The 263,908-nt window shown below is 41.2% G+C and overlaps 7 protein-coding genes, 1 long non-coding RNA gene and 1 pseudogene across 15 annotated transcripts in view; 1 reads left to right on the forward strand and 8 right to left on the reverse strand.

Annotated features, from left to right (window-relative positions):
• rbfox1 (RNA binding fox-1 homolog 1) overlaps positions 1 to 90,389 on the reverse strand; it is a 460,574-nt gene extending 370,185 nt beyond the window's left edge. The window contains exons 1-2 of one of the 3 annotated variants that reach the window (XM_076751986.1): positions 90,254 to 90,389; positions 16,300 to 16,335 (exon numbers count right to left, since the gene is read on the reverse strand). The gene's annotated coding sequence lies outside the window, so the exon portion shown is untranslated. The remainder of the gene's footprint in view (positions 1 to 16,299; positions 16,336 to 90,253) is intronic. The other 2 variants (XM_076751996.1, XM_076751987.1) reach the window with 2 other exon arrangements.
• Positions 80,824 to 81,861, reverse strand: LOC143333685 (uncharacterized). The gene is made up of 3 exons (XR_013078296.1): positions 81,626 to 81,861; positions 81,211 to 81,312; positions 80,824 to 80,997 (listed from the first exon to the last, which is right to left on the reverse strand). It is a non-coding gene; the product is annotated as an uncharacterized LOC143333685 (long non-coding RNA).
• A 22,675-nt stretch (positions 90,390 to 113,064) lies between the features above and the next one.
• Positions 113,065 to 117,842, forward strand: ppp1r35 (protein phosphatase 1, regulatory subunit 35). 3 transcript variants are annotated; one of them, XM_076753501.1, is made up of 6 exons: positions 113,065 to 113,281; positions 114,114 to 114,348; positions 114,526 to 114,610; positions 115,945 to 116,060; positions 116,162 to 116,252; positions 117,374 to 117,842. In XM_076753501.1, the coding sequence occupies exons 1-6, from the start codon at positions 113,184 to 113,186 to the stop codon at positions 117,676 to 117,678; spliced, it is 930 nt and encodes a 309-aa protein (XP_076609616.1). In that variant the 5' UTR covers positions 113,065 to 113,183; the 3' UTR covers positions 117,679 to 117,842. The 3 variants fall into 3 exon arrangements, with proteins under 3 accessions (XP_076609616.1, XP_076609618.1, XP_076609617.1); XM_076753503.1 differs by having other exon boundaries at positions 113,071 to 113,281; positions 114,240 to 114,348; XM_076753502.1 differs by having other exon boundaries at positions 113,280 to 113,530.
• A 6,412-nt stretch (positions 117,843 to 124,254) lies between these two features.
• Positions 124,255 to 166,481, reverse strand: lin7b (lin-7 homolog B (C. elegans)). Of its 2 annotated transcripts, none has more exons than XM_076752377.1 (6): positions 166,193 to 166,481; positions 143,999 to 144,117; positions 134,810 to 134,881; positions 126,034 to 126,243; positions 125,266 to 125,429; positions 124,255 to 124,888 (listed from the first exon to the last, which is right to left on the reverse strand). In XM_076752377.1, the coding sequence occupies exons 1-6, from the start codon at positions 166,266 to 166,268 to the stop codon at positions 124,867 to 124,869; spliced, it is 663 nt and encodes a 220-aa protein (XP_076608492.1). In that variant the 5' UTR covers positions 166,269 to 166,481; the 3' UTR covers positions 124,255 to 124,866. The 2 variants fall into 2 exon arrangements, with proteins under 2 accessions (XP_076608492.1, XP_076608493.1); XM_076752378.1 differs by having other exon boundaries at positions 125,255 to 125,429.
• On the reverse strand, positions 163,314 to 164,585 carry LOC143333953 (adenosylhomocysteinase pseudogene; annotated as a pseudogene).
• A 335-nt stretch (positions 166,482 to 166,816) lies between the features above and the next one.
• snrnp70 (small nuclear ribonucleoprotein 70 (U1)) lies at positions 166,817 to 179,897 on the reverse strand. The gene is made up of 10 exons (XM_076752376.1): positions 179,689 to 179,897; positions 179,195 to 179,348; positions 176,637 to 176,699; positions 175,795 to 175,849; positions 175,637 to 175,701; positions 175,492 to 175,554; positions 174,622 to 174,703; positions 170,667 to 170,768; positions 168,185 to 168,284; positions 166,817 to 168,095 (listed from the first exon to the last, which is right to left on the reverse strand). Exons 2-10 carry the CDS (start codon positions 179,339 to 179,341, stop codon positions 167,363 to 167,365), a joined length of 1,410 nt encoding a protein of 469 aa, XP_076608491.1. The 5' UTR covers positions 179,342 to 179,348; positions 179,689 to 179,897; the 3' UTR covers positions 166,817 to 167,362.
• Positions 179,898 to 180,580: 683 nt separating this feature from the next.
• scaf1 (SR-related CTD-associated factor 1) lies at positions 180,581 to 190,858 on the reverse strand. Of its 2 annotated transcripts, XM_076752601.1 has the most exons (7): positions 190,676 to 190,858; positions 185,586 to 189,126; positions 184,268 to 184,350; positions 182,951 to 183,059; positions 182,751 to 182,860; positions 181,721 to 181,849; positions 180,581 to 181,464 (listed from the first exon to the last, which is right to left on the reverse strand). In XM_076752601.1, the coding sequence occupies exons 2-7, from the start codon at positions 189,037 to 189,039 to the stop codon at positions 181,306 to 181,308; spliced, it is 4,044 nt and encodes a 1,347-aa protein (XP_076608716.1). In that variant the 5' UTR covers positions 189,040 to 189,126; positions 190,676 to 190,858; the 3' UTR covers positions 180,581 to 181,305. The 2 variants fall into 2 exon arrangements, with proteins under 2 accessions (XP_076608716.1, XP_076608715.1); XM_076752600.1 differs by having other exon boundaries at positions 182,751 to 183,059.
• Positions 190,859 to 191,440: 582 nt separating this feature from the next.
• Positions 191,441 to 242,177, reverse strand: abcc1 (ATP binding cassette subfamily C member 1 (ABCC1 blood group)). 2 transcript variants are annotated; one of them, XR_013078308.1, is made up of 31 exons: positions 241,957 to 242,177; positions 237,557 to 237,733; positions 235,553 to 235,681; positions 234,452 to 234,589; positions 234,172 to 234,297; positions 225,248 to 225,309; positions 224,508 to 224,639; positions 223,893 to 224,120; positions 221,395 to 221,572; positions 219,775 to 219,936; positions 217,632 to 217,724; positions 217,154 to 217,357; positions 216,647 to 216,793; positions 215,455 to 215,542; positions 214,644 to 214,713; positions 214,321 to 214,447; positions 212,992 to 213,168; positions 212,115 to 212,282; positions 205,115 to 205,289; positions 204,794 to 204,854; positions 203,574 to 203,697; positions 203,235 to 203,442; positions 202,077 to 202,387; positions 201,673 to 201,872; positions 201,333 to 201,459; positions 200,578 to 200,679; positions 198,091 to 198,233; positions 197,740 to 197,898; positions 195,542 to 195,708; positions 194,617 to 194,811; positions 191,441 to 194,058 (listed from the first exon to the last, which is right to left on the reverse strand). XR_013078308.1 is itself a non-coding variant. In XM_076751983.1 (31 exons), the coding sequence occupies exons 1-31, from the start codon at positions 242,014 to 242,016 to the stop codon at positions 193,950 to 193,952; spliced, it is 4,551 nt and encodes a 1,516-aa protein (XP_076608098.1). In that variant the 5' UTR covers positions 242,017 to 242,177; the 3' UTR covers positions 191,441 to 193,949. The 2 variants fall into 2 exon arrangements, 1 of the variants encoding a protein (XP_076608098.1); XM_076751983.1 differs by having other exon boundaries at positions 198,091 to 198,237.
• An 11,976-nt stretch (positions 242,178 to 254,153) lies between these two features.
• Positions 254,154 to 263,908, reverse strand: part of LOC143334499 (uncharacterized) — an 11,718-nt gene continuing 1,963 nt past the window's right edge. The window contains exons 2-6 of the mRNA XM_076753319.1: positions 260,691 to 260,803; positions 260,304 to 260,372; positions 259,677 to 259,728; positions 254,295 to 254,331; positions 254,154 to 254,205 (exon numbers count right to left, since the gene is read on the reverse strand). Of these exons, the coding sequence (XP_076609434.1) occupies positions 254,160 to 254,205; positions 254,295 to 254,331; positions 259,677 to 259,728; positions 260,304 to 260,372; positions 260,691 to 260,803 (317 nt within the window). The 3' untranslated portion in view covers positions 254,154 to 254,159. The remainder of the gene's footprint in view (positions 254,206 to 254,294; positions 254,332 to 259,676; positions 259,729 to 260,303; positions 260,373 to 260,690; positions 260,804 to 263,908) is intronic.

Below are 263,908 nucleotides of genomic sequence, written 5' to 3' on the forward strand. Positions count from 1 at the left end.
CCACCACAGAGCTAATATGTGAGTATGTGTGAATGTGCGTGTGTGTATGTGTGTGTGTCTGAAAGAGTACTGAGGCTAGTGCATAACACAATTACTCACTTAACTGTGTTAATTGCAATTGAATATATGTTTCTGAAAAATAGAGAATATGCAGAGGAAGTGTATGTACATGCAAATGTGTGTGTGTGTGTGTGTGTGTGTGTGTGTGTGTGTTTGTATATGTGTTGTGAGGTGTAAGCATTAAAAGCTTTTTTTTCCCATGGGAAAATGACCTACTATTTACTGATTAACATCAGCTCTGGAATAGATAGCTGTGTGTGTGTGTGTGTGTGTGTGTGTGTGTGTGTGTGTGTGTGAAGAGATATGTGCATGTCAGTGTTTGGCTTCCTTTACTCCACAGTGACAGGAGCTGCATTATCATTCCCACCCACACACATTACTCACAATAGCAACGTTAATATTAACACCTTATGTAATGTTGGCTTTGAGCTTCATTTCCCTTGCAGAGAAATGAAAACTGCACGCTGCAGTTTTATTTTTATGTGCCCTACATGGCATACTTCAGAACATGAAGATGCACGCAATGCTGCTGAGCTATGAGGCTGTCACTCGTAATACCCCAGAAAAGTCGGCAACCTTTGTGTAAAAATCATAGCTTCCACTATGAGTACAGTGCATACTATAAAGAGAGTTTATACTGTGAAGTGATCATACATCACATTTACACTGAGCCACTTCATGCGCCTGTGGTGGATCAGAGAGCTATCTTATACCAAATAAGCCAAGTGTAGATGCAACCAAGAAGCATTAGAGCAGTTTACACTTGTTATTTCAATAGGCTCATATCTAGATACACAAACACTTTGATAAGTCATTTTCAAGGACTATGAGGGGAACCAAAATTGTCAGGCTCTCATTCACATCACTTAGTGGTTCACTCTCACATCATATTTGGTGGTCAAAATGATCAGTATGGTGGCCCTGAGGTCTTAACATAGTGCATCTTAAGAAAGAACATGCAAATAGACAAAACAAAAACAAATTAATAAAACAGCTTCATCACAGTACATGCGCAACATTTAGAGAAAATGCTGAAAAACTGCAATTCACACAACACAAAATGAAAATGGTTTACAGAACAGTTTCATTTACATAATGGAAAGAAATCAACAATGTATTTTTTTTTTTTTTTTTTTTTTTTTAATTTTGTTTTAACATCGATTGCATGATTCAGATATTCTGTACCATTATGTGAACTTGTATTCTAGTAATCAGCAAAAAGGTTAACACTAGTTTACCAGCAATTCTGCATTTGGTTGGATTTTCTGAGTTTGCACTTTTAATAAATGCTGCACATGTGAAATTGGTGAAGATGCCTTCTTCATTCACTTGTGTTAGTGTGTGTTCTTCTAAGGTGCAGTGCATTGAACTTTCAGGGCCACCACAGATAAGGGACCAGATAAACAACAGCTTGCTGTTCATTGTATTTGTTAAATTTGCTGGGGTTGATTTTCTGGATGGATAGATTCAGTGTACCTTAAGCCATCATTATCACATAGGACTGACTACATAATGTGCAAAGGAATTGCATTGCTTTACATGCAATGGAAAGCTAAATTTACATAAAGCTTTTTTGTTATCAGGTCCGCAAAGAAGTGTAAATGGGTTCTTAGAGATGGAATGAAATCTGATTGTTCCAATCACCTTAGGAGGTTGACAGCAAATGTTCACTCTTAAATGTAGAAGTAGTAGTTTGACTAGGTAATTGGATTTCACTAACTAGTCCACTAACTACCTTTTTCATTAGTGCTTCCTTCACATCCAAATCTTCATCAGTGAACATCTGCTCAGTTGACATGGTATTGGTTCATTTGTCATCACATGATGGATTATTGCTCAATGACCTTTGACCTTTGACCTTTGGATGCCGTGACAGTTTGAAATCTCATTTTCACAAACAACTGATGTAGCTTTTCTGTGGCGTTCACTGAATCTCTTAGCCATGGTCCTGTTTGCTGTTTGATGGCACTGATGCTGTGTTCACCACAACTGTCATATGTGATATCATGATGATGTCATACACCACTGCAGTCTTTAAAGTCTGTAAAGATTATGTATACATCTTGGGGAGATGGATGCATTTCCAGTTGTGCCATATGGCAAAAAACATGATCATGACAACTGATGTGATTATGCTGTACTCCAAATTATTGTTATTCCACTACATTTTCAGCACTCAACTCCTTCCACATGTTTCAACATAGAAACTATTCAAACATCAACATATTCAGCTCATTGGACATTCCAGCTAGTACTTTTCTCACTCCCACCTCTCATAATTTGAGACATTAATGATTGGTGACTCCAAATTGTCCTTAGGTGTGAGTGTGAGTGTGAATGGTTGTCTATCTCTATATGTGGCCCTGCCTCTCGCCCGTTGACAACTGGGATAGGCTCCAGCCCCCCCGCAACCCCGAAAGGGATAGTCGGGTATAGAAGATGAATGAATGAATGAATGAATGAATGAATGAATGAATGAATGAATGTTCAGAGTCTAGAGTGGGTGACATCACACGCAAAGTGGGAGGTGTTAAACTGGAAAAATTCACAAATTTTACTGTTCACACATAATTTTTTGTCAGAAAATAGGCAGATTTGTCTTCTTTCAAACAATCTTTTTAATATTAAAAAAAAATCATGACCTTCTGAGTGACAGGAGTAACATCCAGCTGCACCATTTACTCCCATGTTCACTGAGAAGAAGATTTTCCGAAAAAAAACATCTGATATGAATTAAGAGGAGAAAGCTAGCTGTGTTTGTGTTATGCTTGTTCAACAGGTTCTTGATAAATTGATCAAACTCTCTCGCTTTTGTTGTATTGATGGATAATGAGCATTGTCAGTGTTGACTCTGTCTACTATGTGTGAGGAGCTCAGCCCTGATCTCATGCAAACAGACACAAAGAGCAGAGGCAGAGAGGCCAAAGTCACTTGTGTGCCCCTTGGTTCTACTCAGTGTTTTTCCTCTTTTCTAGTCAAGTCAAGTCAAGTCAAGTCAACTTTATTGTCAATACTGCTATATGTACAGGACATTAACAGAATTGAAATATCATTTCCCTCAAATCCCCTGGGGGGGGGGGGGGGGGGCTGTAAGGGAGTTCAGCATCCTGATGGCCTGGTGAATGAAGCTGTCTCTCAGTTTGCTGGTTCTGGCCCGTAGGCTCCTCATTCTCCTTCCGGAGGGCAGGAGGCTAAAGAGGCAGTGGGTGGGATGGGTGGAGTCACTCACAATGCTGAGTGCTTTTCGAGCCAGGCGTGTGCTGTAAATGTCCTGGAGGGAGGGGAGGGGGGCATCGATGATCCTCTAAGCTGCACTTAGTATGTGCTGCAGGGTCTTCCACCAGGATACCACACAGTGATGCAGCAGGTCAGGGTGCTCTCGGTGGTTCCACGATAGAAGATGTGCATGATGGGGACTGGTGCTCTGGCTCTTTTCAGTCTGCGGAGGAAGCAGAGGCGCTGCTGAGTTTTCCTGGCCAGTGAAGAGGTGTTGCTCCTCCAGGAGAGGTCCTCAGTGAGGTGCACACTCAGGAACTTGGTGCTGCTCACTCTCTCTCCACAGCAGCACCGTTGATGGTCAGTGGGGCGTGCTGGGTGGAGGCTCTCCGGAAGTCGACAACAATCTCCTTTGTCTTCTCCACATTGAGAGAGAGATTGTTGTCTCTGCACCATGCGGCCAGTTTGCTCACCTCATCCCTGTAGTTTGACTCATCGTTGTTACTGATGAGCCCCACCACAGTAGTGTCATCTGCAAATTTGATGAAGAGGTTGGTGTTGTTTGTTGGTGTGCAGTCATGGATCAGCAGGATGAAGAGGAGGGGCTGAGCATGCATCCTTGGGGGGGCCCTGTGTTCAGCATGATGGTGCTGGGTGCATTGCTGCCGACCCAGACTACCTGTGGTCTTCCGGTCAGGAAGTCCAACAAGTAGTTGCAGAGTGAGGTGTTTAGTCCTAGACAGTCCAGTTTCTGTATCAGCTGCTGGGGGATGATTGTGTTGAAAGCTGAACTAAAGTCTAGGAGCATCCTTACATATGAGTCCTTATTGTCCAGGTGGGTGAGAGCTGAGTGGAGGGTGGTGGAGATTGCATCATCAGTGGACCGGTTGGCCCGATATGCAAATTGGTAGGAGTCCAGGGAGGGAGGGAGGACAGATTTGATGTGGTGCATGACTAACCGCTCAAAGCACTTCATGCTGATGGGGGTCAGTGCCACAGGGCGGTAGTCGTTGAAGCAGAATGGAGAAGTCTTCTTTGGAACAGGGACAATGGTGGTAGTCTTGAAACAGGTGAGGACAACAGCTTGGCTCAGAGAGGTGCTGAAGATGTCTGTGAGGACATCTTTGAGCTCCTCTGCACAGTCCTTAAGCACACGACCAGGAATGTTGTCAGGACCTGCAGCTTTACGAGCGTTGATCCTGGAGAGGGATCTCCTCACATTGGCTGGAGACAGGGACAGCACCTGGTCATCTGGAGGGAGTGTTGTCTTCTGTGCAGGGGTGTTATTGTCAGCTTCAAATCATCCAAAGAAGTTGTTTAAACTGTTCAACATAGCAATGTCACTGTCACAGGTCTGTGGTCAGGGTTTATAGTCCGTGATGGTCTGTATCCCCTGCCACAGGCTCCTTGTGTCTCTGCTGTCAGTGAAATGGTGGGTTATCCTGCTGCTGTACTGCCTCTTTGCTAGTCTGATGCCACAGGACAAGTTGGCTCTTGCTGATCTCAGACCAGCCTCATCACCTGCTCTGAAAGCAGCTTTCCGGGCTCTCAGTAGCCTGAGGCCACATTCACATTTACTATCTTACCAGTAGCTCAAACAATGCAGTGCAGAAGGAAATGGGTGTGTACACTAAGACCAGCGGACTAAGTGGTTGGTACTTTAATTTCTGCAAACATAAATTTTATCGCAATCCACTATTAAAATTTCTTTATTGGCCAGCCCTAATTTACACCTTTTCACAAATCCGTCTGTAATGCCAGATGCTATAGAGGCTTAGCTATTTTTCTGCAATGCCTACGAATTCAATCAAATCTGATACATATCACATTTGCATGCCCTCCAAATATATTCACTCATTTCTATAACATGGCATAGCACTTTATGTAGCTGCCAAAATCTTGCCAAGAAGTGTTGCTTTATACTGCCATACATCTTGAAAACATCATGAAACTGCCAAACAGTTTACACAGAAAAATTAAACACATAGTGATTTTACCTTGTTCATACTCATGCATTGACACTTAACAACATTGATATGTATCTCAGACAGAGCCTTGTCTATAATTCAGAGTTACATTCACATAATGTTCAATGATAGACAGTAAGAGGACCACAGATGGATTTAGTCACTTTCACTTCCATATGAAAGCAAACTGGTGGTTGAGTGGAGAGCAGGACCAGATCTTTGCAAAAAGCAGAAATGTAAAACAACAAAGAACAACCAAAGCCATTATCAGGGCTGTGCGATAACAGCATGCCTTTCTGAAGCATTTTTTCAGCTCCTGATCATAACACTGGTTTCAAATCTGTGTGACATCTAAGATGAAAACAAACTACCTAACACATTGATAAGGTTTCAGAAAAAAAAGCGACCAAGCTTTCATCACTTAATGAAATCAATCAAATAAAAACTAGTTGCTATAGCTCAAAGTGGCCAAGCAAATTAGCTTTAAGCATGAATTGTGATGTATGTCAAAGAACAGCTTTGTTGCTCCCAAATACTTTTTTTTGGATTGTTTGCATTAGGAGTTTACACAGGCAGCATAACAGACATCGCCCCAGAACAGCAGGTGATGGAGAATGTGAATAGTTAGAATGAAAGTCAAACTTGCTATTTTTATCATTAAGTAGCAATATAAATATAGTTGAAGTTGAAGTTGCTAACTTTATCTGTCAAAACATGCAATAAAGTTTTTTGAAGTGGGGATGTATGAGATACTTATAAGTAGTCAGTATTACCTACAGTAAATGGTGCTCAGCTACCACCAGTTTGGAGAGGCAGATAGGATAACTGGCACAGAGGCTAAGTAATGTACTGCTGTGGACAGAGTCAGCATCAGATTGTATTTTAGCCACCCCAGAGAAGGCCCACCTATAAATAATCAATATCAGTTTAGCTATTTATTATTTTATTAATATTTTCACAGTTTTACCTTGCCATCAAACAGTCCTTTCCTTATTTATATTATATACAACATATTTTCTCAACCATAAACAACACTCCATGCACTGGTCCAGACCACTGCCAAATAAGCCAGATAGATACTTGCTGAAGAGCAATGCTGTACTCAACTATCAAATAATATAGCATTAAATGCCTTGAAATACATGAAAGGACTTACCAAACAACCAGTAAAGAAATGCAGTTTCCACAGAAGTTTTCCCTCTCTCTCTCTTTGATGCATTCAGTGTCCATCTGCAAAAGTTCTTCTGAGACCAGAATATTTGTGATTATGTGATCATATTTATAAAAATTTGTGATCATAATCACAAATTTTTCATTTTCTTGTATTTGTCATTTGTTCCAAAAACCGCTGAAACGATTACCCAAACAGCTCATCTGCAGCTTAATATAGTTCATAGCATTCGTAAGAATACATAGTTAAGAGGATATAGTACCAAATGAAAGCGCTGTCTAATGGCAAGATAAAGCACTGAAAATATTCCTAATATAGAGTACACTTAAACTGATATTGATGTTGTTTAGGTTGATCAAATTATGTTTAGCTGGTGACACCTTGCACTGCCGTACATTGTTTTGCTTCTGTGCCTGTGTTACTCTCTGCTTCTTCAACCTGGGGTCATGCTGACATCTACTTAAAGTAATACACTGACTTTGCCTAAGGACTGCATACAACCACTTCAAAAAACCTTAACTATCTCTTAAGGTTATAGTTGCTAACTTTAACTCAGTGGACAGGGACCTTGAAGAGTTTGGATCATACACAGTCTGGAGTCTTAAAAAACAACAAATGCATCAGTCATTTCAGCAAAACATAGAAACTTAAGACCGGAGGACTGTTGTTTGTTTCCTGTTTCCTACCAACACTTAATGGTGGTTTCTTTTTACCCATGACTGTGGTAATTCCCTGAAGTTAATAATGTAGTAATTTCAACTAATAATTTAGCAATTATTACTAGCAATTTTGAATTTTTTGTTTGCTTTGGGGGGGGGACAGTACATTGGGGCATCAATAATCAAATTCATCTTTAGGTACAAAAATTCCTCATTTTATGAAAAGTACTGTGTAATAGTGGAAGACAATAGATGGTTTGGGATGCCTCACACTGTGCCAGAAACAACATTGCGGGGTGTTTTTCAAACAAACATGAAGAAGATACAGAGAAATTATGCTTTATTTAATTTCTGTAAACCTGCAACTGTTTGACTATCACCCTCAGGCCAGGGCCATTATACCAAATTTATCACACCTGCAGGTGTCATGTGCACACTTGTGTGTCTGCTGCTCACCCACACACTCACCTTATATCTACTGCCTTGGAAGGAAAAAGGCAGACCCACTGCCCAGTGACCATGTATAGTTCAAGCCTCATGTTCATTCATAAAAACGTACAGAAACATTTTGTTGTTGGTGCTATTGGTGGAACAGTGAAGTCATCCCCTAACACCTTCTCCAGGGGGCTGTTTCACAAAACCAATTTACAAGCAGTGTTTGAATGCAGATCACAAACCATGCCAGTGTCTTGTTTCACAAATGATTGTCACTAGCAAATTGCAGATGAAAGTCCTCCAGTCCCCTCACATGCTCATGCATGGATGATAACTATCTTTGGATTACGTAAACATGTCATAATGTATGTCAGAAGAAATACTCTCATGTTGCAAGCTGCAGTTTACAATTTGTTGCAATTTGCTGAAATGGGCTCCTGATCACCTCTGCATGTCATGCATGTCGTGAAAGATGGCAAGCTATGATTGGTCGGTGTGAGTCTACCATGTCTTAAGACCACAGGAAGAATAACTCATTGGAAAAGAAGACTTAAAAAATGACCAAATCAACACTTAAAAATCCAGTTTTAAGACTACTCAAACTTAGAGGCACATTTGATTTTAGTCAAAGGGGAGACATTTTTAAAGAGATAGATCTCAAAGAGTTAACAGTCAGCATTTAGACCACTGAATTCTTCTACTGCACTCAGTTCTTGGGGGATAAAAAGATGTTGCTGACAGCTGTTTTCACTGACAGTGGGAAGTCCATTTTGCACTAACAGTGGAGTGTGTTGTATATGCTACTTAAAAAGTGTGCTCACCTGTCTGTAAATCTGCCACGCATGCACACATACACACAGACAGACAGACAGACAGACACACACACACACACACACACATACACACACACACACACACAATAAGAAGAAGAAGAAGAAGAAGAAGAAGAAGAAAATAATAATAATAATAATATAAATACATAAATAGATAAATAAAAAATAAAAAACTTGACTGTTGTTTATTCCAATTTTTTCTCCCTGGTAAATTTCAGCAGCTCTTCCTCAAATTCCCTCTTCACTGTCCACTAAACTTCCCTTGTTCCTTCCTCTCCTTCTGTTGCAGAAAGTGAAGAGCTCAGTGGTGATTCTATCCTGGCTCTTCTCCCAGAACACTGATTTGACAGATTGGATTCAGAAACCAAAAATCAAAAGACAGCTTTTGACTGCATGACAGAAATACACGTGTACGTGTGTGTGTGTGTGTGTGTGTGTGTGTGTGTGTGTAGAGCCAGAGATAGTAATAATATCCCCAGTGCATGAATGTAGCCTTAAAGCTACAGGAAACTTGACTTAGAATTAGCAACTACATTTACACAAAACAGAAATATAAACATTTCCTCATTTATACAGAGTTTCTTAAAGAAGTCAAGCGGCTGGGATGGTACAGGCATTTCTATTAGATGCAACCTCAAGGTCCCACACAACTACAAATCTACATGGTTTGTTTGCCATTGCAACAAACAAACCGTGGTCTTCAGTGGTGAGGGTCACAGGTGAAACCTACAGCCTTCTAGGAGCTATGCCTTAACTTAATAACAGTTTAGTCATAAATTGATGATTTAGAGTTTCCTGTGACTTTAAGTTGATGTGTTTTTTAAATCAGTTCATAGCTCTCTTGAACAAATTCACACATGAAGGCTGACAGCAAATATGCCTTCTTTGACCTTATTTGTGTGAACCTTCCTTCTTATCATGTTCCCTGACAATGAGACCCATGTCCCAATACATACATGCCATAACAGTAAAAGCTTACCACCATTTTAGGCTCTTACATAATGCTTTTCCCAACTGTTTTGTTCTATTGACCCACCATTAGAATAATCCTGTTACTATTAGACAATTGCCCCTTCTCCATCAAATAATAGGGATGCGTCGTCATCTAACTCTACAAATGAACAATAACAGTAATTTTATGTCTAGATTCTAAAGTAAGATCTATTTTAGTAGTTTTACTGGAACTGATGCTGTGTAATAAACAGCTATGGACCAGAGCCATAACACACCCTTCTGAAACAGGAAACACTACTGCTTTACCAAAAATGCAAAAATGCAACAATTCTCTGCACTCTCTGCAACACAGACAGCAATCAATACATGACTTCAGCATTTTATAAATGACAAAATCAATACTTTCTCATATCTTGCTATTCTAATGTATTCTGTTAGACACCACCCAGGAAAAGAGAGCAGAAATATGTAGGTGATGCCAGCATTGGGGCACAACAAATTCACATGCTAGACAAACATATTTATTTCAAAGAGTATTTCAATTCCTTTCACTTTGCACAATAATCAAAAGCAGAAATGCAGCACATTTTCACAGTTCCATGAAGACAAGGCAAAAGGTCTACTATAAAAGGCGATTTAAGAACAATTATGTAATGCAAAGATGGAAAGTGAGGGTGTAGAAATCCAGTGGAGGATGGGTGTGTAGCACATCTGAGTACACATCCTGTCACAGACCTGTCTGCCTTTCCTTTACTAACCGTAACAGTATCATTCCATAACTATAACAATAGTGTGTCTGCCATGTGCATATACTGTAAAAAGTGAGACTTTTAAAGAATCTCTCTTTAGACATGATTAAAAATATTGTCAGTGAAAGTAATTTGAGGTTATGCAGAACTGTAAAGTATCTACATTTTTGTCAGTGAGTTGGAAAGGTCACGCAGTTCACCATTTTGATCCAGACCAGCGTTTATTTTGTGGATTCATGACTAAATTGTAAAGACAACGTAAATCAAAAAAACATTGACAACAAAAATGACAGTGAAATCTCTGTTCATTATGCCTTGACAAGAAAAGACGAGATGATATAGCCGTTTCGGTGGACAACCTAAGTTAGATAGTTAGGTGTTTTTCTTTTTAACCAACGAGTTAGTGCAAGTACAAATTCTCACTGCCTCTGTGCATCTTTCTCATCAGATGAGTGAATGAAAAAAAAACAAAACTAAAGTATCTCAACAACTGTTCAATGGATTTCTACGAAATTTTGTCGAGACATCGATGGTCCCCAGAGGATGGACCCAAGTGACAGTGGGGATCCGTAGTTTTTTTGTTGTTTTTTATTGCACCACCAGCACATCGACATGTTTGGATCCAATCTGAAATGCCGAAACAATTGCTGAATGAATGACCACAAATTTGGTACAGACGTTCAACTTACATGATCCTCTAACTTTTCATATAGTGCCATATGCAGATCAAAATTTGTTTATCCTGTACTTATGTACAAAATTAATTACATTCCCATCAGCCTCAGCTGGACTTTATGTTATGTGCTAATTGGCAATTTTAAGCATGGTAACCTTTTAAATTACGATGGTGAACAAAATTATACTGGCTAAACATCAGCATGAATCGCCATTGTGAACATGTTAGCAATCAGATGTGAGCATTTAGCACAAATCATCCCTATGTCTAAGAAGAATCGTGCAAAACTGCTTGCATGGCTGTACACTTTCAGTCTTGTGTCACAGTGGCAAATGGTCCAGAGATCACCTTAAACAATAATATATTTGGAGAGTCCTCAATAAACACAATCTCTCATTCTCCCTTTTCTTCTGTTCATTCACTCTTTCACATCACATTTGAATTGTTCATGCAAAGAATTTGCCATTAAAGAGACAACAGACAGTGCTTTTACTGCCACATTGTAAGACAGTCTGCCCTGTAGTCTGGATGCGCCAACAGACGTGTTAAGGAAACTAAAAGGGTTGGAATCTGTCTGCTGGCAAAGTTTTCTCTGCAGCCATGGAGGAAATGAGAGTTGCTTTAATCATGTATCCTCCTAATAATCTCCTGGTCTCAGGCCGACAACTTGAGCATCCATAGCCGCCACACTTCAAGGGGAATAAGCTTATGGAGGGAGACACGGATAAGGAGAGAGTGAGAGACAAAGAGAGTGAGGGAGTGAAGAACAAAAAGGAGAGAGTGAGAGTGAGAGAGAGAGAGAGAGATTATTTAAACGAAAGAAAAATCCCCATCGTATAATTTGCTGATACAGATGATACAGTGATGAGGAGAGAGAGAAAAAGAGAGAGAGAGAGACATAGAGTGGGACACAGAAAGAGAGAAATCCCCAATGGACAGACTACGAGTAAAAATAAGGGAGAAAAACTAATTAACTGATGAAGACCCGTTGTGGGCTGCACATGCGCGTACACACACACACACACACACACACACACACACACGCACGCACGCACGCACACACACACACACACACACACACACACACACGCACAATAAAATGAAAACTGGAAACTTCTTGCCCTCTGCTGGTCACTTTGTGTCTCTATCACACACAGTCATGCACACTCAGCCAGAAAATGGTAAATAATGTTGAAGAAGTGTGAGTAAATGACCATGCACACACGCAGACACACCTGGGTAAAGGCAGTGGTGCCTTCCATGGCATATTGTGCCGGCACAGTGTGCGATGTGTATCTGCATTTAGACACTGACTTCTACCATCATGAACTTCTCACCTGATCTCCTTGTGGAACAGGCAACAGAATCAAATCTAATACTGCAGCGCAGAGAAGAAATTGCTGGCATGTTATTCACGTAATGTTTTTTTTTTTTTTTTCATTAATAACTTCTTTATTAGAATAACAATTAAAATATCAAGTTAGTAGATTGATAGTATAAATTCTTGCTGATGGCCCAGAGATGCTGCAATGTTCTTGATTATTATTATCATTATCATTTCATTTATCAAGGTCAGTGCATTGAATACATGTGGACAATTACTGTACTTAAACACAATATACAGATACTTGTACTTTATTTGAGTATATCTATTGTATGCAACTTTATATTTGCACTCATTACAAAGGGAAATTATGTACTTTTACAACACTACAATGATAGATAATTGTAATAGCTTCTAGCCTGTAACTTTTCAGACTGAGATTTGTGTGTGGTTAGAGTTCCTTGACACATTTCAGATGTTGCTGGCAGTTCTACCAATCTAAATCTCTAACATGATTTCATTTAACCTTTAAATATTTTAACTGTTAAAATTGTTAAATATATCACAAAAAAAGAGCAGATGAGAGAAAATCAAGTACCAAAAATACACTATTTGAAGAATCTGAGTCTGTCTCCCACCTTTATCTGTATTCATAAACTCTATTCTCATTCACTATGATATGATGTGATTTTATATGACGATATACAATATGATAAATGTGATGATAAATAGCAGCCTTGTGCTTGAATATAATATACAATAATAGGATGCTTGTAAGGTAAAGTATATAAAAAAGGCTAAGAAATTACAACCATGTTAGTTGCTGCATGAGGCTGTGTTGAGGTGCAGCAGTGCTTTGCACAAATTGAAATTTTGACCTGATGATAGCACTAGATGACAAGGATCATCAACATAATTCAAAATCAACCTGAAGGGAACATGAATTATTGTACCAAATTTGGTAATAATCTATCCAATAGTCCCTTCCAAATTTGTGCTGAAATGAGGGCACTGCTTTTCGGAAAACTTCACAGAATAAATACAGGTTTTAAAAAAGTTGCCAAAATTTTTCACTCAATACCAGAAAATGTAAACTTGCTGGTCATCATCTGGGGACCATGGCTTATCCTTTGGGCATGTGAATATCTACAGCAAATGAACAGAACTGTAAAAACGTTAATCGTGATTTAGATGTCAATAGCAGATATTGTACGTAAACAAATGAAATATGCTCATAGTTTGCAGATGTGTTCATAAAAAACTTGCAGTGCAATCCAGCAGCCTCAGTGCTTCTACAAAACATGCTATTGCAAATTAGATACTGTATATATGATGGTAAGGGTTGGATATACCTGTGTTCTTACATATCTGTGGACCAAATCAAACCCTTCCTAGAGAGCAAAACAGGACTTACAGACAGACCAGTATACAGCATCAAACACTTTCAAACACAAACACATACGCAGTCCTGGTGGGCCCACAGGTGGAGTGTCACTGCAGTTGGTGCTGTACTGTGAGTGTTAGTGTGCTTGCTGCTTGTGAATTAAGGGTTTCACTTCTCAGGGAGATCCCTGCTGATTCATTGCTATTCTTCAGAAAGTTGAATAGTGTTAAAAATCTGTCCTCTGTATTAAGGGCCTCTACAGTGCTGAGCAAGCAAGGGCATGTTGGAGGACACAGCAGTGAGGTGAGTTTGTTTAGACTATCAAAGCCAAAGGCTCTGATCGGCTGCAATTATCTGAAGTTCAGCAATATCCCCGGGCAGCGTTCATAATCAAGCAGTGCGAATGAGAGAGACCTTTTCTACTGCAGGCCCCCTGAGGCTTGCACGTATAATGGGTCATTTGAACAAAAGGTTCCCCATTTTAAGTTTTTTATACTCTTAATACTGTGCCAGATTAACTGACTGAGAGTCTTTTCTTTTTCTCACATCTGCTGTTATTTTCTGCCCACCAGCGACTCTTACAGTAGCTGTTCATGTGCAACCAATACTCTGTACTCTGTTAAGAGCACTCCAGTTACAGAGATGTGTTAACAATATAAAAGTCTAAAGCCATGCTAGCACAAACCACAGGCTGTTCATTAGACCCCACATTATGAAAGAGCTGGACTTCAAATCCCAGGCTTGTGTTTCTTAGTTTTTGTTCCATTTGTTTACAGACTTACAGTCACTGCATGTCTACATGTTATATTCTGACTCTTTAGTTCTGTTAATATCATTGTTATTATTGAGGGGATTCCAGCCAGGAGTTGACCTCACAAAAGTTATTGAGTTCTTTAAATCTGACAGAGATAACATAGCATTACATTCCCCATGCACCCCCTGAAAATTAAATATAAAATCCTCAAATTCTTCAAATTCAAATACAAGAAAATGTGAGAATTATTCAGCTTTTCTGCAATTTATCATGGTTTATCATTTGGTTTCCCAGTATTAAAAAAAAAAAAAAGCAGTCCCAAAACCTTTGCATGAGGCCTTTGGCTTGTGTATGTAAACATTTCAGACCAGACTGTGCATTAATCTTGGCAACAGTGGAATGAAACTGGAGGTGCCATTTGTGAGTTTACATCCACCCACAAATGATACCATCAAAAAAAAAATGTTTCACTCCCACGTCACTTAGACACAGACAGCATCATTTTATTTCATTTACGTAAGTGAGAGTGTCCTCATGTTGACACACTGTAGCTGAGTTGCCATGGCATTATGGCACCATCTAGTGTTAAACATCTTTTACTGCACACCTGTTCAGCACCCTGGATAGCTCCCTGTGTGCTGATGAGCAAACCAAAAGTAACACACAGCTGGCCCACTACAGGTTTTTACAAAGTGCTAACAGTTTACAATTGAATTTACTGCAGCGACTGTGACACACAGATGAAGATCTCTTTTTTTTATCCGTACTCCCTTTTTTGTGTTCTGAGAGGGCAGAAACTATTTTTAGTGTCAGCCTAATACTGACAACAAATGTGATTTAAATGTGTGCCTAACACACTGCAGTAACTTTTCTAGTATATTTACTCTTACACATTATTTTTCACATAGACAGCTATTAAAGTGACTTAAAGAATGAATGAAAACTTATTCAGAGGATTCTCCTGAGACTGAAAATTAAGTGATTACCAATCGATGACAGCATGGCTGGTATTGTTTTCACCTTGTGTGTGTGTGTGTGTGTGGGTGTGTGTGTGTGTGTGTGTGTGGGTGTGTGTGTGTGTGTGTGTGTGTGTGTGTGTGTGTGTGTGTCATCATGGCAGAACGTGACAGAAGACAATTACTGTCCCAGGAACAACAGAAGCAATTCAGAGTACTTTGTCACATGTCTGTCTTGCTGTCTGTCTGTCTGTCTGTGGACAGATTTTGTGAACAGAATAGCGTCACAAATGCACAAGATTCAGTCACGAAATTTTACAGATGTGTAACTGAAATCAAAATGAAAGCCAAGTTTGAAGTTGGGTGTGGTCTGAGTCAACCTGCTAGAAGGAGCACATCAAAGTACAAAACATTTAATTTCCTCTTGCCCATCGACAGTGCTATGACTATGACTGAATATTGGCTTTTGGATGTTGTCCGTCTGTCCACTAATGTTACAACAACGTATTTTTCCACGGCAGAACATCAAAATTTAACACCACTTCACTGAAAACTCAGGCTATTAACAACTTTTCATCACCATGGTGTTTACATTATATGTGTGTGTGTGTGTGTGTGTGTGTGTGTGTGTGTGTATTTGGTTGACTGTGCATGTCATGACTTTAGAAGCTTCTGCTAACTGATATCATTTGAGTCAATGGGAGATGTACTTGTGGATGTATTTTAAGGTTCATCTTCAGCGCCTCTTTGCCTGATATCCTAGGAAAATCTAAATTAATGAGCCAAGACCTCAGAAAAAGATACTTCTTTTCCGATGCATATGCAAAGCTTCATGAGTATTTGAGCACCTTTAGCAACTCAAAAATGTGATTTGGCATAGAAATAATAATTGCTTGCATAGAGAGTCCACACACCATGCACCAGTGCTGAGGCCCTAATAGCATAATAATAATAAAACAATACTAATTAAACCCCCCAAAAAACCCAGTTACATCCATGACAAATAGTGACAGACATCAGCTAACATGAACACAGTGTCAGGATGAATCATGAAGTGTAATGGCTTTTCAGTTAGATTGTCAGGCAAGTTTTGTCTGGAACTGGTAAACGAAAACAGCTGACAGCTGAGAGATGAAAAGAAAGTAACAATGCTGTACTCACCGAGTTGTGTCAGCTGCTACTCTCGGCACTGAGGTGCTGTGGGACAGACACACACACACACACACACACACACACACACACACACACACACACACACAGATACACAAAGACATTACACTGATGTGTCAAGCTGCCCCAAATACAGCGTGACCAAACACAATCTAAATTGGTAAATTAGACAACACAAAAAAACACTTGACACCCAACATAGAAACTGGATAGAACAAGGTACACAGTTGAAGCTCATTCTCACTGTGCACATTCATTGGGCAGTTTTTAATTGTATGCCTTAGTTAAATGTCTGCAATTTATACTATATTGTAAAGTATAATATAAACTTAAATTAAATTTAAAATATACAACTAATTAAGTGTTAACTATGTTCAGTAGTTTCATATAGTCAATATGGTTGAGCCACAATAATTTAGTTTTTTTAATGTAGATAGTCAAAAATTTTATATGCACCCAGGGAGGACACCATTCATCCTGATGATGACCATGCAGATGACAGCAGTAGCTGCAAGGACCTCAAAGTTCAACCATTGCCTACTTTTGCTCCACTTTACCCCATTGGTGTAGTACAAGTACTTAAGTACAAATATGAGTTACTTGTACTTTACTAGAATGTTTTCTTTTTTGTGCCAAAGTCTATTTCCATTTTTCTGACAGCTTTATTCACTACTTTGTTTCCATATTGTTGTGTTGTGTTTACATTCCAAGAAGATCATTGAAAATATGATGTTTTCCACCCAATATTTAATACAGTACAGCTGAAATGATTACTTGATATATCAATTAGTCAATTGACAGAAAAATAAAAGGCAATTGTTTTGATAATCCATTTGTCATTTTGTCAAGTAAGAACATTTCACGGTTCCACCTTCACAAATGTTAAGATTTGCTGCTTTTCCTTTGAATTGTTTGAATAATCTTAATTTATTTGTAGTATTGTTGAGGTTTGGACAGTTGGTTGGACAAAACAGACATTGTGAAGTTATCACTTTGGTAGGACAAGAGCCTTCAATGTCTCCTGGTACAAAGAGTACTATTGCATTGTTTTTGCATGCAGGCCTTTTCACTCCCCTTTGCTCCTGAGACAAGATTCCAAAGTATAAGTGGGGTGTCGAGAACAAATTATCTTTACCCCAGGCAATGGTTAAACAATACCAAATAAAAGTAGAGGCCTGGTCAAGGGCAGGACTCAGGCAACAAAAGAAACTTTTTGGCCATTATTTAACTGATTGCCAAGCAAATTAAGCATGGCAATGCCAAATATACAAGTCACAACAGCAACTGGTTGAGATGGTTAGGACATTGTTGTCGAGGTAAAACAAAGCGGGGCATTCAGCATTATAGCTGACAAGACAAAAGACATTGTTAGTGCTCAGGTACTGCTACAAGGGAATAGTGCATGAAAGTTTAATGCACATATACACCAATGGGCTTGAGGCTTCTGGGCTAACAGAAAATTCTGAATAGCCTTCAAAGCTATCAGTTGGAATACAAAGAGCAGCTGGTTGGGTAAAGTTAGATCGGGGCCCCCGTAGTGACTGGCAGACACAATGGTGTGTCTATAAGGATACAGAAGCATTTTTTGGAGAGTTGAGGACAAAAGTGCAACATTACCACTGAGAGGGTTTCCAAAAGACAACCAAAGGCTAGGTCTGCTCTTCGACTTAGACTGCTTCTTTATTGATCCCAATGTGGGAAATTATTTTGTTGCAGTTTCATACGACAAACACAGAATGTATACAACAATTGTTTAAAAAAGTAACAAAAAGTAACAAAAAATATAACTAGGTATAACTATATATATAGTTATATAATGTGTATTACAATGTATAATACATATTATATAATATTATAATATAATAAAAACACAATATAACTAAGTATATGAACAAGTATTTACAGCAAAAAAATTGTGCAATTTCAGATGATAAATAACTGTAAACAGTAGACCGTATGTGCAATATTGCTGTAGTGCAGTTAATATGTAAAATATTGAGGTTTGTGAAGTTGATGGATTCACTGTTAGTGAAGTTACTATTGTACAGTGTGATGGCTTGTTGCAGGAATGATTTCCTGAAGCGGTCCTTGTGACAGCACAGCTGGAGCACTCTATTGGAGAAGGAGCTCCGTTGTCTGTCCACGAGGTGGTGAAGAGGATGTTTAGGGTTATAAATGATGGATAACGGTCTGTACGGGTCCTTCTCTCCACCACCTCCTCAAAAGTGTCTGGTTTGCAGCCAATAACGGAGCCAGCCTTCCTGATAAGTTTGTTCAGCCTATTGGTGTTGCCGGCTCCGATGCTGCTGCCCCAGCACACTGCAGTAAAGAAGAGTGCACTGGCAACAACAGACTGGTAAAAGATCTCCAACATCTTGCTGCACACATTCAATGATCTGAGCGACTCGGGAAGTAGAGTCTGCTCATCCCCTTCTTGTAAACAGCGTTGATGTTAGTTTTCCAGTTCAGTCTGTTGTTGAGGTGCACTCCGAGGTATTTGTAATCCTCAACCACTATGACATTCTCCCCCAGAATACACAGTGGTTGTGTGGTTGTCCTGTTCCTTCTGAAATCAATCACCATCTCCTTGCTCTTGGCCACATTAAGCAGCAGGTGATTTCTACCCAACGATTCCACAAAATCGTCCACCACCGCTCTGTATTCCTCCTCTCGTCCATCCTTTATACACCCCACCACCATTGAAAACTTCTGTAGGTGGCACGATAAAGAGTAGTACTGAAAGTCTGAGGTGTACGAGGTGAAGAGAAAAGGAGACAGAACAGTCCCCTGTGGTGGTCCTGTACTACTTGCCATGATCTCAGACAGAATGTTGCCCAGTCGGACAAACTGCAGTCTGTCTGTCAGGTCGTCAGTCATCACGCGCCGACATCCTCTGATGCTTGGAATAGAGACATGCTAGCCTGTCCTAGTGAAATTATCTAAAATTGATACACCTCATCAAGCTGCAAAGGATTCTCGGTTGGGATAACATTGGCTGTTGTTTTTGTAATCTCAGCATTTCTGAGAAAATCCACTGTTTGCTGCTAGCATTTGCTAGCATTAGCAAAGTCAGTGAGCCGCCATGCCCACACTGGACACTGCCGACTCACCTGGACAGGTGGAAGAACTGTTAGACAAGGCATTGAAAAAGATCGCCGACCTTCTCGAGGACTGCAGAGTAAGGATTGCCTGCTTACCACCATCAGGTCTTATTTCCCGACACTGACCAGCTGGCTGGAAACATCACAGATCAGTGAGCCCGCACCACCGAACACCACCTTTGCACTCGGGCACACTCTGGGAACCGCCCTCCTCCTGCCAACGATCCGCCTGCTCCACTCCAGACAAGGGGACCCCCTGGACTGAAGTGGTCGCCCGCAGGCAGAAGGGGGCTCTGTGCACTAACAATGGCCTACAAGTACACGGATTTGTCCGTGAGCGAGAACCCGGCGGCCCGGGACCAGCACCAGGAAACTGCGCCTGTTTCTGCGGCCACAGACTCCATGCCTCCGCTGACGGACACCTTAGCTTTCCCTCCACTCCAGCTGAATCCCAGGTGGTGTCTGGCAGAGGGACAGCTGACACCTGGCCCCCCCTCAAACTCCACAACCGCTTCGACTTGCTGTCAGAGGCCGGTGAACGTGCAAGCGGGCTCGGCGATACCACCTCCAGCGGGCCACTGCCGGCGAGCGGCGCTCCAGCGTCTACCTGCCCTAGAGTGCCACTCTCTTCCCATCCGGTGCCCGGTAGTGTGGAGTCGGGGCCCCGGCCCTCCTCTAAGGCACCGTCCACCTCTGCACGCCAGAGACTCCTGAGGGACGTAGTGCGGAGACACTCCGGGAGTCACCGCTGCGCTGCCCAGGAGTTTGCCTCTGAAGGGGCTGACACCACCGCCTTTCCTCCAGTCAGCTCCGGATCACCTGCATCAGCTCCTGCCGGCGCGCAGACCTCCACCTCAGCGCAGCGGCAGAAGGGCAGAGCTCTGGCTCCAGCCCCTCTCCTTCCTGCCCAGCACTCAGAGCTGCCCGTTGAGCACACCCCTGCTACGGACTCCGACGCCACTGGCTCGGCCCACCTGCCCCCCCGTCACTGTTCAACCCCACGACACTCATCGTGGGGGACAGCATCATCCGCAATGTCCACTTCTTCAACGCCACCACACAGTGTTTCCCAAGAGCCACCATCGGCATCATCACGGACAAACTCAGTGAACTGAACAGACACGGCTCGGCGCCAATTAACAAAAAAGGATTTTAAAGACCTCTTCAGCCTCCTGGAGTCATGGGGGAAGAGGGTCTTCATTAGCGGGCCCATACCGACCCACTCCCGCGGTGCTGAACGGTTCGTCAGACTCCTCAGCATGAACACCTGGCTCCAGCACACCTGCACATCACACAACCTGGCTTTTATTGACAATTTCAACCTTTCCTGGAATCGCCCTTCCTTTTATTGCCATGATGGACAAGTACACTGTGCAGGTAACATTCACCACGCGGTTCAATCACACTACCTGTATGTCACACATACACACACCACACCCCACCCACAGAAGTACTGCACAGCACCACCCACACCATCCCAACCATCATCTCCTACAGATCGCACAAACCCAGGACTGTTTTTAAACCACACACACACACTGTCATCACACCTACTCACTACAATGAGCGCACGTTCAGCGCGAACATTAACGTGGCGGTGCTGAACATGCGCTCTCTTTTAAACAAGACTTTTCTAATGAATGATGTGATTTTAGATTATAAATTAGACTGTCTTTTTTTAACCGAGACATGGCTTGGCACACTGTCCGCCACCCGTGCCTGACCTCAGGCGGGATCCTGTCCTCCGTTTGTCGGAGCGGAACTTTCCCTGAGTCGTATGAGACTCCTGCCGGCAGTTGACCCTCAGTCCAGGCTCAGGTGTCGATCAGCAGAGCGTCCATCCCATCCTCGTCGCCAAATTATGTAAGGGAAATTCTCCTTGTTGCTTGTTGAGAGTTGCTAATTCTCAGAAGAATTACAGACTCGGTGTGATGAATCAGGTCTCTTTAATACATGCAGCATGGAGGGAAGACTCATGCAGAGTGTTCTCTCTAGATCTCCACAATGTCTTGCCATTTATACCGTTCAACAAAAAGACAAATGGTTGTCACATGCACCTGGTAATGATAAAATCTTTCCTCCAAGAACAATGACAATTTGGTGGAGTTCACTCATCCTGTTCCCTGAGGTTAATACTATACCATAAACTTCTCAGTTACAATGGATCGCACCCTAAAAACTTCCCCCTTCATCCTGTTCCCCATTGAATGCTCTTCTCACCTTAGTGATCAAAGGCCAGAAAGACTTTTACAATTCACAGACTGATTCCCGAGACCAGCAAGTCATCTAATTCCTACAACGCACCCGTTGTTCTCACCGAGGCCACCAAATTTTAATTTTTTATATTCTTCTAGAGGGGGTAGAAGGCGGAACTGTGTCAATAGCAAATAACGCACTGACCCCTAATGCAGTGTCTTTTAACAGTTTCACATCATTTGGGCATCACGCCTTTGTTTTTAGCAGCCCTCCTATTCTCTGTATTACTATATATAGAACACCCCATCACTTTAGCTCTTTTATCAGTGAATTCTCTGAACTTTTATCAATCATTCACACCTCTTATAACAGGATTTTAATAACTGGTGATTTTAATCTACATGTCAATGACACCTCGGATCCAAAATCCAGAGAATTTTTAAACCTTTTACATTGTCTAGATTTTGAGCAGCACGTCACGCAGCCAACTCACAACAGGGGACACACCCTGGACGTGGTCATAACCCATGGCCTGTCCATTGATGTGTCCTCTGTTGTTGACCTGGCTGTGTCTGACCACTACTGTGTGTTTTTTAACATCACCAGTTTTAACCAGCGGGATGCCCCGGTGAGAACAGTAAGGAGGCGCTACCTAACTCCTGAAGTGGCTGCAAATTTTATTGAGATTTTACAGAGCACTCCTGCTGTCATTTTACCTGCACCCTGTGATTTTATCGTTGACATTTTTAACAGCAAACTGTCCACTTTTAACCAAAACAACAAAAAGAAAACCTACACCCCCATGGAGAAACAACAATAAAATACATGAACTAAAAAGACTTTGCAGTCGTGCCAAGAGGAGATGGAGGAAATCAAAATTAACAGTCCACCTTGAGACTTTACGGCAACAACTCAAAACCTACAAAGCGCAGTTAAACAGGCAAGAATTTCTCATTTCTCACAACTTATCATAGACCACAAAAACAACCCCCGGTTCTTCTTCTCCACCTTTGATATTTTAACAAGCGCAAATTTTAATAAAGCTTTTAACATGCCATCAGACGCTCTTCGTGAGAACTTTGCAGACCACTTCAGAACCAAAATCAAGGACATCAGATCCAGCCTTTTATCCCAACAAGTTTGATCTGTTAACACACCTGAATTGTTGTCCTTGCCTGAGGAAACACTGGAGAGTTTTGCCCTGGTTGATGCGAGGACACTTGGTTGAGTTTTCTCCCAAGTAAACCCAACAACCTGCCTTTTAGATCCAATTCCCACAACCACTTTTAAAATCATTTTATGGATTCTTTGAGGAACAGCTTTTAAACATTATGAATTGCTCTCTTCAGACGGGTGTCTTCCCCACCGTCTTTAATACAACTGTGGTGAAGCCCTTTCTGAAGAAAAGCACTCTAGCCCCCAACGTTTTTAATAACTACCGACCTGTATCCAACTTACCCTTTTTAAGTAAAATTCTAGAAAAACTGGCTTTGAACCAAGTCGATGACTTTTTAAACAGAAACAACATTTTAGAGAGACATCAGTCCAGTTTTAGGACGAACCACAGTACCGAGACAGCACTTTTAAAGATTTTAAATGACATCAGGTGGAACTTAGATAACAAGAAACTCACAGTCTTGGTTCTACCGGAATCTAAGCGCCGCCTTTGATACAGTAGACCATCACATTTTATTAAATAGACTCAGACACCTGGTTGGCCTCTCTGGTACCGTTTTTAACTGGTTCCACTCTTATCTCACAGACCGATGTTTTTATGTAAGTATGGATACTTGTTCATCAGGAACCCATGAAGTTAGGTGTGGGGTTCTCCAAGGCTCGATTTTAGGTCCAGTTCTTTGTAATCTTTACATGCTTCCGCTGGGGGATGTCATCAGGAGACATGGCATCAGTTTCCATAGCTACGCTGATGATACACAGCTGTACATTGCCGTGTCTCCTGATGACACAGGGCCAATTGATACCCTTTTTAACTGCATTTTAGATATGAAGTCATGGATGGCAGGGAATTTCCTACAGCTCAACCAGGACAAAACAGAGGTTTTAGTTATAGGTCAGACTGAGAAACTTTTACCAAAACTACAAGATTTTAAACCAACACAATCTGTAAAAAATCTGGGCGTGATTTTTGACTCTGAGCTGACTTTTATCCCACATATCAAAAATATAGCAAAAATAGGCTTTTATCATCTTAAGAACATAGCCAGAGTCTGCCCATTTCTCACTCAGGCCAGCACAGAGGTGCTAATGCATGCTTTTATTTCCTGTCGTTTAGATTACTGTAATGCTCTGCTCTCTGGTCTTCCCAAAAAGAGTATTTCAAACCTCCAATACTTCAAAATTCAGCCGCTCGCGTGCTGACAAAGACCCGAGGGCGAGCCCACATTACACCCGTTTTACAGTCGCTGCATTGGCTCCCTGTCCGCTTCAGGATCGATTTTAAGGTTCTTTTACTAGTTTTTAAATGGCCTTGTGCCCTCCTACTTATCTGATTTGCTTTTACCATATCAACCCTTGCAGACCCTGAGGTCCTCCGGCACTGGCCTTTTATCCATACCAAAAGCCAGAACTAAAGGTTCGAGGCAAGGTGGCATTTAGCCACTTTGCTCCACACCTGTGGAACAGCCTGCCAGAGAGCCTCAGGTTTTCAGAGTCTGTTGGTATTTTTAAAAGAAGGTTAAAGACACACCTTTTTAATCAGGGTTTTAACTGACTATAAATTCTCTTATGTTCTTATCATTTATCTTATGTTGATGCCTTTTATTTTGCTGTTTTATATTCTGTAGTATATTATCCTAATTAATCTACTTTATTTATTATTTTATGTATTTTTCTGCCTTTAACTGTTTAATTTATTTTAGTTATCTTATATCATGCCTTTTACTTTTAACTGCAATGTTTCCTGTTTCCTCAGGAGGGTCCTCCACACTGAGAGTTGTGTCTGGTCTGCTGCTGGGGGTGCTGGTCCCGGGTCCCTTCGGCCCGGCTGGGCAGGGGGCTCCCTACCTTGGTGTGGGGGTCCACCTGTCTGTCGGAGTCGGGGGGCCCCGGGTGCCGGCACCCCCTGCGGTCATAGACTGGGGCGACTCCTCCCAGTGTGGATGGCCCCAAAGGTGGCGTTTTCCTCGATCCTCAGTGCCTTGCCATGTCTCACTACTGTGTATGTGTGCGTGTGTGTGTGTGCGTGTGTGCATGTGGGTGTGGTCGTGGGTGTACATATGTTCATATGGAGGGTGGGAGGGATGGGTTTTCTCTGTTTTTATTTTTTCCTTTATAATGTTTTTAACTGTTGTACAGCACTTTGTGTTGCATTTTATCGTGCATGAAAAGTGCTATATAAATAAAGTTTGATTTGATTTGATCCTGCAGAATGTGGCCGTGTCGACTCCCATCACTTGCAGCTTCTCACCCAGGAGCAGTAGCTGGATGGTATTAAATGCACTGGAGAAATCAAAGAAAGTGATCCTCACAGTGCTGCCACTACAATCCAGGTGGGAGTGAGCACGCTGCAGCAGGCGTATGATGGCATCATCCACACCCAGATGGAGTTGATAGGCGAACTGTAGAGGGTTCAGTGATGATTTCACCTGCGGTCAGAGGTGGGCCAGGACCAGCCTCTCCAGAACCTTCATCATGGGTGATGTAGGGGCAATGGGTCCGTAGTCATTGGGGCCAGATGGAGATTTCTTCTTTGGAACAGGAACCACGCAGGATGTCTTTCACAGCACTGGGACTCTCTGCAGGCTCAGGCTTAGGTTGAAGAAGTGACCCGGGGTTCACGGACAACTGGCTGGCACAAGTCCTCAGGACTCTGGCACTAAAGCCGTCAGGGCCAGCAGCCTTGCCCAGGTGCAGCATCTCCAGCTGTCTACTTACCTGGCCTGCAGTCAGGCACGGGATGGTGCTATTGGAGGGGGTGCTGTGGGGGATGGTGGGGGATGTGGGAGTTGAGTCCAAGGGAGGGATCACCAGGAAGGGTTGAGGGTTGGAGGGAAAAAGCTTGGGTAGAGGGGGGTTGTGGAGGCTGTTGTGGGTAGCGGGGAGCTAAACCTGTTGAAAAAGTGGTTTAGCTCAATGGTCCTCTCGAGGCTGCCGGCTGCTGGTCTGTCTTTTGCCTTGAACCCCGTGATCCCCTTCATTCCTGTCTACATCTCCTTCACTCTGTTCTGCTGGAGTTTGGCCTCCAGCTTCCTCCTGTAGGCATCTCTGCTCTGCCTCAGCTTCTTCCTCAGCTCATGTTGAACACTTCTCATTTCTTTTTTTGTCCCCTGTCTGAAAGCTTGTTTCTTCTTGTTCAGCAGACTTTTCAGTTCACTGATGATCCAGGGCTTGTTGTTGGGAAAGCAGCGGACAGTCTGGGGTTGGCAGTATGGTCTGTTCACAGAATTTGATGTACTCTGTCAGGCTGTTGATGTCTTTCCCATGTGGCTCACACAACACTCCAGTCTGTTGTCTCAAAGCAGTCCTGCAGTGACTCATTAGCCTCCTGAGTCCACCTCCTTACTGTCCTCTTGGACACAGGCTGCCTCTGGACAAGAGTGACTAACCAGGGATGAATGCTGAGCTAGAAAGGTGTTTTTCCAAAACAATCTGTGAAATCATGAAAGGGATTCAAGCACTCAATTGGGAACAATTTACAGCAAAAACCTGAAAGATCTTCCACATGAGCTAAGTGGATCGGGTTTAATCTCTGGAAATGGGATTCCTAGGAATATTGATCCAAACATTTTCCTGTTTTCCAAGAAAAATAATGGGAAAATGGGTAAGAATATTACTGATTTATTTATTATTTATTTATTTGTTTACATTTAGAAGCTATTGAAATATATTTCAAAAACATGTAGGCCCACAACTTTCTTAAAACATGCAACAGCTGTGTGCCTGCTCCAGTGGAACACACTGAAGGCTTATTGTAATAGATAAACATAAAAATATTCACATCTGACTCAATGAATTAAAGGTTTCAACAAAACCAAAATTGGTGGTGTACGTGGACAAGTTTGCCACCAAAAGTCTGGTGGCTGACAAATGTCTGTGTCCGTAGGGATCATTTCCATAGTGTTGTCTGACACTTAGAATAACACAGACAAAAGAACCTAATAGAGGAACTTAAACTAGCAATGGCATGTGTAATCAGTAAGATCAGCAGTGTACGCAGATTAGTGAAGACATGTGAGTGCAGTGTTGTATAGTGCAGCAACACAAGCCAAACGCATACTGCACATGATCATTTGTTCCATGTATGTCAGTTCAAATATTTGTATTGTTTATGTAACAGAAATGTCTACTCTTATTGTTTAAGTTTACACTGTTTTTGTTTCTCTGATTCTGAGGGCTATCTAGCTGTTCTCATTGTGAGCACTGCTTTTGTGTTGTTTTCTCTGATAATTTTAACTTCACTTTTAACTTCAACGCAAAGTGTCTTTGAGCACCCTAAAATGTGTTCTATAAAAAATATGTATTACTGTTATTAATAATATCATTATTTATTTCACAGTGTGTCCTTCAAATGACAACACAGGATAGGCACTTAGTTTCTTGTTTGGAGATGTTTAACAGCTGGTAAATGTGACATCTCTAGTGAACTTCTGTCTTAAATATAACATAAGGGATCAGGTGATGTGCTTAACAATGGAAGGTCTGTTTCTAATCAGACATTGCAACGAAAGTGTAACATTTGACTTGGTCATTAGGTGAGAGTCACTAATGGTTATGATGATAATGATAATATATCTCACATGATCTCTTGATGTTTTTGTCTCTTTACCAGCAGATGGCACTATTAACAAACTGTGTGTGTGTGTGTGTGTGTGTGTGTGTGTGTGTGTGTGTGTGTGTGTGTGTGTGTGTCTCTGGGTGTGCGTGAGAGTGTGTTAGAGACACACTATTACACTGACAAGCAGGTATTAAAAAAAAGGTCTGCCACTGGACAGACAGACAAACCACAGCCCAAATGTGCACTTGATGCTAGTATGTTGATGAGGAAAACGGTGTTTGTGCTTGCAGAACTCATATTTCATCATTTATTGTTTGACTCATCTTTTAATCAGCATAGTTTTTTTTACATGCACACAGGTATGCAGATTGTCACCATCTGTTACCGCATACACAACACCCAACCACCCACACACAAACCCACATAGCCAAGCTTGGCAAGAATGGCATGTTTGCACGATGTTGATTAGGAGTGGTATGTGCGTGCATGTGTGCTTGACTGAGTGTGTTGATTTGTGTCAGGCCTTGTCCATCTGCTTGAAATCTGCTGTCCTTGAGTTTAATTTGCACAAACACACGCACAACACTTGGAGTAGGTCTAGAGACTGCAGTAACTACATTTACTGTATGTTGATCTGTGATAGTGTCACAAGGAGCATTTTCTCTTGACAGCAAAGAAGGTCATGAGTTTGAGTGCACCAGTTAGCTGAGCTCTTTCCATGTGGAGTTTTTGTTGTCTCCCTCTGTTTGTGTAAATTTCCTCCTGCAGCTCAAGGCACACATGGCAAGTCAGCTGAACTGGAAACTTAAAATTTCAGATTAGAGTTTAGACCAAAAAAAAGCACTGTATTACAGAAAAGCAAAGTGGTTTATGTTGCCATTAGTTTGTTATATATAGAATAATATATGTGGATTAATATATAGATTTACATGCACATTCACAAATCATGAAGGTTTTGCTTTTGGGATGATGCTCCAAACACACAAATAAGAATTGCTGAGTCTCTGTAGATGAAGACTTTGGCCTCTACCAGCTCTATATGGAAAGTTTCGTGAGACAACCTCTGTGGTGATTTGGCACTATATAAATTGAATTGAATTGAATTGAATTGAATTGAGTTGAATTGAATTGAATTGAATTGAATTGAATGGGCGACCTCAACTACGTCATCCACATCATCCCTCTAGGTCAACCTTTCTTGTTAAACCTCCTTTTCATTGCTTCCTCTGTTCCATCCCTTCACAGCCACGTCACACTAGACAACCAAACTGGCTCTCAAGTCCATTCTCAGAGTTTGTGCATTGGAGAATTCAAGTTTCCACGTCACACTCATACAAGTTAAATATTGGACCAGAACTTGTTTCCAAACTGTTTGTGTACAATCATGCTTCTCGGCCCACCTCTTTAAAACTGCACAGAGAGACTTTCCACTTTCAGCAGATGAATGCAAAAACAGTCTTCCTGTGTCAAATTCTGCACATACATCACTTTGCAAAGTGAAGCTCAAACATCCATCTGTAGGAACAAGGAGATACAATAAAATACATTTTGACTGTGAAGGAACTAATTTTTTCAGCAAACGGATGAAAAATAACCATTCTATTAAGTGTAATAATGCTGAACACTGGAGCAGATAATCAGCCGATAATCGGTCAACCCCTAGTTTCAATGTTTAGTTACTTTCAGTGTTCAATTTCTACATATCAAGCATATTTTGCAATAAGAGCACTAATGTATTATCTCATTATTCATCTCTCATTTTCAAATCTTAATGAAGAAACTGTCAAATGGTAAATTGACTGTATTTGTATCACGCTTTTCTAGTCTGACAACCACTCAAAGCTCTTTTTACACAAGTGTACGACTCAAGCCCTTCTCTCTATTCATCACACAGCTCTCCTCCCTCTGTCTTTCTCTTTCTCCCTCTCTCTCTGTCTCTCAGACACTGAAGCTTTCTGACAGATATGGTACTGGCCTTGATTGTACTGATTTGTGCAATCAACAACATTTATCAAACTTTAGGCCCATTAATCCAGTCATTTATCACACCGGTTGTATGGAATGATTATAATCAAAAACTCGCTCATAAGTCAGATTGCCTCTGAATTAGTGCTTTAATTGAACAAGTAGCAGCACTACAGAGACTGATCACTTACTACTTCTCAAAGTTCTTCTCTCATGAATTATTCCTCTGATGGCCTGGGCTCTGAATTAAAAAACAAGGGAGGCAACAACACTTATTTGATGAAAATGTAGTCATTTGCATTTTGGGTAAAAAAGGAGAGCTGACTTTAAGGCATAAGGCTTATTTGGATTCATATCTCATTATGACTGTTTATGTCTACATTTACCAAGTAATCACATTAAAACACACCCACAATAAAATACTTGTGTGGTAAATTTGTCTTGAATTGTCAGTGTGAATAGATTCACTGTGTAAGTTCTGTCAGTCTCAGGCTTATGTAACATGCAGTGTTTTTGATCTGCTTACCTTCTGTTTCGTCACATTTCACAGCTGATTTGAAGGCTTTATCATGATTCGCTCCATTGGGAGCTAATCTTATGGAATAGTTGTGGTGACAGTAACATGAATGAGTTACCAGCACTGCAGCATGTGTTGGATATGGTGATAGCAATGCAAAATGTGTTGAACATGTGTTAATGCTAATACTGACAAGACACACATGCTTTTTCAGTTGTCAGTGGCTCATTTTCACACACACACACACACACACACACACACACACACACACACATAGCTTTCTAAGAAGAGGGTGGATGTTTACATGCTCATGATGTCAGTCTTAGTGCACACTAGAGCTGCAGAGTTTCAATCATTCACCGACTAATTAATTCGTCAATCAGCAGAAAATGCTATTGTGATCACTGTTTAATCATCTAAGTCATTCTCTGGTTCTACATCCTCGATTCTAAAAAAGTTGGGATGCTGTTTAAAACTTAAGTAAAAACAGAATGCAATAATTTGCAACTGTGTTTATTGTCAACAGAGTTCCCCAGCCCATTTACTAAAACTGTCTGTTATCAAATGAGCTTTTTAAGGATTCCCCTTTCATACCCAATCATTATACCTGTGACTAATGAACCTGTTTACCTGTGGAACGTTCCAAACAGGTAAATGGATGGAGCATTTATGGAGCATTCCGCAACTTTCCCAGTCTTTTCTTGCCCCTGTCCCAACTTGTTTGTGTTGCTGGCATCAAGTACAAGTAAACTTATATTTACAAAAAAATCAATGTTGTCACGTTTATGAGGTAAAACACTGAATATATAGGATTTGTACTATTTTCAATTGAGTATACATCAAAAAGGTTTTTTTCTTTGTTTTATATATTTGCAAACTGAACTGATCTTTCTTGATAGCCCATGGGAGTTAAGGACAATAAAACTGCCTGGATGGACGAATGCTGTGTCTCAAAAGAATCTTCAAACCAGATAATGCTGATGGGTTGTAAATTAGACATTCGTGAAGCAAACTGTTCTGTATGTCTGTGTGCCTTTTTGCTTAACCTACCAAATTAACCAAATCTCTATGTTTGATTTAACCGTAGGTGTTATTACATTGCTAAGCTCGTGATCTGCACAATAACAATGCTTTCCTGGTTTTTCTAACTTACAGGATGACGAAACTGTGAATTTAACTATTTCAAAGGTTTTCTCTGAGTTTCTACCATGGAACCATACCGCCATCTAGAGGTTCGTAGCGGTTAGGTTGAATGTGCTTAGCGGAAGACATTTATTAATAAGTAACCATAATAGCGATAATCATTTCGGCAAATATAGTCTGCCCTTCTTTATTCCTTCATCATATTAAAGTAGGCATACCCTTCGTCATCATGTTTATTAGGATTAGTATTAGGAAATGTTACCATGTCCATTGTTTAATGTTGTCATTATTCATAAGAATTGTCTAACGCATGTAGTGAACATGCATGTTGTTGTTGTCGTAGTGCCATTGAAAATTGATCATTTAAAATATATTCGATTGACCATAGTGAGAAGCAGATGAGCCCTCGTATGAATCATTAATTAATTCTCGCTCTGTGAAATGAAATCACATTGCGCGTCTGCGAACCATCCCACATGCGTGACGTCCTATTGATTGGACACGCCCTGGAGCGATGATAAAGTTAGCCGCGCGCAACGGACGTGAGTTTTTTATGTCTAGTTTGTGTTTTAGTTTCTTTTTTTCTTCTAGTCTCGTTTTAGTCGTAGTTTGTGTTAAGTTCTTTGTCTTTAGTTTTCAAGTATTTTTCCTCTCCGTCGCTTTCTCAGTCTTTTTGTTGCTGCTCACAACTACACAGAGTGGCCTGATTTAATTCTGCAGAAAACGCACTTTTCTAATCTTCGTGAAACTTTCATTTTTGCTCGCCACGCCAAGCCGCATAATTCATATTTTTGTTGTTAAAGTCTAGTCACGTAATAATAATTTTGAAGACATTTTCGACCGGCCATTGAAGAGTTTCTCTATCTTATTATTAGTAATCAAAAGCCTTGCCAAATGGCCAACAACTAACTGACCGCACCGAAGACCTGTAGCCTGCTGCTGACCTGCTGGTCCGGGTTAAAGAACCATCAGAAGCCGTTCCTCGTCTGTAACCGACACCGAAGACCCTCAGCTCCCAAGACATCCCTGTCCAGCACCAGCTCTCATCAGTGGTTCGCTTGATTCGTCCAGCAGACCGCTGTGCAGACCAGAGTGACGGACTACGACGCGGAGCCTCTTCGTGTTAGTTCGGAGCAGACCTCTACAGGAACATCGCTGACAAAGTAGGCATATTTAAGCGGTTTTGAATAAGAGTTGGTCCGTGAGGTTGAGATATTGTCAGTTTGTTTAAATTCTCTAAATTGTTCATTCAACAAATTAACTTCATATTCGCGTCCCCTTTTCCCTTTAATACCTACTTCTCACTATCGCCAAACTCATTTTACCATTCTCTTGCCATAAGTTCCTCTGTGCAGTGTTTGTGTTAATTTCCCTCATCCATATAATCTATTGCATTATCCATGATTCATATTCATTTCATTATTGTGTTTAATAAATAATCTTTTGCATACAAGTCATTGTCAGACGGTGTCCTTTTGAGCTGGATATAAGCAATCCCTGTACTGAGAGTTTACACCTTAGATTATCAGACTGATCTACTGTTGGTTCATTCGTTCACTACATCAGCATTACAAGATATGATATATAAAATCCTTCTTAGCTGAGGAAGGTTGGTGCCCGGCAAATATTAACGAATGTAACATTAATTTAGAGGTAATTCCCCTACACTATGGACCCCTAAATTCAAAGATAAAATCAGACATACAAAGATGGAATCTTGTTCCCTTTCTAGGATTGAGCTCTAGGATAGAATCAATTAGGTTGAACATCTTGCCAAGGCTACTTTACCTTTTCCAGTGCCTGCCAATCGAAATACCACTTAAACAATTTTTAGAATGCAACAGGTGGATATCAAGATATGTTTGGCAAGGGAAAAAGGCCGGGATTAAATGTAGAACTTTGCAATTGAAAAAAGAAAGGGGTGGAATGGGCCTTTCCTGCTTAAGAGAGTAGTATCATGCAGCCCAACTGAGACCATTAATTTGTTTACTCTCACCAATGTACACTGCAGGCTGGAAAGATATTGAAGGTACAAGGGTGAAAGGAACTCCAGTACTTCTGTACTAACAGAAAGAAGAAGAAACTGGAAGATGATCTTATGATTTCAGAGGATCCACACACACACACACACACACACACACACACACACACACAAGTGTAAAGATTTGATGTTAGTCTCATAAACTTTGTTGCTTGACAAAAAGTAATTAAACATCTGTTTCCCACTTCTAAAATATGAAAATTTGTTGTTTTTCCTTTAATACGTGGGTTTTGTAATTTGACAAAGAAGACAAAGAAAAGATAAAGGAAAGGAGAGGTAACAAAGACAATAGGTAAATAAAATACAAATTCATTGTGCGTAACGTGCTATTATTTTATAACTGCTTCGCGCTGTTTGAATTATCTTGTAGGATAGTTTGGATAGCTTGTAGCATAGCTTGCAAGCTAGCTTCTCTGCTCCTCCAAACTGGGGGTGAGCCGCCTGACATCTACTGTAGGTAATACACTGACTATCAGTACTCATATAACCTCACTTAAAAATCTGAACTATCCCTTTAATGCAATGCTCACATGTAAATATGTCCATGGAAAGAGGGGTTTGTGTAATCAATCCTCTTGTCCATGCTGGCTCTAAAGACATCCATTCCCTAATAATATGGTATGAAAACTTGCAGTGTAAAACTATGACTACTAAAGCTGGGACTTCAGCTCAGCCAAAACTTAGCAAGACACATCAAAAGAGCAGCTACAGGGCAAAACTTTTTGCTAGGGGTGAGTGCCAGGTGTCTGTGGAGCTGAGCTAGAGTTTTCTATAGCTGTTTGAGAGTAGTGAAACTTGAATTGCACAGTAGATAATTACCATTCATTCTGTTACCATCCATTTAGATGTGTTTGTGTTTGTTAGCATGTGTTTGGAGCTGTTATATAGTAGTATCATTTTGAGTTTTATGTTATACTTCCTTCTTTGCTTTTCTGTAACTCCATTTTTCAGGACAGTAGCACTTTCATTTCTGAAGCTATCTTGATATAAAATGAAGCAACAATCAGATTTAGAAGAGAATAATTATTAAATGAAAGAATTAAATATAACATTTGAAATGCCGATATCATATGGGCCATAAGGGTTCCCCTCTGACAAACTGAAGGTAATAGTCTTCCCAAATGATCTTTTACTCGTAGTCTGGTGTTAGATGGTTTTATAAGTTGCAGTCTAATACATGTTCTGGTCCAGCATTTGACTGAAGCCTACAGTTGTCTTGTTTGATATTGCTTTTACTTGCATGAAAAAATCCCAAAGCAATGATTTAATAATGATGTTTTAACTATATCATTAGCCTTTTATTAGTTTGATGATTTGTACACTTATACTGACACACAATGAACATGTATTCCCTTTTCAGGATGAGTTGGAGACAAACCAGGAGGGAGCAGTGGCTCTGGTGGCAAATGAAGAGGAGGTGCCTGCAGGTGTGCCCTTCAAAACTTGCCATTTGTCCATCATCCTCGAGGATTAGGTCATAATGTCTCACAGATCTTGGCCAGAATAAGGCTTTTACCTGGTGATTTTGTTTGGACTGATCTATGCTTAAGTTACAGGCCTTAAGAAATGAGCTGGAGTAAGTTGTCAATGGAGCCAGTACTCCTTGTTGTCAGCATTTTCTGAAAATAATGTTTTATGCCAGATGTTTTGGCTTGCATGTCTAAACTGTTTAAAAAATAAGAATATTTTCTGAGCGTTTTACTGCAGAGAATTATATGCCTCTGCTGTTTTTAGTGCAGATTTTATTTGTTTGAAGGGACAGTTCAGCCCGAAATCAAAAGTACATATTTTTGGCCTGGCCTGTAGTGCTGTTTATCCATCTAGATTCAGTTGCAGAGTTTTGGAGATATCAGCTGTAAAGGTTTCTAATATAATGGGACTAAGTGGCACTCGAAAAAAAAAAAAAAAAAAAAAAGAAGAAGAAAAAGAAAAAGAGAAAGAGAAAAAAAAAAATCAAAACCTGTGTCTCTTTCTAGAAATCATGACCTAGTTACTCCAGATAATTCAGAGCCCTTGTGCGCAGATTCATGTAGATGCTAAAGTAATTCCAGTAGATTCTACTGCAGAAATAAAGTAGTTCCTACATGAAACTGCTCACAACAAGGTCTGTGGATTATCTTGACTAACCAGGTCATGATTTCTGGAAAGAGACATTGCTGTTGAATTTTTTGAATGTATTGTTTGGCTGTGTGAGCACCACAAGCTGAGTGCCATTTAGTCCCATTATGTTGGTGAGAAGGCAGACATCTCCAAAGGCCGATATCCCCAAACCTCTGCAACTCACTCCATAAATGGATACATGGATAATCAGCACTACAGGGCAGATGAAAACATGTATTTTTGAGTTTGGGGTGATTTGTCCATTTTAAACTGTGGTACTGCGCAAATTACTTGACAGGGATGCAAGACTTCTAAATTGATTTTTTTTTATTTAGTTTTCAGTTCTGCAGTTTTTCTGTGGTCTCATCACACCTTCTGCATTACCACATGGAAAAGGGTTTTCAGTTATTTTAGAATTAATTGTTTTCAATCTTCCTGTCATAACTTTTTCACCATATAAATGTGTATTCTCTTTTATTCACCACCTCCATCTTTAACTCAAAGGTGCACAGAGTATGAAAACATGCATTGAGGTTAATAACATTTTCTAAATCTGGTAATTCAAAGTGAAAACTGTTAGCTGAAAAATCAGCTTTAATTTTCTTCATGATATAGTTTGGCTTGCTGTGGCCTTTAAGATTGCAGATCACGTGTCTGCTTCAAGAAGGCGTCCTGCAGCATTTGCATCATTACTATACTGTTTAACCAGTAATGTAACATTTTAAATATGAAAATACATTAGTTTATGTAAGGCCCCATAACATAAAAAGTGTGCACATAAATAGAATATTTAATATATGTTTCTTGGAACTTGAACCTGCAGGTAGTTTAAGGGAAAACTTGGCACTTTTCCAGTCAGTGATGGTAAATGTAGTCAGTTGAAGTTGTTAATTCACAAGTGTGCACTACAGAGACCAAGAATTTATTATTTCATTTGGCTACATTTAGCATCAACACATAGACCCTAATCCTGTTTCCAAAAGACTTCCAAAGGAAGCTGGTGAGTCTGGGCTTCATAGGCCCATCTGGGCTCTTGTTGAACCAACATTGTTTGTTGCAATAGATTAAAGAAATATTAAAGTAGAGAGGAATAAACTTTTTCAGACCTTTTTACATTGAAACATTACATTTTCAGTCATGAGTGTTCTGCATTCAAATAAATAAGTTGTTTAAGTTGAGTCAAATGTGTATTTTTTTTTTTAACATTGTGTTAATACAACTTAAATAGTTTAAGGCAATCAGTTTCCTCAAATGAATTGAGTAGCTACAACAAAGTTTTAAGTTGACACAACTAGAATGTAATAACTTCCTTTAGTGGATGCATTTAAGTTAGTCTTACTTTATCCACATAAATTCCATTAATACATTTTAATTTAGTTTAGAGAAATGCTGCATATGAGTGTAATGTACTTAGTTTTGAGGTCAATTAACTGAATGGAATTTGTATTATTAACTTAATTTGTTGAAGTTAAGTTGACAATAAATACTTGAGCTATCTTAAACAATTTAAGCATGAAAAAATATTTCATTTCAGTTAATAAACTTAAATGGTTTAAGGTAATTGGTTTCCTCAATCCATTTGAGTTGAAGTAACTTATCAGGTTTTCCAGTGTCAAGACAACATTCAGAAAGTGGTGAAAATTAAGCACAGTTTAGTCTGTAAGTTAAAGAGTAAGATCCTTATCCTTTAACCAGAAACAGCAGTTATGTCGCTCTCACTAAAGCCATTTATAGAAAAAGTAATTTTATCATTGTAAAACACACTTCATTCAAATCTGACAGAAACAAAATAACACTCAAACAACTGTTTAAACAACAGTTGATTAAACAACTGTATGTCTCCTTCAAACCTGGGACCACTGATGTTTCCTGTAGAGCTCCTGCATAAATTTCCTGCAGTTTAATCATTCCAATATATCAGATATAATTATATCTTTGATATCTTTGTTTCATGTCTAATATTATTAAAAAGGAGGCTTACAATTTTGATTTATTATTTTTGACTCAAGAATTGTCTTTTGATGCTCGGTGGTGCCACTGAGATACTTAACCAAGATGAGGTCATTCCTTGCCTCTGCAGATCTAGAAAAGGTCATCCATGCTTTAATCACCTGAAGAGTTGACTATTACAATGCACTTTATTCAGGTATCAGCAGATGACATCAATCATATCAATCCTTGCTGCCCTTCACTGGTTATCTGTGAGTTTTAGAGTTGATTTTGAGATTTTACTGCTTGTTTTTAAAGCCTTGAATGGGCAAGATCCTGCCTTTGTGATCTGCTCCCTATGGACAGATGACTGCTTAAGATCCTCTGGCAGGGCCCTTCAAATGGTTTCAAAAGCTCAGCATGTCACTAAAGGTGACCGGGTTTTTGCTTTCTGGGGCCTTTCAGCTTTTAAATTTGTGTGAAAAAAATTACATTTGGTAGTTTGTATCCATGAAATGAACACACCACATGATGGTTGATGGCTACTCTCACTCTTCACCACAACATTTTAGTACAACATCCACATCAATGCCAACTCTGCACCAATGTGTCAATGTCCAGGCCTCTCTTGCACTCACTAATTAACAAAACTCTAAGCTACCTGAATTCCTTTACTCATCAAATCTCATCAAACTCATCCAGTCCACACCTCTGTTGCACCTAGGCATTCTGTCCAAGAAAATCACAACAGAATCTCTGACAAGGCATACCCCATTTAAAGCCCAATGCTGAGTGAAAACACGTGCAATGTCATGATGGAAATATGGGCACATCTCTCATTCCAGATATTATAGATATTAAAGAGATAGGTCCCACATTATCTACAGTTTGGCAAAATCTTTCACAGCTGTCTCACTGTATGAATTGCCATTATGTCTAAATGGAGTCACAGACTTCAACCTGAGTGAGATGACTCACTGCTGCAACTATTCTCAGTGCAACATTAAAGACCTAAGTTTTAATAAAACACTAATAGCTTGATTTATCTGTTTCACTTCATTCCACAGCTTCTCCCATGTTTGCACCATCATGTATTCTTGGCACAAAAATACCGAATGTATGGGTGAAGTGTGGTTCAAAGTCATGAAAATACTAATATGTCACAGTACTGGCAGTTACACATTTGTAATAATCATTATGTTACAAAATGATCTTATGGTATTATTATTATTATTATTATTATTATTATTATTATTATTATTATTATTATTGCAGCATTTGAATATCTGCGCACTCAAAGTTCTATCATTTTTCCCTTTTCATGAATTTGAATGAAACTAAGTGGAAATGTTCATGAGGTAGCACAGGATGTCTCTAGTGAGTTTTATTTGGATTGCTCAAAGGCACCTTGAGTTCTGAGCAAATTCAAATTTTGGTTCATACTTATCCCCAGAGCAGATTTGGTTAATTCTGTCCACTGAATTTTGAGGGACACATTTTTGGTCTTTGTGGTGCCCCCTACAGTTCAGGCTCAAAATGCTTCATTAAGCCTATTCCTAATCAATGCCTAAACATATATTCACCCAGATTTATGATGATGGGATAAATCATTTACATGTTGTGGTCAGTCATGCTAGTCATGTTTTTCAACCAATCTTGCTCATTTATGATAGAAATGTGTATCTCAGTCCTGCAATGCTGTGGATCCATTTCAGTGTTTGAACATAACTGTTCAAAAAATTCAAAATGGCAGAAAATCCATCCTGGCAGACATTTATGGTCCAAGAGGCTTTTCTTTAGAGCGGGGTCCATATTTCTTGTAAAGCATTTGTCCATCATTTCAAGATATTGGGCTGAGTTTCAAGCTAACTTCAGTTTAATTGGCCAAAATTAAAGCCGTAAATTCTGCCCTTTGTCCCCCCCCCCTTTGTCAGATTCCAGCTCACAGCAATTTGAACTGTTGTGGCAGAAACAAAATGCATATGTATTAATCATAACAATAATAATAAAAATAGGTGAAGCTCAAAATGACTTGCTCTGAGAGTAACAGCAACTGGCCAAGAGTAGTACAGAGGAAAAAATTAACAAGGCAGAAAAAAATGAATCTAGTTGACAAGAATGGTAGTTGAATGGTGATCATTTACATAGACCTAAGGGATGCTTTGGATTTTCTACACTGCTTCTAAAGAGATGTACTTTCCATAAAAAAAACCTTCGACCCTTCACCTTCTACTTTTACAGACAATCTATTCATGGCACCTCTGTACTGGCTTTCCTTTCACTTACCTCTTTCTTTCTCTCTATCTGTTGATGTCTTTCACTCTGTTTGACACTCCCTCTCTTTCGTGCTCCAGTTTGACTTGAATATTGAATGCTTTGTCTTACCTCTCCACTCTTTTATTCTCTCAGGAACACTGCAAGTGACTTTTGATGTTGCCAACAAACAATTTGTTGCTTTGGAGTATAAATATCATTGTGGTATCAGTACAGTCCACTGGTGGAGCTGCCTGTAATTAGAAGGCCTCTGGGGAATGCGGTGACAGTCAGGATGGAAAATGGAACAATTGAGAAGAAAAATGTGGAGGATGATGATTTAAGGGAAAAAATCATTAGTGATTAGGACTGTAAACCATTATTTATTTGTGAGAGGGATATATGGAAGACCGAAACTTAAATAAATGACTGAACAAATAAAATGTTGTAGTAACAAACATTGAAAATAAACATAGGCATTAATTAAATTGTAAAATGTTGCATAAACTGATTTTTCTGTTTTCATCTACATCTTTATTAATGGACCTTTACATCAATTCCCCCATTTATTTATATTCCCATATTAATTTTACATTGATTAATTTATTTTCCCCCAAAACTTGTGCATTTCTGTATTTTGTTTCTTCTTTCTCTTTCATTATACCCAATCCCAACTAAACTGCTCATAGAAGTTTTACCCTTAATTGACTCTTCTTTATTAGATATGATCAATCTGTCTTTGTCAACAGGCTACGTACCACAGTCCGTTAAAGTAGCTGTAACAAACACCTCTTCTTAAAAAGCCGACTCTTGATCCAGGGGCTTTAGCAAACTATAAACCATTTCCAGTCAGGATTTAGAGTGCATCACAGAGACAGCACTGGTTAAAGTTACAAATGACCTAATTGCATCAGATAAAGGACTTGTCTCTGTAAGAGTCTTGTTAGAGCTTAGTGCGGCATTCGACACCCTTGACCATGGTATCCTATTGCAGACACTCGAACACTTCATTGTCATTAAGGGAACTGAAACTGGTTTAAATCCTATTTTTCAGATCCATGTCAACTTGTACATGTTGTACAGAGATGATTCCTCTGTGTTCGCTAAAGCCAGCCATTAAGTTCTGCAGGGCTCTGTGCATGGACCAATTCTATTCATCCTATATATGGTCCTTTTGGGAAGATTATCAGGAAACATTCTAGAAATTTTCATTGCTATGCAGATGATACCCAGCTATATTTATCAATGAAGCCAGAAGAAACCAATCACTTAACTAGAGCCCAACCAATGTTCCACTCGGGACTATTAAGAGTGTCTGAAAATGTTTGGCGAACCAAACTTTCAACAGTCACAAACAGGCAGAGATCCAGGAAGTGCAGGACAAAATACTTAGTCAGATGTGGAAGGCAGAGGTATTTACTGCAGAATAGAAGACAAAGTCAAAGGCAGGCAGGTCCGGTAATGAGAGATCAATCCGATAATGAACGCTGGAAAGTCTTGCATAATATGACACTCCCTCTACATACTGTATATCACATAAACATTATGTATATACTATGCTTTATATTAAACTACATACAGTTAAGAGTCTATTATCAGAGCTGTCACTGTTACTGTGATTGCCTTTCTCTCTCTCTCCTTCTCTCTCTCTCTCTTTCTCTCTCTCTCTCTAAACCAACTGGTCAAGGCAGATGGCCGCCTACCCAGAGCATGGTTCTGCCTGTGGTTTCTCCCTGTTAAAAGGAAGTTTTTCCTCACCACTGTCGCCAAGTGCTTGCTCATGAGGGAATTGTTGGGTCTCTGTAGATAAAGAGTTTGGTCTGTTTGTGAGTTTGGCCAGCTTTTTATGGAAAGTGTTCTAAGACAACTTCTGTTGTGATTTTTCGTTGTACAAATAAAACTGAATTGGGCTGTGGTACGTAGCCTTTGGATAAAGACAGGTTGATCATATCTAATACTGGAGAGCCAATTAAGGGTAATACTTCTGTAAACAGTTGGGATGGGGTCTAAAATACAGGATTTGATGAAGAAATTATTTAAATTCCTTGGTTGACAGGAGAAAAACGGTCTAAAAATACAACAGGTTTATTAACTAGTTCTATGGTTTCTGTTTTTGAAAATAAATCAGTACCTTTTGAGGGCAAAAGGTGATGAATTCTGTTTCCAATAGTAAGAATTTTATCATTTAAAAAGCTCATGAAGCCATTACTGCTGAGGGCTAAAGGAATACGTGGTTCAATGGCATTATGGCTCTCTGTCAGCCAGTTCTTATTCTTATTCTGTTCTTATTAACCTGTATTAGTGAAGAGAAATAGGCTGCTCTAGCACCTTGGAGGGCTTCCTTGTATGTCTTAGGACTGTCTTGCCAGGTGAAAAGAAAATTTTCCATGCCATTTCCTTTCAACTCTTCATGAAGTTTGCTTTAATTTATGGGTTTGGGGGTATACCATGGAGCTAAACTCCTCTGTTTTTTATCTTCTTTTTTTTAGAGGGGCAACAGAGTCAAGCGCTATACACAATGAACCTGTGGCACTATGAACCAGGTAGTCAATTTGGGAGGGACTAAAGTTAGGAATCCTCAGATGTATTGGCACATGGCACTGAATTAAATGCTGATGGGATCATATCCTTAAATTTAGCTACAGCACTATAAGATAGGAAATGTGTGTAGGTGTAGGAATTTTTGCCTAATTGCGGGTAGTCTGGTAATAGGAACAGTGGAACAGATGTGGCCCATGGGCCATCAGTTAATGATCATTGAGTTATATGATAGGTCACGACTGACTTGCCATATGGTCTGAATTTTGAGAAGCCCTGGTGTTAACTGAAGTGCAAAGCTATGACAGAAATCAGAAAATTATTATGTTCATTTTCAAGTCCATACTTTTACATTAGGCATCTACTAAAATGGGTTTACATGCTTTAATGTTGAAAAAACCCATTGCTGCAACAAGCCCCATTTTAGCTCCAGTCCTTCTTAAGGACCCCCTCCTGAAAAGCTCTGTCTGCTCCAATTTGTCACTGCAGGCCTGAGTGCTCACAATGTTTCCCAACAGCTCTGCCTGTGTTTTTAGTTTACAGCTAGCTGCACTTCTACAAATATCATCACAATATCAGCTTCTAAAATAAAATTTTCCCCACACCACATATGTTTTCCAGTCCCTGTGGAGAGATTTCCATCATATTTACATCAAAAATGAAAAGCCACAACATCTAGTAGATGGGGGATAGATGAAGATGTGTCAATTGGAGAAATTGGCTACTTTGCTCAGTTTACCATTCACAGCTTTGTATAACAACGGCATAAATCAAAAATGGATGGGACTGTCACCTTGGCAGAGGATGGTCACTGTGCTTGAGGTGGTGCTGTGTTACATAATGACATAGACAAGTAACAGAAGAAAAGGTTGGACAACTGACATTTTATTGTAGGCACATCAGAAGCAGTGTTTTCTGCTTTGGTGTGGAAATATATATAACACACGAAAGGAAAGGGAAAAACCCAGAAAGCATAATATAGCCTCTTTTAGTCTATGTTTGTTCATATTTTAACAAATCTGCACCATAAAACACCATGATGCATGATTTATTTCAACTTCCTGTTGCATGTATAGACAACAATCACTGGGTTACTGTTGACATTGAGGAAAACAACACCAATCAGCCCAGTGCCAGTCAGACATTCTGTTTGGCATATAATTCACCATGAACATAAAAATACTAACATACAACGAAAGCAAGAGGCTTCCTCCACCCATTACCTGTGCAGTAACACCCTCATATCCAGGCAGCACTGGAGTGCTGGAGGAGTTTGTTGGTGAGAGAATGTGTATGCTACCTGGTCTCTTCTCAGATGGGAAACAGCACCCTGCCACTGCGCTCATCTATCAGGCCCAAATGAGATGTCAAGGGTCAAATGCAATGCAGCACACCAACCTTTCTCCACAGGCTGCTTATTTGTCACCACAAATGAGGAAACAGCACTCTCTGGAGGTCCTTGACACACACACACACACACACACACACACACACACAGATGAAGATACAGAAACAGACTCACACACACAAACACACACATTAATTAGGCAGCCTACGCATGGCTGAGCGACTGCTGTGGAGGATGACACACACACACACACATACACACACACCCCTAGCTCTTCAGATGGAATTTGTGAAAGACAGAAGACACATTAGTACTGTCTTTTTTTAAAACTCCCAGCTCTCAGTGCTCCATGTGTTTCTGTGTCACAGTGGCATTAGGGTGTTCTGGTATTAGCGTTTGTTTTTTTGTTGTTGTTTTTTTTGTTTTTTTGAGTCGTCCATGAAGATGCTAAACATGTGCACATCCCCATTACCAAACCTTGATGTAGGCCAGCCTCAAACTAGCATGATGTGGTCTCACATTTGCAACATTATTTATCTTATTCACCTTATCCCTAGTATCATAATAAATTGTGCAAATTATGGGTATGGCTTCCAATAATTCCTTTAACTCAACTGGTGCCTGAGAGAGTTAGTGGTATACTATAGGTGTCCACCCTTTTCCTGGGGATTTGTGAGAAATAATAATATGGGAACACGAGCCCGTTGTACCTGTTGATGCCTTCATATTTACCACACAGACATGAGAGGGGCATCAATGTTCTCGCTCTCTGCAAGAATGCCAATTAGTGTATTTCCAAAACATCTAACTTTTCATTTGAGGTGTGACAGGCTGTGTTCCCACATCATTTATCTTCGAAAAATGATTAACGGTATCATGTGTCTATTTGTAAGGTGAATAGATTAACAAGTAGAACCTTTATAAATATTTAAGGAATTAGTATCTTCCTGTAGCTACAGTAAAATAATAGCATAATATGCTGGGAAATATGACAATAAGAACCTAACCAGCTATATAACAAGACACTGCAATGTCACATATTTAATAGCTTTAAATTCTCAGATAAAAGCTAGTATTCAAATAATATAATAATAATAATACTCGTCTGAATTCCATGTACTATAATTGTTCACTGGATTCTGCATAATGCAGATTTCCAGACTTTTGAGTGTTAAACGTCTTGCCAAAAGCAAGATGAATTTTGAGTCACTGGAGGCTGCCGCTTTGTGAAACAACAGTGCAGGAAAAGTTGAGTTTCAGTCATGGCAGGCTAACAGCAATAAACAGCAAAATGGAATGGAGGCAAATTTAGTGAATAAAAAAGTATTTATGTTACAAAAGACATTGAGAGAAGCAGACTGTACTGATGAAATTAGTACTGTGAAAATATAAGTTACTGAATTTATCAAGACAACAGATAAACACTGGAGGAAGTTGATTTTGGATTAATAGAAAATTAAACAGGAGTAGACCAGAAAATAGGGTAGCTTCTTACAAAAGTAAAATTAAATATACAAAGGGAAGATTTGAAATCCGGTTCTACTTCGTATAGGTCATCTAAGACAGTAGTCCCCAACCACCGGCCCATGGACCGATACCAGTCCATGGGCCCTTTGGTACCAGGTCGCACAGAGAGACTGAACAAAAAATATTTTATTGATCATCTGTAGGAATTAGATGACTTACTTATCCCAGGAATTATGAATTGTACAATTCTTTTCTGGCCCTTTCTTCCTAAGGTGAAGGATAGGACAGAAGGACATTCGATGAGGGAAACAGGATGAGGGGGGAAAATTAGGATGCAATTCATTGTGCCTGAGGAATTTATGGTATAATATAAAACCTAGGAAACAAAATGAGTGCAATCCTCAATGGTCATTGTTTTGGAGGAATGAGTTACCAACACCAGGAGTATGTGATAACCAGTAGTCCTGTTGTTGCCAGACAGTGTAAAAGTCCAGACATTGTAGAGATCTGCAGAGAACACTCTGCATAAGTCATCCCTCCATGCTGCATGTATTAAAGAGACCTGATTCATCACACCAAGTCTGTAATTCTTCAGAGTATTAGCAACTTTCAGCGATCAACAGGGACAATTTCCCTTACACATCAGAGTATGAAAGAAGTTTCATTTTGAAAGTCAGGTGTATCTGCCTGTGCCTCATGTCAAACCACTCGTGGGTCATGTGATACAGTAGTAAAAAAGTAAGCCCACAAGCTAGCAAAAATTAATAAAAAAAAAACAAACGTCTTTGGAGAGCCTCTTCAGAAAGGGGAAAAGGCCAAATGATGAGACAGAAGAAGAAGAGCCTACAACTTTCAAGAAAAAGAAAGCTACATTTAAGAGGCAATATCAGCAATCCTACTTAAAATAGGGGTTTATCACTTCAGGTAATTCTCACGAACCAAGTCCACTCTGCATAATATGTGGCGACAGGCTCGCAAATGAGGCAATGAAGCCTTCTCTTTGAAGAGAAACAAGCGCAGGGCTCCCGCTAATTACAACAACTACATTTAGGGAAATTGGGAGTATTTTTAATCATTTGTTTTTATTTGTTTCTATGCCGGTCCGGCAAATTATTACTTTACATGAAACCGGTCCGTGGTGCAAGAAAGGTTGGGGATCACTGATCTAAGATATGTCACTACTAGATTTATCCCCATGTGTTTGAAAACATGGCTGACGGACAATCCAGTCTATAGTCATTGAGCTAAAACACACTGAATATCGCCAGTATTGGTTTGATTGATAATTTCTTGTACTGATGAACTGTCTGTTTTGATCGTTTGTTATTTTCCTAGAGGGAATTTAGTATTGGTAATGGTTTGTTTCAATATGCTTGTTTCATGTATTAGTTTTTCATGTTGATTTTTTTGTTCGTTTATTTATTTGTTTTACTTCTCCTTTGCTGTCTCTGCCTTGGACTTTTGCCACACCGACAAAAGCGGCTGCTTCCAGGATTATGGTGTGGCAAATTATGATGCAGAGAAATATGTGGCTGCACATCTCTTATCCAAAAGGCTTCTTCAGTTCTAACTGACTGGTTAGGAGTCTCAGGTATAGATCTTCTTGCAGGATCATAATTCCACCCAGCATCATGCGAGTCAATGAGTCAGAGTCACATGAGTCAGGGTGTGGGTAGCACCATAGCTGTTGATGGGTGATAATAGGTGGGTCGTTGACCTGCCCACCCATCATGTGACACAATAGGGTCATGTGAGTCATGGTGTGAACGGTTGTTGTGCTGCCTTGGGAGAGATCTCAGGACTGCATTGTTGGTGGCTGATAAGTGGTGTCTTAGAACACCTCCTCTGTTCAGTGATGGTCTTTCCAATTTGACATGGATGGCTTCTTTCACTCAAAATATGTGCATTATGGTCCTCAAAGGAATGTCCCTTGTCCTTGAGATGTAGGTGGACTACTGAGTCTTGACCCGAGGTGTTGGTTCTTCTGTGTCGTGCCATGCACTTGTGAAGTTTTTTTCCCCAATAAACAAGTCATTGCATTCAGTGCATTCCTCGCTGCACTGCACTGCATAAACTACATTTCTTGTGTCTTACTTCTTGCGTCTGGGTGTTTTGTCATTAGGGTGGACAAGTTCCTGTTTCAAGGTGTTGCTGGGCTTGAAGTGAACAGGGCTTTGGTGTTTGTTGAAAATCCAGAGTTTTTCAGATACCCCTGCAATGTAGGGGATGACAATGTTGTTCCGTTTACGGTCCCTTTCTTCTCTCTCTGTTCTGTGTCCCACACCCTGATTCATGTGACTCTGACTCATTGACTCGTATGATCCTGCAAGAGGATAAATACCTGAGACTCCTAACCAGCCAATTAGAGGTGAAGAAGCCTTTTGGATAAGAGGTGAAACTCCTTTTTGAAGCACAAACAAGTCCAGTTGCCTTTGGAAGCACTTAGAATTACCATGACCTGGATGAATGAAAATCTTCACAGACGTATTACTAATTGTAAAAAGAATTATCAAATCGTCAAATGGGTCTGAACACTGACACTGGCATGATCTTCCCATGGGCTATGACGAACAAGTAATTGTTTGACACAGGGTGGAGAACGCTATGAGCCAGCTGCAAATTATGTCAATGGACACTTCAGAGACATGCAGTCACGCACTTGCTGCTTGGATGTCAAGGCTAATTTCAAGAGGCTACACACTCCAGTTCACCAGTCCCCCCCAGTTTCTCAGAGTAGTGGAGATGTCATCACAGACATGATCAACTCAGCTAGCTGAGTTTCTGGGGAAGAAAGCAATCTTCCATGTTCCTCCAAGGGAGGAGAACAAGGAGTTTTATTCCCATTATTTTCTCACACCAAAGAAAATAGGTGGGATGAGGCCAATTTGGAACTTGTCTCTGTTCACCAAGTACATTATGAGGCATGTGTTCAGAATCAACGGTGCTGCAATATTGGTGATTGGTTCACTTCCATCGACCTGTGAGTGTTGTGGAGAGAAATGACACAGCGTGATGGCAATAGGGGGCGTCGACATCAATATTTATATCTCCCAAGATAATAATATTGGCAGAGGTAGTACAGAGTCTTGTGAGGAGATCAGAAATTTCCGGGATGAAAGCAGAGTTGGGTTTCGGGGGCATGTAGATAAGGAGAACAGTCATGGGAAAGGGGGGCTTACATTTGAATGAAAGACACTCACAGGAGGATGTTGCAGGCAGCGAGATGGGAGACAGCTCCAGGTCCTGTCAGTGAATGACAGCTAGGCCACCACCGCGGCCAATGCTGTGGGCTGCCTCCAAGTAACTGTAGCCAGGGGGACATGCTTCATTTAGGGCAGAGTAAACCTCTGGCTGGTGCCAGGTTTTCATCAGACACATGAAGTCAAGTCCTTTCTCTCTGATATGTTCTTCAATCAGTGTGGATTTATTATTTATGGATTGAGTGTTGAAGAGTTCGAATTTGACCAACGGCTATGAGGTGAATCTCTGTACAGGTCGCAAAGCATTAAAATCCACTCCGCGCAGACTAGAGTCCACTGCATGAAGTGTATCCAGCCGGGAGTACGGGGATGTTGTGGTGTTTCCCATGCTGGACAGCAAAGATCTCACGATATTTCCAGTGCTGATGGTTGCTGGGGCAACGGTGCTCTGATGACGCGTCAGACGTGCGACGGATGACCAGAGAGATGGGATGTTTGTAGCAGAGCAGCTTGTCTGGTAGTGGTGGAGGAATTTTCGACTGAAGCCTCTATGAATGTAACAAGGGCGGTGAAGAAGTCCAAGTTCTTTATTGATAGGGATGTTAAGTCCAGGAGTGGTTGTGGGATTTAGTCAGCGGAGTTGCGAGCTGGAATGGCTGAACACCATACTGACCAAGGAGGGACGCTAGCCAGACAACGTTAGCACCGGTGGTGGACGGGAGAAAAGTTGTCAATCAAGGCGATATGAGGGTTGGGATCCAGAGAGCCTTTTTCCAGGTGGAACAAGGTTAACAGCTGGAAATCATCTGTAGCAGGTAGGTGGCTAGCTGTCAAGCTACCCCACCAGTAGAGAAAAAGGTGGGCGAGATGTAGGATACGAAATCCAGAAAAACAAGTGCACAGGGCTCGTAAATGTAGCACAAGCACAAAATACCACAAAATATCGCAACAGGGCAACATTAGCACAGGGAACTAGAAGAGCACGCACGATTGTGCAGCCACTGCAGACTCCAACACCATCATTAAGTTTGCTGACGACACCGTAGTAGTAGGCCTAATCCACAACAACGATGAAACAGCCTACCTGGAGGAGGTGAGGTGCCTGACCAAGCGCTGTCAGAGTAACAATCTCCACCTCAATGTCAGCAAGACCAAAGAGATGCTGGTGGACTTTGGGAGGAAGCAGGCACGGGACTACACTCCCTTATCCAGCAATGGGACCCCTGTGGAGAGGGTGGATACATTCAAATACCTCAGTGTCCAGATCACCGAAGATCTGACATGGTCTACCCACCTGGACACCATGGTAAAGAAAGCTAGGCAGAGACTGTACCATCTCAGGAGGATCCAAAACAGTCCCGCAGGGCTTCTAGTCCAGCACCATTGAGAGCATTTTGACCCGGTGCATCACCACTTGGTATGGAAACACCACCATGCAGGACCATAAGGCTCTGCAGGGAGTGGTGCGTTCAGCTGAATGCACCATAGGCGGGCAACTCCCTAACCTAGGGAACATCTACATCAAGTGGTGCAAGGACAAGGCCACCAAAATCCTCCAGACACCCAGACTATGGTATGTTCTCTCTGCTCTGCTCAGGAAGCAGATATTGCACATTGGCGGCAAGAACTGAGAGACTCAGGAAGAGTTTCTTCCCCCAAGCCATCCGATTTCTGAATGGCTCTGATTAAGCACTTTTGGAAAATAGGCACAAGTATTTATCATATTTGAGTTAACCACTTTCCCCTATCTGCAATAACCTCCTGACATCTTGAATGTATTGTTTTCTTGTCCGTTACTGTCTTCGTGGGTTGTTTCTGTGTCTGTTGTGTTTTTTTTACTTAGCATGGAGCCGACTGTAACATTTCACTGCATTGTATGTATGTGACAAATAAAATCTGAATCTGAATCTGAATCTGAGCAATCAAGCTATATAAACGCTAAAGATTGCGGGTGGAGAAGTGGCGAACAATCAACGCCAGCATCCTCTCTCACCCTGACACAGTAATTGGCTGTTTCCAGACATTTTCTCTAATTTCTCCAGCATTTACTGCAAAGTTGGTTGTTCCTGCAGCTAATATGAGCAAACCCCTTGAACTCTGCATTCTGTTGGTTCTTCAGATATCTCATCAAATTGATTTAGGTTGTTAAGTCATTCAGTTCACTGCTGTGCACAGCAGTTTAACTTTCTAACCATGGTTGGAAAGCTAGGATTCTTTTTATTCAATTAATGCAAACTATTTCAAGCTATAATCACAGCAGCAGATACAATCAACGGCAACAACAAACAAACACATTATATAAAACTGAGGCAACTAACTTATGAGGTCTAAAAGTAATCCACCGATAGTACCACTTCAACATAAACAATTAATCCATGGAAAGTTGTTTCCAGATCTTCCATTTCATCTCCACAGCCAACAATAGCTAACAAGGGTCTATACTGAATGGAATAGCCTTGTTCTCTTCTTTTGTGTAAGGATCCAGCCAGTTGCAACCCATGCGATGACTGAGTCTTTATATAGCCAATGAAATTCCAGAAACAAGGATATGTTGGTTCAGTGTGTAACTTAAAGCCAAATCAAGGATTTCAGTGCAAATGTGTATATAACACTGAGTTTGAAATGATAAATAAATGGTCTCAATATAAAAGTATATAGCCTAAATATGAGTATGGATACCAAAAATCTAGATATAGGTGACCTAAATATGCACTGCCTGTATATAGATGTTTATCAGGATAAGTATAGTAAGTGGTCTTTTTGGGAGATCGTCTTGACATGCCATTTGGAAAACATATTAAATATTTATTTTCTGTGGTATTGTTGTCTATTTTTATTCAACGTGGACTACGACTAGGGTAAGGCTTCTTGCTGTGGTCTCATTGTGTTTTCCAGTTTATAAGGCCCAGATATGGTCATCTGCAGGCATCTATGTCCCCAAACATATTTCAGCAGAAATAAAATCCTTTTCACTAAATGTCAGTTGCACTTACAGTCAAGAAACCAAAACCATGCATGTACTCCAAATGGCTCAGCTTCATGAACAGCTTTAAATTTACTTTGGGTATGCCGTGGGATAGGCATTTAAGCCTAATTTTAAGCAGGAGTTTCTTTTAACACCTCCTCTTGACAATTTAGCCATGCATGCAGTGCATGCAGTGTTTGTAGTCTGCTCTACTTTGTCATCATCACTTATCATAAAATATCTCCAAACTGCTGATATTGCTCCTCCTCTACCTACCTGCTCAATTCACAAGAGGTAGATGCCATGTTGTTGTAACATGGTATTGGGTGCCATTGTATTAGTGTGATTTATGATTAGAGTTACAAGTACAATGAGTATAGTATCAGGCTTGATACTAGTCAAGACAAGATAAAACTTTATTCATCCTATGCCAGGGAAATTAATATGGATAATAAATGCAGTGTTTGTACTACTGCACAGTAGAACAAAATATACAACACAGTACAAATTGTGTCATATTGCACAAGATGTAATGGATATGAGCATATGTTTGCATAAATAACAGTAGTGCAAAAACAGCAGGTTTATGATGTTGTAATGGGAAACAACATCAACACAGTGCTACATTAAATGATGTTGAACAGTTAAACAGTCTGACAGCTGTTGGAATGAAGGACCTGCAGTAGTGTTCTTTCTAGCACAATGGATGCAGCAGTCTATTACTGAAAGAGCTGTTTAAGCCCCCTATCTCACGCAGGGGGTGAGAGGGTTGTCCATGATTGATGTCAGTTTGGCTAACATCATCCTCTCACCCACCTCCTCAATGTTGTCCAGACGGCAGTCCAGGACAGATCCCGCTCTCCTCTTGTATCACTATTGGTGCATCCCTAAGCTGAAGCCATACTCTAGCTTTGTGAGGGTATTCATTTAAATACTGGTGAGGACAGACATGCAGTTATCCCAGTTAATATGAGATATAATGTATCTACAGGGCAGAAGTTATACCACGGCCAAAAGGCCAGTGACTGGATGCCCTCGGGTGTGGCCATTATGGTGCCTCTACCTTTCATTCGTTGCACTCTTAAAATAAAGTTACGGATTTCCTCATTTAATAGATCCATACAGCACAGCAAATAAACAAACTAATGATTCCCAGCGTCTCCATTATCATGACATCAACAGCATTGCAATTTTTCCCACTCTGTAAAGATTAACAGCTAACCTGCTAGCTAACAGTTAACATAATGGGCTCTATTTTCGTCCCTGCCGCTGGCGAAGCGCAGGTTGCACACCCGCGCAGTGGTATTTTCGTGCAGCGCAGGCGGGCACACGGCGCACTTGGCATTTTGGTAAATCGAGGTGCACAGAGGTACACCAGGATGGGTGTTGCGGCACAGTAGGGGGAGGTGTCGGCAGGATCAGCCAGCGGATTTGGATTTCATTGGTCCATTTCGGTCCACGCCGGTGGTGTAAAAGTGCGCTGAAAGCTCTCCACCCCCAGACCTGGTTTAACTCCGTGCCCCCACATCACCAATACCTCATAGGCAGGTTTCCACAGTGCCTGGCATTTCACTGCGATCAATAATTAGCAACAGCCACGATTCAAGCAACTATCTGAGTCAGCACATACAGTCAGACCTAAATTTATACATTTTGATCAGTATCTCATCTGACCACATCGCAAGCGTGTTCGGCACGCGTAATGGTCACTCAACCTGACCGAATGTACACAGGTGAAAAAGGGATGCAAACTAATCAATTAACGTCGCTGTGCCAACCAGAAACAGCTGTGGCATCCTACAGAGCATATATACTGCATCTATCTCAGAGCACTTGAGAGACAGAGAGAGACAGACGTCATTTCATTCCAAATACAAATGTTATCATTGTAATGCTTAACGTTATCTACAAAGATGGAGTACATCACTGCTTTGAGGAGGATGAGGATGAGGAGGAGGAGGCCGAGGATTTGCCATCTAAGGACCTCATATTTAGACATGAGTGAGCAGGTGCAGGTGGACCATGAGAATAACACCTTCAACACTGTAGGCTATGCAATTTTCTTTAATCATCTACTCTTTTGCACGTCACAGGAACAAATTACATCTGCCAGGGGAGGTCGTCGATGTGGTAGCGCGCATCGTGTCCTCCAATGCGCACCCCGGCTGCGCTCTCCTGGCTGCGGGCTCAGTCATCCTCAAAACTTGCCATGCGCCTCGCCAGCGGTGTTTTTAAAGGTGAGGCAAGGAGCTGGTGTGATTGATGAACATTGGACTCGGCTGTGTCAAACCCACTCCACGCCTTCTCCCCTCCTTCCTTCCGAGTTGCACCGCTGGGTGGGACTGAGATGAGAAGGGCGAGTAGTTGAGCCCGCAGCGCTGTGCACAAAAATACCAAAGTCTGCGCCGCCACGTCCCATCAGCAAAGCGCACCTGACTTTGCGCCATGCCTCTGCCACGCCGGTGGCGGAAACAAAAATAGAGCCCAATGTGATAAGCTATACACTGTACAGTTTAAGTATTAATACATATTTGTTTTAAACTTTACAAGCATATTGCTTTATACTGTCAGCCAACTGTGAACTTACATGGACTTTATAAATTGCTGTGAGATCTGACTTGCCTCAAATCTGTATATGGCATTCAGTAGTGTTCATTTACAGTGATTTTAATAGGTATCCATCCTGCATTAAAATGCCAAAGGATGCAGTAAACTCACTAACAATTCATTCAGAGGACACATCCTATTTTCCCTGATGCTGCGTAGTGAATCAATTTAATTATTTAATTCGGCATGTGTCTGATCCACCAACCAGCCCATTTTTTAATGAGAAATCTTGGTTCGCTCTCATTCCCACCCTTGTCTCCCACTGAAATAACCCAGCTACCAACAGAGGATGGTTGGGTGTTGAGGAGGCAAAATCTGTTAAGTTTGTAAGGAAACAGTTTATCTTTATGGACTATACTGTTGATGGTAAACTGACAATGAGACATATGACCCTTTTATCTTGTGTTTCCAGAGTAATGTGTTGTTGTGAACACACATATTGTTAATATGTTACATTTCTTAAAGGCAGTTTGGTGCAATATTTTCCCTGGAGAGCACAAGGAGCTTCTGTTTAATTCAAATACTATATGTATATTTTTCCATTTTGTCACCACAGAAACACTTGTATACCAGTAATTGCTGGTATGGCAAGGTTGCCTGGCATTCATTTACTGTGGTTAATTATTTGTTTGATTAATGGTTTACAATCTAATAATGTGTTTGTCTTAATTACTGACATTGTCTGATCAGGCTAATTATCGGCTAATTGTACTCAGTTTCTAATGGTAGTATGCAGTAAATGCTTGCCCTTTATGTGCCTGTTTTAAATTGCTTTTCTTAATAATGGGGTTATTAATGACTCCTGATAAAACTTGAAAGCTCAGCATTCTCGCTGCCATTATTTACCTTCTCTTTTTTTAAGTAACATTTATTCAGCCAGAAACAACTAATATTTCTGTGTATACAATCACCTCCTCTTTCTGTCAACTGTCTTAAACCCAGGAATGTACCTAATACCAAAGGCTGAGGATGGTGTGAATATTTTGTAATATAATTTCTGTCTGAATGCCAGAATCTTTCCAGAAACCTCAGTACCCTCTGAAAATCTGCTTAAAGACATGAATGCAGCACTATGAACTCTCCCTTTTAGGACCATTACATCAGCTGATGTACACCACAGCAACAGTGATTCTAAAGATGTTTGGCTGCAAAATGAACAGCATGAACAGCCACAAGGAGCAATATCCCCCATGGAGATGGAGGCTAGAGGCCAAGATCAAGGCAACACTCACAAGATTACAACTGGTGACCATCAAAATGGAAGACATCCAAGAAAAAGTGTCAGGTATGAAGAGCTGGACAGCATCAGGCCCGGATGAACCAACTACTGACCCATCCAGAGTGGTTGACCCAAGAGCGGACGGTCCTGATCATGAAGGATCCCCAGAAAGGTGTGATCCGATCCAACTACCAACCAATAACTTGGAAGCTCCTGTCAGGCATCATAGCAGCTAAGATGAATAGGCACATGGCCCAATACATGAGCAGGGTTTGAGAAAGGAATTGGTAGCAATACCAGGGAGCCAAGCACCAGCTACTGGTCCACAGAGCAGTTACCCAAGACTGCAAGACCAGACAAACCAACCTGTGCATTGCCTGGATTGACTACAAGAAAGCCTATGACTCAATGTCACATAAAGAACTCAATGGGGCTGTGCAAAACAACTCTGCAGGCCAACTCAAAGCCAATTGCACAAGTTACCATCAAGTGCAGCATATACCAAGGTAATTCACTATCACCACTGCTCTTCTGGGTTGGGTTGATCTCCCTCAGCCACATCATCACAAAGAGTGGCAGCACTGGTTCCGAAGTGGAACAACCATCAGCCACCTACTCTACATGGGTGACATGAAGCTGTATGCCAGGAATGAGTGAGACATCGGCTCTCTGATCCACATCTCCAGAATCTACATCAGGATGTCACTCAGACTAGATAAATGTGGTAGATGATATCAAAGAGACTGAAGATGATCAGTACCGAAGGGGTTTAACTACCAGAAAGCAGCATTGCACATTTTCAGGACAGCTACAAATACCTTGGGATACCTTAGGAAAATGGGAATGATGAGGAGGCTGCAAGGACGTCAGCCGCAGCCAAATACTTGTAACGAGTAAGCTGAATGGAAAGAACAAGGTCCAGACTATCAACACATACTCACTGCCAGTTATCAGAGTACCCCGCTGGTATAATCAAATGGACAGAGAAGTAGATAGAAGCAACTGATATCAAGATAGAGGGTTTCATCCCAAGTCCACCATCCTGAGACTGTACGCTAAGCGGACCGAGGGAGGACGAGGACTGGTGGGTGTCAGGGCCACTGTCCAGGATGAAACAACTGAGATTCAGGAATACGTCCTGAAGATGGCCCCCAAAGATGAGCTTCTTAGCGAATACATCAGGCAACAGAAACCTGATAACGCAGAACAGGAGGATCTGACCATCATGGATGGACAAGCTCCTTCATGGCATTTACCATCACCATATAGAGAAAGTGGCTGATATCAAGATTTCCTACCACTGGCTGGAAAAGGCCAGACTGAAAGACGGCACAGAACCACTAATCATGGCTGCACAGGAACAGGCCCTCAGTACAAGATCAGCAGAGACAGGGGTCTACCACACTGGAAAGGACCCCAGATGCAGGATCTGCAAAGGTGCCCTTGAGACAGTTCAGCACATAGTAGCAGGGTGTAAGATGCTGGCAAGAAAAGCATACATGGAACGCCATGACCAAGTGGCAGTCATAGTGTACAGGAACATCTGTACTGAGCCACTGGAAGCCCCAAGGTCAAAATGGGAGACCCCTCCTGAAGTAGTGGAGAACGACTGAGCCAATATCCTGTGGGACTTCCACATCCAGAGAAGATGGTGGTGGCTAACCAAACAGATATTGTAATGATAGACAAACAATAGAATAAGTCAGTAGTGATAGACATAGCAATCCCGAGCGACAGCAACAGCAAGAAGAAGGAACACAAGAAGCTCAAAAAATACCAAGGGCTGAAAGAGGAGCTAGAGATGTGGGAAGTAAAGGCAACAGTGGTACCAGTGGTAATCAGAGCATTGGGGGCACTACCCACAAACTGGGAGAGAGGCTTCAGCAGATTCCAGGGACAACATTAGAGGCCTCTGTCCAGTGGAACACAGTCTTAGAAACAGCTAAGTTACTGCACAGAACCTGGGCTTCATCTCTCTTTTGAAGATGAAAAGTTGCTCCTGTGGAGCAAAGAGAATCTAGAATAAGTCTTCTCAACTGCATCTTAGACCCCTGGAGAAGGCTAACATGGGGAGCATTGCTCTCTGAAAACTAAACTTGTGTTGTTAGTGAAAACACCCTTTGATGAGGAAGAAGAGAGACATGAGAATGGGAATGGGAAAAACTGAAGGAGTAAGCTAAGTTCAGTGTGACAGATGTGAAAGCTACTTTTCGTCACCCTTTTCTGTGTGGTATAGTGAACAGCTGTGCAAAGTAATAAGCTTCTGTCTCATACTTGATAAAGAGAAACAGAGGCAGTTCAGGGCAATAGGCAGTTTCAGTAAAGCACTGAGTACACATGCACGTGGAGCCTGAGTAACACAAAAGTGAAAGCTCAGAGTGTGGCAGCCCACAATGACTCATAGTTGTGTTACCCAGTTTAGCACCAATTGCTAATTGGTTGTCACAGCAGTAATTATGTCATCGAGGCTCATGTTTCATGTTTGGCCTTTATCCTGCAGAAGTCAGGATCAGTGGCAGTTCTACAGTGAGGCATAGTGGCAGCTGTCACTGTAAAAATATATCTTGCCATCCCAGTTGCCACCCTATTTTAATATATTTTATTTATTAAAACACATGGTTAGAGTAGTGCAGAGAGTGTCGTTAGAGTATTCTCAGTCTAAAAATGCAGCGTATTGTTTTACATACAGACATTTTGCCTTTTCAAAAGGCCCAACTACTGTTTATGCGTCTGGGATGGGTTACTCCAACTGGAAAAAGGCCACATGCAAAGATGGTGGTTTTAGTGTACATAGTGAGTCTGAGACCCATGTAAATGCGATGAGAGCATGGGGGAAATACAAACAAATGGCATGAAACAAAACATCAGTCCTGGGGATCATCATCAACAGAAATAAAAAGCAAATAGTTGAAAACCAACAATACTTGAAAACCACAGGTGGTGTTGCTCCTCACAGCAACCTAAAACATCGTACAACATGGTCACGATGAAACTGAGACTTCAAAGAACAAGGGTAATTTCCGTGAGATTTTAAATGTGGTGGGTAACCATGATCCATTTATTAAGAAAAGATTACAAGAGGGGCCTCGAAATGCAAAATACACTTCCAAAGTCATTCAAAATGACATTTTAGACAGTTTGGCAGGAATGGTACTAGAGGGGCCTCTAAATGCAAAATACACTTCCAAAGTCATTCAAAATGACATTTTAGACAGTTTGGCAGGAATGGTACTGGATGAAATTATGTCAGAAATTAAAGTCAGTGAGTATTTTTCAGTTACAGCAGATGAGACCAAAGATATCAGCAAGAAGGAGCAAATGTCCATTGTCTTGCGGTACAATTATGATGGTGTGTTATGGGAGAGTTTCCTTGGGTTTTCAGAGGCTAAACATCTGGATGCAGGGAGCTTATCTAACATGACAATATCTTGTTTGGAAAAATTTGGGCTGGAGTACAGGGAAAATCTGGTGGGTGAAGGATACGACGGGCCCTCTGTAATGAGTGGCCATTGCTCCGGGGTCCAGGCAAGGGTTAAGCAGGTGGCCAAATGTGTGTTTTATGTACATTGCAATGTGCAATGTTTGAATCTCATGGTGGATTGTGTAAAGAAGGTGCCAGAAGCTGAAGAGTTTTTCACTTTGCTGCAGCAGTTATATGTATTCAGGTCAGGCTCTTATGTCCACCAAAAGTGGCTTGAAAGACAAACTGAAATGTTCAGTGGTCCACCACAGGAACTGCCAAGTCTCAGCGACCCCAGATGGGCCTGTCAGTAATAATGACAGTGTTGGATGATATTTCCTATGAGTCAGATTCTGATAGAGGTGTAAAGGCGTGAGGGATATTGTTTCAAATTGACCTTAACTTCATTGGGTTGTTGGCAGTGTTTAGAAAGGTCCTAGGTGACACAAAGTGTTTGTCTGATCTGCTCCGGTCACCAAACACAGACCTATTAAGGGAAGTAGATTTAATTGAGGCCCTTAGGCAGACCTTTGATGAATACCATAATGAGGAAAACCACTTTAATGTGCTATGGAATACAATAGTTGAAATATGTGGAAAGTACAGCATTCCCATCACTGTGAGACTGAAAACAGTCACACAGACAACAAGGGCACTAGGTGATAGCTTTGTTACATCAACACTTGGACAGAGAAGTTTATTTGACAGCAAAGATGCCTTTAGGAGGAGAATATTACTTCCCATAACGGACTCACTGATTTCTGAAATGGAGAAGCGTTTCTCCAAGTCCAGTATCCAGATAATGAAAGGAATTCAGGGTTTAAACCCTGCCAGTGATGTATTCTTGAGGGAAGATGTGGTGGTGTTATTAGCTGAAGTATGTGGCTCAAATGTCCAAGATTTGGAAAATGAACTGAAGCAGGTAAAACAACTTTTTGCGAAGTATAAAGAAAATGGGACAAATAGTCCATCTTTTCTTATTGATTTGGCGAAATGTTTTGAGCCTTTTAAGGAGTTCATGTGTGAGCTGTACTGCTTGTGCAAAATAGCAGCTGTTCTGCCAGTAAGCACTGCTGGATGTGACTGCAATTTTTCAACTCTTAAACTTGTATAAGACCACCTGTGGTCAACAATGGGAGGTAAGCAGTTGACAAATTTGGCTGTGCTCAGCATTGAAAGTGAGCATGCAAAAGCACTTGACCTAAATATGTTTGTGCAATGCTTTGCCACTGAGCACAAAAACTTCTGGCTTAATTTGTCTAAAATATTTAGACAGGCATTGCAATTCATATAAATGAAGTTTCAATAATCATTAAGTTTAAATGTGATGCTAGGAATGAAATGGTGGGTAGGTGGGTGGGATGAAATGTAACTCTGTATGTGTGTGTGTGTGTGTGAGAGAGAGAGAGAGAGAGAGAGAGAGAGAGAGAGAGAGAGAGAGAGAGAGAGAGAATATGGAAGGGTGATCCAATCTGATCCAATATCTTGCCAAAAATAAAGCGGGCATAAAGCTTAACCCTTTAAATCTGTGTTTTCTTTAGGATTGATTTTATTACTTTGGATAAACTTGAAATGCATTTGGATTATTATTATTATTTATTTATTTACTTTTATTTTTATTCTTGATTTTTTTCAAATATGGTTTGAGTCAAAAGGTATTTTACTGTCCACATATATGGACACCATGCCACAAAGGGACACACCAGATGTATTATGTATGGGCAACATAGCCATGAGGATGGTGGGGCATGTCTCATATGATGTTAGATCACATCCTGAAGGAATAATCATTTCAGAAAAGATATGGTTAGGAGTTTGAATCTGTTTTTCCTTTAAAGTACAGATTCAAAATCATTAGCCATACACTTCATAACCCTACTCACAATGTATTCTGCATGGATAGCAAAGTAAAGAGGCAGGTGGGACATGTCAAAATCCATGTCAGGTCACATCCTTACACTGTAATAAACTACCAGCATTTCACAATAATTAACAGTATTATTTTACAGTAACTTGTTGTAATTAAGTTCCCCTGTAATATCCCAATGAATACCTGTAAAAACTACAGTATCCTTGGATTTTACAGCATTAAACTGTAAAAAACCCCTGTTATATCACAAAAAGGTCTGTAATATCACAGCAACACAGTAAACACATGCAAGGAATTCACAGCATTCAGCAGTATTATTACAGTGAAATACTGTATTCAAGTATTCCTGGGTAAGTCATATGACGTAACTGAACTCGGCACTGAACCTGAAGACGCCATTTCCCTTTGCTCTTCTGGGCTGAATGGAGAAGGTGAGCTGCATGCATAACCTCTGTTTGCAGTACACCCATGTTATTTTAAATGATAATAATATTTACTTTCAAATGAACGTTTATTGCATGACACAGTTCATATTTTGTTAGCAAGTGCCCAAACCTGTTGAATGTTCTCTCACAGCATTTGCTAATAGAGATGGCTAGCTTTGCTAGCTACTGGAGATGTGACAAGGCCTCGAGTACTGTATGTAGGAGTAATTGGCGAACGGTAGCTACCTAGGCTGCCAGTAACACCATTACCAAATATTAGCACTATTAGCTAACTACCCAACATTAGCTAGCTGTAGCTGAAAGAGGCTCAAAGACCAAGAAGCAGACAACAATGAACCCTCATGTGAGCACCCTTTTGAGGAAACTAATTGACTTTGAGTGAGCATCATAGTTTTTTTGCTGCATCAGTTGTCAGGCTCAGTTTTGAGTAGTTTTTTGAAGACAACTTTGCACTACAAGATTTTTGTACAATGCTGTTGCGTGTGGATTATAGAATGTTTGAGAATGAGAAAAGCATCTGACCCCTTCACGACATCCCTTCATCGCTCTCTCCCTTCCTCTCTTACCTTGCCATGTAGGCCATCCTCTTACTGTTTGTGGTGATGTGAACATTTATTTTGAAGGAGACCTCCGCTATGATGAACACTTCCGCCTCTGGCATGGTTGGATGTTTTGACCTCTGGCCGACAGAAATGTTAAAAGACGGGCTCCCGTTGTAATGTTAAGTTTGCCAGTGTTTATATAAAGTGCAACTACGGTCACGACGTTGTCGAGTGGTCCTTTTTCCAGTTGAAGTTACCACATATTTTTGGCGACGAGGTGAAAATTTTTTTTTTTTTGGACGTGTCGTCTCCGTTTTATTGTTTTCTTCGCTGTGCTTGGCTAAAGTGTGCTAGCTAGTTTCAGGCGGCTGTTACGAGCGACGCGTGGACGTGACAGTGCCAGGACGGGAGACACGATCCAGTGCAGAGGTGCAGTGCGACCACGGCGGGCACAGTGTCGGCGGCTGCAGAGGAGCAGCTCAAGGAGGAGAGAGAAGCACCGGTGGCTGCAGAGGAGCTACATGGAGACGGTGAGCCTTGCGCTCGGATGGCGACGTTCGGGACTATCGGTGAATTTGTGGAGGGAAACGAGGACTGGACAGAGTATGAGGAAAGGTTGGGACACTTTTTCAATGCTAATGGGATTACGGAGGAGGCTAAAAAGCGCTCTATTCTCCTGAGTGCGTGTGGAGCAAAAACTTATAAGCTGATAAGGAATCTGGCCACACCGCAGAAACCGGGGGACATCCCGTATGATGAACTGGTCGCGCTCGTGGCGAACCACCACAATCCAAAACCGTCTGTGATAGTCCAACGCTTCAAGTTTCACAGCCATTTCAGGAAGCAAGGTCAGTCTGTAGCCAACTTTGTAGCTGAGTTACGGCAGCTGTCGGAGCATTGTGATTTCGGGACAGTGTTAGATGACATGCTCCATGACAGACTTGTGTGCGGCATTAATAATGATGCTATACAGCGCCGCTTACTGGGGGAAACCCCACCGCTGACTTTCAAGAAAGCCCTAGAGATTTCACAGGGTATGGAGATGGCTGCTAATAATGCCAAGGACATTCAGAAAGGTAATGGAGGCGCACAGACAGCAGCAGTGCACCAAGTCAAGAGAGAGACTGTTAAGCATGCCAAACGGGTGGAGTGTTTTCGGTGTGGGGGGACACACTATGCAAATGATTGCAAATTTAAAGACACTGTCTGCCATGTTTGTAGAAAAAAAAAAGGGCATTTAGCTAAAAAGTGCAGAAGTTCAAAGGGGAAGGGAAAGCCTGGGCAGGGAAAAAGTCTTCAGCCTCAGGCAACCACACACCACCTAGAGGAAGAGGGTGTGTGTTCCTACAACATGTTTGGGGTGGAAACGGACGAAGAACCACCTGAACCCTATTATGCTACAGTCAATGTAAAAGGGCGGGACATCAAGTTTGAGATTGACTCAGGAGCCACTGCATCCGTCATCAGTGAGGAGACGTACAGGAGCACATGGGGGGATAATCTGCCTCCCCTCAGACGTTCAAGGCTCAGACTCAGGACCTATACAGGGCAGCCCATCCCTCACTTAGGGGAGATCTTTGTGGACATTTCTGCAGAGGGTAAAAAGGTGAAAGCCAGGCTGGTGATAGCTAAAGGCAGCGGGCCCAGTCTTTTGGGCCGTGACTGGCTTCGCAAGATTCGACTCAACTGGCATGAAATAAAGTATGTGCACACAACAGAGGACATTCTGAAACAGTACAGTGACGTGTTCAGAGACGGACTGGGCACACTGAAGGGCGTGACCGTAAAGCTCCATATCGATCCTGAGGCCACGCCACGGTTTTTCAAGCCCAGATCAGTGCCCTATGCCATGAAAGGCAAGGTTGAGGAAGAATTGGAGCGGTTGCAGAAGCTGGGTATCATCGAGCCCGTCCAGTTTTCAAGGTGGGCGGCACCCATTGTGCCAGTTTTGAAAGAGGACAAAACTGCACGGATATGTGGGGACTACAAGCTCACGGTGAATCAGGTCTCGAAGCTGGAGGAGTATCCCTTGCCACGCATAGAGGACCTGTTTGCGACCCTGGCAGGAGGTAAGCTCTTCACAAAGCTTGACATGAGCCAGGCATACCAGTAGCTGCTGCTGGACGAGGATTCAAAAGAGTATGTCACCATCAATACACACAAGGGATTATTCAAGTACAATCGCCTGGTGTTTTGAGTGGCATCCAGTCCTGCCATTTTCCAGAGAACGATGGACACTCTGCTGCAGGGGATTCCACATGTGGCAGTCTACCTAGATGATATTTTGATCACAGGGGCCACAGAGACAGAGCATTTGGCTAACTTGGAACAAGTGCTGAAGAGGTTCTCAGACGCAGGGTTGCAATTAAAGCGCAGCAAATGTGTGTTCCTAGCACCAAGTGTGACCTACCTAGGACACAAGATCACAGCAAAAGGACTCTGCCCAGTGGAAGATAAAGTGAGAGCTATAAAGGAGGCCCCTAACCCCAAGTGTGTCACTGAACTAAGATCGTTTCTGGGCATGGTGAACTATTATGGCAAATTCTTGCCCGATCTCTCAAAGGTTTTGGCCCCACTGTACAAGCTGCTTCACAACGACACTAAATGGCAGTGGTGCGAGGAGCAGGAGGGAGCTTTTAGGGAAGTAAAAGAGCTCCTCCACTCAGCGACGGTCCTAGTTCACTTTGACCCAGACAAGGAGATAACCCTTTCATGCGACGCTTCGCCGTATGGTATTGGGGCAGTTCTTTCACACGTTATGGAAGATGGGTCCGAGAAGCCGGTTGGTTTTGCTTCACGTACGCTGACGGCAGCGGAGAAGGGATACTCTCAGTTGGACAAAGAGGGCCTAGCCATTGTTTTTGCCGTCAAGCGTTTTCATCAGTATCTCTATGGCCGTTCATTCAAAATCTATACAGACCATAAGCCACTGATGAGCCTGTTCAGCGAGACCAAATGCATCCCGCCGCTAGCCTCAGCCAGGATACAGCGCTGGGCGCTCACACTGTCAGCCTACCAGTACACCATAGTGTACAGAGCGGGTAAGGACAATGCAAACGCAGATGCGCTGAGTCGGTTGCCATTACCGGAAACACCCGCTGTGACGATGTACCCGATGTACCTCCAGAGACTGTTTTCGCATTGGAGAGGCTGGCAGAAGCACCTATAAAAGCCTCCTGCATAAAGCAGTGGACAGAGAGGGATCCAGTCCTGTCCCAAGTCAAAACTTTCCTGCTGCAGGGTTGGCCCAGTGTGGTGGAAGGAGAGGAGTTGAGGCCTTATGCTAAACACAAAACGGAACTGAGTCTGCAGGATGGCTGCATCTTTTGGGGTGCGAGGGTCATCGTGCCTCCCCCAGGTCGTGCACGGATCATGGACGAATTACATGAGACTCATCCAGGTGTATCACGGATAAAAAGCCTGGCAAGATCCTATGTCTGGTGGCCGAGACTGGATCAGGATCTGGAGAATAAGGTGAGAGCATGCACTCAGTGTCAGACCAACCAGAACATGCCTCAACCAGCCCCCTTGCACCCATGGGAATGGCCAGACCACCCCTGGTCTAGGCTACATTTGGACTTTGCTGGTCCGCTCAAGGGGCAGATGTTTCTTATAATGGTGGATGCACACTCTAAGTGGATAGAGGCCCACATCATGAGCAACATTACAGCCCCCACAACCATTGACAAACTCAGGCAAGTGTTTGCAGTACATGGTTTGCCTGACAGAGTCACTGATAATGGCCCGGCATTCACCAGCAAGCTGTTCAGTGAGTTCATGAAACAGAATGGCATTCATCACATTCGGACAGCTCCTTTCCACCCTGCCTCAAACGGGTTGGCCAAGCGGGCTGTTCAAACAGTGAAGGAGGGCCTGAAGCATATGACAGGAGATTCGCTCAGCACTCAGCTTTCACGTTTCCTGTTTCAATACCGCCTCACGCCACAAACCACGACGGGACGCATGCCAGCAGAGATGCTAATGGGGCGTAGGCCCAAGTCAAGGTTGGACCTGCTTCGTCCAGACATGAAGGCAAAAGTGGAGGAAAAGCAGGAAAAGCAAAAATACCGACATGATCATCATGCACGGGAGAGACAGCTGAAACAGGATGACTGTGTCTACGTGAGGAACTTCAGCAGCAATAACAACCAGCAGTGGCTACCTGGAGTTGTTCTCAAGCGTAGTGGGCCAGTCTCCTATGTTGTTAAGCTGACGGATGGACGGATTTTTCGCAGACATCAGGATCATGTTCGTTTGCGGCATGACACAGTTTTGGAGAAAGACAGTGTGGCAGAGTTTCCAGTGGTGAGACCAACAACTGTGGAGGTGGATCAACCAGAGAGAGAGACACAGATAGAGGTTTCTGAGTCATCCAGAGAGGATGAACCCTCTCACACTGACACCCAGACCCCTCTCAGTGTCACAACACCAGATCCACCCAAAACACCTACACCAGCAGGGAGTGCTGGGTCACAGCACACTCGCAAGCCTCCAGACAGACTTAATGTTTGATGAAACAGTGTATGTTGGACTGGATGTTAGAGCTGTCATGTTTTCCAGGTGTTTGTATTTACAGCTGTTGAGACAATACTTCATGTTTTGAGTGTACCCCAGCTAAAGACGAAAATGTGACTGTTTGGTTTCTGCTAGTAATTCACATTTTGGGGAGAATGTTGGAATTCAAAGGGGGAGAAGTGTGGTAATGTGAACATTTATTTTGAAGGAGACCTCCGCTATGATGAACACTTCCGCCTCTGGCATGGTTGGATGTTTTGACCTCTGGCCGACAGAAATGTTAAAAGACGGGCTCCCGTTGTAATGTTAAGTTTGCCAGTGTTTATATAAAGTGCAACTACGGTCACAACGTTGTCGAGTGGTCCTTTTTCCAGTTGAAGTTACCACGCTGTTATTGTGACACAGCTGGGTAGTTGAATCGCAAGTTTCTGCAGTCGTACAATGATTGTAAATTCACAGTAAATGGAAACTTCATCTGCATTACTTTCACAGTAAATTACGGGCCAATTTTTGCATGACTTTCACAGTATACATTGTAAATTCATTGCATGACTTTCACAGTACACACTGTAAAAGTACAAGGCCTTGTTGTAATGATGTACACCAAAAGGTTGTAATTCCCCAGTAATGTACTGTAATACCACAGTATTTGCTTTGTCATTGAAGCTGTGAAGTTACAGTATACAGTTGTGCTTTTACAACAACGCATTGTAATATCACAGATGTGAAATCACAGTAAATTGCTGTAAGGACATTTCACAGTATATTGCTGTAATCCTTACTGTGAAAGTCATGCAAAACTTATCCAATAATTTATTGTGAATTCACAGCGAAAAATTTTGCAGTGTGGTGGTTTTTGTTGGTAATTGTTGCCCAATATTGTATACAATGGAGTCAAAGCATGCTCTGCTGGACAAACTATGTGATGACTCCATTTCTCAATTACCGCATGCATCTTTTTCTGTATTATGGTCTAAATACAAGCTTTCATATTTGAATGTATCAGATATTCATAAATACCGACATATTTGTGACCGGCTAATATCGGCTGATGAAATTGGCTGACTGTGAAATCTGTCAGGCATTAGTTCTGATCTGCTTTTGTTCCAAGTGGAAAGGTGGTTCAGTGCTGGATAATCTTGTCAAGAATCTGCATCTCAATTTTACACAGGATTTTAACCAGAAAAGACCGTGCCTCATGCTACTGACAGTTCTCCTTGTACAATTTATTGAAAATAAATCTGTCCTCACACATAGAATGAGTGTATGTGTGTCTTTGTGTGTGTGTGTGTGTGTGTGTGTGTGTGTGTGTGTGTGTGTGTACATGCGTGTGAGCGTGTACAGTGCAGTAGCCAACCTTCCGTGGCAATATGGCTGGCACTGACAGCTGTGGCAGTTCCAGTTATTGAGTCTATGGGTAATTGGTCTCACATAGACACAAACAAATAAGGCAAAACAAACAAATGAGGCAGTGTGTGCTTGTGTGCACTCTGTGCACATGTGTATCTGACATATTTACATGCATGTCCCACACAGTGTATGTGTATGTCAGTCAGCACCAGGAGAAAGATGATGTATCATCTTGAGGATTATCCAAGAGGACACAATTACAACTGAATACTTGGATTCTTCAGCACCATTTGTCACTCATTTAGGACATACATAAAGTGGGCACCATTATTTTCCTGCTTCGAAATACTTTTTTTGCTCAGTATATATAACACCAACATATCAAGTTAACAGTGTATAGAAAGAGGATGGTATGCTGCCAATGTTCATGAGAAGGGCACAAGAGCATACCGGATACAGGATACCCACTTGCAGACCAAAATGTTTTCTACTCACCATTTATAACATAAGGATCAGTGATGAAGTACTTTTTACGCCTGTCAAAGAGATGTTTCATTATTCCTATGTCAAAAAGACGACATTCAAACCATTTGAAATATCTATTTTTGTGCATTATGGCTATGAGTGCTGCCAATGCAGCAAGAGATATATTACTTGTATAGATATATTTATTTAAAAACAAAAAAGTCTTTTAAAAGATCTACATATCTACACATCACAAATTAAAATAGTGTTCTATACCATGCTGTCACAGTATTTGCTTGTTTCAGTTTGACTTACATTTTCCTTCATTTCAATGAAAGTGAGTTGTGCAGAGTTGCTATTACAGCAAAATTGGTACATTTTTTTTAATTGTTGAAACTGTATTGTATTGAGCAAGACGTCCACCAAAAGTGCTTGCTTTTGCCAATGACAAGCTCAGACAGCTATTCTGCTAAAACCATTATGGAAAGGATTCCTAGAGAGATAGACCCTTTTGTTAAAGGGAAAGATATTTGTTTGCACTTCCTGTGCTCCTACGGAGCAGACACTGCGTGCCCTCTGCTTTGCTTACATTCTCTTGCTGATATCCTTATCTTTGTTTTATCTGCCACAAGCTCTGGAAAGTGAATCCTGGATACTTAGAGATCACAGGGACTTAAATTAATGTGACCATATTTTTAACACACTTATTAATTCTCACTACTGTGCAAGCGTAAACTTGCTGTGTTGACACATAAAACAGCACTTCACTGTTTAATGCTTTATGTTGCTCTGAACAGAAACTCTGTCTTTTGTTAGCTTCTAGCTCTGTTAGCAAAACACACTGTAGGATCTGCTGCTCACTCAGTGCCAACAGCTAACTAGCTCTCCTTGTGATTTGAACACAGATTTTATTGTTCACAATGTTGCCCTGTTAGTGAAAAAATACGGTGCGTCACCCGTTGATAGTGAGTTTACTGCATCTCTTTCAGATTTTAACATGCCTGCCTACAACCATTTTTCAAAAAAGGTGGGACACTTTGTAAAATGTTAATAGAAACAGAGGGTGATGATTTGCAAAACACTGAAACCCCATATTTAAGTGAAAATAGCACAAAGACAACATGTCAAATGTTAAAACTGAGAAACGTCATTGTTTTTGAAAATTATATCCTCATGTTTACCACTGATACATCAGCTCTTCTTTTAATAACACTCTGTAAGCTTTTGGGAACTGAGGAGACCAATTGCTGTAATTATGAAAGTGGCACGTTTTCCCATTCTTGCTCGATGTACAATTGCAGCTGCTCAACAGGCCGGGATCTCCTTTGTTGTATTATAGGTTTCATAATGCACCAAACATTTTCAATGGGTGACAGGTTAGGACTGCAGGCAGGCCAGTTTAGCAGCCACACTTTTTACTATAGAGCCATGCTGTTGTAATACATTCAGGATGTGGTTTGCCATTGACTTGCTGAAATTAACAAGGGCTTCCCTGAAAAAAACATTGTCTACTTAGTAGCATATGTTGTTCCAAAACCTGTGTATATAATTCAGCATTAATGGTGCCTTCATAAATGTTCAGATTACTCATGCCATGTGCATTAATGCATCCCCATACCATTACCAATGCTTGCTTTTAACTGGGCATTAATAACAAGCCGGATGGTCCCTCTCGTCTTTAGCCTGGAGGATGCAGCATCCATGATTTCCAAAAATAATTTAAAATTTTGACTCATCAGATCACAGGACAGTTTTCCACTTGGCCTCAGTCCATCTTAAATGAGCATGGGACCAGAGAAGGCAGCAGCATTTCAGTCAGTCTATGCAGCCCAAAGATCACGGCCATCCAATGTTGGTTTTCAGCCTTGTCCCCTGTGTGCAGAGATTATGGACTGTAGACAATGAAATCCCCAAATTCTTTTCAATCTTACATTGAGAAACATTATTCTTAAATTGCCGCACAATTTGCCAGCGCAGTCTGCCACAAAGTGTTGAACCCCTCCCCATCTTTACTTACAGCCTCTCTGGGATGCTCTTTTTATACCCAATCATGTCAGTAATCTGTTGCAAGTCAACCAATTAATTGTGAAATATTCCACCAGGTGTTTTCTTTAGCATTTCACAACTTCTCCAATCTTTTGTTGCCACTGTCCCAACTTTTTTTAAACATGGTCCTGGCATCAAATTCTAAACGAGGATATCATTTGATATGTTGTCTTTGTGGTATTTTCAATTAAATATGGGGTTTCAGTGTTTTGCAAATCATCACATTCTGTTTCTATTTCTGTTTTACACAGTGTCACAACTCACACAACAATCACTGTCAAACTAAAACATCATGAAATCAATCAATTACAATGACTAATAAAAAAGATCAAAATGATTTGTGGCACTCAGTTGTAGTCAGCGCTCGGGCTAGTTTGTCATTTGCTAAGCAATAATTATACATACACACATTCATATAAAAATTCCTTCCCTTCACAGAAGTGTCCCATGGAAGATGTCTGCTGTTTGGACGTATCACATGGACGGAGCAGAGCCTAGAACTACTACTTCAATTCCAAAACAGCTCAATGCTGTATAACACCAGCAACACATTTCAAACAAGCTGGGACAGGGGCAAAAAAGACTGCTCCAAAAACATCTGTAGAGCATTCTAGATAAACAGGTTCATTGGTAACAGGTGAAAGTATCATGACTGGGTATGAAAGGGGCATCCTGAAAAGGCTCACTGGCTCACAAGCAAGGATGGAGTGAGGTTCACCACTTTGTCAACACATGATTGTATAAAGGATATTACTACATAGGCGGGGGAACACTTTGTAAAACAGTTTGTTTACAAATGATTGAATTCTGTTTTTGTTGAAATTACAGTCGAAAATGGATGTCTGCTTGAAGATGGCTTGGTAATCTAATGGGTGGATTTCAAGGTGTCAGCCTTCAGGGTAGCTCAGTAAGAGCCTTAGGGAGATCAGGTACTCAAACACAAACACACACATATATGCACGCAAACGCATATGTGCACATGCAAGCACACACACACACACACACACACACACACACACACACACACACACACACACACACACACACACAGGGTCCTGTAATAGCAGTGGTCTCTGCTGGCAGAGACACTGAGCTTCTGTTTGTATTGCAGCAGAGCCCTTTGATGTGCAGTAGCATTTTGCATGCTGCTGTTGCTTTCCCCTTTCTCTGGATATGTTATCTAACATGTTCAGTGTGTCTAGTACTGCCAGACTCCATCTGGGCAGAGCCAATTTCTAACCAAGGACCAGCAAGGATGGGCATCAAACGGCCCCCTTACCGAGTGCCCAGCTTAATTTGTGTGCGTGGGCGTGTGTGTGTGTGTGTGTGTGTGTGTGTGTGTGTGTGTGTGTGTGTGGAAACCATATGCACAGAGATTTTCAAGTATTTTGTAGTTCATTCAGAATGACAGAAGAATGTGTGTTAGAAATACCTAGCACCTTTCAGCCAAAAAAACAAACTACACCATTGTTTTGTTACACAGTATTATTAGCCAAATATTGTTTTTATTAAAACAAAAAAAAGTTGATGAGAGTCACTTAAACTTGGCTATTAAAGAGTTTCCATCAAAAGTTATACTCAGTGGGACATTTTACAATGATCAGTACTCTCCGGTGGACAAACTGTGTAAAAGTCAAACAGATATGTTTCTTAAACATATCTTTGGCATTTCTGTACTGCCATTTACATTTAAACTATTTCAACTTTTGTTAGGAGTCTCACACAAGCAAGTAAGTGGATTAACTTCAAACTTCAAACTTTATTTATTAACTGCCAGCACTTAATATACATACAACTTCCAACAGACTGAATCAAGGAGATGACATTTTGTCCTTCACTAATGCTTGTCAGATCTTTGTGCTCAGACAGTGTAACAGTCATCACTGCAGAATTTATGTCCAGATTAAAATGTTGCACTTGAAAACATATGACCATCTTACATGTTAAGTAATTTCTTGGGAAAGGCACCTCCTACCTATTCCCAACCACATCCCAAAGTCCATCATGTCCCAAAACACATGCAGCTACTCATGTTTCTGTTCCCCACTCCCATTTTTCCCTTTTAAAACTCTTTGAATGACTGATGATGCAGTTGGCTCCAAAGCCTCTCAATCCAACATCAGCGGCTGCATGGGCATGAAGACTGGCAATATGGCAATCATGTGGAGAGATCATGCTGCTTCTCCCAGATGAAACAGGAAGGTGTTTAATAATGCACCTTTTTCCAACCTCCTTTGATCAGAGAGACTAATGTTTCCTCTCAAACACATTAGCATTTTCGGAAACACAGCAAGACCACTCTCCCTTTCCTGTCTGAGCGATAAGGAGGTGCAGTCCAGCTTTATGACAGCATAGAGTAATTGGAACGCAGCTGAGAGAAGTTTGCATATAGTGAAGAAAAGGGAGTCAAAGAGAAAAAAAAGTCTTTCAGGTGGATAAACTTTTCTGATTAAGTAAGGAAATTAAAAGAGAGTGAATTAAAGAATTAGAAAGAATCTCTGGATAGCACTGTAGGCGAAAGAGTAGGACAAAGAGAGAGATGTATCAAAAAAAAAGTAGATGATTCAGTCACTTGGGGCTCTATTTTCGTTTCCGCCATCGGCGCGGCGCAAAGTCAGGTCCGCTTCGCCGATGGGGCGTGGCAGCGCAGACTTTGATATTTTCGTGCACTGCGCTGCGGGCTCAACTACTCGCCCTTCTCATCTCAGTCCCACCCAGCAGCGCAACTTGGAAGGAGGGAGGGGAGAAGGCGTGGAGTGGGTTTGACAGGGCCAAGTCCAATCTCCACCAATCACACCAGCTCCTCGCCGCTGGCGAGGCGCATGGCAAGTTTTGAGGATGACTGAGCCCGGAGCTGGGAGAGCGCAACCAGGGTGCGCATCGGAAGCCACGATGCGCACTACCACGTCGACAACCTCCCTTGGCAGATGTAATTTGTTCCTGTGACGTGCAAAAGAGTAGATGATTAAAGAAAATTGCATAGCCTACAGTGTTGAAGGCGTTGTTCTCGTGGCCCACCTGCACTCCTGCTCACTCATGTCTAAATATGAGGTCCTTCGATGGTAAATCCTCGGCCTCCTCCTCCTCCCCCTCCTCCTCAAAGCAGTGATGTACTTGATCTTTGTAGATAACATTAAGCATTACAATGAGAACCTTTGTATTTGGAATACAATGACGTGGGTAATAGCAGACAATGATTGTCACGTTTTTTCCGTGTGTCTGTTTCTCTCGAGTGCTCTGAGATAGATGCAGTATATATGCTCTGTAGGATGCCACGGCTGTTTCTGGTTGGCACAGCGACATTCATTGATTAGTTTGCATCCCTGTTTCACCTGTATACATTCAGTCAGGTTGAGTGACCATTACGCGTGCCAAACGCACTTGCGTTGTGGTCAGATGAGATACTGATCAAAATATATAAATTTAGGTCTGACTGTATGTGCTGACTCAGATAGTTGCTTGAATCGTGGCTGTTGCTAATTAATGATCGCAGTGAAATGCCAGACACTGTGGAAACCTGCCTGTGAGGTATTGGTGACGTGGGCGCACGACTCCGCCGGTTTACGAAAATCCACTTGCCCAGCGGCGCACTGCTGGCACACAGAGTTGACCAGGTATGGGGTGGCAAGCTTTCAGCGCACTTTTACACCGCCGGTGTGGACCGAAATGGACCGAATATCCATATCCAGATCCTGCCGACACCTCCCCCTACTGCGCCGCAACGCCCATCCTGGCGTACCTCTGTGCACCTCAGCTTACCAAAATACCAAGTGCGTTGCGCGCCCGCCTGCGCTGCAAAAAAAAATACCACTGAGTGGGGTGCGCACCCTACGCTCCGCCAGCGGCGGGGACGAAAAAGAGCCCTTGCTGATGAAGGGAGTTCATTGGAGGTGGCATTTAAGCCCTCAGGCTCAATTTATCAGCAGAGAGCTTTTGGCCCATTGAAGTCGGCTCCACACTAATTATATAAAGATGTGAGAAAGGTGAGTATCGGCATTAGCTTTTTTTTCTCTAGTGTCAGGTCTTGATGCCTGTAATCCCCACAGCAAAGCCTATGCTGTTTCCCTCTACCAAGCTTTTCTGTATGCAACTGCAACTGGCCTTGTGGCACATTGCACAGACATCAAACCTGACCAGGATGCACAGCTCAGTGACTGACTTGAAGAAATAAAAAAAGGAAGTTCACATCCATCAGATGGAAGTACTGATAAGCAGCATGCTACCTAAACATCAGTGCTGATCACTGTTTAATCGATTGTTCCAAGTAATGAGTCTTTGCTAACCCTGTCACTACTGATGAGGTGGTGCTCTGAGACAGGATAGGTATGGATTTTTTGGTCCTAATACAAAACTCACATACTGTACATTGTGAGAGCCAATGGTTGGAGTAGTCATTCCTCATTCACAACAATTATTTGTATATATTGGGGGGGGGGTTTTTTGTTGTTGTTGTTGTTGTTGTTGTTGTTGTTGTTGTTTTTGCTATGTAACTTATTTTTAAGTCTTTTGTTTTGCCCTTTTTGAACTCTGTGTTCCTTTTTTCCTCTTCAAGTACACTGATTGAGTGCAGGAGTCTAATTCTTTGCATGTGCACACATACTTGGCCAATAAAGTCAACCGTGATTCTGTTAGGTCTGGAGACCACTTAACACAATGAGTCAAATGCCAAGGCACAGAGGACAAATATAGGTGAGCCATTTAACGGTTTGATTCAGTAAAAACAAGGCAAATAACAAAAATTTCTCCCACTGAAGGAAAAAACCACAAAACACACAAAAAAACCTGATAACTAAGAGTGTCCCAAAACTGAACAGAACTAAACTAAGGAGGCAGGCAGGCCAGAATCTAACTGTACCAAAAACAGTGTCAGAAAAAAGCAAGAACGATGAAACAGGGTACGGAGTTCACATGCAGAATACAAGATACCAAAACGATCTGACAACCAGGAGCAAGAAACGCAGAGCTTAAAACTGGTGAAGATAATTGCAGGATGCCGATAAGCTGCACTGCTTGCTGCTAAACATGCCTGCCAGCCACACCTCCAACCTGCACAAAATAAAGAGACAGTGAGACATCAGAAACTCTAAAAACAATACCAAAAACCCAGAGCCCTCACAAATTCTGATTCTAGAATCACCCTTCCTAACATGGATATGCTGGACTGCATACAGAATCTATCATCCTTGCTCTGTGCAGAAAGGAATTCTCACATGTCCTGGTCACGTAGAGATTTAAGGTGTGAATCATCTAACCTATAGACTTAAAGAAAAATGACAGACTACATCATTTGGGTTTTATTTTTGAAGCTCATGTCATTTGGTCAATCGGTTATGATAACATTGTATTAACCAACTTAATATGTTTGGTAAAAATAGGTGGGATTATTTAACTATGGAATTGGGAGGGCATATGATGTCTACGATGCTTTGATTAGAATTAATAAAAACCAATAAAAGTCTAGCAGGTGTGTCCAAACTTTTTGCTACACCCCACCCATAAACTGTTACTGTGGTAACAGGGAGAGCATAGACTCATGTAGCACTACCCATGTGAAAGTAGTGGACATGGCGGCAATGGACAGACCGAGTTCTTCAGTAGTTCAACCGTGCATGTTCAAACCTGAAACTGAATGGTTAGTCAAAAAATGTCTTTCTATTTTTTTTTCTCTTCAGTACGGACACCCCCCCTCTGTACAGGGGCCAGCATGAGATATGTGTAGTTCGGATGGTCAATGCTCACGCTAGAAAGCACCAATCCTAATTTGTAGCATACCAGAATGACGGGGAGAAACTCTGCTACAAGCCTCTACCAAGCGTTGCCACCCAAACGAAACATGATTTATACCCCAAGAAATTATATGGGCATGTAACGAAAACATGAAAATAGCGTATGTCCACTTTATTTCGTCTGCTGATTTCACCACGTCACACAAACCACACAAGCCTGGTATCATATGAAAGCAGAGTCCGAAAGTCCGGGTTGGTTATATAAAGAGGAGGGGGTTTCTAGAGTGGGGGGAGCACTCTCCATGCGATATACTGTATCTGGGGTTACTTCCTTTTGGATCACTATTGGTGTCTCTATGGTGAACTTGGGTGCTGCTCCTCGAATCTCTTGATTCTTACTGGTCAACAGAAGTGTCAATCATCAAATTTGACCACTGGGTTGCTGAGACATTGACCAGTGTAACTGTGCTGTTAGATTCAGCACTCCTTCTCATTTACACATGAACGGGCAGAGCACACACAGAGGACACTGCTGACCAGCACTACTGGCCATTCACGTCAGGCTGAGAAAAAGTAGCTAGCGAGAGTACACACATTCAAATCTAAAACGTGGGTGCTATTATTGGTTACAAATACTGGTATGCAAGGTTTCTTATTTCTTTAGCTTTATACATGCGTGAATTGTCATTTTTTTAATGCGTTTGTATAGATGCACACGTGGAAAGTGTGCCACAATGCAGTCAGAGCCTGAGAACATATGCTGCCAGGTGTTGCAGGTCACATTATCTTTACCTACACTTATGATTGCAGTGTATGATTGCAGATAACATGCCACTGCAGATACTCACCTTACCTTACACATAACAGGTTACAAGACAGCTGCAGCAGTTGGATGAAATGCTTCCATGTATGATTGACCATCCAGGTTTAGAACCTGTTTGCCTAAATGTTTTCTCGCGGCAGAACGCATGCAACATTTACAGGGCTGACTATGGTCCTTTACAGCTATGGGGGACAGAGCAGTGAGTTGTATCCATAATAACCTACTTAACTCCACTGTTCATACACCATAATAAACTAAATATAGTCAGCCAGTGCCACAAACACAGATCATATTTTTTGTTGAACATATAGCCAAGTTTTTCCCTAAGCAAATACTGTATATTACACATGAATTCACGTGAAACATTTTACAGATATACAATAAAAAATTATTGACCACAGTCATGAGTATTTGTACATGGAAATACAGTACAAGTGAAGGATTCACTGAATCCAGATTAGAAAATTTGAATACAGATGTTGACATCATAGAACCTGTTGACTAACATAATGTTCAATTTTCTGTCGTTACAGGTAGTTAGCTTATAGGAGTTTTGTGAGCTGGTGCTGGGGCTTCCTTGGGCAGAAGATATTGGATACAAATACTGATTGAAATGATCTTACTGCACATATTGAATCTGGAACTAACAGCCTATAAGTTACTGCCTATAGAACAACATTCTTCATTAAATAAATGAAAAATCAGTTGCATTCATTTCTTATGGCTTTACCTGCAGCTTTCCATAGTAATTTCAAACTAAAACATTTTCCCACAGGCCAACAACAGCCAAAAATAATTTCCTTCAAACAAGACAAAACTGCCCAAAGAGTGTGCTGCTCTCTGTTGCGCACTAAGTCTAAGCCAGATACTTGAACCTAGAACTAACACAGTTTATAAGACCGTTTTTATCAATAAACAACAACATTAAACATTAAATACAAGAAAAATCATTTGCATTCATTTCCTCTGGCTCTTTATGCAGCTTTTCCAGACTAATCACGGTGTTTCGTTTCATACTGTCTTCTTACATTATATTCTTTCCACACTGTCTCTGCACAGAAGACAAACAGCTTTGTCCTTCATATCCACTAACATATACTCTGCCTCCCACCTGCCATGAAAACCCCTGTTTTCCACTGTCCGTTTAACCATTTTCGGGGAGATGGTAGCTGAAAGTTGAACACAGGTAACAAGCTCCATCAGGCTGCTCATGAACAAGTGGGGCAGGGAGCCGCGCGCCTTTGATTGATGTGCCAATACACTGGCAGTGCATTGTGGGACTTGTAGTACTAGTGGTGCGTACAATATATCGGCGGGCGGTTAAAATGTTAATATAGTGATCTTGCACTTTGAATTTTGTAGTTTCTCAGGTATTTGTGTATTTTTTTGGTTTATTTATTGTGTTGAAAGTACCAAGTTGCGGTACTTTGTGTCATGTACAATATAAATGTTTATTATTTGAGTGAAAAAAAAAAAAGAAGTTAACACTTATGAATGTGGCCTCAGTTTTTACTGGTGGTGATGTGGTGGCTTGTCCTCTATCAGCATTCTCGCTGTAATGCAGTGCATTACAACATTAGTCCTTGACACAGTAGCCTGGACAGCAGTAACATAAGTATATTGTTATGATAACAGGGCATGCTTAGGAGTAAAACATGACAGCACTGTTACAGTATAATTCAAGCACTGAAGGCTGCATCAGCTCACTGCTACACTTTGCGATGGCCTATATAAAAAGAGAGAAGTGACATCATCTTTATCTTATATGTATAGCTACGCCAACAGCTATATACAGCATAAAAAAGGATCACTCATAAATAATCTCCAAGAGAAGAAACCCAACAGAATGGTTGGCTTGGAATGTAAATTGTGCTGTGATGTAACAGTCTCAACCATACACTCGTTTTGCCCTGAGCAATGCTAACATATTCTAGTTTAGAAAATATTTCGAAATGCATTATTTTCACCAATTCTCGACCCAGCTTAGACCTGGCGGAGGGTCTGTGTATGTATCACTTGACTGACTGGGTCACTGGATTTGCATGTGGAGACCATGCTGATGCTAACTAGAAACTAGTGGTTAGCGTTAGCTTGTGCTATATGGCAAAACACACACTACAACACGCAAGAGTTCGCACTAATCTACAAAAGAAGCACACAGTTAATTATTTGTGTACTTACAGAACACTTTGTCTATACTTTGTCGCTCGTCTGCAGGTATTCCACGCAAAGTTGGAAGTGACCCCTCCTTTAGAAAAAGTCTCCCGGCTAATCCTGCCTCATACTGACCGAGATTGGAGGAACGGTCAGTCTCAAAGTGGTTAGCACACACCAACACGTTTTTGCCAACTGTAGCGGGGATGTTGACTTCAAAAATGAATTCAATCCATGCCACTCTTCTGTCCTCTGCGGCTGGGAGCCGATGGAGCAATTTGTGCTCGTCTTTACAGCCAACAACAGAACACTGCGTGTGGTGCCTCGACATGATGATTCCTAACAAGGTGCTTTAGATAACGAAATGACGGATCTGTGAGAAGGTAGCGCTGTATCTGGTGGGCAGAGAGACGCCGTACTTATGCCTCGATGGGAGGGGAGATGTGGAGGGGGCTGGTGGCTGGTGGGTGGGAATATGCAAATGTTCGGGCTTGTTATGTAATTGTTCAGCCGAAATCGATCAGCTCGTTTGGAAGCTGCAGGCAGGGCGCTTTCAGAAAACTGTATCTCACTCAAAAAAGCATGGAAGGTCTTATGTCAGACTTCCACACGTGTGGGAGCACCAGAGACCCAAAATAACACCCCAAATCTGAGAAAAAGTGAGGTTTTTTTATAATGTGGGACCTTTAAAACAAGTAAGGATGAGGCTAAAGATATTTTATTCCAGATTATGTTATACAGGAAATGGAATAAAATGAGGTACTCAGGTCCCTGTACATAACCAGGAGCCAGAGAAGCCACTAGACTGTTGCATGCCGTCATCTTGTTACGTGGCATGTATATTTCTGCAATTGCATATGACTAAATTTAAATTCTGTTTGCCAGGATGTGATATTTTTCTATTCATTCAAATAAATCAGAATCAGAATCAGAAAAATTAAATTTCATGTTACTATCATATTAGAATTAATAAATGATAATATGATATACGATAACTGAATAATGAATAACACATTAATGGAGGTATTTAAAGAACACTTTGGATTCCAAATGTCATCAGATTAGAGTGTTGCGGTCAACCGCCCGCACAACATCCACCCAAAGTTGAAAGGGCACCTAACTGTGCCTCCTACTGCTAACTTTCCAGGGGGAAAAAATTTAGAACCCATACAGCAGCATCAATTCGGGAGACTCCTGAGGGACTGCTATGGCCATGGCCATATTAACCAGCTTTGAGGCCGAAGACAAAAGTACAGCATGCTGCTGAGTTCTTATTAATCTCCTGCTTCATAATACATAGTTATTTCCAAACTTGCCCCAGGTTTCCTGTATGGTAATTTGATTAACCACAAATGGATTTAAGAATATACATGGAATAGGGCTGTACCAAATTTCACATTTGAAACACTGAAACATCAGAAGTCTGCATTCTATGATGTCATCACCCTAACAAAATAGAACTTTCCGTCTTTTTTCCTTTTTTGTTTTTTTGTTTTTTTTTTTGACCATGGGATCAAACTGCTAGAATACTGTTCATTAGCCATAAGCTAGTGAGTGTCAACAGGTACTAAGGGCTTGTGGGTCTGTGTGTGTTCTGACCTCAGTACTCACCAGGCTCCGGTTCTTTCAGTTATTTTCTTCCAGTCTCTTTTCTGTTTCCCCTCTCCTCTCTGTATGTTCATGCACTCAGAAAAATTTGACCAATGGTTGCTTAAAAGAATTGTGGCCAAACTGACACGTAATAGAATTGAATAGATTTTAAGTACTACAACTTTGATTAAAAAGTATTGAATACATTAACTAAACTTAAACAACAACAAAAAAAAGCACATTTAATAAAAGCTACTGTTAAAATGTGTTGGATCCAGTAATAGCATGCCAGATATCCGAGCAAAACTAATTTAGATTTACTAAATATCTGAGGGAAATTGATTTATATTTACTGATAATCTACGTAAAATTGACTTAGATGTATTAATTATCTGGTTGAAGTTGATATGAGCTTACTAAATATCTGAATAAAAATAATTTGGATTCACTAATTACAATAAATTATATCAACTCATCTTCTAGCACGCTGTTGCTTAATTCAACACATTTATTCTATTCTTCCTATTTATCTGTACCTACATTAATTGTTTAATTTTAAGTGTTAATTTGCATCACAGAACGTTAAATCTAATCAATAATATTGAATGTCACTTTGTTGGCACAATCTTTTTGTGTCTAATTTACTCAATATCATGACCCAACTTAAGTAAACCGTGGCACCAAGAACAACAGATCACCATGCATGAAACAGCACCAAATAAACATTTATTTGTGCAACTTCATCATCCTGCAGCAGTAAAACTGGCATGGACGTTCAACAACAAAAGGGTCATGTGACAGACAGATATGTATCTCAACCTGAAAGCCATGTAACAGGTCTCATTGCAACATATGACAACAAATGGGTCTGTCCTTAGAAAGACATCAGTGGTGCCATCCAATGGCATGGAGGCATCAAACATTGTATTGTTATAACACAGAGAAAAATCATCATATTAACACTAATGTACAGTACTGCAAGAAAAAATACACTGCCATCATAACTAACTTCACTGAAACTGAAGCATTTAACAAAGTCTTCTGTTTCAGTTTTGATAGTAACTTGGGCCCCTTTTCTTCAGCCAAGAGCTTATTCCTGAGGCTGGTCACTTTCGGGGACAGCTTTGAACAATCCAGCTCGAGGAGAAGTTTCTGAAACACTTCAAATGTGTACCTGAGCTCTTTTCCGTAAGCAAGATTCACAGCATATGCCAACCCCACATGCAGGGAGCAAGCCCTTGGAAAGTTACCCAGGGCAGTCAGAACTTTCATACCCTCTACCACAATATTGATGTCGTCTGGACCCTCTAAAGTATAATGTTGTAGATCTTCAGGCTTTGAACAGCAAGGTCCTGCAACACACTGTCTTCATCAGCATCCTGTAAAAGCAAGAACATTATGTATATCAGACAGGAAAACATTATACATGAACATAGAGGACAATGTTAACTTACATGACTCAACAAAAGTGCAAAATTCAGTAGCTTGCCAAGAATTACTTTGAGAAATAGTTTCTCGACCTTCTCGAGACATAACAGGTGGAAGAGATGAGACATCAAATTCTTTATATTTTAACATGTACTTCAACTTACATAATACTCTTTTAAGAGTTGATCTGTGGATTCCCCAAGGTATACCGTCAAACATCAAATGGCAACATCTCTGGTCATGTCAATGTTAGGATTGCTTGGAGACTGAAATGACAAAAATTAACATTATTCAGGTCCATGGTGTAGAAATCCACCACTGACCATTTTTATCTAACACCAGGAGATTTATTTGACTGTTGAACAAGCCCCTATCAAGAATCCTTCCTGTGCCATCTCAGGGAAGAGTATAAGGAAAACTAAAACACTCATTATTATGCAATTATTTAATTATTAGTCCATTTATAAAGAGAATCACAGGCTAACATTACCCCCTCTGGATTTAAGTAATGATATTCCTGTTTGATCACAAAATTCTTAAAATAAAACATTAGCAAACATAATACTCATTGAAGGATACCTTGAGTAGGATAGCCTGCAACCTCAACCCCATGCTTCCGCCCTTGGAGTGGAAGAGGCTCAGAAGCCGGGGAGTATATTCATCCAGCTTGGACATGAACTTTGATTCAAGATGCACCATTGTGATTCTCTGAAACTCATCCTGGACCTGAAAGACAAATACAAAAACCAACTCAAATTAAAGCCTCAAATTTTACAAATATACATACGAGAAGCAACCTAATTCTGATCATCACATCATTTCATGGCTTAAAATGTTTGCTGATTGTTTACATTCTGGTTTAATTAGACAGTACAGTGTGATACAGGGGCCATATTATGAAAAAAAATCACTTTTTCAGTAGTTGTACTCTGATGTCAACTCAGTCAGTTTGGTGTGGGCTGCTTGCTCTGTACACATGATTAATAGAGCCGTTAGCTGCTACTAACAGAGTGGCTATATCTATGGCTTGTGCAGCTGTAACTAGGAACCATAAAAACATGCTAATGTTTGTAAATATACCATGTAAAAATACTACATTAAACTAGGAAAGGGGCAGAATATGACCGAAATGTTTTGGTTAGCATACTAAAGTCTTCAATGTTGCTATTTCCTCTCATGCACTGTCAAGGATTATTTCAAATGATTCCTGTTCATCTATATCATTTTGAAATTTGATCTTGAAAATATATTTCAGAAAAGAGATGGCAATAACAAAACACACATTTTGTATCTAAGAGTTAAATGCAGAACTACAAGTGTAATCCTTCACAATGGACTAGGAATATTTTCTAATTAGCATGACTTGTAACTCACATGAGATGCCTCAAACAGAGTGGGCCATCTGGCTTTGATATCCTCAATGCTGGGTGATAGGTTGATGATTTAGTTTGTTCTTTGTGCAAATGTTTTGACAATTTTTTGTATTTACTGTGTTGTCCCTTTTCTTTATTTCAGTAAGCAACTGAATCCTCTCTTGTTCTTGACTTTCTTCAACCTCTCCTACTGGGTAAGGTGGGAGGTAGTTTACCTCTGCCTTTCGAGGCTTTTTTACATTCTTTGCAGACTTCTGGTCCGCAGGGGTCTTGCGTTTCAGTGCATTGCATAACACCTCAGGAACACCATAGCCTCTGAGTTTGGTTTTATAATTTGACATCTTGTATTTGATGCTTTGCTGCCAGCCATAGTAACCTGCAAAGGAGCCGGGTTCCTTGTGTAGTCTTCAGTGGCTCTTTCTAAGTACAGCTCAGTTTTGTATGCAAACTGTGGAATGGGGAACTGCTTTGGCCGTGGCTGACAACGTTCTGTGGTATTTCGCCTAGGCAGGAGAATGGTGTCCTGTGAAGAAGATGTTCTGGCAGATGACTCTCCATTTGATGCAGTTGACTCTGCATGGGAGTGTCACTGTCAGTTGACTGTTGAATAGAGGAACTGCCAAAACTTTCATCAACTGGATACAAGTTCAGAAGAATCAGGGTAGTGTGATCAACCTTTATGGTGTCTTTGTGTTTAATATGGTCACAGGTATGAAGAGTAAAATAGTCTTCAAATTCCAAGTCCAAATACTGAAGACCGAGCTCATCAGAAATCCCAGAGGCCTCCTTCACAATAGTTTGCAGCTCCTCCACAGTGGGTGGGATTCCTGATGAAAGGACCAACTTCTATATTCAGTCATCAATTATTACTCTGAGCTTTGCCTCCATCTCTGCCATCCTGACAAGAATAGACAAAAGTTCAATGGCATTACAAGCAGAAGGTTATACAGTAGATGAAATGTATAGTGAAACACACAGTGAATAATGCAATGACGAGTGTGTCACCAAAATAAATAGAGTTAAAAACATCTAAATAATGAATAAATAACAAGAGAATGTTGAGGCTAATTAAATTATAATTACATTTTCCAGTTAAAATATTTCCTGATTCTGTTTTAAAATCTATGCCATAATTATGATTTTCATTAAATTGCTAAAATGTCATCAAAAAAGGACAATGAGTTCAATGACTATGTAATCAATATTTCCATATTTTCTGCTCCTTTAATATCAAATTCAGGTTGGAACTACAGGTTTTGAACATCACCAACAATTTAAATTGTAGTTATTCTGCTTTTGAAGCAGCAAAGGTTGTTAAAAAGTCTCTGTATCCTTACCAGAGCATCCTCAAGCTCCACCACAAATGGTCTCCTTCAGACGAAACCTCCAGTCCCTCACATCGGCTCAACTTTCCGATGAGGTCTCGGCAACCATGCTTCCTCACAGTGTTTTCTCCTTGCTCACAGCCAATCAATTTGCTTCCTTCTTCACTGAAAAGGTTTCGACCATCAGCAACCAGTTCTCTGAGCCTGACCAACTCAGTGGGATACCACCAGCTAACAGAGCCTCACTCCTCCAGAATATATCCTCCTCCTCATTTTCCCATGTCACAGAGGAGCAAGTCTCCAATCTTCTGCTCGACTCTCGCCCCACTACCTGTGCACTGGACCCTATACCCTCCAACCTCCTGCAGGCCATCTCACCCACACATATCCCTGCTGTCACCCACATGATCAACTCCTGACTTACAGTGTGTTCCCCACTGCGTTCAAACAAGCCCAAGTAACCCCACTGCTAAAGAAATAAAGAATCCTACACTTGACCGAGCTCAGGTTGAAAATTACAGGCCGGTTTCACTCCTCTCTTTCCTTTCCAAGACTCTTAGGCCCACAATCTTTAATCAGGTCTCTGAATTCCTTTCTGATAACAACCTGCATGATCCCAGTCAATCCGGTTTCAAACGGACACACTCTACAGAGACTGCGCTTTTATCTACAGTGGAAACACTACGATCAGTTAGGGCTACTGGTCAATCCTCTGTTCCACTATTGCTCGACTTATCGGCTGCCTTTGACACGGTTAACCATCAAATCCTCCTCTCCACACAGGCTGAGCTCGGCTTCTCAGGATCCGCTCTACGCTGATCCTTGCAGTTTCTTGGAGGGGAGAAATGTCTAAATCCCACTGCTTGTCCACAGGGGTACAGGGTCAGTGCTTGGACCCCTTCTCTTCTCAGTATACACCACCGCACTTGGTGCAGTCATCCACTCAGATGGTTTCTCATACCAATCACATGCTGACAATACCCAGCTCCTCCTTTCGTTCCCGCCAGACGACCCCACTGTCTCGGTTCAGATATCAGCATGCCTCGTTGATATGAGCAACAACATCAGGAAGATCAAAGCCTACCTGTCTGAGCATGCAACACAGCTCCTAGTACAAGCGCTGGTACTATCACACCTCGATTATTGTAATTCTTTACCGGCAGGGCTCCCAGCATGCTTGTTAAAACCTTTGCAGATGATACAGAATGCGGTGGCTCGCCTGGTATTTAACCAGCCCAAATGAGCGCATGTCACTTCGCTGTTCATATCTCTCCACTGGCTCCAAGTTGCTGCCCACATCAAATATAAATCCTTGATGCTTGTCTACAAAATTGCCACCAAAACCACTCTGACCTACCTGAACTCCCTCATTCAGGTTTATGCTCCCTCCCGCTCATTAGTCTCTAGCTAGACTCTTTTCTTCAGTAGTTCCCCGGTGGTGGAATGAGTTACTAAACCCCATTCACTCTGCAGAGTCCCTCCCGATCTTTAGAAAAAGACTAAAAACCAAGCTCTTTACTGAACACCTTGTTTCAGTCAACTCTATGCACTTTCTGCATTACTTCATAGCATTGCCTTATAGCACTTATGTCCAATTTGGACCAGAAAGTTGTGCTAGGGCACTTACTCTTGTTGTTCTCTCCCATCTACAACCTTGCTTGTGATGTATGAAAATCTCATATGTACGTCGCTTTGGTTAAAAGCGTCTGCTAAATGACAAATTGTAAATGGATACAATTTTAGTTATGAAAACGAAATGAAGTAAATGAAACTCAAAAGTGAATTACTTACCAATGAGAGCAAGGTTTGTTCCTACATTTGCGCATCAGCCTAAGATTGTCAGATGTTATTTGCTTGCTAGCTAGCTAGGTGGGGCAGGGGGAGCTCTGCTGAGGTAAAGGCGGAGGCCAGGAAAGTAAATAAAAGTAGATTAGCTTGTGTCATAAGGCCAGCATATATCGGTATAACATTATACATGAGGAAAGTCACATTAAATTGTGATATTGAACTGACTACTTTTTCCAATCGTGTTTTTAGTCAAATCAAACGACGCAGACTGACTTCGAATCACTATGGCTTAATTTTGACTTACAGTGCAGTAAAGTTGGCACGTTTGGTAACTTGCAGTAACACAAAACAATTTTCAACAACTACAGCAACTTGAATTGTTTGTTAACTGAGAACAATTAAACAGGTCTTACCTTTAAGCAAACAGTTGTCCGTGCAGTCTGTGGCAGGCTTGATGTGGTGCAAAATGTGTGAAGTGGTTATAACCAGACCTCCCAATGAGTAAAATTCACCAATTTTCTGCACTTTTGACTTTCCTGATTAATTTAGCTACATTCATACATACTTCAGTGATTCTCAGCTGATTTTATGTTTAAAAAAGCTGAGTAAAATGCAATTAATAAATGGTTCAAATTTGTTGAATTCAGCCTAGTGTGATTCCAAACTGAACAGTCTTTTTTTTATTATGTATAGCTTACCTTATTTATTTTGTAAATATTAATTAACCCCAATCCCAGTTTTTACAGTGTGGAGTAAAGTACATTTCACCTCCAGTAAGCAGTCAGCCAAGAGAGACTAGCTACAGTATAGGTTGACACCTCTGCCAAACTGAGAATATAAATCCACCTTTTAACCCAAAAAGTTAAAAAAATAAATAACTCTGAGCTCTCCTCCTCAGCAGCTGTCTGCTGGCATCTGTCCCTCTGCTCCACCCAGTCCCCACACAACACTTTGCAAAGCCCCACGATGTGCATTTCATTTTTGATCTAGAATCTGAATGTGAACGTTATGACTGAGCTTCTTCAAACAAAATCTTCAAACTAGACCTCAATAATGTGAAAACAAGGTCCAGCGTCGGCTGGAGCTGAGGATTAAAATGTTAAAAATTGAAAAAAAAAAAAAAAAATCTGGGGGTGTGGAGTTACACAGAAGTGATCTTATCAGACATCTGTCACCCACTCCTCATCACTGCTTGAGGCTAGAGGTACTCTTACATCTGAATCTCAGGCCCAACTGCCAGTGGTCAAGTTGCATTGTGGGTAATGTAGGTGCCAGGTTTTGAGTTTGAGTTGTGGATGTCAGGATAACATATCCAGATAAAGAATAAACTCCAAATCACAGGAGCGTGTGATTTGCAGTAAATGCAAACAAATAGGTATGGTATTGTATATATTCACAAATTAGCCGGAAAAAGACCTTCTTGCTGACCCATAGATGAGCACAGAATAACTGATTTCCTCACTGATTAATATAAATGGATCAAGCATTTCAGGGTCAGCAGGTGGATATGTTTTGCTTCGGCTCCTCCAATATTAACTCAAACCTTGTAAACAGTTTCAGTAGCTTGTAAATACTCTTCCCTGGACTCCCTGTGTGCTGCTCAATTATAGCCTACATAGTCTGTCAGAGTGTGACAGTTCTTTTGACAGCAATGCAGTATTTATGAGGCAGTCAATACATGGTCCCTGCCTACATGACAGCCAGCTTGTTGCAAGCCAAACAGCAGATGCTTCTCCTTGTTTTGCATATTCATCACATGAAAGATGGCTGCAAAGTAAGACAGTCTTCTCTCAAGAAGGTTCAAAAAGGTGGTGGAAAATACAATTTTCTTTTTACTTCATATTTCTGTATCAATTAAATATCAATCAATATCAAAATTCTGGACGTGAACTCCACATTTCCTCAACAAGCCATAAAAATAAGCCACTGCAGTGAAGAACACTGTATCTCAACAACTTCTAGCATGATTGCTATGGCATTTGGGTCATATTAGATGAAATACAGTGTTTATATATAGGATGATTACTAATTATAGAGGTGATTACGTGATTTTTTTATGTAGCACTACCATCAGGCTAAAATTTTTGCATGCACTCAGAATATATCTAGCCAAAAAGTAACATTTGCAGAGAATAATATCTACTATTTCTTCAAAATGTCTGAGCACATCAATGGATAAGCCTCTCTGATTTATATGACCCTACGATGCAGTGGGAATTTGGATTTCAAAGCTGTTGCATACCAGGTCCAGACCCATAATTCAATGGTAAAAATGAGTAAAGCAATTATGTGCATAAATCAGGGGTGTAGCCAGATATATTGTGATGCGTGGACCTTGCACATAATTGGGTGGCAAAAGGATCATTTAAATGAACACGTCTAACATCAGCAACCCTCAGTTCTCCTATTAGGTCATTTATAAAATATTCCTTTTCATAGAAGGTTTTATTGTATGGGAATACTTCATAGGAAATACACTGATTCTGATTCTGATTTGAGTGAGTGTGCACACACACAAGGCAGATAAATTCATCCTTCTTTCAACAGTTCTAAACAAAGTATTTCACAAAATACCGGAATGGAATAGGTCAAAACTGTGAAGGTCTTCAGTAGCCACAGATACACATGTACAATAACTTATTAAGTCAGAGCTTTGACTGTAAAATATAGAAAAATATTTATTCTGCTGTGTCAATCTCTGATTGCCTAGACAGGCTTATTTACCACAGAGACATCACTATCCATCACCTGAGAGGCCTCAGAGGCACCAGGGGCTTGGGAAGCATTTGAGACCTCTGTTTTGTCATGAATAGTCACCATAAATTTTTCATCAGTAAGTTTGACCCTGAATTTCACTGATCAAATGTAATAATTCATCCATTTTTCAAATGGTTGACACTTGCATAAAAGTGGGCAACACAGGCGCATCAGATTTTTCTGTTGTTGCAGAAAACCACTAAATTTGAACTTAGTGTGGACTCAAAAACAAAAGCAAAGCCTTGGCAGCTACTGAGTATTTGAGCATTGTGGCTTTTTAGCAAATTTTACTCAAGCAAGAGTAATAAATATCAAAATGAACTACAGTGTGTGTGTGCGTGTGTGTGTGTGTTAATGGTAATGAAGGAACAGGACACACAACGCTGTGGCTCACTGATGTGTGTTTTTCTTTTTTTCTTTTCTTTTTTTTTTTGTTCTACGTCAGAGGAACAAGATCTATCAGACTTTGGATAAACAACATGTTTCTGTGGCATCAATTCCTTGCATGTTTGACCTCACCAAGATAATAGATCTGTGTTAACAATTTCATGATTCCTTCCCCTGCAGGAGGGTCTTGATTGAGACCTTCAGCTGCTTCAAAATGATAGCAAACATAGTTCAACAACATATTCTATATTTAGTCATGACTCCAAAAAAAGTACATGTTTGTGACACTGTATCAGGCAGCTCTTGGGTTAGCAGTGCATCACAGTAAAGACAGACACAAAAGCTTATTATGTGATATATCAGAAGTCCACCAGACTCACATTCATAGTTAAACACAGTCAAATACACATTTATATGCACAGAAGAAATTAACAGATTCAGACTGAGTTGAATTCGGGGCCACCAGATGCCTATCTCTGAAATTCTTCTCCAGCATACTGAAAGCCCAGTCGGTGTACAAACAAAAGAAATGAATCTAAAGTATCTTCAATAGAGACATATAAGAGAGGTTTCATTTTTGTTAGCTGTTGAACTGTTAACTAGCATTAGCTATTTTTGGTAGTTTGCTAGCATATGGCTAATATGAGGTAAGTTAGCTAGCAGGAGATGATGGTTTTAATGGGTCAGGACTTGGCTGATATGAGCACTTGGCAGGTTTTTGGTAATTCCGTACATTGTAAAAAATGACAACGTGTGTGTGCTATGTACATATTAATGTACTGTATAAATGTATAATGTAATGTAATGCAGCAGTGCTTTAAAGTCAATTCTACATCTTACTGGAAGCCAGCGTAAGGACTTTAATTTGGGAGGTTTATGGTCAGTTTGCTTTGTTTTTCTGAGAGCTCTTGCAGCTTACAGTAATGCCAATGCAGCTGATTCACCTGTAAAGCTTTGAGACTTATTTTTCAAACATAGAGAGATCCAAAATACTTAAGCTTCATGCCTTGATAGGTATCAGAGCTGAAAATACAAAAGTATAATTAAGATTAAGGGATTAAATACTGTTTCATTGTGATACATAGTACAAGACTGGACATAAATTCAGTAAAGGATCTTGTTGGAATTAAAAGTGTTTGCATTAGAAATAGGTTCTTTCATCAAAGTTTATAATTTTATGGTGTTCTTCTACACTACTTAGGATACGTAAGTTGTTTAGGTGTGTCTCTTCGCGTCCTCTGAAATATAAATTTAAATGACTTAAATAAATAAATAAAAACTCCACCCCTGGACTTTTTTAAAATGGGATGAAATCTCAACCCCTCCAATGTTTAACCCAAAGTTAAGCCCTTGCACTGTCACCAGAGCTAATGTGCTCAGGCTTAAAGTAACATTTCCTCTTCCTTAGAGTGGCGTCGACCTGACAGTTTGAAAGGAGAGAGCAACCTGCGTCCATCCCCAACACATCACCTTCCTACTTCAGCTAAGCGAGAACGTTCAGGCTCGCAAAAGCAGTGAATGAACCAGTGGAGCACAGCAGGTTTTCCCCCCGGATTTCAAACCGCGGCTTCACTCACCTGTCTGCGTGCTACTGGACACTCCGAGGTGAAGAGACGCTGACAGCCGCATAGACCCACTCTCTCTCTCCCTCTCTCCGTTCCCTTGCCTCTCCGAGCATCAGCAGCGACGGTAAAGCTCGTCACAGTGAGTTCCACAGACAGGAAAATGTGACATGTTGACTTCAAAATAAAAGTATTGTCTCGTTTTCTGTAAGAAGAGTACAGGAAGGTTCGCTAACAATTTATTCGCGAGCGCTATACTGCAATAGATGGTATTTCCGACTGTGAGTGTATCGTGAAGGTAATCAGCATATACTTCAGGTTATCAGGCGTGACTGTAGAGCAAGGATATCAAACTCAACTTCACACAGGGCCACACTGGGAAAATGGCAGTCACATCAAGGGCCAGTCATATATTTGTTGACATGCTTTTACTTGTACTTGCTTTTACTTTACTTTACAAATGTAAAGTTGCATGTCATATACAGCCTTCTCACATACAATTTGGTCTTCGTTAGCCCTAAAGAAAACTCCACAAAAAAGTTGCTTAGACGTCATAGCCAAATAATGCATTCAGAATGGAAGTTATATATAACACAAGGCTAACAACCTATTTCACAGGCATGAATATGACAACTCAATGTGTGTGGGGGCATTTAATAAAACAAAATGCATCCTGATGTAAAAACAAAATAATGAATAATATTATTGCCCATATTTCATTACATGTCTTACATAGCCTGTTTCACAGGCCTGAATATGACAACTCAATGGTTGTGTGGGACATTTAAAAATAAATAAATAAATATAATAATAATAATAATAATAATAATAATAATAATAATAATAATAATAATAAGGTAAATATCTTTGATCTGCACATAAAACCCTGCACATAAAACTCAAAAATTCCAAAAGAACTTTGTGGTCCGGCAAAACTTACATGCAGCATATTTCACATACCTAAATATTAATCTATTTTGGCATGCTATTTCACCACATACAGTAGACTGGCCTATTTCCAGCAACCAGACACCTGACATCTTTTCTTTGATGCAAGTTCATCAGTTCTTAGCTTAAAGTACTGAACTGCAGCCACATTCAGAATGGAATGATGTTTGTCTGTGAGGCGAGATATGTGAGAAGATTTGTTGAGTTTCATCGCAGAAAAAATTAGTCACACAAATAAGTGAACATGCTTAGGACACAGGCAGCCTGGAGGCAGACCTGTGGCATCATGTTTAGGATGAATAGTTCGAGATCGACTGCCCCAACAAGGTCAAACCTGGTCTTTAGTGCTCCATTGCTCTGCTATTCTATCAGTTCTAATTGCTCTAAAACACTATCCACATCAACTTCAAATGGATTTGTAAAAAGCTAAACCTGAATATCTAAGTCTCAAATACAGCAAATCTCCTGCCAATTCTGCTGTGAGGGTCTTAGTTTTTTGGCCATCTCTCTTTTGGGAAAGCAGTAGTGAGCGCATTTTCCATGGACTGACAGGTCAGAAAGTGAGCATAATTTCCATGCTGCATTTGGGTTCCCCACAAATGCAGTTTTGTACACAAGACTAAAATTGCATTATGCATATCCATGATCAGCTGGTTGCATCCCTGCAGTCTCTTATTTAAGGAGTTGAGATGCTCACATGTACCTGTGTGTGAAATGGTAGATCTTCATATTCTGAATTGTCCCCTATCAAAAGAGCCCTGAATTGGCAATGGCTCAAGCCCTATGCTCTCTCCTAACAGGTGGAGGCTGGCACAGTGAGTTGGGTGAATTATGAGTGAAGGATTTCTGGGTTGAATGGTGAGCTGCAGTCCACAAACAGGATCCTTGTAACAGGGATGGTTTTAGGACCCAATAGCAGTACCACCAGAGCATGGTTATATCACTTGTACCAACTTTAATTTTAGACTTGGCAGAAACAGATAAGCAGCACAAGTTATAAGTCTCTTGAATGTTAGGTGGCCCAAACACTAAAGCTGTGTCCCAATTCAGGGGCTGCATCCTTCGGAGGATGGATTTGAAGGCCGATTACGTCATAACGCTGCGCGAAGGCTGTCCCAATTCGTCCAAATTCGAAGGATCCTCCAAATGCAGCTGACAAATGCATCCTCCTTTTCCCTGTATTTGGAGGATGCGTCGCTACTATCCTTCACGGCCTCCCATATCCCAAGATTCTTTGCGCACCGATTGTTTTTTTTAATAATGGCGACCTGTTGATATGAGGAGCTCAGTTAACAGTTAGCCTTATTAAAACTCTTCACTTACAAATGTTACAAGCTCGCATGTCAACTAATATCTTATTTTGGGTGAATACTCGATTGTGATTGACTACAGGGTGTCCATTAAAAAGTGTTGTAGGACAACTATAAAAAAGTTCCGGTCAAACAGCCTGATTGTTCTAAATTATTGCGCTGGCTCAAACGCTAGTTGGTAACCGTGGCAACAGAAACTCAGAACATACGTTATTTCACAGTTTATTTAACACAACGGCAAGACAGTAGACAACATGAGTGATTTTAAAGTTTCCTTTAACCACATTTAATGAGTGAATGGTGGATAATATTTCTTGCAATAAAAATGATTTAGGAAACTATCTGTGGACTTTGAGTCTTTGAAACAAAATTTGGCATCATCCTCTGGACACACACAAGCGGTAAGAAATGCACTTGCCTTCTGAAATGATACTTTGTATCACGTAACATAATGTTAAGCAATCATGTCACTTCCCTCCACTGATTAGGCCTAATATAACAGTTGCGCCGACCGAGCTGCAGGTTCTGTGGCCAGAGCCGGTTACATGGGCAACGCGTCACAACGAGCAATATTAAATAGTCCACTCAGCCGCCTCTTGTTAAAAACTTACGATTTTAACGGTAAAAAACAACATTAACGTATTAATAATTGATTTAATATTTATTTCTTTCGTAAGTGACCATGGTATAAGCAGGATAACGCCCTTCGAGGTGTCCATTATCAGAAATGAATGGACGACGCGGAGGCGTGAACCGTCCAACGCGAAGCTGTGAAGATATTCACATCAGGTGAATTTGTAAGTTGTATAATAGGCTACATTTCGCGCCTCTTACAAGCGATAGGAGCTGTATGGGCGCATCTCTGCACCCCGTACTTGTGTTTTTCCCGGGTTAGGAGGGAAGAAGTTATGACGTCGTGACGCAATCAGGAAATGCTCCGAAGGCTAGACCGTCCCATTTAGCGATAGTTGATGCGGCCGACGGAGGATCCTCCGAAGGACCCAGCCTCCGGAGACCCGTAGGCTGGGTCCTCCGAAGGATGCAGCCGCTGAATTGGGACACAGCTTAAATAGTCACAGGCAAGGTAAGATCCAGGAAGTGCAACATCAAAGAATAGCCTGGCACTGAGTGAGGGTGGGAGAGCAGCTTAAATACTAGACTGATTGGGAATGAATCTCAGGTGTGTGATCAGGTGAGTGGGCAGGTGGGTGTGGCTGGCAGGGGACCGAGAGTGGAAAAGCACTGACTGAGCATGTGTGCAGATGAAGGAAAATGGTAGCAGGTAAGAGGCTGAATATACTGTCACAATCCTTGCATATATCCCTGGCTGATCGAGGTGCTACAGAATGTAGTCCAATGTTCAGTCCTTCCGCGGCAATGCGGCCATCCGCAGCACCATCATGATGAAATTTTAATTTCATTTTAATTAATTTCATTTAATGTACAAAAGACACACAGGTAATAATTTGTATACATACATGTCCCTCGTCTGCAGGTATTCCACGCAAAGTTGGAAGTGACCCCTCCTTTAGAAAAAGTATCCTGCCTTGTGCTGACCGAGGTTTGGAGAAACAGTCAGTCTCGAAGTGATTAGCACACACCAACAGTTTTTTGCCAACTGTAGCTGGGACGTTGCCTTCAAAAATTAATTCAATCCATGCTGCTCTTCTGTCCACTGTGGCTGGGACCCGATTTGTGCTTGTCTTTACAGCCAACAACAGAGCACTTTGCGTAACACCTCGACATGATAATTCCTAACACGGTGCTTTCAATAACATAATGGCAGATCTCTGAGAAGGTAGCACTGTATCTGGTGGGTGGAGAGACACTGTACGTATGCTCTGATGGGGTGGTGGCTGGGCAGGGTACCCAAAAATCTGTATCTCACTCAAAAAAGCATGGACGGTGTTATGTCATACTTTGTATGCATGTGGCATCACCAGAGACCCAAAATAACACCCCAAATCCCAGAAAAAGTAAGTTTTTCATACTATGAGACCTTTAATAGAAGAAAATAATCATCAACTTGTTAAATTCAGTAGTACTCACATGCTTCATCCATGTCACCAAACACACCTTTCTTGTTGGGAGGACATAGGTTGGATCCAGTTTTGCCACTAACTCCCTAAATCCTGTGTCCTCCACTATGCTGAAAGGCTGGGTGTCTTTGATAATCATTGACACCAAGACCTCATCCAGCTCCTTCTTTCTGGTCACTGGGAGAAAAAAGACAAGTTTTTTTAAATATAGTATTAGTTCTGTCAATTTCATTGTTGTAGTTGATAAGGAAATATGTCAGGAATGAAAAAGCTTGACTAAACATTTCCAGGATTTCTTGACACACGGTCTGAAGTGTCGGCACAGTATGACCTGTCACTAGATAGAGCTAACCTGTAACTGAGGAGGTACTGTTGAGCCACACCTCTGCCCAATCCTTCTCCCTCCCTTCTCCTAGATCACTATTCCAGTCCAAGCTCCTCCTCCCTGGAAGTTTTCATACGGGTCCCTCTCTCCCACCCCATTCCCGGGCTTTGACATCATAACCCCCACATAGACTGGTCAACAGGAGCCATCCTGGGATGGAGCACCCTCTGTCATCAGGTTTACCTCAGACAGGCCACCAGCACTCAACACCCCTCCATCTTGAGCTTCACTCCCAATCTGTCATCAGTGCGTACCATGATAATAAAGAGGTTTTTAGCAAAATCAAAGCCACTGCTCTGCTTCCTCATCGACCACATGACTGCGCCATGGAACTACAGCCCAGCTCTTCTCCACCCAAGAGGCAGCTTTATTTTCTGTCAGCACCTGAAAGAACCTCTATGGACAGTTACATAAATGACTCTTTGGCAGCAGGCATTATCTGACCCTCATCCTCACCAGCAGGGGCAGGCTTCTTCTTCATGGGAGAGAAGGATGGATCTCTGAGGCCATGCATCAACTACAGGGGTCTGAATGACATGGCCGTCAAGAATCGCTATCCACTCCCACTCATCTCCTCTGTCTTTGAACTACACATAGTGGCCACAGTCTTCACCAAATTAGATCTCTTCAATGCCTACCACCTGGTTCACATTCGGTGAATGAGATCAGTGGAAGACGGCCTTTAACACCCCCACTGGCCAGTACCTAGTGATGCTTTTCAGACTAACCAATGCCCCGGCGGTGTTTCAAGCTCTGGTCAATGACGTTCTCAGGACATATTAAACCACTATGTGTTTGTCTACCTAGACTATATTCCGATCTTCTGCTGGACCCATGAAGAACACACTCACCACGTCCAGACTGTCCTTTAACGCCTCCTGGAGAACTCGCTCTTCGTGAAAGCTGAGAAGTTCAAATTCCACACCCCCTCCATCTCCATCTTGGGCTACATCATAGCCAAAGACAGTATTTCCGTGGACCCAGCAAAAGTCTCTGCTGTCACCTTTCTGAGAACCACAAGCAGTTACAGCATTTTCTGGGGTTCAACAGGGGCATTCCAGATTCTCAAGACCCGGTTTTCATCTGCGTCTATCCTCCAACTGTCCAACCCGGAGTGCCAGTATGTGGTGGAAATGGATGCTTCAGACTTGGAGTGGGGGCCGTGTTGTCTCAACGCTCTGCCACAGACCAGAAACTCCATCCATGTGCCTTCTTCTGGCAATGCCTATCTCCTGCAGAGAGAAATTATAACATTGGCAACATTGAGCTGCTGGAAGTCAAGATGGCGCTGGAGAAGTGGCCTCAATGGTTAGAGGGACACCCATCCAGGTATTGACAGACCACAAGAACCTGGAATGCATCTGCACGGCTCAGAGACCTAACTCCAGGCAGGCCAGGTGGTCCCTCTTCTTCACCAGGTTCAACTTCTTCTTATCCTGCAGGCCAGGATCCCATAATGTCAAGCCGACACCCTGTCTTGGCAGTTTCAGGAGAGGGAGCAGAAGACTGTGAAAGCCACACCCATTTTACCCGCCTCCTGTCTCACTGGACAAAGACGTCAGGGAGTTCATCAACACCTGTGCAGTGTGCAGCCAACACAAACCATCTCATCATGCGCTGGCCTCCTCCACTCCCTCCCAGTAAAAACAGGCACACCGAGAAGAAGAACCAGGACATGGAGACAATGCTTCCTTGTATGGCTTCCCAGAATTCCTCCTTGTGAGCCCAACAGATCCTCTGGGTTGAGTATGCCCAAAACATGCTTACTAGCTCCACCACAGGACTGTCACCCTTCCAGTGTGCCTATGGGTTCCAGCCCCCACTCTTCCTGGCATTCAAGAGGGAGGTCTCCTGCCCCTCCATCCAGAGGTTCATCCGCTGCTGCCGATGCACCTGGGCCCAAGCCAGAACCTCACTCATCTGCACTGTGGGTCACTACACCACCACCGCCAACCATCGTCGCCCTGGTGTACTTTGAAGGCCAGAAGATGTGGTTATCCACTTGAGACCTCCCTCTCAGGGTGGATTGCAGTAGGGTGGCTCCCAGGTTTATTGGACGCTTTACCATTCAGAGAGTCATCAGTCCCACTGTGTTGAGGTTGGATCTCCCCTGCTCCATGAGAATCCCCGTTGCACATCTCCCAGGTCAAACCAGTGAGAGAGAGCCCTCTTACGCCTGTGGAACCCCTGCCTCCACCTCCTCAGATCATTGATGAAGGCCCTGCCTATTCTGTACACCTCCTGCTGTGCTCACATCATCGGGCTGGGGGTCTTCAGTACCTGGTTGACTGGGAAGGTTACGGTCCAGAGGAGAGGTCATGGGTCATCACCTGCCTCCACCAACAATACCAGGATCAACCCACCAGAAACTCTGTAGCCATGAGAAGGAGACATAGGAAGACTGGGATGGCACAACCAGCCGACGAAGAGGAGTCGTCTTCAGACTCCAATGTGGATGAGTCCCTCCCCCAGACCCCCTCCACCCACCCTGCAGAGGATGGATAGGATATGGAACTCTCGGTGGAATATTATGCTCCGAACAAAGAGACTCACAAACTTACGGGTACATCCAGCACTGTTTTTGGATCCTGGTAACACTTTACAGTCAAAAGGTTTTATGGCAATAATTTTTACAAGCCAGCTGAAAAAGGTTCCCTTTTTGCACCATGCATGATAGCACATATTGTGTTCACAGTGCAAATTACGCCAGTGTGTAATTTGCATTTGTCACTGCTTCCCAGTGTTGTTTTGGTCCACAGCTCACCTTAAGCCTCTTAACCATCATCCAGTTTGCAGCACGCAGCAGTTCAGACAGCCACCCACATAATTCATTTCTGTTTCATGAAACCTTTTATGGTTTTAATCAACAAAATGTTGAAATTTGTTGCAGAGGAGGCACCCTAAAAAGCACCTCTCTATTGTTTAAACAGTCACATATTTCTATGCATCTGTTAGAGCAGGAAATGGTGCAGAGGTTTCAAGCCAACAATACACACTTTCAAGTTAAAGGTTTTTATTTATTTATTTATTTATTTTAATTGTCAGCAATTTCAGTTGATATGTTGCCTTCGTATTTTGTAAAATAACAACAATATTTGCATATTCCCGCAATAACTGTGTGTGTATCAGTATTCATGTGATCCAGACAATTTGGCTTGCAGGGAAAGCAAAATTTCATTACTGATGGGTTCAGTTCCATGAAGTGTCTCAGTAAGTCATGACCATGAGCCAGCCTGCACTATAGCATGCACCAAAAGCTCTCCTATATGTTATGCAGATGTTATTAATTTTGTCAAAAACACCACTGTTTTTTTGCTATGACATGCAAATATGCCTGCTGTGAAAACATCAGTTACAAAGTTAGTGGTGATTATCTCGCTGCAATTTGCTACCTACATATGATGTGGAAATGTCCAATGGGACTTTACGAAGTTATGTCACAATATAGGATTGTAAGTGTACCTTTGTCAACATGACATGCCCGACAATGTAACTCACCACTGAAAAATTGGAGCAATAGGCCTTTGTCAGGCAGGAGGAAATTATCAAATCAATAATGGTTGTATTCTTTTAGATGCTGCAAATGGAAGAAGTGTCTTCTCAGCCTTGTCTCCATACATGTGTTGTTCACAGACTTCGTTAACACTCCAGGTTTGCACTCTGCCAGTTTTCAGATGGCTAGCCTTCAGCCTACTTCCCAGCCAGCTTAGCGTCCACCATACTAGTTTCCACCCTCAGCCGGCTAGCAACCAGCCTTCACTCCTGCCTATCAGGTAGTCACCGGACTGCTAGCCAACTGACAGCCCCAGTTCTTGAGTTGACTTGCCATCAGCCCGGGGACCGGGGAACATGAGGTCCTTAGCAAACAAGAGGGATGAGCTTGTCGCGCTGGTCAGGACTCCGACAGTGCAGCCCTATGGCCTTCATGGAGTCGTGGTTTCATTCAGACTTCCTGGACTGGAGCGTGGAGGTACCCAGCTTCAGCTGTGTGCGGGTGGACAGAGATGTGGCTCAGAGCGGTAAGAAGAAGGGAGGAGGGATTGCACTGTTTGTGAATGAGAAGTGGTGTAATCCTGGACATGTTACTGTTAAGGAACGTTTCTGCAGCCTGGACACTGAGCTGCTAGCTGTGAGGATGCGGCCTTATTATTTGCCTCGGGAGTTCACATCCGCCATCATGATCACTGTTTACATCCCTTCGAAGGCTGACGAGGAAGCAGCATGTGACATCATTTACTCCACCGTGAACTGAAAAGTCTGCTGAACAAGAAGAAACAAGCTTTCAGGTCAGGGGACAAAAAAGAACTGACGAGTGTTCAACACGAACTAAAGGGAAAGCTGAGGCAGAGCAGAGATGCCTACAGGAGGAAGTTGGAGCCCAAACTCCAGCAGAACTGAGTGACTGATGTGTGGACAAGAATGAAGGAGATCCTGGGGCTCAAGGCAAAAAACAGGCCAGCAGCCATTGGCCTTGAGAGGGCCAACAAGCTAAACCACTTTCTGTAGTCATTATTAGAGATTTTAACCACAATAACTTGGACGGAACTCTGCCAACTTTCAACTAGTTTATCAACTGTCCCACCAGAGACAAAGCCACACTAGATCTACTGTATACTAATGCAAAGGATGCATACAGTGCCACTGCCCCCCCTCCATCTCCATCAGGCCCCAAAGACTACCAACCCATTGCCCTTACATTGCTCATGATGAAGATGCTGGAGAGGCTGGTCCTGGCCCACCTCCGACCGCAGGTGAAATCATCACTGGACCCTCTACAGTTCGCCTACCAACCCCATCTGGGTGTGGACGACGCCATCGTACACCTGCTGCAGCCTGCTCACTCCCACCTGGATTGTAGCAGCAGAATTTAATACCATTCAGCCGCTGCTCCTGGGTGAGAAGCTGCAAGAGATGGGAGTTGACGCGCCCACAATCTTCTGGATTACTGACTACCTGACAGACAGACTGCAGTTTGTCCGACTGGGCAACGTTCTGTCTGAGACCGTGGAAAGTAGTTCCGTCTCCTTTTCTCTTCACCTTGTACACCTCAGACTTTCAGTACAACTCTTCATCATGCCACCTACAGAGGTTTTTGGACGACTGGTGGGGTGTATAAAGGATGGACAAGAGAAAGAATACAGAGCAGTGGTGGACAATTTTGTTGAATGGTCTGGTAGAAATCACCTGCTGCTTAACGTGGCCAAGAGCAAGGAGATGGTGATTGATTTCAGAAGGAACAGGACGATCACACTGTGTATTCTGGGGGAGAATGTCACAGTGGTGGACGATTTCAAATACCTCAGAGTGCACCTCGACAACAGACAACTGGAAAACTAATGTCATCGCTGTTTTTAAGAATGAGATAAGCAGACTCTATTTCCTGAGGAGGCTCAGATCATTCAGCGTGTGCAGTCAGATGTTGGAGATCTTTTACCAGTCTCTTGTTGCCAGTGCACTCTTCTTTGCTGCAGTGTGCTGGGGGAGCAGCATTGGAGCAGGCAACACCAACAGACTGAACAAACTGATCAGGAAGGCCGGCTCCATTATTGGCTGCAAACTAGACACTTTTGAGGAGGTGGTGGAGAGGAGGACACTGGACAGACTGTTATCCATCATGGGTAACCTGGAACATCCTCTTCACCACCTTGAGGACAGACAGCAGAGCTCCTTCTCCAATAGGCTGCTCCAGCTCCGCTGTCACGAGGACTGCTTCAGGAAATCATTCCTGCCACAAGCCGTCACACTGTCCAAACTTGTATGGTCGTCTGTATGTTTAATTGCTGTTGCAACAAAATAATTTCCCAAATTGGGATCAATAAACAGCAGTCTAAAGTCTAAAGTCTCATCTCCCTGTAAGACAAGTCAGCATCACTGTATCTCACCATTAGAAGGTCAAAATTAACATTTTCTGTTTGAGGCCAAAATTTGCACTGTAACGCATATCAAACTATGTTATCCTTCATTTCAGTTCTACTTTTGAATGTTTTTCATGTAGAAAATTGCTTCTCAAACCATGTTGACTTTCATAACAGCTTAATTTAAAAAAAGAAATATGATAACTCATATTGTCTCAAACCAAATGTCCAAATTAGTGTATTTTACTGTCAAAAACAAAATGAATATTTGCTGCATTTATCCAAAATTTGCAAACACTTATCAAACTTTGCTATTCTTCATTTTAACTTCACAGTGTAATGTCAAGGTAGCTATAATATGAAAGACATTGTATTTCTTTCTCCCTACAGAAAGGATCATCTGACAACTTGTGTATTTGAGCTTTTGAAATTTGATTTGAACACCTTCTCACACTGGAAAACAGCTTCACCCATAACAGTGATATTCATAGTTTTCTCTGGGTCAAAAGATCAAAATCACACTATGTCTGTGTGAGAGGCACAAAAGCAACCTTTGCTGTGTACAGAAAACATTTGCAATGTAACTGAAATTAAACTGTGGTTCTCTTTTAATAACAACCACCTTGGAATATCTCCGAGCTCGAATTATGACTGTAAGACCTTGCACTTAATAACAACAGTTATGTTAATGTGATTTGAATGTCAAAACCATTCTTAGCATCAGAAAACCAAAATGAACATTTGTTGTGTGCTCAGGAGACAAAATTGTGATTCTGTTTTTGAGCCTCATTTCAGTTTCTATTTTTTCAGATACGTTTCTCATATGTTACTCCTAAAATTCACTCGGAGGAATAGGTGAGACACAACAATTAGCAGGAGTCTTGAGGAGATTACTTGCTTGGTCTCATTAAAGGCTCATTCTTTTCTCTACAGCACATATGTCAAATTGAAGGCCCCTGGGCCAAAACTGCCCCGCGATGGAATTATCTTTGGCCCGCATGATAATATCTAATTATTATTAGAGCTGGCCCGCTGGTACATTGCACTCAACACTAGTACTTCAAGTCCCACAAAGCACTGCCAGTGCATTGGCACATCAGTCAAAGGCCAAAGACGAGTGCGAGTCCCTGCCCCACTTGTTCATCAGCAACCTGATGGAGCTCGTAACCTGTGGTCAACTTTCAGCTACCCTCTCCCCGAGAAATGGCTAAATGGACAGTGGACTTTGAAAACAGGGGTTTTTCAAGGCAGGTGGGAGGCAGAGTATGTGTTTGCGGATATGAAGGACAAAGCTGTTTGTCTTCTGAGCGGAAACAGTGTGGCTGTCATTAAAGAATATAACATAAGACAGTATGAAACGAAACACCATGACCAACACAATGTAAGTTTGTCTGGAAAAGCCGCATAAAGAGCCAGAAGAAATGAATGCTTAACTGCTTAATGTTTAATGTTATTGTTTATGGATAAAAACAGTCTTATAAGCTGTGTTTGTTCCAGGTTCAAGTATCTGGCTTAGACTAATGTGCATCAGAGAGCAGCACACTCAGGTTTAATATATGTTGACTTTTTGTATTTTTGGGCAATTTTGGTTTTTCCTGCCTGTGGGAAAATGTTTTCATTTGAAATTACTATGGAAAGCTGCAGATAAAGCCATAAGAAATGAATGCAACTGATTTTTTATTTATTTAATGATTACAGTTTTTACCCATTGCTTGAATACTATAGACACATGCTTAAACCAAAGTAACATAACTTGAAGTTGTTGTCACTATACCTTAAACAAAGTGTGACCATACCTTAAACAAAAGTGCTGCTTTGCACTTTAGTTGCAATTCTGTAACACACTTGCTCCTTTTTGCAGCACACTTGCTCCTGCACACTACACGCTATTTCATACATAAGACACTTAGTTCAAAAATGAAATCTCAGGGCACCATTGGGAAAACACATCTATTCAAAATATAACACACATTGTTTAATTGAAAATACTTAGACACACACCTGAAAATACTTCCTTACAAAATTGAACACCAATCAGCCAGCTACAAAAAGGACTCAGTTCAGCCATTTTAAGAACTTTGCAAGCATGGAGGCAGGGAGAGCTAGAGGCAGAGGAAGAGGAAGACAGAGAGAGAGAGGAGGACGTGGTCGAAGAGGCCATGCAAGGACTGTTATTTCTGATGACATAAGAGCAACTTTGGTGGACCATGTCATAAACCATGGCCTGACTATGAGGGAAGCTGGGCAGAGAGTACAACCTAATCTAAGCCGTTTCACGGTTTCATCCATAATAAGGACATCTCGACTAGAAAACAGGTATGTCTTCAGCTCTCTACTCTACTTAGACTGTATCTAGAGTAATTACAGTACTGTACCAGATCACGTTACTGTATCACATGTACTGTATTGCAGGGTGGCTAATGCTCCTTTTTTCGAACAAAAGTGGTAGTTTCGTGAAACATACCATGAGTGTTGACATGTTTCAGTACTGTGTATGGTAAATACAATAAAGTACAGTATGTACAGTACTGTAAAAAAGAAGCAAACAATAACAATTTGTGGTTGCATTTTTCTGCAGAATGGCTAGAAGACCTGCTGGCGGTGGACGCCAACGCCTGTTCACCCAACAGCAGGAACTTGCTATAGTGAACATGGTCAGAGCAAACAATGCAATCCGTCTCCACCAGCTACAGCAACAAATACTTGCAGATAGGCAAGTATTCAACGACATAAATCGAGTAAGCATTACCACCATCAGACGCATCCTGGTAAAGCACAACATGACCATGAAGCAGTTGTACAGGGTCCCATTTGAGAGGAACAGTGTCAGGGTCAAAGAACTCCGACATGAATATGTACAGGTAAGTGTTACAGTCCTTTACATTTACAATACAGAATGGGTGCAGTCCAGTAACCGCTAAATATGTACTAATGGATCAGTACCACATAGATACATTCAGAAAGCTACAGGGGTACCTGTGTGGTGGGATGGGGCGGTTCTTTATGTGTAGTTGTGAGCTTTGAGTAAAGCCATCCACAATATGTATTTTTTGTTACAGAGAATCTTGGACATGGATGGAGCTGCCCAGCCTCATGAATGTATTTACATTGACGAGGCTGGATTCAACCTCAGCAAAAACAGACGACGGGGACGAAATATAATTGGCCAAAGGGCAATTGTGCATGCCCCGGGGCAGCGTGGGGGAAATATCACATTGTGTGCCGCCATAAGTCTTCAAGGGCTACTGCACCATCATGCCAAACTAGGTCCCTATAATGCACAACACATAATCGCATTTCTAGAGGCACTTCATGATGCAGTTGCAGTTGGCGTGTATATGACTACCAACCACATGCCCGTATGCCTCTTCTGCAGGCAATGGAACGGGCCTGCAGAGACATTGAGGTAAGGTCAATCCAGGGATGGATTCGGCACACAAGGGGATATTTTCCCCGATGCTTAGCTAGAGAAGACATTGTTTGTGATGTTGATGAGATCCCGTGGCCAGACCCCAACAGACGGCAGGATCCATAAGCCCACTTGCACACAGTTGTGTTTTTCTGTGTTTACAGTAGTGTAGTTTGTTTTATTTTTGTTTTATTTTTGCTTTAACTGAATTGACTCCACTGGAAAAGACACTACTGTAAAGTAATGATTTTGTATTGAGTATTTCAGTTTTTGGTTGTTGTGAAAAAGTGCCTTCTGTGGAAGTGAATAAAAAAAGTGAAAACGAAAGACTGCTGTGTTTTATATAAAGTAGACTAGTGTGTTGCTGCTGATCTGAGAGTGTATTCATATGATGCAAGTGTGTATCATTTTGTCATCAGAATGACATTTTGACAAAGGATTGTTAGGTTTTGATAGCAGAGTTTCAATTTGACATAGATGTGAATGGTTTATTTCCCTGTGGTGTGTCTTATTTGCTTGTGTGTAGAGTTTTGACACAGTGAGCCAAGTTTTGCAAAACGTGTTCAAGCAATGGGCAAAAACTGTACTGTTGTTTTATAGGTAGTAACTTGTAGACTGTGTTAATTCCAGGTTCAGTATGTGCAATATGGTCATTTCAATCAGTTTTCAATCAACATTGAACCAGTCCGGCCCTTGACTTGGAACAGTCTTTTTAATTTTGGCCCACTGTGTATTTGAGTTTGACACCCCTGTTCTAAATGATGAATACATTGGACAAGTTGTTGCTTTGGCACAAATGCCAACTGGCCCACGATAATTCCATTGCGGACCGGTTTTGGCCCGCAGGCCTTGAGTTTGACATATGTGACGCTGTACTCAGCATCTTTGATTTATCATTGAGGCAGCCATTTTCCCATAAAAGCTTACCAGAGCTCTCCCCGGTGTCCTGCAGGAACCAACCACCTGACTTTGATGAGAAATCTTCTGATTCTGATTCATGTCTCACTGAAAATATTAACTATACTGTTGTGGTTTGTCTGCAAATTGGTTATATCCAACCATTTCTTTTCCATCAAGCTTCAGTTCAACTATGTCTATAGATCCTTGACTTTACATTCTCTTTGTGTCCACAATGAGTTCTCACAAAAGGAAGGAAGGGGTTGTGACATTATGAAACTGAATCTCTGAATAGGTTTACCGTCCAGTCTTCTCAATGCTTTGAGGGTCGAAGTACTAGGCTGAAGTGTCTTGTTTTCAGCTTTGCAAATCTGTCGATTATCTCCCCATGGTCCACATCAGCCAACATCTCCCTCTCAATCAACATTATAGCCAAATTACTTACCCATTGTAATCCTCAGCCACGTGTGCACTGAAAGACAAGATCAAAGAAGTTTGAAAGATGGTCTTAAGGGAGGGGAACATATCCCCATCCAAAAGGGAATACACACTCTGGATGCTGGGTACTACGTATTTTATTTTCCTGTCAAGGAAATGTTTTGCAACAGTAATCTCTTCAAGCTGTAGGTGGATGCTATAATGTTCAGCAATGTAACAGGGAAACCAGGATCCAAGTGCAGTGCTGACTGGACAGAAAAGCATGCAAGTTCACAGATACTCTGGTCCAGAGATGGCAAGGCGAAAGTCATAGTCGGGGTCATGAAACAGGGCTCTATATCAGGGGTCGGTAACGGGATATCTGTCGGAGAGTTATCACTGGAGAGTCATCACTGGAGAGTCTTGCATCAGGGATAAGAACAATCTGGCAAAGAGTGAGTGTAAGGAAGCCGCTTAAGTATGGCATTGATTGTGATTAGTTTTAGATGTGTGCTGGCTGAGCAGGTGTGCAGATGAGGGAGAGAGTGGCAGCAGATAAGGAGCTGGCAGACTGTGACAAGCAAGATGTTTGAGTGCCTCTTCTTTCAGGAAATGCTCTGAGGCAGGGTGACATGCCTGTATGCCCATCAAGATTTTTTCCACAACTCCAGAAAACCTGTTCTCAAGCTCCTCTAACATTCAACCAAGAACTGGAAAGAAGACTCTCCCTCTCAGATTATCTTGAGTAGTGAGGTCTGACCTGGTGCCGCAAGATGCCCCAACTACATAGTCCTCCATCTGTATCCCAGTTGCATGACTATCAAGATCCTTGTCATCCCAGCCGGTCCCCTTGTCGTCCCAGCCGGTCCCTCTATACAACAACAGATCAGTGTCCAGCTTGACTTGTGTCTGCTCACTCCTGCAAAATCTGCCAGAAATTTGGGTGTGTTAATCAATGACCAGCTAACTTTCAAAGAGCATGTGGCCTCTATTGCTCGGCCATGCCGATTCGCCCCGTACAACATCAGGAAGATCAAACCCTACCTGTCTGAGCATGCAAAGAAACTCCTAGTACAAGCGCTGGTACTATCACACCTCGACTATTGTAATTCCTTACTGGCAGGGCTCCCAGCATGCTCGTTAAAACCTTTGCAGATGATACAGAATGCAGCAGCTCGCCTGGTATTTAACCAGCCCAAACGAGCACATGTCACTCCACTGCTCATATCCCTCCACTATCTCCCAGTTGCTGCCTGCATCAAGTATAAGTCCTTGATGCTTGTGTAGCAATAGCTAAGATGGACATGTTCAACTGTTCAGAAGTAAAAGGCTGGGAGGACTGAGTTATTCTGCGGTACAGAATAAAAATGAAACCAGAGTCAGGTTGCTTTTGAAAAGTGTATTATACACAGTGGACACCACAATTCATTTACACAATATATACAAAAAACTTGGCCACAAGCTTTGAATAGATAGTTCGAAGACTAGTCTAGATCGGTGCACCTTCTAACGGATAACCAAGTCAAACCCACAGAACCAACACGAAACATTCAACATCAAAACCATTGCAGCTGGTTGCTGCCCCAGTCCCAAATGTCCAATTTTATCCCCCAAGAAGAGTGAGAGTGTGTGTGTGAGGATGTATGAGTGGGATGACCGGGGAAAGAGCGCACGGTGCTGTCGCTGGCGTTCCACCGCACAGGCAGACACTTCCCTCTCTGGATTCTTCTTCCGGTTGCTAGCTCGCCATCAATATCTCAGGAAAACCTGGCCTGGACAACCACAAGGCCCACTTTAACAAATCAATATAAATAACCCACAGTTGTGTCACTCATAGGAGTATCAAAAACTCACAAATACGTAAAGTGAATTACTCAGTAAGTTCACTTAATACGGCTAATAGTGCGCTATTGAAGATAGCAGCACTTCACAAATTGGGACACACTTAAAATACACATTTTAAATACATAAATACATCACACCATAGACACGCTAAACGAGAGTTACTTAGCGTAGCGTAGCGTACTTAGCATGTAGCAGCAGAGCACGCAGCACAACACTCACCAATTCCGCTGTTCAATTTTAAGCGCACAGTCACTCAACCCAGCGCCGGCGGCCATGGACACATCTACGAGCAGGTAACAAACCAATGTTTTTCGGGTATCCCGTTACAATAATGTTTAGGGAAAAAAATCGATAGTTACCAGCTTGTCTGTCGGCTGCACGCCACACACACGCCACTGCACACACGCTGTCTCTCTCGCACAGCCTGACTACCTGCTGCTGCTGCTGCTGCTGCTGCTATTGCCGTATACAGCCGTAGGGCTGCTCTGATTGGCCCGCGAAATCTTGCGAGAGACCCCAGAGGCATTTGTACCCTGGGTTACACTTGCATACAAAATTCCCACCAAAACCGCTCTGACCCACCTGAACTCCCTCATTCAGGTTTATGCTCCTTCCCGCTCAATACGCTCTGCCCAGGAACGGCGCCTGGTGCTGCCACCTCCAAAAAGCCCTAAGACTCTAGCTAGACTCCTTTCTTCTGTGGTTCCCCGGTGGTGGAATGAGTTAGCAAACTCCATTCGTTCTGCAGAGTCCCTTGCGACCTTTAGAAAAAGAATAAAGACCAAGCTCTTAAGTGAACACCTTGCTCTTTAAAAATATATAATGGAAAAAAAAAAAAACTATCGACTCTATGCACTTTTTGCACTACTTCGTAGCATTGACTTGTAGCACCTATGTCTGGTTGGACCAGAAAGTTGAGTTAGGGCACTTATTCTTGTTGTTCTCTCCCATCTAGAACCTTGCTTGTGTTGAATGAAAATCTCATATGTACGTCGCTTTAGATAAAAGTGTCTGCCAAATGACAAATTGTAATTGCAATTGCATTCACAGATTCAATCTGACACACTCAGTGAGTCTTGGACAACTGGACAAGTTCTCTGTCCACTACCTCTAGTTGCTTCCTAAAGGCTTGTAATTTATGATGGTTGACAAGAGATGTGGAAAAGAAAGAGTAAAGACTCTTCAGGAGATCAAAGAAATTGCATGCCCCTGGGATGGCTTAGCAAGCAGAGGAAAGGACAAGATTCAGTTCATGGGCATAGCAATGGATATACACTCAAAAAAGTGAACTTTGTGAGTTGTTGAATGAAATAAATGCACCTATCCAATATTTAATTAACATGTCTGTGTTAGCTGTTAAAATCTAGGCCACCTTACACTCAAAGAAATTAAATGTTAGATTTACTTAATGCAGTTATGTCAACCAGTCCCACATACCTAAGTTGAATAAATGAGAAACAACATCAAGTATTGATCGTTACTGAATATGGTCATGCAAATCTCACCAAACTGCATTAATTAAATACTACATCATTCAGTTATGTGGAATTAGCTTAACACACACAATTTCAATTTACTCAAGACACTTTTGTTTGATTTAATAAACTCAGTTATGTTAAATTTAAATAATACTGCCGAGTTGTATTAAAGTTGTAGGATGTTGTTGATTTTATTTATCATGACTGAAAACTACTTACTCCATCAATGTAAAATAAAAATGTAAAATGAAATAAATACAACTTAAGTAACTTTACTTGAACTTTATTTAACATGCCCACTGGTTGCCTTTTTGTTACCATTTGGCCCTTAATGTCATGTAATAGTTAAAATACATAAAATTATACAAAGAAATACATCAGCCAATGCTCACAACTGAAAAACTTTGTTCTTCTGATGTATTTTTTGACTAGAAAGTAGTTGAAAAAAAAAAAAGCCAAGTGATAGGCCTATGTAAACAGGCAGCAGTAACTGATATGAAAACAGGCAGCAAAAAAGAAATTATAGACTGCAATTTTTTAGCAGTTAGGCTGAGATTTAAATGATCAGACTCTACCAAAATTCTGTCTTCAAATATTTTTGTTTAGCCAGCAGTCCAAAAATGCAAAAAAAAAACAAAACAAAACAAAAAAAAAACTCAATTTGCAGTGACAAAAAAAATCAGCAACAACAAATGAGGAACAATTCTTTCTTCTGCTATTTTTGTCTAGAAAGCAGTCCAAAATGCCAAAATGCTCAGTTCACAGTGATGTTACAGGCAGCAGCAAATAGCAACAGCACATTTGATAGTTTTTGTTGACTGGTGAAAAATTCTTTTGTCTTTAGAGATACTCTGTCTAGAAAGCAGTGCATATGCAAAACAAAGTGCTCACATTGCTGTGATATAACAGAAATATTAGCAAATGCTAATAAATGAGCAATGAACAATATTTTGCCTTCTGATATCTTTTTTGTGAAGTCATCTGTCCAGTATGCTCTGCAGTGATATGAAGACAGGCTGCATCAAAAACTTACAATTTACAACCAGAAAAACATTTGACAGTTTTGGTTGAGAAATGACAAATGATCAAAATCGATATTACAATATTCTGCGTATTAGACATCTTTTGTCTAGAAAGCCGTCCAAAGTATGAAGATCTTCATTTTGCTGTGACTTGGTCCAACGAAGAGTCCAAAGATATGAGGTTATCTGTCCACTGAAAATAACCCAAGGTTCACAGTCTCATCGCAGGTGAGTTTATTCATGTAGTCTTTTTTGGAGGACCTGCATTTTTGTGTAAAGCCTGTTGCCATCCAACTCCATCGAGACTTTTTGAAGAAATTCAAATGTGTGTTTCACATCCATGGTGTAGATCAAATTTAGGCTGCAGATCAGGCCAAGCAGGACTGCACATCCATTCCCTCAATTATGATGGCAACATCCTCAGGGGCATCTGTCAGATCTGCTCCTTCTTGTCAAATGACATAGATTCCCAAGACCACTTCCTCCATTTCTCTCCTTGCACCAGGATCAACATTCTCAAAATGGAAGAAAAACATTAACACAACTATTAATTAGAACTAAGAATGCAGCTGTCATTTTCAAGATGAATTAGGCTACTCCAATTGATTTCTCAATCAAATGTTTATAAATTGTGAGACTATAATAAAAATGATTTAACAATATCAAGATAGCTGCCAATTACTTTGGTCGATCGACTATATCAATGAATCAACTTCAGCATGTCAGCATGGCCAAATCAATTTAGTCAACCAACAATGACAATGGACCCAATAATGAGTCTTACTAGAGCCTGTCTGAAAAAGTGCCCTGGCCAATATAGGCTAACAGTAAGAAATAAAAGTGCAGAAATTCCAAAGACATGTTTGAGCTGAAAGCAGAAAACAAAAATAAGAATTTGCAGAGGCAGAAGCACTTTGATGGTTTTGTAAAGCAGACAATTCCATAAGCTGACATTTCAGCACACATGGAGTTATTCTAGAATTCTTGTGCAGTAGAGAGCAAGGAAGCCAAGCAATGATGTTTGAGATCATTTATGAACAATGACACCATTGAGTAGGTTGTCAACCAGAGAACACAAAAATAAATTTTCACACTGTAAAATGTCCCATTCAGTACATTTCTATGCCATCGTGGTTCTCTTGGTTAGGCTATGATTCATACTCAATGATGCAACTCACCAAGAACTCCTTTATGAGGGTGTCAGGCTTTTCGTTGAGGTAGCAGCAGAGCCCCTTTAGAACACATTCCTGACAGTTTTCAAAGCTTGGATTTTGTAGAGATGAACAAACCTTCGCAATCTACTTGCAACAACACAGACTATGCTCTGTTCACTTTAGAGATAGTGCTGACAATTGTCTTTTAGTCTAAATGTCAGGGACTGATCTCAAGGGACTGTTTTTATCAAGTTGTCTTATGTAGTAGCCCTTAAATGGTGCTTCAAGGCTTTTCCTTAAACTTCCATTTATCATCTACTCAAGAATGAAAGAGAAAGAGACAAGCAAGATAGGTGACCAGGATTTCCCCCATAGAAAACTTTGTGGTGGCATGCCACAATATCAGTACTGACCGCCACAATGTATATTTTTTTCCCCACTCTTGAATTGTAGAACTGCATGTAATGCATTGAATCATTCAGCCCCTAAATGCCCCACGCAATCTCTTTTGCTTTCTTTCTTTGCATCTTGCCTGCTCTTGCTTTCTCTCTGTCCCTCACTCACTTGCTCTGTCTCTATCTGCCTGTCTCTTGCACTTGTTCTCTCTTGTTCACTCTGTCTCTCATGCTTGCTGATATTGCGTCCTGCTGTTCCCCCCTTCTTTCTGAACACTCTTTCATTATTTTGTCTGTTTAGTTATCCAGTTGGGACATGAATGCAGACAGCAGAGGCACAGTAGCGATGTGGGTGAGTTCTGCATTTACCTGAAACACATCATTTAAACATTCTGTATTACTATCAAACACTCCATGCATCACCCACAAAACTAAACCATGTGACTAGGGCTGGATATCATTTGGATTTTAAGGATTTTGATTCTGTTTAGCCCGTGCATGCATGGGTTCTCTCCGGGCACTCCAGCTTCCTCCCACAGACCAAAAACATGCTCATTAGGTTAATTGGTGACTCTAAATTGTCCTTAGGTGTGAGTGTGAGCGTGAATGGTTGTCTGTCTCAGTATGTTGCTCTGCAATCGACTGGCGACCGGTTCAGGGTTGTTTGGAAGAACCAAACTCACTTTCTTAACAAAATCTGTCATGATGAGTGAGCACTACAATAGCCGTAAACTCTCTTCATTTCTTAGACAAATGTGACTGGCATGGTCCTTGCTCTACAAGCATAACTTTCCTCCTCACAGGTTTTTTTTTTTTTTTTTTTTAATTTGGAACAATCAATATATTTTTGTATAAAAATAGATCTATGTTTTTACAACACTGGTTTCATTGTGATATTGTATTGCTAGATCAATTATTCAAACATGTTCAACTTTATAATTATGTCGAATTAGGACTACGGAATCCCTGTTTCAATTTTTTCATATTTGTCGAGAAAGAGTTTAGTTGTTGTTGTTGTTTTTTTTTAATGAAGAAAGACCGGGAAAAAAAATTCATTTAATATGCTTCACAAGTTCTATCTAACTAATCGTTAATGCAGAAATTCAACAAAGACATTGATATAAGTTGCAACTTGTATGGAGAGTCCAAGGAAATGTTAGTGTCTGTTTTGGTGTTGCCCACATACTAAACAACTTTTAGCATTTTATTACCATTACCAGTCATATCTACCCTGTCTTTGCAGTGGTAAATTGTACTGTTTTGATTCACTGAATATGACAAAGTTATATTCAAACTTCCATTTGATTAATTTGTGTATTATCTTGACTAAATTTTAGATTCACAAATCAAAATTTGCAGGCAAAAGTCACATTTTTTAAAACTGTCCGTGCAAGTTAAACAACACATTTGTTCTATTTATAATTGTGTGAAAAAGCTTTCAAAACATATTATTTTATGAGCTTTACAAGGTATTCATTTAAGTTGTTGTGTATGAAACCATATCATACCGGATGAAATACCAATGTATAAAATACTGTTTTGTGAAATGATGTTTAACCCTCAGCGCCACCACAGGTATATTATCTTTGCTAAACATGTTGAATTAAGTATGCAGAGCAACAGTCATTTGGTGGCGGTAATGTGCGTTCAAAGTGATTTACGAACTGCCATTAAGAAGAAGAAGAAGAAGAAGAAGAAGAAGAAGAAGAAGAAGCAGCAGCAGCAGCAGCAGCAGCAACAACAACAGCAACAGCGGGAAGAGAAATTTAATGTAGAAACAAATCGAGCCTAATGAAAACGTTTAGATCATCTTCAGAGAGAGATTCGGTTTTGTTCTGTAGGAGGGAACCTGGTGCTGCTGAGGAACGTTTCTGGCCGGATGAAATCAGGTAACACACATAGGTTATTGATGTGTTCGCGTCATCGGTTAACTGTAGCTAACATTACTCTGAGAAACAAATCGAACATTTCGAATGGCGCAGCAGGTAGCAGGTGCGCGTGCCTCACAGCAAGAAGATCGCCGGTTCGATCCCCGGGTCGGGCGAGTTTGTGTGAAGTTTGCATGTTCTTCCCGTGTATGCGTGGGTTCTCTCCGGGCACTCCGGCTTCCTCCCACAGACCAAAAACATGCTCATTAGGTTAATTGTTGACTCTAATAATTGTCCTTAGGTGTGAGTGTCAGCGTGAATGGTTGTCTGTCTCTATATGTTGCCCTGCAATCGACTGGCGACCGGTTCAGGGTGTACCCCGCTTCTCGCCCGTTGACAGCTGGGATAGGCTCAGCCCGCAACCCCGAAAGGGATTGTCGGCATAGAAGATGAATGAACGAATGAACATTTCGATTAAAACCAGACACAAACTACCAAGCTTATTAATCACAGGGCTGTGACAGCATTTAGTCGTCACTAGAAACTCAGTTAATGAAAACAAGGGCAGATTTCACTGCCTTTATTCATGAACGTCAGCACTGTAACCACCCTCGTCCAGTAACCAGCCATAAACTGATTGAATGTGGCAGTTATAGTAACTTTCTTACAGCACAGTTAGTTATCTGTATTTAAGAGCTCATACCTTTTTTCTTTAGTGTTTTCGTTTGGATGTGTGTTGTTTTTTCCTAGAAAAAAGAAACTTTCTCATTTGTAATTAACAAACGTCCTTTAAAGGAGTACTCCCCTGAAAATCACAAACATAAACATGTCTCACTCTGTTGTTCACTGCCAGGATGAGGAGATCTTCCTCCTTCTCTCCTCCCCCATCTCCTCACCCCATCCCCATCCCCCTCCCCCTCTCCTCCTCTTCCTCCTCTCTGACTTGCTGTCCTGAACTTGACCTGTCCGTCACACTCAGCCCTGGCTCCAAGACCGGCCACGCACACATGAAGAAGAGTCAGCAGAGTAACCAGCCAGAACTGAAGCCCCACCCCCGAGGACAGACAGGAAGAAAGCATACCACACAGGTGATGATATCATCCTGTAGCCATGATATGTATGTATGTGATGACATCATCCTGTAGCCCTGATAAGTATGTATCTGATGACATCATCCTGTAGTCCTTGTGTGTGTGTGTGTCTGTCTGTCTGTCTGTCTGTGTTTTCATGTGTGGTCATATTGCTGTGTGTCTGGTCTCCTGCAGGTGTGTCCTGAAGAACCGGTGGTCATCACGGTAACACCGGAACCTGACATCAGAGCTCAGAGGAGGAACAGAAGACATCACCATGGTAATGAGAGTCTGACAGTTTACGCTGAGTGTCTGAATAAATTGAGGCCTGCAGGGTTTGACATTAACAGAATCACAAAATACTAGACTAACATGTCTTTCCAAGTGGCATATGGTCACAAAAAGGTACTCTGTGGCCAATCTGTGATGTGATGTCCTGAGGGCATTCCTATTCTGAAGAGACATGCACTGATGTTTGCATCTCTTTTTGTGGTAACCTACTACTATGAGCAGTTCTTTTCAAAACTAACTCTTACCAGGACTCCATTAAAGATTGACCAACCCAACCCTGGAAAACCAGCTGCTAGTAGCATCATCATCAGCAGTTCCAGCCATTGCAGATGTTAGTTTGATGTGTGTGTTCAATAATTGGGTATTGCCCTTGAAAGATATAGAAACTGAAATGGCCCCTGAATGGAAAAAGGTTCCCCACCCCTGCTGAACAAAGGGCAGCTGTGGCTCAGGAGTTAGAGTCGTCACCCACTCATCAAAACATCCGGTTTCGATCCCTGGCCCCTGCAGTCTGCATGATGAAGTATCCTTGGGCAAGATACTGAACCCCGGTGGATCAATCATGCTTTGGGCTTGTAGTGCAGCCAGTGGCACTGGGAACATTTTACTGGTGGAATTAAGAATAGATTTAATTCAATGCCTGCAAATTCTGCACACCTATCTTCTGAAAAAAAAAAAAAAAAAAAGGACCACTTCAACAGGCACAAGCTCTCACAGGTGGAATCATGGGTGAAAATCGGCCTAACAGAGATGCTTTCAGTTTTTGCTGGCTACAAAAAGTGTTTCAACCTGTAGTACTGCCAAAGGCAGTGTGTTATGATTATGTCTTATGGAAGTATGCATTTTTCCGGTGGTCTTAGAGACTATCTAGGCTTGTGCATTTTCTATTAATATTGTTATAGAAGTTTTCAGTGGTTGTGTTGTTATAATGCATCAGGACATAGCAGCACAATCTTACCTAACACATGTAACACAAAATCTTGCAGCTCCTCCACCACTACTGTTTGAGCTATATTTGTCACTTAGATGTAACATCAGTCCGTTCTGAGTTTTCCTTTGTCTAGCTTTGTTAAACATCTAATAAAATATATTTTCCATTATTCTTCTATGCAAAGTTTAAAACCACCTCCCAACAACAGATTCATGTTGGAGTTTTGTCTTTTAAAAGCTAATAATTATTACATTGAAATATTTTTTTTGTCTCCAGTAGTGTATTGCTTTTATATCTGTTTTCTCCTCATCAGTCAGACTGTCTCAGTGGTTACTGATCAGTAGAATGATAAATAACAGCATTTTTTTCTGCTCCTCCTATGCTTGTTGGAGACCCCAGACATGGGGTAGTGCCTCCTGCTGCAACAATCAATCAAGGTCCAGACTGCCTGGAGAGGGTGGACCTAAACACCACTCTGGCTCTAAAGGCAGAGCTTCAGTCACTGCAGGTTCACACTGTTTTTCAGTAGGCTGTCAATAAATCATCATTGAGATGATGAATAGCTGGCTAAGAGCTGGTTACCATGGTAATATGTCTGTTATCCTGCAGGGGCTGGAGTTTAACTCCCAGAAGGCCATTCAGGAGACTCTACAGAGGTCTGAGAGGACCAAAAACCTGATTAACACCAGAGCTACTGAAGGTAAAACACACACACACACAGGATGCTTCTTATTTTACTCATTTCTTGTCTTCTCACGCCTCAACATCATAAAGGATCTCTCATTGTCCTTTCTTACATTCAGAGGATCGAGAAAGATGCCTGGATCATTCTTCACTGAAGTTTTTTATTAGACCAACACACCCCTTAATTAAAAATAAGTTATCTATGTGCTGCAGCAACTGGTCAGACTGATCAGATACTACATCACCACAGTTTTATACCAGGACAAATAACAGATCAGCTCAGTGTAATGTCACTAGGAAGTGTAGATTTTACTGGTGCTCTGATTCAGCATTTAGTTTAAAAGAGTTGAATCTGTGTTAACGGTATCTCATTCATTCATCCATTCATTCATTCATTCATCAGAAAGATTTCCATTAAAGTAAAAGTAAAGCACTTGGTTAGCGAACTATGATTACCTCATCAGTGTACTTCAGGATACAACTGGAGTAAATATGTTTGTAAAGTCTGGTAAAATATAACCAGCAATGTAAAATCAACTCCAAACTCAAAGTACTTTTACCTCAAAACTATACTCAGCTGAAACACTGCAGTGAGTACTGTAAACTGTGTTGTCACATTAAACACATTCACACTTGATGTTCCTCTGAACAGAAACTCAAACTCAACTGTCCTGCTGTGTGTTAGCTTCATTAGCTGTAAGCCTTAATAGCTCCATTAGCTATTAGCTGTGTTAGCCAAACACACTGCAGGGCTCTGCTGCCCACCAGCATCTAACAGCTAACTAGCTCTGCTGCAGATTTCTTGAGACAAGCCTCTGTAACAACAAACCTCCACTGAAGTTTGTAAAAATGACAAACCTACCAGAAAGCATGACTGCATTGCATGATTTTTTCCCATGAAATTAGTGTGCTGCTTTAATTTAGAGACGACATATCTACATTTTTGCACTGTTTTGCTGAAATTTAAATCAGAAAATTGGGAGAAGTAAAAACGAGAAAGTCAATTGAAGCATTAACACTCAACTTAGACTGCTACATTTTACCTTTGTTTATTTTTGCATTTACTTTGGGTTTTTGGATTGCATGTACATTTTCTATGTCATAACTTTGATTTCTGCTGTCTCTCTGTGTCTGTAGTGGTGAATGTGTCTCGCTCTCAGCCCCTCTTCACCTCACTGATCAGCATCAACGTGCAGGAGGATCAGCTCATCAGCCAGGTGCTGCAAGAAAGGCTGCTGCTGGCCTCAACCCCCTGCAGCCATGGAAACAAGGCAGTAGATAGCCCCTCCGTCCTCTTCTTCATGACCTCTGACCTCCTAAGACAGAAGCCCCTCCCACCAGAGGAAGTGCCAGTAAACATCAAGCCCCGCGCATTAACACACAACATCCACTCAACCTTTGATCTCTATAGACAACAGAGACGTTATGAGGCTACCCCATGACACACAGATTAGCTCTGATTGGGTGAAGAGAACTGAGGCTTTATTCTTATTGACTGTGTGATGTCATTGAAAAAAATATTTTTAAATTAGAAATGTAAACTGTAATATTCTATTCATGTGAAGAGCTACTTTTTGTTTTTTCCAATAAAATCTTTTCGAACACATTTATTCTTGGATGATGTCATGACGGATGTTGTGCGACAGGTTGTCCAGTCAGAAGGTTTGTTTGTGATACAAAGGCACAACTAAATATGACTTCTAAATAGGCTTGTAGAATGTCAGACAGATGCCTCTTCGGTGGTCAGAGCAAAAATGAGGGAGACTTGCCACTGCACTCAATTTATATCCTCCCATGTGATTTAGGTTTGACATTCTTTAATGCTCAATCTGGCTTGTGCTTTAGAAATATTTTTTACTTTGTTATTAACCCCTAATATGCCATTTCGTATTTTTGGTTTATATTTGTTGCAAAACAAAGTTAGGACACAGTGTAAAACATAAATAGAAACAGAATGTGATGATTTGCGAAACACTGAAACCCATAATTAATTGAAAATAGCACAAATACAATATATCTGATATTGAAACTGAGAAGTTTCATTGTTTGTGAAAATAATATCCTCATATAGAATTTGATGCCAGCAATACATTTCAAAACATTGGGACAGGGTCATGTTTACCACTTAGGAACTGAGGAGACCAACTGCTGTAATTTTAATTAATTTTGCTGCAATCTCCCCATGTTTACTTCAGAAAGACTCAGCCTCTCTAGGGTGTTCTTTTTAGAACCAGTCATGTTACTAACCTGTTCCCAGGTAACCTAATTCATTGTGAGATGTTCCACCAGCTTTTTTCTTTTAGCATTTCACAACTTTTCCAGTCTTTTGTTGCCACTGTCACAAAATTTTTTGAAATGTGTTGCTGACATCAAATTCTAAATGGGGATATGATTTCTGAAAACAATTGAGTTTTGAAATGAAATTTCTCAGTTTCAACATTGATATGTTGTTTTTGTGCTATTTTCACATAAATATGGGGTTTCAGTGTTTTGCAAAACGTGACTTTCTGTTTCTATTTACATTTTACACAGTGTCCCAACTTTTTTTGGAAACAGGGTTGTATTATCCAGGAAGAAATCTAATTAATTTTAGGATATAAAGATGGAAAGGAGCTGTCATGACTATTAAGGGAATATGATACAAAACAAAAACCACAGGTAATAAACTTCGTAGTGGAATATGGTCTCATCAATAATAATTAGATTATGGCAACAAGCCACAAACTATTTATTGAGATCTGGTTTTAAGGAATAATATTAACAAATGTGTACTTTTTTTCTTGCAATGAACAGTGGTGACAGCTGGTCCTGTGTTTCCACTATAATGTTGTGATGATTATCAATAAGGCTATTAGATTATTAATCTAATGTATAATTACTGTATTATCACATTATTTCAATAAATGCAGATCACTTTTACTAATCCTTCTTACCGCTATTGATTTATTAACTACTGTATGCCTGTTTGCTGTTTTTCTCCTGTCACCAACTAATTTCAATAATTTCTTTATCAAAACCTGTCAACCTGTTTTTTAGACCCCATCCAGACTAAGCTGCTCAAAGATTGGCTTAATTGGCTCTCCTTTATTAGATATGATCAGTCTGTCTTTATCAACAGGCTACGTACCACAGTCCTTTAAAGTAGCTGTAATAAAACCTCTTCTTAAAAAGCCTACTCTTGATCCACGGTTATAGACTAATATCCAACCTCCCCTTTCTCTCAAAATTTCTTGAGAAAGCAGTTGCTAATCAGCTGTGTGACTTTCTACACAACAATAGTTTATTTGAGGATTTCCAGTCACGATTTAGAGTGCATCATAGCACAGAGACAGCACTGGTTAAAGTTAAAACTGACCTTCTAATTGCATCAGGCAAAGGACTTGTCTCTGTACTAGTCTTATTAGATCTTAGTGCTGCATTTCAACACCATGGTATCCTATTGCAGAGACTTGGATCCCTTCATTGGCACTAAGGGAACTGCACAAAGCTGGTTTAAATCCTACTTTTCAGAGGTTTCAGTTTGTACATGCTAATGATGACTCCTCTGTGCTTGCAGCCAGTCACAGAGTTCTGCATGGTTCTGTGCCTGGACCAATTCTTTTCACCTATACATATGCTTCCTTTATTTGACATTATCAGAAAACAGGACTTAAAGACCTGGATGGCCTGCATTTTTTTGTTACTAAACTTAAACAAAACTGAAGTTGTAGTACTACACCCTCAACACCTTAGAAACTCACTGTCTGATGATATGGGAGTTATGGATGGCATTGCGCAGGCCTCCAGCACCACTGTAAAGAATCTGGGAGTTATCTTTGATCAGAATTTGTCCTTTAACTCCGACATAAAACACATTTCAAAGACTGCCTTTTCTCACCTACATAACATCTATCTCAAAACGATGTAGAAAAACTTCCAGGTTGGATTACTGCTATTCCTTACTATCAGACTGCCTCAATTTGTTGCTAAATACTTTCTACTTACTGCAGAACGCTGCAGCACGTGTTCTGACAAAAATGAGAAAAAGAGATCATATTTCTCCAATTTTATTAGATATATATATTTTTTTTTTTTCTGGCACTAGCTCTCAAAAAATCAGAATAGAATTTAAAATCCTTCTCCTTACTGACAAAGTCATAAATGGTCAGGCACAATCTTATCTTAAAGACCTCATAGTACACTATATTGCCAAAAGTATTCACTCACCCATCCAAATAATTGAAATCAGGTGTTCCAATCACTTCCATGGCCACAGGTGTATAAAAACAAGTACCAAGGCATGCAGACTGTTTCTACAAACATTTGTGAAAGAATGGGTCGCTCTCAGGAGCTCCGTAAATTTCAGTGTGGTACTGTGATAGGATGCCACCTGTGCAACAAGTCCAGTCTTGAAATTTCCTTGCTCCTAAATATTCCACAGTTAACTGTCAGTGGTATTATAACAAAGTGGAAGCGATTGGGAACGACAGCAACTCAGCCATGAAGTGGTAGGCCACGTAAAATGATGGAGCGGGGTCAGCGGATGCTGAGGCACATGCGCAGAGGTCGCCAACTTTCTGCCGATCGCTACAGACCTCCAAACTTCATGTGGCTCTCAGATTAGCTCAAGAACAGTGTGAAGAGAGCTTCATGGAATGGGTTTCCATGGCCGAGCAGCTGGATCCAAGCCATACATCACCAAGTGCAATGCAAAGCATCGGATGCAGTGGTGTAAAGCACGCTGCCACTGGACTCTAGAGCAGTGGAGACACGTTCTCTGGAGTGATGAATCGCGCTTCAACATCTGGCGATCTGATGGACAAGTCTGGGTTTGGCAGTTGCCAGGAGAACAGTACTTGTCTGACTGCACTGTGCCAAGTGTTAAGTTTGGTGGAGGGGGGATTATTGTGTGGGGTTGTTTTTCAGGAGCTGGGCTTGGCCCCTTAGTTCCAGTGAAAGGAACTCTGAATACTTCAGGATACCAAGAGATTTTGGACAATGCCGTGCTCCCAACTTTGTGGGAACAGTTTGGGGATGGCGCCTTCCCGTTCCAACACGACTGTGCACCAGTGCACAAAGCAAGGTCCATAAAGACAGGGATGAGAGAGTTTGGTGTGGATGAACTTCACTGGCCTGCACAGAGTCCTGACCTCAACCCGATAGAACACCTTTGGGATGAATTAGAGCGGAGACTGAGAGCCAGGCCTTCTCGTCCAACACCAGTGTGTGACCTCACAAATGTGCTTCTGGAAAATGGTCAAAAATTCCCATAAACACACTCCTATACCTTGTGGAAAGACTTTCCAGAACAGTTGAAGCTGTTATAGCTGCAAAGGGTGGACCAACATCATATTAAACCCTATGAATTAAGAATGGGATGTCACTTAAGTTCATATGTGCGTCAAGGCAGGTGAGCCAATACTTTTGGCAATACAGTGTCAATCTTATTACCCTACTAGAACACTGCGCTCCCAGAATGCAGGCATACTTATGGTTTCTAAAGTCTCCAAAAGCAGAATGGGAGCCAGAGCCTTTAGCTATCAATCTCCTCTCCTGTGGAACCATCTCACAGTCTTTGTCCATGAGGCACACACCATCACTACATTTAAGAGTAGACTTAAAAACTTTCTTTTGATCAAACTGGCTCAAGCTTGCCTTGGACCAGCCCCTAGTTATGCTGCTATAGGAATAGACTGTTGGGGGACTTCCAATGATACACCAAGCACCTCTGTTCTTCTCTCCTTCTCCATCTGTACACTTTTATGTCCTACCAAGGCATGTTACTAACTTAGCTTCTTCCCCGGAGTCTTTGTACTTTGTCATCTTGCACGTCCCCATGGATAGTGGCTGAACCTGGATTGTGGATTATAGCTATGTCTCCTGCCATGGCTCTGCCTGACATCCTCTGCAACTGCTACTACTATTAGTAATACTTCAATTCTTATTAGATCCATAGTGCTGTAATACCTACATATAACACATACATAAATACATCATATTTGTATATACTATGCTATACGACATATAGTTAAGAGTCTATTATTAGAGCTTTCACTGTTACTGTGATTGCATTTCTGTCTCTGTCCCTCTGTGTGTGTGTGTGTGTGTGTGTGTGTGTGTGTGTGTGTGTGTGTGTGTGTGTGTATGTGTGTGTGTGTGTCATGTAAAAGTTTTACATGTTCTTCATAGTAACCTTCCGTCACCTTTTTCACCTGTACTCAAAATTCTCACTGATGACACAAAGGAGCAGTTCAGTTGTAACTGATATTGTTGCTCTTACTGTCTCTTGAGAATACTCCCTATGGAGCTCCATAATGGGTTAACTGTTGTCTGACTATTCTGCTGCACAGTAAATTATGAAGTTGAAGTTGGCTTCCAGTATAGCTTTGGATTTTCCCTTTTTTGTTTACACATGCTGTATTGAAACAGCATACAGTGCTGCAGAGCTTAACAAATTTATTAGACCACCATCCAATGTAATGTTTATGCCACAGCTGCCCTAAATTAACAGCATTGATAATTACCAAAAATCATTTTTATGTTGCTGTAATGGTTAATACACCAATATGTAGAAGCTCTTTAACCGAAATGATATTTTTAATGCTAAAATATAATTGTTATCCATGAATTTTCAAATTTACTGATTTACAAAAGAACTGAAAAATGGTAAAGCACATTATTATTTCTTGATTAGTATGTCAAATTATATTTATTTACTTGCATTCCGCATTAAAGCACTTCATGATGCTGGATGGTCTCTGAGACAAATAGGGAAAGACATAAAGTGTTCTCACAGTGTGGTCAAGTATGCTTTGGAGTCAATTACCGAGACTGGTACTTGCAAAATGCGCCAAGGAAGAGGCAGGAAACGAAAGTTAACTGAAGCAGATGTCAGACACCTCAAGATTTTAAGTACTAGAGACAGAAGGAAGACCACTGCTGATCTTCAGGCAGAGATGAATGCTTCTAGATTAGAGTCTGCGAAAGTTTCCAGTATGACCACAAGAAGACAACTGACGGAACAAGGCTTAAAGGGAAGAATAGCTGCTAAGAAACCATTATTGAGGCCTGTAAACATCCAGAAACGCCTCAGATTTGCCAGGGAACACAAACACTGGACTGTTGATGACTGGAAGAAGGTACTCTGGACGGAGGAGTCCAAGTTTGAACTCTTTGGTCGGCATCATCGTGTTTTATGTCCGCAGAAAAGATGGAGAACATTTTGATGCCAGATGCATTGCACCCACAGTGAAACACAGTGGAGATTCATTACGGTATGGGGTTCCAATTGTGGAAACGGTGTGGGTAAATTAGTGAAATTTGACGGTATCATGAACAAGACCATCTACCACAACATCTTAGTGCATCATGGAATCCCTTCTGGACTGAATCTGATTGGGCGTGGGTTCATATACCAACAAGACAATGACCCCAAGCATACTTCAAAGCTGTGCAGAGACTATTTAACCAAGAAAAAGGAATCCAGAGTACTGGAACTGATGGACTGGCCAAGTCAAAGTCCAGATTTGAATCCTATTGATCAAATTTGGGATTTAGTAGATTCAAAGATTGATCGCACAAAACTTTCATCCAAAGCAAGTCTGTGGGAACAGCTAGAAACTATTTGGAACTCAATAACAAAAAAGACTGTCGAAAAGTACATAAAAACAATGCCAGTAACAATGCAAGCTGTAATCAAGGCCAAAAGAGGCCATACAAAATATTAAGTTTTTTAGTTATTATGTGTGAAAAAGGACTATTTAGTCGTTTCAGTTTGTTATTTGCCAAATAAATAACAATAATATTTTTAGTTTTAAACGTGTTTTTGAAAGATTTCTAAAATATTTATGTTTTCTCGTATGACAGGTATGACAGGCAGTCTAATAAATTTGTTAAGCACTGTATTTGAAAAAAACTTGAACATTGTTTTAAAAAAAAAACTCTTAATGTCATGTCTACTACATGAGATTGAAAATGCTGATAGAGTCAGACAAATATATTTTCCCTAAAATGTCCCCTTCTTCCTGAGAAAAACAGCATTCAATTCACATACTTTATTTCACAAATAATTATGCCATAAAATCAATACAGAAATAAATAAAACAGAAAGAAAAAATAAACTAAGATGACACCAACTGATTTAAGTGCAGTTCTTCATAATGCCAATGGCTAGCCCTCTGGCTGGAACATCTGATGGAGAAATGATGGTGGAGGTTGTAGGTCTCAGTTTCCATGTTTCCTCTGCTATTGACGTCTAACTGGAGACAGTTGACACTGCTGAGGGGTGCAGTGCACTACATGAGAATGTAAAAGTCAAACGACATGAGAATATTAACACTAGGTAGGTATTTAAGCCACACTTAAGAGAACGTGTTGCCCTTACAGAATAGAATGCTGAGGATGATTTTTCATTGGGCAGGTGAAATTACAGGAATGGACTGACAACAAGCTAACTCTGCATTTCTCTAAGAAATAGGGAAAGAGAGAGGGGAGAAAATCCTAAACTGCAGTGTCCACTTCATGAAGAAGTTCAGGTAACAGATGTTGGTAGGCTACTTTGGTTTTTTGCTTCTTGTCTATGGTCTTGCCTCCGACTGGAACAGAAGAGTAAGGAGGATTGGACAATGAGGTGGATGGAGGAACTGGCTTAGCTAGCCCCTGGACTCCAGAGATCTGTAAGAAAAGATACAGTGCATTGTGCTGCATGTTTGTAAATTTACCTACAAAAATTTTCAAGTCATATGGCACCAATAATTAAACATAAGCTTTAATAAGTTGTTTGTGTAGCACTTCGCTGCAGATGTCATGAGAAGAATATCCATGCATTAATTTAGTAAATCGCTATCCCATCCCAGCGTAAGAGGGTTCTTACAGGGTTACCACACATTTCCAGCTAGTGGCACCTCAGATGCCATTTCCACCTGATATTCACATGTGATCTGTATCATGAATATTTTATCTGGATCAGGAAAAATGCATGTTATAATGCAGGTGTACACATACATTTCAGCATACAGTACAGACTAAGTGTAGACTAACTGCAGCCTCACGAGTAGCTGGTGTGCTGCTGTCGTCTCCGGGCGCTCCTCATCTTCTCAAAGCGGGCCTCCATTTCCTCCAGGACTTTTGGGGTGTAGCGGACCACCAGCTTAACTGAACCCTGGGCAGCCTTCAGCAGCTCTACAGCCTTCTCATGGTGTTCCCCCTCAACGCTCTGCATGGGCACAACACACAATATTTATAATTATTTTGTCATAAGAAGACAATTAACAATAATTATAAACAACCCTTCCTTGAGTAATAATTGGTGTGCCTATCAAATTATAGCAAACAAAATCAGAATAATCTGCCTAAAACCACAAGATACAAGTGACAATATGATTTTTTGGAATTTGGGTGAACTGATCTTTAAATGCCACCTTTGTCCTTTTGCAGATTACTGTCAGCTGTTGTTACAGGTCCAACAGATTTGAAACTTCAATCAGAAGAAGTTGGTGAAACAGTGCACATTAGCTTGGTGTTCAATTGCTCTTTAAAGGCTTTTGAAATTGCTTTGAGAAAGGCAACATTAGAAATATATCTGCATTTTAAAACTTCTGAGAATTTGGATCTAGTGCAGGTCTTTAACTTTATTTTTTTCTCCAGTTCTTAATGTTAATCATCTAGTCTGGCTCAAGTATTTGTCTAATAGAATATGGATGTTAATCTATATGAAAATATAGCTGAATAAAAAAATATCAATAAAATAAACTTGTCTGAGTGTGTGTTCCTCTTCTCAGTAGGTTTTTAGTAGTTCACAGTGGGTCTGAGTTTCTTACTACTCCATTGACAGAGAGCAGCTGGTCTCCTCTCTTCAGTCCTCCTTGTCGGTCGGCAACTCCCCCAGGAATCACTCTGGAGATGTAGATGGGGGAGTTCTGCTCTTTGCCCCCCATGATGTTAAAACCCAGACCCTCTTCTGTCTTGGGCAGCTCCACCACCCTTGGGTGAGCGTGGCCCTCGCTGGCTGCAAAGGCTGCAACCGTGGCCTGGTCAGGAGGACAACCATATGATCAGGAAAAAAGACAATTCCATTACAAAAATGGTTATAAAAGCAGTTTAGGTGCCTTTAATCTCCAGTTACACGACTAGATATAGTATACGACTAGATATAGTATACAAATTAAAGTTGACTGTGGACTGTAAAATAGCTTGACCATAGTGGACCTCATTTTTGCACAATGCACAGTTAGGAGGTGTCTTAAAACTGCACAATATAATGTGCACTGACAGTTTTTGTTTGCTGTACTTATTACTCCTTTTCACATTAGCTGAATTCCATCTCTCATGCTTCCAATGTACAGTAAGTGATGGAGGACAAAATCCACAGTACCCATCCTGTGCAAAAATATACTCCAAAGTTTGTCTGAATGTTAATATGGGGCTTCAGCAGCATGAGTTCGACAAATGAAGTGTAGATCTCCCAATGTTAGTCTGTTTAGTTCAGAATTCCTTTATATGAACAGGAGGGAAAATTACAGCAAGCAAAAAGTGTTTCATTTTACACATGTGCATGTGAATGTGGTTTCAAGACAGACTATCCTTTACAATGCAATTAACTATTTTAATGAAACATTTTCTAGCCAGTAGATGCTATCAAATCTGCATAAAAAAATAACATTGTGTGGTCAAAGCAGTCAGTCTGCATTTATCTATTAATAATATTGTTAATAAAATTTGTAGTATTCTCTTATTTATATATACAGCTTTCAGGGGGAGGAGGAGGAGGGAGCAAAGCCACAGAGCAGCAGCCATTCAGCTAAAGACTAAACCTGCCTCGTGGTTCCTCTCCATTCATTTGTTATCTGATCAAAGTTTGTTCGTTGTCTGATCAAATACTTTTTGTGGCAAAATGCCGTGATTCACCGCGGCGCAGGGCTGTTTTGTGAAACAGATTCATTTTGATAACTTCTGACAAAGGACCGGAGCATTTGCCTGACTGGCTACTAGCTGGTGTATTGACAAGGCGAGATGCCGACTAATGCCGAAATCAAACAGTTACTCAACAAGCTGACCATAGAGGTTGCCACTGTCAAGGAGCAACAGACAGATCTTAGAACTTGTCAGAAAGCTGGATAAGATAAAGGAAGATGTGAAAAAGAAAGACAAGAAAATCATATCCTTGGAGAACAGGGCTGCGACTTTGGAGAACAGAGTCGCAGATCTGGAGCAATACACTCGGATCAATGATGTGATTATCACTGGACATCAAACCGCAGTCATACACAAGAGCTGTGAACCCAGGGGGGAACCAGGACATAAACTACATCCCAGCCGAGCTGGGATGTAGTTTATGAAAACGGTGACGTTAACAGTGCTTATAAGACCTTCCTAAGAATGTTCAGTATATTATATGATAAGAATTGTCCATTAAGAGAGTTGAACAGTAAAATAAAACCTGCCAGTTGGCCATGGATCACAAAGGGATTACTAAATGCCTGCAAAAAGATCTGGAGGAAAACACACAGGGGATGCAAGGCGAGATGCCGACTAATGCCGAAATCAAACAGTTACTCAACAAGCTGACCATAGAGGTTGCCACTGTCAAGGAGCAACAGACAGATCTTAGAACTTGTCAGAAAGCTGGATAAGATAAAGGAAGATGTGAAAAAGAAAGACAAGAAAATCATATCCTTGGAGAACAGGGCTGCGACTTTGGAGAACAGAGTCGCAGATCTGGAGCAATACACTCGGATCAATGATGTGATTATCACTGGACATCAAACCGCAGTCATACACAAGAGCTGTGAACCCAGGGGGGAACCAGGACATAAACTACATCCCAGCCGAGCTGGGATGTAGTTTATGAAAACGGTGACGTTAACAGTGCTTATAAGACCTTCCTAAGAATGTTCAGTATATTATATGATAAGAATTGTCCATTAAGAGAGTTGAACAGTAAAATAAAACCTGCCAGTTGGCCATGGATCACAAAGGGATTACTAAATGCCTGCAAAAAGATCTGGAGGAAAACACACAGGGGATGCAGGGGAGGACTGAAACAGCGGTGGAAAAGAGCTGGGTCGAGACAACAGAGGTTTATGGAGAAGAGGAGATAAAAACCGTGTCTCCTCTCTCTCATCATGGGCAATGTGAGGTCGCTGGCAAATAAGGTGGATGAGCTAACAGCACTCGCCAGGAGTCAGAGGGAGTACCGGGAGCGCAGTCTGATGTGTTTTACAGAGACATGGTTGCACCAGGACATACTGACAACAACATCTCCATCAGTGGCTTTCAGAATGTTCGGGCCGACCGGGATTGCACCGAGAGCGGTAAGCGTAAAGGAGGAGGGCTTGCAAGTCTAGTCAACAACCGATGGTGTAATCCTGGTCATATTACCATCAAGGAACGTATCTGTTGCCCAGACATTGAACTGTTGGCTGTTGGGCTCAGGCCATACTATTTGCCCAGGGAGTTTTCACATGCCAACCCGACGTCGGCATGTGACGTCATTCACTCCGTCGTAGCCCGTCTGCGAACTCAACACCAGAGTGCATTCATCGCTATCTCGTGTGACTTCAACCATGTCACCATGGCAACAACACTGCCCAACTTCACTCAGTATGTGAGTTGTCATACAAGAGAGGAGAGAACCCTTGGCTAACGCCAATGATGCATACAACTGCTCCCCCCTCCCCCCTCTGGGTAGGTCAGACCACAACCTTGTGCACCTCAATCCCTGTTATGTGCCTCTGGTGAAGAGTCAGCCTGCGACCACAAGGACAGTGAGGAGATGGTCAGAGGAGACATACGAGACACTGCAGGGCTGTTTTGAGGTGACAGACTGGCAGGCACTCTGTGAGCTGCATGGGGAGGACATTGATGGGCTCACAGAGTGCATCATGGTCTATATCACTTTCTGTGTGGACTCCACTGTCCCAGCCAGGACTGTCCATTGTTATCCAAATCACAAGCTGTGGGTGACAAAGGACATCAAAGTCATCCTCAATGAGAAGAAGAGGGCTTTCAGAGCTTGTAACAGGGAGGAGGTGAGAACAATACAGGGGGAACTGCAGGTGAAAATCAAGGAGGCTAAGGAGAAATACAGGAGACCAACTGGAAACCACTATCAACCACTCAAAGCCCCCCCCCCCCCCCCGTGTGAGCCCTCTTCACACCTCCTCCTCCTCCAGCTTCCAGACCGACTGTACTCTCCCACCTGAGGACTACACCCCTACCCCATCTGTGAGAAGACAACTGATGAGACTCCACTCAAACAAGGCTCTAGGCCCTCATGGTGTCAGCCCCAGCGTGTTCAAAGCCTGTGCACCATGTCTTCGACATGACCCTAAATCTCCAGAGGGTCCCCATGCTGTGGAAGACAGCCTGCCTCACTGACCATGGTATCCTATGACAGAGACTGGAACACTTTATTGGCATTAAAAGAACTGCACTAAGCTGGTTTAAATTATACTTTTCAGATCAATTTCAATTTGTACACATTAATGATGATTCCTCTGTACATGCAGAAGGCAGTCATGCAAGGTTCTGTGCTTTGACCGGATCTAATCACCCTTTATGTTTCCATTAGGCAACATTATCAGGAAACACTCCATAAATATTAATTGCTAGGCAGATGATACCCAGGTATCTTTATCAATGAAGCCAGATGAAGCCATTTAGTTATAACTAAACTCCAAGCGTATCTTAAGGACATAAAGACCTGGATGACCTGCAACTTCTTGTTACTAAATTTGGACAAAACTGAAGTTATAGTACTTGGCCCTAAACACCTTAGAGACTCACTATCTGATGTTATTGCACTGGCCTCCAGTACCACTGTAAGGAATCTGGAAGTCATTTTTGACAAGGATATGTCCTTTAACTCCCACATAAAACAAATTTCAAGGACTGCCTTTTTTCACCTACATAATATTGTAAAAATCAGGTACATCAGGTTTTCTCAAAATGATACAGAAAAACTAGCCCATGGATTTTTTTACTTCCAGATTGGATTAATGCAATTCCTTACTATCAGGCTGCCCAGATTTGTTGCTAAATACTTTCCAGCTGATCCAGAATGCTGTGGCACATGTTTTGACAAAAACAAGGAAAGGAGATCACATTTCTCCCCTATCGTCTGCTCTGCACTGGCTCCCTGTAAAATCCAGAATAGAATTGAAAATCCTTCTCCCAACCTACAATGCCCTAAATGGTCAAGCACCATCTTATCTTATAGAGCTCACTGGACCCTATTACCCCACTAGAACACCATGTTCCCAAAATGCAGGCTTACTTATGGTTTCTAAAGTCTTCAAACAGACAATGGGAGACAGAGCCTTTAACTATCAAGCTCCTCTCCTGGAACCATCTTCTCAGTCTAGGAGGCAGACACCCTCTCTGCATTTAAGAGTAGGCTTAAAACTTTTCTTTTTGATAAAGCCTTGGACCAGCCCCTAGTTATGCTGCTGTAGGATTAGACTGCCGGGGGACTTCCAATGATATACCGAGCTCCACTGTTCTTCTCTCCTTCTCCATCTGTATGCATTCATGTCCTAAGGCATGTTACTAACTTAGCTTCTTCCCTGCTGTCTTCATGCTTTCTCATCTCGCAGGTTCCCATAGATAGTAGCTGAACCTGGATTGTGACCTATGGTTAAGTCTCCTGCCATGGCCCTGCCTGACATCCACTGCAACTGCTATTACTAGTAGTCATACTTCTATTATTATTAGATTCATAGTGTTGTATTTTGTACATATACAATCTGTTACTAACATGTACATATTGTATATCACATTCATGAATATATATGCATATATTATGCTATATATACTACAGAAATATATATTTCGCCATCAACCAGCAAGAGATCCATACAGATTGTTCATCTGCCCACAACTGCCTTCAAAATAAGCAAGGATATATCTACTGAGAAAATCACCCTGGAGTCTGTTGTGAAGAGTTTAATAACTGCAACATCCACTGCTGCGGGTTTTAACCAAGAGAGTCTCCAGCAACGGCCAACGCAGCTCAGCGTATGAAAAGCCATCATACTTCTCGCTTGGGTTGACGTTAAAATATTTTTAAGCCTTAAATTTCATCTTAGTTATACTAGAATTAGTTATAAGTACATCCATAGGTGATCATATCTTTCCTTTCACCATTGTCCAATGCATTGCACAGTTTATTATTCACAGATCAGTATTGCCTGTTTGTTCCACTTTGACGGTTACAAGTGTAATTATTTGTCATTTCATTTATCCTGTGTTAATAGATGGTAGGATTCTAAATTCTCATTTAGACCAAGCCACTGTCCTGTGTATTCGTTTGAAGTAGATATGGAGATCAATACAATCACTTTTGATATCAGTCTGATTAAGTGGATTCACTGAATTAATTTGGTTGCTACCTTTCCTTTTCACAGTTGGTGCCCCAAATAAGCAGAAAACAAATAAATTATAATTTCACACAGTTCATGTAGTAGTCCATGCAGCCATCTGAAGGCAATAGGACTGATATGTTCTATAAATCTGCAGCCTCTGATTTGAGAAGGGCTGTACCAGATCACAGTGCTATTACACAAAGCTGTGTTTTCTGTGATTAAATCACTTGCACATCAGGCTCACACAACTCTACAAGCACCAGAGTGGTAGTTTATAAGTCACTATTCTGGCAGGTTATGCAGTGGACATTAGATTACCATCATTTCATTTTTTTCAATTCATTTTATATCATTTTGAACTAACTAAAAAAAAAAAAAAAAAAAAAACCTCACACCATTTGCTTTGCACATCTACAACTACTGTTTACTCATCAGAGCTTGTCTCTTCCTACTCCACATTCTCAACAGGTTCAGTTCTTAGTTTGCATCTCCTTTCCACAGGTTCTTTCAGGGTTCCTGACTCGACAGGGAAGTCATTCACTGGTAATAACAGATTTTGATGTAGCACACACAATGACCTGCCACCAGTTTCAGGTTGGATTTTGTACACTGGCTCCTCTTTGATTCTCTCAACTACTCGATGCACCCTCTTCCTGGAGGGTCCATAGCATCTGTAACAAGGTGCGGTTTAGCCTCTCCACTTGCCTTGTGAGTCATATGGTGTTCTGCATGAATGAGCTATTCCGGCAGACTGCTGTAGCCGCTGAAAGAGACTGTTTTCAAACTAATGCCCCAGATCTTGAGGGTTTTTTTAGGAAATCCAAAGCGCAAAATGAAATCTTGAAAGATCTTCTTAGCCACCATCTTTCCAGACTTATGATGGGTGAAATGGTATACCATTACAAGTGTATACTCGTAGCCACCTTTACTCTGCTCCATGTGTGTAATCTACAGAGACTACTTCAAAAGGTGCTCTTATTTAGATGCTACCCATTGGTGCTCTCTCTGAAACTTTTGGATGTTTCTGTTTGATGCAAGCACACTTCTTTGTGACGTCACATAGATTTGACAAGTCTTGTTTCCCGTGTCATATTCCTTTTGTTCTTTTCCTTTTCCTGCAGAGACAATGTTGTTCACAACCTCCTTCCTCAACTTCAGGCTCCCCTCAGCAAGGCTATCACTTCGACAATGATTTCAGGCTCTTCATTATTCTCCTGAATCAGTTCCTCAATGACATTAAATTCTACTAGAGGGGTTTCCACACAGCTTTGGCTGACTAACATGGGCACATGGATGGCTATATTCCCATGCTCACCACTCTTAAATTCCAGTAAGATCTCAGTCCAAATGGAATAGGAGTACCATTAGCAACAGTGGCATGAAACTTCTCCTCTAACAGACTTGCCATGGGTTGTATCCGGAAAATTGGTGAGGCATTTTAAATCCAGGTTCTTCCCACAACACTAACCTGAGCCCCTGAATCTAAAAACACCTCAACTGAAACTCCATTTATTGGGCAGAAAACATGCATCTTTTTCCGATTAACTTAGCCACTCGCCTCTTCTGTGGTATACAGGGACCTCATCAAGTTTCCCCCCTTTGTTCCTTTTTAAAGGCATCCCACTGCTCTATGGCCAGCTTGTCCTCATCGGAAGCAATGCTGCTGTTCATGGAGTACTTGCAGAATCTTCTTGATCTCTCACAGCAGCTCATGACGAGGAGCCAAAGACATCTCCTTTGGATTCCTAAAGACTCTTGACTCACGGTGAATGACTCTCATGGTCAGATCTCTTGCATCAGGTCGACATGATTCAGGGATCAGTAACTCTTTAACAGGCAAAGCTCATCCCAGACAAACCACCAAATGTAACTGGCCTCAGAATTGTATCTGGACACAGCTGTGAACAATGACAGGAAGCCACACAAGTTATAGTTGTATGTTCTTCTTAATTAACGATTTCTCTTTCAACGTTTCCATTCCAAATAACATATCTGAAACCCAAACCACGATGACACATATAATGAATGAATTCAATCGCCAGTATGGCTTTACCAATTGTCTGTGATGATTTTAGGTTGTACTGATAGCTCCATTCACTCAGCATGCTTTTTTAATACTTAACTCTTCACAGTTGACTTTATCATTCAACACTGAAACTAACAACAAAAGGTCTCATATCTCAAGTCTACACTAAAAGACTTGTACTTAGCTAGCCAACACTCATAAACAGAATACTCAGCCGACTGGAATAGCCTCTCTAGAATCACAAGCTAGCTGTTAGCAGAGGTGAATTGCTCAGCAAAGCAGTGCATACCCAAAGCTGGACTGAAAAATAATACTGGAGGAACAAAAACACACTGGGGCAACGGTTCTGACTGGAAATGGAATTTTTGGATATTTTATTTACACTTGACCTCTTGACACACACAAGCACATCTCATTGGCTGTTTTCACTGTTCTTCATTCAATACCTGCATTAACTTATTTAGTCTGCCTGTGTGACAATTCCAAAACAAAAATCAACCTTTCAAATTGAGAGCACATTTATACAATATGTCAACACTAGCTTCAATTGGCATGCAAAAACGAGTGGGTATTATTAACAAATTACACACTGTACCGCACTTCACATTCCCTTAGCTGTTGTGAGCTTTACCCAAGTTCTTAGTGAATTAACCTGTTTGCATTTTCTTACATTTTTGCATTTTTACAGAGTTCTAAAAGTTGTTTTGTTTTTTTGCCTTTATTGTGACAGACAGCTGAACACATGACAGGAAAGAGGGCAGAGAGAGGGGACGACACGCAGCAAATGAGCCGCAGTTGGGAGTCAAACCTGCAGTCACTGCAGAGGACTGGCAGCCTCAGTACATGGGGCGTGCACCTTACCAACTAAGCTATAGGGAGCAATGACAGGAAGTCACACTCGTTACAGCATGTAATACCTCCTGGCAATTTCACAGCCTCCTCACTCTTAACCCAGACCACAACAAAGGACCCCCTAGCCATTGCAGGGATGCAATGCCCTCTACAGGTTAAACTGCATAATAGCATGTGAACTATAATATCAGCAGGCAGGATTACTTCAGTGCACAGTGTAAGGAATGTTAATGAATGTGAACTTTGTAAGTAGATGTACATTAAAAAGTACATGAAATAATAGGGTGTCTGTTTTTACATCATTTTTGTATGTTATGTCATGTTATTTTTTTCAGTCCGATACACATTGATTACCTTGGCTGTTGCCTGCGCTCGCACCTCTGGTCCTCCAACAATGTCTAGAGTATCATATAGCTGCTCGTATACCTGAAAGACAACAGCACAAATGAGTCAGAGCAACTTATGAGTGTAGTAAAAAGTGATATACACTGGATACACAGATGATGGACAACATTACAAACATCCAAAATAAAGAAGTTGAACCTTTAAGTAACTAAGTCATGATTCAAGGCATATATGTGATGATGAGCCATATATTTGTGCACAAGAGGTCTCACGATAATTACTTTCATATTGAGTTTTCAGAACAAACATGCGGTTAACAGGGCTTCAAACATGTTAACCGTTACAGGTACATTATGTAAGACTGAGGGATTATCCTATCCTATTTCAATTTTTATAACATCCTTTGAGGGCCGACTAAATTATCAAACACATACATCACACTAATCTCTATGATGGCTGGAACTGTTTCGCTTTAGCAAGGCATCTGATGTCAGATGGTAGTGATGATGATGATTTTCCACCAGCATTTAGGTCAGTCAGTTTTGAGCAGAACCAAATCTTTGCAACAGTGAGTTTTGAAAAGAACTGCTGGTAGGTCATCCCATATTAAAAAGCTTAGCAAATATGTTCAGTTCTTTTTGTTCTGTTCTTTTTTCTCTTTGCTTACATTTCATGTACTGACACCTCTGACCACATGTCTGAAGGAGTTCTGCACACTCACCAGCCTTTGTTCTTGCAGAGTAGGAAAATGGATATCCAGTTGCATTTGCCACAGCTTTAATTTTGATTCTAATCATTTTACATTTGAAAGTAGAGAGCTGAGAAGCTGGCTGCAGCTTGAGGTTCAGGTCTGTGGGATACTTGTTAATGGCCATCGTGAAGGCCAAATCACACATAAACTTGCTATCACTGAGTTTCCATGACAGGTTTTCCCTTCATCTCGTGAATTATTCCAGACAGTCACTTTGGAATAATTTTATTTTGTCAGGTGCTAGCAGCTCCACAGCAACAAGGCACTCCTTCACAAATTCCTCTTCTGAATTGTTGGGCATCCAGAAAGTGTTAAAGGTCCCATATTATGAAGCTTTTTCAATAAGTTACATAGGTCTATGAGTTCCATAAAACATGTTTTTGGAGCTGTTTGCTGGGAATAGTTTTTAGGAAAGATTCTCGCTTCCCTCTATTTCCGTCTGTTTTAGTCCCTTTCAGAATGTGCTGTTTCTGTTGTCTGTAGCTTTAAATGCAAATGAGCTGCTGCTGCCCCACCCATATAGTGTTACTGTGGTAACAGGGAGAGTTTAGATTCTAATGTAGCACTATCCATGTGAACGTAGCGGACATGGTGGCAATGAACAGGCCGAGCGCTTCAGTAGTTCAACCGTACATGTTCAAACCTGAATCAGATCCTGAAGGGAAGGGAGGCTCCTACAGAACCTTAGACTCAGAGAATTCAGCAGGACGCTTCTGAATGGTTAGTCAAAAAATGTCTTTCGATTTTTTTTCTCTTCAGCGTGAGATGCGCACAGTTCAGATGGTCAATGCTCACAGTAGGAAGTACAAATCCCAACTTGTAGCATACCAGAATGACGAGGAGATGCTCAGCTAAAAGCCTCTACCAAGCACTGCCACCCAAATGAAGCATAATTCATACCCCAAGAAATTGTATGAGCATGTAATGAAAACAAGAAAATAGCGCATTCAATTCAATGTTCCTTTATTAGTCCCGCGAGGGGAAATTCCAAATTACAGCAGCATCAATAAAGCAGATAGAGTAATATAACAAGTGCATGCAAAGTAAAAACAGCAAGTATATACAAAAGAGTGGGAATTTTAAATAAAAAATAAAAAGAGACGTCATCCTAAAGAAAATTGTAAAAAATTGTACTAGTATTTACAGTTGTGTCTGTTATGTACATGTTTTATTGCACAGCTTATTGCACAGATTATTTCACTGATTACTTGGAGCAGTTTTTGTTGTGTAGTCTGACAGCTGCAGGGAGGAATGACCTGCAATACCACTCCTTCACACACTTAGGATGTAGCATCCTGTCACTGATTGAGCTCCTCAGTGCAGTGAGTGTGTGTTGGAGGGGGTGGGAGTCATTGTCTGTCATGGAGGACAGCTTGAGTCCGAAGGTCCTGGTTGTTTACATTAAAAGGAGGGGGTTTCTAGAGTGGGGGGAGCGTTCTTCATGCGATATGCTGGCTCTGGGGTTACTTCCTTTTGGATCGTCATTGGTGTTTCTGTGGTGAACTTGAGTACTGCCCCTCCAATCTCTTGACTCTGACTGGTCAATAGAGGTGCCGATGTTCAAATTCGACCACTGGGTTGCTGAGACATTGATCGGCGCTGTTAGTTTCAGCGCTCCTTCTCATTTACACATGAATGGGCAGAGCGCACACAGAGAACACTGCTGACCAGCACTACTGGCCATTCACCTCAGGCTGAGAAAAAGTAGCTAGCTAGACCATGCACATTCAAATCTAAAATGTAGGTGCTATTATTAATTGCAAATACTGGTATGCAAGGTTTCTTATTTCTTTAGCTTTATAGATGCATGATTTTTTTTTATTTGTTTGTATCAGTGCACATGTGGAAAGTGTGCAACAATGCAGTCAGAGCCTGAGAACATATGCTGCCAGGTGGAGCCTCAGGTAACATTATTTTTACCTATACTTATGATTGCAGTGTAGGAATGCAGATAACATGCCACTGCAGATACTCACCGTATGTTATGCATAACGTTACAAGACGGCTGCAGCAGCTGGATGAAAGACCTCCATGCATGATCAACCATCCAGGTTAAGAACGTGTTTGCCTAAATGTTCTCTCGCCGCAGAGCACATACAACATTTACAGGGCTGACTAAGGTCCTTTACAGCTACAGAGTATAGGGCAGTGAGTTGTATCTATAATAACCTACTTAACTTCACTGTTCATACACCATAATAAACTAAATATAGTCAGCCAATGCTACAAATTCAGATTCGTATTTTTTCTTGAATATATAGGCAGGTTTTTCCTAAGCAAATACTCTATATGAAACATTTATTCATATGAAACATTTTACAGATATATGACCGCAGTCATGAATATTTGTACATGGAAATACAGTACAAGTGAAGGATTCACTGAATCCAAATTAGAAAATGTGAATACAGATGTAGACAATTTAGAATCTGTTGACTAAAATAATGTTCAATTTTCTCATCCGTTACAGGCATTTAGCCTATAAGAGTTTTGTGAGCTGGTGCTGCGGCTCCCTAGGGCGGAAGATACGTGTAGTCATCCCATCATGCATAGTACCTCGGATATGTTGGGAGTTTCCTGACGCCCAGGGAAGATATGGAGGCTTCAAACCAGCCCCACTTGACTGAATCTTGACACGTAGCTGGCGATGACCTCCTCCTTGTCTGGATGCTCATATTGTGAAGACACGTCCGGATGTTTATCTTCAGAATCTCAGGTCTGTACGATGATGGGTCGACAAAGACCTTCTCCATTAACATATCCATCAATTCATCGATATAACCTGTGCAATACACAGACAAAAACACAAAAAAGTGAATCAGTAGTATCATTTACTAGATTATTCAGCAACTCTTAATATAGTGAAATTTTGCACTTTGAATTTCGTATTTTCTCAAGTATTTAAGAGTGTATTTTTTGTTTTTTATTGTGTTGAAAGCACAGAGTTGTGGTACTTTGTGTCATGTGCAATATAAATGTTTATTTTTTGAGTGAAAAAAGAAGTTAACACTTATGGAATGTCGCCTCAGTCTTCACTGGTTTTGCTCTCCCTTCATGAACTCTGGAAAGCTCAGTGCGAAAAGAGGATCCCCTGATGATATCAGCATTCTTGTTGTAATGCAGTGCATTACAAAATTATTCCTTGCAGGACACAGTAGTCTGGACGGCTGTAACAAAAGTATATTGTTACGATAACAGGGCATGCTCAGGGGTAAAACATGACAGCACTGTTACAGTATAAATTCATGCACTAAAGGCTGCAACAGCTCACTGCTACACTTGATCAACAGCAGGTAACTGTAACAATGCACTGGCTTATATAAAAAGAGAGAAGTGACATCAACTTTATCTTAGATGTATAGCTATGCCAACAGCTACATATAGCGTAAAAAAGGATCACTCGTAAAAAAACTCCAAGGGAAAAAAACTCATTGCACAGAATGGTTGGCTTGGAGCGTAAATTGTGCTGTGATGTAGCGGTATCAACCATACACTCGTTTTACCCTGGGCTATGCTAACATATTCCAGTTTAGAAAATATTTCCAAATGCATTATTTTCACAAATTCCTGAAGCATAGACCAGGCGGAGCGTCTCTATATGTATCGCTTGACCGACTGTGTCGCTGGATTTGCCATGCTGATTGCCAACTAGAAGCTAGTGGCTAGCATTAGCTTGTGCTATATGGCAAAACACTATATGATTAGTCTGTGTAAAACTGCAAAATAAACACAGCTAAATATTTGTAAATGCTGACATCTCCCTTGAACATGCATTAACTCATTTGCAAGATCAGAAACGTATTATACAGAATGTTTGGATTCTACTGCAACTTGTGGTGTGATGTACCAAAAGCTATGGTAGCAGCTAGCGAACCTTTGATGGCTGAAGTCATAGTCTTGAAGCTAGCAGTTAGCCTTACATCATTCTCAATGGCAAAACACACACTATAACACGCAAGAGTTCACGCTAACTTACAAAAGAAACACAATGCTAATCATTTGTATACTTACATGTCCCTCGTCTTCCACACAAAAGCTGGAAGTGACCCCTAATTTCGAAAAAGTTTCCCAGCTAATCCTGCCTTGTACTGATCGAGGTTGTAGAAAGTGGTTAGCACACACAAACAGGTTTTTGCCAACTGTAGCAGGGACGATGCCTTCCAAAATGAATTCAATCCACGCCGCTCTTCTGTCCTCTGCGGGTGGGACCCGATGGACTGATTTGTGCTCGTCTTTACAGCCAACAACGGAACACTGCGTGTGGCGCCTTGACTTTATGATTCCTAACACTGATTATAATCCCCTCAGCTATCAAGGCAGAAAGGAAAGGAAATGTCAACACAACCATGGAAAACACTTAAATAATAAATGTAGATAAAAGTCTAAAATCACAATGAACCCTTAACGATTATTTCTTAGAGAAACCTGAGAACTTTTTTTCTGCAGGGTAGCGCCAGGAAGTTCACAAGCTGATTCACCTTCTGGTGAATAAAATGTTTTCAAGTATGTGCAGTGTTTTGTAAACATAACACAAACTGAGGTAGACTTGACATTTGTAACATACAAAAAACAAACATGATAGACAGTACAGTTACATTGACTGAACTATAAAACCAGCCTAGACATATGAATAACTTTAGTAACTCTTCTTATAGTCTAGTCGTCATCCCCATAGGCCCAATACTAAACCCAGAAATGTTGAGTACCCTAAAGTTTTATTGCAGAAATATCATCTATAGGCCTATTGAAGGGATTTTAGCTTGGTTGCCCAAAGTTGCACTTTGAGCAATTTGCATAATTAGCATAAATCGTGATAAAAGTGAGATTTTTACAGCTGAATAGGCAAAAAAAAAAAAAAAAAAAAAAAGATATGACCACGAAACTGTACCAATTGATTAGTCATATCTAGATGAGAAAAAAGTGTATTGGATGTTTTTTTAAATTTGGTGTATAAATATGCAAATGAGGCTGGAAATAAACAAAATATGCTAATTAGCATGCACTCCGTTTGATAAAGCCAGGGTAGTCAAAAAAGATTTCTAAGGGTAAATATGTGTACTTGGGGGTTGGAATTAGTGAAAACATGTTAAGGAATCTAGTAGACAGCATTATTATTGGTAGTAGACAGCCTTGTCCCATTAAGGTAAAGTCAGACCAAGACAACTGCCAAAAGTCGCCAGAAAAATGAATCAGACAATACAGCTCAACTGTGCCCAACATATGGGAAGTGAAATGTCATCTACATGCCTAATGGATGGAATTTAGCTTGGTGGCTCAAAGTTGCACATTGGGTAATTTGAATGCAAGAGATATCACTAAATTTGGATGGGAGATTGGTAATGGAGGGGCTGTCATGCCTGCTCTAGCTACCCAGGCAGTGGCTCCAATACAGCTGCTTGATGTCACCAGCTGTAGCTGCAGCACACTGAAGGCCTGCAGTAAAGGAAACTGTAGCTGCCATGCTGCAAGTATCAGTTGCACTGACTACTGCAACTGTGAAGGGGATGAGGTCAGCTGCTGCAACCCATTCACAATTCATACACATGAGGATGATGACACAGGGAATGAAGAATCAAATTGTGAAGATGGTGAAGGCTATTGAGGGGATGGTGTGGTTGCATAGGCTACTATATATAGTTATTTAACAGCTTGTTTGCACATTTGCCGTTCATGTACATAGTTATTTTGTTATTGTTCTTTTGGATTAGTTAATGTGCTTTTGTGCATGTTGCATACTTTCTTCTCCATACAATAGTCCACATTGCCACCATATCAGATTCCTCTAAAGTACTTGTCATCTTGTACCCCAAAGTAGTCATGTCATTTATCAATTAATATGATTTTGGGTGAATGCAAATGAGCACATATTTGGTGGTTCATGGCCTCATTTGCATAGTCCTATATGAACATTAAATTACAAAACATGCAATTCATTTTTTCTCATCTTAATATGAGTAATCAACTGATAGAGTTCCATGGTGATATTTATTATTTGACATTTTCGGCCTATTGACTATAATCACCTATTTATGCTAATTATAGGCCTACAAATTACCCAAAGTGCAACTTTGGGCAGCCAAGATCAATTCCATCCATCAGGCATATAGATGACATTTCACTTCCCATGTTGGGTACAGTGGAGCTGTATTGTCCGATATCTTTTTCTTGTGACTTTCCACAGTTGTCTTGGTCTGACTTTGCTTTAATGGGACAAGGCTGTCTACTACCAATAATAATGCTATCTACTAGATTCCTTAAAATGTTTTCACCAAATCAGACCCCCAAATACACATATTTACCCTTAGAAACCTTTTTTGACCCTGGCTTTAGCTAATGGATTTAGTTTAGAGTATATGCTAATTAGCATATTTTTGTTGATTTACGGCCTCATTTGCATATTTAAACATAAAATTTCAAAAACATCCAATACATTTTTTTCTCATCTAGATATGAGTAATCAACTGAGAGAGATTCATGGTGATATCTATTATTTTATTTTTTTTGCCTATTCACCTTTAATAATTTCAACTTTATCGCCTATTTATGCTAATTAGGCAAATTGCTCAAAGTGCAACTTTGGGCAACCAAGCTAAATTCTATCCATTTGACCTATAGATGATATTTCTGCAATAAAACTTTAGGGTACTCAACATTTCTGGGTTCATGAAATTACGACTAGACTATTACTCTAAACATACATGAACTATTCAATTATATTTTTATTGCAAGTATGCTTAAAAAAAAAAAAGCATGGAAGCATGAGGCATGTCTTTAGCTGTATGATATGCCACTGCCTCCGTTATGTCTTTGTACCTTTTAGATGATCTGTCATAAGGCACTGAAGCAGAGTACCTCTCTAATAGTGGTCTGCTGCTTGTGTGGTGGTGCTGCGGTTGCAAATGCTGTTGGACGCTGGCAAATACGGCTGCGCTCCAAAGGGTGAGCGCGGCTAAGGTGGTAAAACAAGTTTATGGTATTAACCGGTCTTGCATGATTGGCTGTTAGCGTGTCACTCCCAATGATCAGTGATTACTACCTACATTGCTAGGTTACCAGAGAGCGAGTGCCTTTGTTCATGCAACCAACCTTGCTTTGCAACTTCTGGTTTCTTCCGACGAAGAAAAAAAATTATTGAATATTTCATCGAATGCATTTTTTATTGATATTGATTACGTGTCTATCGTGATATGTATCGTTACCATTTTACCGCCCAGCCCTACTTGATGGGAGGGGAGATGGGAAGGGGGCTGGTGTCTGGTGGGTGGGAATATGCAAATGTGCCTGCTTCTTACCGAAGAGCAGGCGCCAAATTTGATCAGCTCCTTTGGAAGCTGCAGGCAGGGTGCTTTCAGAAACCCGTATCTGTCTCAAAAAAGCATGGACGGTCTTACCTCACACTTTGTATACGTGTGGCAGCACCAGAGACCCAAAATAACACCCCAAATCCGAGAAAAAGTGAGTTTTTCATGATGTGGGACCTTTAACTTTATCCAAGCGCATTTGTCCATGCGCCTCATCCAGTTTAGCATGTATCAAGATGTAATGATTTTTGAGATTGTCCTGTTTTATCACTGTGAGCACATCCCCACAAACTAACTTACACAGACTTGCCTTTTACTTCAACAAAAATAAAAATAATAATAATTGTTTGTCCATTTCTCTTGGAAAGCGTGAAACTCCACATCTCCTTTTGTTTTGTTGACAGTCGACTTGATGCATTGACGTGATATAAACAGCATATGCCCAGGGGTGTTCAGTTGGTTGCAATCTGCAACGTCACCACTTGATGCCACTAAATCCTACACACTGAACCTTTTCAGGTTGCCATAATCCTTTCCTGAAGTTATCAGCTGAAAAAGCTATGGGATGCTTTGCATGGTGTTTGGCAGCTTGTTAGGTATTTGATTTTAGTCATTGACCTTAAACATGCACAACCACTTGGCCTCTAACTGACTACTGAAATATGAGGTAATGCTATGAATTGTGGATTTGAGCCACTATTGGCCATCCATTCTTTATTAGAACAGTCTGTAAACACCAAACCAAAACTGCTCACAACATCCACTGAGAAGAGGTCAGAAGTCATTGACCAGAAGTCAAGATCATTCACACATGCCATGAGAGACCATCTTGAACCATCTATCCCCACATATGGCTACCTGTAATTATGACCTATCCATATCTTTGTCAAGTGATGAAAGCAATTACAATTTTCTGAAATATGAGCTTTAAGATACAATCAAAAGATCTGCAAAAGGTTTTCCAGTTCATTTTTACATTTGAATGCACAAAGGGCAGGTGCCAAGTGCTGTGTGGTGGAGTAACCATGGTGACACCATGCGCATACCCTCAATATACTGGAAGGACATATTATTAGGATGTGGGAACAAATACTCCTTATATTTTTGTTCCCCAGATTTCCCTAACACTCTGCTGTATGTCCTTACCTCTCTGATAGCAGCACAGAATTTGCTCTGTAGGACTCTCTGCAGGGCCTGCAGTTTGGGAGGAGGCAGCTCACCACTCCGCTGCAGCCGGTCCAGCAGCTCAATCACCCTGCACACATCTAACACACACAAATCAGTCAGTTTACAGCACATGTCAAATTAGTCAATTTTGCATTGGCTGCACTTCTTGCATATGTAAAATCTGAAGTACATTTTTCAGTCTTAAGATCTGCATGGTATTCCAGTCATCATATGTAATTAAAAATTAAGATCATTCTTTCAAAGTCTCCTGTTAAATCCAATTTGAATTAGTCTGATCTTATTAGCTCTGACTTGACTTTATGAAATGAACTTCCCCTGGTTCAGTTTGTTAGACTCAATCAAGACAGGCTTTTCACAAGTAATGCTTTTCTGAGGCTACATCATGAAGCACCCCTCAGTTGTTAATTAAATGCATGATCATAAATTGCCTGTGTGACCATGGCTTGAATTAACCACTGGGGGCATGCATTATGTGGCTAAATGGGGGAAATACAAGCCATATAAACAGGTAGATGCTTTATATCACAATGTCAGTGCAGTTCGCTCCTGCAGTGGGTTGCACCAGTGATTCGTAAGCTCAAGCAAAGTCTTGTTTGAATGTAGTTTCCAATTTAAGACAGAGTTTATGTTATTTTAACATTTTAAGGGTTGCACCAACTGAAATACATCCAGCATAGACAAAAGTTACAACTTAAATTTTACAGGTAGCTCCTAGTGTTCCTCCATAAAATAACAGTTGGCATGGAGCATGTTTTGGAGATGTTCTTGTCCTGGGTATGTGCAAGCTCCTTTCTCCACAAAATTTCCTAGATATGAAGATAATATAACATAAGACATATCTTTATTGATCCGATGCGGGGAAATTTGGGTGTTACAGACAGCAAGCAATAATTGTAAGAATAAAAATGAGATATAGAAAAAGAACAAACAGACTCTAAAACAAAATAAAAATCAACTATATATATGTACATTATATACAAAAGAAGAATAAAAATAACATTGCCAATGGAAAATGTTTAATTGCACAAGGTAAGATATGGATAATAAAGTACAGTGTTTTGTACTATTGCACAGTAGAGAATATATAACGCAGTAGAAATGTATATATAGATATATACAGTATATATATATAATCCCAGTATGAAAATAAATTTAATATTGCACAAGACATTGCATGGATTTAATCACAAAATGTTAAACATAAATAACACAAACAGGAGGTTTGTACACACAGTGCTACATTAAACAATGCTAGAGTTGAACAGTATAACAGCAGTTGGAATGAATTACCTACAGTAGCGTTCCTTCTTACAGAGTGGATGCAGAGGTCTATTGCTGAAGGAACTGCTTAAGGCCCCCACTATCTCATGAAAGGGGTGAGAGGGGTTGTGCATTGTAGATGTCAGCTTGGCTAACATCCTCCTCTCATACACGTCCTCCATGGTGTCCAGAGGGCAGTCCAGGACAGAGCCAGCTCTCCAGACCAGTTTGTTCAGTCTTTTTCTCTCCCTCTCAGAACTCCCACAGCCCCAGCAGGCCACTGCATAGAAAATCGTAGATGCACCCACTGTGTCATAAAATGTTCATGACAGTGTCCTACAGTCCTACAGTCTTCTTAGCAGATGGACACAACTTTGGCCCTTCTTGTACAGGACATCTGTGATGTTAGTCCAGTCCAGTTTGTACTCGTCCCAGGTATTTGTACTTGTCCACTATCTCAAATGTCCAAACCCCAACATTCCTTATGGTTGGTGGTTGTTTATTCACCAAAAGTATGTAAGCAGGGAGCAGATGAACCAGGTTGTGATCAGAGCAGACCAACAGGGGGAATGGTGAAGAACTGTAAGTATCCTTAGTGTTAGCAAACAGTCATTCCAATGTTCTAATGTCTTTGGTGTGGCATTTAACATACTGGGTGAAGGTGAGGAGAGTGGAAGACAGGGAAGGGTGATTGAAGTCACTGGAGATGAAGAGGAGCCTGGGGTGCAGCTGTGAAACAACAGTATATAGGAGTTTGCATGTTGCTACAGCATTGGTCAATGGCCATCTTATTAGGGAGAGATCACCTATTCAGCCATGGCATATGGACTGCATTTATGTAGCACTTTTCTAGTCTTAATGACCACTCAAAGTGTTCGACAATCCAAGTGAGAATTCACCCATACACACACATTCATACACTGGTGGTAGAGGTCACCATGCAAGGTGCCACCTGCTCATCGGGGGCAATACAGACACTCACATACCAGCTGCACAGGGGCCAGGTATCAAAGCGCCAACCATCTGATTACTGGACGACTGCTCTACACCTCAACCTGAGCCACAGCAACTCCAACCATGCAGAAAAGGATTTCCTGCTTGTGGTGGACTACTACTATGACTTCTGGGAGGTCAATCTGCTCCCTGACCTCTCAGCAGAGACCATAGTCCTGAGATGCAAGACTCAGTTTGCACGCTATGGCATACTAGACAAAGTTATCCCTGACTGTGGATGTCCATTTCCACGTGGAACCTTCTTGGCACTGGCAAAGGAGTGGGGCTTTGAGTACATGAATACGCCTGAAAGCAAATGGTAGTACAGTCTGCCATAAAGACTGTGAGAAACCTGTTCAGAGAAGTATCGTGTACTGCCGACGGTCCATGGAAATTTATCCACTGCTGGAGAAACACAAGAACTGAGGGCTTGCACCGCAGTCCAACACAACGACAGGTATCACAGAGATTAAGGATGCCCCTCGCTGTGGCAGATCAGCTGCAGGTACCTCAGGTTGTCACAGTGGTTCCTAACAAGCTGTGTATTAAACAACCAGTGGCGAAACTCACCTTTGATAAATCAGCTAAAGGACCTGCTTGTGCTGTTGGCCAACCCATCAGAATGAAACCACTTCCTGGAGACATCCGATGGAGGAAACATGAGTGCCTGTAGCAGGCAGGTCCCAAGTCTTACCTTGTCAATTTGGGGACTATGTACTAGCCCAATAGGATGGATATCTCAGACCAGAGGAGACAGATCCTCCTCAGCTGTCAGGCCCCCCAGAATGGCCCCCGGAGCAACCCTGAGATGCACATGCAGGCGAAGACAGCGCAGAAGACACAGACACCGCTCACAGGGCACACCCCATTCATCATACCCTTCCACACAAACTGATAGCACACCACACTGAGAGAAGTGGGGCCGTGTCTACTTGTGGAGTGAGAGGCTAATTGAACTTCGGTTTACGACCAAACCTTTACATTGGGACTGCCTGGGGAAAAAGAAGACAGGGGTGAACCGATTTGTATTATAACAGTTGTCATGTCAGTTGACAGTTCAGTTATACACAGGCTGTGTCCAGTCAATAAATAAGCAAAGAATGCCCTGCACAGAATAAGTGCAAGACAACAGTGGTCTGTTTATAATATGCAGGGTAATCTCCTGATCTTTCATCAAATTTAACAGCCTATCTACCACCAGTTAATTTCTCAAAAGCTAAACTTTTTTCCACTTCAATACGAACTGGCTGCAAAATGATTGCACATCCTCTATTAACATATCACATCCACAGATTTGTCTACAGTAGCTGAATGTTGCCACATGAGTAATCAATACTGTCAGGCACTTAAGCCTACAACAGCGCATACTGAGAACTCTACCTATCTAAAAATTGATGGTGCCCTGTTGTTGGCTCGAAATTCCATAGGAGAATATTTTTTCACTGTTATAATAGATGTGCGGAATACATCTAGCAGAGCATGTTTGTTATTGATTATTTGGTTAAAAATATGCCTACTGATAAAAAGTACTAACTAAATAACTAAACTAACTAAATTTCCTCATATTGAGAAATAAAGCCCTTGTCCGGTTAGTCTAATTATTAACAGAACAGGGGCTATGGTTTTGGAAATGCTAACTGAATATAGTAAGTGTCCTCATTTGAGGACAAGTTCATGTTTATTTTATGTCAATCCATTTCATTATTGCACCACGGTATAGGCAAATACTGAGTTAATACAAATCAGCTTATAATGCCCATGTTACTAAAACATGTATTGTTTTATGTTGCGGTATACTTAACAAAACAGTCACTGTGTTCCAGTTTCCTGCACTCAGGCACAGAACATATGAAGACAAGAGTTGTGGCTCCCACATACCCTTAAGTGAGTGCTTCTGTCAGGAGGAAACAAAGGCAAAGCTGTGAAGCTAAGAGAAAGGCTGTGCAAAAGCGTCAAATGATGTACCGCCATACATCTGTGTATTTTGCAGAATACCAAGTAGAAGTCTGTCTGTTGGGGTATAGAATGGTTGGTTCAAAAATGGATCAAAATCTGCCTAGTTCGACACTATTTGGTTAATGGTGTGCTTATCAATTTTAAGTTACTTTATGAAAATGGCAAAAAGTAGTAATTCTTGGCATCCATTTTATTATTGTTGTACTGTAAACATTCAAATGTAAAAAATAATTTTAAAGAACAGCTTAACTTCTCCATGCTGAGGATCCTGTAAACCTGTAATTAAAACCTTCTGTAAGTTAAACTAACGCTCAAAACTCTTACCTTTATGTATTTGTGATTTATAACCACAGATACCCAGCAGGAGTCTTTCCCCAGTGATGTGTGAAAGTATGACTGTGTGGCCTTCATAGCTTCTCAAAATGCAGCTGGATTTAACAGCTTTGTGAGTAGGACAACTGTTTGACATGCCAAAGACCCCTAACTCAAAGCTGGTATTGACTTATTTTAGGACATTTACACCATTTTACACGAGGAAAATGGCACACAAGAATAATACTTGCAATGTGTTTGTTATTGTGGTAGTCTAAACCATTAAGAAAGGACAATTGTTAAAAAAAAATTTCAATTTGACTTTAAAAGAACAACTTCTCCATGTTGAAAATGGTGTTACTCTGCAATTAAAACTTTCTGTAAAATAAAGTATAGTAAGGTTCAAAAGTGTCATTTCAATGCAACTGTCATTTATAACCATAGACATTCAGTAGGTGGTTCTCTCCAAAGTAATAAGGCAATGGAATAATGGGCATATTTCTAAACCTTGTTCTGACAACTGGATGCTCTATGGGTTTATGTAATCTATCACTCTTGACTTCACCATTATATGTGAAAGAATGAAACAATCCTTGAAACACAGCATTCCAAGAGAAACAACAATATTGAGTATTGGATGGCCAACAAAACACAGAAATGCTTTTTTCTTTAAATTTGCTCATTTCCTGTGTTGCGTGTAAATGCCATGCTGAAAATCACACAGAGCATTTTTAAATTACAGATGGCATGTTAAATAAAAATAACGATGAATTAGTGAAGGCAAATTAACACGGATACATAACCTTTCACTGCAGATGTTACAAAGTGATTTAGATGGAGAAATCCCTACACAATACAATTAGATACAAAGGAAAGATTAACCTCTTCAGTATCAGGCCTATTTTGTCTGCCTTCTATCTGAAATGACCTCCCCAAAATAAATAGAGTATATCTTCACAACTACAAGGGCTGTATGAATAATCTTGGTCTCAACCAGAATCAAGATATGTGTTACTGTGTCAGAGTAAATTCATCTGGAACACAGTAGAGAAAGAAAATTTTTATCTCCACCAGAAAAAAAAACTCATTATTTAGAGTGAAAACCACCTTTGAATCATGGGATAAAAGCACAATTCATTTAGGAATTACGAACAAACATCTGATGAGTAACTGTGCAAAGTACATGCTAAAAAAATGAACCTGAGCAGTTTTACAGATGTTTGAACACAGGTAGGTCCAGGTGGAAACACCATATGTGCCCTTTGGCCTTTCTCGGGTACCAGACTGGAAAACTAATTATATTTCACTGATATATCACTATGGTTATTCATTCCACCAAATACAACTGTTTTTGACTCATTTTGAGAACTCACCAAAACCTCTATACATTTTCCCATTCAAATAAGACCATAAAACCAAAATTAAGTTTGGCTCCAACTGGAGCAGATATATTATGAACAAAAAGTATGTGCATAGAACACTGATATCTACCTATCTATCTATCTATCTATCTATCTATCTATCTATATATATACGTGTGTATATATATATATATATATACACGTATATATACATACACACACACACACACACACACATATATAGATAGATAGATAGATAGATAGATAGATACATATACATAGATACATATACATATATATATATATAAACAAACAAAGTGTATAATCAAGCATAACAGAAACACTGCACATATTTACAATAACTAGAAGCACCTGTATGTGTATAAACAAAAATGTACAACTATTTACAAAATATTGTGGGCATTGCTATCTCATCGGTCACACTACTGTCTTGCATCATGCCACTCCACAAAACAGTTTTTATCTTTGATAAAGCACAGAGGGACCTGGCACTTCCTGCAGTAGACACGCGTCTTGACACGTTTGTGCCCAGTATCATGGCACCTCTGGCAATACTTCCTCTTGTCCTCACCCTCAATATCCTCAGGCCCATAAAACATTGGCATGCAGGTGACTGGTGGTGGTTTTGGTGGTGGTGGTGCTGAGCCAACACCAAAGTCCAGCATTTCTTTAGCTAGCTTCTCCCTGAAGATCTTCTGGCTGTGTGGCTTCTCATTCTTTTTGTTGCACAGCTCCTTGTGGAGGAGGAAGCTGTTCACCACTGCAATATCAATGAAATGGTAAAACAGTGTCTTGTACCATTTAGTTGTTTTGTGCTGTACACAATAATATTTTATTAATGCATCTGATAAATCCACACCACCCATGAACCGGTTGTAGTCCAATACAGCAGTGGGCACAGGCACAGTGTTTACGTTCCAGACACCAGCCTCTCTCACCCTCCTTTTCACTGTTAGTCCAGAATAGGCTTCATGGGCGGTCGTGCACATGTTAACTTCACGGGTGTCCATCCACTTAACAAACAGAAGTTTGCCTCTTCTGAGCCACCGCATATCTCCCCTCTCAGCCTTTTTGGGCAGGTTATTGACCTCTGTTTTCGGAAAGCCGACCCGATTAGTTCGGATTGTTCCACAACAGCGAATGTTTTTCTTTCCTAATTCCTCAAACAGGGCAGGGCTGGTGTAATAATTATCGACATACAGTGTGTAGCCCCCACCCAGCATTTGAAATGGCAGCAGATCCCATACAGAGGACCACCACAGTCCACCACCGTGGGCTGTGGTGGACTCATTCTTCCCCTGGTACACAAAAAAATTTAATGTGTATGCCGTTTGGGCATCAGCAAGGACAAATAGTTTATAGCCCCACTTTGTGGGCTTGTCCTTCATGTACTGTTTTATGCTGATGCGGGCCTTGGATGCCACCATTCGCTCATCAATGCAAATGTTTTTGTATGGTTGAAAATGGGCCAGGCAGGCAGACACTATTTCAGTGTAAAGAGGCTTGATCTTAAAAAGCCTATCATAATCAGCAGTGTTCTTCTTCCTGTCATTTTCGTCATCCTCTTTGGGGTCGCTGAGGTGCAGTGAGAACATGATTGTCTCAAAACGTTCCCGTGTCATTTTGTTCCTGGGGAAGGAAAACCCATATGGCCATTCCTGTCTCCAGTAGTCTGATCTGTGGTGTATGGACACAAGGCCTGTGAAAAGTATGATGGCCATGAAAATCCAGAAGTCGCTGTCGCTTAGAGGCGTCCATTTGAACTTCAGTCCAGCCTTTATTCTCTTAGCAGCATTAGCGTTAGTGTTGCTGATAATACTGCGTACTGCAGAGGGGCTAAAATAGAGTCTGAACAGTGAAAGGGGCGACCACGGTGCTGTGGTGTCAAACGTTGGGCCCGGGGTCCTGGCTGGCGTGAATCTGACTGGGTTAGGCCTTGTGTCCATCTCCTCTTTGTTGTGCCACCTTTCGTCCTCCTCTTCCTCCCTCACTGAAGCGGTAGAGGCAGACCCACCTCGACCATGCTTTGCCTTTTTCTTTCGCTTGGCGCAAGATGGTGGTGGAGGGAGGGAAGCAGAAACACGGCGTCTCTTTACCTGGGAGGTGTGGGTAATTGTTGCAGGCTGTTGCTGAGGTGGAGGGAGAGACGCTGGAACAGATGTGCATCGCCTGGTTATTGGAGTGGCAGTGAAGTGAGCAGAAGTGGTGGATGAAGCTGCCCCAAACACGTCATCATCACGATTATCACTGTGGAATCAGAATCAGAATCAGAATCAGAATTCCTTTATTGCTCCCCGAAAGGAAACTGTTGTTGTTGCAGGTGCTCCTTACAAGATAGAATTATAGAATTAGAATGAAATTAGAAAAGAAAGAAAAGAGAAAGCAAATATATATATAAAAGCAAACATAAAAACAAAATATTTCTACTAAGAATATATATGTGTATATATATATATAAACAAAATATAAAACAAAATATATATACTGAGAAAATAAACATAGTATATACAGTAGGATGTGCAAAATTGATTTGGTCAAATATGTATCAGAACAGGCAGTGAAAAGTTTAAGGGCTATTCAGAGGGAGGAGTTGTACAATGAGTAAAGAAATATAGAGTTGAAATCATTATAATTGTAATTATTATTTATCCTTGTTTTGAAAATCTAACTCCAAACAGACAAGTAATAATATAGGGTAAACAAGCCCTGTTGGTAAAGTAAACAAATTCTCTTTGTGTGTGCATTTACTAAATACAGTGGATAGTAGATGTTTCATTCACAGGCCTAAAAGAAAGAGCAATAGCAGGCAAACAGCTTTTTCACACCCTTTGTCTGAGGTAGGTGGGGTGGAGGAAACAGCACCTACTGCCATTGTGTAGGTAGGGGGTACGGAACACTCACATATGTGTTGGGAGTTGGACATGATGCAAAGTTGGAGTAGATGTGGATGGACCAGCACACTCAGCATATGTATCATCACTGTGGAACCAGAGGTAAAATAAATTAAGTAATTTGCTGCCCTAATGTTTTGAAATTGAAATTGTAACAATATTGGTAAAATGATAGATAGATAGATAGATAGATAGATAGATAGATAGATAGATAGATAGATAGATAGATAATTCATCCCCACGTGAAATTCACGTCTGTAGTTAGTTCACATTTCCCATGATAACAGCAGCAACAATAAGTTTGAACCAGTTCAATTTATTGCTGGACAATGTGGTAGATGGGCATGCAATTCAACAATACGTAATTCATAACAAAACAAAGATTACATACCTCTCCAATGGAATATAATCCAACTCAGATTCACCAGAGCCATGACTACTGTTCGGATGCGTGCACAAATCTTCGTCATCGCTCGATGAGTCCTCCGGATACACGTTAGCTCCGCTATCTGCTGCAAGTATACGGAGAACCTCCTCTGTTAACAGTTCTGCAGACCCTATTCTTGTCGCCATTGTTGCTTCCTCTCACGAAATGTCGAAAAATGCGAGTGCAGAAAGTGATCAGCAGTGTGCGCCTGCGCTCTGCGCGTTCGTGCGTTAATATTGAGGAGCCTTGAAACTCAGAGCGCATTTACGCAACTCAATAACTTAGCAACCCAGTGGTCGTATTTCATAATCATACCTCTATGGATCAGTCAAAACTGTAGACATTCGAGGGGAAGCATCCAAAGTTACCACAGAAACACCAATGACGATCCACAAGGAAGTAACCTCGAAGACAGTTTATTGCATGAAGAGCACTCCCCCCTACTGTAGAAGCCCCCTCCTCATTATGTAAACAACCAGGACCATCGCAGTCGATCTCAAACTATCACAGAGTCATAGGAGCAGATAGTAGCAGCGTTTTTTCGAGCTGGAATATAACTTTGGACCACAAAACAGCAAAGGTAAGACATACTGTATGATTTTGAGAAATATTTTTCTGCTACTGTTTGGCTCCTGGCTCACCCAGTTTTCGTCGCACAGTGAGGAAGCAGACATCTTCATGATCATCAGACTCTCGGCTTTCATATGATATCAGGCTTTGTGGCCTGTATAAAGTGGTGAACACTGCAGATGCTCTGAAGTGAACGTACGCTATTTTTGTGTTTTTTCGTTATATGCCCATATAATTTATAAGCATTAGCATAGCCAGTGAGCCGCCATGCCCACACTGGACGCTGCTGACTCACCTGGACAGCTGGAAGAACTGATAGACGAGGCATTGAAAAAGATTGCCGACCTTCTCGAGGACAAAAAACGGATTTTGAATGAGCTGCAGAGTAAGAATTGCCTGCTTACCACCATCAGGTCTCGTTTCCCAGCGCTGACCAACTGGCTGGAAACATCACAGATCAGTGTGCCCGCATCACTGAACACCACCTTTGCACTCGGGCACACACCTCTCTGGGATCCGTCCTCCTCCTGTCAACGACCCGCCTGCTCCACTCCAAACAAGGGGACCCCCTGGACTGAACTGGTCGTCCGCAGGGGGAAGGGGGCTCCGAGCGCGAACAGTGGCGGGGCTCCCTCACTCCCGAGCCTGCCGCTCTCCTACAAGTACGCGGATTTGTCCGTGAGCGAGAAGATGGCGGCCCGGGACCAGCACCAGAAAACTGCGCCTGTTTCTGCGGCCACAGACTCCATGCCTCTGCTGACACTGACGGACACCTTAGCTTTCCCTCCACTCACAGCTAGCCACCCTCCAGCTGAATCCCAGGTGGTGTCTGACAGAGGGACAGCTGCAGTCGATGACTCCTGGCCGCCCCTCAAACTCCAGAACCGCTTCGACTTGCTGTCACAGGCCGGTGAACGTGCAAGCGGGCTTGGCGATACCACCTCCAGCGGGCTGCTGCCGGCGAGTGGTGCTCCAGTGTCTACCTGCCCTAGAGTGCTGGTCTCTTCCCAGCCGGTGCCCGGTAGTGTGGAGTAGGAGCCCCGGCCCTCCTCTAGGGCACCTCTGCACGCCAGAGACTCCTGAAGGACGCGGTGCGGAGAGGAGCCCAGGAGTTTGCCTCTGAAGGGGCCGACACCACCGCCTCTCCTCCAGTCAGCTCTGGATCACCTGCATCATCTCCTGTTGGCGCGCAGACCTCCATCTCAGCGCAGCGGCGGAAGGGCAGAGCTCCGGCTCCAGCCCCTCTCCCTCCTGCCTTGCACCCGGACCTGACCGGTGAGCGCACCCCTGCTCCGGACTCAGACGCCACTGGCTCGGCCCACCTGCCCCCCCGTCCACTGTTCAGCCCCACGACACTCATCGTGGGGGACAGCATCATCCGCAACGTCCGCTTCTTCAACGCCACCATGGTGTTTTCCCGGAGCCACCGTCGCCGTCATCACGGACAAACTCAGCGAACTGCTCCAGTCCATGTCATCCTCCATAACCCGGATTATCATTCACATCGGCACAAACAACAACTCTTGGTGCCAATCGGAAGTTCGGAACTAACAAAAAAGGATTTTAAAGACCTCTTCAGCCTCCTGGAGTCATGCGGGAAGAGGGTCTTCATTAGCGAGCCCATACCAACCCACTCCCGCAGTGCTGAGCAGGTCGTCAGACTCCTCAGCATGAACACCTGGCTCTAGCACACCTGCATATCACACAACCTGGCTTTTATTGACAATTTCAACCTTTTCTGGAATCGCCCTTCCTTTTATCGCCACGACGGACTTCATCCGAGTACACTGGGCAGCTCGGTTTTAGCAGGTAACATTCACCACGTGGTTCAATCATGCCCACATGATTGACTACCTGTACGTCACACACACACACCACACCCCACCCACAGAAGTACCCCACAGCACCACCCACATCATCCCAACCATCATCTCCTACAGATCGCACAAACCCAGGACTGTTTTCAGACCACGCGCACACACTGTCATCACACCTATTCACTACAATGAACGCACGCTCAGCACAAACATTAATGTGGCGGTGCTGAACGCGCGCTCTCTTTTAAATAAGACTTTTCTAATGAATGATGTGATTTTAGATTATAAGTTAGACTGTCTTCTTTTAACCGAGACATAGCTGGGCACTGACACACCTGTTGTTCTCACTGAGGCTTCCCCACCAAATTTTAATTTTTTATTTTCTACTAGACGGGGTAGAAAAGGAGGCGGAACTGCGTCAATCGCAAATAACGTACTGACCCCCAATGGACTGTCTTTTAACAGTTTCACATCATTTGAGCATCACGCCTTTGTTTTTAGCAGCCTTCCGATTCTCTGTGTTACTATATATAGAACACTCCATCACTCTAGCTCTTTTATCAGTGAATTCTCTGAACTTTCATCAATCATCCACACCTCTTATAACAGGATTTTAATAACTGGTGATTTTATTCTATATGTCGATGACACCTCGGATCCAATATCCAGAGAATTTTTAAACCTTTTACATTGTCTAGATTTTGAGCAGCACGTCATGCAGCCAAATCACAACAGAGGAGACACACTGGACCTGGTCATAACCCATGGCCTGTCCATTGATGTGTCCTCTGTTGTTGACCTGGCTGTGTCTGACCACTACTGTGTGTTTTTTAACATCACCAGTTTTAACCAGCAGGAGGTCCTGGTGAGAACAGTGAGGAGGCGCTACCTAACTTCTGAAGTGGCTGCAACTTTTATTGAGATTTTACAGAGCACTCCTGCTGTCATTTTACCTGCACCCTGTGATTTTATCGTTGACAATTTTAACAGCAAACTGAAGTCCACTCTCGACTCAGTCACTCCACTTTTAGCCAAAACAACAAAAAGAAAACCTACAACCCCATGGAGAAACAATGATAAAATACATGAACTAAAAAGACTTTGCAGGAGTGCCGAGAGGAGATGGAGGAAATCAAAATTAACAATCCACCTTGAGACTTTACAGCAACGACTCAAAACCTACAATAACGCAGTTAAACAGGCAAGAATTTCTCATTTCTCACAACTCATCATCGACCACAAAAAACACCCCCAGTTCCTCTTCCCCACCTTTGATATTTTAACAAGAGCAAATTTTAATAAAGCATTTAACATGCCATCAGACACTCTTTGTGAGAACTTTGCAGACCACTTCAGAACCAAAATCAAGGACATCAGATCCAGCATTTTATCCCAACAAGTGTTATCTGTTAACACACCTGAATTGTTGTCCTTGCCTGAGGAAACACTGGAGAGTTTTGCCCTGGTTGATGCGAGGACACTTGGTCAAGTTTTCTCCCCAGTAAACCCAACAACCTGCCTTTTAGATCCAATTCCCACATCACTTTTAAAATCATTTTATGGATTCTTTGAGGAACAGCTTTTAAACATTATGAATTGCTCTCTTCAGACCGGTGTCTTCCCCACCACCTTTAAAACAGTTGTGGTGAAGCCCCTTCTGAAGAAAAGCACTCTAGACCCCAATGTTTTTAATAACTACCGACCTGTATCCAACCTTCCCTTTTAAGTAAAATTCTAGAAAAACTGGCTTTGAACCAAATCAACGACTTTTTAAACAGAAACAACAGAGAGACATCAGTCCACAGTACCGAGACAGCACTTTTAAAGATTTTAAGCAACATCAGGTGGAACTTAGATAACAAGAAACTCACAGTCTTGGTTCTACTGTATCTAAGCGCCGCCTTTGATACGGTAGACCATCACATTTTATTAAACAGACTCAGACACGTGGTTGGCCTCTCTGGTACTGTTGACCGATGCTTTTATGTAAGTATGGATACTTGTTCCTCAGGAAGCCATGAAGTTAGGTGTGGGGTTCCCCAAGGCTCGATTTTAGGTCCAATTTTTTTTAATCTTTACATGCTTCCACTGGGGGATGTGATCAGGAGACATGGCATCAGTTTCCGTAGCTACGCTGATGATACACAGCTGTACATTGCCGTGTCTCCTTGTGACACAAGGCCAATTGATAGCCTTTTTAACTGCATTTTAGATATCAAGTCATGGATGGCAGGGAATTTCCTACAGCTCAACCAGGACAAAACAGAGGTTTTAGTTATAGGTCCTGAAGGTCAGACTGAGAAACCTTTACCAAAACTACAAGATTTTAAACCAACACAATCTTTAAAAAACCTGGGCGTGATTTTTGACTCTGAGTTGACTCTTATCCCACATATCAAAAAGATAACAAAAATATGCTTTAATCATATTAAGAACATAGCCAGAGTCCGCCCGTTTCTCTCTCAGGCCAGCACTGAGATGCTAATGCATGCTTTTATTTCCTGTCGTTAAGATTACTGTAATGCTCTGCTCTCTGGTCTTCCCAAAAAGAGTATTGGAAACCAATTACTTCAAAATTCAGCCACTTGCGTACTGGCGAAGACCAGAGGGCGAGCCCACATTACACCCGTTTTACAGTCGCTGCATTGGCTCCCTGTCCGCTTCAGGATCGATTTTAAGGTTCTTTTACTAGCTTTTAAATGTTTTAACTGCCTTGCGCCCTCCTACTTATCTGACCTGCTTTTACCATATCAACCCTCGTGGACCCTGAGGTCCTCCGGCACTTGCCTTTTATCCAAAGGCCAGAACTAAAACCCACAATGAGGCGGCATTTAGCCACTATGCTCCACACCTGTGGAACAGCCTGTCGGAGAGCCTCAGGTTTTCAGAGTCTGTTGATATTTTTAAAAGAAGGTTAAAGACACACCTTTTTAATCAGACTTTTAACTGACCTTTAAATTCTTCTTACGTTCTTATCATTTATCTTATATTGATGCCTTTTATTTTGCTGTATTATACTCTGTAGTATTTTATCCTAATTAATCTACTTTATTTAATCTTTTATGTATTTTTCTTCCTTTTACTGTTTATTTTAGTTATCTTATATCATGCCTTTCACTTTTAACTGCAATATTTCCTGTTTCCTCAGGGGGGTCCTCCACACTGAGAGTTGTGTCTAGTCTGCTGCTGGGGGTACTGGTCCCGGTTTCCTTTGGCCCGGCTGGGCGGGGGGCTCCCCACCTTGGTGTGGGGGTCCACCTGTCTGTCGGAGTCGGGAGGGTCCGGGTGCCGACGCCCCCTGTGGTCATAGTCTGCGGCGACTCCTCCCAGTGTGGACGGCCTCAAAGGTGGCGTTTTCCTCGATCCTCAGTGCCTTGCCATGTCTCACTACTATGTATGTGTGCGTGTGGGTGTACGTGTGGGTGTGGTCGTGGGTGTGCATATGTACATGTGGAGGGTGGGAGGGATAGGTTTTCTCTGTTTTTGTTTTCCTTGTTTTTAACTGTTGTACAGCACTTTGTGTTGCATCTTATTGTGCATGAAAAGTGCTATATAAATTAAGTTTGATTTGATTTGATTTGATTGCAGTATGAATTAGGTTTCGTTCTGGTGGCAATGCTTGGTAGAGGCTTTTAGCTGAGTTCCCCCCCTTATTCTGATATGCTACAAGTTAGGATTGATGTTTATGAGTGTGACCATCGATCATCCACATGCACACGCATCCCAGGCATCGTATTGAACAGGTTTACCAGCAGAAAAAGGTGGTGGACTTCCAAAGTTTTAAGTTTTGAACACTTGTCTATTAAACATGCAGATATTTTTCTGTGTTTTAAGTTTAAAGAGCAGAACAAATAAAATTTGCCAGTTTTTCACAATATCAATTTATCAAAATTTTGCTGTACGATTTGTATTATTATGGGGTACCCCGATAGCTCAGTTGGTAGGGTTTGCACCCCATGTGTTGAGGCTTGTCAGTCCTTTGCTGCGTGTTGTCCCCTCTCTCTCTGCCCATTTCCTGTCGCACCTTCAGCTGTCACTATCATAAAGGCTAAAAAGCCCCCCAAAAAAAATAAAAAAAAAATTACATTATTATATGCCCTCAGTTAAGCAATATTATCCCTTTCTTACATTGTTACAGCGAATCTTGAATGAATGGCCATCAGAATGAAAGGCAGATACCTTAACCATTACACACTGTGTATAACCATGCAGTGCTTCTACAACTCCTGATGGTAGTAAAACCAGGTGAATTTTGAACCATTTTGTATTGCGCACATCAGCTTTTGCTTAATGGCCTCTCCATCCATTTCTGTGGCACAAGGTTTATGCACAGGAAACACTGTGTGAGCTTGATGTCTGCCTGTGCATCATCTCCTTCCTAACTTGCACCTGATCTTGAATTAACTGCTGGAGGAGAGTGGATGCACTCTCACACTACATGGATGCAGTCAGAGTTCTTGTTTCAGAAACAAAATAATTAAACATGATTAATAATGTTGATACTGGTTCAAACTGGACAAAATTGAGCAGCCGCTATCTTGGAACGCTTATCGGTATGCAGATATCTGTTTATGGAGATTAGCATCACAGCATCATAGAGTGTATAAAACATAGTTTCCATGACATCACAGATAGGTTTCTCAAGAAGCCACTGTGGAGCTCTGTGACAGTGGCTCCAGCTGTCGCCACCTTGGCAGTGCCTGGCTCTGCCACACTCCTGGCTAATCCAAAAATGGGCAAAAGAGTGGAGCTGAGGCAGGTTGAATAAAGCCTTGTTGCTGAAATCTGGCAGCTGGCTACCACTCACAGCAACCATGGCCATAATTATGGCTACCTTTCAGGCTTAATATTACGTAAACAAGTGAGTTTGATATAAATTGTCATAAATGGGGAAAATAGCTATAAGGACCAAAACTGTTTTTGTACCAGGCTACAAGCATTTTTATTTCTGTTGTGAATTAATATTGGGGTCTGTGAGAACTGACTCACTTTTGGAGCCAATTTTCAGACATGGACAAGGTTTTTTTTTTGGTTTTTTGGGTTTTTTTTGGTCAACATTTTTTATTTTGTTTTGGGGGTTTTTTTCAGTGTCAAACTTGACAGTTTCAACATTCATCCATCAATTACAAGCAATTTAATCAGGCTATAAACGTTGAGAACAGTGGCCATCTATGTAACCTCATTGGCTACAGTAATAATATATGCATGCATGCATGAAAAACACTATGTCATGCCCAGAGATGAAGCTCACTGTTCTTGTAACGACCAGCTACTTATCTGCACAGATAACTGTGTGAGCTTTGTGCTACTTGTTAGCTAGCCAGTGCTAACCTGTATCTGCTCGTCAGTGAGCCCGTTCACCATATTGTCCACTGGCACACCCTCTCCTCACCACCGCAAGTATGGATAACATGGAGCAAGGGCAGAGACCATTTCTGAAAGCAAACACGGTGTTGCTTCCAGACCGACAGGTTAATGGGGAGAAATACATCTGAAGTTGACATGTAGGATGGTTGTCAGACCTGGGGGGTATTCCAGGTAGAAGGTTCAACAAACTCTGAGTCTATCCCTGAACTCTGAGTTGACTTACTCTGAGTTTGGAAACTCTGAGTATCCGGTTCCAGAACAGCCGATCTGAGTTAGTTCAATTGAATAAAATCTGATTTTCATTTAGGTACAATCCAACAAGGGAGAAACGAACTTGGAAGCAGCTAAAAATAAAATCTAAAAATATCATTCAAAAAGGTAAGGCATATTTTGCTAGGCTATGATTGTACCTCACTTTGATTTTAATTTTATTTTTTTTTAATTGACTTGGCTATTGAACAAAGTAAATATTAATTCAGTGGCTACTTCAAGTAGTAATTTAAAGCCCTAACAACATATTGTTTTAACACGTCATCTCACTTAATACCCCACTTAGTAGATTAACACTTGATACAAAGTTTACACATTTTTATTTTATACGTATTGAAGTCATTTAAAATGTGACGATCTGTACACGAACACTCAATAAAATACTAACTTAAAAAGAGATTAACATTTGAGTTCTGCTAAACCAACAGAAAGAAGGCAGAGGCCCGAAAAACGGGTGGAGGGCCACCTCCACCACCTCTGACAGAGACTGAGGAGCTGGCCCTCAGCCAAAACCGTGACCGACCGGTGGCTGAAGGCATCCCCGGGGGAAGCTCATCTGAGCCTGTCACCCCCAGGACACAAGTGCCTACATCAGATGCAAGTCTACACTTGTGTCTTTTTAAAAAATAAAACTTATATATAAAACTTCGTATATATAAAACTATATAAAAATAAGGTTAGAGTTAGGGTGAAATATGTTAATGGTTGGAACTATATTACAAATCCTAACTAATCCTAATAATCCTAATAAGTTATACCATTTGATGAAAAGCGGCAGTGTTCGACCAGATATTCCTCTGGAAATGACAGGAAATCTGATCTGGGTCGGAAGATTCTCTTGCAACGTAAAGCATTTCGAATCAGTTGGGCTTCGATATCAATGCGATTGAGAGTGAATGGGCAATCCATGTCTAACAGCTTTCTTCATGTGGGAGGAGACAGGTAGAAACTCAGGGTTTCTTATAGTAAACCTGCCAGCAAGCAGGTTATGTTCACAGAGTCTGTTATCATGATGACTGACTCAGAGTTTCAGTTACCTCTCTTTCTGGAACAGATAACTCAGAGTTTCCTTCATCTCAGGGTTAACTTACTCAGAGTTTTCACATAACCCGCTTTCTGGAATACCCCCCTGGGGTAGCTGCTCTAAACAGAGAAAGTAAGAGGTCTTACTCTGCTGCTTTTTACCAATACAAATGTCAATTGTCATTGTCATTTACAATGTTGGATTAGGCTGACTAGACACTACAATGGTGTATTACTGCCCTCAACTGTTTGTTATTAATATTCCATATATTGACATTTATATATTGTTTATAGTGCAATACTGTACACATATTCCACCAGTTTCTTCATTTTTGTTCAATTATCCAGGTTGAGCAAAGTGTGCAGAGTAAAAACAGTCCCTCCAGCTGCTCCCAAGTCTTGGAACAGCTTCCTGCTTTAAAGTTAGTAATTGTATGGTAATGTGTTATGTAATTTTCTTTTTGTTAAAATGGATTTTATAAAATTGGCAATGAAAAAATAGAATTCAGGAACCGTTATTGAAGCCAACGTTTTGGTACTGGCATAGAAAATTTTTGATTGATACCCAGCCCTAAAAATGAGGCAAAGCACAGGACTATGTTTAAAATTCAGGAAAAGACATGATGTGCTTAGGTGATTGCTTTGCCAGTGTGGCGTTCCTGACTGAAGACTGAAGATACTGGTGTGTGTCTTGGTGTGTCAGAGCAAAATAAGATGGTGACAAGATAAACTAATTTGTTTTCAGCTTTGACTTGTTGGGTCAGTGGAGTTTACCATGTCTGCAATTCTGCTTCAACCAGAAATTAGTGATGTACCATCTGAAGAAAAAGGAAAATCTTCTCTGTATCCCTGAAAAGTTGATGTCCAAAGTCCAAAATCAAAATGGCACCCATAGTGCAACCTGGCCAAACTCTCTAAGTGCTCTCACCCACCAAAACTCCAACACCCTTCCAGCCACACCTCTTCGTTCTCCTCTTCCCCAGCTGGGCAGGGGGCTCAGTAGCACTAGTGGTCCAGTTATGAAGGGCCCCTCGACGTGCAGATCCAGGTACTTGGCCTGTTCGTTTCACAGCTTGGTCAGCTTCACCCCAAGTTTATCCAGGTGGGTGGCTGCCACCTGTTCATCCAACTAGACTCCTACAGGGTATTTGGCAGTGTTTGTCCACAACTCGATCTGAGCCACAAGGTGATTGGTGAAGGAGTTGCTCATGATGATGGATGAATGTCCAATGAATACATGTGTGGATGTATGTGTGTGTGTGTGTGTGTGTGTGTGTGTGTGTGCATGTGTGGGCGCATACCAGGTTGACCAGTCTGCCCTTGGCCAGGATGATGACTGATGATGATAACTGTTCTTCAAAAGATAGTAATAAACCTGAGGCATGATGTTGACCTTGCATGCAGGGTTGCTGTTGAGCCAGCTCCTGTCAATTGCATAATCAAAATATCTGATGTCACAGAGGATGGCATGATTCCTCATTCTAAAAGTGATGTCCCAGAATGATGTCCTCACAGCCATTGGTAGTAACAAAGATGTTTCGTTCCTTACAAGACTTGTCCATGACTGTAACCTCATAACTCTCCATGGAGGGCACTGACAGGATTGGGAGCTCCAAATCCACACAGTGCCTCAATGCAGACTTCACCCATGTCGCTATAGCCCACCACCATGGCAACTTGACCAGCCATTATCACATCAGTGGCTTGCTTGATACCATTGATCAGACTCTCCCAGCAACCGTACAGCTTGTCAAACTTAATCTTTGTGAAAGAACTGTTTTCATTGATGGCAGGTACATCCAACTCACTCTTTTTCATCATCTTGTACAGGCTGCGGACACCTGTAGTACTCTCCTCTGACCCTCCATGGAGACCGCCAGGAGTTTGGGATACTTTTGGTGGACCATGTTGGTGGGGTCTCTTTCGTCGTCCAGGATCATGTTGAGGGCTGACCATCTCTGAAGTATAGAGCCTGTTCAGTGCACCCCCATTCAGTCTCAACTTTCCACACATACACTGGAATACCAGCTTGATGATGGCAGCAGCAGCACGATCCTGAGTAGAAATGATACAGCTCGACCACTGAACCACAGCTCTGAGGGCAGTGAGGGTCTGGAGGCAACCAATGGTACCATACAGCCCCTTCATCTTCATCAGACCAGAAACTGTTTCTCTGTCATTTCAATGACCATAAACCCCCATTCAGTCAATGTCAGCAACTTTGAAGGGAAATTTTTCAGACATTCATCTATTCTGGCATTTTGCTCTGAGGATGCTGAGTGCAGCAGCCTCGCCAATGGACAAAGGCAGAAAAGGAGCGGCCCAGGAGGTTGCTGCTTGGCTAGCATTCACACTAACAGTACCGGACTGATGCGGATGCTCTCCATAGTGTGGTAGGCCTCAGACCTGTCAAGCCTCAGATTTTTCCTGGGATTCTCTTGCATTTTACCCTCCTCTCTGCTCTTAAATAATTTCCCATAAATCTCCCAAATTTTCATCCTTTTAAAAGAAAGTTGGCTGTAGCATTAATGGGAAAACTGCCAATTTGATGTGTTTGCTACATTCCCCTCTAGTACAGCAGGTGGCAGTATGTAGAACATTAACCATAACATCTGTTGATGAGGAATCATTCACTGAAATGGGACTGGTTGATAAAACAAGAAGAACAACAAGAAGGACAAACTTTGCCAAAAAGGATAAGTTTGTGCAAGTATTTCACCAAATGAGGAGGCTTACCCGTACGTCAAATAATGCCACACGGATTTTAGTGTATCAAACTGAGGGAAAGGCAATGACAAATGCAGCATAACAGCATGACAAATTTGACAAGCATAAGCGCGCCCAAGAGACACAGAAACATGGTCCTCCAATGACTGCATTTATTCTGTCTCTCCCATCATTTGAGGACCACTACAAAGCAAAATGGGCTTCACAGGTGAATTTCAAAGATGGGTCGATACCAACTTTAAACTTAGAAGCTGTGAGTTTTGCCATTTTCATGCTGCTTTACTGTACTCGTTGGCCTGTTGAGTTTGCTGTTAGCACATTCTGTAGCTAATGTGGTGCCTAGCATCTTCTGTAGACCCACATGTTGGATTAAATAAGATAGAGGGACAGTTAAGAAAAACTGGGTGAACGTGAGAGACCGCAATAAGGAAACAACACAAAATTTTATTAGCAAAATCAAATGAAAACTGCAACAGTTCCATTTTTAAAACGTTGTCATAAACACTGCTATTTTTTTAAAGACCCATTTTTCGTGCCTCAAAAGGAAATCGAAAAGGAGTCCCATTTCCCATTTTAGTTTCATAATAAGAAATCGATTGTGCTGAAAGTACAGGAATTGAGCACACGGACCGCCCTCCTTCCCTCAAATGCTCGCAGACGTATTTCTACCCGGCTTGACCGCACGTTTATCGCACTCTTGCTTCGTCCGCGTCATGGGCTCTAGTCACATTTCCTTGGTGTTACACGCTTGTGGCTATTCGCTATTGAAGACCCAGTGGCACGTATAGGAATACCTCGTCTGTCATTCGATGTACAGCTAAGCAGGACCATACTAAGCATGCTGCCCAAACAATGAGCTGGAACCGCCTCAGTGAATTCTGTGGCGTCTGACGTTTGTATGAGCAAGAAACAAGACGGTCGCGCGAGAGGCCTTGACTCTTTCAAACATTTTTGTACCACCAATAACTGCCAAATACACTGGTGTTGCTTTGTAATAGAAATGACAACTAATTACGTTTGAAATAAAAACGTTATTGTGATCATTCATTACTATTTGATTAACTGTGCATGAATTCCACACTTGATTACAGCGGTGTACGGTTACCTACATCCCCTTGATTGTGGGGAAGCTGTCTGGATAATAAGTAATGCGTTACCTCTTTCTAGGCAGAGCGGCTCTGTCATAGCCGCCATGTCTGCTTCCTTGGCAGGGTGGTAGTAAGACGACATCATCCTGAGCTCGTCCGCGTCCTCTCTGGTCCTCTAATGAACACTGCGTTGATGAGTAGAAAATCAGGTTTACAGTGATGCACGGTCCATCTTTTTGGATGATATGGTCAACAGACAGAAGAGTAGATGTCTGCGTGAGATGCAACACTTAAGTACAGGCAGTACGACCAGACGCAGAAGCTTCGCGACCGCTCCGGCTGCAATACGTGAGCATTCACTACGTATGATTTTTAAGTACTTCTGCGCAGATTGACAGCAAAGACTCAAAGGTACAGCAAATGTTGCATTTAAAACGAAATTCGCAGACATCAGACATTTCCAATGAAATAACCCATTTGTGTATCAGTAAACAGAAAGGAATCGTACCTATAACTACTCTTCCTCATTACATACATTTGATGGTGCATTAGCAAAGGGTCATGTCTTTTTCCACGTGTAACTTTACATTGCTGCGGATCATTTTAAATTTTATAATGCAGATTTTTAGATTTGTTGTGTAAATTCCATTTAAGCTGTAACCAGACTGGAGACTAATCCATGCAAATCCAACATAGACATAATTCAAAAATGTTTTATTCGAGAATTAATAAACACAACTGCCCGAAAATTGTTACACAAACCTACATATCCTTCAATTTCACATACATTGAGCAGAAATTGGTCACTTGGTCCAAAATGAGCATACAATCTACATGCTTTCTGAATCTCAAAATAAAAGACAATACAATCTTCCCATCTAAAAATGAATAGAGCTTGTGTTTATGCAGTGTGGGGGGGGGGAAATAACACAACATACCTATCTTGATCACTAAGGTCATCTGATAACATTTAGTGGCACAGATTAGTTGGGCAATACAGGAAAACTGCAACTTTAGTCAAATCAAATCAATTATACTGTATGCGTGTATGTGCAGCAATATCAAGTGGAAAATTTCAACAGATTCTTGACAAAGAGAGAGCTAGCTAGGTGTGTGGTACTGATTAAGCCCTGACATCATTTCGGCTTCCTGTGCCTTGGCAGACTGTTATGGGCCATGTTAAAGCAAGGTATGAAACAACTTATTTTGTAGGTGGAAGTCTATGGGACAGGAACCATCTCAGTACTCGTCTCCTGGTGCCTCCATTTTGTACCCATTCTCACTGGAGCCATAGCCATCAGCTGATGGCACTGATTGCTGGTCCATCATCATCCCATCCTGACTGTACTCCTCCATGTGTGGCGGGGCTCCTCCCTCATCCTCATTGCCCATGTCATCTTGAGGGCCCATGTCATCTCGTAGGGAGCTGTGGCGCTCCTCTTTGCGGTCCCCCTTGTCTCTCTCCCCCCGCTCCCTCTTGTGCTCCCTGTCTCTGTCCCTGTCTCCCCTACGCCTGTCTCTGTCTCTGTGGCTGCGCCTACGCTCCCTGTCCCTTTCTCTGTCCCTGTCTCTCCGCTCCTCCATGCCTTCACCCACTTCTCCTTCATGTTCTTCCAGCATCCGCTCGCTACCTTCATGGGCCCCCTCTCCCTGGCTGACCTCCTCGCCATCCAACCCCTTGCCTCTCTCCCTGTCTCTTTTGCGATCTCGGCTCCTGCTCCTTTTCTTCCGTTCTCTACTCCTCTCCCTACTCCTGCTGTCTCCTCCCGCTGCCACCCCACGATCCCTCTCTCGCTCTCTACGCCTACTAGTACCAGTGCTGTCATCTCCTCCTGCAGTCGGTCTCTCTCTCTCTCGCTCACGGGAACGGGTACGTCGACGCCGCTCTCGAGATCGAGACCTTCTGCGTTCTCGGTCCTTGTCCCTGTCACGCTCTCGACTGCGCTCCCTCCGGTCTCCACGGTCCCGATCACTGTGAGCAGTCAGGACAAATCAAAGACTGTTTTTCACAGAGAAACAGAATTTTATACCAAACTAGAGGCCTTCTGTGAAAGTACTCACCCCCCCAGAGGGCGATCATCGTAACGTGATGCATCATCTCGGCCAGAGTGCTTGATGTTGACATCAGCTCCACCTCTCCTGGTGCCACCTAATCCACCACCTGGTTAAGAAAAATAGGCCAAACAGAAACTGAAATATGTGTAAGGTGAAGCAGACTTGATAACTCAAGTTATTAAGTCTGGAAAGCTATCATGGTAGCAAATATTTTGCTCATCCATCTCTGCTAAACTGCAGAATTTATAGAGTGCAACATGCAAGTATTCTATCTGGTATGCATGTTTTAATATATTTAAGCCCAGCACAGCACACTGAGCTATACCCTAAAACCTCCCGGGACAACTTCGTGGAAACTTGAGAAAGGCTTACCTTACATAAATGTCCTCAAAAAACAATATGAGCGATGAAACTGAAGGTACATTTTCACATTGTGGACAATTAGGTCTTTGGAGTTGTAATTGTTTGCTACTTGGAATTCCTTCTAGCACAGATACAGAACTGCAGTGTGGATCAGTCTTGCCTGCTTGGACATCATTGTTGTATTATTAATTTCAACAACCTGTCAGACCAGGTTATCTAATATTTCTTTTTGTGGAAAAACCCTGACTTGTGTGGCCTCCTCCTAAAACAGCTAATGTACAAGTCTTAGTACAATTGCCAGGGTCAAAACTCATTTTGTCAATTAAATTACTACAACCCTTTTTTTTTTCCAAGCTGTCACTCTACACAGAGCACATGCCAAATTGCAAACCAAAACTTATCTCAAAATTACCCAACTTCAAAACCGTCATACATACATAACACCTGTAAAGATTTGGCAAGACCATTTCCACTGTGGGAGCTATCCTACAGCATCTCTGCAAATCCAGCTGCCTGAATTTATATAACAATGGCTGTATTGTGATATATACGGTTACCGAGATCTAAAATTACATATACTGTGATAAAAGATTTTGGCCATACCTCCGACTCCTATCGCAACAGAACTGGAGAAGCTTAACAGAAATGGAGTGCAACATGACGCAGAGCAGTGCAGCTCGTTTACCAACACTCCACCAACACCAGTGAACATCCAGGGAAGGGACATTGAGATGGTGACATCTTATAAGTACCTGGGTGTTCATCTGAACAATAAATTGGACTGGACTCATAACACCACTGCACTTTACAAAAAAGGACAGAGCAGACTCTATCTGCTCAGGAGGCTGAGGTCTTTTGGGGTGCGTGGGGCACTCCTGAAGACCTTCTATGACTCTGTTGTGGCCTCTGCCATTTTCTATGGTGTAGTCTGCTGGGGGAGCAGCATCACTACAGCTGACAGGAAGAGGCTGGACAAACTTATCAAGAAGGCCAGCTCTGTCCTGGGATGCCCTCTGGAACTGGTGGAGGAGGTGGGGGGGAGGAGGATGACAGCCAAGCTGTCCTCCATGACAGACAATGACTCCCACCCCCTCCAAAACACACTCACTGCACTGAGGAGCTCCATCAGTGACAGGATGCTACATCCAAAGTGTGTGAAAGAGCGGTATCGCAGGTCATTCCTCCCTGCAGCTGTCAGATTGTACAATAAAAACAACCCCAAGTAATCAGTGCAATAGTCTGGACAATAAGCTGTGCAATAATACATGTACATAACAATCTGTAAATACGATCTGCAATTTCTTACAATTTTTTTTTTTACAATTTCTTTCTTTTTATTTGTATTTAAATCCTCACTCTCTTGTATATACTGTTTTGTTTCTAATCTGCATTGCACTTCTTATATTAATCTTTACTAATCTTTACTGATGCTGCTGTATTCTGAAATTTCCCCTCGCGGGACAAATAAAGGAATATTGATTGATTGATTGATTGATTGATTACATTTGCTGGTCTGATGCTCTCAGCTCCTGTGCTGAATATTAGAGAAGCCAGCGAAACTCTGGTACCTCTTCTACTGTCATCCAGAATGATTTGGCTCTTCAGCTTATAGTGCTGTGAAGAGCCACGGAGCAGAATCAGTCTGGTGTGCGCTCGTATTTTACACTCTGCATTTCTTCGACAGTGCAGGAGTCAGATGTTTTCACATCACAAATGATGCACAAAGGCATTAAAACTTGGGTCTTGCAGATAAATTGACACTCTTGTGGGCCATTCTAGGAGGGGATGTGGGCTGGTTGCTCTGCAGGTGCACCTCAGTACTGTAAACTGGATGAAGGCTGTGAATAATAATCATGTGTTTTGAAGGAAAAAAACAAACAAACAGGAAAAACATCAGTACCCCAACAGTGTTGAGTGTTTAGGCTGTGTTCATCACAGTGTCACACCTCTGCTTCCTTTACCCATTCTCATGTTTTTGTTAGGTTCAGTTTATTTTTTTGGTTAGGGGTCTGTCTTTGGGGCAAAATGAAAACGCAGAAACTTAACAATAGCTTTGAAGTGCATAATATAAAGAAACACACACACAAAAGAAAAAAAAGCAAAAAAAAAACAAAAAACGGCTGACCTAGCCTGCGAGGATGCCATCCTTTGACAGTACGTCCTCGTTCCACGTCCACCAGCACCCTTCTACCATCAATCTTCTTCCCATCTGCATGCTTGTAGGCAGCTGGAGAAGAATGGGGAGAGGGAAGACAGAGGTGAGATAGGCATACAATCGCATCAATGTGGCCAAGGAAACAAACAGTGCATCATTATACTGACCAGGAGCAGGCGAGGCCGAGATGGCTGCTCTCTGGGTAAAAGCCGAAGGATAATGGGCGTAGACTTCCTTCCACCCGATGAGTGATTGATATGTTGCACTTTCTAACTTCATCATTTAATTATTCAGCATTCAGTTCTTTCACTGTCTACATTAAATAGTGGTGATGAAAAGTGAATACTGTAGCCATTTTAAGTTGTTCAAGTTGTCATCAGGATTTCCTTGTGGTGTAGCCTCTTTATACACAGTAATTACCACAGAACAAGCAGAGTGACAAGTGACTTCTTAAATTTTGATAAACGCCCAATCTCTCACACAGGTTTGACTGTGGCAAACTAGAACATTCAAAGCACAGTTTAAAATAGGCGTTTATTCCATATTTGTTATTTGTGTTTTACAGTGCATTTGCTAAATTTAATCCAACCTGCCGGGACAGCTGACATTGTAGTTATAAAAGCTCTGCTGTTATCATAACTGTGCGTAGTATATTCAAAACCTGTAACAATTATTTGATATTCCAGTTTGTTTCGAGGTGAACTGTAATTTCTTTGTTGGGGGGGGGGGGAATCATGACAATTAAGCACACTGTGCGATGTTCTGATTGAGGTTTCTGAACCTGAAAGTTTAGTTTGTACAAAGTCGTGACACTTCATTTTGACCATTAATACCTTATAAACACTTGAGAAATAAAATTGTGATTGTGCAAATACAACAGCACATCACTGGTCAGGCAAATTGCACTAACAAAAAGTACAAGATTTTAAACCGAATATTTTGACATGGCAGTGCTGCAGCGGTTTTAATCTGCTGAAACCTTTTACAAGCTTTGTAACAAAGCAACATAATGGAAGCAACCAACCATCAACAAAGAGTCTCCAGCATTTGGCATATTTCCAACCTTATGTACAGTCAGACTTTGGCTCACACCTCATCCCACTATACCACTCAACAGTGTTTCGATCCATCTTGTATGATGGAAGGACTTGGGGAGATCCAGGCAGCTCATCCTTGCTGCCACACTGGTCTGATGTGGCGATGATCCCTGAGAGTATGACTTTTATGTCCAAGAAGAGGGCCTTACCAAAACCCATCACTTAAAGCATACAGTCTGAGGGCCTTACCAAACTCCCTCACTCACACTATACAGTTGATGGTCTTACCATAATCCCTCACTTCTTATGAAAGTCTCTTGCCCAGTCATTACCGACATCCCTCTGCACCAGAATACGCATACTGTCACAACAAGTCTATCAGGGGCCTTACCAGAACCCCTCCACTTCCTGTGTTCACTAAGGATGACAACATCCCCAAAACCTCCTTACCGGACCCCCACCAGTCCAACCACAACTGAGCACCTGGGGGGTGAGGGGGGTGGGGGTTGAGGGAGACAAACCATGGGGCTACCTTCCTTCCTTACAGGAGTTGCCTTATCACAACCCCAATCAACTAGAAAGATGTTCTTAATACTAAGATTTAAATGAAGTCATGTCTTGGATCTTAAGTGGCGTGAAATTTACGATGTCCAGTGTCTAAACGTATTTCTTACTTATTTTTCATTAGTTGAAAACTGTAGGAACCATTTCTCTGAAAACTTACTATTGTTATGAATTGATCTGTGAGGCTTAAGTAATTAGTATCTACCTATAGTTATGTGGTGAATAAATAATGCATGAATAGGTCATTTTGCAGAGTTACCAAAAAAATTCCCCTCATCTGCCTTTTCTATTAAAGCCAGCACAGACTTGGATGGTATGCATCAATGTCTCAGGTGAGATGTGAACCTTTTCTAGATTAAAAATGGGGATGTGAACTTCATTCAGCTAATTAGGCTATACAACTGGCCAGCTGCCCGAGGCTTTTTGCGAAAAAATTAGCAGTTTGGCAAATGGAGTCACAGAAAAATCTGTAACTGTGTGGACTAATGTACAGACTGCTCAGCTTAACTGCAGAGTTAATGTCCAGCTTCCATGATTTACATCTTGGATTGTCTTTTTAATTAGTACTGATATTTAGCAGAACACCTGAGTCTAACAGACACAATGAGGTATTTTCCAACATTACCAGCTGATGGTGACAGAGTAAATGCTGGTTATACATCTGCACACTAGAGGTTACAAATGGTTATATAATACTAATGAACGCACTACATTTGTTTCTGAATTTGTCAACAAAAATGGTATCCTAAAATTCATGAGTATAATTTTTACTCATATTTAAAATAATTGTGTATTATATTTAATGCTCCATAATGCCTTCCCCGATGACCTATATTTACATGTTACTGCAGTTTATTGCTATGCAACAAGAAAGACTGAAAACTTGATCACTATTTTTCTGAAAAGCTGCAACAAAATGAGTTAACCTTAATCACAACAAACTCAACAAAAAGACGGCGGGATCAATGGTTGTGTGTCAACACATTTGGATTTCTCTTCCTTGTTATTGCTACTGCAAAACATGAGCCCTCAGTGACCTGAGGTGGCTTTCATATAAAGGGCAGAATCATTGGGCAACATTTTAATACACGAGTAGTCAGGGGTGCGTTCAATGGTCAAAGCCTAAGATCCAAGCAATAGTAATTGCACTGAAAGCTCTTCAGAGCTTGCAAAGAAAGGTGCTTTACCCATTGAACGTAGCTCCTCTTCCCTATGTAGGAGATGGAGGGTGGAAAGAAATCTTACCCATCATACAAACCCATTATACCAACCATATACTGAGCTGTGGTAGTAGGGTGTAGATGTATCATAACCATCATCATCTGCCAGCCAGCTCTGGCCAATAGCCATCACAGATTGGCGGCTGCAGTGGCAATGAGAACAACACACAGTTAATATACTGTTTAGCCCCACATCCCTCCCTCAGTTCACCCCTGCTGTGACTACATGCTTGCTGTGATTCAGCAACTCTGGTCTTGAAGAGCTGATCGTACCAATATCCCAGAATAGAATCATTGTGTTAGATGGCACCTTTCACTTGTCTGATGAAACAGTACTCCATGATTCACTGTGGCATCACCACCTGTTTAAAATATCTCACTAATGTGGTGACATTTAACTAATCTCACCATGACCAGGGTTGAAAACCACCAATAAAAACTTTGACAAACAAGCTCAATACCTAGTCATACAAAAGAGGTTTCCATACAGTCCTTGACACATTTCTGTTTTTAAAAAAAGCAAAACAACAAAAACAAACATTCACTGCTTTGTGACCAGTCTGACCTTGTGCTTACCATTTGAGTCCAACCAGGAGAGCTGCTCTTCCAGAGAGCTACAACGCCTAACAGTTAAAAGACAATGTGCCCTTTGACAGTCAACAGTCAAAGATGTTCCAAGTTCACAGATGAAAGACGCAGTTCTACCTCTTGGTCCTCCCACTTTTCCCATGACACCCCACTGAATGAAGCAGTTCCCCTCCTCAACCAGACTATTAGTCAACTGATGACACGCATCAAACACAGACACACATCACACAACCACCAGACTTGGATTTCAACGTGCAAATTGTAGAACATATGGCTCTAAGAAGTACTAGATTGCTTTGATGCCATAACAATCAGTTTGCTCATTAGGCAGTAATCACTTTCCCTAGGTGTTTACGAAAACTGCCACCCCAGTATCATTACAAAACATATCCATTTAGAATAAAAGGAATGTGAGTTCTACTGAAGAATTACTCTGCATGTCAGAGAGATCAGTCCTCCTGAGCATGTGATCATATATAGAAAGGTTTTGACACAGTATTCTAAGTTGGTACTCACAGTGCATGTCTCGTTCATGCTCATATTCAATGAATGCATAGCCCCGAGGCTTCCCCGTCCTCTTGTTGTAGACTATGTAAATCTGGAAAAAAGAGCCATGGAGATATTGGTTGGCTGTAGGATTCATCACTATGCAAATAATCTGACACACACCATGCATTTACACACCACATCAACTGTGTGTATGTATATATCACCGTGACATACAATCCAGATCCAACCACAAACCTCTAATAAAAACTATGACAGAGTTGAATCAAACCAAAAATATAAGCTTCCCAAAAGTAACAATTAATGCAGGTCAGTTGCATTACACTGTTCCATTTCTCCTAATTGACTAATTTTCTTTCATTGTTTTTTGCTGTTAATTTTTATCCACCATAGCCATCCATGAGTATTTGCACCGTTTCTCCGGGAACAAGTTGAGTTTGCTCAGCTTACATACTTGGTGTGTATGATATGTAGATAGATCTAATGTCAATTACAACAGCAAGTTAGAATTCTTATCACACTGACAAAGCACCACAAATTTCTATTTAAGATGGTAAATTCAAATGAAGAGTGCAGTGAGCAAAAAGTGCAATTTGTGTCTCTGAAAGATATCTCTGAATGCTAATACTTCAATGCTCGGGTGTCCTTCAGTTTAGGGTAAACATTTTCTAAATTTCATGTGCCTTATCCTATTTATACAACAAAGCCTCTAACAGAATTGATTTGAATGGATTTCAAGCTGTAGGTTGGGCAGATACAGTAGTTGTACTTAGTTTTCAACCCCTTTTTTGCAATATAGAATTACAGTAGGTGTGACTGAAGTGCAGCATGCACTTACTTCAAACATGTATGAAAGTGAAGAACAGCAGCTGAACATACCCGTTTGATGGGGCCATAGACCTCGAATTCACGGCGAAGTTTCGACTCCGTAGTATCATAGTTCTACAGCAAAAACAGAATACAATTAGACATTAATGGTTACAAGTCACATTTGCTTAATCCACAAACCTTGAGTCATACTCACCACTCGTGCAACAAACAACGTCTTGAAGGCGTCCCCTTGAGCATTGGGGTCATTATGGGGATCCCCTGACATAATGCAGTTAGGAAAGCAGAATTAGTTTAAGCCAAGAAACCATTTAAATTGAACCGAGCCTGTACTATATATCACTGAAAACTTACAAAGCTTGAGTTCTGTCTCCACCACTGCTTGTCTCCTCTCAATCTTCTCTCGCCTCTGCAAAAGCAAAAGTTTTGTAGGGAATGATCAATGCTTGACAATCGCTCAGATAGAACTCTTTGAACGACAGTGCTCAAAGAACTAGTGCTGGCTTAGGATGACTGTCCCAGTCAACTGCAACCCCTTGTCCTATGACCAAAACAGGGTAGGCACTAGTCATGATTTCATCCATGCACCATGGCTAATAATTATCTTCTCATATGAGGGCAGTCACTAGCCCCTTTTATATAGCTTGTTCAAGGTAGGAATGCTTTGCTGTCATTCCACCATGCCGTTCTGAAAACATGTGTAAGCATAGAATGTGGGGACATTGTTCTACTGTCAAACCAGCATTGGAGGTAATGACAGACTCAACATCTGTGTAAAATGGGGGAGCCAGAGGCACTAGATGCCGATGCTGTTGTGTTACACATCACGCCTCTCGCTCACGCTGGCATTCCATCAAAAAATAACTAAATAAAAGAAATTCATTAAAAATGATAAAATTAAATAAAACTAAATTGAAAATCACATTCCATTTCATCATCATCAAGTGATGTGGCCTTTAAAAAGATATTTTTTAAACTGGGTCCAGCGCAGTGCTCACGCCCATAAAATGCACCAGGGGCCACATTTTATCACTTGAAGCTAACTTCACTGAGGACAAAACTGCATCACCTCTCTGCGATGTGATCTGAATATTTTCTGGCCCAGCTCAGCTCATACTTTAACTAACCCTAAGCCTAAACCCTGAAGTAGCATATAGGCATAGGCTATGAAGGGGAAATGTCAATTCATATCTTACTTTTCTCTCCAGTCGCTCCTCGCGGGTCTCAGCCCGTGTTGGTGGAGGGGCATCTCTAGGGTCCTGATCACAAAGGGAAGACATCAACACATGTGAAATGAGGCATTCAAGAAGAAAATGCTGACAAATCAAGAGTGATTCAGAAATCGAAAATCGGATAATAGTATGCCAGCAGTGGTTCAGCAACATATGCCGATCCCTGGAGTGGTATGCCGCTCGTTACACTGGCACATACAGTACCATTTCCGGACGTCAGATGCCACTTGGAAGTGACAGGCCAGTGTCAGACTGTCAGTCTAATGGAGTGTTGCAACATTGTCAATAAGGATCTAAAAAATATAGCTTCCATTTAGCCAGTTCAGAGCCAATCCTTTGGGGGGGTGGGGGGGGGGGTTAGTTGTTGGTTTGTCATTGTTTTTGTTTGAACAGCAGAGGGCACAATCGTAGCAGTCAAAAACACAGACTCCCATCATGCTTTGATGGGAGTCGGTGCAAGTGCCGCTAAAAATAAATCCAACAAGAAAATTACAGGTGAACATACCGATAATGAAGTAGGGATTGAGGATGCTCAATTGACTTTTATACAACTGACTAAGCATACTTGAGGTTTTGAAATCTGCTGCTTTGGAGTGGGAGCTCGACATGAAGAAAAACATTCACGATATTGCTGTCATTACAGACCATGCACGAAATATGGATGTAGTGATGAGAGAGTCTGGACTGCCCCACATATAAAGTGGTTTGCACACACTTTAAACAAGCAGGTTTGAATGTATGGCCGTGTCAGTCATCTGCTTGGTCGAGTGAGGCCTGTAGCAGTGTTTTTTCCCCACAGTTCAACTACCACAGCTGTGCAGACCACCAAACAGACTGTTAAACCTGCCAGTACTTAAAGTGATCATGAATATGATCACCCAATGGAAATGCTCTTTGAACTATTTTCAAAAGGACTGCTGCATTGTTTTAGTTTTGAAATTGCACATGATACAATCAATCATTCATTGCCAAAGACAATTCATGTCAATTTTTTGCACATTCTTTGGTCATGGCTGGCTACTTTCATTTCATGAAAGAAGGTAAGCAAGTTAAGTTAGAGCGCATATACACACACACACACACACACACACGGACATTTTTACATTTTTTTTAACTAACTTAACTCCTTGCTTGCGGTGCTTTTAGACTATTTATTGCATGCCTTTTACTTAAAATATGTGGAATATGCTGGAACTTGTGAAATTCCCTTGGGGATGAATAGAGTATCTATCTATCTATCTATCTATCTAAAAAGAGCTACATGAATGATGCCACAGTGTTAGTGACTACGTTTACATGCAGTCAATATTCGGGTTATGGTCAATATTCCGGTTTCTGAAACATTCGGAATAACCTGTTTACATGCGTGAGCACACAGGGACGACGTGTCGACGCACGGAGAACGTCATGACGTACTGCGCGTCATTTCAGCTTAACGTAGCGTAACTTTTCGCTCACCTTCTTGTATATCTCGCTATCCCTATACTTTCTACCGTCTGCAAAAGACATGATATTCATGTCTTTCACCACACTTGCAAGGTGACTTGCCTCCTCCTCGCTCCAAAAGTGTGGTGTCCTCCATTTCGGCATGTTTTCAACAAGTAGTTCCTGCACTCAAAAGACCAAGATTCCTTGCGAATAGAACATGCGCAGAACACAAATTAATGTTCCATTCAATGGGGATATTCCGATGGCGTATACATGACCAAATATTCGGGTTAGAAAAGGAGTAACCCAGGGGTCATATTCAGGTTTTTAAAAACAGGTGTTTATATGGCCGTGCCCAACCGGGTTATTGCTGATGTTCCGGTTATGAAAGGGTTTTTGACTGCATGTAAACGTAGTAAATGAGAACAAAGAACCTGTTTACGTCTGGCATTACATGCATAGTGGGTGAACCAATCACAAGTGGACAGCAGAGACACAGTGGCCATCAGTGTCTGTCTATCAACCTATGCATATGACCACTTGAATTCAGAATTCGTTACTGCCTGCGTCACTTCCGCAAGGAGGTCAAAGGCAATCCGCAAACTTATTAGGCGTTATCAGACCAGATTTGTTTTACGCAGACTAACAGCTAGCTGAAAAAACAAAAATTGTTCAAGAACTAATATACATGTACAGGGGAGACTGGCAGGAAAACATCATTTATGACTTGCAAGTTGGCACAGGACAAGACGAAAAAGTAACATGTACTCCAATCACATACATTAGTGCTGCTCCGTTTTTTCACGGGTTGGCACGCTGTCACCAAATGAGGTATGTTCCTGTTACGTCCACGTGGGGGATGTCTCCACTCAGTCGCGTTAACACTACAAAAGATGCGTGGTCACATGCCTCACAGACCACCTCGGCAAGTGGCTGACTAATCGGCACACAATGCGTTTGGGAGTTCGTTCACCCTTGCGATCGGATCACGGAATATGCCGCTGATTCACGACTGACATACCGTTGGCCAATTTTCGATCTAGGCGCCACTGTAAATCAAAGCATACAAACATACGAGAAGATTAAATATTCACCTCGAAATGCCTGATGAACGGTGCAATGCCACTGTAAGGTTGGTTGTGATGTTTCTCATGGGGCAACTTCTCTAGCTGAGGCAGGAAAGGTATGGGGTCCCGCGGTGCAAACAGGGCCAGCAGGTTTGGAGGTAAAAACTGTGTCATCTTTCACCTAAATAAGCAATAACATGATTAATTTTCATCACAACTAATACCTCACATGTAAAATTCTAGCAGGGAAAGGCAGGCCAACACCATGAACGGAAGCTCCACGACAGTTAACGCTAGCTTGATGTGCTAATTGTCTTAATTGACGACTTTCCTATTGCCATATCGATATTAGTTTACAGGCATCGTGGACATTGTAGATAGCGTTTATGCGATACGTTTTCACTTTGACTATCTGAACAGTGCAACATGAACTTAGCGCTGAGACTTTAGTGGAGTCCTTTGCATTAGCCATCAAGCTAACCAACGTTATGCTAACAAGGAGTCTTGAGCGTGATTCTTACCTTCTCTCCTCCAGTGTCTTAACCAGTTTCAGACCATGGACCAGAGGAAGAAACGTACGATATATGCAGGTCTGCCGGACCAAATCGCTCTTGCAAAAGTGTACAACCTATAACTTAAAAGCGGACGTCACAGGGTTCCTAGACCGTGTGGTGACAAAGTTGAGTGTGTCCGAGCTGCTAGTACAGTCAATAACATAAAATGGCGGGATGCCGTAAATCGAAAACACCTGACGTAAACCTCACCGATAGTGATAATACGTGGATCCGAAGCAAACTTCAAGTGCAGTGTGTATATTATATTATATTATATTATATTATATTATATTATATTATATTATATTATATTATATTATATGTGTGTCTTGAAACGTTTGGTTCTTAATTGTAATTCAACCCAAGTAATTCTTAGTTTAGGCACGAATTTGTTGACATTAAGGAAAAACAATGCAACCACTCAGACTACGCCACTTTGGAACAGATGACCCAACACCCATTCTTCATATGATGGGAATACTATTTAAATATCCTCCAGAGACTGCACTTCAAATCTCTTTTAGTCAGGTTCATGCCTTTAAATATTTCACTATTTAAACTGAGTAATTATATTTTATATTATACGTTATCATAGGTTGACCATGAGGTTTCAGACACAACCCAATATTATTTTATGAAATGAATTCTATTGAAATTATTGCAGCATTTGTAAATCTTTTTGGATTACTTCTGATAATTAGTCTATGTGTAACTATGCTGCTTTATGTTTAGTCTCAGCAACATAGACCAAAGCTTTCTATACCAGTGATGATTACAAGTTTTATGCAGTAAGCACTGGAGGACTTGTAATGCAAATACAAAAAACAGACTGAATAAATAAATCCATTCTGTTATGTACAGGTTTTCATGCAACATTTATATGTTGTTGGTCTAGTCATTTTATTAAGATATTTAGCAACTTTCTCAACCCCATCACATGCACACAAAACACAGACAGTAGAATCAAAGAACTCAGAGGTCAAGCGTCAGTGTATTTGAAACATCATCATTCCACTGGCCAACTCACTGACCGCTCCAGCTTGCATGCTGTCTGTAAAGACACAGAGACAGCAGGAGGGAGGGGAAATGTTCTGTAGTGTCCTTACAGTATTGTACAACATATTTTGGTGTTTGCAACATCTCCCATTAGCTTGGATTATGATACACAGAGGGATGGGGTAGACAAATCAGAATGAACACCTAATTCAATACTATTGAAAAAAATAGCTCTGCAATTCGTACCACCATTGTGAAGTGTCTAACGGACACAGTCCACAAAAACTATAAGCTTCACAAAGGTAGTACTTATTGCAGGGGTTGGTGTACTGTACTGTATTAGATCACACAGGCGTGTATTATAGCACCCACTTCCTGAACATTGTTTACAGGATACATTTTCTATATGAGACATATTTACATTAAGATCACAGAGATAAAGAAAGAGACTTCCATAAGATCACATAAAAGCATAGACGGGGGGGGGGGGGGGCAATGAAAACAACGAAAATAGACAAAAACGATTAGTGCATGGCCCAGATCTGGAGCAGAATGCGGTGTAGAGGAACATCTTTAAAAAGTCTCTTATCATGCAGAGGAATGCAGGGCTCCTGGCTCCCTGTCATCCCTCTCTTCCTCATCCATTTTGCGTCCATGTTTCCGGAAGTATTTGTAGCGCTGGACGTACAGTTTTACAAGGTTGCTGACTTTGACAGGGTTGATTTCCCCAGTGCGGCTGTGGCAGATCTGAGACAATGACACAGTGTGATTAAACAGCGTGTTTCAATACAAGGACATTAATGACATGTTATTCATGGGGTTTCACATAAGTAATAGATAGTACTGCTGGTTTACTGACCAGACTAACTTGATTTTAAGCATAACTGATATAATAACACAAAACTATTGTGAACCACATTAAGTAAGATGTACACTGATGTATACATACTGATTTAAATAGTATTTTCCTATCACTGTGACAGATGTGTGTGCTAAAGCTGACCTTATGCACAGCTTTCCTGAGGATGTCTTTGTATTCATCCTTGTTGATGTCTTTGCGCTGATAGTAAGGTTTGATGGCAAGCTTCACCTCCTCCACTGCCCGCTCCTGTGTGTGCAGTTTCTTCAGGTACTGGACAATTCGAGTAACAGACATGTTAAATAATAACAACAAAATAATACTTCTATCTGTATAATGCTTTGCAAACACAAGTGCTACACAAAATTAAACACAGATACACCACAGACACAATACTGTACAATTTTTTACCTCAACTGTAGAGACAACCTGGCCTTGCTTAAAACAGACTTATATGGAAACATCCCTTTAATTTCTAATTTGCCCTGTTCAGCTGAGAATGCAAGATCAACACTTCCTCCATTTACTGTACCTGTTGTAATTGTTACAGTATGAGCAATTTACCACGTGAGTCATTATGTTATTACTCAAATATTACTGGATACTTTACGGTGTACAAGCTAAATAATAACTTTAGGCAGAAATAATGTTTATGTTTACACTATGAAGGATAGAGGGAAACATTTTTACAACACATCAAAAATAGAGTTCTTCAAAATCAATTTAAGTATGTTTAAGGTCAACACATAATCAACATTCTGGTACAGAAGTGGTCAATGTTCACGGCTGGAGCTGAGAGCCTCGGACCATAGAAAAACAAGGGTGAAGGAATAGTACAGAGCTCGCCCACTGTGCTGATAACCTGTGTTGTTATTCCATGTTTTAGGTCTACTTTATTTGTCCCATACTGAATACCTGAATATGAAAACAGTTCCTTAGTTACAGCTTTTGTAACGAATATATGTTTTAAAACTGTATGAATATTTTCCCCTTACCCTCGCAGTAATTAATAAGATAGCACTGTAGACTGAAATTGTTTTGGTTGAGATGGTTGAGTTCAAAAGGATTGGGCTGCTGGGTAGACACCGATAAGCAGCCATGCAGCAGTCAGTGGGATATATTACATGAAGGAGAGTTGAAAATGTCCAGATCTGTTCATAAACTTCAACTTTACCTTATCAGGGTCTTTGCTCTCATTGTCCCATCCAGTGTCACCAGAGCTTCCACTCACTCCTGAAAGCACCACTGGCATCATGGAGGGTGGGGTCTGTGCACATCCACCACCTAAAGAGGGGTGCAGGAGAGAGGGTGGAGTTTTGGTGCAGCCAACCAATGGGAGGGAACTGTGAAGGATAAACTTGGCTGGGCTCAGACCAGGAGGTGGAGGGAGAGCAGGAGGGGGAGGGATCTGTGAGGAGCAGGAGGCAGCTGAGGAGGGAGGAGCATGTTGCTGGGGCTGGCTCTGGTTAGCCTGTGAGAGGATCTGCATGAGAGACATGAGACAAAGAAATGCCACAGTCAGACCAGACTTTGCTCCCCATTCATCTCTATACAACAGGGTGAGACACACTGGCTTCCCATCTCCTTAAATCTCACTAAACTTTAACATACAAAATCTTGAGACCCTCCCATGCTCAGTCACTGGGTGGGTTTGAGCTCTCATAAAAGAAAAAATATTTCTTGTTTTATTACTGCACAACAAAGTAATACAAATAGCAGAGAGGAAGAGATGGTGCTTGGCTGCAGTGAGTTCAAAGACGATGAAAGAGGCTAATGAAAGTGAAATGTTTGATAAAATGATGTGATGAGTAATTTACTTTTTTGACTGCTGCTGGCCCACAGGTCATGCTAGCTCTCACAGTTCAGTGTATGTTTACACTTATCCAGGCCACACAAGTAAATGTCACCTTGCAGATTTTGGTCTGACTGCAGCACAATGCCTGGGACACACTGTCTGTGTGAGCGGCACATGTGCTTTATGGAACCTATGCTTATCATTTCGGTGGCCATGTCAACAGGTTACAGCAGCCCACATGAGCAACGTGTGTCATATACGGATTAGGCTTTGCCTCTGGCCCAGGACACACTGCTTACCTCTACCTACATGATGGCAACCTCACTGAATTGCCACAGCACGCACATGTATGGTGTCCAAACAGACAGTCCAGAGACAGAAAGATAGAGAGCACACCACAAAAGAAATACTGCTGTTCACCTGATATTTTTTCACATCTGTAACATATTCTACAGATCTAGACATTGAAACTGTAATGAAAGGCTGGTATGATGTCAATAGAACGATCAAGTTTATTTTCACAGTCTATTTTTGCTGAGAACCACATGTGTCACATGGGAAAAAAAAAGACTCCTCATCTCTAGATGATGTGCTGCTGCAGACACACTTCTCACACAGGCTGTGTGGCTACTCTAGTCTCTTAAAATGGGCGTCAAAATGAAAAGAATGAGGTCATTTAATGCGAACGCACGGCTCAGGCCGACAGGCCTATTCATACACAAGCATTTATGTGTATTCATTCTGGATATTAAGAAACTAGTGAAAATGAAATAAAAAATACATAATTCACACAAAATCAAAATAGAAATTGACTTTTAAAAATAGCATCAGCTGCACAGCACAGCAATTACTGAGTCATCTTTCAAACAGAGAGACAGTCAGCATCACCCTCTCACCTGGCTGGTTGCTTGAATGAACTCTTGTGCTTTCGCTCTACTGGCGATATTGGCCTCCTCCATTTTGAAGAGTAGAGCAGTCACTAACAGGAGAAATGATAGGGACAATTATTTCTGGAATAGAACATGTACATCTTATACGGTTACACATAAATCTAAAATACAGGACAATGCAACATGTAATTTTGACATACTCTTCAGAGTTTATGAATTAATGATTTTTCAATGAGTATTTTAATCAAAATTTGGGAACATTAACTGTTCTAGTTCTCAGGTGAGAACAACAGTTTTTAATGCAGATGGAGAGAATGGTCATCAGGGACACTGGAAGTCAGTCAGAGTTTGGGTACTGATATTGATATTGAGCAAATTGCCAGGATAACATATCTACTAGTTACCAAAATTTACAACAGTTTTAGAGCGTTTCGCACTAGATCAGACCTAAAAAACAAAAAAAAAAAGTAGCCACAGTAACTATACAGGCAACAACACACAACTAATGCTAACTGCCTAACTGCTAGGAAAGGAAGAGGGAGTGAGACAGTGCCTGGATGCAGGCGAGAGACATGGCCCATGATCATGGAAATCTTGACCCAAAACACATCACACATACAGCCTCTATCTAACAAAGAAAGGAGAAAACATTATGGGGCCAGTTCTATGCATTATGGATGAAGGCCCCTGGGATGACATGCAATACTTGTAATACCGTCCTCTGGGTGAAGAAGAATGAACACGACAGACTGCTGTCAGGCATCAGATGATATTATAATAAAGTAACTGTTTGATTTACAAAATCAAAAAAAAGTGTCTTACTAAGCTGTGGGAACGTGAACGAACAAATACAAAAACCAACATGTGCTTTTTTTTCCCAATATGACCATAGAATATTAATTATAAAGGATCATGCCAGTATCAGTATGATTTCCATTTTCCAGAACATGTTGTCGCATCAAAGGTTTCCATTCATTTTACGACAGGCTATGAAATAACAACTTGCTGACACTTTAAACGTGTTCTAATTAGGGAAACCATTATGTCTCCTTTTTCTGTATCCAAAATTAAGCTACAGTTGTATGCAGTTGCAGTTCAAAGTGAATATTATCTGGAAAGTGCGCAGCATGTTACCATAGACTGATAAAGTAAATAACTTAAACACATTTTAAAGGTAACAAGATGTTTAATTAACTAAACTAGTAGAAGCCTGTAAAATAAGGTATATTTAAACTTTAAAATATAGTTCTTTGTATGCCCCTTCAGGATGTGAATGTTTTGTAATAGCATGGTAGACTTCTCCACAATTATGGAGGGAACTCACATGCTAGGACTCCTCCAGTTGTACAGTCCACACCAGTCTGCAGACTCCAGGGGAGGGTGGGCGCTGCTGGAGGGGGAGGAGGAGGAGGCTTACTGGCAGATGAGGAGGAAACAGAGGAGGAGGAGGGGTCTGATGAAGACAGAGGCAGAGAGAGGGAAGTGAGACCACAGCCTGCCGAAGAGGATGAGCAAGGAGGTGAGGCCAGAGACTTTGGTGCATCATCTGGAGGAGGGGGCTTTGCATTGGATGTAGACAAGGTGATGCTGAGGCCAGCTCCCTGGGGGGTGGACAGGCTGGACGGACTTGATGCCGGGAGTGTGGGGCTGGTCTGAATTGGACAGTCCTCAGCTAGGAAAGAAGGGTCTGGAGTCTTACAGCTACTGTCCACAGTCTGAGAGTCTGGTGAAGATTCTCTGTTGTCCCGCAAAGGCGCCATAGAGGGTGGAGGTGTGTGTGGTGGTGTGGAGGAGGGTGGGAGCGCAGTGGTGGAGGATGAGGAGGAGGAGGAGGAGGAGGAGGAAGAGGAGGAAGAGCAGGGTGCAGGGCCAGCTTGGCCAGTATGTGGACTGACTGACTTGGTCCCATCTCCAACGGCTGACTGAACATCTAAGGAGGCTCCACCCCAGCCCTCAGACGTGGTTTTTGTTTGACTTCCATCTCCAGCTGCCAATCCTACAGCTCCACCTTTTTCTCTTGTCTTCTTGGCCAGGCGACGGCGGCGCTTGGTTGCCAGCAATGATGAGGGGGAGGAGGCAGAGGAGGAGGTGGATGTGATGGAGCTTGGTTTTGTTTTCTTGGTTTTCAGTCCTACAGGACTGGTTAAGGAGGATGGTGGTGCAGCCAGGCTGCTTCGTTTTCCTATACTACCTAAATCTTTACTGCGGCTGCCCAGTGACAGCGGCTCTGAGCAAGGTTTGAGGAATGGAGACCTGCTCTCATTGTCCCTGCAGAAAACTACCGCAATTGAGCCACCCACTACAGAACCCCCCCCAGCACCTCCCCCTGTACCACCTGGCCCTAGGAGGTCCATGCCCAGCTTTCCAGAGCCAACTGAAGCCCCTGTGGTGCTGCTAACGCCCTCTCGCACCAGCACAGAGACTTTGGACTGCAGCTTGCCTTTCCGACTGCCACTGCTCTCTTTCTTGGATTTTCCAGAGCGACCCAAATCCTTTCTGCTGCCTTTGTCCCGGTCTTTGTCCTTTCCCATCTTCCTGGCTCGCTTTACTGAGGGGAGCCCAGATGAGACAGAAGCAGAGCCTGAAGTGACCGTCAGTGAGGAGAGGCATTTACTTTTAGTTCTATTGGATGAGGAGGAGGAGGATTCAGATTGGCCACTTCTCTTTAATGTGCGAGATTTCTTTTTCGGGTGATGTCGTCCAGTCCTGGGGGCAGTATTAGTTTTGGGGCTGGGGACAGGTGGTTCTGGAGGCAGTGCAGCAGGGGGTGTATCTTCCAAAGATGGATAGTCTGAGTCCAAAGCTTCACCATCTAAAGACAACACATCAATCTCCAATTTGTCTGAATAGTGGTCTGACTCGTAGCTGTGATACCTTGGTGGTGATAGCGACTGTGATTGGCTGTGACAACTTTCTCGATCCTCCACTTCTCCAGCAGAGTGCCATTTTCTCTTCTTCTTTCTCTTGTGGGGCTTGTCAGATTCCTGTATGGGCCGACAGGGAGAGGTAGGGGCGATTCTTGGGGAGCCTGGTACGGTGGTGGTGGTTGTGGTAGTGGTGACAGTGATGGTTCGCTTGATGGCAAAGAGGTCAGGCCCACTGAGGTCTTGGATAGATGGTGGGACAACAGGACGACCATCTCGCCGTCGTTCCCTCTCACGTTGCCTGTCTCTATCACCCTCTCTCTTTTCCCTGCTTCTTTTGGACCTCTTTGAAATGCCGCGCTCTCTGCTGCTTGAATGTTGTCTTCCCTTCCTTTCCCTCTCCTTCTTTTGAGAGCTAGAATCTCGATCTCTTTCATCTCTTCTACGGCTACCAGTACGATTTTGCTCTGTCTCTCTATCCCTGTCCCTCTCTCTTCCTCTGTCTCTTTCCCTATCTCGATCTCTAATTCTGTCCCTGTCTCCATCTCTATCTCTTTCCCTCTCTCTGTGTCTTTCTTCAGACAGGCTTGAAAAGGAGTGTCTAGTTCCCCCCCTTCCTGAAACGTTGCAGGATCGTGAGGCCTCTGGGCTGCTGTGATATCTTTTCTTCATCTTCTGGCTACTGCTTCTGCTACTCCTTGTTCCCTTAATCTCCTTGTGCACTCGCTCCTTTTCTTTAGTCCTCTCCTGACATCCCTCTTTGTCCTTCCTTCTTTTTTTCCTTCTCTCTTCCTTCTCCCCTGCCTTTCTATCCTTGCTTTTCTGTCGGTCGCGGTCCTTTGAACTCTTGGAGGACTTGCGGTTCTTACTACCTTGCTCTACAGGAGGTGTCAGAGGGGAAGAGGGTATAGCAGCAGGAGCATGGGAGGGAGGATGCAGAGGCTGAGGAGAGAGGGGGGAAGAAGCAGGAAAGGAGAGATATCTCTCCTTCCGCTTGCTGACCAGCTTCCTTCTCAGATCCTCCACTCCTACAACAGGCTCATCCTCAGGCTCCCTGTCCACCTCCCAGTTGCCCTCTGTATGCACAGACACAAAGCCATCACCGTCCAGCACTCGGAGGATGCGCTCTGGCTTTGAACCAAAGAAAGACACACTAGGAGAATTAAGGGGGGGGATTTCTCCAACTTGTCTCTTGTTGCTTCCATCTCTGTCAGCAGCCCCAACTATCTCCCCCTCCTCTAACTCAGAGTGATCAGAGTCAGCACTATCCCTCTGATCTTTAGTGGTGCCACAGTCCACTCTCCTCCTCAGAGGGAACTGGGTGGCCAGACAGGTGCTTGACAGATCATTCAAGGTGTCAGTGGAATCTGGTCGTTCTTCCTCTTTCTCCTCATCTCCTCGCTCAGCGTCTCTCTTCATCCCCTTCACTTTACCACTCCTGTCATCAGCATCTGATGCTGGAGAACCAGTGGGGTCAAACGGGTCATATTTCTCATCTTCCCCCTCCTCCCCCTTGACTCCCTCAGTTGGATGGAAAGGATCATACATCTCCCTTTTCCTGCCCTCTTCCTCACAATGAACACTTGGCTGCACTGAAGTGTGAGGGAAGGAATCTGACAAGGTGGTGTTGAGTATAGGTGTGGAGAGAGACTGTGCTGCTAGAGAGGCAGAAGTGGAGGACACCCTGGCCACATCTGTCCCCTGGGTCTGACCTTTTACATGGTTCTGATAAACTGACGAGTTGGCACAGACAGAGGAGGATGTCGACAATGGTGAAGATGGATCAGATGAAGGGGATGACAGAGACAAGGAGGGTGAGCAGGGAGGAGGGCTCCTGGCAATCTCTCTAGCTCCGCTTGGGGAAGAGAAGGCAGTAGGCCTCCTTTTGAAGGCTGACGCTGGAGTCAAGTCCATGGGCCAAGAAAACTGATGCAGAAGTCAGACCTGGAGGTTCTTACAATGGGCAAAGCCACACCAGGAAAATGGAATCCAGGGACAAACCTAGTAGAAAGGAGAGGACACAAACAGTCTTTATCTTAAAATGAAAAATGTGAAAATGTTTAGACCACAGGGGCAAAAGTAGCCTATGGTATCATTTGCAGACCCCATAAGAGTGTGAGATGTATATAAGATGGTTAATTTGAATAAATTACAATTTAAATTAGCAACAAAGTATTTGCTCTGTTTCAAAGAGCACCTAACTACCTGTAAAATATGTTACCCACATTCACAGCATCTTATGGATGTCCATGCCAGGACCCTATTGGTCTGTTCTGAGATTGCACCAAATCTCATTTCTGCACCCTTCCTCTTCATCCAAGTTAATAATATTTCTTTTAGTCTGAAGTGGGTGATAATGGGGAGAATAGAGGCCTGAGATTTGCAGTGTTTTTTTAAGATTATGAGTGAGACCCTGTTTGTCTATATTACAGCCCAACCAAAGTATTGGCATGACCAATGTTATCCACTGACTTTAGCTTAACACAGATTTACTGAACACACTGTTTACATCAGCCAGTAAGTAAAAAAAGGTCAGGAGAGAAAGCCAAAGATATGTTTGAGGTCATTTAGAAATATCAGGCTATAGTCCAGAACTACATTTGGTCTTAGTTTGCCAAGTGAGGGTTCACTTACAAGAAAGGGGAATTTGAACAAAAACAATACAAAATCAATAAATTACCAAAAGCAGAGAATGTTTGAGTCAGCATCAGTTTTTGGATGAAGAGAAAAAGTACAGACTGTATGTCTGAGAATGTTTACTAACTCATGAAGGCAATGGGTGATTCATGCTCACCAGTATGCTGTGTATTAAATCTAATTTATGGCAATCATATCATGCATACAGTTTACAGAAACACTAGCAACTAAGATATCTTTTGTCACAACATGCATGAGTAGAAGCAGGGACATCTGCTGAGGAGTGCAAGAGAAATTACGCATTTTAATAGTCAAGAGTTTAGTAAGAGCTTTTGGAATCAAATAAATAGCAGAGGAACTTAAATAAGAGCTTTCCTCAGATTCAGCAAAAGTCAAACTAGTTTCAAGATTTCGATTTACTCAAAGACGTCTGTCTGTGTATGAAGAGTAATCTTATCTATTGATGCAGAGCTGTGTGTAGCATTATTACCACGGTAACTACGTTACAGCCCACTGCTTTACTGATGTTGATTTGCCAGTTTTATTGTGCGCTGTTAACTGGCTTAGTGTTTTCGACTCTTGTTGATGGAAAATTGCACACGTTTTGTTTTCGTGTTTCAGACTCTCCTGATCTGTGGTCACTCCTAGCCTATGTTGACGCTTAGGGTTAATGTCACGCCGTTGGCGGTCTACCTGAACATTTTTGAAAGTAACGTATTCGTTAACTATAGCGTTTGTAATATTATTTGGTCATTGTTCACAGATTACCCTTGGTTTAAAAGACATAGCTAAATTATACCCTCTATAAAGATGTGTCGGCAGCAGGTATTCAACTGGCTAGCTAGCTAATTTAGCTTACAGTAGCAAGCTAGCTAAGGGCAGCAAGAGTAAGTTAGCTGTACGCTAATATTACCTTTTGTCCGGTGATCTGCAGTCTCAGATCAAAGGCTCCGTTTTGACTTTACTGGTGCCTCTTTTTATGACATTAAATCAACGGTTCAAATACCACATCAACTGCTTTTTGCCTTTTTAAAACCGCAACAGCAGCCCCATTCCATCAATCGCCGCCATCTTCCTTCCCCTAAAACCGGACGACAAAGGATGATGGGAAACATAGTTCTGTGCGCAGCCGTCTTCTTCCGTCTTCTTTGCTTCCTCTGCAAAGTTAAGTTAATTCAGTCTTCCTTCAATTCGAGCTAATGACAGAACATTACAAAATCGACATGGACAATATACTGCTAAATATTAGAAACACATAATTAAAATTCACTTAACAAGCATGTGTTTTCTGGATTTCTTGTAGGACCTAATTAGATTTAAAACACTTAAATCATTTGAAGATCTATTTGCATTCAAATTGGGTTTATTAAATTACTGACAGAGGATATGCAGCCTTGAATGTTCTACCTGAATAATTATAGACTTTAGAATGATACATTCTAATCTTTTAATACATCTATACAAAAAAGCTATTATGAGCTTTGTAAGTACTGTTCACAATTTCTTACAATTCTACACAATTTCTTTCTCATTTTTATTTAAAATTCTCACTGTTTTGTATATATACTCGCGGGACTAATAAAGGAATATTGAATTGAATTGAATTGAATTGAATTAACATTGATTAAATGTGTATTTAAGTTATGCATAAACAAACTAAAAATGTAAAAATACAATGATCATTAAAAATGCTGTCTTTTAATGATGGTCTAATAATATACTAATAGAATTTTAACATGTGGAAGATGTGCAGCACCATCTAAAAATAAAATGATTACAGACGGAATTTTGCAATACTAAGTACTCCTTGTATCGAGTTAAGCAAATACTATATTTGCCATCATCAACAACAACATTTTCAGTTTTTAAAATTCAATTTCAATTGAATATACTAAAAACGTTCACAAAACACAAGATTGTTTTTAAACATTTGGTTTATCTCAAAACTTATTCCACAAACCAAGTAGTGCATATATAAAACATCAAATATTTGCTTTGTAATCATAAATATGTCAGACAAGTTTTCAATCTCAGGATGCTTTAAATCATGTGCTAAAACACAAGGTCACCAAAAGCAGAACTTTTAAGCCAAGACATGTTGCTGAGGAGCACAGGCAGAAGCTATGATGAGCTTTTCAACGGAGCCTTTATTTGGCCCAAAACTTTCCATAATGACATACACATCAGCATACAGATGCTAATTATGTGGATCCAGTGATGACTTGGTAAGAGGTCCTACCATCCACTAACTTCACACTAACCAGCCAGTCTGACCAGCAGTGACACAGGGAAACTAGGAGTGTTACTGTTCTATTCCCTGAGAAAAAAGATTGCAATGAAATCACACACACAACCTGTCACTATCTGTGCACACTGACAAGAAGATTGAACTTTCTACAAGAAGATGAGGGTTACATGAAATGCAAATGTTTGAGTTACTGGAGTTTAATTTGAATTTTGAGGAAAGGTTCTCATGTTTTTCCTACAAAGATCTTCAAAATGCAACTTCAATTGTGACATTCAGACATTTCTTTTATTCTAACTTTTATCAATTGAATTAATTTTCGCTTTTCTAATGATTTTCAACTCTTAACTTTTTTAAATTTCATTTGGCCCATATCTTCTGTAAAAAATCTACTCCAGTTGAACAAAAAACAAAGAAGAAAAACACTAAACATAGTCTTGAATGCACAGGTTAACAATCCCACAAGAGAGCATTTCTGAATAGAACTGACTTTCCTCTGAAAGTCTAAGTTTCCTTTTAGACTCAAAATCACTTCGTTGAAACTTTTGTAACAACAGCATGATGTTTTTGTATAATCAAAATACTTCCACTCCAAAGCCTGTATTACATGAGTAGAACCTCTAACCAAATCAACAGCTTGCACGAACACACCCATTTAAAGGCAAAAGAACACAAACATACAATAAATAATCAGTGCTGGATGTAAAGTAACAGTCAAGCGAATCTATCCAACAGATTCTAGAAGTTTGTGCGTTTGTAGCTTTGCTATGATTTGTATGTGTTGTGACATGTTTTGATGTTCAATGTTACAAATCATCATTGTCTGGGTCTGTGACATCACCAGCGTAACTGATGTTTCTGACCACTCAGCTGGCATACCTGCTGTTGCTGGTAACACCTCCACCACGTCCTGAGGACGCTCTGAAAGTAGAACTGAAAGTCGGAACACTCTCCTCTCATAAGAATCACTACTAATCATCTTACATTTAGCAAAAGAAACCAAGTGCATTACAATGCATCAGACAGCTTTGCTACCTACAAGGTTAAAGCATGTGTCCCAGCTCTGCACCGCTTACTAATTCTAAGCAATTCTAATTTGAGTCCATTTGGCTGCGCCTTTCACAGATAAGTTTGGTGGTTTTTTATATTTTTCTTAGCATAAGAAAATATGCAAATAGGCCATACTGGATACTGTGTAAAAAGCGCTTTGAGTGGTTGTCTTCAGTATGGAATTACGACAAAGTATTTGTGAGTGGGAAAGGTATTTCTTGCTTAATCTTTACTACTCTGTTTGTCAGGACAATGGAAAGACACATAACCACATTTCATTGTCTGTAAGCACTGTCCCACATTCCAACCTTAAACACAGCTGATGTTTAAAATCTGCATTTCAAACAACAGGTATATTTGATGGTAATATCTGGCACTATATGATTTTCTGCTTTTGTCCTCTACTGACCTCAGCACTGGTTAGCACAACCAGGCGTGACTACATGAAATTGTGTCTGTATAGAAGTACAATTCCCCTTCCTTGCTCAAGCAGAAGTACAATGCTCTGTCAAAATAAAATACATATACGGTACATCCAGTGTTAGAACTTCTAACCCCCTCTTCCATGGCAGAAATGGCAGTGACAGAATGTGAAAAGGGCAGGAAGATGCAGTGGGTACATAGACAAGATCGGGGCTTACAGGAAGAAATTGGGATCTTTGGGACAGGCAGCATAGAACTGTATTGTTAAATGAGGACAGAGGTGGGTGATGGAGTAGGTCAAACCAAACCCTTTATTCTAATCAACACTGTTGCTTAAATAGTCAAACACTGTAAATCTTAAAATTCCCCTACTTGATATCCCTCTGACTCTTTAACTCCACAGCAGGGAGCCAGAGGAGCAGGGAGGAAAAGGAGGAAGGTGCTGGACAAAGCGAGGCCCCTTCTGTTTTCAGACCAGTCCGGCATCCTTGGCCATCTTGTAAAAGGCTCCTCTTTGAGCGATGAGATTGGAGGGAGAATCAAACTCTGTCATCTCTCCTCTGTCCAACACTAGGACTCTAGAGGGGCCAGAATAGAGATGAAAGTCTGACAAAGAAGTACCAGTGCTACAGCTGCTTCATATACATTTTCAAAAACTACATCCACACTTGTTAGAACTAAAGCAAAACAAAACCAAATCTGCCTCATATACCTGATTATGAACACTACTGTTTACAGGTATTCACACACCGACCATTAGTTTGTCATCATTATTAGAATCCATTCATCATCATCAGAACTCCAAAATATAAATAACTGGAGATAATGACATCTCATTGCCAAGATACTAAGATACCAAAAGAATCATCATCAACATGACCACTGTGGGCTTCATAAGCAGATAACCAGGTACACACACAGACACAGACACAGACACACACAGACACACACACACACAGTCACACAGACACACACAGACACACAGACACACAGACACACAGACAGACAAACAGACATACACACACAGAGTCACACAGACACAAAGATACAGATTTAATATATTAATTAAAATAATAATTAATTAATTAATATATTAAAGCATTTCACAATAACTGCTAGTGTTTAGTGTATAATACCTGGTGTAGTCCATGATGGTGTTAAGGCGATGAGCTATTGTCAACACGGTGCAGTCCTCAAACTGAGAGCGGATAGTGGACTGGATCAGGTTGTCTGTCTCCATGTCCACAGCTGCTGTGGCCTCATCTAGAACCAGGATCTTGGTTTTCCTCAGCAGAGCTCTGGCCAGGCACAGCAGCTGCCGCTGACCCACACTGGAGGGAAAACACAGAGATGTACTAAAACAAGCTGAAGGCATCAAATCAGCAAAGAGAGTGACACTTCTTCCCAAGGATATGCTTGGGGTTCAGGTCCAGACCCTCACTGGGCTTTTTTTTTTTAATTACAATTGCAATTAGTCATTTGGCAGACACTTTTATCCAAAGCGACATACATATGAATTCACACACCGATGGCACAGCATCGGGGGCAATTTTGGGGTTCAGTATCTTGCCCAAGGATACTTCCTTGGGAATAAACCACCAACCTCCTGATTGGCGGACGACCACTGAGCTAATGGATGGACCCATTTAAGGGTCAGGTTAGATAGCCCCCTGCTCCTCTTTGTGGTGAGTAAACTTTCTCAGACATATGAAGCAACCAACTGTCTAACTATGTTTACATGTTGATGGAAGCCTGCACAGTGCACTGGGGTGTGGTATTCTAGAGAATGCTACAGAGCAGGTCAAGTATTACTCACCTTGTGTGATGGAGATATTAACTATGTGCTATACTAACTTTCGAGGATGCCCCTTTCACGCCCCTTTCACACCCCTTTCAGAATAAGCATATAAGTACAAAAAGCTATGAAGCTACTGTACTTCAGCCTGTTACAAGCAAAAGCCTGGTTCTGTCTGCAGCTGAGGCAAATTACATTTTTGGTAGTTTACATGGCTATATATAAAGCATATATATATATTTATATATATGTACATATATATATACCTGAGGTTCTCTCCTCCTTCACTGCACTCATGGCTGAGTTTATTGGGCAGGCCAGACACAAACGTCTTGAGATGGGAATACTCCAGAGACCTCCATACTTCCTCATCAGAGTAACAGTCAAAAGGATCCAGGTTCATCCTCAGAGAGCCTGAAAACAGCACTGGGTCCTGAGGAGGGGGGAGAGGGTCATATGTCTGTACATCACATCATATTTCTCAACAATGGATAAGTTAGCTGTGCCCCATTTCTGTGTCTTTCCTGAGAAGGGTGCTGCCTATGGTGCTCTCAGAGGGACTGAAGCTGCACTTCTTTGCCAAATTACATGCTTTACAGACCCACCAAAGGCATCGTTCTGAGTTTTTCCCCAAGAGTGACCAAAGCTTAACAAAGCAATAGTGGACTGATATACATATCTAAATAAGGCCACATTAACAATGGGTACAATGAGGCAATACTTAAGCTGGTCGCAATTATTACGTAATCGCCTGATTGCTTTTTTGGATGGATATTGTGGAAGTTTTGTTGAATTCTGTCATTTCCACCCAGCTTCTGGGTGGCTGTGGCTCAGAGCCACTGAACATAAGGTCAGTGGTTCGATCCCTGGCCTCAGCAGTCCACATATTGAAGTATCCTTGGGCAAAGTTCTGAACCCCAAATTGCTCCTGATGCTGTGCCATCAGTGTTTGAATGGTTATTGGTCATAATGTAGCCACCATTGTATGAAACTGTGTATGAAAGGGTGAATGCAGACTTGTGTAAAAAGTGCTTTGATTGGTTGTAAGACATGAAAAGCGCTATATAAATACAGTCCATTTACCATCTACTTTTCTATTTAGATAATTTGCATAAAAAATATGTGGATGGAAACATGGCTTTGTGTTTACCCATTGCTTTTCAAAATAAAATCAAGCTTCTTTCTATATTAAGCAACTGTCTTGTCCCACCTTTTCTTTACATTACGTCAGTCTACACATCAATTTCAGAACAAGCTATTTAAAATACACCTCTATGAAGCAGAGCAAGAGGTGAAACACTGTTTCAGAACCGGCACATGCACAAACTATTTCAAGGTTAATTAACATTCCTTTAACAACAACTCTATCATTTTGATGAGCAGCCATTGAAGTGAACATGGATTTAGGCCTGGTTCTAAAGCCAAACACAAAAGCACCAATGTATTGAATAAAATGAACAGAAAAAGACCATTAAATCATTAATCGCAATTATTTGTATGATAATTGTCAACTAAGATATGATGATTGTGACAGCCCTAGCCACACTCTATTTCAAAATACTTACTTTAAATAAGGTGTCACCTATCAATTGGGACACAGCTGTTGTTTCTTTGTCTTTGAAATACTTAATGCTGCAGTAGGTAACTTGTATAAAAGTCATTTTTTGTCATATTTGCTAGAACTGTCCCTATGCCCAGACAGCAGTACATGAAACATGTAATCTGTGAAAAAAAAACCAGCTCCATTGGTACCACCTACTGCTCCTACTGCGATTTGTAAGAGCTCACCCCCCCGACACAAAACAACCAATCAGAGCCAGAGGAGCGTCTGAGGGAGTGTCTGACATCTGTCAATCACTGCTCACACACGCTGCAACCCGCCCCCTCCCTCCACTCATGCTGCCAGCTGCTGCTCCATCAAACAGCTCTGTGAGTGGCGTCAGGAGGCTAGAGAAAGCTATGATGGAGCAACAGCCATCCGCACAGGAGAAACTGCCCATCCTGTCGCTGCCAACAACAGCATATATGGCTAAGACAACAAATAACCATGAAGCTAATATGGCGATTGTTACAGTAACACTCCGCAGCGCATACGGTATGTTAGCGACTGTGATGTAATGGCTGGGCAGATTGAGCTTGTTTCCGATGCTAAGGCTAACGTTACTGGTTGTCATGGCGGCCGCACAGACACTGCAGGGAGGAGGGGCTTGGATGCAGGGCATGAGTGCAGCAGAGAGGGAGGGGGAGTGATGAGGAACTTGTGTTGGTTCAAAATTTCAGGCTAAGTCTGCTCTCTTCTCGATCTTACCTACTGCAGCTTTAACATAGGCTGAATAAGGGGTGCAATGTCAAGTAGCCATAATGCTATTTTTAAATTTATCTGGGCTAGCATTCATGTCCATTCGTGGTCGACCATTCAGATGTCATTTAACTCCATGTTCTTTTGCGTCCTCTCTGCACTGACCTGTGGTATGATGGTAATTCTGGAGCGGAGCTCATGGAGACCCAGCTGAGCAATGTCGACACCATCAATAAAGATCTGGCCCTCAGCTGCCTCAATGATCCGGAACAGCCCCAGTGTCAGGGATGACTTCCCCGCTCCAGTGCGTCCCACAATCCCCACCTTATGGGTAGATGTAGCAGCAACTGTTACAGGCCATAGACATGCTGTGCACATACATATATCAAGACAGATGTAATACGCATACATAGTCATACACACAGTACACGCAATCTCTCATCAGTTCACCCATAGTCAAAAAGCAGACCATTTTAAGTACACCACTGGCTTCAATGTATTGATGTAAAGGCAAACCTTCTCTCCTCCATTAATGTTGATGGTGATGTTGCGAATGGCTGGGTCCAGATCGTGGCGGTAGCGCAGGCTGAAGCCTCTGATGTCTATGCAGCCATCAGTGGGCCACCCGGGGGGGAGGCTGGAGGGCTTGATTTTCCACTCTGCCTTATTGTCAAATGATACAATAAGCATTAATAATAATACAATAATGAATTTAAATAAGAATATAAACATCCCCAACAGCTCTGTAGCCCACCCCTGCTCATCTCATATACTACTATTTCTATGGCCTTGTTTGTATCGTGTATCTAGATCAGATCAGACTTTACTGATCTGATGCCAGGGAAATTAAGCTGTTACAGACAGCAATAAGAGCAAGAATAAAAAGGTGATATCAAAAAAGAACAAATAGACAATGAAAATGGATATAAATAAATTCAACTATATATATCTACATTATATACAAAAAGAGTATACAGAGATACAGAGAAACAGTGGTGGAAGTGCTCAGATCTTTCTCTTAAGCAAAGGTAAAAATACAACAATGTGAAAATATTAAATTCAAGTCAAACTCTTGTCTCAAAAAATCTACTTCAGTGAAAGTACAATCAGCAAAATGTACATTAAGTATCAAGTGTTTTTTATGGAGGAAAATGGCCCCTCATCAGTGTCATCCCAGTTTCAAGTTGTACAATTTCTCATTCTTATTTCCTGGTCTGGATGTTCGGTTTTAGAAAAACTGGGAAGTGGTTTGTCAGACAGAAAAAGTTCAAAATACAAACAATGGTCCTGGGCTTCACATTTGATGTGTAATTAACAGTTACTTCACCTGCTCCTTCCTATGGTTTAACTTTTCATCCTGCTTTAGTAATGCACAGGTGCACCCCAGGAGCTCGTAACATTGCTCTTGGGTGTGATTACAGGTGCAACAGACCACATCCAACCACAGCCAGCAGTGATGCTGCTGTAGTCAGAGGTGAAACACACTTGAAAGGTTCAACCAGAGACAACAATTCGTATTTACTCTTTAAACTAACTTGTCGTTCTCTCTTTTTCTTTCTGCCTAAACATACAGTGATGCAGACCTTGCTGTGTCATTTGTCTGATTGTTGAAGCAATCGGGCATATGTGATGCAGAGGCTGTCACATTTCTCAAGTATATAACTCATCATCAGTACTCATTACAGATAAACTTCATATTTGGTTTCTTGTTGAACATAGTGCAGTTGCTTTGTAATATTTTCAGTTCTGGACATCAAAAAACTTAACTTGGATCAAGATACAGTGTGTAGTTGTGACATTCCTCTGCTGTCTTTAAAAGATACAGGAAACTCTAAATCATGAATGTGTAGCTTAATATGTAAATGGTAAATGGACTGGATTTGTTTAGCGCTATTCTAGTCTGAAGGCCACTCAAAGCGCTTTTACAACAATAGTTCAGTATCTTGCCCAAGGACACTTCAGCATGTGGACCGCCGAAGCCAGGAATCAAACCACCGACCTTCTGATAGGTGCAAGACCACTCCACCTCCTGAGCCACAGCTGCCCCTATGTCTGCTGTCTTGCCACCAGCTCTTAGAAATATCACCAATTGCAGTTAACTGCTTCTATGTTTCTGTTATGTTTTTTTCCTAAATGTTACTATCTTTATTTCCTGGTTGAGACGCGGGATTTTAAGCCCAGCTCCACCTGAAAGTCTCCTTCTGTGATTCACATTCAGCAGTCTAATTAGTGTTTACAGAAAGTGACGTCTCCACTTCTGTCTATTGTTGGACAGTGAATCCAAGTGATAAAGAAAAAGGAGATTTGTGTGAAGTGGCAATTTCAAGGAGAACTGGAGAAAACAAACTCAGTTATAATCTGTTTAGTTCAGTAGTTCAGAAGGTTCAGCAGCTCCTGCTGGAGTTTTGTGGAGTTCAGCAATGATGTTTTTCTTTCTAAATAATAATGCTAGTTTAGTGCATTAGCAAGTAATAGACAAGCAGCAGTGCTTGCGTAGTGCAATAGCGCATACTTTAGTGTTATAGCTGCTGTAGTGCACATGTAACATTCAACAGCTTAATGCATTGGGAACTCTCCCCCCTCCTCTCTCTCTGCTGCACAGGGACACAGACTATAATGAGGACTGTGCAATTTCCTGGGTCGGTGAGTAAATCTGTGTATTGATATTCAGGTTGTGGGTGCTCTGTTGTATTGATATTCGGGTTATTGATACTCCGTCAGTGTTAAGTTCTTTTGGTTTCTTACAGTTTCTTATAGTACAAAAATGTGTTACTGTGTGTGGCTTTGAGAACACCATCATTACTTTATTCACATCTAATAAAACCACCATCTCGGTGTCTGCACATCAGTGAGATACAAAGAGTCAGAACAAACTTTCCCACTGTTTTGATAAAAACATCAAGAATGAAATGAACAATGGAAATGAAAAATCCCAATCAAGCCCCATGAAGAAGTAAGTCAAGTAAATCCTCCCTCCAAAAAAATAATTTTGTTTCTTTGTACCTCTTTTTCTGTGTCACTGTACTCTTTTACTTTCTCCACAGCCACTATGTTGGTCTCCACATCAGAGGACATCCTCACCAACCAGGTCAGAGAGGCAGTCAGCTGTACACGAGACAGAGGAAAGGCAAGGATTAAAAGAAAAAGTCACTTCAAAACTTCTAGAAACCATATCCGTGCCGAGACTGTGGGGTCGTCTGGCGGGAACGAAAGGAGTAACTGGGTATCGTCAGCATATGAATGGTATGAAAAGCCATGTGAGCAGATGACTGCACCAAGTGCAGTGGTGTAAGAGACACACATCATACACATGATTTTGTTTATATAATATATAAGGAGACATATCTACTTTTGCCATTGGCAGTCATCCAGGAATTCACATAACCATAGTTACCTCCATAACATGTGTTAATTCTTGAGTCATTGTTCTTTAGTAATTGATAGAACCATCAGCTGCCATCAAACATTTTAGAGGTTACTCCTATCCTTCTTTTCCTGTTAGTAGAAGTAAGTTGCTCAGCCTCTCTCAGTGTGGGTATGAAATTGAACATCAAGAGGGTGCTGATCTGATTAAAGGTCAAAAAAGGTAGTGATACAAAGTGATTCATGTGCTGAATTATGTAATGATTTATTTTATTATTATTATTTTTTTATAGAACATGTACAAAGCATCCTATTGGATGGACTGGTTTCTGACCACTGCCCCTGAAGAAAATATGAACTGGAACATGTAACACAGGTGTGACTAAAACTTTTACCTGGAGGGCATAGGAGATAGAGAGCCCCATTATGCCTGGACGGAGTCTCTCTCTGGCTATGACAGCAAACAAAGCAGCAAATGAAACGATGACGTTTCCTACAAACTCCAGGCGAACTGCCAGCCATCTAAAAATAGATTCATTGACACAATGAGGACAGAAGACGATTGTAAAAACTAAGTTGCACATTCCATGCAACTAAAGAGGAAACATTATGGAAGAGATCAAAAGATATTCTTTAAAAATCTGTTCATTTTTGTGTTTTCCTCAGTTAAGATGATGCATAGTACAGCAGCAGGTAGGAGGTGTCGTAAGAGTGAGTAGTAAAGGTGTCCCAAACCTGTTTGCTACAATGCTGGGGTAGTAAGCTTTCTGATTGTGGTCCACCCGCTGGTCACTCTCACGGATGAAGCGCTCCTGTTCACCAAAGGCTCGGATGACAGAGGTACCCAGCAGTGTTTCACTGAAGTGGGTGTAGATGGGTGAACGGCTGACTGACTCCAGGCGCTTCAGCTGCCGAGATGATGCCACATAAAACCTCTGGACAGAGGAACAACAGAGACAACCAACAACTTCAATCATGTCAATTAACCAGTTAGAATTAAATACAGCACAGCTTGAAGTAGTTGCACAGTGAATTTTTTTGAGGATGTTTACAGTTAGATGTTTACAGAGTAGGAACTGTAGATATTTTTACATATAGTCCCTCATATCCCCCAAAGGATGGAAAAATTTTCAACTAACCTGCACAAAAAAGTACACCAGACCAAGAACAGGAATGATGATAGCTACCAGTGGTGTAGCGATCAGGATGACAGCGCAAGCACCCAACACATTAAACATAGAGCCCATGAACATCTTAATAATGCTGGGGATCACTGAGTCGATTGTGTCCATCTCCTTAGCAAAGCGGTTGACCAGGTTGCCGCTTGGAGTTCGCTCAAAGAAGGACATAGGTGAGCGCAGGACGTCATACAGCATGGACTGGTGGAGGCAGCGGGATGCAAGGATTCCCCCGATAGACATCGAGAGGGAGTAACCAAAGACTGCCACACCTGCAAGACAGCAGTAAGGTCTATATGGTAAGATGACTCGTATATCCACACAGAGCTGTCCAATGCCTATATCTGTAAATAATTACACAAGTTTCACTTAAATTGCTATGTTTGAAAAAGTGTCACCTAAACTTTGTGAGAAACACAAATGAGTTGCAGTTACAGGTTCAAATCAAGACCAAGTCCTAAATTTTGTGTTTTGAGTCCTCAACAAGGAATTATTTTTCTGTCTGCTAGACTGCACTGCCAGTCACAAATCACACCTCACCCTCTCGCTTGTGCAATGTGATTTGCTGATTCAAAGAATCTTTTTTTTTTTAAGTGGTGTCCAAGTCACATCTCATCCTGAGTCGATACCTCTGCTAGACACCGCAACAGGTGAATGAGAAAATGTGTTTCTTTGTAATTATGGTGAACTCACCATTTAAGGATGCTTTGGTTCCCTTATTGGAGTTCAGAGATGTGAGAAAGTTTCACAGAGCAGAGACATCCCCTTTCTATAAATCTGGTGGTGACTGGATGCAGTGGATGTGATGCAATAGCAAGTTACATCTTTAAACTGCATCACCGCACCACAACTACAGGAATAATAATCAGATGAATACCAGTAGCAACTTCATATTAGTTTTTACATTCTGTTTCCAGATTGAGTATCATATTGCAGTCAGTGGTATGTGTTCAGTGTACGCATGAATGACACAGAAACCATAAAATCAACTTCCATATTCCTCTGGTGTGTCAGAATGATTCAATTCAAGATCTCTCATTCCTTTAAGATTCTAGGCTCAGTGAGTCGTTTTGATCTTGCTTTTTTCTGTACTGCGTATATGCTTCTCCCTCCCCTCACCCTGGGACAGGCCGAGAGCGCCATACACCTCAAGTCTCATCAGTCTGTCTGGCTGAGTGCCATTAACCACAGGGTCGTCAGTCCACAGGCTCAGCCAGTAGTTGGAGAACAGAGAGACCAGGTGATGGGTGAGGAACAGCAGCAGACTGATGCAAGACAGAAGCACTCCAATGGCTTTCAGATAGGACCAGAACACAGATAGCTTGACCTGGAGAGTCAGAGGATATCAGGATATCAGCTGGGCTCAGGCTGTTATTGGGACCATCAAATACTGCACATGGATATGTGATAATGAATTCTTTGTTCCGATGTGGTTGAACATGTTACGCCTCTACCTACCCGTCCAGTGCTGGCCTTGTCAGCCTCTGTCAACTTGCCCACATCTGGGTTCTTGGACTTCTTGCTCAGCGCCTTGTCCTCCTGTCCTGCCTGGGGCAGTCTGGACACACTGCTGACACCAGGACTGCAACATACAGATGGAACAATACAAAGAAACACACAAGAGATGAACAACTAGCATTCGTCATGATGAAATAAACATTTAAGTAATGAACCTCATGAACGAACTGCTCAAGGATATATTCCCTCTCAGTGGTACAAACAAATGATTTAAGAGAATGTGTGTCATTCAGCAACTTTGTCATAGTTAGAATTATCTCTGAGGTTTGTATGAAATTCATGAGTGGTTCAGACGGGCCATATTTGCAGACAGAGAGCAAAGACAGTTCTGGAAAATTGGGTTAGGACTAAAAAGAAGGATTTCAGATTTGTTTGCATGTTATTTCTGACAGGCAAGATAATGACTGATGAAAAAGGCCATCTTCACTGGTTTTTAATGAAACAATTTTGCATGTATTCCACATGGCAGTGAATTTTATGTTCATCTATGATCTGTGCCAATGGCAGAATGCATAAACAGACTAACGGGGGGGTGCAACAATGGAGCATTGGAGACACTGCAGATCAGACATCACTGCAACACCTGACAGTGTAACATCACCTTCTGCAAGCAATAATATTCTCTTATCTAATATCTCAGTGACTGCTGTTCCCTTAACCACCTCTCATATCGCATCTAACTTCATGAAGCCTCAATCATTTCCTCTTTATGTTTGTCACAGTACACCGCTGTTCTGATGACATGTACCTGGCAGTTGTTCAATCAATACTTTCTAAATGTTTAAAAAATATTCTAAACAACACAGTGGTCCTTAATACAACTACTGACTATTCTAAACTTGTTACTGTATGTTTTCGTGTGCTGACTGCTGACAGCATGACTTGAAGTTGACATTGACATTGGAATTCCTTTTTTTTTTTTTACTCTTTGGTAACATTTTTGTGAATGAAACTAATCCATATAAAGAGTGAAACAGACAGCCTTGTTTGGCAAGCATAGGGGTGTCAGTTATGTTTCTTCTTATTGTTACCAAATCCCATGTGCTGAGCAACACAGTTAATTACTCCTACTAATGTATATTGTCTGTGTATCCAAAGACTGCTATGTGTATGTGATTTCTCTGTGCCATAGAGCTCCATTGTTGTCCAGTTTCACTCACCCATCAAGCGTAGCCATTGTTCCATTCTCCATTGCTTTGGTTTCACTCTTTGGTACAGATTCTAAAAGATGGAAGGAAACAAAAATGAAGTATTTATGACAAAAGACTGATCCCTAAAGATTATCTGCAACCACTGCAGACAACTAAGACTCAAAATACAGTTAATGTTCATCTAGCAGATCTCACCATTCTCAGCCTTACAATTCTAAACCTATTCATTCCTGTTCTAAACTTTGCTGTATATTTAAATTTACGCCTGAAGGCTAAGTTATACAATCACTGTGGCTGTATAAAGCGTAGTGCGTGTGCGCTGTATCTCACCTTTGTTGTCGGTGTTGTCAACAGCAGCGTATGTTCGCAAAAACTCTGCGAAGGCTCCCTCTGTGGCCATGAGCTGCTGGTAGGAGCCCATCTCTGTGATCTCCCCCTCCACCATGACCAGGATCAGGTCGGCCTGGGGCAGATAGCTCATCCCATGGGTTACCAGCACACGAGTCTGCACAAATCCCCGCACATTAAAACACTTGTGTGTAAAAGGTGATACCTGCCCCATTTCAAAATCACACTGCATCATTGCTGTATTCATTCCAAGTCAGCACAAATATTATCACTGAATTGAATAAAATTTAAAATTTTAATAATTTTTATTTTTTAATTCTAATAATTATTGTAATATTGAATATCTGCTGATACTGAGAGGTCTAATAGTGTTTAGCCGTGCTAGAAGAATGGCTGTAGAGATGGCAATGTCGGTCTGTTGGTTGGTTGGTCCACCACTTTGGTCCAGACTTAATATATCTCAACACTTGATTGACAGATTGTCATGAAATGTTGTACATTGATGGTGGCCAGTTGATGAATCCTGATGACTTGATCCTATGACAGACTACCAAAGTTTAAACAGAGGAGAAGCAACACAAAGCACGATTATTTAATCTCCAAACAGAAATAAGGTGTAGTAAGAACAACATAATCACAAGAAGAAACATTACCATTAGCACATTAGTCCGGTTTTACCTGCTCTGCATCAGCTTCCTGAAGCATTCAAAATTAATTTTATGTGCATTGCTAAACCCCTTTTTCAGTATTTGCCATCAAGAACACTGTGATCATCTGCTGCTGGTTTATTCATATGCAGCCTTTGGAACACACTACCTGTAGATATCAGGGAAGCCAGCTAGCTGAGTATTTTAAAAAGAAAGCTTAACAAGTACCTCTTCACATTTTAGCCTTTAACAAATGATTTTCCTCAGATCAGAAGGTCAGAAACTTTTGTGCTTCGGCTCACACTTCCGCACTGCTATACTTGATTTAAATGGTTGTATGTTAACTTGATTTTATGCTTTCTATGTACTCTATTTTTTACTTTATTTTATTACAATTATTCAGTGGTTTACTTTTCCATCTTATGTTAGGCACCGTCTACCTTATTTTTACCATTACTTTCAAGTGGGTTTTATTCTCCATCTATTTTCTATTACCTTTCTATCCTTCCATCCTGGAATGCACATTATGCTATTTTATATTTATGTTACTGCTACAATTCAGTGGGTTTAAATTTCTATCTTATATTATTCATTCATAAAAGACTGGTGTGTGTTTTTTTAACTCCCACAGCACCACAACAGAGTGGTTCGGTCTGGGGCAACTTCAGGCTGAGTCCAACACAGATAATATCAACAGTGAGGTTAAACCCATGGGAAGAAGTTCTGGTGTAGGCTGAAATAGTTTTATTGAAGTTAATCAAGACTGGTGGTGAATCTGTGTCCATCAGGAATTTGGTAGATTCTGTTACACTTGTTTGCCTCAAAGGCGCAAATTGGTAGAGTGTGCACACAAGGTGAAATACTTTTTGAGTGCTTGCCTATTAAGTCTCAAATTGCTGACTGGTATTGTATTAAAGGAATGAGAGAATTTGGGGACCTTTAATGCGTCTATTTTCATCCTTAGTTTTAAGTCATTTTCATTACAATGATATATTATCAGGTGGCTTTATTCTCCACCTTATTTTAATCCTTGTTTTATGTTCATTCTATGTCTTTTTTTTGCTGTGAAGCACTTGGTGCATGTGGTTTATTTACTGTAAATCACACTGATCTGCACTTATTTTATGAAAGATGCTGTAATGATCAGGCCCTTTTTGGTCATTTCATGTGTTCTCATGCTCTGATCTTTAGCCTACGTGGATGTCCTTCATAGCCTAGAGCCGTAAGGATAACATGGCTGGTGAGAGCCACTTCTCATAACAAAAAGGCAGGTGGCACTCTGGTTGTTGACAGTCTCGTCTCCTCTTCTCTTTTTGTGATGTCTATTGCATTTAGATCTGGCAGTCACGCCTTGACCAATTATATTCTGTAACGTATATCTGATTATTGTACTGGGTTGGTCAAACCCAACATGATAAATGTGAACTTTTGTATGACAACTGGGCTCATTCTGGCTGAGATCCTCAGGGAACTCTGACTTTTTGAGACCAGCGCTGCATTACTTTATATGTGACCTCAATAAATACTTTGACTGTGAACTGAAGATTGCTTCAGACTGTTCTTGGGCTTCCAACAAAGAACCGGGCTAACAAATGGTGCCGTGACCCGGATTGGCTGACTCCGAGATCGTGTCCTATTGATGACCACCGGAGTTGATTGGAGGAGAACTTTTTTCAGACAATTCCAGGCGCCTAAATCAAAGGTATGCAGAAACCTCTTTTCTATGAGAAACTTCTGCACATTGGACATACCAAATTACAATTGTCTGATTAAATGGCATCCACTGATCGCTAAAACCTAAATAATTTGATGTTCAAAAGAAAAACTGTTGTTTACTAACTGACTGGTCACATATAAGGTATAAACTCATAGTAGTAATAGAAGGAAAGCTCCGTCATTAGGGCGTGGTAGCTATAGAATTCAGCTCCGGCCCTGGGTGGCGCGTGGTAGCTAAAAAGAAAGCTCCGGCCAAAGAAGGCGCGTGGTAGCTAAAAAGGTCAGCTCCGGTCTTTAGGCAGACTATAGACGCGTGGTAGCTATATTTTTATATATATTAAAAAAAAAAAAAAAAAATCAGCTCCGGTCTTTAGGCAGACTATAGACGCATGGTAGCTATAGTTATATATTTTAAAAAGGGTTCTCCTGGTGACCTGTGAGCGGTAGAGTTAAACTGTTCATTAGGACACAGGGATAAGTTTGTTATTTTTCATGCAAATGTGGGGTGGTTTCCTACTTGATTGATATTTTACTGTGTCAGCAGCAGTGTATCGAGCTGTATAGACTGATCGAGAATTCCTGCACTGACACAGATCTCAAGTAGTTCTGTAAAAGGGGGCATTGGAATAGGTAAGAGGGGATATTCAGTTAAGGTGTTACAGAAGTTGGTGGATTAAAACGAGTGAAAAGACTGGGAGAACCCCCAGCGATCAAGCGCACAGAGTACTAGACTTTGTGTAGAAGCTTCTTGATTGGGTCCTCACTCGGGCATTGTGCCATTCACCCTCTCTGAATAACACGTGTAAAATATTTAAAGATGTCACAGTTAGTTGTTGATAAGTGGCAGGAATGTAAACCCGGCTCCTTGGGGTCGGTGCTGTTCGAAACATTGACCAGATGGCAGAATAAAGTCCAACATGAGGAAAAGGAGAATGGCAGGGAAAGATTTGTGAATTGGGTGAGGGAAATGCAAATGAGGGGTATGTTTGGAGACTGTGAAGCTGCTCCACCAAAGACGAGCGATTTCACCATGTTTCTGAAATTGGCGACAGGAAGTAGAGACCAGGCCAGATCAAGGTTACAAGATGCAGGAATTCTGCACAGAGGCAAAGCAGAGAGAGAAGCAAAAAGAACAGAAACGTTCTTGACAGATTGCCTCTGTTTCACAGGAGAAGTCAAATTCTCCATTCAGTCACTGTCCTCTGCACAACTCAACCATCAACCGCCAGCTGTGACCTTGACTCTAGATACACAGTCCACAAAATCAAAAGATAACGCACCCTCACCAAAACAGTCAATGCCTTACACTGAGGCACGTGCAATGCTGGATGCTCTTCAGCATCAGTTGCCTCAAGTCGAAGGTACGAGCCCAGAAGCAACGATAACGACACAGACCACGTCCTCTGCCAGTTCAGAATCATCAGATACACTCCCATATCAAACTGCACTCCCTATGATGTCTCCGGTTGTTGTGATCAAAAATGGACTGCTACAAACTGCCCCGTATCCAGGCAATGGTGAATCACAAAAACAGGCAGAGAGATATTTGGATGAGACGGCACGCGTAAGCACTGACCACTTTCTCAAAACATCCCGTCCAATACCCTCATCTATACTAACCCGATCATGTGCTCTACCATCCGAACATCCGACTCACATAGCCAGTCAAGACATTCCAGAGGCCGCATGTACTAATCCTTCCGTACACGCCCTAACCTCTGCGTTCGAGCAACATGGGCTGCAGAATTGGAAAGACCGCGCTGACCAGTCAAGCTATCTTAACCTGCCTCGTGTCACTGCCGGCGAGCCCAGTCATGGTAACATCCACACTTGCTTAGACACCCGTCGACGTCAGTATCAGATGCCACTAACATCAGCTACCACCACTGGAGGACGAACTGTTGCCACATACACTCCGTTCTCCCTACAGGATACTACACTGATTAAATCTGGCTTGCCAGACATAAACAAAGGGGGGGCTCATTCTGGCTGAGATCCTCAGGGAACTCTGACTTTTTGAGACCAGCACTGCATTACTTTATATGTGACCTCAATAAATACTTTGACTGTGAACTGAAGATTGCTTCAGACTGTTCTTGGGCTTCCAACAAAGAACCGGGCTAACAATGCTATAAAATACACACCACAACCCTGTGGTTTTCAGGGCCAGTAACTCTCTGAGACAGAAGCTTGTCCACTCTAAAGATCACACACCCACACATTAGAAGACCAATGTAGTATATGCAGTCCGATGCAGCAAGGACTGTGTATATACTGGGGGCATGGCCCAACACAGGTAAACTCCTCAGCTTAACACTAAGCAGTCTACCTACATCTGAATGACAGGAGACAGTCCCTTGCGGAGAGCAATATACACCTAAACTGGAACGACCATCAGTCAACAGTAGAAGGTCTATAACACCACTTATTAAACACTTCCAATGCTGACCTGATGTCCCTTTCCAGGCTGTTAAGCACCCATTCACACCTTGACTCATGTGATTCAAATGACTATGAAACAACCTTACAGAGGTTACATGTCTGGGCCTCCTCACCAGCCAGTTAGAACACAGACACATACACAAAGAGCTTGATTCATCCATGAGACAGAGCTGAATGGATGACAAATCAAGCAGATACAGACATGAAGCAAACCCCACCCAGACGATCACCCACAACCACTTGTCTCATATTACAATTACAATTACAATTACAATATGAATCATATGAATCAATTCTATTCTATTTTTCTTATTACTCTCCTTTGTGTTTTGTTTTTAATCACCACTACTTTTAATTAGCGTTACACTCATGCTTTATTTTTAGCCAACTTAATATGCAACAGTTTTAAAGCACAAACCACCTGCAAATTTAGTCACACGCATTGCTTTTAAAACCACTATTTCCTTTGTTTGACAGATGTTATATGGCTCAGGAGGTAGAACGGAAGTCCACTTATCACAAGGTTGGTGGTTCGATCCCTGGCCACACATGCAAGGATTGAAGTATCCTTGAGCAAGATACTGAACCCCAAGTTGCTGCCAATGCTGTCTTACTGGTGTGTGAGCGTGTGTGTGAATGGTTAATGCATGTAATGAGCAGGTGGCACACTTGCCATGTGTGTGAATGGGTGAATGATAACTCGTGTTACAAAGCGCTTTGAGTGGCCGTCCATATTTTACACATTTACCCTTAGAGCAATTTTAAACAGCACTGCAGTTGTTCAGTTTTCAATGGAAAGAAAAAGTCTACACATTTCACAAAAACTGCTCCATTCCCCCAAACCTGAAAAGTACCAGTACAAACACCACAAAAGGACAAAACTACCACAGGCACAACCACAAGAAGACCAGCAGAAAACCAGACTGCCCCAACCACCACCTACCAAAACCCTCAAATGTACCACTGTGAGCAGCTATCTAGCAAATCCAAAACCATTAAAAATCAATCGCCCGTAGCAGATTGCAATGAATTCACGACAGCCACCCTCACGACCAGGTCAAACCACTAGAACACTCACAAACTCTGGCGATGTAGCTGATTCATCATATGTAATTCAGGAAGGCACAAATAGCGTGATGGAAATGGGTATTTCTTCTAACCAAAGTTGCTGAGTATTACCTTGCTCAGTACCTACTTTAAGTAGAGTAAAATTTCTAGTAACAGTCCTTTGGTACTTCAGTAGAATAGTCTAGTACTTTTTCCATCTCTGCACATCTCCCTAATCAACTGTTTTAAGTTTCCCAAGTGAACGTGATGTTCAAGAAACAGGAACACAGCATCACTAGAATTAAACATTATTCCCTTCAGTTAAAAGATATTTGTTTATATATATTTACTGTAAACAGTTTCTATTTCCAATGCAAAACAGAAGAACTTTTAGATAAAAAAAAATATGTGGAAATAGATTTCATCATTAATTATATAAGATAAACCTTTACTAATTCCAGAATGGGGAAATTTGAAATGTTACAGCAGCAAGGTGGAGTGTAATAGTAAGAAGGCTCAGTAAAAAAAAAAAAAAAAAAAAGGAGAAAAGCAGCATAGGAAATAATAAATAGAACACAAGAACTACTGATATTGCACAGTTCAGTGTACACTGATATCACACATGAATTTGTCAGTTTTGGTGTGTGCGGTCTACTGGGAGTAATACTGTAAGTTAACACAATAATGTCATATTTTATATATGCTATATTAAACCAAATTGATGCTGCGAAGGCATAACAATTACATTGTAAATGAATATTAAGTTAGAAGATACAAAATTTGCCCAATTTAACAGATACAGATAATGACGTCTCTGTGCACCTCCACAAACCAAAATAGACCAAGGCACCAAAGGCAATATCAGCACTCCTCTGCTCTCTCACCATTCCAACCACTAGCACTAATGCAACTCTAACCCCCGAACCTCACACAACTGCAGCTGGTGTTTGTTTTCCTTCCAGGCAGCTGGCAACTTGGCATCTGCAGTTAAGGTGCTCCTCACACTCCTTCACACTTTTAGTTTTTTCATTTGTCTATGGTCATACTGTACCTTCCGTGTAACAACAATATAAATCAGTGTGAATACTTTGGTGGAGCTTTGGGTTGGTCAAGCATGAGCTCATACACACCTTTTCCTTCAGCAGTCCCTGTGGGCCGATGACTTGATCAAAGATGTGTTTTCCTACATGAGCATCAACGGCAGACAGTGGGTCATCCAGCAAGTACACAGCACGGTCACAGTAGACAGCCCTGGCCAGGCTCACCCTCTGCTTCTGACCTCCAGACAAATTCACTCCCTGAACAGATAAAAACAGATATAAACAAGCCAAGGCTACTTCATCAGCTCAAGACTGTTGTGTGATGTCTACAGTAATGCACGTTTCAAAACTCTATACTGTCAAAATTTCATAAAATTGTCTCTGAAGTCTCTAAAGAGATCATAGGGATCATAACTGACAAGTTAGTCAAAGCAATGTGGTCTTCTCCTCTGGGGGCTGAAAACAGAGAGGACACCCAAAGATCTCAGGGATGAATCCACCCTCTTGTAGCTTTGACCAAGCCAAGCATGAGGAAGTGAGACAGAACCTCCTGGGGGAAAGCAAAAAAGCTACTAGACATACCTTTGTATGGTGTTATTGAGCCTTGCAGCAGCCCAAATTTCATTTTCAATTCATTTCAGTTTTTTGTTTTTAGCATTGTAAGCAACTCAAATTTCTGCACAAGAATGTTTGAAACCTGAACACAAATGTGCATTTGAAAAAAGCTTAGCCAGTCTAAGCAATCAAAGCAACAAATGTGAAATCATACTGGTACCAGGCTTTTGGAGAATGTATGTAACTTTATGATGTGAATGAATGGCAACCATCAAGCAGGTACTCCTGGTTGTCCCAAAAACTGCTGTCACTTATGGAACTTTGATCCCACAAAAGGGTTTTAAATGCTGAAAACTTTGATATATATCCTACATTTGTACCACTCTGCAGCTAAATGGACATGAGTTGATACCTTCTCTCCAATCTCGGTCTCGTCTCCAGCAGGAAGGATCTCCAGGTCAGGCTGAAGGGCACATGCCTCGACCACACGCTGATACCAGGACTCTTTCCTCTCTTGACCAAACATTATGTTGTCTTTCAGTGTGGAATTCTGGATCCAAGCCTGCTGGGGTACATAGGCCACCCAACCCTGCAGAGCAGCATACACCAACATACACACATTTTAAATTTCATGTGTCATGTCCAGTCCTGCTTCCCAGAGGATGAACCCCTGTGATTCAATGGTCCCACAGTCCATGGGTGTCCAGTCTTGTTAACAGTGGCGTTTCATAAAGATTTTTTTTTATCATTGGAATGCTGAGTAACACTGTGTAAATCTAACAGATCTTTAAGTTGCTATCTTATTCCCATAGTTATAGTTAAGTTGCACACATTTTCACTTCTGCACAGCCTTTTCATGCTAATCATATTAAGAGAAGTGGAAATGGGAACATCATTAGGCTTTTCAACAACCATACCCATCTGAATAGAGAACCAATATGCAGTCAAGTCAGATAACTGTTGTTTTGTGAAAAAATGAAGCACAGAGGAATGTCCTTTAAAAAGTGTGTCCAGACATATTTTAGACTCAAGAGCAATTCACACATCCCGTTATACAAATGTACAGCAGCAGTAATTAGCATGTAGTTATCCCATGTACTCTAGCCTTGAGGTCGCTGTTGCTTTGCCTCTGTGGACCACTTGAAATAAGGGGCAGGGGTCAAGGATGGAGAGACATCAGGCACCGCCCTAGTGCTTCAACGTCTCAAACAGAAGATAGAGAGGGTGATGTCACACTAAACTAAAAATAAATAAATAAATAATAAAGCACTAAAATAATCACAAAAATGTAATGTTAGTGATAAAATTCGTGAAAAAATGTAACCTCATCAGCTCAGTATAAGGGAAGCCAGTGTTTGTGGGATGAGATTGCAGTGATAAAAAAAAAGGCCTGTGATGGTAAATGCACTGTATTTAAATACCACTTTTCTTGTCTTAACAACTGCTCAACACGTCAGCATTCACTCATTCACACTGAATGAAAATTTTTTTCACAAGACTAGAATAGAACTAGTGTCAAAATCACGTTCTAAATTAACACTAGTGTTCTCTCTGCATGTTGGTGTGTGTGTAAATTTTCTTGCTTGATTAAATTTGACTCTGAGATACAGAAAGCTTTATGAAGAAGAATTGTAATGGAAAAACTGGATAAAAAACATAGTAGACAGAGAGGTTTCAGTGCACTGTTTTGAGTGAGTGTTTCACTATGTAAGTGTATTTGTGTGAGAGCGAGAGCAGCCACCTTGACAGCCACAGTTCCTTCGAGTTTTTCCATCTCTCCAAGCAGAGCAGAGAGCAGGGAGGACTTTCCTGAACCCACGTGCCCCACCACGGCCACCAGCGAGCCTTCTGCAATACACACATTCAGCCTGCAAACAAAAAGGGAGAGTTAACTCTGTTCACTTCCATTCAAGGAATAAGCAGGTTCATTTAATTATGAACCTGTCTTTTAAATAAAGTACTGTGCAGTGTGGGCAACCTTGTATTTTGAATCTAAAATTCTTTTCATGTTTGTATCTGTTTAAGTGAATTCACTGAAGTAACCTAAGGAAAGATGACACATACTTCTTGAGTGTCGGTGACTCAGTTCTGGACCAGCTGAAAACTCCATCCACTATGGAAATACTGTGTGGGGCTGGGAGGAAGAAAGAGAGGTGTGTTAACATATTGTATGTGAAACACCTCCATATACATACATGCTTTGCTTTGAGGGCCTATCTTCCTCTCTTTTACCAACCCACACACACACACACACACACACACACACACACACACACACGCACACGCACACGCACACACACACACACACACACACGCACACGCACACGCACACACACACACACACGCACACACGCGCACGCACGCACGCACGCACATGTACGTGGGCACATACACACACTTGCTGTCTTTATGCTTGTTAGTACAGCTGCTTGTGTAATAGCTGCTTGTGATGTCTTTGCAATTGAACAATACATGTTTATTGAAGGATTACTGATTGTCGATCTGTATTACTGGAGTTAAATAAATGCTGTCGTACATTTAAAGATCAGTTGTCAGTGATTATTTGCGCATGCATGTTGTGGTGACAGCTGGTTGTGAGGGTGAGTGCTTGAATTCAAGCCTTCACTGTTCACCTAAATAAATGTAAAATGGTATTTTAAACATTGAAATGTTAAATAAACACAACATTTTGCCAGATCGTATCCACCATTTGGTTATTGGTTGCTGGTGGACCTGTTATTATCAATTCATATGAATAATTTAATTGATATTAATGCAGTCCTCCTATCAGATACCAAAAATGGGAATGTATAATTGTGAGAGAAGAGGGAGGTCGCAACAGACAAAGCATAGAAAAAGCAGAAGAAGAACTCACAGGTTGCTAAAGCTTTGCGTTCCACACTGTCATCCTGCAGCTCCTCATGTGATAGAAACACTCTCAGCCGTGTCAAGGACACACTGGCCTGAAGACAGACAAAGAAGGAGGACCAGGAGTGGGATGTTGATAAGGACCAACAGCTGAAATTGATCACCAATAGTCACCAATGTTGAAATAGGTTAGTTCTGTCCAAAACCATAGACAAACAGTGTAACTCTTCTTCTTCCCTCTCAGTATTATACAGTCATTTCTCTTTTTTTAATTTTTTTTTTTTTTTTTTTTGGATCCCCTGAGCTTACAGCAGGCTGCCATGCGTGTGCACCATGCACATATCAAAATTGCCATCAGGGCTTTATAACACAACTTTCATTCATTCATTCATTCATCTTCTATACCCACGTATCCCTTTCGGGGTTGCGGGGGGCTGGAGCCAATCCCAGCTAGCAATGGGCGAGAGGTGAGGTACACCCTGAACCGGTCGCCAGCCGATCACAGGGCAACATAGACAGACACACAGACAGACAACCATTCACACTCACACCCACACCTATGGACAATTTAGAGTCACCAATTAACCTAATGAGCATGTTTTTGGTCTGTGGGAGGAAGCCAGAGTGCCTGGAGAGAACCCACGCATGCACGGGAAGAACATGCAAACTTCACACAGAAAGGCCCTGCCCGACCCGGGGATCGACCTTGCTGTGAGGCACGCGCACTACCTGCTGCGCCACCGTGCCGCCTAACGCAACTTCAGTTCACATGAAATAATATGAAGCACAGTAAAGGACTAGTTCATCTACCTTACGAATAAATTGTGTAATGTTGTGTAACACATAATTTACACATATTAACTTATTCACAATTTTCAGTTTCCTGTACTTTCAATATATATTTTCATTTTCAAACAGTTGAAGTCTATTGCAGAGAACAGTACCTAAATGGTTTACACATTACACCAACTTTTTTGGAATTGGGGTTGTACTTTTACCTGTAAAATGAGAGTGTGACTTGTAGAGAGCCAGATAGACTCATTTTAAGTGAGGTCAAGGCTTTTCATCTTGACAGCTGACTTCTGTGACCCAAGTTATGTCATGAATCACTCCATACCTTATTTCTCACTATGAAAATCAAAAATGAAAGCAAACGCTATCCAGTGGAACATGGGTGACAATTGATCATGCCCACTAACCTGCACCATACTGCTAATGACCATAGGCAGCATGTTGAGAGGAAAACGGAGGATGTTGAACAGTGCAAGTGACACAAAGGCCTTCTGGGCATCGAGCACGTTATGTTCATCGATCAGCACATACACTGTAAAAGTGGACAGGGCAACCTGTACAGTGACCCAGCAGGAGGGAGAGAGATCACAGAGAGACAAAGAGATCTTAATAAGACGACAGCTCTCAATTTATTCAGAAAATATGTTCTGATGACATATGTGTTTATTTGCAATACATTAGATGAATAAATCAATTTTCCCTACAATTGAGGTGCAGCTTGTTTTGCATTTTAGACACTTGTCATTCTGCCATCTTGTCCAGTTTGTATAGATGCTGGTGCTATCTTGGGTGTCTGTGCTAGCTGAACAGCATCGTGCCGAGTCTAGGTGATGTGGTCCTGTGTAATTTTGAAAGAAACTATGCACTTAATTTGTACATAGTGGTACATATCTGTCCTTCTGTGCCTGACTTACCAAGAAAGGTGCACAGACCCAGGTGAAGGTGGACACTGAAGCCAGGTAGGCGGCCTTCTTCAAGACCTGCAGCTCACTCTCACGGATTTCTGACACCTTATCCTTAAAGGCCAGCTCCCAGGCATACAGCTTCAACACTTTGATGCCATTCAGCATTTCATTCATAAGCTTAATGCGATTGTCCTTACTCTTCATCTGAGCCACCTGCTCAACACACACACAAAACATTTACAGAAACAAATACAAGCCACACAATGCAACAAACTGACACAATCTAAATGCAGACCCTCAGTGTTCCATCTGTGTATGAGTGAGAAGAAAAAGTGCTTTGTTGGATATGCCCTCAGTGTCACTGTGCACATGATGCACAGGTCTTTGAGCCATCTGAACACTGAAAAGGCTGCGAAAGGCCAGGAAGTGGACCTAGTCATGAAGTTAGTTATGGCTTTACAGTGTTGTCTGTGTGTAGAAGGCCTACCTGGTAGGTTTTGGTTTTCATGGCGATGACAGCATTAACAGGAACCAACAGAACCATCACAGCCACTCCAGCCAATACAGACGGACCCAGGTTCTGCAAAGCAACAGACAAAAATAAATGAATATTTTTTGAATGAAACATGTTAAGTAAGCATAGCCACTAACATTGCCACGATTACAGGGTATCACCACACATGTTGACTGGCAGCGTTTCAGAAGTGTGTCGTCTAGCAGACTGTTCTTCAACACACATACTTCCAATATGGTTTCCAGTTGTTGTGTTTTCAGCAGACTGCGCATTCATGATTGAAGCAGTAACAGATACTTTGCTCTGTTACTTCCTTATACATGCTATACGTCATACTTACATACACACATACAGCAACAGAGACAGACCGTGATGTTTCAACAGCTGTTAAGCTTTTCAAAGTTTTCAGCTTCAAAGTGTTCGACTCTAATTAGCTGCCCACAAAGTCACACACAAAATGTAATGGACATTGTTTTAAAATCAACCAAGTGTAAAGTACTGAAAATTAGATGTGAATTCCTCTTTGATCAGATATTTTGTCCTAACTTCGTTCATTTCAAAGGATTTTAGTCAAGCAAAGGTCCTACATGCAGTTCTTGTGCTGTCTGCTGTACACTATATTGCCAAAAGTATTGGCTCACCTACCTTGACTCGCATATGAACTTAAGTGACATCCCATTCTTAATCCATAGGGTTTAATAAGACGTCGGTCTACCCTTTGCAGCAATAACAGCTTCAACTCTTCTGGGAAGGCTTTCAACGAGGTTTAGGAGTATGTTTATGGGAATTTTTTACCATTCTTCCAGAAGCACATTTGTGAGGTCACACACTGATGTTGGATGAGAAGGTCTGGCTCTCAGTCTCCACTCTAATTCATCCAAAAGGTGTTCTATCGGGTTGAGGTCAGGACTCTGTGCAGGCCAGTAAAGTTAATCCACGTCTTTATGGACCTTGCTTTGTGCACTGGTGCATAGTCATGTTGGAACAGGAAGGCACCATCCCCAAACTGTTCTCACAAAGTTGGGAGCATGGACTTGTCCAAAATCTCTTGGTATCCTGAAGCATTCAGAGTTCCTTTCACTGGAACTAAGGTGCCAAGCCTAGCTCCTGAAAAACCCCACACCATAATCCCCCCCCACCAAACTTTACAGTTGGCACAATGCAGTCAGACAAGTACCGTTCTCCTGGCAACTACCAAACCCAGACTCGTCCATCAGATCGCCAGATGGTGAAGCGCGATTCATCACTCCAGAGAACGTGTCTCCACTGCTCTAGAGTCCAGTGGCAGCATGCTTTACACCACTGCATCCAACGCTTTGCATTGCACTTGGTGATGTATGGCTTGGATCCAGCTGTTCGGCCATGGAAACCATTCCATGAAGCTCTCTTCACACTGTTCTTGAGCTAATCTGAGAGCCACATGAGGTTTGGAGGTCTGTAGCGATCAGCAGAAAGTTGGCGACCTCTGCGCACTATGTGCCTCAGCATCCGCTGATCCTGCTCTGTCATTTTACGTGGCCTACCACTTCATGGCTGAGTTGCTGTCGTTCCCAATCGCTTCCACTTCGTTATAATACCACTGACAGTTAACTGTGGAATATTTAGGAGCGAGGAAATTTCACAACTGGACTTGTTGCACAGGTGGCACCCTATCACAGTACCACGCTGAAATTCACTGAGCTCCTGAGAGCAACCCATTCTTTCACAAATGTTTGTAGAAATACTCTGCATGCCTTGGTGCTTGTTTTTATACAACTGTGGCCATGGAAGTGATTGGAACACCTGATTTCAATTATTTGGATGGGTGAATCAATACTTTTGGCAATATAGTGTATCTTAGAATTTTGGCTTGTTGTGTCAAATAAACAAGACAGGGCAAAGGCAAAACGTCAAATACTTAAAAAGGGAAGAAAACACATGCTTAGGGTGTATTCCTCAAACTAAAGTATCATTAAACATTATTGTTTTAGTATTGCCATTGTCCCATCACTGCAGTTACAAGTGCTCATGTCAACAGTCTCAAATCTGCTCATGTGAGACTACGTCGGCATGGAGATGTCGTTGGTTATGATGGTCAGTTTGGATCTGTATGACAGTCTATAGTTGTTAATCATACCTGCCAGAGAAAGTAGAGAGCCAGTACCACCTGTAGAGGAGCAGACCATATCATATTGATGTAAGTGATGAGGTCCATGAAGCGCTGAGCGTCCACTGACATCAGGTTGACAATCTCTCCCACTGTGGATGTGCGTCGTGCTGCGCTGCTTATAACCAGTGCCTGAAAGATATGATCCAGTGAGGGAAAAGCCCTACAAATGTTTGAGTCCAACTGTAGATTCACACCAAAAGCATGCACACAACTGACCACTAGTACAATTAAACTATAAATGAAAGAATATTACTCCATGTTTTAATACACTTTCAATTACTGTTTCAACATAACACAATATAGTGATGGCTGAATCAATCAAGTAACAAAGTCATGAAGCACAGCGCAAGTTCAAGCAGGCCAGAGAGGTCAAGCTCAGTTCGTATTCTAGCTTCACCTGCTGATGGCTCTATTTAAAGCTGCAGTAGGACTTAGCCTGAAAATTTGAACTAACACAAGTCCCATGTCACTCCCCCTCCCTCTCCGCTGCACTCATGCTCTGCCTACAAGCCCCTCCTCCCTGCGGCGTCTGCACGGCTGCCGTGACAACCAGTAACGTTAGCCTTAACAATGGAAACAAGCTAACTCTTCCCAGCCGCTACATCACAGTTGCTAACATACCGTACGTGCTGCGGAGTGTTACTGTAACAATCACCATATTAGTTTTATGGTTATTTGTTGTCTTTATGTATATGCTGTTGTTGGCAGTGACAGTATGGGCAGTTTCTCCTTTGGGGGTGGCTGTTGCTCCATCATAACTTTCACTAGCCTCTTGACGCCGCTCTATTTGACTGAGCGGCAGCCGGCAGCATGAGCAGAGGGAGGGGGCGGTTCGCAGCGTGTGTGAGTAGTGATTGACAGATGTCAGACACTCCCGCAGACACTCCTCTGGCTCTGATTGGTTGTTTTGTGTCGGGCGCGGTGGATTCTTGCAAATCGCAGTAAGAGCAGTAGGTGGGACCAATGGAGCTGTTTTTATTTCTACAGATTACATATTTCATGTACTGCTGTCTGGGCATAGGGACAGTTTCACTTTTATACAAGTTACCTACTGCAGCTTTAAGCTGTGATAGCCTGCTTACACTCGCTGCTTCCTCTGCAAGCCATTTAAAACCCTCCTCCACCCCAGCTACACCCTTTATGATATGTCTGACTTAATCAATGTCATTTATCTTGTCATTGATGCCAGCTCTGTTCTGTTCCTATCGGGGGGCCTTTGCTGCTGCTCTCCCTGCTTATGGCTGTTCAATGCAGTCACAAGGAAGAGCAGAGAGGAGCTCTTGCTGCTTCAGGCTTTCACGAATGTGCGTGAAAGGACAGCGAGGTTGAAGAACAGAGCCATATCGACAAATGTAATTTCTGCAATATCAATAAATATATTTTGACTAAAGATTTCCTGGCTGAAATTGAGGTTAAAATGGAGAAAGGAGTGAGCACAACTTGGTGTTATTAAGATTTATCCTTTGTTATTGAGTCTGAGCTTTTATGTTTTCTCTGTTATTCTTTACCGTATTTTTATGGTCTTCATAGTTAACAGAAAAAGAATTTCTATAATCAGTTTTAAATAGCATTTAAATTTGCCTGTACCTTCCTGTAGACAGCTCCGATGATGGCAGTGCGCAGACGCATGCCCGAGACAAAGCAGACGTGAAAGTACTTCTGGAGGATGAGTGACTGCACGCAGGTACATACGAAGAGCAGAGCGGTATAGAAGTAGCCCTGCCAGGTGGGGGCACTGGAGTTGTTGACAAAGTGGATCAGCAGCCTGGATGAGACACAAGAAGACAGTGAACATTGTGGACATGTTTACCTTAAGCCATTATGAAATCATCAACAAACTTGTTCATCTGCTTTTCAGAACCATTTCAGACATTTTTAGACCTCATAGTAGGTGAAGGAAAATATTGCTGCTGATTATGAGACAGTCCACTCTGTGCTTAAGGTCCATGGATTTAGTTACTTTAATAGTGAAATTCCAAACAAGGTCTTTGTGTCATCTTTAGGCAGAGCAATATAGCGGTTGTTTCTCGTCAAACAAAATGAATCTTACTCTTTAACAAAAAGGCATCTCTGTGGGGATCATTTCCATAATACTGTCAGACACTTACAACATTTTGAGCCTGTCAGCGGCAAAAACAAAGAGAGACTTTTTGAGTGGAACTTCAGAGCAGCCATAATGTGCAAGATAGGCCTTTCAAAAGCTTGTGGCAACACAAAGAAGGCTAAAGTTGATGGCCTAACGAGGAGAGAGAGGTGCTAAAATAGGCTGGCACTAAATATGAGTCAGAACTTTATGACTGGTAGTTTTGAGGGAGGAAGGCTTGTTGGGCCTCTGATTTATAATTAGTGGCATGTCAGTGTCAGTCACTTATCAGATTTTATATAAATGGAAGTTAAAGTGGAAGTTAACTATATTATCTATCTATTACTTGGATGAAGATTCTGAGTCCACGAGCAAAGCCTTTCATTCAGTTGAGGTATTTGCTATTATGTTATATATAAATTCAACTTAAAGAGAGTTAACAACCCCTTGGTATACAGTAAATTTGAAAAGAAAAAGCCTGCAAGATTATCAGGAGTAATTTAATCAGTGATCACAATATGCATTGATTCATTTCCTACTTTAATTGATTTGAATGAATGTCACTATAATCTAATGTATGTAATAATCTCCAAAGCTGATTTTTTTAACATTTGATCTGTTTGAATGCATTGCTATTTGTGAAAATTCTTAACAGTGTTCCATTATAACAGTCTACAAAAATGGATATTTAAGGACTCTAAAGTGACATCATATGAATCCTTACTGTGTTCTGAGTTACACATTTCGAAAGTAGTGGTCGAAAGTGTAATAATCACTGTAACGAAAAGCATCTGTAAGCATCTGTAAAGTATCTTACTGATATCTTATGGTAATAAGATGTTCTTGATGAGATTGTGTTTCATTTTTCTTGTTTTTTCAAGCATGTTTGCTATTTGTTGTCAGCAAGCCTAAACAGTTTATTTACCCCTGTAAATTGAATTGAAATGAATTAATTTATGGATCAATGACTGATATAATCATTGAGTGCATTCTGGGTTTTTCCATTTATGCACTGTCTAGTGAGTGTTGTTTGTTGTTTTAGGTCTTTTATCCATTTCTAGTCATCTCGAAGCAGTACGTTTGGCTCAGTGTAAATGCCATCTATGAGCTCTGTCAGAGGTCATAACCACTTGGAAATGCTCTTCCTGGTGTGGCCTCTGTCAGGCTGCGAAGGACAGAGCTTATAGGTCATATTCAGATAGATGATTTCACTTTGTTGGAGCATGATCAAAATGTGGGGAAACTGTGATAAAAAAAATGCTTTGGATATGAAGAAATGTATGAGCATGCATTGTCATGGTCCTTCACCCTTGGCATACTTTGTGTGAGGAGGCTCATGCTATCTGGTAGAAATGCTGAAGACCTTCGTGATGCTTCATCTTCATAATAAGCACTACAAAGTTGAGACAACTGTAAGAAGAACTTAAGATTTCAGTTGGACTCTATCCATGCATTTTTCTTTGTATGGAAGCTGCAAATGATTAACATGACACAAACTGCTAGCATTACTGTAGGACACCAGTCCAGTCCATGTAGTGTCGTCCACTGAACACAAAACTCGAAACACAAATGCCTGAATAAACATAGTCATGTACCATGACCCAACATGACAATGTAACGAAGAGCACGTGAACACATCTTTAACAATTGACTGGTGGGTTGTGGGATACTGAGGGCTGCAAACAAATGAGCACCTGTGTCCTCCAAATTTTGGTATTTCTCTGCCGCATTAGATGGAGCCTTTTACGTGTGATGGTCTTCTTGGTCCATAATGATAGATTCAGTTTCAAAAGGTGGACCCTGAATTTGGACCCAGCTTTTGCATGCGCCATTTGTATTTGGCTCACTTCACCTAAGTTTTACACTCTGAAAGGTACATATGTGAACCCCAAATGCATCATGATACATTTTCATTTCATACAATTCAAATAATGTTACACAGCAATCGTATCCTACTGAACGGTCTACTGCATGTCTTAGAGAAAAACTGACGTTTTCTTACCGGAGGATCTCAGGGCCAACGAACATGAGAATGTCCTGGATGATCTTGTACAGGCAGGAGATGAGGAAGTAGGGCCCAAAGGTCAGGCACAGGGCCCAGAACAGGGATGCCTCCTTTGTCTTCTGGGGGGGTTTTACAATCAAGATTTCAGACTCTTCCACAGCTTGGCCCTGTTTGTTCTCACTATGCAAGACCCGCTTGGGGGAATACAAAGTTTTCTGCTCTGTCCTGGGAAGAGAGAATGGAAGGAAAGGCAGACTGCTTAAATGAAATGTTAGAAATAAAGTACAATAGTTTACTGAGAGGAGAATCAGAAATGATTTGTTTTTCCACACAAAATCTCAGTGTGACTGAAATTTTTTGTGTAGTTATTACAGTTTGGTTGAGACGTCAGACAGCAACTACTTGCAAACACCTAATCAACACCTATTTTCTTCTTTGTATTTGTATTTTCTTTCTATTCTTTGTATTTAATAGTCATTTGCTCACAGTAGTGTCCAAAGGACAGCAAAGTACTGATGTTCCCATATACATCAAATCTGGTGGGTATCTAGCAGGTGCAGTTTTAGCAAGTTAACAATATTGAACACCTCTCTGCTGTACTGAGCTCCTGACCTTTTGACCTTTTGGCACTCTGTGATCCAGCGATGCACCAGCTGTGGAACCACTCTCTGGGAGCAGTCCTCAGGGTTAAGAGACCACAGGTCCCTTTCCTCCAGTGGGCGCTTGTAGCCTGTCACCATCATCCTGGTCAAGGGAAGCAGAGAAACATTTAAGTCTAGTAATAACACAAAGGATTTAAAAGTGCCATCTGAGAGACTCACAGGACTGCCATGACTCGCCACAGGAAAAGAAATTCCAAAGGCCAAAGGTCACAAATGCCGATATGTAATACTTTGTCACATAATGTAGGTACACAACACAATCCAAACATTTCCAGGCAGGTTGCCACTCATTTTCAAATGAACGACTAGTTAGACAAAAAAAGTAGAGATCATATATCTGTCTCTCAAGTATCTGGTACTGTCTATTTAAATAGCAGAGTCCTTATTACATTCTGTGGCAATTTGCTTTTCAGAATTTTTCACGTCTGTCTAAAAAAAAAAAATATCACACGTCATTGAAACAGGTCTTGGTTGCTGTAATCATTCCACATGTTCATACTTGCCATTAAAATATCCCTTTCTATCATGGGACAAAATGCACAGTCCTAGTTCTGTGTAAAAATATATTCAGTTTATCTGAAGTTAGCAGGATGCTTCAACAGTCTGAGTTAGACAAATCCAGTGGAGATCCCCCAAATTGATAGTCTGTTCAGTTCAGAGTGCCTTCTTTGTGTTTAATCATCTGCTTACCTGGTGATCCACCAGAAGGTTATTCTGGAGAGGAAAGAAGCTCCAGGCTCAGGGCAGGGGTTCTGAAGACAAAAACATTTTAGTTAGACCAAAAAGATCTTCCTGCTACTGAGGTACTGACCTGAGGATGAGGTTTTAAATCAGCATTTACAAGATGCACACAGAGTATATTTATCATTTGTCCATCATTTAAAATTGCTGATTATTGTCTAGAAGACTTAGAGACTTAGACTTTATTAATCCCAATTTGGGAAATTCTTTTGTTGCAGCAGCAGGTTAAACATAGTACACATAAACATAAAATATATACAATAAAGAAGAATAAAGATGAGAATAAAACTAAGAGAAAAGAATGTTCTTAAAAATATATAACTAAGTATATAAACATAGAATAACAGCAATTCTAAGATAAAGAATCACTGTAACCACACACTGCATTCTGGGGATGTGAGGAAAAGATATTGTGTGAGGTGAAAGGGAGAGGTGCCTGCTGCTGGTCTGACTGCTCACCAACGTGGTCAGCAGTTGGAGCCGCAGCAGCTGCGACACACAGCTCATGGAGTCGATTCAGTTACTTTACAAGATTGACACCTAATTGCCACAACTCGCTTCTAAACACACTTTATGAATCTAGAACTAGCCTGAGATCCAAGATGTTCTTAATTTTTGGGTGGTATAGTTGTCTTGATTTTGTCGGGGTGAAAGGTGTCTTGGAACTTGGAAAACTGTTCCAGGATGGGAGGTCAAACCCACTTCAGGGTTGCACATGTGTTCATAGAATTTAACATAATTGTCAAGCTTGGCTCAATGCAACATCCAACAGGCAATTCTAATTTGAGGGCTGTCATTTTGTGGCTGTCTTGTTCAGATTTACAACATTAATCAACAAGTGAACATGTAAAGAAAAGTGTAAAAGTCTCCCCCCTCCATATAAATGAGGGACAGAAGTGTCTTTATGTCTTTATATCTTTTATTTGGATCCCCATTAGCACCAGCATAAGCATTGGCTATTCTTCCTGGGGTCCACACACATACAATCAAAAGGAGGAGACAGTTGTTTTTATTGTGACATTGTTTTTTTACCCTTTTTTTTTCAATGTAGCACTTTCAGATCATCTGTTTGATGTAAAGTGCATTATAAATTACATGTATTATTATTATTATTATTATTATTATTATTATACACGCTGCAACCATATAAACATAACAAACACAACAGCTCCTCTCATAAATTTACAATTAAGTAATAAGGTAGAGAAACAAATGCTCATCCATTACAACATACATTAAATCACACACAGAGTTATAAAATCAATCACAATTGCTCCAGAAATCATAGTACCTTTATCATTTCATCATATGTCCATACATGCATAATCCTTCATAATAAACATAAATCATAATCAGAAGCTGAACGAGTTCTACTGCCGCTTTGAAAGACAAAGGGACAGTCCAGCAACCATCCCCCACGACACCTCCCAACATCTCCAGCTCCAGTCACCTCCACCAATGCCCACCTTAAAGGCCCCCCCTTTAACACTTCACTGGAGACATGTCACATGCCAGCCTGCTTCAAGTCTTCAACCATCATCCCTGTTCCCAAGAAGCCCAGGACCACAGGACTTAACAACTTCAGACCCGTCGCCCTGACCTCTGTGGTCATGAAGTCCTTTGAGCGCCTTGTGCTCTGACACCTCAAAGACATCACTGACTCTCTCCTGGACCCCCTGCAGTTTGCCTACAGAGCCAACAGGTCTGTAGACGATGCAGTCAACTTGCCCCTCCACTTCATCCTCCAGCACCTGAACTCCGCAGGAACCTACGCTAGGATCCTGTTTGTGGATTTCAGCTCTGCCTTTAACAACATCATCCCAACTCTGCTTCAGGAGAAGCTCTCCCAGCTGAGCGTGCCTGACTCCACCTGCAGGTGGATTACAGACTTCCTGTCTGACAGGAAACAGTGCGTGATGCTGGGGAAACACGTCTACGATGCAAAGATCATCAGCACCGGATCCCCCCAGGGCTGCGTTCTTTCTCTCTGCTCATCTCCCTGTAGACAAACAGCTGCACCTCCAGTCACCAGTCTGTCAAGCTCCTGAAGTTTGCGGACGACACCACCCTCATCAGAATCATCTCTGGTGGCGACGAGTCCGCCTACAGGTGGGAGGCTGACCATCTGGTGACCTGGTGCAACGAGAACAACCTAGAGCTCAATGCTCTAAAGACAGTGGAAATGGTTGTGGACAACAGGAGGAACTCAGCCTCACCTGCCCCCATCACCCTCTGTGACTCCACTATTGACACTGTGGAGTCTTTCTACTTCCTGGGAACTATCATCTCCAAGGACCTCAAGTGGTAGCTGAACATCAGCTCCCTAATCAAGAAAGCACAGCAGAGGATGTACTTCCTACGGCAGCTGAAGAAATTCAGTCTGCCAAAGACAATGATGGTGCACTTCTACACAGCCATCATTGAGTCCATCCTCACCTCCTCCATCACCATCTGGTACGCTGCTGCCACTGCCAAGGACAAGGGCAGAGTGCAGCGTGTCATTAGGTATGCAGAGAAGGTGATTGGCCCCAATCTCCCATCTCTTCAGGACCTGTACGCCTCCAGGACCCTGAGGCATGCAAGAAATATTGTGGCTGATCCCTCTCACCCAGGACACAAACTCCTTGAGACACTCCCCTCTGACAGGAGGCTGTGGTCCATCAGGACCAAAACCTCACTCCACAAGAACAGTTTTTTCCCGTGTGCTGTCAGCCTTATCAACAAGGCCCGGAACACCCCGACACTCTTCACACTCCACCTCTGGCTCATCTTGTCACATTGACATAAACAGAACTCTATGCGTTACATTAACGCTCAGCTTGGACTTCTGTAAAAACAGACTGTGTTTCTGGACAAAAAAACAAAACAAAAAAAACAGACTTGTGTATATATATTTAAATTGTTATATTTTGTACTCTTTAATAGCTTATTTTTAGTAGATGTGTCATACACCAACTTCACCAAAACAAATTCCCTGTATGTGTAAAATCGTACTTGGCAATAAAGCTTTTTCTGATTCTGATTCAGAAGGACCTTCTTAATGTATGAATTTATCATCTTGTGCCTTCACACATTAAATTAAAAGAAAAAGGGCACTAATTTCACATTCTCTGCTTTCACGAAGTTTCCATTCTGTTACTTACACCATTTTCCTCGTCTATGCTTCCTTAAATAGCTGCAGATATTGTTTTAACAAAATTTTGAACCAGTCTTTAGTCTCCTCTTGAACAATATGCAGTGGCAATGAATTCCACCTAACCATGGCTCTGTACATGACTGTTTTCTGCATCATACTTGTCTTTGCCTTAGGTAGAATGAACCTTCGTTCTGTTACATATCGTGTTTGATAACTGTGTTGAGCAAACTGAGTGAATAACCTTTCATATAATATCTTTGGTGATTGTGTCAACAGTACATTTCTGACAAAATTTAACAAAACATAGGTGGATCTCTGACTGACAGTTAGCCAAACCAGACTGTCATGCATGTCTAATACATTAGTTCTGTAAGAACACTGTAAAGCACACTGTGCTGCTTTATTCTGAGCTATTTGTAACTTTTTTTAACTCTTTCATTGTTGCACTAGACCAAATCATAAAACAGTAATCAAGCTGTGACAGAACTAAAGCATTCAGAACATGTTTGATGACATCTGGTGGCATAACTTTCAATACTCTCCTTACAACTGACACACCCCTACCCATCTTGCTCACAATGTGATCAATTTGTTTAGACCATGATAGTTTATGATCCAAGATTATACCCAGAAGTTTTGTCTCTTTTGCTTGGTCAACCTGTATATTGTTTATATTTAATTTCAATAATGGTTTGGCTTTTGACTGATACCTAGATCCTATTACTATAGACTTTGTTTCACCAACATTAAGCACCAATTTGTTGCTCATTACCCATTCTACCACTGACTTCAACTCCTTATCTAAAATTGTATTCAGCTCTTCAAATGATGGCGCAACTGCATATATTGTTGAGTCATCTGCGTACATCGCAATTTGAGCCTTTTCAAGAGCTAATGGCAGATCATTTACACAAAACAATAACGGCCCTCAGCAGCTACCTTGAGGTACTCTACAGTCAACCTGTCTGACCTTTGACAAGCTACCATTAAGGAATACTGTCTGCTTCCTACTTGTCAGGTAGCTCTCCATCCATCTTAATGCAGCAAAAGCAAAGCCATAATGTTTTAACTTGTATCACAACTTCAATCTATCACATCAAAAGCCAAACTGAAATCAAGTAACACTACACCCACTAATTTCTTTTATCTTGCTCACTTTGTCAATCATCTACCATTCGTGTCAGAGCTGTGGAAGTAGAATGACCAGGCCTCAAAGTAAGTTTGTATTTGTTCAGAAATAATTCTCTCCACAATCTTTCCTAAAGCTGTTAACAAACTAATAGGATGGCTATTTGTACCAGAAAATGGTGCTGCTGGATTCTTTGAAAGTGGAATGATTTTTGCTATCTTCCATGCCCGTGGGCAAATACATTTTTCAATACTCAAATTAATAATATGACAGACAGGAGCAGCAATTAAATTGGCAACAATTTAAGAAATATTACATCTAAATTATCTATACCTGGTGGCCTGTCCTTGCATTTATTTAGCAGACACTCAACATCAGAAATGCTAACTTTTTCCATTTTAAATTTGCACTTCTTATTCTTCATTATTAAATCACTAATTAGTGTTGTGGAGGTATGAATACTTATTTGTTGCATATTTCTCCTCAAATTGTTTACCTTATCATGAAAATAATCACTGACATAATTAGCAATTAGTGTTGGTTTTGTCAAGAAGTTTCCCCAACAAGATTTGTAGGGAAGGATTTGGGCCGACGTCCCATCATGCCATTTACTAAACTCCACAACTTTTTCTTATCTTTTTTTACATCCTTAATTTTATTTCCATAATACAATTGCTTCTTCTTCTTGTTTGATGTCATTACATAATTCCGTAACCTCTTATAAATTAGCTAATCTGACTCATAATTTGATGTAATGGCTATATTTTTTGCATCATCTGTTTGTTTCATTTGTTCCCTCAGTTCCTTGTCTATCCATGGTGATCTGAAATTCCTGACTGTCTGCTTTCTAAGTGGTGCGTGTTTCTCAATCACTTGCATAAATAATACATTAAAGACCTCAAGGGCATCATCTGGGTTATCCTTCTCTAATACATAATCCTAACATATATTGTTACCATCCTATATAAATGACTCTTCACAAAATGTTTTCATTGATCTTCTGAATACTTCTCTAGGTCTCGCCATTGGAACCTTTGTCTTACTTACAAGCACTACTAAATTGTGATCACTACATCCCACTGGGACAGATATTGCATTTGAGCAAAAAAGACTAGCATTTGTAAATATATGATCAATGCATGTTGCACCTTTGGACCCATCTTTCATCATGCACACCCTTGTTGGTTTATCCACCATTTGCACCAAGTTAAATGCACTAGTTATTACTAGCAGCTTCCCTCTAAGTGCAGTGCGACATATTCCAGGCAATATTTAAATCTCCCAAAAAATACATCTCATTATCATGATCACACACTGTATCTAACATTTCACACAATTTATCCAAATAAATTAGCTTTGCATTTGGAGGTCTGTAGCAACATCCTGCCAGCACAGGTTTCAAATGTGGCAAATTAATTTGCAACCAAATAACTTCAATATCCGCAGGCATTAAATCAAATCTTACTTTTGCTGGTATTTGATTTTGAATGAATACTGCTACACCACCAACATAAGCATTCCTGTCTCTCCTATATATACTATATCCCTGAGTATCAAAAGCAGAGTCATTAAATGTGTCATCTAAGTGAGTTTCAGATATTGCTAACAAGTGAATACCACATGCTAAAATTTCTTTTATCTCAGTCATTTTATTTCTTAAACTACAAATATTTATATGAGCCAATTTTAACCCTTTCCTTGGCAACTGCACACTAAAAACAGCTGGGTTATTTCATCTACTCAGCCGCTGGTTATGAAATGTTTTACCCATTATGGGTTATTTGTATGTGATTTGGGTTATTTTTGTGCAACTCATGCGCTGAGTCAAAATCCATCAACCCAAGATACATCGGCTGACTCAGCAACTGGGTTGCTTGTGCTTCGAACGTCACACGTCATCAAGTCGACAGACGTGCTCCACCACGAATCCAAACACCGCGCCAGGCTCCATGCATCAAGAGCTCACGCGTATGAGCACCGGTAGAACCTGACTGATCATCCTCGTGGCAAGGCAAATGTATAATAAAAGGTTTGTGCACACTACATATCTAATTCACATTGTCTGTGTTGCATTACCTAAATGAATAATTAAAGTAGTATCTTTACCTGCCCCAACACAGATTCAAATGAGTGGCTGGTTATCAAGCCACTGCAGAGCTTGATGATGAGCCGATCATTTGAATCAGCTGTGGTGGAGCAGGAAACATCTAACACAGTCACTACGTTTACATGCAGTCAAAAACCCTTTCATAACCGGAATATCAGCAATAACCCGGTTGAAATACCGTGCAATATATGGAATGCCAGGAGGGGTGTCCAAACTGGTGAAGTTTCTTCAAAGTATTATACTTGCTTGCAAGTAGAGGAAACACAGGAAAAAATGGATACTAGGCCTGTTAACTGTTTTCAGTTTTGTTTTGTTTTTTTTGCACTGAATGATTTAGTGCCACTGATTTGAACTTTTCCAGTTCTTCACCTTATTTATATTCTGTAATAATAAATTTCAAGGCGGCGCCTTGTAAAAATTCCAGTATTGTTGAAGTGGTTATTGCATTATATACGCTTTGCATGACCAAATCTAGCATGTCTTTTCTTATAGGTTTGTAGATGAACAGTTGTATAGGTATGGGTAGTCTATTGCAGTTTATTTTCTTATAAATTGTACTGTAATGACCCAGCATTTGGGTAGCATAAATAACAAATATGTGTGGTTGAAACAACCCAGAATATTTATTAATTTTACCCAGCATTTGGGTAGCGTAAATAACAAATATGTGTGGTTGAAACAACCTAGATTTGCAGTTAATTTGACCCAGTATTTGGGTAGAATATTTAACTCATCTGTTGGGTTAAAATGGACTAACCCATCTTGCTGGGTCAAATTAACTACTGCTGGGCTGGTGCTATAATGACCCAGCAGTTGGGTTATAAAACAGCCCAAACTGGGTTATTTTTAACCCACCAGTTTTTAGTGTGTGTGTTTTAAGATCAAAACAGTGTTTTAAATTCTATCTCGTTATCCCTTCTTTTTAATTTGAGAGCCAAAGATAAACATACATTCACCCCATTCAACAAACACACTATCACATACACAGCCCCACACCTAAACACCCACAAATTACCATACATGCTTCCTACTCACTACACTTAATGAAGAGAGCATACTTATAGCTCCATCACATAATCAAATAATAATCACTATTAGAACTAGATCTAGGTTACATTTCACTGAGGCCATATCTTTAATTAATCAAATTTTGTACTTACATGAGTAATGAATAACATTAAACAAAAATATAAACAGTAAACAAACAAACAAACAAATAAATAACTCAAAAGCCGATGTTAATTGGCCAAGAAATAAAATAAAAAGTTAATGAACAAGTAACCGTAGATACCTAAATACTTTCTCAAAGAATACTTCATTAACTAAACTGCAATTCATTACTGTATAGTCCATTTCTTCCTCCTTAATAGCATTATCCCACCATCAGATCACTATTAGACCTCATTAATATGTCCATTCATTCAGTCTTTCACCTCTGTTTCAGCTTGTACTGCAGAACCGATTACTTTTTGGCAAAAAGTCTTAGCCTCACTGCAGTCCCTAAACCGTCTCGTCTGTCCATTGCAGGTAACCATAAACGTGGCTGGGAACAGTAGTCCGTGTCTCACCTCAGCCTTGCGCAACTTCATCCTGATATCATTGAACTGGGCCCTCCTCTTGGATATTTCAGGTGTCCCATCAGGAAATATCTTCACTCGCATGTCTTGAAACATCACCTCTCTCTTGCTTCTTGCCAGTTTCAAGATTGTCTCTTTTGTCTGATATCGCTGCATTCTTACAATCATTGGTCTGGGTTTCGAGCTGTGCACCGGACCTACTCTGTGCGCAATCTCAACAGCTGGTTCACATGTGAGCTCCCCTCGGAACACCTCCTTAAAAAAGTTTGTCATGAAAGCAGCACTCTTCTAAATATCACTTTTCAGACCAAGCACACACAGATTTAACTTTCTGCTGTGTAGTTCTATTCTCTCTATTTTGTCTTTGTTTTCCTTTATTAGATTTCTATGTGCAACTTCAAGTGCAGCAACACGATCATCCATTCCGACCAGCCCTTCTTCCATTTCCCCGAGCTTCTGACCGCAGGTGTTGAGTTCCACCTTTAAAGCATCAAGCTGCGGCTGAAGTCTGTCGAAAGCAGCCCCGATTTCTTCCCTCATTATGGAGCGTATTAGAGCCGACAACTCCGCGTGGCACACCTGTGATGACCCGTTTTCCATATTGCTCTCCTCTTCTGCTTGTCTTCTTTGTGTCTCTTCACCTTCCGATGGACTGTTGCGCTGATTTAATGGCTTCCCAGCACCTTTCTTTGATTTCTTTGGTGGCATTACATTCACCTTACACTAAATCATATACTCATAGACTGAAACACATAATCATTGCATATTCAACTAAGTTTTCATCTAAAGGTTGAAGAGGGAGCAGCACGCTTGCAAAGTTCACGCTCGACTTCTGCGCATGATGTATAGGATGTATAGGTGAGAAACTTAAACGAGAGAAGCAGAGAAAGAAGGAGAAGGATTTATAGAGTAAGGTTGTCTCACCGAGTCTTTTACAGCCTGGGAGAAGAGAGGCGGCTGGTCTGTCAGGCAGGATAGGAACAGAGCAACTAGCAGCAGAGCATAGTAGATATAGAAGGTGGTATACCTCCACACACACACCGTCAATTGCTTAAAATAAAAAATAAAAAACACTGTTAGTGGTACATTTGCTATGAAACTGTCTCTTCTGCAGTTAAGTGATTTTAAGGTATTGAGATATCCAGATGTTTATCACAATTTTATTAATCCAAATTCAGTTCAGCTCTGCTTGTTGAAGACTAACCTGGTCCAGGGCCTGGAGGATCTTGGACCTGAAGACAACTGTGGCACACAGTAGTGCCACCAGCCAGTAGATCAGCATTACTCCGGATGACTGAACCCCTTTCATCCGTTCATACTGGATTAACAGGGTGGCCAGCAACTGCAGCGCACACACATAAACACACGTTTACTTGGCATAACACAGAAATATTGCTTGAAACAAACACACCTCTGTTACTTCATGTAGTGCTACAAAGAGAAAGTGGGTACACTGCGTTGACTATGGTCCAGCTGACATCTAATTCTTGTCTCAGATAGAGTTTGAAAACGATTTCTTGGCAGCCCGAGTTTGTTTGAGGTTTGGTAGAGGCCCAAAAACCTTCTTCACAAGCTCAAAATGTTTATAGCGGTTCACAATATTGTGTTAAAAGACTGCACCTCATCTTCAATGCGCTGGATACATAACATATCCCAGCAGGCCCAGCAATGCATTGAGATTCCATTGGAGGAAATGAGGGAAATAGCTGGAAAGGAGAATGTCAAAGTACTTGGTTTAACCTGCTGCTATGGACCTGGACTGGGATGAGTGTCAGAAAATGAATAGCATGGACTATAAACCTTTTAACAGCCCCACTGTTGGTGGCCTGCATTCAATTTAATTTCTGCGGATGGTCACAGCTTAGGTCCAAACCTTTTTTGCACTGTTGTCAAGGTGCAAACAAAGATCACAGAATCCCGAAATTCTGTTTGACAGTTATGTGTATTTGCTTTGAGCTGCACACAAGAACCATGGACAGTTCTTGCCAATTCATGATCTTTACTGTGCGTAAATAAACTACACTTAAAGGAAGTAAACAGATTTCAATTCTTTAATCTTGATGGCAATGCAAATAAAATTAAAACAAAATAAATTCAACTCCAATATACAGAAAATAAAAACTGAAAGTCAGATAAAACAAACTTACTTAAATGACTAAAACTACATCAAGAAAATATAAAACACTAAAATTAATAAAAAAAAATAAATAAAATAAATTAAAATAAATCCAAACAAAAATTTGCTCAGCGACACGTTTCTCATTGTAACACCCCATCTACATAAATGACAAAGATAAACTCTCACCATGGTGAGGCCAAGCAGGGTTGGACTGACTAGGTGGACGGGTGCGGGGACACTGTTGCCATGACTTCTTTCCCAGAAAGTATAGAAAACGTCTGACCAGCAGACAATCCACAGTAAAAGGCCAACAGCCTGTGGGAAGAAGAACAGCTCACTTACATCTTCTTATGGTGTTAAAACTGCACAGGATATGTGATAATGTGATATATAATTATTTTACATGTATTCAGCCTTGTTTCAATAGACAGAAATGTTACAGAACATTATTGAAATGACAGGAAGTACAATAAAAAATAATAATAATTATGTAATCCTCTGGTTGCATGTTATTTTAAGGAAAATATGTTATTAACACAATACACCAAAATTCAATTATAAAATGAAATATGTGACTTACATGCACACTGCTACTCTGGATAATATTCAGAAAATGTTTACAGATGAAATTAATGACTGATCACAGTTAGTTTTGAGAGAGGCCAGTGGAGTGTTTGACAGCTGACACTGTGTTAGGGTCTCCATGAAACCTCTTTCACTGAATTTGGATTTAATTATTATAATCATCCACTCCGCCACACATTATGTTGTCAGTGTGGAGTCCCTTGACTACCAACACCTCTTTTTAACTAACTCAGGTCCAACCCCCATCAGTGGTCTATCTGAATTCGTCTACGTGCTTCAGCTGACCTTAGTACTTCTATATTATATTTCATTTCACCAGGATAATCCACTCAGTATCAATACAGACAAAACAGGTCTAAGCGCTTCAGGTAACCTTCATGCATGAGTAATGTCTGAAGCAGGTCTGATGCTGACCAGCACTAATATGAATGAGTTCCTCAGCAGCGTTGCCATCCACAAACCTCACTGGTTAAACTCTGAGGTATAACATTACAGCTTCTCACAGACAGATATTAGGACATTACTAAATCTAGTGATATCTGAAAAATCATTTACAAAATCCCTGAAAAGAGAGAGGCAAAATGCTTACACTTGGACAAGTAAGAGAGGAAACAATGGCATGCAAAAGGTTGGGCACCCATGGTCAAACTTTCCTTTACTGTGAAAAGCTCAGCGAGTAAAACATGGCCTGATTTCCAAACATGAAGTTTAAGATGACACATTTCTTTAATATTTCAAATGAGATTACATTTTTATTTCAATCTTTAACTGTTTTAAGAGAGTAAAAATGGAAAAGGGCCAGAAGCAAAAGATTGGGCACTCTGCATGCTCAGTACTTAGCAACACCCTCTCTGGCAGGTATCATAGCTTGTCCTTACAAAAGCTCTGTGAGATTCTGTCTTGCATGCACTGCTCTTTTGAGGTCTATCAAAATATTTTCAATGATGTTAAAGTCTGGCAAAATCTTCAGCTTGCGCCTCCTGAGGTAGTCCCTTGTGGATTTAGAGGTGTGTTTACAATCATTTCCCTGTTGAAGAAGTAGTCCTATTTTCATCTTCAACTTTTTTACGTGATGCTCGATTGCAGAATTTGCTGGTATTTATTTGAGTTCATTCTTCCCTCTACTAGTGAAATATTCCCTGCGCCACTGAAACACAAGCATGATCTATCCACCTCCATACTTGACAGTTGGAGAGGTGTTCTTTTCATGAAATCTTTCACCCCGTTTTCTTTATTAGTCACACACACAACATGCAGAGTCAGGGAGGGAAACTACACACGCCATGCTTCTCGTGAAATTCTTCTCCGCATTTGACCCATCCTTGGTCAGTCCTTCCTCCGCTGCAGACCAGGAGTGGTGGGATGCCAGCCGACTGGCGCCCGGGGACCCAGTTTCTTTTGTCACCATTGGTCAGGTGATGATCTACTTGCATGTTTTTAGTGGCATAACTTCGCTCATTGTGGCCAAAAACTTATATTTTAACTTCATCAGTCAACAGGACTCACTGAATTGCAGAGTGCAACACTAAGCAGAAATAATAAAACAAAGAATATGTGACACTTGCACAATTAGAAAAATGACTGGAGAAATCAAGGGTCACTCACAGTTTTGGCTTTGTTGAGGTGATTCATACAAATGTAACCATGGTCATGGCTGCGGAGGTAGATGAAGTAAATGGGGGCACACATCCACAGGTATAGGCATGGCAGCCACACCAGGACAGTGTTCTGGAAGCACTGGGTGAGGTCTGGGTTAGCAGTGTACCATGTATGGTTCCAATCCTGTAGTGGAAAGAAGAAAGAAGAGGATAAAGGCAAAAAGCCTCCTTCGTACCTCATATTAACCTTTTAACTCAAATAGGTGAACAGTGAAACAATGCTTTTCAGTTTGATGCCAAGTTACTATTTGAAACGGCAAGGTTCTATTTTGGCAACTAGGGGGGAAGGAACACCGAAAACAGACATTCACATATGTACACTGATCATTTCAAGGCATCCAGTTGTGAACTGTTCAAATGGTTTATTAAAATCACTGCATCATTAAAAGGCACAATCAACAAGACGTATTTGTGTTCATCAAAACACCATCATCAGTGTTCAAAGCGGAAACTGGCAAGAAATGCTCACAAAAAAAGACACATGATCAGCATACGACCTGAGACATATAAGTCACATGACTTCTGAAATGTCACGTTTGTGAGACCTATGACTTTGACAAAATGGAGCAGCCTTGAGAGGCCCTGTGACCTGACCTGTCCCCAGCTTACAATGGTAAATGGACTGAATTCATATGGCACTTTTCTAGTCAGTTTTGATCACTCAAAGCACTCAACAACACCAGCCACATTCACCCATTCACACACACACAGATGACAAGGCATCAGGAGCAATTTGGGGTTCAGTATCTTGCCCAAGGACACTTCGACATGTTGACTGGAGGAGCCAGGGATTGAAGCACCAACTTTCTGACTGGTGGATGACCTACCTCCGAAGCCACAGCTTCCCCAGCTGTGACAAAGACTGTATCTTAGCTCTCTGTGGATAACCAGCTTGCTCACCTCACAAGCGTGAGGAGGAGCACTACCATAAACCGCTAGGAATACCATCTCCTCTCTTAAGTGACATTTCAGCAGTCATGTGACTTTTACATCTCAGGTCATGTGCTGATCATGTGACTTCTTTGTGTGTATTTTACACCCAAGTTACTTCCTGTCACTTTTTATAACTGATGATGGTGTTTGGATGAACATCTTGTTGACAGTTCTTTTTAATGGTCCAGTGATTTTAACAAACCTTTTTAACAACTGGCATACACAGCAATCATCTTACCCAATTAATAGGGCTGGTGGCACGGTACCCTACATGAAATGTTCAGGTGGTAAATCAAAAACAATGAGCAAAAGAGGTTGAAAAAAGTCTGTAAGGCAGCAGAGTTGAGTGAACTAATTCAATGTTCTTATCAAAAATATTGATGGATGCAGGTGTACGGCAGGTGTAATGTAGGTGCTTATGAAATTATGGCAAAATACCCCCAAAAACACAGTGCATAAAATGTGTTGGCTTGACATGAAGTGTTATACTGGGTGAGAAATTCAAAGTCCAAGTAACTGAAAACATCACAGTTTCTCTGAGGTCTTGTTCCATCTTTGGATAGCAACTGGAATGGCTGGTGGGACTGTAACTAAGCAGCGGTACTCAACTGTAGCAGCACTCTATTGACATCATTGACTGCCAAAAAAAAAAACAACTGACCTACTGAAAACTGGCATTAAGACTCATCAACATATACCCGCCCAAAAAAAAGGCTTCTTCTTATTTTGCAAGTTTTTTTCAAAATATCTGATCCTCAACAGCCAATTGTGTACTGTACTAGGTATAGCTCTTGCTAGTTATGACACTCTCCCTAACATTAATGGTACTCAAGTACAGGGGCAGAAATGCAAATTCAGTGTCTCAACAAGGTTAGCCAACCCGGACTATATAACATCTTGGGAGAGCGGGAACATACTAACAAGTGAAGTACAAGCGAATGGTGGTGGACAGGGATGATACACTGAGGTCACTGAGACATGTACCAGCCTCAATGCCCTTTTCCCATTCTCCCACAAGGACGTGACAAGAGCTGCATGAGGGAACCTTTTTAATGTGTGACATCTTGGCAATGTCTTACTAATTGTACGATGATTGTTGATACACACCCAAAGGCACCACAGTGCAGTGCATGCTGAGTATTAAGACAACATGCAGTAAAGTTCCACCGGCAGTGGTTAAGCCAGTTCATGAGTGTAGCCAGACTACTGTTCTGTCCTGTGAAATATTACAGCTACAGTAACTTGAAAAAGAGTGATATGGGGGCATTGAATTCAATGAATTTTGTATTCATTGTCATACCACAATTGAGACAAGAATTAACTAGCTATCATGTGACAGTGCCTTACATAAGTATTAATCCCCCTTTGACTTTCCCACATTTTGTAACGATACAAATTAAAATGGATTCTATTTGGATTGTATGTAATGAACAAATACAAATAAGTGGACTGCTTTGAAGCAGGGGTAATTATTACATGGTTTTCAAAATTATCTATAAATAAAAGTCTGAAAACGATTGCTTTCATTGTTGCTGTTGCTGTGAAAGCCCTTACTACAACCAGTTGCCTTCAGTTCTCAATATAAAAACACCTGTTCCATGATGGCCTTAGAGCAGGACTTCTCAAAGTCTGGACCTCGGCCCACATCCAGACCGAATGCCAAGTCAATCCCGACCAAGCCCAAACTGTCAACTGGCAGCCTATGGGTCACATCCAGCCCACCACATTCCCATCCAGCCCACACAATATTAACAAATCCAGGAAATACATGCATCTAATGTTCCTCAACAGTGGAACATTCTCCATGACTGCCCATTCCAAATAGCAGGACACAAAATCTTGTGGTGTGTTTGTGTGCAAAGTAACAATTTAATTATCTCTGTGGCCATCCATCATTCATAATAAGTCACCAATATTATACTCATCAGAGACCATTAACTTGCAAAGCAAATCTTGCCCCAACAACAGACCCGGTACCCTGTGGACTGGGATGGTGTGGCTTGGTTGAGGCTGGATATTGCAAACTCCTGGCTGAGGTATGCAATACTATCAGGTATACTGATCTGTACTGGCACAGAACTACATTAATGTCTATGTTATTTTTACAGATGACCTATCCAAGCTGTGTTGGGAGAGGACAGGTCAGGGGCTGTGGGTAATAATACTAATTAAACATACCAACGTTGGACTGGAACACTGGGATGCACCTTGGATAGGTTACCTCAGCATCAATGTGTGAACAGTAACTGGTGGACTGTATTCATATAGCGCTTTTTAGTCTTAACAACCACTCATAGCACTTTTACAACACTAGTCAGCATTCACCCACTTACACACACATTCGTTCACTTTTGTAGGACACTGTAGTAGCTGAAGGAACATACAAACACACTAACTTCCACAGGTCACACCCAGGATTTGATACACATTGCTATTCAATTTTAATATATAAATTGTTACTGTCGAAATAAGTTTTAACTTGTTCACCCTACTCTGGATGAGTGACATGAGGATGTGAAAATGTTTGAGTCAAAGGTCAGCTCTTTCTGTTTCCCTTTCAGATTGAGTGCGCCACATGCAGTCTGTGGTACCACACATCCTGTGAGCCTATTCTTGCAATAAATGTATGATAAAAATTGTGAAAATCATTATTTATCATTACTGTTGTCTTCCTTTCTTACACAGTAATGAGCAAGTTTGCAATACATTTTAAAACTTGAATTTGATCAGTGTTAATATAAACATATGAGATTCTTACCCGTTTTTTAAATTCAACACACCATGTTGCCTATTCTGCATTAGGTTTTGTTGGGTCAGGGGCGCAGTGCTGCCAGAACACAGATGAAGCTATGTATTATATTGTAAAGCACTATATTGTATGGCCAACTTCCAATATGTAATACCAAAGTTGGCTCACGTTTCAGATGCTATCGGGCTTTATTGCTAAGCGTTTACGAATGTGAATGTCAGATTATTTGTACTGGGTGCGTGGTCTCCTGCTTCTTCTCTTTACTGGATGTCTCAGTTGCAGATTTTGAAAGGCATCGCTGGTGATGATGATCGGGGCACCTTCTGTGGTTCGACTCAGGCACAAAACGAATGACATTTTCGAAATTAAGATGGCTAATACTTGCGTGTATTGTTGTCGAGAACAAAAGTAATGTTCCAGCAAAATGTTTCTATTGTAGTGTTTAAAACTCACAGACAAATGAATGTGTCAGCGGAAGTAATCAGAACGTTTATTTCTTGCTTAGCCAAAAATGGGTCCTCAACAGCTACGCCGACGAAACGTCTGCCTGACGCACACATGAACCGGCAGAAATACACATTTATTCGACACGCCGGTAGCTAATAACACCTGGACACACTTTATAGATAAAGGAAAAGACATGAAAACCGTGAAAATACACTCACCCAAAATGGATCAGAACTATCCTGACTGCAGAACTTGTCAAACCCCATTGGCCACGACATAATGGATGTTCAGGTCCTGTATTTGGAGCTCAGCTTTGGTTTTATAACGTGGCTGAGCAGGCAGCGCGAGAGGTTGTTGTTGTTTCTTCTTCTTCTTCTTCTTCTTCTTCTTCTTCTTCTTCTTCTTCTTCTTCTTCTTGCTGCTCCTCTTCTTCGTCCTCTAATGGCGGGTTGCAAACAGCTTTTAGGTGTTTTACCGACACCTTCTGGATTGGAGTGTAAATGTAAAATAGCCCTGTTGCCCACATCATCTGAAACGCTTAATGCCATGCGCTTCCTTTTATTTGGAGCGCAATTTTAAATGTCTGCCTCGCTTGTTGATAATTAGGACAGCATAAAAATACATGCTCCACCATCTCCTGTAGACCACAATGACCACATCTACCCATATTACCATTATATACATTACATTATATCCTCCTTTCTATTTCAGAATCAGAATCAAAATCATGCTGTGGTATGAATGCAGCACTTTTTTTTATTGGTAAAAATAATAACATTGAAGGGGTTCAGGAAAAAAAGTCTGCCTTTTACCAGGTGGACTCAAAGATGTTTCCATTACATTTTTCAAGATGTTTTGTCATTTATACTAGTTTGTAAATGAAATATTCTTCATATATGCATGCAAGGAATTTGTGTTTAGTTTTAAACACAGCACTCAATGTACTTGCATAGGAAAAAGACATACAAAAGACTGAACAATAAGTTAAAGCGTGCAAAAATATAAAATATACAATGAACAATATATACAAATAATGGCGAGGCAATAAACAATATGTACAATGAAATTTACAATACGTGTTGACGGTGACAGTGAATGGTGGTACATATTAAAAACTGTGTATTAACAGATTCTAATTATTATTCCTGTGTAGAACTGGATCAGCTGCTATTGAGGCAGATTGACCTGACACAGGAAGGACATCAGAATCAGAATCAGAAAAAGCTTTATTGCCAAGTATGATTTTAAACATACAAGGAATTTGTTTTGGTGAAGTTGGTGTATGACACATCTACTAAAAATAAGCTATTAAAGAAGTTCAAAATATAACAATATGTATATACACAAGTCTGTTTTTTTTTTTTTTTTTTTCTGGAAACACAGTCTGTTTTTTCAGAAAGAAGTCCAAGCTGAGCGTTAATGTAACGCATAGAATTGTGTCTATGTCAATGTGACAAGATGAGGCAGAGTGTGAAGAGTGTCGGGGGGGTTCCGGGCCTTGTTGATAAGGCTGACAGCACACAGGAAAAAAACTGTTCTTGTGGAGTGAGGTTTTGGTCCTGATGGACCGCAGCCTCCTGCCAGAGGGGAGTGTCTCAAAGAGTTTGTGTCTGGGGTGAGAGGGATCAGCCACAATATTTCTTGCACACCTCAGGGTCTTGGAGGCGTACAGGTCCTGAAGAGATGGGAGATTGCAGCCAATCACCTTCTCTGCAGACCTAATGACACGCTGCACTCTGCCCTTGTCCTTGGCGGTGAATGAATTTCCTACTGCCGTAGGAAGTACATCCTCTGCTGTGCTTTCTTGATGAGGGAGCTGATGTTTGGCTCCCACTTGAGGTCCTGGGAGATGATAGTTCCCAGGAAGCGGAAAGAGTCCACAGTGTCAATAGTGGAATCACAGAGGGTGATGGGGGCAGGCCTGTTGTCCACATCCATCTCCACTGTCTTTAGAGTGTTGAGCTCTAGGTTGTTATGGTTGCACCAGGTCACCAGATGGTCAACCTCCCACCTGTAGGCGGACTCGTCATCAGAGATGAGTCCGATGAGGGTGGTGTCGTCCGCAATCTTCAGGAGCTTGACAGACTGGTGACTGGAGGTGCAGCTGTTTGTATACAGGGAGAAGAGCAGAGGAGAAAGAACACAGCCCTGGGGGGATCCGGTGCTGATGGTCTTTGCGTCGGAGACGTGTTTCCCCAGCTTCACACACTGTTTCCTGTCAGACAGGAAGCCTGTAATCCACCTGCAGGTGGAGTTAGGCACGCTCAGCTGGGAGAGCTTCTCCTGAAGCAGAATCCTCTTAGACTTTACTTTTACTTGATCCCAATTTGCACCTTCTTGAGGATTGAAGGTATGTTTGAAGGCTACCTTAGGTCCTGCAAGATAGTGGATCCCAGAAACCTGAAGGTTTCCAGAGTAGAAATAGTGTTGTTGAGGATGGTGATGGGAGCAGTGTTTGGGCATTCTCCTGAAGTTCACTGTCATCTCCACAGTTTTGAGCATGTTCAGCTCCAGGTTGGTCTGACTGAACCGGAGAACAAGCTGTTCGACCTCCCATTTATATGCGGACTCGTCACTGTATTGGATGAGGCTGATGCCGTTGTGTCATCTGCAAGCCTGAATTTAACAGGCAGGTCTCCTGAGGTGCAGCCATTGGTGTGGAGGAACAAGAGCAGGGGGGAGAGCTCACATCCCTGGGGGGCTCCAGTGCTGATGGTCGTTGTGCTGGATGTGATCTGTCATGCACTAAGTTTTAACTGTGTTATTTTGTGTTGAAACAACTGTTTTTAGATCTGGGGACCAAAATGAGCTGAGGGTGCAGAGGGAGCAGAAAAGGAAGATGAGGAAGCTGGAGAAGCACCTATGGGGGAACAACACCATGGAGGTCTATAGAGGCCTTAAAACAATCTCTGGCCACACCAAAGACAGTGGGATGGGCCCAGAATCTGGAGACCAGGACTTGGCAAATGAACTGAATCAATTTTTCAACAGATTTGATTCTTGTTGCATTCTCTCTCCAATCCACCAGAGCCCATACCTGATGGCTTGACTACTTCACACCCCCTCTTCCTCCCCGAGACCATCCCTGATACCAGCAATACCCTTTTCACACCACACCTCAACTGGACATCGAGATTGTGGGCAAGTACAAATACGTGGGTGTTCAAATCAACCACAAAATGGACTGGACTAACAACAAAGATGTCCTGTATAAGATGGGCCAAAGTCATCTCCATCTGCTGAGAAGACAGGGTCTTATCAATTAAATTTGCCTTGCCTTGCCTAGCCTTTTGGACACTGTTAAGAACATTTTATGACACTAGCTTCTGCAACTTCTACGCAGTGGTTTGCTGGGGCTGTGGGAGCTCTGAGAGGGACAGAAAAAGACTGAGCAAACTGGTCTTGAGAGCATCAATCATGGACAACCTTTCTCACTCTCTACATGAGATGGTGGGGGCCTTAAGTGGCTCCTTCGGCGACAGACTGCTGCAGGTCCTACAGTCCAATGGCTGTCAGACTGTTCAACTCCAGCAGCATCATTTAATGTAGCACTGTGTTGATGCTGTTTCACATTACAACATCACAAACCTACTTTTTGCACTACTCTGCAATTTATGTTAACATTTGCAAATAACCATTACATCTGTGCAACTATCTTTTGCAATATCATCTATTTTTTACTTTACTTGCATAATTTTTATTGTGTTATATATTTTCTATCTTGCAATAGTACAAACCCACTGTATTTTATTATCCATATCTTACTCATGTGAAATTCAAAATATTCCATTGTGAAACTATCCTTAACAAGGCAATTTTTATACTCTTTTTGTATATAATGTACATGCAGAAAGCTGATCTTATTTTGTATCCTTTTCAGTGTCTATTTGTTCTTTTCTATCCCTCCTTTTTATTCTTGCTGTCTGTAACAAATAAATTTTCCTGGCATAGGATTAGTAAGTCTTATCTTATCATTATATGTATAATTTGTATTATATATCATGTATTATATACTGTATTATTATCATTTCTATTGCTTCCTTTCATTTCTCCTACTTTCCTTTGAATGCTGCAACCGTATTGGCCATTAAGGCTTCCTCTAGCCCACTCTCCTTGCCATTTCTTTTTCCACTTCTGATTTGATTATACTTTTAGTCTCAGCCTTGCTATATTTCATTACGATATGTATTTCTCTTTTTCTTGTTGCTCCTTTTGCATACTTAGGATATCTGCTAGCTCATTTCCATTCACACCAGTATGTGCAGGATCCAAACAAATTAGATTTTTATTACTGCCCTCCTAATTCTGAATATTGTTTGAGCTATATCAATGCTATGCCTTGTCCCTGTGTGTATTTAGCACTTGTTAGCGCACTACTGGAATCAGAACCTATCAAAGCTTTCATTGTGTAACCTTTCTCTTAGTTTCTCGGGCTCTATCAGAAGATTCTAGGTTTGGGTAAGGAGATTGGCAGTAGCGCTGATGCATGAGAGCAATTGATCTCCAGCCCACAGACCACACAACACACCATGTGATATAAATGTCTGTATTTAAATGTTCAATTTTTCTCTTCAACAGAAAATGTTCAGCCTTACATTCATTAAATGAAATGCAGTTCCTTCCACATGAATTGACAGAATGAAATCAAATCGGCTGACCAGGTAAGTACCGGTATGGAAAATAATAAAGATAAAATAAAAAATGTATATTTCTTTCCCCTTTAATGGATTCAATTGTCCTTATTCTTCCCTGTTTCCGTTGTATGTTTCAGTTTATTAATTGTCTTTCAGGGTCCTCCACAAGGAAACCAGTTCTTTAAGTTCCTTTGTCAGTTTTTTTTTTTTTTTTTTTCAAAAAAGTAAAAAAAATAAAATAAAATAAAATAAATAAACCAAAAAAAAAAAAAAAATACTGAGATCTCAGAAAAAAAAGTACAACTAAAAGGTGTCACTCCTCAGGACTGAACCTTGTCCTACCCCACTGCAGTCCACACTGGTTGATGAACCAAGACCCTCCACGCGGAAATGGCGGGCGATACAGGCTGCAGTTGAACCAAAAGCCTCCACGCAGCAATGGCGGGTGATATGAATCACAGTTGAACTGAAGAAATCGTCCCTAAAAAAACAGCCAGAATAGTTCAGAAAAGTTCGAGGAAACAGTCCGTTGGAGTCGCTCCCGTGATCGGTTTCACTTCCACCAGGTAAGTTTCTCTTCACACTCAATTTTTAACGACAATTCTATCACAACTTCCGCAAAATATCATGAGCGCTGAACGAGGACACTTTGCACTGCGGCTTCATGAGGTTTCTCCTTTTTTTTCTTTCTTGTTCTCTGCGTCCACTTCCTCACATACACCGCGAGCTGTAGGTGACGCATTCAGGTAAGTTCGGAAATTCCACCGTCAGGCGAGAAGCACAGCGATGCATTCATAGGGGTCTGTTAATTACATTCCATGAAACTAACCAGGGTTACACTTGGTTTGACTTCCTCTATCCAGCTTAAAGTGAGCTGAATATAGACTTCATGGTCGATGGCCTGTATTCATATGCCGCTTTTCTAGTCTACAGACTACTCAAAGCGCTTTACAACACATGCCACATTCTCTCATTCACACAATCATTTCCTCATTCACACAAACACTCTCTCTTGTGCACACACACACACACACACACACACACACCTATTGAGAGCAATTTAGGATTCAGTTTCTTGCCCAAGGACAGTGAAATGCAGACTGGAGGAGTCAGGAATCGAACCACCGGCCTTCTGACTAGTGGACAACCCACTCTACCTCCTGAGCGACAGTCACCCCCAGAATAGCTGACAGTTGTATACAGCAGACTGTATACACTGCTAGGTTATCACTAACCCTTTTATTTGACATTATATTCAATTCTGGAATGCTAAACGCTACCCCAAATCTATTGTACAATGTTTTAGGTTCATCTGTATATACATTAACATATTCTTAAGATATGATAAGATAAGATTTTAGACAAGACTTTATTGATCCCACAATGGGGAAATTAAGTTGTTACAGCCAACAAGCATTACAAAAAGCAGAAACAGTGGTATAAAAGGGTCAAGATAAAAAAAAGTGCACAGGATACAGAACAGAAAAACAGCTATGTATATGTACATTATGTACAGATTATATAAATACTGAATGCCATAAAAATCCTACTGCCCATAAAAGTACTATGACAATATTCTTATCAGGAAAAACTACTAATGTCATATGTTGTATTGTACTTGAGAAATACTGTTGCAGACAGAGAAAGGACATTGAATTTCACGAGTGTAAGCATGTATACTATATGTACAGTTTATAAAAACACTGTTGCCAATATGGATAATAAATAGTGTTATTTCACAGTTGAGAAAAAAAAACAGCCTTCAAATTGTACCAGATGATACGGTTAATGTGAGCATATAATAGCATTGAGGGGAAAAAAAAAACGCACACACACTAAGACAAAGACAAATATCTGGAGCTGCTGTAACAAGCTGCCACTCGTGCGGCGCCATCTTGAAGTAATTGAAATTAATTGTCATTTGTATTTGCATTAACATCCTCACCTGGGGGGTATTCCAGGTAGGAGGTTGACTTACTCTGAGATGGGAAAGTTCCAGAACAGCTGATCTGAGTTAGTTCAATCAACTCTGAGTATGTTCACCTTGAGTTGCGCAGGTGTACAAACACTATAAAAAGCCATCAATGGAGCCGCGATACCACGAGTCACCATGACAACTGGAAAAAAACAAACAAACAAACAAACCAAAAAAAGATCAAGTTATTTTACCCCGATGGAGATGGAGGTCTTATTGTAGGCCTATGGGGAGTATGAGCACATATTTCGGGAGAAACGGCATGGGAGAAAATTGCTACCCTAGTCAACGCTTAAGTTTGAATGTACTATTCCACTGACTTAACACGCGTACTTAAGATCGTAGCATACAGTTATGAATGTTATGGCTGTGGTCCCGTGTGGTTGTTTTTTCTGTTCTGCCTGTGTTTTCCCTCTCAGCAGTCTGGAGTGTGGCAGGGGGCGGGGCTGAGCTCCTCCGGTGCATCTCAGCGGTGCAGGCGGATGTTGCAGGGTGTTGCTCTCCTCTAATAGTTGCAATATTATGGAGAACAACACAAGCCACATGCTACAGCCAAATGATGTCACATGCCCTCTCTGGGGTGACCCTGAGCTTACGTAGGCTCAGAAACCGAGATCTGAGTATGCCTATGTCCATCTCAACCTGGGCTCTAGTCCTGCAGTGGGCCACATTAAAATGTTGTTGGGGCCCCAGCTCAGGATCAGGGTAGGGGGTCAACAGAGTGGGCTGGCATAGATAGCCTCAATCCCCCACTAGGTAGCCATCAAACACTCCTGTAAGTATAGAGGACACATTTGAGTGCATTAAAAAGGGAGACAAAGAACATTTGTACAAAGTTTTAGCTTCCTTACCATGTGCAAATCTGTTGCTCAGACTACACTCCCGGTAGATCTGGGAATCATGTACAGAGCCAGGCCACTTGGCTTCTACATTTGTAATGATGTAGGCTGCATCACATATGATCTTCACAGTGCGGAGAATGACATGAGATACAGTGTATTGTAATGTATACATTTTCATGTACATAATTTTTAAGATAGTAGGACCCGGACATGTGACTGTGAAAGGATTTTCTATTCACACAGTCCCCTTCTGCAGGTGCAGTAATAGGAATTTGTGTCCCATCTATGCATCCTATCACATTTGGAAGCCCTGCAAAATGACAGCTAATTAAGCTACTGAACCCACTCTGAGGGCATAGCAGAATGTATATCATAGTTTAAAATAATAGAATATATAATTTCTACATCAGTCACCTGCAATCCTGTGGAATTCCTCTTTGATATTTCTAACAGGTTTGTTTCCGGGGAACACTACCATCATTGGTAACAGGCATTTCAGTGCTTCTGAAATGCCTGTTTCTTTCTGAGGGTTACTTTCCTCACAGCTCTACACACTGTCGCCTTTCCAAAGTGCTCTGCATCCCCAGTGTTGAACAAAAAACTACCGTTTGCAAAAAAAAACAAAAAACAAAACGTAGCGCTATGCATAAAATTTGCTGTGATGTGAACGGACGTCCACAGTGTGTGAGGTTGGTGAGGTGTGGCCAGAGAATGTTTCAGTTACCTCCCTTTCTGGAACGGATAACTCAGAGTTTCCCTCATCTCAGGGTAAACTTACTCTGAGTTTTCACATAACCCACTTTCTGGAATACCCCCCTGGAAGGAAACTCACAAACAGCACATACACAGAAAAACATAACAACGCACAGTATAACACAATGGATAGAGCATGGTCTATTCTTAACAAGTCATTTATCCTGAATGACTTCTTTGTCATGACAGTTTGGAGTTTATTATCTTTACTGAAACATGGCAGCAGAATATCGATTATTCCAATCTGATCAAGCTCTGTCTCGCAGACTCCTCTTTGATCAGTGCAACCCAGGTGACGGGCCATGGTGGTGGACTTAGTCTTACTGCTCTTCTTAAATGCAAATATCCAGCCATTCAGATAAATCCTTTTGTATTTTAATTTACCAATGACTAGGCCCAATTCAGCTGTCTTTTAACAGATTTGGCTGATTTTTTGATCATCTATTATAAAGCTGGATAAGGTATTATCGTCGTCATATTGATTGATTGCCTCTGAATTTTTCAAACTCATTGACAACATGTACGTGTACAACATGTACACGTGGATGAGCACACTCTGGACCTTGTTTTTACATATGGTATAAATACTGAATTTGTTGGTTCCATTATGTGTCAGTGACCACAATGTGTTTGATTGGACATTTCCTTTACATTGGAGTCTTAACTTTCTTGCCATATTTTCATGTATGAGGCTGTGGATAGCAATTTCCCTATGGGGTTTGACAGAAATTTTATTTTAATGGATGGAAACATGGACATTTTAGTTGAATCATTTAACAACCACTGCTCACTGTGCTGGATAAAGTAGCTTCTCTAAAACAGTTCCCTTTCAAACATCCATCCCCATGGAACAATGAAATTCATTCATTCATTCATCTTCTATACCCGCATATCCCTTTCAGGGTTGCGGGGGGCTGGAGCCTATCGCCCTAATGGGCGAGAGGCGGGGTACACCCTGAACCGGTCGCCAGCCAATTGCAGGGCAACATAGACAGACATACAGACATACAACCATTCAATCAATCAATCAATCAAACTTTATTTGTATAGCACCTTTCATACATAAAAAATGCAACACAAGGTGCTTGACAAAAGATAAAAACATGATAATAGAAAATAGAACACAACCACAAATACATACACCCACCCATGATAGTGCAAAATAGTACGCAACCACACAGCCCCACACACACACACACACACACACACACACACACCCCAACGTAGCTGTCGGTATAATGACATGGCAGGGCACTGAGGAATCAAGAGAGGAAAAAAACCACCCATGGGGAGCTCATCCACACTGCAAGGGGTCACAGCCCACAGGGAGCGCTGCCGTAGCAGAGACCCCCAACCCAGATAGACCGGGATGGACTCCACACACAGGGCAGATCCCCCCAGTCCTCCGGGCCCAAGGAGTCCCCAGGACGACGCCCCAGCGGGCAGGCCAGACACACCTCCCAGCGTGGAGGCCCCCCATGAGGAGACACTGGAGCTAAAACATAAAAGACAATGGAATAAAAAGACCTGAAACCTAAAAGACAATGGAATAAGAGACATAAGGCCTAAAGTAAAATCGCCTAAAGGCTAAAGACAATAGGCCAGGATAAAACAGGTCTGAATTAAAAGAGTAAAAGAAATCAATTGAAAGCCAAACTAAAAAGGTGAGTCTTGAGCCTCCTCTTAAAAACACCTTAATTCACACCTATGGACAATTTAGAGACACCAATTAACGTAATGAGCATGTTTTTGGTCTGTGGGAGGAAGCTGGAGTGCCCGAGAGAGAACCCGGAGAACCCACGCATGCACGGGAAGAACATGCAAAGACCCTGCCCAACCCGGGGATCGAACCAGAGACCTCCTTGCTGTGAGGCACGCACACTACCTGCTGCGCCACCGTGCTGCCCAACAATGAAATCATCCAGAGTTTTTGGCGTAAATGTTTAAGGACTGATTGCTTGTGGAAAGCCACAAAACTCGAAACACACAGGCAACATCTCAGGGAACTAATGGGTAATGGCATGGTGAAAGCTGGGATATCTTCTTCTATAATCTAAAATTTTGCAGCAAGAGAAATCCTAAAGTACTGTTTGATACCGTTTACTATATTGCCTTTCCCACGCATTCCTAACTGACCAATCTTCTCTAAAACTGACTGTGATAACTTAATTATTTTATAGACAAGGATATAAATGTTTGGGCAAACATCTTACCTTTATCCAGTCCATTTGTTATTGGTTCCTCAAATCCACCCAACTTCTTCTATCCTGTGTCCATGGATGGTATTGCAGCTCTGTTAAGACAAGCCCGCCAAATGTGCTACCAACCTTTGTTTTTAAAGGTTTTCAGCTTACTCTGTCCCTGCATTGTCAATATCATAAACTGCTCTTTTTGATCACGTTGTGTCACAATGTATTTTAAGTAGACTATTGTTCAACTGTTATTGAAGAAACCAAATCTGGACCCCTCCATACTATAGAACTACAGATCTATTTCTAAACTCCCTTTCCTTTCCCAAGATTTTAGAAAACATTTTTGAAAAGTAGCTTTTTGGAACATCTCTTATCATCTGTGTGCTGATGACATCCAGTTGTATTTTCATTTAAACCTGATGGGCTGCATTTCTGTGCTGAGCAAATGTTTAAATTCAAATTGCTACATCTCCTGCCCGAGGATGATAAATTGATATGCCTTAACCTACTGACTCTCTCGGAGCCTCTCTCTCCCTCTCTCCCTGTGTGTCTCTGTAGTATATGACTGCCAGACTGGAGACAAAACCTCTCCATCTGCATGCTATCCTGTAATGAAGACTCAAAGACTCAGCTCTGCCACATCCACCCTGCCAGATCATAGTACCTGCTCAGTCAGTCTGTGTTTTCTGCCCTTCTACTTTGTATCTGCTCGTTGCCTCTTAACCTTGACTAATCCTGTTTCTCCTCTCCCTGCAGTTCCTGCTGTGCTCCGCCCTCTGCCTCCATCTTTTCATCTTGTCAGCCCTGCCACCTGTCTCGGAACTCCACTCTGGGGATCCAAATCCTCTTTGGTCCATATCCTCTCTGGTCTCTCTTCTTGGTTTGGACCAGGGTCATATCCCATTCCTTTTGCCCTGCAATAAAATACCTTAAATCTCATACCTGACTCTGTGTCTGCACCTGGGTTCACTAGCTTAGCTCCACACATCAATTCACCTTACCATCACAGGTAAAAGAGTTAATCTGTTACACGGTGTTTGGTCTGCTTCAATCCAAGTCTTTCAGTGGGTTTGGGTCAAATGCCTGCACTGACAGAATAAATCCATCTGGGTTTAACTCAGCACAGCACACTGTTTCCCCGGTTTCCTGTTATAAGAGCAGTTCCCATGTGTTGTCATCCAATTATTAGGCAGTCAGTGATTCGATCCCTGACTTCGGCAGTCTACATGGGAAACATATGGTTAAAAGCCACTCTGTTCTATTCTTAATCTAGTTATTAATCCTCCTTGCTTCTATTTTCTCTTGTATTTCTCACGATACCCATTCTATTTTCAATTGAATATAAATCCCCTTGTCTCTTCATTCCAGTGCTGCTGACACTCTTTATTGATATCTGATTTTGAGTTAATACTGATGTTTGTTTGTTTTTTAAAGAGTTTGTTTGTCTAATTTGTCCACACTCATTACCCAGAATGCCAGTATGACAGAAACCTGTATGGCCTAAATAAATGTGACTTCAGTGACTGTTTAGATTCATGACTTATTGACTTAGTCATGATTGATATGACTTATTGACATGTTTTATTTGAGTCCAAGTCATGTGACTGTGGTACACGCCTCTGCCTTACTACACTGCTCAAAATTGCCTGTTTACTGTCGTCTGGCAGCTGTTGGATTCAAGTAGAATCTATTCTGAAGGACATTTTTCTTTCATTGAAAATAGTACTTCAGAGAGTCTAGTGAGCATTTTAAAATCAATAAGTCTGTGAAAATGTACCCTCTTTATTATTTAACATACCTCAAATATGACTTCAAATATTTCATTTTCATTTTTCAAGTACACCATAGACTTGTCAGTTAACAACAGTACACAAGTATATTAAGTTATTGTTTAAACATTTTCTATTCAGTCATTGGTGAACAAACATTTAATATTGTCAAGAAATAGACAAAAATAACAATGAAAATCAGAAGTGAAGGTGAAACATATTAGTTTGGCCACATGGTGGCAACATATGGTTGGGTTCAGTTGTCATCATCATCATCATCATCAAAGACGTCAGCTACAGTCCTGTGGATGGAGACACAAGCAGAAAATAAAGACTGCTGTTCATAAACAGTTGTTTGAACAGGTTTCTGTTCAGTGTGAACATGACTTACTTGTAGATTGATCCAGTCACTTCATCGAGAAAACCTCCTGATGAATAAAAAAAAGACAAAGTAAGCGTGAGCTGGAGCCTCTGCCAACAAACAGCAAAGTCCAACATTTATTTTCATATAGTGCCATTCACCCTCTGAGTGATTGCTAGACTTGATGAGAGAGAGAGGATAAATTACTGTGAAATGATCTTAAATTAAGTGGAGTTTTGCACAGGATGAGCAAGAGTTTAGGTTTTTCAGTACCTACTTCCATGACAAGTCTGAAAAAGTGGCCCCTAATGGTGTTTCTCATTCTGTCTCAGGGCAGATGGTGTGTCTGGTGTTCATATAGAGAGGAAATATGACAATTTGTCATTTCCATCAATGGTGCAATGTAAACAATTCTAGTGGTTAAAGGGACATTTGGGAATGATGGCGTGTTAGATCAGAGAAGGCATCTGATTTGAAAGTATCGGAAATGGTCTGACTGAAGTAGATGGAAAAAGCTGGCAAACATGCCATTCTGATAGAAGTCACCTAACATGTTCTGGTCCTGTCCATTCCAGAAAGAAAATCTGGAATCTATTTTAGCTGGCTTCAATAGGTCATTTTTACAAAATGGAATATGGTATATAAGGAAGTGTATAGTAACTGCACCCAGGAAATAAAAGACTTACCAAATGCAACTTTCTCAAGGGCAGGTATTGGGATCTCATCATGTGGGTGAACAAATAGAATCAGAATGGCTAAGTATGTGTGCACGTACAAGGAATTTGACTCTGGTCAAAGGAGGTAGAGTGCTCGTCCACCTGTCAGAGGGTTGGTGGTTCGATCCCAAGCCTCGACTGTCTACATGTCAAAGTAGACAGGGGCAAGATACTGTACCTGATGCTGTGCCATCGGAGTGCTTGAATGCTTAATGCTTGTAATGAGCAGGTGGCTTAGCATACAAATGTGTATGAATGGGTGAATGCAGACTTGTTGTGTAAAAGTGACTTGTGTGACTTGTGTTGTAAAAGGTCTAAAAGGTATTATGACAGACTGTCTGGGTGGTGCAGCTGTCCTGATAAAGCTGGGCTTCTCTGTCTCTCAGGTGAAGCAAGATTCAACAGACTCAACAGACGGACTGTATTCCAGCAGAATGCTCATCTATTCTCCTTGATCAATAAATGCTTCTGTGTAAGAGATCTAGGTCTTTTCAAACTTCTTCTGCCATTAGTTCAATAGCTCTCACACACTCTCTTTCACAAATTGGCACCACGGACAGGATCTCAAAAATAATTACTGGTGCAAATTTTCTTTTATTTTGCTTTACCATGCCTGTGTTTGATGGGATCATAAAGAAACAACATATTCTCTGCAACTACAATGAGCATCTAAGGCAGGGGTGGAGAACCTGCTTTGTAAAAGTAAAAGGCAAGCCAGTGTGCCAAGCCAAGTTAGTATGTGGAAATGTGCTCAAAGTGATGAAAGCGATGATGAGAGCATCATTACTGCTCTAACACATGCTAAACTGCACGAGGAGCAAGGACAAATGTGCCTGGATAAAGTTAACACTCTTCAGTGGAGTTTGGGTGCCCAACAAGCAGTTTTCACGACACCACATTCTGACAGAGACAGTGTTATTCCCACAGGTTTTGTGGTGATCAAGCTAATAGCTAAGAAACTGAAACCTCATACAGAAGGAGAATTTATGAAGAAGTGCCTTGTTGTTACTACTGAGTTGCTACCACTGGACAAAGTAAAAGAGTTCCAAAGTGTCAGTTTGTCTGTAATAATTGATAGAGACGAAGAGAAAGCCTGATGTGGAAACTCAGTGATACAAGTGTGTGATTTGGCCTTCATGGTGGACATTGCCTCATACCTCTCAGAGCTGAACCGTAAGCTTCAGACAGCTTCTCATCTCTCTGCTTTCACAGGGCTCCCCTCCTCCCCTCATCACATATGCATAACAGGCTTCTCAATCACCAATGTTCCCCTAGTGCAGCCAGGGCAACTTCGGGCTGTGCCCAGCACAGATAATACTCACAGTGAGTTTAAACCTGCAGGTGGGCTGAAATAGACTTGTTTCTGTGTCTGTTTGGAAATGTAAGGCTCTTTTTTCGTGATGGCTTTAGAGGCATAGGAGACAATTCAGTAGGGCGTGCACATGTGACAAAATACTTATGTTTGCTGTCTCAAACCTCTGACAAGCAAAAATAATAAGAGTGTGGAGAACTTGGTACTGCTGCGATGTTTATTGATGTGCATGTTGTGTGTTTAATGTTTTAATGCTAATGCTGTAAAATGGGTAATAAAAAGGCAGAGCAGAGCAGAGGCTAAATATAGAACAATAGCTTTTGAACAGTAAATTTTTCGCCTAGAGTAAAGATTAAATGATCTGCTATGAGAACCAGGAAGTGGGAATTATGGTGCTTAGTGAGACCTGGCTTCATTTGGACATTGTTAGCTTTCTGGTTGTGTTGGAAGGTTTTTCCCTTAACCGGGCAGACAGAACAGCAGCTTCAGGAAAAGGCAGAGGTGGAGACATCTGTACATATGTGAATGATAAGTGGTACAGACAGTACACAGTGAGAGCTGCTGTATGTAAACATGACATTGAATAACTTTGCTTACTGCCATACACACACACCAATATACACACTCACAGACTCACACACACACTCTTGCACCTCCAGTGATTTTTATTGTACTTCTACAGTTTTTATTCAACTTTTATTCTATTCTATTTTTATGCTACCTGTATTTTATTCATATTTACTTTTATATGTATATATTTTATTCTTGAATATTGCACAGTGAAGTGAATATTGCACCGTAAAGTTGAGTTGGCACCAAGCACAAACACATTTCATTACTGGTGATGATGTTACATTGTTACTTGCACATGACAATAAAGAATCTGGAAATCTTGATCTTGAAATCTTAAGAGCCTTGTAAGAGCCTGTTCAGAGAATTTGGAAATGTATCCTTCTGTTCAGTCTATGTGCGACTGCTGCTAGAGCTGCTGGTTACATGAATGACTGTATATATGATCAGTTGCAAGTATAAACACTTGGGCATTTTAACCTGTGCAAGCTTGAAATGGCACTACCTGACTATGAACAATGTGTGAAATCTTTACATTGAGCAATGAAATTTTGTTGTTATGGAAATGTAGAAAGTGCTTACACTGCTAGAGTGACACCCCCTGTTGCTAGTTCTGATCACAATGCTGTACACTTAATTCCAGTTTACAAGAGAGTTTTAAGAGCTGCAAACGAAAGATTAGAATATATATATATATATTTTTTTTTCAATTTTGTATTTTTTATTCCTTTCTATGTCTCCTTTTTAGATTCCTGCTACTTTACCTTATCTTATCTTATCTTATCTTATCTTATCTTATCTTAATTCTCCTTGCCAGGAAGCATCCTTCAGACGTGAATAGCATTACACTGACTTTCTTGTACTGCTCTCCTTGATCTAGCTTCAATAAATGCATGATCAATGCCTCCTGAACCTTCCTCAGTCACAAGTTAACTCAAGATTTGTTTCCAAGTCCATGTACCTAAAAGGTCTAGTCTAAATGACTGCCGCCCTGTGGTACTTGACCCCATTTTGATGAAGTGCTTTGAGAAAACAACATTTCAGCCAGTCTGCAACCTCACCAGTTTGCATTCAGAACCAACATATCCACAGAGGATGCCATTTGCACTGCCCACTACCCAGTCTTCCCATTCATTGAAAATAGTACACATACATCAGAAGCTGTTAGTTGATTTCAGTTCATTGATATTGACAGACAGTTTGGATAAGTAGTCACACCTCTTCCACTCTTGTGCTTAACACCGGAGCCCCCCTGGGCTGTGTGCTCAGCCCTCTCCTCTTCACACTACACACCATGATTGCAATCCCAGACATGGAGAGAACTCTGTTGTGAAGTTTGCAGAGGACACCCCAGATGCATGGCTCAGGAGGTAAAGCAGGTTGTCCACTTATCAGAGGGTTGGTGGTTCAATACTTGACCCCTGCAGTCCACATGTTGAACTATACTTGTGCAAGTATACTTCTGCATGTTGAACTATACTTGTGCAAGATACTGAACCCCAAATTGCTCCCAATGCTGTGTCATCAATGCGTCAGTGTGCATGTGAATAGTTGCTACTTGTAATGAGCAGGTGGTATCCAGCCACCAGTGTATGAATGTGTGTGTGAATGGGTGTATGCTGATGTGTTGTAAAAGCACTTTGTTAAGACTAGAAAAGTGCTATATAAAAATTCTATCCAATACAGTCCACCACCATCATGGGCTGGATTTCAAACAACAATCAGATTTCATATCATGAGGAAATTAGCAATGTTGCAGAGTGCTGATTGTTCATTTGAGGAAAAAGAAGGCAAAGACACACCCATACTGGAATGAGTGGAGTTAAGGTGCAACAGGTCAACAGTGTTCAGCATCACAGAGAACCTGTCATGGCCATCACACATCTCCACCCTGGTAAAGTGAGCTCAGAAACAACTATATTTCTTAAGGAAACTTAAGAGGACAAAATTAGTGCGCCAAGTTCTTGTTAACTTTTACAGAGAGTAATAAAAAATGATCCTACCTGGAAACATTACAAATTGGCATAGGATATGCATGGCACAGGAAAGGAAGGCTCTGTATATAATGATTAAAACTGCCCAGAACATCATTAGTAGCTATTTACTGAGAATAAGTGATGCTGTGATCAGTGAGGTGAAGTTCCTGCGCAGAGCCCAAAGGATAGTAACAATACCCACTCCAACCACAGCCTGTTCACCCTGCTGCTCTCTGGCAAGCAAAACAGTAACCTCTGCTATGCCACGATACAACAAGAGCAACTTCTTTCCTCAGGCTGGCGCACTTCTCAACTCATCCTCAACACTCCACCATAAATAATAATTTATTTAATCATTTATGTTTTATGATTTCAGAAAATACATTTACTGTATATGATTTTTGTTTTGTGAGTAGCATTTTTTTTGTTTGTTTGTTTTATACAATTTTGTACAATTACAAAAAAAAAAAAAAAGGAAAGGAGCACCATGAAAAAGTTTGGGCACCCCAAGAGATTTGCTGTCAAGTAACTTTTCCAAGGTCCCTGTAATTAGCTTGATCAATGGCTTGATCATAGCCATGTGTAAATATAAGAGCTTTATTGATAGTGTGACTCTTCAAACCTTGTCTGGATAATCAGCAACCATGGGCTCCACTAGGCAGCTGCCTAGCACTCTAGAAAGTCAAATCAACCCCTCCTTTCTGCAAAAGACCTCCAGCAGAGTCTGGAGGCTTGGTAACTAGAGGAGTTACCAGTTTAAAATTAGCATCAAGTAAACTTTCCTTTTCTAATGTGATACTATAAAAATGTGTTTTTTCCTACGGTGGCTGTCACTCACCAGGCTGGCAAAGATTTTGGCACACAGGACATACATGGCAGAAACTGCACATCTGTGAACAAGACAGAAAGTAATGGATGCAGAAAAATACGGTCAGAAATGTAAACAAAGTATCAGAAAAAACCTAATCAATTAGTCTTACTTCAAAGCTGAGTTCTAAGTCTGTTCCCAACCTGCTTCCTGCACAAAGTGAGACAATACATCTCACAATTTTACATATATACAGTATATCTGTATATACTGTACATACATATATACATTCTAATGGACAATTTTATTTTGGTGCCTATTATTACTAAATGCGAAAATATTTTGGCATGGGTGGCAAGATTGATCTATCTATCTATCTATCTATCTATCTATCTATCTATCTATCTATCTATTTATCTATGAATAAGATTCATTTTATTCCATTTGGTGAAAGAATGCATAGATCACATCACATCACATCACATCACATTAAAGACAGCACTTCTGTTCAGCTTTGTTTAGTGTGTCACAGGCAGAATATCAAATATATGTTCATTTATGAAAAGCAAAGTTGATTAAGATTTTAATTTCCTTGAAGTTTACAGGAGGACATGGGCTGACTTGAAGTCAAATGTCACATAATGTGTATTTTCTCACCTTGCAGTCATCACAGTGTTCACCCTTGTCTCCCTCTTCACAAGGACATTTGTCACAGCTGTCACAGTGCTGGAAGAAGACACATTTATTTTAAAAGAAGTCTAGAGAACAGATCATCAGAGAGGACAGTGTTAGAAAGGAGTATACATAATAAATCTTACAGAGTGGAGACATGTAGACTGCACGATTGCACAGATGTCCTATTTTCATTTCAATTTAAAATGAAACAAATCCCAGCTGTTTAATCTTTTGAGTTCATTCCCATCAAAACACACTGTGTAATGTTTCCTTTATTTTGGATTCACTGACATTACATTGTGAAAGTCTAGTTTTCTGACTGACCTTTGATGGCTACATTTAATTTCTCTTATTAAATTTCAAACATACCTCACAGAATTCACAATAAGAGCACACAGAGCCTGTGTGATAAGCACCATCCTCATCATCGTCATCGTCGTCGTCGTCATCATCATCATCATCATCATCATCATCATCATCATCTGCACATAATATTGCATAATAAATGATAACATAATAAATATATGACTTTTTATCTAAAATACTTGAACAGATCTCACACTCTACAATGCAACCTTAGAATACATGTTATACCACTGACACCATTCAAAAAGTGGCAGTGGTTTGTCTGCCAGTTAAAGTCACAGTAATTTTGGAGTAACTTCTAGACTACACCTTTGAGAGACAAATAAGTTTATATAGAAGTGTCTCATTTGGGGGGCTTCCCTGGACTGGGGTCATGGGGAGTGACTGAAAATGTGTCTTTTGCATCATTTTCCTCAGAATTATGACAATAATTTCACACATTTAAAAGTCCTATTTCTCTTATACTACAGCCCAAATTTCCCATGGTGTTAATGATAAACTGAAAAGATGAGTAGTCAAAAAATCAGAATATTTTCCTTGTTGTTGTTACTATAAGAGATGGTAGCACACTGATGGCATTCTCCTGACTTGACAATCTCAGGAGTGCCACAAAGTAGAAGTGAGTCAACACACAAATGTACAGTCCCAACAAAGCCCCCTTTTAAGTGACTACTGTAAGGCAATTGCATTACATTGCACAGTGTTACAGGTGCTTCTACTTTTCTGGATATAAATCATTTAGAAATTCATCTGTGTGGCATCATCTCAATAATTTCATTTTAATTAAAGTTGTATTTTGGAATGTGTTTTCAATCCATATTCAATTTAAAACAACATATCAACCAACATGGGTGAAAGATATATTCAGATGCTTTACTTTAGTAAAAATAGTGATAGCACAATGTATATATACACAATCACAAGTGACAGTCCTAGCTTCAAGATGCAATTTAAGAAAACTGCAGGGTTATTATCAGCAAAGATACTAAAGGTACCAAAGTAGAATTAGTCATTATGTGGCAAAATGGTGCCTGTGTAATAGTGGAATATTATTACTAAGCATTAATGTTAAAGCAGTATTTTAATGTTGTGGGTGGTAAGATAATTGTAACTATTTTACACATCATTGGGTAAATAAATCTATAACAATATATCATATTTTACATAAACTAGTTTTGATGTAAAATATTAATGTGTAATGAAAACAGTAGCTGTTAGATAATGTTGTGCAATATTACATAGCGAAATTTGGAAATGCTGAAAGTGAAAGTGAATGTACAAGCATCTCATAATTGTACTTACAGTATTTGAGAAAAATCATTTATTTACAGTACATTCTACCACTGTGGCATATTTTCAGTACAAATATATTGCAAATTACTTTTTGACACAAAAAGAATGTTACTAAATTTGTTATAATCAGTAACAGTAACTTTGGGAGTGAGTTTTGTGCATGTTCGTTCACACAGATTAAAATGAACTAGTTGATGCTCATTTCGCAATTTGGAATTTTTAAGTTTACACTCCCCAAACACATTTGTCTGACAGCTATAGTTATTAGTTGCTTTTCAGTTTACAATTTTTTCATACTCTTCCTGTCTAGCGAAAACCATGTATGCCCAACTTCTCTTTATGGGTTGAGAAAACTTTCCTACTTCTTAAACTAAATAATTTATGTGAAATGGATGGATGAGCTCATGCAAAGTTGCCCTTTTAGAGATATGTGGTTCTCACAGGACAGCGACATTACAAACATATGATAATATTATAGATTATGATGCATTGCTGTAGATTAAATGACTCAACAGTACATAAAGCAGTTACATTTACCTCAGCCTTGAACATCTCCAGCAATAAAATGTAACAGAAACATTAATGCAGCAGTAATATTAATCCAAAAACATCATATATAATAATAAAACACTGAACCATTTTACTGTACAATTTGCTGATAATACTTACATGAGTATGTAAGCATGAGTAAACCTTGCCTTTACTGAAGTAAGGTTTTGAATGCAGTACTTTTAATTCTGTTGAATGTTTTCACAGAGTGGTATTATTAGTACAGGATCTAAAAACTTCATATGACATCATATTAAATGACGCGCAATAGTCATGTTCTGTATTATGGGTCAACAATGAATTAGGACTTTTGGTTCATTGCCAGGAGTTGGTAAGCTGATGGCACCACTCTTTGGATGCACTGGGCCTCTTCTACTGGTGAGTAACGTTATATCTGGACATTCTCTGAATTCATTAATATCCTGTGGAATGGATAGCTCGTGAGCCACCAGTTGACAATCACAGAGTTACAGACAGGGTCCGGAATTACTTACCATTTTGAGGTCTGGACTTTGAGAAACCCTGATTTCTGTGGTGCTCATGCACAACACTGTTAGAAGTAATGTTCGGCCATTTGATCATTGTCTATTACATTTTCACAGGTTGACTTTATCATTACTGCAGTGGTTTCAAAGTGTTGGGAATGTTTATCCTACCAAAGAAACATGTTTCATCCAGATATTGCAATCTGCATCAGAAACTTTTTAATTTTAATGAAGACAGTTGCGGTCATATTACATTTGTGCCCAACTGTCCCACCACTGTTGTTATCTCCCATACAAGACTTTATGAAAGCACAGTGAAGAAGAACATACTGTGGTCAGAACAGATACTCACAACCTTCAAATATCTGTAGCTCAGCATTCTGGTCCTCATACAGGTAACATGGCCAACTATGTTTTTACAGGCTTCTGGTAAAAGTAATGATGCTCTCCATGCATTATTACAGCTCTAATACATGTCCTTTGTATTTGGCAACAGATTTGCATTAGTCAGTAAATGATCATTTGATTTATTTAATGAATGAAAGTAGGGTTAAAGACAATTGGACAGAGATGATTGTCATATTTTCCACACATGAATGTTCACAGTCATCTCAAAATCAAACTTAAGAACAGAAAAAGCAGACAACCATTTCATCTCTTGACAATTTGACATTTGAGCTTTAAATCTTTTACTTCCTTTATAGAAAGAGATGTTTCTCTCTTTTCCCAAACACTTTCTCTCTGAAGGTCTAAAAATCTTCACCAAATCCACTGCTGTAACATTTCTTAACAAATGAGGAATTACACATTTATTCAGATTAGTTTCACAAATGACTCAAATATTTGTATTCAATTATATCAGTGCCAAATAAGCACTGAATATTTATGGGAAAA

The sequence above is a fragment of the Chaetodon auriga genome, chromosome 16 (assembly GCF_051107435.1).
Source record: "Chaetodon auriga isolate fChaAug3 chromosome 16, fChaAug3.hap1, whole genome shotgun sequence".
NCBI classification, from domain to species: Eukaryota; Metazoa; Chordata; class Actinopteri; order Chaetodontiformes; family Chaetodontidae; genus Chaetodon; species Chaetodon auriga.

Bases quoted from the DNA above. Each gene is read 5' to 3' on its own strand.
- ppp1r35 (XM_076753501.1), top strand. From the start codon at position 113,184: ATGAAAACGTTTAGATCATCTTCAGAGAGAGATTCGGTTTTGTTCTGT. The intron at 113,282-114,113 runs GTAACACACATA...GTTCACTGCCAG, and splicing joins TTCTGGCCGGATGAAATCAG to GATGAGGAGATCTTCCTCCT. The intron at 114,349-114,525 runs GTGATGATATCA...GGTCTCCTGCAG, and splicing joins GAAGAAAGCATACCACACAG to GTGTGTCCTGAAGAACCGGT.
- lin7b (XM_076752377.1), bottom strand. From the start codon at position 166,268: ATGATGTCGTCTTACTACCACCCTGCCAAGGAAGCAGACATGGCGGCT. The intron at 144,118-166,192 runs GTAACGCATTAC...TGTGTGTGTTAG, and splicing joins GCCGCTCTGCCTAGAAAGAG to ATGTGTGCAGGGTGATTGAG. The intron at 134,882-143,998 runs GTAAGGACATAC...GTTGTCTTTCAG, and splicing joins TCTGTGCTGCTATCAGAGAG to GTATACGAGCAGCTATATGA.
- snrnp70 (XM_076752376.1), bottom strand. From the start codon at position 179,341: ATGACACAGTTTTTACCTCCAAACCTGCTGGCCCTGTTTGCACCGCGG. The intron at 175,702-175,794 runs GTAAGTTTTCAG...GCATTATGTCAG, and splicing joins GGAGACAGAACTCAAGCTTT to GGGATCCCCATAATGACCCC. The intron at 174,704-175,491 runs GTATGTTCAGCT...TCTTTTTTCCAG, and splicing joins TCTATGGCCCCATCAAACGG to ATTTACATAGTCTACAACAA.
- scaf1 (XM_076752600.1), bottom strand. From the start codon at position 189,039: ATGGACTTGACTCCAGCGTCAGCCTTCAAAAGGAGGCCTACTGCCTTC. The intron at 184,351-185,585 runs GTGAGTTCCCTC...TTCTCCTGTTAG, and splicing joins AACTGGAGGAGTCCTAGCAT to TGACTGCTCTACTCTTCAAA. The intron at 181,850-182,750 runs GTAAAGTTGAAG...CGAATTGTCCAG, and splicing joins AGAGCAAAGACCCTGATAAG to TACCTGAAGAAACTGCACAC.
- abcc1 (XM_076751983.1), bottom strand. From the start codon at position 242,016: ATGTCGTGGCCAATGGGGTTTGACAAGTTCTGCAGTCAGGATAGTTCT. The intron at 214,714-215,454 runs GTGAGTTCTTCT...TCTTCCTCCCAG, and splicing joins ACGCAAAGCTTTAGCAACCT to CCCCACACAGTATTTCCATA. The intron at 194,812-195,541 runs GTATATATATAT...TTTTCCCTCCAG, and splicing joins GAAGGAGGAGAGAACCTCAG to TGTGGGTCAGCGGCAGCTGC.